General features: G+C 40.7%; 2 protein-coding genes and 1 pseudogene across 3 annotated transcripts; 2 read left to right on the top strand and 1 right to left on the bottom strand.

Annotated features, from left to right (window-relative positions):
- Positions 1-2,609: 2,609 nt before the first annotated feature.
- Positions 2,610-25,894, top strand: MEP1B (meprin A subunit beta). Its single transcript, XM_045781859.2, has 15 exons — positions 2,610-2,672; positions 4,245-4,263; positions 5,094-5,144; positions 5,229-5,272; positions 6,916-6,994; positions 11,165-11,282; positions 11,997-12,175; positions 12,773-12,991; positions 13,820-13,972; positions 15,296-15,511; positions 17,304-17,747; positions 19,234-19,413; positions 20,664-20,790; positions 21,411-21,615; positions 23,707-25,894. Exons 1-15 carry the CDS (start codon positions 2,610-2,612, stop codon positions 23,719-23,721), a joined length of 2,112 nt encoding a protein of 703 aa, XP_045637815.2. The 3' UTR covers positions 23,722-25,894.
- A 31,494-nt stretch (positions 25,895-57,388) lies between these two features.
- GAREM1 (GRB2 associated regulator of MAPK1 subtype 1) lies at positions 57,389-253,908 on the bottom strand. Of its 2 annotated transcripts, none has more exons than XM_045781912.2 (6): positions 253,350-253,908; positions 180,547-180,687; positions 99,025-99,155; positions 78,946-80,118; positions 64,050-64,216; positions 57,389-62,588 (listed from the first exon to the last, which is right to left on the bottom strand). In XM_045781912.2, the coding sequence occupies exons 1-6, from the start codon at positions 253,468-253,470 to the stop codon at positions 61,691-61,693; spliced, it is 2,631 nt and encodes an 876-aa protein (XP_045637868.1). In that variant the 5' UTR covers positions 253,471-253,908; the 3' UTR covers positions 57,389-61,690. The 2 variants fall into 2 exon arrangements, with proteins under 2 accessions (XP_045637868.1, XP_045637869.1); XM_045781913.2 differs by having other exon boundaries at positions 57,389-62,585.
- LOC123782097 (large ribosomal subunit protein eL30 pseudogene) lies at positions 194,056-194,465 on the top strand (annotated as a pseudogene).
- Positions 253,909-272,170: the final 18,262 nt, after the last annotated feature.

Raw genomic sequence — 272,170 nt, 5'->3', positions numbered from 1 at the left:
GTGAGAGATGGTAGTTGGGGAGGGACTTAGAAGGATGTGATTTTGTCTGCTCAGTCCCAGGGGGCACAGATGTCTTATGAGCTCTTCTCCTCTTTAATTGTCTGGGCCCCTAATGAATTTGTGTTCTTCCAGCTGCCTGGGGACTCCTTTGGTCACCACGCTCCCCATCTCTTCTTTTTTCCTAGATCCATTTAATTTCATTTAAATTCAAATATATGCACCACCCTAATTTGTTATAGATGTGTTGATAAGATTTCATAAAGAGCTACCATTGGGAGACGCAGGAAATAACTCACAAAAAACTTTTTTTGCTGTTTTTGGATGAAGAACTGGGTGAAGGAAACAGGCGTTATGAGAGACAGGAAGTCTTTGGGATCTTGTGTTGCAATCTCTGTACTTTTCCTCTAGAAAGCTTTTTATATTCAGGATCTGCTACCCTCAGGTCTAAAATTTTCTTGTATTCCATGGGGATTTTGAGAATCACATTCCTGAGAGAAATATACTTTCCCGATGGTTCCAGGAGCTCTCAGAGAATCTGTGAGGCCAGAATCTTAAGCACCATTCATGATACCCCCTGGGAGAAATGAAGACCAGAAGAGGACCAACAACCAGAGGCAGACACAGTTTCCTGGGATACAGGTGAGAGGAGCTGGCGGTACGTTAGACCAACCAAGTATAGCTTCTGCATTAAAGAGCTTTATTGACAATTCCAGAAAGAATGAAATGCAAAAGATATCCATTAATTGTAGTCAAAACACATTTCCGGAGATGGATTTCAGCCATACCCCCATGCCTGTCCATGAGATTTCTAGTGAGGTTGTCCATATGCTGTGTTAGGGGGAGTTCAAGACAGACTACAGCAGTTCCAGGAATGACTGCATCCTACCTCCCTGCTTTCGATTTCCTAACTTCACATGTGAGCTGTCTGTTCCTACACTTAGCTTGCGGCCAGGGGTCTCAGCTACACATAGCTCGCAAAAGCAGATGTGCAAAATAAATGTCTTTATTTTTCTGTAACTGTAATTATTGTTTGGGTCCGCATCCACATAAGTGGGAGAAATTTAATTGCAGTCAATTGAGGATTCCCATCTTTTACCCTTAGGCTTGTGCCTAAACTTAATAGCCCAAGGCCCCATCTGGTCCCAATGGCATCTGTCCTCACAGACATCGGCTGAGATGTCCATCCCTCTGTCTGGTCCTTGGCTGTCCTTCTATGCAGCCCACTGTGGAGACAGTCTTATTCTTTTCCACATGGCCTGCTGGCTTTCTCTGATACTGCTGTGACACTCTTATCTCCAAGGAGTTATTCTCTTCCTCTGAAGACATGCTTTCTTTTGTAGAGTGTTCTTGGCTCCTTGTAGCTCTAGCCAGGAAACAGGCCCGTTTGATTTTGCATCCCACAAACTGTCTGCAGGATCCCAGGGAGCCAGCGAGGAACTGATCACCTACCATTTTTAACTTTCCCTTTGAACACTTATTCTAGCCTCAGAGGGTGGGAATGACTTGCTTGAGTGCAAAGAGCATCCTCCCAAGTCCTTTGTCTTTACCACGTCTTTCCATATCCTTTCTATTAGTGCAAAGTGGGGCAAAGACCAATCCTGAGTGGGGAAGAATATGTTGGAGGAAACACGGGTGTCTCAAAAACATGAACCTGCGTCACGCTTAAGTTGAGAAGAGAAATCGTGGGAACACAGAGAGTGAGCTGTCTTTAAGGAGAAGTTATCCCAAGAAAAGAAGGAAAGAGAAAGAATGGAGAGATGGGTTGGGAACATTAGTTTGTCAGGAAACAGGTGACCATTCCTAGCCTGTTACCCTACCCCTTGAGTTTGCTTGATGGGAATTTTCAGGAGCGAGATCCACTATTTTGCTACTTTATATCTAACTATCAAATACGTCAGATTTCTAGCACGTAAGTGGATTTTGTAACTCAATGGACTTTTTATTAAAGGAACGAATGATAAAAAGCCATGGACGTAACTGGATATATGAAAGCAGGGCAGGGTTAGACGAGCAGAAGGAGCCTCACAAGTGTTACTGTCTGAGGAGTGCCGGGGTGGCTCAGTCGGTGAAGCGTCTGCCTTCAGTTCAGGTCGTGACCTGAGTCCTGGGATGGAGCCCCGCCTTGGGCTGTCTGCTCAGCGGGGACCCTGCTTCTCCCGCTGCCTCTGCTCTTGCCTCCCCACTCCTCCCTGCTCGTGCTCTCTGTTTCTCTCTTTCAAATAAATAAATAAAATCTTTTAAAGAAATGTTACTGGTGGAAAGATTGAGATTAAAAATTAATTTGATATTTTCTTTTGCTCGAATAGCCCTTAGTAATCCTGGGGGCAAGTATGTACATAGTAGAGAACTCATTTCATTAACAGGTGTCAGCCACGCACTTGGATACTGAATGGTGACCGAAACAAGAAAAAAAAAAAAAAAGCCAGCTCTGCAGGGCTGTGTTCGGGATACTGGACTTTAACTCTCTGATTACAGGTACTACTACCACAGCGAGCTGACCTGCAAGATGGATCATCGAGATCAAAGGCTAGAAGTTATGATGTTTGCCTTTTAAAAAGTAAATGCTATTCTAACTTTCACAGCTTGTGGTTCCAACTGGAAGCGATAACATGGATTCGCGGGGCCTGCTTTGGTTTCTGTTCTCTGCCGTTCTCCTCGAGGTTCCTGGCTTGGTAAGGAAGCAACGTTTGGAAAACGATTAGAAAAGTTGGGGGCCGATTGCCTGTTTGTTCATTTCTTGTTTTTTAGGAGTTTCAAAATGTTAATGAAATGAGTGTTACTTTGGGGCCAGCAGGGACAGGGAGGGTCATAGGGAGTGAGAAGCAGTCCCCCCCCCCCCCACCAGAGAGAAAGACTCAGGGACATTGACATAAAATTATATGTTTCTTTTAGTTTCATTTTTATGTAACATTTTCTTTTGATAACATGGAACATGTGAAATTTGACAACCATTCCTTTTTTACTGCTGAGTGAAATGCATATTGCTGTTGCGGTAACGTGAGCCACGAATGGAGTGAATGATGAATGTCACAGGCAAAGCAAACCCTTACAGTTTTGTAGCACGGGGTTTCTCATCTGTTTCTTTGTCAGTTTCGACCAATCTTGCGACAGTGACAGGTAGTTTGTACCACAGACCAACTCAGGGTTTTAAATGAAGTTTCAAATGCCTAGGGGAAAAAACTTTAGTTGTGATTTAAAAATAATTTATTATATTGAGTTGATTCTCTGTAAATGGGATCTACAGCGTTGATAACAAGAGATACCATTTAAGACACATTAAAATTGCAGGTACGCACAAATACGTTACCAGTGTGCGGTGCACTGGTACTCCTCTGAGAGCGTGCCTTGTGTGGCCAAAGTGTAAGACAGATAAGCACTTCTTAATATCAAAAAGAAGGGTAAACTACCCAATCAGTTCATTTCCATTGCTTGCAGAACAGTCCATAGGATTCTGTAATTGGATATGTAAGCCATGTTAACCTGTTTCACAGATAGTCTGAGTTTCGGGAGGGTGAACTGACCTGCTATGAGTTGGGTGTAACTCAGACCTACTGCCTGCCAGTCCCACGAGCTTTTTCACTAGACTTCACTAAGACATTTCTCAGGTTTACTTAAGTTTTTCTATTGGGCATGTATTCTGGGTTTTTCATTTGATCACTTGTAGAACCTATTTTCAGAAGTTTGGGGTTTTTTTTAGTTTTTTTTTTTTTAATTGCTAAGTACACCCATTGATTTTTTTTTCTTAAACATTTGGTATTGTCTTTGAAAACAGAGTCTTGAGAAAAATGTGAAAAAAACCATGATTAATGAGATCTTCAATAAAATTTCTTTAGAAGGGATTGTTACAAATTACAATAATATTTCAACAATGGAGATAAATTATAGGTTTTTCAAACATTGCTCCATGAATCCTTTAGAGAACCATGTTTAAGGTGAATGCTTATCTGAGGTCTGGAGTCTTATGTTTTGCCTTCTTTTCAATCTGTGAAGCTGGTTTCTTGTTTCTTTCACCTTCAAATTCATATAACAGCCAGTTTCATTTTTTTATATGAAATAGGAAGACCCTTTGGTCAAAAAGTTATTTTAGACTCCAGACTAGACTAGATGTCTTGGATATAAGCCAGAAAGCAATCCACAATATTAATTTAAAAAACGCCACAAATTGCTAGATATAAATTGGAACCAAGAAGATCATTTATGCCATGGGCGTCATAATAATGTCTTTTTTTATGTTTGTTTCTCAGCCAACTCGAGAAAACTTTGGTGAGTCTGTTTTGAGTTTTTGCTCTTAAGTTATAGTAAAAGAAATTTACATGGATAACAGAACAACAAAACAGAAGAACTTAGGGACAAATTTAATGCCAAGCACAATGCATAATTGCATATGCATAATTTTATAATTGCTTTGAACTTTAATCGAACACTTCCTTCTTTTGATTTCTTGAGGAAAGTTTTATTGTTTCTGCTCTAGGACTCCACATACCCAGCAGAAAAAGACATGGTGATATAGGAAAGTCCAAACACAGTGATTGACCCAAAACATCCCATCAAAGCTTGCTATTGTTACTTTTGCTATTTTGTATAAACTCAGATAGACCTGATGTCCATCCTGTTTTGTTATACACTTCGAGATTTGGCTATATTATCCACTCCTTTGCAACTTAAAAAAGTAAATCAAATTTAAATTAGGAATTTTGCTGGAGAGTTCCAAGGTATGTTACTAGCAAGGGATAGATGGGGCAGATCGCACTGGTTTGACCAACTTTAAACATTTGCTTTCGATTTAATCTAATCATCTAGTCTAGTCTTTATGAAGTTTAATATTATACAGAGTGACCAATTACTTATTCTGGAAGTCATCTGACGTTCAAGGGATATGGATAGGATAAGAACATATACGCAAAAGCCCCATAGTCCCAAGCATGGCTCATGGGAGGTTCTCAGTTAATCAATCAATCAATGTATATTGAATCAGAACCTAGTAGTCACTTACCTGAGGCAGAAGAACCTTACTTACTTTTAATTTGGTAATTGATGAAGATTGTCTTCTTTCATAAACATAATGTTTAATGTGTTTTTCTTTGTTCCTTTAGTTAAAGATGTAGATGGTGGAATCGATCAAGATATATTTGATATCAATGAAGGTCCGTGAATTTTTAAAAATATTTTTTATTAAGTGGAGAGTTTGAATCCAGTTTGCTAACATGAATTTTTATCTTCCCTCTCAGATTTGGGACTGGACCTTTTTGAGGGAGACATCAGACTTGACGGGGTGAGTTGAATCAAAGCAAAGAAGGAATCTTCTGTTAATTATTGCAAACCAAAATACAGAGTATCTGAGAACTGTTGGCCAGCATGGACTTTGTGAAGCCCAACTATCTCTAAGGGTGCAGAGTCACGGTGACAGACTTATTTAATGAATACGTTATACTCTGAGGGACTCCTATAATTGTGTCTTCATCACCCATTCCTCAGATTTCTGTGTGGTCAAAGCCACCATCACGCACCATGTACGCCTTGGTCTTGTTGCTCTGATGGATTTTCATTATTGGAATAATATGATGTTTTCATTTTTAAATAGAACCTCACTGATTTAATCTAGTCGAAACAAAATTAAACTGAATTTGTAAACATCATCAATGAATCTCACTTTTTACCGTAAAAGATAGATTTTGAAACTTCTATCCTGACAGCTAAAGATAGTGTTGCCAAGTACAGACCCTCCCAAATCTATGCCTGAAGAGCACATGGTGCACAGACGCACATCGGTAACTTACAGATAGTTTAAGTCAACCTCCCACTGGGAACTTCAAGAAGCAGAGCTGTGGTATCGAACGGTTGGTCCTGGGCTCTTCTATCTGTACTCTCCTTCTCGATCTCACCTTGTGCCCGGCCTTGACATGTCATCTTTATGCTGCTGAGTCCAAATGCGTGGCTCTCATCCATTCCTTCTGCTGCACACCGGACTGGTCTATCCAGGTGCCAATTGGTCGGTTCCATTTCCACGTCTACGAGGTGCCTCAACTGTAAGGCGTCCTCAACTGAACTCGGATTTTTCATGCAAACTGCTCCTCCCAGATCTTCCCTCTTAGCAGTCATCCCCCTACTGCCCTGAATAAGTAAAAACTCCTAGAGTCACCTTTGCTTCTGCCCTTTCTCTCACCCCGCCATCTGATCCATTAGCAAGTTCTGTCATTTCTATCTGCAACGCATGCCCCAAATAACCCAATGTTCTCCTAATTTGTCTTTCTATTTCAAATATTGCTCCCCTACAATCTTTTCTACTCTGTCCCTGTCCCCACCCTCTATTCTCCCCCAACAGCAAAGTGGTCTTTTAAACAGACAATGACACCATTTCACTTCCTGGCTTGAAACACTTCAACAGGGGGGCTCAGACGGTTAGGCGTCTGCCTTCAGCTCAGGTCATGATCCTGGCTTCCCAGGATTGAGTCCTGCATTGGGCTCTCTACTCGGTGGGGAGCCTGCTTCTCCTTCTCCCTCTGCTTCCCCTCTCCTTTCCTATCTCAAATAAATAGATAATATCTTTTTTAAAAGAACAACAAAACTATTCAACAGCTTCCTACTGCATGTAGAATAATATACAAATTTACCTACATCCTTCAAGACCTGCATAATTTAACTCCTGCCTATCTGTCCTTCCATCTCCTCTCCTTCTCTTTTATATTTTTTCTCTCCTAATTCATTAGGCTACTGGCCTCAAAACAGATTAGAACATACCAAGTGTTATTCCCACCTCAGAACCAGACCAACCCCCCACTACTATTAAATGTATCCTGTTTAAAGTCACTTATTTTCTTCCATTTTAAATTTCATTTATTTCTAGATTAACTATTCATTGTTTCCTAAGTTTTTGCCTGATTCATTGAATTAACCCTTCACATTTATTTTTGACAGGTACAAGAAAGAAATTCTATCATTGGAGAAGAATACAGATGGCCTCATACCATTCCGTATGTTCTAGACAATAGCTTGGGTTAGTATACACCTTGGAGTATCTGTAACTGATATATGTTCCTGACAGAATATAATCACAGTCCTTCCTTCCTTCCTTCCTTCCTTCCTTCCTTCCTTCCTTCCTTCCTTCCTTCCTTCCTTTCTTTCCTAAAGATTTTATCCATTCATTTGACACACACACAGAGACAGAGAGCACAAGCAAGGGGAGTGGCAGGCTGAGGGAGCGAGAGAAGCAGGCTCTTCATTAAGCAGGGAACCTGATGTGGGCTTGATCCCAGGACCCTGGGATCATGACCTGGGCTGAAGATAGATACCCAACCGACTGACCCTCCCAGCTGCCCTGTAGTCACAGTATTTTCAACGGTAGGCTCATCTGGTCTTTAAGGGTTTGTTTGTTGCTTTATGGGGCCATGGACATTTACTTATAAAAATAAGCAAAATGAACAATGAAAAGAACTTAAAATGATTTTGTCTGAAATATTTGCTGAATTCTGACCAAGAAAGGGATTAATGCAACCAATATTTAAGGAGAACACACACTGTATTGTGTATTGGGGACATAAAGATCAGGGAGCTAGTTTTTATTTGAAAGCAGTGGTTTTTCATATGTTCAGATTTTACATGTGAGTTAAAAAACATGAAACAAACAAAGAAAACTTTAGGACCTGGCATTGTTTTACCAACATTTTATTTTGCCAAGTCAGGAACTACAAGAACCCACTATCTTTATCATCATCTTTTCATAAAATAAAGAATATTTCAGGATGATCTGGTAGATATCAAGCTCGATTCAGGGGACCAGCTGAAAAAAGGGTCCCCTACTCCTCCGCCATCTTTTTCCCCCCTCAAAATAAAGAATATTTCAGTACTAAAGAGTCAGAAGACTCTAATTCAAAACGAAGGACAGCTTTCCTATAGAAGAAATTTAATTGTAATGGAAAACTCTAAGCATGGCCCTCATTTTATTTATGGTGCCAGTTACCAGAATCACTTTGGGAACTGCTTTTTGGGAAACTTTTCTTAAAGTTCATACATTTTAGTGGAGATTCAGATATGCCAAAAGTTAATTATAATAGAATGGAATAAACATTTTGCTTAATGATATATATATTCAAAAGCTATGGGAGCACATTGGAGGGGCATTGAACTCAACCTAGATATAAAGGCATATGCATCAGGAAGAAGCTGACACTGTGTGGCAAGGCTGCCATGAAAATTATGCAAGTTGTACACGACACATAGGTGCCTGCTGGGGGGGGGGATAGTTGGACTGAAATCAAGTTTGCATTTTGTTCATCAAGAGGCATTTGTTACTTTGCATGAAGTGCTATTTATCCACCTGCCAAGGCAACACTGGTCGCATCTGCCCAGATGAAGTGCTTCTTTGTAATTTGCGGAAAGGCATCATGTGGGCCAGGACCCCCTCTGATGGCAAGGGAAGGGTGCTCTGGGCACATGGATCACTACGTGCAGAGGCATGAGAAAAGGAGAAAACCCTTAACTGGAATTTAGATTGGAAGTGGGGAGTTAATGAGTTTGAACAGGTAGGCAGGAAAGACTTGAGTCTTTCCCCTGTTAAGTAACTTGGGGTGCCTACTGATGGGGAACCTCCCACGGTTTTAACGTGGATGTGAGATTGTGATCGTACTAGTTGTAGTGTAGAAGATATACCGTTAGTGGGGCAAAAAGGAAGTAAGGAGATCAATGAGGAGACTATAGAAGAAATTCAGGGAAAGACTGAGAGTTTCTGAACCAAGACTCTCTCACTGAGGATAGGCGAGAATGGACAATTCTAAGGGAGACCTAGGAGACACTTGTTAAATTTGGTGATTGACTGCAAGAGGTCAAGAAGAAGGTGGGTCTAGGCAAAGAGTTCTTGGTGCCCAGGATTCAGTCTTAGGCACCCAGTTGGATGGTAGTGCCTGTATCAAGAATGAGGAATATGTCTTGAAGAGGGTAGAATAGAGAAGTGTGGTGGAAATTAGCATTTGGCATGCAGAGTTTGAAATGTATCAGGCCCACTGTGGTGGGGAGATCATATAAATCAGTGTATGACCTTCTCATTAAAGATAGAGAGGCATTTGGGTGTTATTAGGCTGTGGGAGATGGTTGAAGCCACGGGTATGGATGAGCACCTCCCACAATGCCCTGCATATAACAGGTGCTTCTTAGATAATTGGATCTTATTGAGTGGCCCAAGAAGATTGTATTGAGGGAGAAGATGGCCAAGATCAAAATTCAGCTCAGGAGGAGAACTTTCTAGAATTGATATAGATGGAGGATCTGATAGAAGTTATCTGGCCAGCCCTCACTGGCCGGAAACATAAATGAAAAACCAAGAGTAGATAGAAAAAGTCAAGAAAAAATTAAAAAATAAAAATAGAAAAATAAACTGATACATGTATATAAATCAAACATGTTAGGTAAAAAATTTAGTCCAAATCTTACCGTCCAAACTGTGTACACTTTTACATGAGTATAACCATAGTGTTTTAAAGTTTTTTAAATTGTTTTATTTTTAATTCAATTTATTTGTTTGTTTATTTTAAAGTAAGCTCTACCCCCAATATGGGGCTGAACTCACAGCCCCGAGGTTAAGAATCGCATGCTCTGGGGCGCCTGGGTGGCACAGCGGTTAAGCGTCTGCCTTCGGCTCAGGGTGTGATCCCGGCGTTATGGGATCGAGCCCCACATCAGGCTCTTCTGCTGTGAGCCTGCTTCTTCCTCTCCCACTCCCCCTGCTTGTGTTCCCTCTCTCGCTGGCTGTCTCTATCCTGTCAAATAAATAAAATCTTTAAAAAAAAAAAAGAAAAAGAATCACATGCTCTACCCATTGAGCCAGCTGGGTGTCCCTGTTTAAATTTTTTGATCTGCTTTTTTAACTTAATATTACAGCATCATTTTGTACTAGTTTTATAACATGATTAAATTTCAAATTTTTATAGGTCATTTTTTAATTCTATTATTTTGATTCTTTCTCAGTTAGAAAGTACTTTATCTCTGTTTAATATTGTAGCGTTGAACTTGCTTTCTATGCTCAAAGTGAGAAGAGTATTTCCTTGCATTTCTGAAATTCAGACCATGACATTCAGTCATCCAAATGACTCCAAGGAAATCACTAAGCAAGGCCACTTTGCAGGTAGCAAAAGAAAATAACTGTGAAGGGTTAGTAAATAGCTATGAAGGGTTCACTGGATAGTAACCATATTAAATTGTCAACATATAAAAGTCTGCTTTAGTCTTCTCGCTTACACTTCAAGTGTTACCGGCTGTTAGATGCAGCTGCCCTGAAAGGGGTAACAGTTGAGCTTCTTTTCCTGAATGTCTTTGTCAGAGGCTTTCACGCTCCATGTCTATCCAACCTGTTAGCATCCCTCTTCATTCAGAAGTAATGGTTCTCTCTCTTTTTTTTTAAGATTGTATTTATTTGATAGAGACAGAGAGAGAGAGAAAGAGAGAGAGAGGAGCAGAGGGAGAGGGAGAAGCAGACTCCCCGCTGAGCAGGGAGCCCGGAGCAGGGCTCCATCCCAGGATCATGAGGTCATGACCTGAGCCGGAGGCAGAGGCTTAACTGACTGAGCCACCCAGGCGCCCCTGAAGTAACGGTTCTTAACCCTAATGTGGGCCCTGAACTCGCTTGAGAAGCTCATGAACAGTCTCCCCAGGAAACAGACTTTGCAGATATACGGACTGATACAGATGATAGATGATACAGACACAGAACAGAACCAGGTGATATAAATACAGATGCTTCACACACAGTTGCAGCATATTCACGGACCCGTCTCAAGGTCCTCAAATTAAAAGCTCTGCTGTGGGGCTTTAAATACACACTATAGTTTCTCAGAAGAAGCCTGTGACAGTGAGTGTTCACTCTGGCTGCCTGTGATCCAAGGTATATGTTCTTTGAGGCAAGGACATGTCTTTTCAGTTGTTCTGTACTCTCTAAAGGTTCCAGAGAAATAAAAATGGGGCAAAATCAGGGATCTGAAGAACAATAAAATACTTGCATATGATACATACTTAATTTGTAAAGAATACTAAATTTGGTAAAAATAAAACACTTCACATTCATGAAGGGACTGACTCATGATAAATAATATATTGCAGAGCCTGTTTCCACGGTGAATCATTTAATGGTGATAATTTTAATCCGCGTGTTTTTTTGTTGTTGGTTTTCTTCCAACAGAAATGAACGCAAAGGGAGTTATCCTTAATGCATTTGAACGCTATCGCCTAAAAACATGCATTGACTTCAAGCCTTGGGCTGGAGAAGCTAACTATATATCAGTGTTCAAGGGCAGTGGGTAAGATGGAGAGCTTGTCTTCTCGGGGTTCAAGTGAGAACGTTGCAGCTGTGACCTGTCACAGCAGTTGCCCTAGGCCCTGACCTTGAGGTGGGTGGGGGGCTTCCTTAGCTGTTTGCTGGGGAGTAGAAGACAAACAGCATTTAGTGTCTCTAGCTATAAAAATAATATTTTCATACCCGCAACCATATTAAGACAGGGAGGGTGGGGTTACATGCCATCCATCCCACAACTCAGCGAGTTTCAGCCATTTGTAGCTTCCATCCTCCTTCTTTCCCTCTTCCAGGAGAACGCGTGTGTGGGTGTGTGCATGTACGTGTATTTCAATTTATTTTAACCTAACTGCACTTTCTACTTGAGTTCAACTGACGGTGTTATTTGCCCAGAGCTCAGCAATTCTGTGGGGTTGCTGTACCTATAACGCCTTATTAGCGATCACCCACATACCAAGGACAATGTGAAAAACCTAGAAATTTCCAGGAAAACATCAGGACTAGGTTGATTGGGGGAGGACTTGCTCCTATGTAATAGTTGGTGCCAGGGCCAGAGCTCCAAATACCGTCTGGTCTGTAAGGTTTCTCATACCTTCGTCAGGGTTATGAGAGAAATGCATTGTCCTGACATGAGAGCGAAGCTTCTAGGTGGGCACTGGGGATTTTACTTGAGACGTCATGAGAACACCCTCTCCCCCTGTCCTGTGAACGCTCCTGTAAGGTGCTGGTCTTCAGTGGGAAACAGGCACATGGGGAAGCAAGAACTCTCCATTGGGGAGAACTGCGACAGAATCGCAACGGTTCAGCACGAGTTCCTCCACGCGCTGGGATTCTGGCATGAGCAGTCTCGCTCGGACCGGGATGACTACGTCAGCATAATGTGGGACAGAATTCTGTCAGGTACGTTTCTTTTGCTTTCTTACTTTTGTTGTTGTTGTTGTTGTTAAAAACTGAGTTTCTAAGCATGTGCCCTCTCCCGCCAACTGTTAATAATGGAAAAACTGATCTTTTGATGTTTTGCTTCTATGAGCTTTGAAGATCAGATCCACCTCACTGTTTCCACAAAATCACCCCTATTTCAAGTTGCAGTCATTGCCCGTCAGTGTGATGCGAAACAACTAGGCATCTTCCCTACATGTACTTGCAACTGTATAACTTGCACACATGTTCCATTAACCATGAAATTGCCGGCTGTATCAGTTCCTTCTGATGACTCCCGTCTGTGTTGTTCCCAGGTGCCTTTCCACCACACCTCTCCCAGTCCTCTTACCTCCATTTCCATCTACTTTGGGTGCCCCCACCCTCCCATCAGCACCTGCCCGTGACCTTGACTATCTCCACACCACCTTTGAGAATCTACCTTTCTGTTAGCAGTTCCTAGAGCCTTACACTAAATGTTAATGTCCAACCTTGGGAGATGATTGAAACTCAGAAGAAGGTAAAGCTAAATGTTGTGAGCATCAAATAATTAAAGATCTTCTCAAATTTATCATTTAGGCAGAGAGCACAATTTTAACACCTACAATGACCTAGTATCAGACTCCTTAAACGTTCCCTATGATTACACCTCGGTAATGCACTACAGCAAGACTGCTTTCCAAAATGGAACAGAGCCAACAATTGTCACAAGAATCTCCGACTTCATGGATGTGATCGGCCAACGGATGGATTTCAGCGACTATGATCTCTTAAAGTTGAATCGACTGTATAACTGCAGTACGTGGCAGCTTCTTTGAAATGCCTTCTGCGTCTCTCTGTGTGTAGGAAAAATTTTGCGCTGCGCCATTTTGCTGAGCATTGTTGGCTTTTCTGAAATGATGGTTTGATACTTGTTTGATAATTATAGTTCTTTTTTAAGATTTTATTTATTTATTTGACAGAGAGAGAGACAGCCAGCGAGAGAGGGAACACAAGCAGGGGGAGTGGGAGAGGAAGAAGCAGGCTCCCAGCAGAGGAGCCCAATGTGGGACTCAATCCTAGGACCCTGGGATCACTCCCTGAGCCGAAGGCAGACGCTCAACGACTGAGCCACCCAGGCGCCCCTGATAATTATAGTTTTATAGTTGAAGTTCAATATTAAAAAAAAAACAACATAAGAGCACACAAATTCCAATCCACAGCTTAGAGGCCACATTTTTCTTCTGAGAAGTTCTGTCCTTCAGATCTAAACACAAATTGGGTCCTAGAGTAACATGCCCCATGTGAATTTTTTTTAATGAGGCGCCATGATACAAATGGGATCAAATCATCTGTGTTGCAGTTTAATAATCTGGATAACTAGAGGAGTGTAGACTCAGGTTCCTATAAATTAGATAATGAAAGAAAAACATCTTGGGGCAGACAGCTTATTCAGAGACACAGAGTTGATTACTCCCTTGGTTTTGCGGATATCAAGAGGTCTTCAAACCACTACCCCCAGAACCAGTGAGGTGTCCCCTTTAACGCCATCCTGGTATTCCTAGTACTTCCGCGACAAAGTCAGTTTTTATTACTTGGGATTATCATGTTGGAGGAGTGCCAATAATTGTTGTTTTGCTTTTGTAGCCACTTCCCTGAGCTTTATGGACTCATGCAATTTTGAACTGGAAAATGTGTGTGGTATGATTCAAAGTTCAGGTGACAATGCTGACTGGCAATGGGTGTCCGAGGTTCCCAGGGGGCCAGAGAGTGATCACTCCAGCATGGGCCAGTGCAAAGGTAAGGGGAGTGAGATACTTCTGGATTTTACACTCGGTGGCCCCAGCATTTTCCTTTGCTATGAAAGACTGGGATTTTATCTCTAAGTTCTATCAGAATTTTTAATGGTAACACATTCGGTTGCTACTAAGGAAACAGTCCTATGCCTTATACGGACATGGTTCATTTCTTTGCATTTCCTTTCTGACCCTTCTCTTCTTTCTGTGAGTCAGAGCTGGGCTCTGTGAAGCCTCTCCCTGTCTGTGCCCACAGCAGGAGGGGACCGTACCTCCTGGAAGGGCTCTTATCTCCAGGGTAGTGCGGTGGTTTTCTCAAAGCTCGCGAGATACGGGAGACTTCCCAGTGAACAGCACAAGGCTGTGAATTAATCAGTTTCAGAGTTTCAGCTGGTTGTGATTACACGCTCTTGTTATAAAAATCCTGAAAATAAAGAGACAAAGTACCATTTATTTAATTTTATTCAGATGAGTATTCTTTTCCATCATAATTTTGTTTTAAATTAAACAGTCATTTCTTTGGCTCCAAGTACTCAGTTTTTATTTATTTGTTCATTCCTGGCAACAAAGATGTAAATCTAGACTCAGAACAGGGTCCGTTCGTTGCATGACAGCTCAGCCAGTCTAGGCAGCGGTTGGGGTCCCTAACAGCAAAGAGTGCTTTTCCTTTTCTCTTTCTTTCTTGGAGGGGCGGGGGGCCAGAAAGCAGATGTGAAGGGTACAGACTTACAAGGAGTTGTAAAGAAGCCCTGGAGATCTAATGCACCACGCAGGGAATATAGACAGCAATATTATATTCTAATCACTAAACTTGCAAGACTAGAACTTAATTATTCCAACTACAAAAAAAAGGATAATTATGTGACATGTTAGAAGTTGCTAATTATAGCTACAGTGGCAATCGTATTACAGTGTATAAGTGTATCGAGTTAGCATGTCTTACACCTTAGATTTACACAGTGCTCTATGTCAAATATATGTCAGTAAAAATATCCTTTTCTTTTAAAATGCAGATTTGGATAGTGGATAGTGGTCTTCCACAGGCCAGAAGGAAGGAGGAAAGAAAGGAGGGAGGGAGAAGATGAGAGAAAGAGAGAGGGACAGAGATGAGGCCAAGAAGGTGATACCTTTTTTCTGCTTTTGAAAGCTATAGTAAGGAAAAGGTGGCCTGAGGTGTCTTTTATCAACCACCTGCTTGTGCAACTGTACTTGATGCCCAGACAGCGCTCTGCACACACGGGCGCTAAGTCGTACTTGTGTGCCCACAAGACACGCAGTCCTAGCCCTCGTATCTGCTTTGTCAATTCCGCTTTTGTTTCCTGAACAGGTTCCGGTTTCTTCATGCATTTCAACAGTAGCTCTGTAAGCGTGGGGGGCACGGCCGTGCTGGAAAGCCGGACGTTATACCCCAAACGAGGGTTTCAGTGCTTGCAGTTTTATTTATATAACAGTGGAAGTGAAAACGACCAACTGAACATCTACACCAGGGAGTATTCTGCAGACAATGTGGTTGGTACTTTAACGCCTGTGGAAGAAATAAAAGGTACGATGTCAACATTCTTATTGTCTTGGTTCAGAGTGAGGTAATCTTCACTCTTTAAGTCTGTGGCACTGAGGAGGTCAGTTCTTGGCAAGCAATAAAAATACAAAGAGAGAGGGGCGCCTGCGTGGTGTAGTCAGTTGAGCATCTGGCTCTTGGTTTTCCGCTCAGGTCGTGTTCTCATGGGTCGTGGGATCGAGCCCCGCGTTGGGCTCCGCACTCAGCAGGGAGTCTGCTTGAGATTTTCTCTCTGCCCCTCCCCCTGCCCACTCAGTCTCTCAAATAAATAAATAAATCTTTTTTAAAAATACAAAGAAAACTAGTTTAGGCAAAATGGGAAGTTACTGCTTCCCTGTAAAGAGATTGTGGGATGGACAAGGGAGGAACTGGCCTCAGGCAGGCCTGGACCTATCCCTGAACGTGGCTGGGGACCTCTCATGTTATCTCAGATGGGCTTTGTCCCCAAAACTGGTGCTTTCGATATTTCATTTCCCAGCTCACACTTTTATCAAATGTGCCATCAGACTGGAAAAGGGACTCTTCCTCTAATTTCTAGCTTTAAAAAAAAATAAATCCCAGCAAAGAATTCTAATTGTTACGATTTGGGTTAAGTGCAACTTCTGGAGCAATTCCTGGGTGGAGAGAGGGCAACACTCCATTCCAATCACGTGTCAGAGAGGTGGGTCACATTGACCAACTATAAAAGCAGGTGGTTAAGAAATTTCCCTGCTGCCAATTCTGCTACTGTCTGCTCCACATATTGACTCCTTGGTTTGAATGAATTGAGTAAAACCTATTATAAAATCGATCTACATTATGCTATACCATTTTCCTCCCATAAACAGTAGCACGAAAGGTACTTAAGAAATGTGCTTAGGAGTCCAGAATTTAAATGGATAGTGCTGATCATAATGAAGTGGAAGGTCTCGTGAAAGATTTTTGTTCAGTCCAGAGTCGACCCACGATAATAGTATTTTCTCTAATTTGGATATTTCTAACTTATTTTCACATAATTGTATTTCACATTAAGTGCCAATATATTTAAGTTTTAAGTCGTTGTGTTACAACTAGTTCAACATGAATTCCTGAGTTGTTCTCTACCTGGGGGATTTTGAAATTTTAAAAAATGTATTGCTTCCTGTTTGGGTATGTGATGCAAGAAAATAAGACAAGATAGCATAGCCTGCTAGCTAAGGGTAGGGGATGATAGTGAAGGGGGAAGTGTAGGCTGCAGAGAAAGATGATGGTCTCAAATATGACGACGTATTTAAAACGTTGAGTCACTAGTAAATGATCTGAGCAGTGAACAGTAAGTGTGGGCTTTCTGGGGTTTGGTGGATTCCTGTTTAATACAACCAAAATGTTGATTGAAAATTTTGCATGTGAACGAAGTATTTCAATCAAACTCTACATGAGGCTTTGGGCGAGTCTCACAGGAATCCTGGGTACAAGTGTAGATGCTGGTGTTAGGTAACATAGAATGGAGGTAACTCATGGACAGGGCATGGAGAACTCCTAAGTTAGATGTGGTTGTCTGGTCACCCTTCGCTGGGAAAGGGTGACCTATCTGAGAAACAGTAGTTAAGCATCCAGGTATTCCAGAGAGCGGTTTGACACCACAGAACTCCCTTGAAGGGAACGGGCCTGGGCTGGAGAAGTGAGAGGAACACACTGCAGACCTGTAGCATCAGCAGCTCAAGGATGATCATTTGTTCTGTGAAGGTTAAAAACTCCAATGTTGATTTGCACATGATGCTCAGTCCTTTGCTTTGGAATAATAATGTCTCTTTTGCAGAGATACCCATTGGGAGCTGGCAACTCTACCACGTGACACTGAAAGTGACCAACAAGTTCAGAGTGGTGTTTGAAGGGGTCAGAGGCACGGGTGCATCCTTGGGTGGCCTGTCTATTGATGACATCAATCTTTCGGAAACACAGTGCCCTCATCATATCTGGCATATAAAGAATTTCACGCAGTTTATTGGCAGCTCAAGTGGAACTCTCTATAGCCCTCCATTTTATTCTCCCAAAGGTTATGCCTTTCAGATTCACTTGCACCTAAGCGATTCGACTAATGCAGGGATATATTTCCACTTGATCTCTGGAGCCAATGATGATCAATTACAATGGCCGTGTCCTTGGCAACAAGCCACGATGACACTCTTGGATCAAAATCCTGACATTCGACAACGTATGTCCAACCAGCGGAGTGTAACTACAGACCCATTTATGACCACCGGTTTGTGACTCATTTTCTTTATTGCTAATACATGATCGTTGCGCTAGGAGGGATGGATGATTTGGGAATGAGAGACTGCATGGTCAGGTACCTAGGGAGGATTGAGCCCCAAGTTTTAGGAACAGAAGATATTGAGGGGAAGGGCTTCATCGGTTGTGGGAGAGTCCTCCAGGCAGGACATTGTCAGGAATGTGAGTTGGGAATGTCCCAAAACATACAGAAGGTACGGATGTTATTCCTGGCAATTGACCATACCTGAATTCCCAGTTGTTCAGGTGTTGGTTTTAGAGTGTGGCATGCCTGGGTTCAATTCCAAGGTTTGCTTCTCCTCAGCTAGGTGAAATTGAGCAAATACTCTTTTGGAACCCCAGTGTCCTCAGCTATAAAACTGAGATAGTGACAATAACCACCCCCTTGCCACCAGGGCGGTCAAACACAATGCAGCTCTTGTAGAAGGGGATGGTTCCTGATGAGAAGGAAGACGTTGAGCAGGTGCTCTTGAGTGTTGGGAAGGCTCTGAGAAGGGATTATAACTTATTAAAGAGTTCTGGAGGACTTGCCAATGGTGACATGATTCCCCATCTTCCCAGTCTCAGAAAGGAAGAGCTCCCCCCCCCAAATGATCACATTTCTGATTTTAATAATCCTCTGCACTCTGGGAACCTAATAAAAAATGAAATTATGGCAAGGTGAATATTATTGCCAAATTTGAATTCTGTATATGAAAAAAGTCGACCTAAGTGACATAGGAAAAGAGAAACCACTAATCTGATAGGAAAAAAGAAATATTCACAAACAGGATTGTAGGGACTTGATGTTCAGAATTTCTTCACTTTTTTCCCCGCAAACATGTTTCCCTGAATGACATTGAAAATGGCTCAAAGTTGGGTGGGTCATCACCTTTTCCCAGAAGCAGTGCTTCTCACTGTCTTCTTTCCCTGAAGGACTTTGCTCTGGTAGGTGAATAATTCAGTTAATGAGATGAACTGTTCTATGTTAATATTAAAAACTCTCTCAGGGCGCCTGGCTGGCTCAGTCGGGAGAGCATGTGACTCGATCTCGGGGTCGTGAGTTCGATCCCCATGTTGTAGATTATAACATTTTAAAAAATTCCCAGAAACATTTGGATTTCACTTAGTTAAAAGGACTATCTATGACTCCAGGCAACTGAGGAATGATTTTAATGGGCAAGGGAGTTTCTACACTGGCCAGTGAGTATAGGTATGATACCCCACCCAGGACACTTTCGGTATGTCTCCACACCAATTCCAGAATGCGGTCTTCCTTGCCAGGCAATCTCATTTTCTTTAGGACAGTATGAATGAACAGGCTTCAGGGACTTGCCAGGGACTACATCACAGGTCAATAGCATCACTTAATTATTTTGAGCTCTCTCCTAACTGTGTTTCACATTGCCTGTTCTTTCCTACCACCAAAAGCTATGATGATGTTAAACACAATCCATTAATATAAATTGCTTTTTCAGATAATGGAAACTATTTTTGGGACAGGCCTTCCAAAGTGGGAGAAGTGGCTTTTTTCCCGAATGGAACTCAGTTTAGCAGAGGGAGAGGTTTTGGAACCAGTGCATTTATAACCCACAAGAGGCTGAAAAGCAGAGATTTTATAAAAGGAGATGATGTTTATATCCTCCTGACAGTGGAAGGTATGTCAGTAAAAATAGTTTTATATAAGCTATTTTTGTTGTGGTCGTGGCCATTGAGTATTTACTGTGTTCTTCTGGGTTCTAGTTTTAGGTATAGGAACAAATGGGCATGAGTGGGATTTTCTTCTTCTTCTTTTTTTTTTTTTTTTTGGTATGAATCATTAACAATATGAAAATAACTTAAATAAAAACTGTGACCATTCCAGGATAAATAACTTAATTATCACCACATGGAGCCATGGAAAATTTAGGCCAGAAATCTTTAGAAACAAGTGAAAGTACAGCTATGCACCCTAGAATTATACTCTGGGGTTCCAGAAATAGAAATATCACACAAGCATATGAAATTAAACTGGAAATGAGCTGTCTTTAATGTGTTTTTTCAAATATATATATATATATATACACCCACATACATATATACATGTACATATGAGCACACAAGCTGCATATATATTTTTATGTATCCTATATAAGCACACACACGTATGTTTTATCAGTAGTAGCATTAATCTATTACCTTTTAAAATTTCTTACCCATGGCAGCCAATAAATACATTTTCCAGGAATACTGGTGGTTTCCATGTGTTATGTGGCACCATTTTAACTCATTTACTCTTAAAGACCCACTTGCATCTCAGTAAATCAGCATCTCGTTTGTGACGAAAGGTGGTGCAATTAAAACCCATGAAATTTTTATGTCAGTGTCAATTAGAGTAAATCTAGATGATACTTCTTAGAAAAAATTACTCAAGAATAACTGTGTCAAGGGAAAAATCATCTTCTGTAGCAGAGAAGAAGTCCCATGTTTATCAATTCAGTTCAACCCTGTTTGGAGGAGAAGCAACAGAACGCACTGCAGCAAATAGAGGCCTGGTTGTTCGGGGGACCTGGTAGCTTGTGTCAAATACCCCGCAGCTCGCTCCCCCCCCCGCCCAGCAAGAGACCTGTGACCTTGGGCAAGCCCATCAATCACCTTGCTTTGCTGTGCTTTGGTCTCCATGTCTGTCCCTTGAGGGTGGGTTGTAAGGGCTTGGGCCCCTTGTAGCTCAGGCAAGCACAGGCCCAGGCAGGCATGTGGTTCCGGTGACAGCCCCGTAGGCTGGTCCAGCTTCCGTTTGCATCTAGATTTTGACTTACTAATTATTTCACTGCCTGTGAAACCTAAGCATCTATTTTGAGACTTAAAGATCAAATGCTTGTTAAAGTCAAACTGATTTCCATCCACATTCTCCCTCTGCCCCCCTTAGACATTTCCCACCTGAATTCTACAGCAGTTGAGCCAATCCCAACCTCCACCATCAATGACTTTTGCGTGAACTTCACGTGTGAGAACGACGGCATCTGCATTGTCCAGAACGGCAGAGCCGGGTGCAGGTAAGGGGTCCCTCGGACGAGATCCCTGCATTCTCTTGTTAGAAATTTTATCCTTTCCACATTGTAGGATTAAACACTGATGTCTTACATGAATGATCAGTTGGTTCTCATCTCAAAACAATTCATGGGATATTTATTTTTTGCTCTCCATTTGGGATTTTGGATGGCCACAAGAACAGTAAAATTATTTATGAAGAAATAGTGCATTATATTGTAATTGCCTGAAAAGTCCTCATGAGTTATATGTCTTATGAAGTCCTCACAACCGTCTGATGGGGTGAAGTGGAACTGTCCCCATTTTCTAGATGGAGATAGTTCTCAGACGTTCTGGGATGAGCTTGGCCAAGGGGTACGGGGGGAGGTGGAGGCACTGAGCCATGAGAACTAAATTTTCTCCATGATCTATGCTACCTTCCTTTCCCACCTTAGAGCCACTGTTTTGAGAAGTAATTCCATTTCTTTTGCACTGGCCTTGCCTGGCCTCCTGGAGCTGGTCTAAGCATTCTCCTCTGGTTGAGTTCCACATGTCAATGACCTGAATGTTGACCCACACCTTCAACGGTGAAGATTTTCAGACTGAAATATCAACTTGTAACTCTGGGTCCCGTTCCGACATGCAGGTGTCCGTCAGGGGAAGACTGGTGGTACATGGGGGAGAGGTGTGAGAGGAGAGGCTCCACCCGGGACACCATTGTCATCGCTGCGTCTTCCACCGCCGCTGTGTTTGTCCTGATGCTGATAGTCACCCTCGTCAGTGTCTATTGCATCAGGAAGAAATACCGTAGTAGGACAAGTTCAAATACGGCAGATATGACTCTGCAAAATGTAAGTTGAGTCTCATAGTTGGTGATTCAAAACCTACTGATGAAATCATATGAAGAAGAATTAGGACTCTCTTATATGCTTAAAAAGGAATCTCTTTCCTTTCTATGCTGAATAACAGCTTTGAAACCATGAGTTCCTGTTACCTTCACAATAGATCAGCAGTTCTTAAATCGGAGTCCTTGAAGGAGTTCATATCCTCCTGGAACTGTATCCAAAATTGTGTGTGGTTGTACATTTTTTTCTAAGGTGGGGGTCTGTGACCCTTCTGAAAGGCAAAACTGATTTTGCCTCTACGTCCCAACCTTCCTGGTAGAGGGGACCGGTGAACTGTACGGGTTTTTGCTCTAAAGGTCTTTTGGAGGTGGTTGAGCTGAGGCTTGTAAGAAGGGGTGCCGACCTGTTTGAGGCTTTTCCATTAACAAAGGTTCCAATCCATCTGGCTCCATGTGCAGCAACTAACTCCAAGGCAAGATTTTTAAGTAGAGGGTTTAAAGTCTAGCCTCAGAAAGTCTCTAAAATGACAATAGACTTGAGATTACCCTGTCTCAGACTGGCTTCCCCGGAGAGAGTGTTCCTGGGAGCACGGAGTAACAGAGTAAGGGAAGCTGGACAGGGCAGAGGGTGAGGGGACACGGAACACGGTGATGGGGTTACAGCTGAGGCCTCCGTCCCGCTACGGAGCTGGGATAGTGTCCTGAACTTAGGCAAGGAGGCCGAGCCAATGTACTCCCCACATCAATAGCCATTGGATTGGGGTTGCCCCTAGGAGGGAGCGGACAATTGGGCGAGGCAGGGCCCCAGGCAAGGGCATGTCCTGCACGAAAGCCTTCATTTTGAAGGGCAGGACTAAGCAGTGCACCCCAGCACCCATTACACAGGCCGTAGTAGAGCACACGGACTCCTAGTCTCACACACACAGGAGTGCAAGGAAAATGGCGTCAAATCTGAACAGTGTTTAAAAGGGAAGCCATAAAATTCTTCCAGTTCTATTTCATTCAAAATAGTCTCTGAAAATTACTAGCAAAACTGAAGAAGACACATGCCAATGAGGGTATCTCTGAAACTAGAAATACCTCAATTAGCTAAATCGAGAGCATATTTTCTGAAGAAAAATGGCTATTCAAGACATACTGTATTTTGCAATAGCGATTTTTTGAAGTAGACAAACTGGTATTGAGACCCTGAATTTGTGAAGTTAGTCAAAAGATGGACAATGATAACAAACAGAAAGCAAATAGTTTTTTTACACACGCTGCTGTCACATTTCCTCAACGACAGGAAGCGTTTACAGCTCATCACAAGCTTGTTAGAAAAGTACTTAAAATGCATACAGGTGTTTTGTGGTGTGTTGTTTAAAAAGATAAACAGGTATGACTCAAAATAAAAGGGACAGATCAGCCGATGACCTCATGGGCCAACCTGATGAAAGCCGTACTTGCAGGCACGGTGCCCTGGGCCAGGAGGGATGCACTTGAGGGTTGGCCTAGTGGTAGGGAAGAAAGGACACATTAGCTAGTAGATAGGGCTGCCAGGTTATTCTTCTGGAAATTGGAAAATAGAGGTACTATTTAAAGGGCTGACTTAGGAAGCAAATATTGGAAGGAGTTAAAGAAAATGATAAAGAGAAGAGAGAGGAAGAAGCAAGTTAAATCAAGAAAGGGGAGAATTATCAGAGTATCAGGGACACTGTAGGGCCGCTAAGTAAACACACAGGCGTGCATGCACACACACACACACCTAACCACCATATTCCCAAGAGCAAGGAATCAACTTATATTTTCCCCAGTCTAGACATTTCTACAGTTAATTCACTAAAAACGGAACCTCCAGATTTAGTTTAGGTCTTAAATCAGAATGCCCTTCTTTCTGAGGCTGCAGTGTGTGCTGGTCCTAATGGTTTAGAATTCTGCCAGCCAGACAGGCCGGTGCATCTTCCTGGAGACCTGGCTGGGGCAGCCCCCCAGCTGGGGGGGATGCCAGGAGCCTGTTGATGGCACTTTATTTAAAAATGAGACTGCTTCACTGTGATTCACTGAAATGACAGTTTTTAAATTTAGAAATTAAATCATCAATTGTTCTTTCCCCTTTTAGCAGCATGCATTTTGAAGATTAACTCAACAATACGACCAGCAAATGAAATTAAAAAGGATTCTTCATCATGGATTTCACCTCGAATCTATTCCAACTGCCTTGTTCATCTATAAATGGATCTTCTCTGTAAATAGCTGGATATGCTATAAATCATTATTTTGGTGAAAGTCTAACTGGTGAAATGTTTGTATTTTTGTTTTTAAAGGAGGAGAGGCAATTCCAGTTCCCGGAGAAGTATAATATTGTCTATAAAAGCTAACGCCATAGCTGGAGGTAGCTTTCCAAATTACTGATCCTTCCCTTGGGGGCCTAGTGCAGTAGCCTCACCTGTGATTGTCTGTGTACCACTGGAAACACCCAGTGGGAATGATCTACCTGCCATGTCAGCATTTGCGTGTGGTCCCGGCCCAGTGTAGGGAGGGGCGGTAGGACAGCTCCCTTTCTCTCCGGGAACACGCGCCCCTCTGGCCAAAGCTGGCCACTCTCTTGTTTTCTGACACAGACTCTTCAGAACGTGAGCTGGGTTTAGAATTTGTTGGAACATGCAACTGAGAGCAACCAGAAAACTTTTAACTCTCAGAACAGTGGTTCTCCAAGTTCTTGGTCTCAGGAGCCTCAATATTCTTAAAAGTGATCGAGGGCCCCAAAGAGCTTTTGCTTGTGGATATCACATTTATCAGTACTTATGTTATTAGAAATTCAAACCAGGACAATGTAAAACTATGTATTTCTTAATCATTAATAAATAATAAGCCCAATGTTTACAGGTTAGAATAAATAACATTTTAATGAAAAATAACTCTATTTTTCAAAACAAGAAAATTTAGCAAAAGGAGGGGTTGCGTTTTGCACTCTTTTGCAAATCTGTAATGTCTGGCCTAATAGAAAATAGTTGGATTCTCACATATGTGTCCGCGTTTGGTCTGTTGTGATACGTTATTTTCATTGAAGGATACAAAGCAAATCTAGCCTCACACAGCTATGCAGTTGGAAAGGGCAAGTGTATTTAAATAGCTTTTCAGGTAATTGTGGATACTCTTTTTGAATACTTTGTTAAAAGTTGACAAATGGTAATTTCTTAAAGGTTAGCTGGGACTGGAAACTGAGACAGTATCAATGAGCTTCTGCATGCAGGCTAGTATTATCCACCAGTCAATCTTGTATTTGGAATGGATCATCTATGTGTGATTTTGTAATATCGCGTATTGATCATTTAGAAAATACCTTACTGGTTCGCTGAGTTATGCAATGCCTCCAGCTTGTGGCATGTTTCAGTATACAGTATCAAAACATGACATTAGTTAATATCACCACTGATCTTATAAACAAAAAAAAGTCTTCGAGTCTCGGGAACTTGACACTCATGGTGGCAAAAGCAAATTTTCCAAAATTCGGATTTTTGCTTGAAAGCTTACATCTTATCATCGGCAACAAATACTGTTTTCCTTGTAGTGACAGGCTCACTTCAGTCAATTTTTTAATTCAAATTTTATTTTAAGATAATTATAGATTCACATGTAGTTGTTAAAAAAAATGAAAACAACAGGGAGAGATCCCTGTACCCTTCTCAAAGTTTCTCTCCGTGGGAACATCTTGCAGTGCTATGGTACGATGTCACGGCCGGGTTATCAATAGTGTTACGGTCAAAATACAGAGCATTTTCATTACCGCAAGGATCCCTCAAGCTGCCTTCAAATAGCCACTCCATTTGCCTATTGTTCCTACCCGCTGTTTAACCCCTGGTGACCGTCAATGTGTTCTCTATTTCTGTAATTTTGTCATTTAAAAGAATGTTATAGTAACAGAACCATGCAGTATAGCATCTTTGGGCATTTTTTTTTAACTCAGCATAATTCTCTGGAGATTCATCCAGGTCGTGTACACACTAGTTTATCCCTTTTTATTGCCGAGTGGTGTTCATGGTACGGATTCACCACAGTGTAACCATTCATTGTTGAAGGACATTTGGGTTGTTTCCAGTTTGGGGCTATTACAAATAAAGCTCCTGTAAACATTCATGTACGAGTTTTATAGAGACATAAGTCTTCATTTCTCTGGGCTACATGCCCAGGATAGCAATTGTTGGGTCATATGGTAATTGCATGTTTAGTTTTTTAAGACACTGCCAAACTGATTTGCAGAGGGGCTGTGCCCTTTTACATTCCCACCAGGAGCATACGAGTAATGCCATTTCTCTGCATCTTCAACAGCTTTTGGTGTTGTCACTGTCTTTTTTTTTTTTTAATAGACAATTCTTTTAGAGTACTTTTAGATTCACGGTAAAATTGAGCAGAAAGTACAGAGTTCCCACATACCCCTTCCCCCCCGCATACCCACAGCCTCTCCCACTATCACCAAAGTGGCAAATTCATTGCTGTCAACGAACCTACATTGACCGAAGTATGGACTAAAGTTCATACTTCCATTAGGATTCACTGTTGGCGTGGTACATTCTATGGGTTTGCACAGATGGATTCACTGATTATAATATCCTACAGAATAGTTTCACCACCTGAAAAATCCTTCTGTGTTCTGCCTAGTCGTCCTTCCCTCCACTTAACTCCTGGCAACCATTCATCTTTTACTGCCTCCAGAGTTTTGCCTTTTCCAGAATGTCATTGGGTTGGAATCATACAGCATGGAGTCTTTTCAGATTGGTTTCTTTCACCTGTCACTATTTTTATGTTAGCCATTCTGATAAGTGTGTAGTGACCTCTCATTATGGTATTAATTTGCAGTTCCCTAATGACTAATGACATTGGACGTCTATCTATATCTATCTATCCATTTATCTATAGTGTTTTTGGGTGTATCTCTTTGTATAGCTTTTATAGTGCTTACTCTGAGTATTACAATTTCATATATAGAAGTATATAAAATATGTGGTTATAATTATATATTAAATATAACATATAATGCATATGTTATATATAATATATACTTACTTACATATAAATATGTTTACATAGCTATACAGAAATGTAATATATAAATTCTATTATATATTATTATATATAAATTATGTAGAAGTATGTATAAATGCAATATATATAATTTATATTTTTAAAATTTATATTTATAGCCGAAAAAGATGTATACTCAATGGTTAAGCTTTCATAAAGTTAATAATGTTTACTGCTTCATTAGGGACATTCTTAAGTAAAACTGGCTTTAAAATTATGTATTTATTTATTTACTGTGGGTGTACAGCAGTGAAAATTACAATGACTTCCAGTGACAGTTTGGTGTGGCTGCCTCGATTTGTGCTAAGACACTAGCAGTTTTACCCATGATTACTTCCCCCCCCAGTTTTTTTTTATTGTGGTAAAAATTTGTAAACTATAAAATTCTCAGGATGCCTGGCTGGCTCAGTCCCTAGAACATGAGATTCTTAATCTCAGGGTTGTCAGTTTGAGCCCTGTGTCAGGGGTAGAGTTTACTTTAAAAATAAATAAATATAGGGGATGCCTGGGTGGCTCAGTCCGTTAAGTGTCTGCCTTCGTCTCAGGTCCTGATCTCAGGGTCCTGGATCGAGCCCCACATCGGGCTCCCTGCTCAGCAGGGAGTCTGCTTCTCCCTCTCCCTCGGCCCCTCCACCTGCTCGTGCTCTCTCTCTCACTCACTCTCTCTTTCAAATAAATAAATAAAATCTTTAAAGAAATTAAAAAATAAATACAAGGGGCACCTGGGTGGCCCAGTCAGCTAAGCATCTGACTCGTGGTTCCGGCTCAGGTTGTGATCTCTGGGTTGTGAGATCGAGCCCTGAGTGTAGTTGAGCTCTGTGCTCAGTGGGTAGTCTGCTTGAGATTCTCTCTCCCTCTGTCCTTCTCCCCTGCTCTCTCTCACTCTGTCTCTCTAAAATAAATAAATCTTGAAAAAAATAAATATATAAAATTTTTAAAAACTATAAAATTCACCATTTAACCATTTTAAAGTGGCATTTGGTACATTTAAAATGTTATACAAGCACCACCGTTCTCTATAAGTTTTTGTTTGAACATCTATTTTTTAAAATATTTTTAAATTAAATAATCTCTATGACAGTGTGGGGCTCGAACTCATGACCCTGAGATCAAGAGTTTTACGCTCCACCAACTGAGAAAGCCAGGTGCCCCTGAACATCTATTTTCAGTTCTTTTGGGAATATATCTAGCAGTAGCATTGGTGAGTCATATGGCAATTCTAGGTTTAACCGTTTGAGGATTGGTCACACGCTTTCCATGGCAGCTACACCATTGTACATTCCCACCAGCCATGCCCAAGGGGTCTAATTTCTTTACATCCTCACCAGATTTGTTATTTTCCATTTCTATTGTTGTTGTTTTTTTAAAGAATCATCTCTACACCCAATGCGGGGCTTGAACTCATGACCCCTGAGCTCAGGAGGCGGATGCTCTACAGACTGAGCCAGCCAGGTGCCCCTATTTTCCATTTTTAAAAATTATAACAATTCTGGTGGGTGTAAGGTGGTATCTCACCATAGACTTACAAATACTATGGTACCAGAAGTTCAAATGTCACCATAGAAGAGGCACATCACATTTTAGTATTAATATGAAAATATTTTTCTCTCCGTGACCCTATGAAAGGATTTGGGAGGTTGTTAGGGGTGCATGAACCACCCTTTACGAATAGCCGCACACGTTAAATGCAGGGGGTAATGGTAGACTTTACACAGCTCATTTTATTTATTTTTTATTTTATTTATTTATTTATTTATTTATTTATTTATTTATTTAAACATTATATTTATTTATTTGAGAGAGAGTGAGCAAGGGAGAGAAGGAGCAGCAGGAGGGGCAGACAGAGAGAGAGAAGTAGGCTCCCGTTGAGCAGGGAGCCTGACATGGGGCTCGATCCCAGGACTCCAGGATCATGACCCGAGCTGAAGGCAAACACTTAACCAACGGCGCCACCCAGACGCCCTGGTTAGTGGCATTTTAGATGATTTTTCTTGGCTGCTTGCCTTTCAGAAGGGGCGTTTTAGGAGAGTGGCTAACGACACTAACTTTTGTAGCAGATAGACCTGGATTTGAATCCTGGCTCAGTATATAGTAGTTACATAATTCTAGGAAACTTTCCTAATATCTCTGAGCCTCAGTTTCCTCAGCCATAAAATAGGGACAATTCCCTTGTGGGGATTTTTATGTGCTTTAATAAGACAATAAGTGTAAGTTGTTCGCTGCATAGTGAGCACTCAACAAAGAGTAGCTATGCAAAGTAGGTAGTATTAAAAGTGTGATAAAATTTATTATCTAAACAGGGCAATTTTGAGGTCAAGAGTGCTGTAAGAAATGACTATGGATGGGGTGCCTGGGTGGCACAGTCGGTTAAGTGTCTGACTCTTGGTTTTGGCTCAGGTCATAAACTCAGGGTATGGGATCAAACCCCCCAGCAGCCTCAACGGGAAGTCTGCTTGAGATTCTCTCTCTCCCTTTCCCTCCACCCCCTCCCCCAGCTCACACTCTCTGTCTCTCTCTAAAATAATTAAAGCTTAAAAAAAAAAAAGAAATGACTATAGACAGCAGCATTTCCTTTTCTCAGACAAACCTGGAATACAAAGAAGTTATAGGAAGTCCCTTTAGCAACAGTGTCGCCCAGGTGCTGCTGGGTAAGTGTGCAGGCTCTGGAGCCGGACTGTCTAGGTTCCCATCCCACCACACGTTGGTTGTAGGACGCTGCACAAACGACTTCACCTCTCTCTGCCTTAATTTCCTCACCTCTGTACTGAGCGCTAACGATACTTTTCTCAGAATGTTGCGGGAATTAGACTAGATGATCTGTGTGACGTGCTTCGAACAGTGTGCTTTGAACAGTGCCTGGCACGTCACAAGCACTTTGTAAGTAAGAGGGGCTATTGTTAGAAGAGGAAATGCAAGGGGAGGGTAAGAAGAGGGAGGGTTGGGAGGTGGGAGGACGTGTCTTGAATGACAATGGGTTATTTTCAGTAAACTGGCTGCAGTAGGGTGAGGGGATTAGTTAAGAGTAGTTTTTTGTAAGCGTCTAATTGGCAATTTTGCAGGTGATATTATCTGTAGAGCCCACTTTTCGGCAAACAGCTCTAGCAGTGAAACATAGAAAGGGCCCACAGCGACCCCCTGGCCGAACCCAGCAGGCCCATCAGGTGACCCACCCGGAGATTTCCAGAGGCCCCAACTGACCAATGGGCTACTCACACCCAGGCACGGTTACCAAAAACGGGACATTTTGTAGCTCCTCACACCTCCTCACCTTTCCTCTTTAAGAGCGGCCCACCCACGGCCTCTGCAGTCCTGCCTGCTGCCCCCTTGCCCTGCAGTCACTCAACTCTGTCTCCTTTGTTCTGCCTCAGGTGAATTCTTGTCCCTGCCCGCATCACCAGCTTCCACCCAATCATTGTTGTCCCACATTGGGGCCCTCATCTGATTGAGACACCCCCATTTAGACACCATATTATCCTTATTTGGCAGAGAAGAAATATCACTTCTAGAATTAGGTCAACTGGCTTTCAACTTGTGCTGCTCCGTTCTGCTGTGTGCATGGGAGGCCGCAGGCTGTACCTCAGAGTGGGCGATGGGGCAGCTAATCTGTCTTTGAGGTCCACAGCTATTGGAAAAACTGCAGGGAAATCTTTAAGGTGGTCAACGTCAAGCAGAACCAAACCAAATCCACCCTCTACCCCCAGAACAAACGGAAAAGAAATCCTACTGGGAAGTGTGTAGTGATATAATGATTGACACTAAGAAACACATATTTGGTCTTCCTCTGGTTCCTGCCACAGAGCTCCTAAAACTCCTGGAATTTCCTAAATGGTGAAAGCAGGAAAGGTGTCTTTTGCTCTGTTAATGAGGTGATTTTGGAAAATAAGTTTAGGAGCTGGTTGCTAGGAGAACCAACCAAGATTAGGTAGAAGTTTCAGTCCTATCCTGGTTTCTGGGCATGGGGCGGGGGGTCAAATCAGTCACCAGTGGCCAGTGATTTCATCAGTCATGCCAATGTGATGAAGCCTCCAGACAAACCCAAAAGGGCAGAGTCTGGAGAGACTTACAGGTTGGTGAACATGAGGTGATGGGGGGAGACTGGTGGGCTCAGGGAGCATGGAAGCGCTGAGCCCCTTCTCCACACCTTGTTCTATGCATTTCTTCCACCTGGTTGTTCCTGAATTACGTTCTTTCATAATAAACTGGTAATCTAGTAAGTAAAACGTTTGAGTTCTGTGAGCTGCTCTAGCAAATTAATCAAACTTAAGGAGGAGTTCGTTGGAACCTCTGATCTATAGTCTGGTAGATGGTGCTGGAATTGAGTGGTAGGACACCCAGCTGGTACCAGATAATTGCTTGGTGGTGTGGGGACACCCTCCTCACCCCCTACATAGCAAAATTAGAAGCAGAATCATTAGTTTGGAAATGTGAGGTAAAAATCTGACTCAAGATTTGACTGAGACTACAGAGAGGTTCCTCAGACCGAGGAATTTGTTTTACCAAGGAATGTGTTTGACTTGCCAATCCAAGGTCAAGGCCTCGGACCTGAGGCCTTTGTCATCTCTGCTTCTAACTGCTCTTGACCCCCTTAAGACTTAAGGTCTGGGTTCCAGTTTCTGAAGTTCAGTAAGCCCTTTTGTCCCAGAGCTGATGACCGTAACAGCTTCTGAAAGAATATCTTGAGATCTTCCCCCTGTCCAACCACCCCCATGTGCACAGCACAGACAGGCCTCCCAGAGGCTTAGGAGAAGCACGCATGGGCAGGAGCAGGAGGAAGACGGAGAAGTACCATAGTTCTTTTCTAATCTTTTTTTTTTTAAAGTAAGCTCTATGCGCAATGTGCTGCTTGAACTCACAACCTTGAGATCAAGAGTTGCACATTCTGGGGCACCTGGGTGGCTCAGCAGTTAAGCGTCTGCCTTCGGCTCAGGGCGTGATCCCAGAGTCCTGGGATCGAGCCCCGCATCGGGCTCCCTGTTCAGTGGGAAGCCTGCTTCTCCCTCTCACACTCCCCTTGCTTGTGTTCCCTCTCTCACTGTCTCTCTCTGTCAAATAAATAAAAATAAAAATAAATCATAAAAAAAAAGAGTTGCACGTTCTACCGACTAAGCCAGCCAGGCGCCCCTCCTTTTTAATTTTTTAAGTGTGTTCCAGTAACTACATTAGGATGTCTAAAGTATAAGGAGAAGCTTTAAAAAAAAGGAATCTTGTGCATCTTTCATAAAACTACCTCAAGGGCATATAGTCTAGTGCCGAGTTAGCTATGTGGGGTTTTTAAAGTTTTCATTTTCTAACTATTTTCAAATATGACATGATCTTTTTGGGTTTACTTGCATTCTTCCTCTAAAGATCACAATAGAGAGATTTAATTTTTTGTCATCCTCTTCTGCTAATTGCATAACAAAACAAAAGTCACCCCCAAGTCCTCAAGAACTTATCTTTCCTGGGTGATGTCCCGTCTCTGCGCAATGACTCAGTCACCATAAACCTTAATGACGGCGACCTGGTACACCCTAGAGCAGCTAGGATTATGAAACATTTCTTTTTAGATGGAGCCTTGGAAAGCGAGCTCATGTAATGAACCCTGGAATTGTCAGGACGGCGCCGATAACGCGGGAGCCGATAAGGCTGCTGGACTGTCAGCGATGTGCCGTGAACGTGAACGCCTCTTATCTGCCAACCTGACGCAGACTCACCCTGCTCACAAGGCACTTCCTGGCTTCCAGAGTCTGGCAGTAGTTCATGCATTAATTTTCACTCTCTCTGGAAGCTCCCGAGCCGATATTAGGGTACTATAAAAAATGAAGTTCGTATCAGAAAAGGGCCAAATACGTGTCTCTCCTTGGAAGCTCTGACAGTCCCAAGAAACTGACCTATTTTCTACTCTTACTCTTCTGTCCAATTTCGGTCTTCTTTCGGCTGCCACTGCCTCTGCGTCTGTCTGCAGGTTACAGTTTCTTGGGCCATTTATAATGACAAGAGGAGAAGGAACAGGGAAAAGCAAAGCTAAAGAATTGATGGCTCTGAGTGACAGAATGGGAGTATTTTCTGAAAATAATGCTCTGAGAGCCCACTGACTCATAACCCATGTGATCTACCAACCGACAAGCAGCCTACAAAAAGGACTCCCGTGCCCCCATTTGTAGGCTGCATCATCTTCTTCTTCTTCTTCTTCTTCTTCTTCTTCTTCTTCTTCTTCTTCTTCTTCTTCTTCATCTTCTTCTTTAAAGATTTTTTACTTATTTGCTAGAGAGAGAGCGAGCAAGAGCACAAGCAGGGGGAGCGGCAGGCAGAGGGAGAAGCAGACTCCCTGCTGAGCAGGGAGCCCGACGTGGGACTTGATCCCAGGACCCTGAGATCATGACCTGAGCTGAAGGCAGCCGCTTAACTGACTGACCCACCCAGGCGTCCCCAGGCTGCATTATTCTTGAAAACTTCACTTAAAGAAAGTAGTTAATGGTCCCCCAAATTTGGGGATTCCAGAGGTATGTTCCAAATAGTTACTCTTTAGAGAGATTTTTCTAATTTATTAAAAGAAAAGAAAGACTGCGGCTCTGTTTAGTATTTGAATTTCTAATAGTTAATTGCATATTGTTCTTTTCATTTGATCTTAAAAACTGTAGAAATGATTAAAATGCTAAATTTAAGAGTAGAGATAGTCTTAAAATTTGTTTTTTGTTTGTTTGTTGTTGTCGTTGTTGTTTTGGGTAAACTCTACACCCAGCATGGGACTTGAACTCACAACTCCAAGATCGAGAGTTATATGCTCTAACGACTGAGCCAGCCAGGCCCCCCAGAGATAGTCTTATTAAAAAGAAAACAAGGGGCAGAAGAGCATGTGACTCTTGATCTTGGGGTTGTGAGTTTGAGCCCTACAGTGCTGTAGAGATTACTAAAAAAATAAATAAACTTTAAAAAAAGACCAATAAAATGTGCCTTTAAAAAAAAAAAGGCAGGGCGCCTGACTGGCTCAGTCAGTGGAGCATGTGATTCTTGATCTCCAGGTTGTGAGTTTGAGCCCCATGTTGGGTGTAAAGATTACTTAAAAATAAAATCTTTACAAAATAATAAAAAAAAAATTTTTAAAAAAGAAAGAAAAGTTTCAGTTACAACTCAAAAATTCTGATGATAGTTTTTTTTTTAAGATTTTATTTATTTATTTGAGAGAGAGACTACAAGCTAGGAGGAGAGACTAGAGGAGGGAGAAGCAAACTCCCTGCTGAGCAGGGAGCTCAATGAGGGGCTGGATCTGGGAACCCTGTGATCATGACCTGAGCTGAAGGCAGACGCTTAACCGACTGAGCCACCCAGGCGCCCCAGACTTCTGATGATAGTTGAAAAGGAAAAACAAATTATAAGGGAAATAAGGAAATAAACATTTTAATTTTGTCGGTGTTATGAGTCTATTGTTAGAAAATTCAAAGGACTCTATCAAAAATTATCAGAGGTAAAAAGTTCCTATAATTGTATATGTAAAATAAATATGCAAGATTATTTGTACATGTGGACGCCATCACACTAAAATAGACAATGAGAATGAAATGATAATTTGGATTCTGTACTCAATTCCAATCCGTGTGTGTGTGTGTGTGTGTATAGGGATGGGGGATTACACACACAAATAAGCAATTCTCAAGACATCAGGTGGTGTCTTAGAATTTAAGTCAGTTTCAAACTATCTACCCAGAGACAGCATCAGATTCCACAGGTTCTGGGCTCAGTCCTGCAAGACCGCCCCTCACCCCCCAAGTCAGATGCCTGTTGAAAGCCTGAGTTGATACTTGTGCTTCCCACCAAGAGCCTATAGATCGGAGGTTCCCATACCTCCACTCCAGCCTTGGGCTTGATTAACTTGCTAGAGTGGTTCACAGAACTCAAAGAAACCTTTTATTTACTAGATTACTGGTTTATTCTAAAAGAATATAACTCAGGAACCGCTGGATGGAAGAAATGCAAAGGGCAGGTATGTGGGAAAGGGGCGTGGAGCGTCCTTCCCTACTCTGGGCATTCTACTCTCTCTGTACCAGATTCACCAACCCAGAAGCTCTCCAAACCACGTCATTCTGGGTTTCTATGGCGGTTCCGTGACATAGGCAAGATTGATTAAATCACTGGCCATTGGTGGTTGAACTCGAATTCTAGCACCTCACCCTTTGCCAGAAGCAGGGCAAGAGGTGAGACTGAAGGTTCTGACCCTCTAATCACAAGATTGTTTCCCCATACAACAAGCCACCATCCTTAGGTGCTTTCCAACAGTCACCTCAGTAACATAAACTCAGCTGTGGTGGAAAGGGACTTCTTATAAATTAGATACCCTTTTCACCGTAATGGCTCTAAAGCAATTTCAAGAACTGAGGACAAAAACCAACTATTATGACAAAAACCACTCCTGTTCCTCTTAATAGCTCAGGAAATTCCAACGATTTTGGGTGCTCTGAATTATGAACCATAGATAAGGACCCAATATAATGAGAAATACATTTTGGTCATTCAGATGATTTCTTATGAATCATAATATCACTGATTCCTTTTTTTGTTTGTGCAAATATTGAATTATTGATAATTAACTCAAGACACACAACATTTATAAAATTGTAAGATTGTAACCTGAAAAATAAGAGGACAAGAATAAATGGACAGATATATAATAGTTCCGGTTGAGAATTTTAAATACAGAAGACAGTAATTTCTTTTTTTTTTTTTTAATGATTTTTTATTATATTATGTTAGTCACCATACAGTACATCCCCGGTTTCCGATGTAAGGCTCGATGATTCATTAGTTGTGTATAACACCCAGTGCAACATGCAATACGTGCCCTCCTTACTACCCATCACCGGTCTATCCCATTCCCCCACCCCCCTCCCCTCTGAAGTCCTCAGTTAGTTTCTCATAGTCCATAGAAGACAGTAATTTCTAACTGAATGTAATACATAGGTTTATGCATCATTGATGTATTATCAGTGGAAGTTATAACAGAATAGAAAATAGAACTTGACAATTTGATAGTCACATGGAGGACCAAAGAACTCAATATGAATTTATAAATATGTATATGTTTACATAAAATTGTTCTGTCATATTTGAAACACTTTAGAAAGTAATAAAAACCAAAACATTATAGTACTGGGTTAAAAGAAGATAAATTGCCCAGGGGATTCTCTTCCATCGTTCATATATTATAAAATTAATGTATGGTGAGACAGAAGCAATATGACAACTGGGGAGAGAGGCTGGGGGGTGGGTGAGTTGGTAATTCTGCTCTCAGCTGGCCTCTCTGACTCCCTGTCTCCATGCCTGAGCTCCTGCCATTCGCTTGGCTAAGTGGGTTCAGGGCCTGCCAGGTGTCTCTCTTCTGTATCTGCACATCATTGTGTTGCTATATTTGGTATCTGGCCAGAAAGTGGTATTATCTTAGGTGTTGGGGTCAGGCTTTTGTTGGGAGACCCAAGCTGCATGCTCTAACTCAGCTTTATTGCATGGAGACACTGGGAGTATTGGACGGGAACCCAGTTCTATCCAAGCAGTGCTTCCTTACCTGCAATTTCTTGGAGCAGGTTTCCAAGTTCCTAAGCTCTTGTCCCAAGTTCCCTGGGAGCCTGTGGTAGCAGGGAAGGTTTGGATGGATATGGCTGATAAAGGCGGATTGAGAATTCCTGATTCTTTGACTATCATGCAATATAAACTCACTGCAAGTTCTTCCCAAATCATTGCTAAAGAAAGTTTATTGTGGTAATTGGATATCAGGATAGGGAAAAAATTAATTTAGATTTATACTTATTCTATACACTGCAATGAATCTGAAAAAATTCAGAGGCCTAAACATTAAAAAATATATGAAAAACGAGAAGAAAACAGAATAGCATATAAGACACGTGCCATGTCCTAGCCTGGGCAGTAAAATATGAAGTCAGATTAAGAGTAACCTCAACATAATAAAGGCCATATATGGCAAACCCACAGCTAACATCATACTCAATGGGGAACGATAGAAAGCTTTTCCTGTAAGAGACAGGGCAACCCTCCTGGGCCCCCTCCCTCCCTCGGAGATTTGTACTATCACTTTGATATTGCTCAATAAATCTTGCTTTGCTGCTCACACACACACACAAAAAAAATCAGGAAAAATACAAGGGTGCCCACTCTTGCCACTCCATATAGTACTGAAAGTCCTAGCCCAAGCAATCATGCAAGAGAAAGAACCAAAAGGCATTCACATAAGAAAGGAAGAAGTAATACTGTCTCTGTTTGCAGATGATGTGAGCCTATTTGTAGAAAATCCTAAAGACTCCACCAAAAAAACCCTGTTAGAACTAATACATGAATTTGGTACATTTGCAGGATACAAAATTAACAGACAGAAATCAGTTGAGCTTCTATACACTAACAACGAAATATCTGAAAAAATTAAAAACAAAGAAAACAATCTTATTTATAATAGCATCAAAAACAATGAAGAAAACAATCTTATTTATAATAGCGTCAAAAACATCAAAAATTTGGGAATAAATTTAACCAAAGAGGTAAAAGATATGTATACTGAAAGCACTAAGACTTGAATTTAAAAAAATTGAAGAAGACACAGGTAAATGGAAAGATATTTAGTGTCCATGGATCAGAAGGACTAAAATTGTTCAAATGTGCATAGTACCCAAAGCCATCCAGAGATACAACGTAATCCCTGTCAAAATTCCAGCCGCATATTTTACCGAAAAAGAAAAAACAATCCTAAAATTCATATAGGATCACAAAAGACTATAAATTGGCAAAACAAGCATGAGGAAGAGCAAAGCTGAAAGCATCACACTTCCTGTTTCCGGTGACGCGATGAGGCTATAGTAATCAAACAGTCTGATACTGTCATCAAAACGCGTACTTAGACAAATGGGATCGAGAGTTCAGAGAGTCATACAGTCAGCTGCGTATACAGTCAGCTAACATTTGACGTGGTAGTCGAGAACACTCAATGGGGAAAGAATAGTCTCATCAGTAAATGGTGCTGGGAAAACGGGATAATCACATGCAAAATGATGACAGTGAACCCCTATCTTAGACCACCCACAAATATTAACTCAAAATGGATTAAAGACTTAAATATAAAACCTGAAACTATTAAACTCCTAGTAGAAAATATGGGGAGAAGTGTTCTTGACAGTGGTTGCAACACGTTTTTGGATCTAATACCAAAAACACAGACAACAAAGGCAGAAGTAAAGGAGTGGGATCATACCAAACTCAAGCGCTTCTGCCCAGCAAGAGAAACAATCAATGAGAAGCAAAGGCAACCAATGAAATGGGAGAACATATTTGTAAACTATCCGATAAGGGGTTAATATCCAAAATACATAAGGAAATCCTACAACCCAAGGCGAAAAAAAAAAAAATTAGATTAAAAAATGGGCAGAGGGGGGCACCTGGGTGGCTCAGTCATTAAACATCTGCCTTCAGCTCAGGGCCCAATCCCTGCATTCTGGAATCGAGCCCCACATCAGGCTCCTCCGCTGGGAGCCTGCTGCTTCCTCTCCCACTCCCCCTGCTTGTGTTCCCTCTCTGGCTGGCTGTCTCTCCCTTTGTCAAAAAAATAAATAAAATCTTAAAAAAAAAAATGGGCAGAGGTCCTGAATAGACATTTTTTCTAAAGAAGACATGCAAATGGCCAACAGACACACAAAATGATATTCAACGTCACTAATCATCAGGAAATGCTAATACTCAAAACCAAATGAAATACCGCCTCACACCTGTTAGAGTAGACAAGAGGTAACCAGCGTTGGCGAGGAAGCGCATAAAAAGGAAACCCTCGTGCACTGTTGGTGGGAATGTAAATCGGTGCAGCCACTCTGGAAAACAGGATGGAGGTTCCTCAAAAAATTAAAACTAGAACTACCATGTGATCCAACAATCCCGCTTCTGGTTGTATATCCAAAGGAGATGAAATTAGGATCTTAAAACTCTATCTGCACTCCCATATTTATTGCAGCGTTATTCATAGTAGGCACTATCTGGAAATACCAAAATAGAAATGAACAGATAAAGAAGATATGGTGTAGATATATAATGGGTTAGTCAGTAATGAGAAAGAAATACTGCCATTTGCAACATCATGGATGGACCATGAGGGCATAATGCGAAGTGAAATAGACAGGGAAAGACAAACACTATAAGATCTCACTTTTATGTGGAATCTAAAAATGCCAAACTCGGGGTGCCTCGCTGGCTCAGTTGGTAGAGCATGTGACTCTTGATCTCGGGGTTGTGAGTTTGAGCCCCATGTTGAGTGTAGAGATTACTTAAAAATAAAAATCTTTAAAATAAAAATAAAAAGGCCAAACTCACAGAAACAGAGAGTAGAATGGTGCTTACCAGGAACTTGGGGTTGAGGGGAAAGGGGGAGATGTTGGTCAAAGGATACAAACCTCCAGTTATAAGATGACTAGGTCCTGGGAGTATAATGTACAGCATAGTGACTATAGTGGACAATACTGTATTATAATACTTTGAGGTTGCCAGGAGAGTAGATCTTAAATGTTCTCATCGCACACGCGAATGGTAATTATGCGAAGTGACGGAGGTGTTAACTAACTTTATGTGGTAAACATTTGGCAGTATATACATGCGTGAAATCATCACGTCGTATACCTTAAACTTACACAATGTGACATGTCAATTATATCTCAATAAAACTGGAAAAAAAGTAAAAGGAGAAAAGTAATAAATTATATTTTTCTGTCTTTTGCCTCCATTTGCTTCTGTGAGAACTCCCACCACTTCTAAGGCCTCCACAAGAGTTTTTGAGAATTTCCAGAGGCTTTCCCACGTGAGCTGAGCTGCACGTGACATCCATCACTCGCCCTTTTCTGCTCCTACCAGTGTTGCTTCTGCTGTTATGGGTTGGATTATGTCCCCCAACCTTTATATGTTGATGTCCTAACACCCGGTCCCCCAGAACATGACCGTATTTGGAAACAGAGTGCTCGTAGATGTAATTTGTTAGGATGAGGTCATACTGGAGTAGGGTGGGCTCCCAAATCCAATATGACTGGTGTCCTATAAAAAGAGCAAATTTGGACCCAGACATGCACACAGGGAGAACATCACGTGAAGATGAAAGCCCAGAGCAGGGTGGTGTTTCTACACACTAAGGAACATCAACGATTCCAGTAAATCACCCAGGGGTGAGGCGTGGGACGGATTCTCTTTCATAACCCTCAGAAGGAAACAATGCAGCCTGCGCCTTGCTCCTGGAATTCTAGCCTCCAGACCTGTGAGACAATGTATTTCTGTTATTTCGGCCACCCAGCCTGAGGTCCTTTATGATGTCAGTTCTAGGCAACTGATACACTTGACAAGTGCTTTCTGGAATCCAAGCCCTACTAAATAGGCAGACACCAAAAGTGCCTTGTTTGTCATTGTGCTCCCAGGGTTTAGGTCGGAGTCTGACCCACTGTGCACAGTCATTCTTTATTAAGTGAAAGCCTAAATCCCTGCTAGTGCTGTTCGTGCTCACAGACTCTGGTGGGGAGGGGCGGCTGTGTCCTGTCCTGTCCTGTGCCGAGCGGGACACGGCTGGTGGGAGGGTGTCCTTTCATGGAGGCTTGCTGCTGAGCCATGCGGGAGCTGGCTGTGTTCTCTGAAAGCACGCTAGACTGAAGGCAGTGTTCCCAGGGTGGCGTAGGGCTCTTACATAGGGATCATTCTTTGGGTCTGTCTTTTGTATTTCGGTTTTCCTAGGGTTTTGCTATGAATCCATGAAAGTGTCCCAGAGAAAAAATATTGGACTTACTCATAATGTGCAGAACTCAAAACGCCACCTCGCCTCCAAGAAACCTGGTATTGTTTCTTTTTTAACGATCATGGAACCTGATTGCTTCCCCTTTATGTGCTCTCTCAGCGAGTGCCTTGGTGGCCATCCATGACAGTCTCTTGGTTGGCCCATCCCACCTGCCCTCTCGACTTGTCTGTTCATCGGAGTCTACCCACGAGGACTGTGTCAGTGAAGCAGTGGTCCCAACTCACATTCCAGCTCCCAGGGTGTCCGTGTGTGATGGTAAGACACTGGAACTTGTGTTTATATGTTCACCGAGATCCTGTTTCCAATGTCTACTACTGGATGCAACTGCGCAATCCATTCCATCCATCCACGCATTCATTCAACAAACAGTTTCAAATTGAAAAGCGTTGGTTCTTAAAATGGCAAGCTTCGTCACCTAGATAGCTCATTTCCAGCTGGCAGTGAATGGATAGTACTTTCAGACCTCAGCATCCTAGAAATAGGCTCTGTTAACTGATTGACCAATTTCATTGGCCTGTATCTGAATTTAGAGTCTTACAAAATGCCCATGCAACTCACCCTACGACGTAACGCAGTGCGTGCTGAGATTCATGGCAAACATCCAGTGTCCCTACCCATGGAGTTCTCAGCTGTATCATTTTACCAGCGGCCCCTGACTGTCTTTTTTTGACAGCAAATCGAAACAGAAGGATTTCAAAATCACAGAGAAAAAGGCGTATATCTGTAGAAATGTGGATGATCGCCATCTTTTGCAAAAATTCAACCCAAAAATTCTACGTTTCTCCTTCTGTTCACATCCAATTGTCCATCTGCTCTGCATTCCTTGCTTCCCCGTGGCTCACTTTGCACCTTTTCCAGGGCTCATTCACGCTTGTCATTCAGTCGTCTGTCCTTTCAAATCAGCCGCAGCCACACTCATTCAACAGCGAGATGACAGGTGTTCCTCTGGCTTTAATGTGGGCTAATTTGAACAATCTGCAGTCCTCTGTTTATTTTAATTTTCAGCCTTCTGCGGATGTTATCTCCTAGCACAGCAGAGGACGTTTTTGTTTCTAAGCACAGTGCAACAGATGCTCTGTTGATTTTCCCATAGAGAAGGCAACCAGGAAGGCTAGAAGCGTGGCCGCCATGGGGGGCTGGGTGAGCCTCCACGGCAGAGCAGGCTTCTGGAACAGCAGGGCACCTTGCTCTGACCTTGTTTCGATTTTGATACTGAAAACACGAGTGAAGAGAGGCACAATCTTTTAAAATACGGGAGGTTTGCATAAAAATGTTCTGGAACCCATGGCAGGATACTAGGTTTAAGATGCTTGAGGTCCCCATTCAGCTTTACCTTCCTACCTTCCTCCCCGCCCCCCTCCCCCCATCCCATTCCAAGTTCTCAGGACTACACAGTAAATATTTGTGGAATTGAATTGAATAGATTAGCACAATCAAAGACATGGTAAAGACAACACATATCAAAGAACTATTCTTTAGAGAGAAGCTTTAAAGTAGAGACAGTACCTCATTTGGGTCATTGTTATTGGCTAGCTAGGCCTCAGTAATATTTAGGGCACTTTCTTCACTCGCCTATCACATATAATTGTGCCATTTTTCCTTTTCTCAGATTGGCAGTCCTTCCTTTTGACATAAAATGTTAGGAAATGAGCAAAACACATCATCCCAGATTTTAATTTTTCGTGACATTTGAACTAAAAAAACCCATAAACTTAAAGCAAAAAGACAACGCTCATCTATAATCCAGAATGCGTTTTATTTTCTTACATTGTTTGTTATTCTTTATTGTTTAAAAATTGTATTCCTATAGTTTGATATTTGTGCAGACTTAGCTCGAGTTCCATGGTTGTCCTAGGCCTGGGCTCTGGCTCTGACCCTTATCTGAGGCATCGGAGCATGTGGAGAGCGTATTGGCGAGGACGGAACGAGCATTCTGTGAAACCTTGTGGGACAATACTGGATATTGATCGACTGAGGGCTCATACGGGTGCTAGAAAAGTGGGTGGAATATGGAGTTTCGAGAAAGCAAAGGAGACCTGGCCTCAAGGCTGTTTTGAGAAAATTCTGTGATTTACCATTCATCCGTTCAACACTATTTTTGAGCATACCGTTCTAGGCACTGGACTTCAGCAAGCAATGAAACAAAGTCTGGCTTCCTTTGGGCTTATAGGCAACGCATAAACCCACAGGAAAGACAGATTTTGACAAATGTTATGCGAAGGTTAGGGAAAGTGAGTGACTGACTGGTGGCTACACTATTTAGGATATCTGGTGAAGTCTCTTGAAGGTGACAATTAAGTGGCAATCTGAATATGTCACAGCACCAAATGTGGGAGATACTAAGGAATACTTGGAAGCAGGTATTCTTCAGGAATACTTTTTTTTTTTTAAGATTTTATTTATTTATGAGAGAGAGCACAAGCAGGGGGAGTGACAGGCAGAAGGAGAAGCAGACACCTGACTGAGCAGGGAGCCCGACATGGGGATTGATTCCAGGACCTTGAGATCATGCCCTGAGCCGAATGCAGACGCTTAATGGACTGAGCCACCCAGGCGCACTAGGAATACTTTCTAATGAGTCCTTAAGTGACCATTCCAGGGAAGTGTTGAAAGCTAAAGTCGTGCTCTTGAAAACTTCACCACCATTCTCACCTGTGTGATATTTTTCTTCTCCGAATCTCCTTTCTGCTACGTTCTGGGTGAGCCCTCTCAACGTTCTACTTAGACATCAGTCATAGAGCCTAGGGCATGCTGAGACACTGATTTCTTTACAAGTGTATCCTCTTATTTTTCCCTGTCAAGCTCTTGAGGACAAGCTTTGTGTCTTCCACTTCTCGTCTGTGGCTGGCAATCCCTGGCATGGAGTAAGTATTTAATAATTGCATATTCAACCACTATATTCGTCTCATCTCCACAGATAGACAGAAAGGCAGACCATGAATCACATGTATTTTTTAAAAATATATAGTGTTTTATTTATTTAAGTTATCTCTACACCTAAAGAGGGGCTCAAACTCACGACCCCGAGTTCAAGGGTCTCGTGCTCTACTGACTGAGCCAGCCAGGTGCCCCCGCATGTGTTTTTGCCTCGCCAAGTGCCCAGGATTGGAGCAGGATTATGTATTGGGGCAAGATTTGCCAATTGCAGGTTCTTAGATGCAAGCACTTGAAATCCTTTCTTAAACCCCACCTGGCTTTTGAGTCTTTACTCAAAGGGTAAAGTGGAAAGATGGGGAACAATGGAGGCAAGAGGGAGATTTAGACAATAGTCCACTTTTTTTAGGGTGTTTGTTGGGTTTTTGACTAGATCGACTTAGGGCTAGATAGAAGGGGGAGAGGTAGGGAGGTAAGTGGGGAATTTGGGGAAGGGGATTGATATATTGGAGACAGGATATTTGTTACAAAGGTCAAATGATATTCTCAAGGATAAAAAATGTTTCTAATAAAAGGCAAGCACATTTCTGTACAAGAAAATGATGACACCGTAATTGTGCTAGTTTGGCTTTTTGTTTTCTTGCTAATATTACATCATCGAGTCACACAAGCATGGTGAGGAGGGGACAATAAAAATAAGTTATCAATGCACTATTAACTCAGCGTGCTCTTACCTATTAATAAGACATTGATGTCTCCTCTTATGCGTGTCCCATCGAGAAGCACTTTCTCATTACCTCCAAGCAGCATACACAAAATGGCTTTTCTAATATACTCATGCCTGTGGATGCTTGGTGCTAAAGACTTGTTTAAATGGTCAAAGATACCCTATTTAAGAAACAGGAAACACTTACATTGCACATTATCAACATTAGAATAGGATCTCATTATCCATTAGCTGGTATTTGTGCGATTTATAACTCACTTTAGATTGAGTTTTGCAGAATCTCATGATCTTTGCCACATCATCAGCTGAAAACGTAGGTGCTATGTCTTTACTCATCAGTTTATATTATTAGCTGGGATTATGGCCTCGTGTTTTCTAGGCTGGAGAGATCTTTTAAGAGACGCTGCTAATTAACTATTAAATAAATGCTTGGATGAAGTTATCTTCATAACAGATAAGCTACTTGGAAATTGCTTTCAATAAAATGGAATGAGTTAAATTTCTTTCCATTTTTGTTAACCTTTGCCTGTCTTCTCTAAATCTCTGACAGAACGCTATACTGTGGTTTTGTTTTGTTTTGTTTCCCTACTTGTGCTCTCTCAAAACTTTCGAAAGAAGGAACTAGCAAAGAGATCTTTTCTGAAATGGCCTATGGGAAATCAAGATGCTTCCAATGACTACTGACGCTCTCTCGGCTTTGGGACAAATCTGGCACAACGCACCTGGGTGCTCACATAGTGGAAGAAGGAGACCTAACAGAGGCTAATGTTTCGTACCATAAAAAGTAAATCATATTATAATTTAGAGAGAATTATATATTCATTAAGTTGCATATATATATTTTTTTTACCATTTTCAATGAGAAAAGGTAAATAAAAAGTCAAAAGCTAGGGAAATTGGGAGCCTTGCTGGCTCATTTGGTACAGCATGCAACTCTTGATCTTGGGGTCATGAGTTCAAGCCTCATGTTGGGTGTAGAGGTTACTAAAAAACAAAACAAAACAAAACAAAACAAAAATTTTAAAAGAATTGGGCGCCTTGTACTTTTTTAAAGCTATGGCAGATTATTTCACTGGACTGAAAACTAAAGTCAGGCTTCAACTTTAAAAACAAAAATGATGCCTTAAACAGGTAAACACAGGTATCTTGAGACATTTAATGTTTTTGGCAAACATTGATCTTCCTTTAAAAAAATGACTTAAGGAAAAGTTTGCTGGCAAAAGCAGATTGAAATGGTTCATTTGTTTCCATTCGTTGATCCAACAACAAATAGTTACCGCATCTGAGCAGAGGGGGGCAGGCTGAGAAGCAGGCAGGTGGGCCAGTCTTGGGGGGACCAGGACTGAGATAAAGAAGGCATGGGAGCCTACAATCCAGTGACAAAATGGGAAGGTTTAGACCCCAATTCACGTTCTAGAGGAGAATGTCTCTTATGGTTACTGCGAGGATATGCATGCTGGTTCAAACGGTATTGAGGACAGGGCTGTGGGAAGGTATCAGGGGCAGAGACCAGGAGAGAGAAACTGCTGCAACACTGGAGAAGAAAAGAGAGGAATTTGCTGAGTTTAAACCCCAACCAACTCATGCACTTGCCCACCCTATTCATCCATGAAATAGCCGACAGTTACTACCGAGCACCCACTACCAGCAGAAGCTCGCTGCCGCGCTTGCTGTCGTGAGGAGTAAAGACATACAGGACCCAGTTCCTGACTCAGAAGAAGTCTAAATGCCAACCCTTTCCTTCCAGTGAAAAGGTCAATCCCTGTTGGGTCATTTTCTTGCCATTTTACATGACAAATAATGACAAAGCGTCACCTTTCCTCTTTCCACTAATATATAAGTCATGTTGCCTTTTTATTTTTCCTTTGGGCTTAACTTTCCTCTTTCAAGGAAATGAAAGTCCGGCTCTTGCTTCTTAAAGGCAATTTTATTTCTTCAATACTGTTCCCGAGACTCTGTTTAGGTGTTTTGAAGTCAGATGAAGTTAGACATTAGTTATCCTATACTGAGGGGCAGACTGACTCACCACCTCTGCTTTGTGGAAGATACCACTTCTTTTTCTCCCCTGTCCTGCCTCGTTGCCTTCCATTCATGGGGATTGCGGTGACAGGGGTTGTTGGGATAAGTACATTTTAGGCTGGAAGTGGAAGAACAAGACAAAAATAAATGAAAAACTGCAGACGTGCCTGGAGCTTTGGGCTAAAGAGTTCAGCTTCTTTATTACTTTTGTTACTTGCTTAGACTTGTGGGTAAGTCTGTTTATATCATCACATCATTCTTATCAACATCCAGAGATTTCAAAAGAAATTTCTTTTTTTTACAACTTCACAACCCTGAGATCGAGATTCTATGCTCCACCCACTGAGCCAGTCAAGTGCCCCCGAAGACGGTTTTAATGGAAAAGGTCTCCAATGTAGCTCCGATTATTTGATTTTTTTAAAAAGATTTTATTTATTTATTTGACAGCCAGAGACAGCCAGCAAGAGAGGGAACACAAGCAGGGGGAGTGGGAGAGGAAGAAGCAAGCTCCCAGCAGAGGAGCCAGATGCGAAGCTCGATCCCAGGACGCTGGGATCACGCCCTGGGCCGAAGGCAGACGCTCAACGACTGAGCCATCCAGGCGCCCCCGATTATTTGACTTTTGTTCCTGTTCTTCGATATTTCTTTCAATGTGAGGGACCGGTTAGATCGGTGGTTGCTGCTTGTGTGCATATGTGTTGGGGGGGAGGGGGTGTCCTTCGTGGTCACGTGGCTGGTTCCTACTATGTTTAAGAACTAGAACCTCAAACACACTTGACAAAAGGACTGATTGGTAAGAGAAAAATCAGATCTTGGGCTCCACCAGAGTCTGCCCTGGAGGCCTGGGTCTCAGCTCTGGCTGTTTAAAGAGTTTCTCTAGGCTCTGGTTGGATCTTGTCAAATTCTTTCACTCACCAGCCACTATTTTGACCCACCAGCCAACTGGGCACCTAGTACTGGTCCATATACTGTGTTAGATGTTGAACATATATAAATTAATAAAACACAATTCCCTTCCCCAAGACACTCAAAGAGTCTTTGTCTGTTTTTTTAATTATTTTTATTTTTTATTTTTTTAAGTAGGCTCTCTACCCAGTGTGGACTTAAACTCCTGACCCCAAGATCAAGAGTCACATGCCCCACTGCTCGTGCCAGGCAGGCAGCCCAATTGTCTTACTTTAAAAAGATTTTGTTTTAAATTCCTCTTCATATCCATTTATGATAACAGAATAAATCTAATTTCTTTTTTTACTATGTTTGATGTAAACTCGACGTATCCCCCTTGACAGGAGTCAGGGAAGGGTGTGAATAGGAGCGAGAGAACACTTCCAATTTTTTTTTTTTTAAAGATTTTTTATTTATTTATTCGACAGAGATAGAGACAGCCAGCGAGAGAGGGAACACAAGCAGGGGGAGTGGGAGAGGAAGAAGCAGGCTCATAGCGGAAGAGCCTGATGTGGGGCTCGATCCCATAACGCTGGGATCACGCCCTGAGCCGAAGGCAGACGCTTAACCGCTGTGCCACCCAGGCGCCCCCACTTCTAATGTTTTAACATTTTCATATATGTTTATGTATGTCAGTAAGAAGGGCAAACGTACTTACATGAGCAGGCAACTGCTTCTTCTGAAATAGGAAAAAGCTAAAAATACAAATCATATATATCTGATTTTTATCCTGTTGTCTGAGATCAGCTACAATAGCTTTCCGGGCTCCATGCAAAATGAAAACATGAAGCCCCTTGTTCAAAAATTAATTTCAAGGCAGCAATGGCAGAGCATTAGCCCAAGTGTGGGGCATTTCCAAGCATGAGTCCCCGTGAGACTGCACGTTGCATGCTCAGGAAATTGGCTTTGGACCTTCAACCCTATGGGGTGGAAATCTCATGTTCCTTATATCTTGCCAACAGCTTAATTATGAGTGAACCACCTGGCCAAGAAGAACTAAACTACGTGATCTCAAGGTACTGGCCTGGATCAGCATTTCCCAAGCACGGTCTGGAGAATGGTGGGGAAATGTTGGGTTAAATATAGTCAAACAAGTTTTTATTGAAAATCTATCAGAGCCTGTAATACACTAATATGCCTTATGCATTTCCAGGAGGTGAAATATAATATTCAGCATTTCTCAAAAAATTTTTTGATGGGTTTGAGACAATTGCAAATACAGGCAAGAATAAGAATGCGATCCCAGAGCATTAATGGTCTAACTTGTTCTAGAGCTGAGTTCCAGCCTCAACTTCTGACTCATGTATCAAAAATCTCTCTAGCAGGATGGCCCGCATTCCTACAGCCAGCACTGGGGCAATGAGTACGTATTGCACAAGGGCCTATGCAGATGCTGCAGGTTATTCTGATGCTTAATCAATGTCTGAGCTCTTCTCCTCTGCCCAGAGAGCCCTGATTAGTTCAGGGTTAGAAATTCTCACCTACGTGACTGACGCTTGCCATTAGGGTGGTCACGTGACCTGGTTTTAGCCAAGCGGAAATCTATGCAGTGGCGCTTCTGGGAAATACGTTTCCTAATTAAAAAGACACCGAGTCAGTTGGCACGTGTCTTTTACTCTTCACACTTACGAGCTTGCTTTCTGCTTGGAAGTCAGGAAAAATGCTTGTCCGTACAGGATCCAAGGTATCATCTTGACAACCACAGGTGGGGGCGGTGGAGCAGGGGACCAGCAGGATTCTGGTTCCTGGATGACCTCCTTAGGTAGCCGCGCAAGAACTAAGCTGTCTTCTTTGCGCTTCTTGTTACTTGAGAAAAACAATCCTCACTCAATGAAGCCGCTGTAGTTGGGTTTCAGTTCTGTGCAGCCAAACAAACATAACCTCGACTGGGCCACTGTCTGAAATGCAGCCCACCGGAAGCTGACGCGGCACTTCCTTCCCACCCTGCTCCTCGGTTCTTTTCTATCCACTTGCTCCAGTGGACAACATGGATGCGATCTTCAATCCCACGTCTCCCTCACTCCCCGTAAGCTACGATCCTTGTCCCACTGCTGCTGCTGAAGGCGCTCGGGGCACAACCTCTGTCCCCAGCCCTGGACCAGCTGAAGTGTGGTCTCTAGCGGCCCTGGGGAGCCCTCTGACGTTGGAAAATCTCAGGCTCACTAGGGTTGAGGAGGCCCATGCGGCTGGTGGACCAGAGGGATGCTGCCTGACGAAGAAGGAGGTCCAGCAAAGATTCTAGCTGGAGCACAGTCATTAGTCATATAGTTAATATTCCCTTTGTTTAGTCTATGACTCAGACACTGAGTCAAGACACAGTGGTGTTCTTCCTTATTTGCTGCCAGAGCACCTTCTTGCATCTTCTCATAAGAACATGGGCGCTGGGTCAGAAAGATGTGGGTTTAAACCCAGGATCGGCCGTTTACTTGCTATGTGATGGATGTCTTGGATGAGTGACCCTTTTAGACTCTGTTTCCTCATCTATAAAAATGGGAAGAACAGTAGTCGTTACCTCTTGCTGCTTCTGTGTAAATTAAATGAGATAATGTGTGTGATTTCCTAAGTTCCAATGAATGGAACACATTAAGTACTCAATAAAAGATTTTATTACTGGGCTAACTGTAAACCATCAGCTTGTAGACAGAGGACGTGTTTTGTGCACTGGAGCGACTTTCTCACTCAGGTCTGTACTAAAAACTTAATATATGCTCAAAAAGCACTTGCTAAATGAATGGATGGCCAGGAGAAAAATATAAGTTATTCCCATCCCCACCTTCTTTCTCATTTCTAAACAGGTTTAGTTCTATTTTAAAACAGAATGAAGTCTTGGAACTAAGTGGTATCACATATATCAACTCATTTAATTCCCATAACCACTCTAAGAGGGAGCTGTTCCCATTTCTGTTTTGTAGGTAAGATAATGAGGCCAATCGTCACACTGATAATAAGGAGCAAAGCTCTGATCCAAGTTCAGGACTAGGTGACTCCATAGGTGTAAAATTATCCTCACTAGAGGGGCGCCTGGGTGTCTCAGTAGGTCAAGTGTCCAACTCTTGCTGTCAGCTCAGGCCATGATCTCAGGGTCATGAGTTTGAGCTCTGCACTGGGCTCCACATTTGGCACAGAGCCTACTTAAAATAAAAATAAGAAAGTGAGAAAAAGACACCCTCCTTCAAGATATACGGTGGAAGCATGTGCGAGAATATAATCACGTCTCTATGCGTGGTATATCAGAGCTTTCGCAGAGCATTTGGGTAGCTAAGGGTGCAGTTATGAAGAGGTCTGTGGTTTGTTATTGGGTCTATTTCCTTATGGGTTAGACTGTGAGTCTTTGAGAGCACATTTGTCTACAGCGCGTGTGTGGGTGTATGTTTATGTGTATTTACCTGCTGGACACCTGGGATTATAAGAAAGCACACCTGTAACTCATGCTGATGGAGCAGCCTGGACACTGACCCTTTATAATGCTGCTGGGGAGAGGAAGGGCCAGAAGAGGACAGGAAATGCCTGTATGCACATCTTGAGTGACAACTGTTTGCAGAAGCAGCTGTCTAACCAGAGGTGGTGCCCAGGAGCTCCAGGCGGTGGTGAGTAGCAGGAAGCGATCCTGTGGCCTTGGCCAGGCATGGTGCATTCGCCAGGGCTGAGACTCAGAGGATGACTGAGTGCTGGTCAACCGAGGAGCAAATGAGACACATTTTCCCCTAAACACACTGGGCATGTGTCTTAGGGGCATGCCAAAGGGTCAGGGGCTGGCTGGTGAATATGTTTTTGATACCGAAAGTAATTTCAGACCTGACTGTAGCATTCATATATCTGGTACCTAAAAGGCAAAATTTTACCTCTTGGGAATGATGGTAGGCACTTCCCCCAAATTACTTCAGTTAATGAACCCATCCAATGCCACACCAATCGCCCTTTCTTCTTCCATTTGCCCATGAGATCAATCCAGTCTCCAGTGTTTGCCTGGTGGGCCTCTTTGGCTGTGATAAGAACATGTTTATGAAATCAGGTTAGAGAATGTTTTAAAGCATCCTCATGAGCTAATTGGAGATAGAACGAGAGAGCCTAAAAGGAATTCAGGGAAATGTGAAATTCGGGCTAAGTCTGGGTAAAGATCTAAGAAGGTCCAGGAAAAGAAGTGTGAGAAGAAACCCAGAATGGGGGAAGACAGAGTAGCTGGAGTCCTTTATTTCAGTGAACAGTAAGACCCGCAGTGGTCAGTGAGGAGAGCAGGTGAGCTAGGTGAGAAGGTAAACAATTCTGGTAGGGAGATAATCCACAGCTCGGAACATGGCTTCTGGAATTGGATGTGGGTATCGAATCCTTGTCTCCAGCAACCGCTGCCCACTTGCCCTTGACAATCTTCTACACCAAAACACAGCCCTGACACCGAGTGACAGTCAGGAGGAGATAAAAACCTATGGATGGAAAATGAATGCTCTAAAAATGGCCAATATTGGCACCAGGGTAAGACTAAAAATATAAAGAAACAACACATCTCTCAAAAAAGCTGGCAAGGGTTAAATAATAGCATTTTTTTTTCATCGAGCCTGAATTCTGGTGAGATATAAAAAAATAGTTAACCGAATAAGGAGAACATGTACTTCATTTTCCATTCCATATTTCAAGCTGTTCTTTTATAGTTAGTTATCTGTGAAAGATAAATGAGTTATCTCAACCTCCCAAATAACAAACTATCAATGATTAACTAATTCATGGATCCCAGTACTTTCTGTTACTAAAATAGTGATATCTCTACAGGTTGTCTTTTTCTTTCTTCCAGCACATATAATTTCCACCTCCTTCTATCGTCCAGGATAATTAGTATAGAGAAATCTCACGTCTTCAAACCGTGCCCCAGATAACTGGTGTACAACAGTGTTGTACCTTGGTGAGAAGTCAGGGGCTGTTCTCATCATGGGAAACTAGGAAGAACAGGAACAGTCTCAGGCCAGAGAAGAATGTAATAGAAAATGGCCCGACTCATAATTAATCACATGGAGGAATAGGTAAGCTTTAAAAAAATTGTGATATAACTTACATACCTTAAAGCTGAGTGGACAATTTAATTTGCAAAATGAGGCAGAAAAGGAAGAAGCCAGGACCGTACAACGTAGAAACGGGAACTTCTCCTCTGGAGATCTCTACGTGTATGAATAGATCATGACAGTGTTTGAGGGTCTTTAAAGTCCTGTCCAGGACTCAGACTTTGAGTGGGTTCATGAGTAATCCTAGCCCAAGGAGAGATCAGTCAGATCACCTCTCCGAATTGCATTAGCTTCAATGATAAAATGATACCTTACATTGCTAGACTTTTTCAACTTTAGAAGGGGCCAGCTAGGGTGTATGTGAACTGGCTTCATTCTACAGTCTTCACGTGGATGAGAAACCAAAAGTGAGAGCTTTTGTGTGTTGGACAGGGGTAACATAAAAAGAAACACAAAACCAGGAGAGCTGATCATTTTACAATGTGAAGAACAGTGTTTCTGCGACATGTGCCCCAACTCTCAGAACAAAGCTATTGTCCCATGGCCCTTCATCTCCAATCACTGACATGTGGTAAAAACAGGGAAGGGTGGTTATATGAAAACTTGGGCAATTATTCTATTTCAAGATGGCAACCTAAACTCAAACTGAAATTATTTTATCTATTTAAAATTTTATTTTATTTTTTATTAAAGTATAGTTGACATACAATGTTATATTGGTGTCAGGCATACAACATACTGATTTGTTAAGTCTATATGTTATGCTATCCTCATGACAAGCGTGGCTACCATCTGTCAGCATACGTCACTGTGACAATGCTATAGACTGTATTCCTTAAGCTGTACCCTTCATCCCAGTGACCTATGCATTCTGTGACTGGAAGTCTGTACCTCCCACTCCCCTTCACCCATGCTGCCCATCCCTCCACACCCCTTCCCTCTGGCAACCTGCAGTTTGTCCTCTATTTATGGGTATCTTTCTACTTTTTTGTTGCCTTGTTCATTTGCTTTGTTTTTTTTTAGATTCCACATGTAAGTGAAATAATATAGTATCTGTCTTTCTGTGTCTGTCTTATTTCACTTAGCATAATACCTTCAAGGTCATGCGTGTTGTTGCAAACTGCAAGATCTCGTTCTTTTTTATGGCTGAGTAATATTCCATTATATATATGTGTATGTATACATACACATATACATATATACACACATACCATTTCTTCTTTATCCATTCATCCATCAATGGACACTGAGGTTTCTTCCATGACTCGGCTGTTGTGAATAATGCTGCAATAAAAATAGGGGTGCATATATCTTTTTGAACTAGTGTTTTTGTTTTCTTTGGATAAAAAATTGAAATTATTGGTAGTTCACTAGATTTGTAAGTTCATCTCCTTAAAAGTTGAATTGAGAGACTTCCTTTACCTTGTCAAAAACTGTGCTACTGAAAATTAGTAAAAAGCACAGAGAATGAAGCATAAACATATTTATGCAAGAGCTGAAGTTTGATGTTTTCTTTGTTAAAGTTTATCTTTTTTTTGTTCTTCCTTCCAGGACCAATTAGGTAGGTTCACGGTTTGATTACGGTGAAGGAGAATTGAAGGAGATTTATTTTTCCAATCTTATCTTGGAAGTCAGCTTTAACGTAATGATACTTGATAGATTTTATTTCTGGTTGAGAGTTTTGTGGCTCAAAATCAACCGATGGAATTAAAAAAAAAAAAAAAAGGAGGTACAGCTTTTTTTTTTTTTTCACTCATGAGCACCATTCACTTTCAAAATTCCAGAGACTCAGAACCAAGAAGGGGCAAGGCATCTGACAAGTCAGTTTTGCACTTTGAAAATTCCTCTACCCCTCTGCAGTGGACAAATGTGTAGGAACCACGGGCAGGCCACCCCAAAATGTGCCACTTTAGCATACTGATTATTCTAAATACGTAAGAGGCAGCTGGTGAAAGAAGGACAGTCAGACCCTCTGTCCCCTGAAAGCAGGAAATATGTCTCCCATGAAAAAGTTACCTTCCCTATGCCAGGAGATAAAGAGACATCCTTATCACCAGAGATGGGAAATTTAGAGCCAAGAAGGCAGTTAAAAAAAAAAAAAAAGCACCTTTGTTACTTTTTATTAATTTACTGCCCCAGTCCAAATTCTGTTCAGAATTCCCTACTAATTGAAGCTCCCAAAGTTAATTGATTCCTTACAACTTATGGTCTCTTTATCTAAAAAGTACAAAACCTGCCAGCCTTGGTCATTTCTTTCGGTCTCAATTTTGTTATGGGGCTTCTGTGGGCACATAATACAAATTCGGTTCTTTCTTCTGTTAATCTGTTAAATTTAGTTCTTAGTCCAGCTGGAAGACTTCAAAGGGTAGAGGAAGAATTTTTCCTTCCCTACATATGGTTTGGAAAAACGACAGCGCTCCACTTTCAAATTTCTTATCTTTTTTGAGCCATTTCTTTCTGTTTCCATGACTTCAGGATTCCAATGTGTTTGGCTAAGGAAATTGGAAAACTGAATGAGGGGAAGTTGGAGACCACCAATACCGGCGGGACTAAAAGTTTTACTCTGTACTAATCCTTGCCTCACTGTTGCACTCCCTCTGAGTTGACTGGAATAAGCCTTGTATGGTCATTAGCTGGTTGGAAAAGCCCGACATCCTGCGGCCATGTTTAGTACTACAGTTGCTTCTCCAACTACATGTCCTAATTTGTAAACTCTTCCTAGGCGCTGGCATGGCTGGATACAATGGGATGAAAGGTGTGTGTACCATGTGTAAGTTGTTGTTTGTTTTCTGTTTTTTCTTTCTTTCTCACTTTCTTTTATTCTTTTCTTTTCTTTTTCTTTTTACGTTTTTTCACTTTATACCTGTCTCACTATCTCCATGGAGTCATCTCTTTTGATCAAGAAGCAGGAGACATGCTCAAAGCCTCCATTTTATAAGTAGGAGAGGTTTTTCTTGATTTCCAGCTAGTATTGGCTGGGTAGCATCAGTTTAAGATCTTAGAAGACAGAGAAGTTGGAGGACCAGGATAGGAAATTCTTTGCACTAAAAAAATTAATTTTTAAAAAAGTAATCTCTATGCCTAACATGGAGCTCAAACTCATGACCCTGAGATCAAGAGTTGTATGCTCTACCAGGTGCCCCCAAGAAAAAATTAAATATTATTAAAAAAAAATGAAAGTCGAGGAAATTGGGAGACAATGTTGTAATAGAATGGATACAGAATGGGGAACCAGGAGACTATTTCTAGCTCTGATTCTGTCACAAACCATATGTGGTCTGGGGGAGTCATTTACCCTCCCTGTGCTTCATTCCTATAAAGTTAAGAGGTTGGGGGTGTCTGGCTGGCTCAGAAAGTAAAGCCTGTAACTCTTGATCTTGGGGTCGTGAGTTTCAGCCCCATATTGAGTGTAGAGATTACTTAAAATAAATGAAGTTAAAAGATGGGACCAGATCATTTTCAAGGTTCTATGCCCTGCACAGTTGTGCTTCTGGACACAGAAACTCTCCATTTTCTTTCTTTCTCTCTCCCTTCCTTCCTTTTTCTTTTCCTTCCTTCCTTCCTTCCTTCCTTCCTTCCTTCCTTCCTTCCTTCCTTCCTTTTCTTTCGATGGATCTCTACACTCAACGTGGGGCTCGAATCCACAACACTGAAATCGAGAGTCAAACATTTCACCAACTGAGCCAGCCAGGTGCCTGACTATTTTCACCCGTCACTGCTGGTAGTCCTAAAATAAACCGTAGCTTAGGTCACTCTACCATATCTACTATTCAATTGCCTGTGTCTTTTAGAACCAATATTTCACTCAGTCTGTGGGCACACACTGATCTTTTTTAGTTTGTTTTATATCCATTAAAGATTGAAGTCATTGGCTTAATTAAACTGTTAGAAGGAAATTAATTCATTGGCAAACGATGCAAATGATCTGGGACTCTAAACGAGATCATATCTTGCCCTCTTTTAAAAAGTCTATTCAGAAGTCTTATGATCAATACAAGTTTCATTTGTGCCTTTTTCCCCTTTTCCTTCTTGATCTTGATGGCACAAAGCCTGGCTGGCAGCAGGAATGTGAGGGGTATTCATGCTGTCATTCAGTAGAACCCCAAGTAGCATCTACTTTTGAAGACACAACAATGGAGACATAAGCCCTGATACGAAGAGCTTATAGCTTACAAAGGGACAGAGATGGGCACGGAAGCTACGTCAGCACAGAGTGAAACCTAATCAGCTTTGGGGGATGGTACTGGTAAATCTAGAAGGAAGTGTATGAGTCAGCTAAGCAAGGAGGAGCAGGGGAAATTCATTTCAGTGAAATGAGAATTTATCATTTATTCAGTGAAAATTCATTTCAGTGAAATGAGAATTTATCCAGTAGTTAATCATTCTTTTCAATGATTCGGCTTTTTCTAAAGTCAGGATATTTGACTCTAACCCCACTTATTTCTAAACTCAAATTTACTTTGCAATTTTCAGTTTGGGGGAGTCATATGTACTAGTGTCCATCTATATAAGTACTCCTAGGACTTTGAGATAGATCCTTCATGTGTTAGCTAACCCCATCCTACAGGCTCAACCCTACACGTTCCTCCAGTGCATATCCCCAAAATCCAGGGAAGTGGCCACCTATGGATTTAGCTACAAGCTTTATCCCCTGTGAAACCGGACAGAGGATTGAAGGCTTAAATAGAAGATGATTTGAGAATGCTTTGTCTAGTAAAAGAGTCAGGAAGATTCTGTGGATTATGAAGCTGGGTGGTGGTGGGGGTTCCTGTTGGGCCCAGGACATGGGTTCCTTTTAGCCTCTCAACCCCTTGACCCTCCCCTAAAGCCTCTCCACAAAATGGTCTGAGGCTATTTCATGCTATTTCGAGTAAAATAGAAGCTCTCCCAAGCAACCCCCACTTGTCATTTGCCAGCTTCTCTGTAAAACTCACTGGTGGATGTCGCAGCAAGCCGAAGACTCAAGACTTTCTCCAGTAACCCCCACCACCTCTCACCACTTATGCTGGCTGTAATTACATAAATTCAACTGTGTCTAAGCCCCAGAGAGAGGAATGTGTATTGTTTCTGTCCCCCATACAAACATGGACTCTTTCTCTTTTTTCTTCAAGCTCGGCAGTTCATCTGTATTTCCTTTTGTTCTAACTCCTGACCACACAGGTACTGGGTTTCCTCTGAATGCCAGCAAGTGACCTGGTTCCCAGCTTCTTCTTTGTTCGATAGCCATTGTCTTCAGTCTCTTAGTACGGAACGAATGGGCTTGCAGCATTAAGAATCCCTTCAGATGCGTTCTCATCTCCTTCATGAGGATGGGGAAGAGAATTCTAGAAAGCTATGCACTAGGTCCGACTCACTAAGGAATTGCAAGAGGAGCAACTTTTAAATTTTCTTTATTTATAGACATTTCGGAACCATGTAAATCAACAATGAATTTTTTTAGACATAACATACCATGTTTATCTTGAGGTACACATTGGGCCCATTAGATAATGCTCTGGAAAGTAATACAACTGTTAACTGGTAGTTAACACCCCCAGTTTTCCAAGCAAAGAAACTATAAAGACGGTTACAAAATGCTTTGAAAAGAATATACCCTTTCCATTTAAATCAAAGAAAACTCCCCCAATTTTTAATTAATTGAGTTCAATTTTTAGGCTTAGCTTAAACAATATTTTAAACGGAACTTAATATGAAAATGGGAGAAGAGGTTGACAACTAAGAAATTATCTGAGCCCGACTACATGAGATTGTAAACAAAGGAAATTTGTAATCTGATAAGCTCATTACAAAATTCATAGCCTAAAAATTAGACAGAGCAGCAAAATTACAGAAGATATTTGTACGTAGTTTTAACTGAAATCACGTTTACCCCTTGTTTCTGGTTTTCACAATGAGATAAATTTTAAAACACCAAGTTTTAAAGACTAAACTGCAATGTGACTTGGCAAGAAGGGGCCATGAGAATTCCACAATATTACAACCCCACAGCATAAAAATCCCACTTTCCATCATTTGCAGTCTGGGCATTTTACCCTTCTTGCCCTAGCAGCCCATTGCCTTAACATTACTAGATCAAGAGTGGGAATTGACAGAATGGTCATAGTTTCTGAAAGTCTCATGTGTCCAACAGCAGATGTAACTTTCCTGGGGGACTGACCTTGAAATTTCCTTTCAATGGTTCACGAGGTACTTTGGAAAACCGTTTTTCCAGTTTGTTATTCAGAATGTTAATTTTATGCTCTTTAGGCATGATGAGTAGTGACTTGTTACACAAAGTGTTTGGAAAATGAAGGACCCTCTATCCATCCACATCCACCCCCTGAACTTCTCAAGGAATTGGATGGATGGTGTGCAGGTGGTTCTGGAATGTGAGCAGAGGGTGCTTGTGCATGTGTCTGAAAACAGTTGGAATGGATTGTCATAACAGTTACCCATAAGATTGTTTTATTTCTACACGAGACAAGAATAAACACAGCAATTTAGTCGAATGGGCAGCTTGCTGCAACTTCATAAACTTGAATGGTATGTGTGGGTGAAAGAGTCTAAATGTAAATTTCACAGTTCATAAAGTTGAGCAGCTCAACTTCAAGATTCTGAGAAAGAATTGGTCTGGGAGTGCGTGAGTGCTCCCTTCCAGCATGAGTTAGGTCCCTAGTCTACACCTTAGCTGCTTGGTTTGGCTTATTGCTGATTTTCTTTTCTGATGGGGGCCATGAATTTAAACCCCAAGAAGGGCCCTGTTTAAACACTTTCCCCCGAGCCCCACAGTCACCGTACTGACTGGAAGGAACCTGCCAGATCTGCTCAGTCTTGACCTGGTTGGTTAGAATACGTCCTGCTTCTGGGGATCTCTCTACATGGTTTCTCACTGCGCAGCTGCAGCTCTTGGAAGGGAAAGGCTGGTTCCTCCCGGCCTCCGCGCTGCGTTTCTTGCCATGATTCTCTCTGCCTGTGCGTACCTTGTCTAGTCAGGGTGCCAAGGTCCTCTGCGGACAAGTGTTCAGCTCAGGAATGACAACTACATCTATCTATGCCTTTAGAGATGCCAGAAGATAGTTATCACGGTTAAAAACATTCCGAATTGGTCAAAGAGAACATCAGCCAGTGGGAGTCTGAGATACTTTCTGCCTCCAACATATTCCAAGTTTTCACGATCACGTGGTGTTGATTTTCCTACCCCTTTTAATAGAGGCTGCCATTTCTCCCATCTGTGGCTTCTTTAAAGACAGAACACACTTAACTCTCCATACATCGAACTGCCCAGAAGATTTCACATCTCTCTCACTCACACATATGCAGTCTCAGCAACTGTGATTTTTAAATATAAACATTATGAGCTCCAAGAGGGCTTTTTTTTCAGCATTATCGAGTCATACCAGCAGTGTGCCTGGCAATAAAAGGTGCTCAACAAATTTGAATACATGACCCAAAGGCCATAGCGCCTGCCCCCAAGTAGCCGCTATGTTGCCACCAATACAAACTTGATAGAAACATGCCAGGACAAAACCCAGAAACTATTTGTGTCAAGTGTTTGCAAAAGAAAAAACAAAAAGAAAAGAGAAACATACAAGGAGTCAGCTGTTTAGGTGGGCAGCCTTCATAGTAAACCCGAACCCACGCCTCCTCCCACCTGAATTTGAGAATTGTGCCCAAGGGTCAGGTGCTAAAGAAAAACACGCAGTGTTTCAACTGCATCCTGTTTTTATTCTCGAAGACAGCTCTGAGAGGTTATTGGTGCTATGGAAGCTTGCTCACACAGAAGGATGTTTTTTAAACGTGACAATTACTGACGGGTCTCATGTCATGTGAGTGCAGTACCAGACACTTCCATATAGATTTTTCAGTTACTTCTGAAGGGGCACTAACCAGTCCGACAAATTGTACAGGATACTCTCCTTATGGGACACATTTTACCTAGAGTATGTACATTTTGGGAGATGTGTTAAGGGGGAAAAATGCCTTAAAAAAAAAAGATTTAGGATGGAAAATGAGAAGAGGTATCAATTCACCTCAATTCTAAACCAGGAGATGGATTAAGAACATCTTTAACGTCAAGAAACAAAGCCATAGTGCATACTGCCTGTTGTGCGATCGTGGATCTTGTCTTTACATTTGTTTATTTATTCTGGTGAGCAGGAAGGTGGATAAAAAGATAGAAGCCAATCCTGCAAGTCATACTGACCGCTGGTTGGCCGACCTCAGTCGCAGATGTCCGCACATCCACAATCAGACTGGGGGAGGCAGGGCTATGGCTGACGGCTTGCTCGAAGAACTAGCACTTCTCTAAGATTTACATTCCTTCAAAAAGTCAACAATGATGATGAGGCCATTATATTTTGGAACATTTAATCACATTTGGCAAAACCCGCCAGAATCACGTCCTGGAATTCTTGGAATAAAAGTATGGTGATAATGTAGTTTCTTTGGAAGAGAGGAAAGAAGAGGCTTATGAACGAAACAAGTGTACTTACTGATACTTTACAAAAAAATTACTCAAAAGATGAAGGTCGTCAGTCTGATTTCTGAGCTCTCCTGGAGCACAAACATGTGGAGACCACCTAACACGCTCCGAGAAATGCTCTCCAGACCTCTCGCTGTTAGACACCAGGAAAAGAAGACCCTCAAGCTGGAGATGAATTGCCCTCTGACAAGAAACTACCATTTTCCCAGACATCGGCATGCCAAGTGTTATATGCAAACCACCGCCCATGGGCTTAAGATCAAATTTAATTCTTTAATACAAACCCTCTGCTGATTTCTTCCAAGCTTGCAGTGATGAAGCCGAGTCAGACTGAGCTTCGAGGGGAAGGGTTCTGAGAATCTTTGGAATCATTCTGTCCACTCTTCCTAAGAGAATCAACTTTGTTAATGGCCCCAAACCTCAATGGATCTTTGAAAGTGAACAGATGTTATCTAAAATATCAGACTAGTGATGTTTAAAACATATGTTTGTATTGTGTATACATATATACACATATATGCATATGTTCTGGGTTTTTTTCCCCCCCACTGCTCAATAAAATTAGCAGCAGTTACAGATGAATTATTGTGGTCATGATTTGTATTATTTCATACATCCTCTATCAACACACGACTTTTGGAAAATGCCTTTTGATGAAAAGATCCCCACCAAGCATAAAACAAACAGTAAAGTGTCATTTCATATTACTAACATTTTCAGGCACAAGAGTAAAACAATTAGCACTGAGCAATCCAAACGACAGAGCACAGAATAGTTAATTGTCTAAAGTCGATTCCCCCAAAGGAAAGAACTGTTGCTCAAAAACTGGTTTTTTTTTTTAAAGTTTTTTGTTTTTTTTTGTTTTTTTGATTCTTATGGTTTTCAGCTTTGGCTATTTTGTAATAAATATCATACCTTCTCGCATAAACCTACTTGGGTGAGAATTACTTCTCTGAACATGCCTTTTGTCTTTTAGCAGCTGTTGAGTGTTGAGTGACGTACAAGGCACACCTCTAAGTGTTCTGTACAGCATTTTTATTGATGTACAAAATAGCATGTTCGCCATTCAAAAACGTAGTCTGCATAGTAAGAGTTTCTCTTATCCCTATTTACAGAGAAGGTTTGTAGTGCAAAAAACATGGAATTGTGTCCCAGCCCACCCCTTCTAGCACACACGCTTGTCCGTTTTGTTCAATGCTAGCTGGGGTTATTTGGCTATATTTTGGGCCTCCAGCCATTAATGAATTGCATTATTTTCTTCACCTGCAGTTTGCTCAATTTGAAATCCTCCGAGAGGATTTCTTCCGTTAGCTGGACGAGCAAATTGCCATCGATCTTTTCAGTAACGAAGAACGATATGACATCTTCAGACAAACCAATAAACCGTAACGACTTGGACACTTCTTCGATAGACAGTCCCGACAGGTCAGCGGGCGGCTGCCACGGGGAGCCGTCGCCACAGGACCTGGGGGCCAGCTGGAGGTGGAGCGGAGATGAGAAAGGGTAGGCGACGGAGAAGATGTCCTGCATGCCCTTTTTAACAAAATACTGGTCCTCAGAGAGGTCCGGCGACCCAGACTTGGGGTCTTCCTCAGCACCATCAATTTTCAGAGGCAAAGGAGAAGTGTCCGAGGCGGCCTTCTCTTCCACCGGTTTTGGAGCCCTGGGGGGTAAGGCAGGGCACGAAATACTCTGCTTTGTTGTGCCAGGAGCCAGCGTTTTCTCGTCTGTGCTCTCCACAGAGTAGCTGGCTGACTTGGGACAGGCAGAGACGCTGCCGCTGAATTCTGAAGTGACGGAGCCGGGGGGACTGGCCGAGAGCTCGTGGCCGTCCAAACCGAAGGGTGCTGGGCAGTTTCTCTTTGGTGTGCCTGGTGTCTTCTGTCTGGGGTAACTGTAACTCCTGCTTGGACCCAGCAGGCAGTCACTCCTGGTCTGGCTCTCCGACGCTCCCGAGTAATGGTTGGGCCACGAGAGCCTGGAGGAGAGAGTGTCAGCAGAGGGACTTCCCATTGGGGACTTCAGGTCCACGGAATCAGTTTTCACGCGGGTACAGGGATAGCAGGACACAGGAGCGCTTTCGGAAGGACTCGTGTCGCTCTTAGGAACGCTGCTTAAAAGCAAACACAGAAAGGGAGGTGAGAAAAAAGTAAAAGCCAAATATCAAGCTGACCCTTATCCCCCGGATGTCACTTCTGAATAGAAAAGGAAGGTTAGGAAGAAAAATGGCAGTATTTCTTATCATGAATTCGATAAAATACCTGCTAACTTCACCAGGTTTTAAAAAAAGTTTTTAAGTTAGTAAAATACATTGACAATGACACATATGTGAATTATGATTTAAAAGGTTGTAGTAGAGGTGGCAAATATATAATTTTTTTTTTTAAACTAACGAGAAAATCACTGTGAGTGGGTGCCTGGATATTTACGGTGAGAAAAATTCTTAAGCCATGGTTAGGCTCATCACCAACAGGTCATGTGAATGGTGAGTCACGTCTGCAGCAGGAAAAGGTGGCGGGAGGGCTGCAAATGGGGGCCTCGTGCCTGTCGTCCTTGTGCCATGTGACAAGACTGCAGCACCCGCACCTGTGACTCTACTTCCATTCAAAAGTCTGAGGTGAGAAGAAATGCGTCAAACACAATGCTTGCCTTGGCTTCTATTCAACTGAATGAAACTAGCATAAGGATTTAAACGTCCAGAGAACAAAAAATAACCGCAAAAGAAAGCTATTTTCAATGGTGAAGACCCTACGTGGAGTGGTGCCTTCAGCTGGGGGACCATATTTTAAGAGTGACAGGGAAGCCTGGGTGTGCTCGGAGGTGGGGTGACCAGGCTGATGAGGGACCAGGCATTGATGCCAGGGGAAACAGGTGGCAGAGCTGAGGCGATCTCTTTGGAGAAGAGAAGACTTACATCTTAGCTGACTTCAAATTGTTCACAGGCTGACAAAGAGAAGCAGGGAGGATCTATTTTTTTGTTTTCCTAGATGTAAGACAGCTGAAAGTTACACGGAGATAGATTTCAACTGGGTATAGTGAAAGATTACCAAAAATCATTGGCGTTTGCCAACGATGGAATGAGCCGCCGGCAAAAGAAGGAGCTCACAGCACTGGAAGGATCCAGACAGAAGCGAACGGCTACCAGACCACAGTGGTCAAGAAGGGATTCCCGTACTGGGTGGAAAGGCAGAGCACAGCCAACAGGACCCTTTCAACTCTAGGTCCCAGCGGAAGGTACTGTCTGTGTGCTTGTGCAGAAGTCGGAGTGGAAAGAATGAGATATTGGTTTGTGAGAACCGGTGGCACTCCATGGCTTCCTTTAAAGAGAATCCAGTTGGCCTTTATGGCTGAGTTTCTCATGAAGACTGGTTTCTTTTCTTCCTAGGACCCTGGCTCTTCCAGCCTAACCTGAAACCAACAGGGGCCCCATCATGCTTTTCTAGTGAAATTCTTCTGTGTTTAAGGAACGTTTCCTCTCCCCCCTCCTGCCTAGGCTACAGCTACCTTGACACTGTTCTCAAGAACCGGTGAGCTGGCCGACAAGAAGACACGTGCCCTGGCGTTCAAGACTTACATGTCGTGCAGCCCTGAAGAATAGTAGGACAAGGTGGGGCTGGGAGAGCGAGTCTGCTGCCGCGCTGGCTTGGCTGTACGAGGAGGGACCGAGGGGCTTGTGGACAAAGGCTTTGCGCTTCGGGGTGGAACAGGAGGGGCGTTCAGGAGCCGGCACTCTTCCCTGACCTGGCGCAGAAAAGAACACTCTGGGTTAGCAACAGACTGACAACGGGTCAAGTTGCTACTCTTAAACAGTAACAGCAGGGGGGTGAGGGAGGGAGAGAGAAGACTGCAGCACCCAAGGAGGATGATAAACACAGATGTTGCCCGAGATCAAACCCACGCCTGTCGCGAACTTGCCGGGACAGACGGATTTTCAAGGGGACTGCTTGGCCAATGCCAGTCACAGCCAGTAACGTGCACGACAGCGAGTTAAAGGGCTCGTGATATGTGAGCTGTATAAAACGAGGTATTAAGAAAATAAGGACGAAGGCAATCATGATCTTAACAGAGGGTCAAACTCTTCTATTGGGTTGTGTTTATTCCCTGTTCAAACCGAATTCAGTGTGATCCAGACCTTAGGGACTGGAGGCTCTTCTCCTTCTGAAGTTATATGCAGGGATCCTCACTCCTAAGTGTGCTTGTGAATCACCCGGGGATCTTGTCGATATGTAGACTCTGACTCGGCAGACCTAGGGCCCGGGAACCTGCATTTCTAACCAGCTCCCGGGTGCCACTGGTGCCACTGGAACAAGGCTGCAGATGGGGTAGGGAGGCCGACTTCCAAACCCCAAACACAGCACTTGTCATGAGAGCTGCCTCTAACTTCCTTCAGCTTCACCTTGGAGAGGATTAGGTGACCTGTGATGTCCATGGCTTGCGTGAGTCTGTGGGCTGTTACCACCCCCCCCTCGCCCCCTGCCGTTTCTTTGCCATTCACAAAGGCATTCGAGAACAGGGTTCTTTTAATGAAGCTGACATTTTTTAATGTACTTCTCTGTGTCAGGCAGCAGGGGGCAGTTTATACCCGGTGCTGCTGGTCTACCCTAAGCCACACAGGTAAAAACAGCCAATTCTGACTTCGTCAAAAACGTCCTTGCTTGCTTTTAGGCTGTGTTCCCAGCAATTTTTTCGCCTTTGCCTTCAATTTCTTTCTGTCCCAGCAGCTCTGGGGTAATGAGGACAATGAAACAGCAAGCTTCCATTAGCTTTGGTATTGGGTTTACTTAAGACCGAGTAAAATAGGTTCCCGTGACATTGCATCTTCCACCACCAACAAGGCACACTGGGCCTCTAACTGGCTTCCAAGACCTGAGTCGCTTGCCAGAAAAAACCAGATGTTAGGAAAAGTCACATGACCACGCAGACCTCAGTTCTAAGTGACATGGAAGCAATTTAGAAAGTCTCATCTGTTGCATTTCTTCCTAGCGCGGAGGATCCTTGCTCCCACCCGCAGGACCCACAGCCCAGGTTACTGGGACCCACCGGCGATCGTTTTTCATTTGGAAAAGCTCTTTAGTCCGAAACGAAGTATTCTGAGCAGCAGATTTTCTTCTCCAATAGCTGTAGGCTTTATTACCCTTTTGAGTTTTTAAAAAGGAGGTGGATGACTACAGAAAGAAAATCTGGGAGGACATGGGTTTGGATAAGGAAGAGAGAGAGAGGACCCTTCAGCTGGCCCGGGGCGGCGGGGGGGGGGGGGTTGGTGGGACGACTCCTGCACCCCTGGAGGGTCTCCTTTCCTTAAGGAGCCGAGAACCAACTAAGACACTGAAAGGCTCGGGCTGGGTTACCCCACTGGCTGGCTTTCAGGAGTAATACTGGTTACAAAATAAGTAACCAAGACAGTGAGTCAGCTTCCGTCTTGTTAGTGATTTGAACAGGAGCCAACTACCTTTCTTTTCTTTCTCAGGGAGTATCTATAGAGTCTAGGATGCATGGGTGTTACTTTACATGTGCCTGATTTTGTGTATGCTTACGGTAACAGGAATCATGGAAAACATAAGATAAGGAGCCTGTCCCATAACTCTTTAATTTTTAAAATAAACAGTCCCTTCTCAATACCGAGTTAGAGAAGAGCACGGGGAAAACATAGTTCATGCTGAATTTGATTTAGAAATGTCTAAGTTCTGGGAGTAGTCATTAACTGTGACGTTTCATTAGGGCTCACTTACCTAGATGTCAATTATGATATGCTGAGATGTCCATGACAATACGCATTTTAATTTAAAGTAACTGACTGACTTAGGTCTTAGAACACAGAAAAGCAGCCACCCGTACTTGAATTTGACCTATGGGAAGTCCCCTCTTCCTGTTCTTATAAGTAACTCCAGGCACTCAAGGTCACTTAGAGCTGGTTCTGTCACCTACTTCCGTCGCTGTGCAGTCCTGAAGAGCTTTCCAATAGGTTTCCCACATGAGAGGAGGAGTGGGGAGGAAGAAGTGAAAAGAAGCATTTGTAGGGGACAGGGTCCGGGGAGGTGAGCCACGGCTAACTGGAGTGTTTATAGCTAAACCCTAGACTGTATCGGAGATACAGGAAGTGTTTGGGGTGGCCACAGGACTCCTGCAAGGGCTAAGAGTGTGTGCACGTGTGTGTGTGCGTGGTTCTTGCTCTTAAAGGATGGGGTGGTGTCAGTGAAGAGATGCTATTCGAAGGCCAGAGAAACGTTCTCTTCCATTGTGACAAGAGGCCTGTTTGGGTGTCATTGTGAGTTCAGTGGCAAGGAATTAGGCTGATTTGAAATCCATTTTGGAGAAAAGGTAGTTGAAAAACAAAACAAAAAAATGACTTTCAAAGGACCTGGTCCATGACAAGAATTCAGGTAATTTTGTCGAGGCACAACAGGGCCGGCCTGTGCTCCTCGAAGCAGGTGCTCTCTACCTACTACTTCCAACTTGTTACTTCCTTTCTTTCTACTTGAAAGATTTTATTTTTTTTAAAATCATCCCTACACCCAATGTGGGGCTCTAACTCACAACCCCGAGACCAAGAGTCGCGTGCTCGGCTGACTGAGCCAGCCAGGCGCCCTTCAACTTGTTACTTTCCACTTGTTGCCACAGATTCTCAAACGAAGTCATATGCAGTTTATGGGAAAAACGACATGCTTTGGTGAAATACATACATTTTGGGATCCAGAAGTACAAATAGTGAGGGTTTGTTGTGCCATTTCACTTCCTACCTCCTCCACCCTAACAGTAATTGATCTACTTTGCTTCTTGACTGGATTCAACATGGGACATGTATATCCAAGAGGAGTGTAGTTCTATTTGAAATGAATTTTATCTGACAATAAAAGGCAATTTACAAGACTGGATGGCCAATCACCCTGCTTCCAGTTTCCCTCATACTCAATTTCACTTTCAAGTGCTACATTTTCAGTGGATTCCTTCTAAAAGTCCCAGCATGTGGCTTTCATCACGTTATTTCCCATCTCCAGTGGCACCCTTTGATTGTTGGGTAAAGTCCAGCCTCCCCTGCTTCCCACTGAAGCCTTCTGCAGTCTTTCTAGCTATATCTGGTAGCCACAGAAATTATCCATCTTATTTCTTCTTTCTAGTTACTTCTCCCACCATTCCTCTATATGAACACACAGGTCCACCCAAAGAGGCAGATTCACGGTCACCTAGACACACCTGTCCTTGTCTGCTCCTCTCTGCTGTGGTCATTACTGCCTGTCTCTTCCAAAATGCCATTTCCCAAGGCCCAGTCCCAAACATTACATGCTCAGTCTGGGGCCGCTGCACGTGGCCACCAGTACGTGTCACTGCTTCTGAACTCAGCTCACACTGTTTATATTTACTTACTTTCCATGTATAGTCAATTAGCCTACAAGTGAAAATGGTAGGGACTGTCATCGTTGTTATTGGTACCCTGTGGATGACAGAGTTTGGGGATTCGTCACCTTGGGTACAAATATGTCCCACAGAATGCTAGGTAGAGGTTAACAGATGTCACACAAAAATACAACAAAAAGGTACTTTTATTTCAAAATGTATACTAGAAGAATGCCTTTTATATTTTTATGTGGAAATTGTTATTGATAAGTCATTTGGGCTGGATGTTAATTTTTGGTGCGTCCTCATATTAGCGTCAGTGTAGAGAAAAAAATGCGCCAGCAGACCTGGCCCTAAGACCGACCTCAACTCTACCACCACCACACTGGACATAGCAGGAGTGTGAAAGTGACAATGACGTATTTCTAAATTGGGAAATGTCAGCCCCCCCCGAATAATTACTATTCTAAATGAGGATATTACAGAATACACCACGGCTGGTGGACTAGAGTCCTCTTCCTCTCCGACGCAGCACGTATGGCAGCACAGGGAGGGTGAGGTGCCTGCGGATTATCAGGAATAAACCTCCAACACTGGTCCCAGGCGAGGGACTGGCACTGTTTTGAGACAGGTGTTACTGTCTATCGCAGATTATACACGACCTTTGCTACTGGTTGATCATTTCTGGTGAGTAATTTGGGTGTTTGCAGAGAAGCTCCTGGCATCTGCTGGTTTGGACAGGGTCAATGAGCACAACACGGACTCAGGTGGCAGCAGGGAGAGCTGGCTCCCTGCTGTCCCCAGAGCCTTGCTTCATGAAGTCTCCAGTCTAAGCTTTTCTCTCCAGGGCATCTGGGTGGTTCAGCTGGTTGAGCGTCTGACTCTTGATTTAGGCTCAGGTCATGATCTCAGGGTCATGGGATCGACCCTGAGTTGGGCTCTGCGCTCAGCGGGGAGTCTGCTTGAGATTCTCTCTCTCTCCCTCTGCCCCTCCCCCCGCTCAGACGCATGCACACAATCTCCCTCTAAAAATAAATAGATAAATAAATAAATAAACAAATAAATAAATAAATAAAACTTTTCCTTCCAGCAGTTACACTTCTAGTACAATGATCTCATCCTTGCTCCTTCCTGGCAGGGTCTTCCTTTTCATAAAATGCTCAATGATTAAATTCTTCTCCAATGTAAGATACCACTACTCAGGATTAAGACAACTGTCCTTAGCATTCATGCAGCAGACTGCTAACCCAGGGCTAAATATAAAGGTAATTTACTGACAGGTGGAAATGGTGAGTTCTGCTCTTTCTAGGACACTCTCTAGTCACCTTTCTTTAGTCTACGAGGCCTATTCACGTGACTGCCATCTAACACACTGACACAATTTAATAGGGTTTGAAGTAAGCTGTAAAAGGTGTCTAGGGGCTAAGGGCTGAGATCAGAGCCACTATCTACTTCCACTGTCCCTAAATGTCTGAAGAACATGTGGCCATCCCTTTCCCGTTTCCTACACACTACATTAATTCCATTTTGCTATTGATTTGTTCACATGTATGTTGAATGCCTATCACATGCTCACTGAGCTAGTGTTAAGTGTACAAAAATGAGTAAGCTCATGGAATTAGTTGGGAAGAAGAGAGACAAACATATAATCAAGAAACAGACTGGCCCTCTAATAACAGAAGTAAGACAAAAGTTAGTAGGAGCACCATTAATTTATTCAAGGTGATAGAAGAACAAAGTCATAGGAAATTGTACTGAGAAGGTCTTTAGGAAGAAGGAATTATGAGTGTGCAAAAGGTACCGAGTCTGAAAAAACCCACCAGTGTGATGCTTGGGTCTTGGGGCTTCAAAGATGAAGCAATACTGGTGCTATTTATCAGACAGAAACTTAGAAGGAAGAACGGAGCTTGGGAGAAACCAAGGAGTTAAGTTTTGAAAACACTGAGCTTGAGCTGGACGTTCGACCGACAGAATCTGCATGATGGGGGCCTTGGGCTCTCAGATGAGAAGCAAAGAAGGCCGAACACCTAAGGAATGGGCAGAAGACGAGACAAAGAAGGAGGAAACAAATGACTAGATCTTACCACTCCCAGAACAGAATCCTGCCAAATGGTGTCAAATAAGTGAAGGGAGGGGAGGACAGCAGGAGAATGGCAGTGTAAGGATGGAAGGATGTCAGGAAGTCAGGAAAGGTCTGGAAGATATGTGAGAGTTAGCAGGTCACTGGGGATCTTAGCAAAAGAAGTCAGAATGAAAAAAAAGTAAAAGAAAAAAGCTTGGAAGACAGATTCCAGTGAGTCAAAGGCAGAACAGGAGGTGAGGGTGGAGTTGGGAGGGCACATCACTCTTTTCAAGAATACTGACCAGAAAGGAAGGGAAGAGGCAGTTATTAGAAAGGGACAGTGGATTGAAGAAGGAATGGCTTTTTTTTCCCCTAAGCTTGGGGGGGAAAATGTGCCTGGGTATGCACATGCACACACATAATAACCTGGAGGTTGAGTGCTTACTGACTCCCAGGACCTATGCTTTCCCTTCATGTAAGGAGACAGAGGAGAACAGACATTTTTCCATTGCTTTCTGCCTTGGCCATTCCACCACTGGCCACTGTAAAGCTAGAAAAGAAATTAGTGGCAACTTATTGTCTAACAGCAAGAGTAAAGATGGCACACACCGCCAACAGAATGAATGACTTTGGAAAGCTTTGTGTTTTTAAGTGAAGGCGTGGTCAACAAAGTCAAAACCCAACCCCAATCTTTGGTCAAAATCAAACACGTCATAGAATGGGACTATTTTATTTTCAGAATACTGTCCACAAAATTTAACTTGCTTTCCTGACTCTGGGAATAGCATTTAACCTTCCTTTCCCCTCTCCACTCCCTCCAGCTCCAACTCTGTGTGGCTGGGAGGGAACTGAGCACAGTGTAAAGGACCAATAATTTATGAAAAATGGACAAGAAGATCTTCTCCCTAAATAGCCACATGTTAAAAGTAATGCATGAGAATTTTGTTCAAAGCACAAAGCTCATTATTGCGTGGTTGGAAAACAAGGTTACATGTATTTGTTAATGTATGTTTATTATATGTAACATTTGTTACACACAATTGGACCATTTTATATACATTAGCTCGGATCTAATTTCTTTCTCCTGTGACATTAAGTTTTTCTGACACTTCCTAGGGATTAAAAGAATACAAGAAACCAAAGACACATCAAGTGTTTATGAAACAGCACAGTGTAGGGATGGGGGTTTTGGTATAGTATTTCTTGGCAAGTTTTCATTTCTTGGAATTCTACTTGTCTTCTATGGAAGAAATAACACTTTTTATACCCTTTCACTAACTGGACCATAGGACCACTGGACCGCTTAAGAAAAGAAAATGGAACACTTACTGTGACATCTTTTGTGTAGCCATCTTTTTTGGGGAAAAAATCAATTTTATCGCAGTGTACTCAACTTCTAAATCCATGGCGATGGATCTGGAGACACCTGCTGACAAGGCCATACACTTCCCTTGTCTGTGGTTTAACATGTACCATCACACGCCCGTGGGTGAAAATCTTCTGTCTCAAAGATCATGCTGCTTAGAATTGTGGGCAGTCGCCGAAGAGATTTCGGCATCACTTAGGCGGAGTGAAGATCATTTTGTTTCTTTGTTGACAATGATTCAGAAAATATACAGATACTTTAAGTGAGCTTGATCTATGACTGGACTCACCTGCACTGTGAGTTTTCTTCTCTAAAAAGCCGACTTCAGGATATTGTCAGCAATCGAAAGAAAGGAGTTTTGTAACCATGCTTCCCTGAACTTTGCAACTTTGCCTTCACTGCATGCCCTCTGCCCTGGATTTTATATTGCTTCCCACACTCCCTCTCCCAGATAACAAAATCATTACAGCCTTAAGAAATCTTATTTATAAAGAGGCTTTTATACAAAGAGTTCATAACCCTGTCACATACCCATCAGGATATTTTCAGCCAAACACAAATGAAAGTTTATAATGACAAAATAGCAATAAATGAAACTCTATGTGATTAATTACGCAAGGGCAAATGTGATTTACACTCAAAATCCTGACTCTTAGATGAATGCTTATTTTTTTTCTTCTTCTTCCAGTTTTATACACTGACGATAAGGACCTAAAGAGAGACCTGGGTTTGAAATGACCTCCAATCTCCAAGCCTCGGGCGCAGGAGGCAAGGCGGAGGCCACTCACTGGGAGGCAAGAAGGGCAAGTGGTTCTGAAAAGAATACTTGTTTAAATTCTAGGGTGCTTCAATGGACTCAGAAGAAGGAATACGCTATTGGGGCAGAGAATAAAGCCCTCTTCTGAGCAAGGAGTATAATACGTGATAGATATATTTAAATAGTATATAACCTTCACATTAATGTGATTTTGTGCAAATGGTACTCAAGAGTGCAGATTTGAAACAAGAGCTATCCCACAGAATATTATAATTATTAGCATTCTCATCATTGAGAGTTTCAAATGGATACAGGAGAAAAACATTTCTTGGTTTAGAAGGTTTCACTGAAAAACAAATAACCTACATGAAACCAGAGGCAATTAGTTTCAAATTACCAAAACACAGTAATAATTTAGTCCTTATTTCAATTAACAAATGGGAACGTAGGTATGGCTTGCTCTCAGAGTACTCCTCAAAAGTCGTAATTAAAATTAATTAAATGTCAAATGCCTTAGGAGACCTCATTAATTAGCGGAATCCTGAGTGAATCTTTTTGTAGAGCCAATTACTTTGAAAAATAAATAGTCACTTCCAGATTAATCTTTTTAGTACCTAAACCTGAATATTAATATGTCATATTTATTTAAGAAAATCTGTCTTTTAATGCCTTTTCTAACATTAACATTTGGTACAGGGCAGAAGCCCAAAGACAAAATAAAGTAAAAACTCACAGTCAAATCAGTTCTCATAGCCACTTCCCTTAGTTTATGAACAAACATCTTTTTATAGCTTTTTCCTAACTTTGGTAGTCATGTGAGGTCCCTAATTCTGTAGGGTGGATACCTCCAGGTGATGACACCATGACCTAGCCATGCTGAGGAACAGAATTTGCCAAGGCAACTTGTCAGTCGTTTTTTTTTTTTTTTTTAAGATTTATTTATTTATTATTTATTTGTCAGAGAGAGAGAGGGAGGGAGAGCGTGAACAGGGGGGAGCAGCAGAGGCAGAGGGAGAAGCAGGCTCCCTGCCAGGCAAGAAGCCCGATGCGGAGCTCGATCCCAGGACCCTGGAATCATGACCTGAGCCGATGACGGATGTTTCACCGACTGAGCCACCAGACGTCCTGGCAACTTGTTAGTCTTCACATTTCTATACAGGTTTGTCTGGGAATTCCAGTTTCCTGACATGTGTTTGCAGCCTTAGAGTCTCCTGTGGCTTTTTCACAGGTACTCTGAAGCTCCTCAAAACCCCCAACTGCCGCCAGGAAAGGCCCCACATTACTGGGGTCCGGGACGCTGAGCATTTCTGTGCCTCTTTGGTGAGTACAAATCTGGCTCTGCAGCCGGGAACTATAACATGAACACCTAGCTTATCAAATGGATATTTTAAAAGTCAGATGAAAAGAATGTTTTGTTATTTTTAAACCCAATTAGGTTTTTGTAATATCTCAGAGAGCAGTAAAATGAAACTATCACACATGCTTTTGGAATGTGGGGATGAAGGGCCCCTGCCTGGGTGCTGGGCTGACAGTTGGAGGGAGAAGTGCGTGTTCCCATCAGCTTCCTTGACTCTTTGAAGAGGCCTTATTCCTTCATTAAGAAAGGACTGAAGGAAAAAACCTCCGAAAAATCATTTTCCATCTGACCCTAAATTGGAATCTGTCTCCTATTAAGTTACGGCTACTATTTATCGAACGCTTACCAAGTAAGTGCCAGGGAACAGTGCCAAGTACTCTGTACCGTACAACAACGCAATGAAGAAGCTGTTATTCTCCCCACAGGAACTGACTCAGGGAGGTTAAGTATTTGCCAAAGGTACGAAGCTACTATGTGGTGGAGTGAGGAGGATTCAAATCCATGGCTCTGTTTTTTTTTTTTTTTTTTAAAGTAGTCTTCACACCCAGCATGGCGCCCAATGCAGGGCTTGAACTCACTTCTTTGAGATCAAAACCTGAGCTGAGATCAAGAGTTGGATGCTTAGCCAACGGAGCCACCCAGGCACCCCTCAAATTCATGGCCTTAATGTGATGTTACATGCCTCTAATTATCTCCCACATAGGGTGGCAGATCACTTCTCTCCCTGCTTCTAGTTAAATGCCACTGAGATGGGGAAATGAAGACTCCTGGGATGCTTGGCATTTCTTCACATTTTCTCATCAGTTGTTCAGCCTGTCTGAGGCAGATCGGATACTCCGACTCACTGCTGTATAGCTCAGTCCGTTTTCCCAAGCACCTACTGGACTAGGTCCAATCAAATGTGGCATTAAATTCACCCTGTAAGTCTTATTCTTCCCAAACACCAACGACACACCGCGTTCCACTGAAGGAACTTTATTTCTGATGGACTTTCAGCCTTGCACAGCGAGCATGCTATCAGCCCATCTGACAGCAAATCCCTGCTCCTAGTTTCTCAGGGGCTCTGGGGCGTCCCTGTCTATTACCATGGTCCACAAACTTTTCACCAATCTGGCAATAATACTGCATTTAAAACAGTGGCTCACAACCTAGTTCCTTTTATGATTTTCTTCTCATGAACCTCAGGAACTGCTCTAATGTCAACAACCAAGCAAGACTGAACATAGTTTTTTCCTGTTACTGAAGGTGAGGGGGGATACTAATCCCTGGGTTCTGGATCCCCAGGTAGGATACTGCTGCATAAATGGTTTCGGAAGAGTCGTGGTCCTGCAGTTTTGATAATGGCTTGTAATTCCGTGTGTAGACCGGGGCAGTCTGGGACTCAAACCTTCTATTTATAGAATTTTATGCAATATAAAGTCTTTCCATGATTGCTCTCCAAAATGGCATCTTCTAAAGAGGGGGTAAAAACAGCTCTTGAAGACTGTCACTTGTTGAGTGTTTCTGGGTAAATATTTATTTACTTATTTATTTTAAAGATTTTATTTATTTATTTGACAGAGAAAGAGATAGTGTGAGAGGGAACACAAGCGGAGGAAGTGGGAGAGAGAGAAGCAGGCCTCCCGCTTGAGCAGGGAGCCCGATGTGGGGCTCGATCCCAAGACCCTGGGATTATGACCTGAGCCGAAGGCAGACACTTAATGACTGAGGCACCCAGGGGCCCCTCTGTAAACATTTTAGACTGATCAGCCAGTACCCAGAAAATTTAGATTATGGATAGAGGCCCATGATGCTAGTTAGGAAGCAGAGGATGTGTTTAGAATACAGGTATGAAGCAAAGGGTCGTCCACTTAAGAAGGACTGTCAGGTCATTCTGATTTGGGGGCGTGTTGCACAACTTAGAAAAGTGAAACTGTCACCATTCAGCGAGCTGGGTATGCTCCCCCAGTTTGGGCTCATCTACAACAATTCTGAGGGATACAAGTGGCTGCACCCCTCTTAAACTCAGCACGATGCTTACTTTTTCCTGGGATATTCCTATGGGGAAGGGAGTAGCCTCTCCTATTCTGGAGAAATAAGTGCCAGAGTTTTGTTTAAAAAAAAAAACAACTGTATTTAAAATAAAAAAAAAAAAAAACCAAAAAACCACCCAATTTTTCACATATAAATGAATCTGGTTTTGGCTCCCTATTCTGTTCCATGGTTTAATTTTTCTAGTTCCATGCAACTATTACAATTTTAATCACAATAATTTTAGAATAAATATTGATAGCTGTGAAGGAAAAAAAAACTGTACTCAACAATCTGTACAAAGATACACGAAGACTAGAGCATATTTCTAAACAGCCACATCAAATACAAAGTACAACAGGGCTACACCGATTACCCCTCCACTGCGGATTTTCTGTTTGACCCCACCACTTAGTTTTCCGCTTCAAGATACGGGGAGGAAAGTGCTGAACAGCACAACCCAGATGTCACCAGAATCGTAGCACAGTGCAGGAAACACAGTAAGCATTACTGTGGAAGGGCAAAGATTTACTCTCTTGGTTACAGAAAGAAACAAAGACCACCAAAATGTGCTGGAGACAGAGCACAAGTACGTGTTATAACTTCGGACACTAGTGTAGGAAGTGAAGGTTCAGAAGAGAAGAATTAGGAGACAAGGAACAGGTGGACATGCACGGGAGCCACTGAACCCCGGGACGTTAACATGACGGGGTCACGCACTGTGGCAAACAGAGTGCATTCGCCGATTACCAGCTTTGCTTCCCTTACTATGAAAGACATGCTTTCTTTGACCCTGTTCCACTGTTCAGCACCTTCAATCCCTAAAGACCTGGAGGGAGTTGTCACCTTCCCAGATGAGGTCTCACTTGAAAGCTTATCACCCTCTTTAATTATCAGGCAGGATGGCTGTTAGGTACATGGCATGTCTTTCTCCCAGGACTCACTCCAGTATAACTTTCCAAAGAAATTTTATTTAATTCTGTGGGAGCGCTTGAATTTATGCCCCATTAAAGTTCCCTTTTGAAAATTACAAGCTGAAGCCACATCTAACAATTATGACGTTTCTTTGGATCCCACACAGTTCCTAAAAATGGAAAACTCATTTCATGGTCACAGAGCCAATAAAAAATATGACTTCATTTGAAATGCCTAATTTTTTAAAGTAAATTAAGTGATTTCAGGTGTTTAAAAAAATTTTTTTAAAGATTTAGCATTCTATAAACATTGGACATGCTCTGAAAAGACTCTCTTGTAAGACATTACATTTGAGACTGGAGACCAAAATCTTTGCTTCTCCCGTGGTTTGCTTTTGCTTTCAAATTTAACTCTCATAATTTTTAGTACCAAGGTCAAGAATAGAGCCTCTTAATATTTATGTTCTTACTCATCTTTTATTACACCATAGAAAAAACAAGTGGCGCTAGCTTCCTATTTCTTAAAGACTTAGTTACATAATGACTTTGGGTATGACCATCATGAATGAGTCAATCGATCATTTAACAAACATGAGTCCCCACTATGTGCGAAGTAGGACCAAAGTTCTACAGGAACAGCTCATGTGGTCACACTCCTATTGAAGATCGGGGTTCCAAGCTTGTAGTAACATCAAATATGTAGTTGAGTTGAGACACACTGAACACTGCTTACTTTCCAGAAGGACCATCCCCTTACTTTTTACCTGCTTTTTTGCGGGTGGAGTGGGGTAAGGGAATTCCCTTTGTCACGAATAAAAATACCAAGGGCTCTAACTTCACCAAGACTGCCCTGAAATTTTCCATGGCCTCTACTAGGTACTGGAATCTCTGGGCTTGTGTCTTGAGGTCTGTGGAAGATCCTCCAGGGAACAAGGGAAAATCCAATCTCTGGGGAGTTCTTGTGTCCTAGAGCAAACAGCTGGGGGGGGGGGTCCCCCCTCAGGAAACTCTGTGGCAATGAGGGCCCTGCACGGACAGCGAAGCAGGACGCCTGGCACAAAGTGCTGCCTGACGTTCAGGGCTGTCCGTGATCTGGCTCCAGCCTTTTCAGCCATCACCGCCCTTCCTACATTCTAGTCACTCTATTCTTCTGACTCAACAGCACTTCCTATTTTCCCTCACCCGTCCCAGCTTCCTTCCACACCTTTGCTCATGCTCTTCTGTCTGGAATGGCCTTCTTTCTCATCTCTCTGCTATTCCAACTCATGCATGTTCTCTCAGCTCATTTAAAATGCCATCATCTCCGTGAAGACTTTTCTCCTGCATCACCCAACTAGAAGCTTCTTTCTCCTCTGAATTCCCACACACATTGTGTCTATCTCTCTTCTATTGTTTATCACATTTTAACCTGTATGACAGTCATCGCATTTCATCTGTTAACTTCCCTATAAAACTGAAAGATACCGGAGTCCACAGTGCAGGTCTTATTGGTGGTCCTATTTCTTGCATCCCACCCAGTATTTCCATGGTTTTGAAACTGGGTTCTGCACAGCTGCAGGGTTCCCCAGAGGCGTCCTGAGACCACCATGGGAAGCAGAAAGAATAGATGCATATGGAGATATCCTCCCCCTAAATGTACTTCAGTCAGATGGGTTGTGAATTCTATTTATTGTGATTTGGGGAAGCTTTTTTTTTTTCTTTAAGGATTCTGCCGGAGATAAGAAAAAAAAAAAACACCAAACAAAAACCATTGCAGTAAACACTGCCAAATAAACAAACAGAACTGTACCCAATGTCTCTAACGCTTTCTCAATTCAGATATAATTAAATCCAATGATTAAAAACAAGGAGCAAAGGTTCAGAGTGCCTGTCAATCAAAGAACACGGTCAAAACAGAGGGCCCTTTCTCCTGTCCCATACTGACCTTTATACAGTAAGATTTGATAGAAGCCTCTGGAGCCGTGAATGAGTTATTTTAAGGTGTTAAATAGAACCACTCTGGCTTGGGTTCTGCTCTGGTGTGTGTCCATGAACACAAGCACACCTACCATGGTTTGATCTCTGTAACTTCAGGGAAGTAGGAAGGGTTACAAATGACACTGATGTCTCTTGGTTCCTCCCCCCCTTGGAAACTCCCCCCAAATAAACCCACTCTTCCTTCAGTCTGCCCCACCGCAGTAACTGGCAGTAATATCCGCTCTGTTGCTCAGGCTGAAATTCTAGGAGTTGTCCTTGATTTCCCTCTTTCCTTCACTACCCACACCCGATTTATCAGTAAGTACCGTCGGGGCGTTCTGAAGCAGCTCGTTTCTCCCTGCCATCCGCTGCGACCCACTGCCTGGTTCGGGGCATCGTCATTTCGTACCTCCCTTACGTAATGCCTCTTCTCTGGTCTCCCACCGTCTGCCCTCTCCTCCTTATTACCCATTCTCCAGACAGCAGCGAAAGGCATGTCTAAACCTCTCCTCTTTCAAAACTCTCAAGGTTTAAAAACTTGAACTCCTAACTGGTAAAAATAATCTAGCCAGCATTTATATTTCACTCCAAATGAAGCAAATTTTCTCATTCCGATCATTTCCCACTGGGAAGTTATCATTAGGAAAGATACGTGAGTAGGTGACCGAGCAGAGTTGGAAGGACTGACGCATCACTCGAGAACACAAATGACTTACGGCGTCAGATTTCGGAGGCACTGGAGGTGGAGGTAGGGCAATCTCTGAAGACTTCATGGCTGCTCCCAGAGTTCCCGGGACAGGAAGAGGAGAGGTTGCACATTTGGACCGAACGGAACCTCTAGACTGATCGCATCTGCTCTTCTCGCTCAGGGAACGAGTGAGAGGCTGATGGCTGGGCTTGCCGTCCTCTAGCCAGAGCTCTTCATAAGGAAGTTCTGACTTCCCCGGGATGCCTGCTGATTCTTCCCCGGCTTCCGGGAAAAGGTAGTCGCTCCCACTGTCACCCAGGTCCTGATAGGGCAGGATGTCATGAGGAAAGGGGGCCCACTCTCCCCCCAGGTCCCTGCAGCCATGGAGGTTCACCTCACTGTTGCCATGGAGATTGTTGCCATACACACAGACGGAGAGCCGGTGGAAGGACTGGGTGAGCTCATCGCGGGCGTAGCTAAGAGAATTGGGCACGTGGTTGTGGCCAGAGCACCGGCCCTTCTTGGGGCTCTTGCAGTCCTCATTCCAGTCAGTTTTCACATCTCGGACAGCCCGGGAATACTCATCGATGTCGAACTGTTCTTGGCAGATACCCAGCCAGTGATGGACCAAGGTCTCGGGCCATATGTCTCCCTTTACCAAGTGTTCTGGGAGGCTAAACTTGGGGACAGTCAAGTGCAAAGGGAAGTGCATGGGGAGGATCTTGTTGTTGCGTAGCACACAGCAAACCACCACCGTCTTGGTCTGGATGTTCACAAACTTGTAGCGATGGCCCTCGCGGATGAAGTGGAGGTCATACGGGTTCCTGGGTGGAGGGCTGGGCACAGTCACGTTCACGGGGAGCCTGGTTTTCTCCACAATGTTGCGGATGGTGTGTTCGCCCTCCTGCATCTGAAGCTCCAGGGGACTCCGGGTGCTAAATCTGCCCTTGCACTGGAATGGCAGGCTAATGCTTTCATTGGTCCGGTGATTCATGCAAATCAGGCACGGCATTTTGCCTTTTCCCAGCTTGCTGATCGAATTGAGCTTCCCAATCTTTTTGAAGATAGTGTTGAGTCGTGACTTCTCCTTGAAAGTCTTTGCGTACAGGATTTCTGCCTGCCCCATGAGAGTGAGTTCATCCCCAGTGCAGAGGGTGATGTTATAAACTTCAGTGTCCTCATTGCATTCACCTGAAGCAACCTACAATAGGATAAATCAAGTTTTAGGTTAGTTGCCTTTAGTCCATTCCCACAGAAAAGTAGAGAACTTGCCATTAAGACACACAAGCACGCATACAAAGGAAAATGCTGTTCCCATACTAAATTTAGCCGCTCCATTTCTTTTATAATGTTTATATGGCTAACAGTAACAAGAAGATATTCGTTTAGACTTGTAAAAACACACTTTGTCCTGAAGAAATAAGCAATCTGTTCATTAGTAAAAATTTGGGAAATACGGAGAAACGACACAAAAAGAAAATAACGCCCACGGGCCTGACTCAGAAATAGCCACGGTTAATGGTTTGATAAACATTCTTCCAGTTTCTTTGTCTATGTAGAGTAGTCTATCATATGGATAATAATTCTGGGGCATTAATATTATCATTCTATCTCTTCCAGTTATAAAAAAATGGTTCCATGAAAACCACTGTAGAAAATTCCTTATTTTTTTTTTTTACTATTAAAATTTTATCAAATTTTCTAAGATTGGAATTGGGACAGAGGATGTAAAAATGTTTTATTTCTCCCTGTTCTTTAATTTTATTATACAAACTATTCATGTCCATTGGCAGAAATATTAGAAAATACAGAGGCAAAATGAACAAATTCTATAGTCTTACCACTAAATATAATCTATGCTAACAATTTTATATAAATAGAAAGAGACTATAGATGCATCATCTATCTTGGAGATATATAAATACACACACAAGTTTGTTGCTTTATTTCTCCCTGTTCTTTAATTTTATTATACAAACTATTCATGTTCATTGGCAGAAATACTAGAAAATACAGATGCAAAAATGAACAAACTCTATAGTCTTACCACTAAACATCTATCTTGGAGATATATAAATACACACACAATTTTGTTGCTTTGTTTCCCACTATATTCATTTTCTCCCGTTTAAGTATAAACCATCAGTTGCCAATACTGACCTTATGTATTTGATTATCTGGGCATATGCCTTAATTTATCTGACTAGTTCCTTATTGTTAGACAGATGGGTTTTCCCAATGTTTAGCAATTATAAATAGTACTGCAATTAATTTTTTTCAGTTCAACTATTTCCTTAGGATAAAGGCCCTGAAGTAGAATTGCATGGACAAAGCTATAGATATATATTTGAAAGGTCTAATGTGTATTTCCTATTGTGCTTCATCAATGTTATACCTATTTACACTTCTTCCACTTTATGAAATTATCTGTCTCTCCATACCCATGCTAACTAAGTTTAATGTTTACCAGTATTAAAGGTAAAGCACGCATCCTGCATTTATTTATTCACATTTTATTTTGATTTGATTTATTTGATTATTAGGATAGTGAAAATATTTTGGTATTTATTTATCTGGCCATTTAGATCTCTCCCTTTGTGAATGTTTTTTGTGCCCTTCACCCATTTTTCTATTGGGATGGTCATCTTACTGATTACTTTTTATGTCACATGAATGTCGTTTATGCTATGTATTTTCCTATTTGTTGTGTTAATTTCAACCTTATGATTTCTTTAAGTGCTAAGGTTTTTTCTTCCTATGTAGCAAACATTTTCAAAATTTTCCTTTGTAATTTCACCCTTGGACAGTATGCTTCTACTAGTTGAGATGATATAAAACAGTGGTTCTGAGTTAGGGGTGATTCTGCCCCCACTCTCCCGCCGCTGGGGACAATTGACCATGTCTGGAGACATTTATTGATTGTCATGGCTGGGAGGATGCTACTTACATCTAGCAGGTAGAGGCCAGGTATGTTGCTAAACACAGTACAATGAACAGAACAGCCCCTCACAGCAAAAAATTTTTTGTCCAGACTTCAGTAGTGCTGAGGTTGAGAAAAACTGAGATGATCAGCCAATATGTTCTTCTAGTATTTTGATGGTTTCATTTATTAGCTGTTTCACGGATTTAATTAAAATTTCTTTGATGGACTATTAAAGGTAGAGATCTAACTTTAGTTTTTTCTTAAAGATTTATTTATTTATTTGAGGGGGGAGGGGCAGAGAGAGACAGAGAGTCTTAAGAAGACTTCCCGCTGAGCACGGAGCCCAATGTGGGGCTTGATCTCATGACCCTGAGATCATGACCTGAGGGGGAACCAAAACTAGGATGCTTAACCAACTGTGCCACCTAGACACCCCCAACTTTAGGTTTTTAAACAGTTAACTGACTGTCCAGTATACTCCTTAAGTAACTATCTCCTTTCATCACTGATTGAAGTGCTACTTTGATCGTGTACTAAATTGATAAAATACATACACTCATTTGTATACTTATATTTGCATCTACTGGGAGGCCATTTATCCAAAGACCTTTCTGTCTATTTTCTCATCATAACTATACTGTTTCAATTTCTACATCTTTATCTTACATTTTCAGATCTGATAACAAAAACCCTCATTTGTGGTTATTCCAACTCAAGAGGTGTTTGGATGGCAAGAAACAAGGGAAGCAAAGTCAAAAATCAAGTAACAGTCTGAGAGAAAATATCTGCAACATTTCCACAAGAGTGAACCTCCCTAAAACATAAGCAACTTTTACAAATGACCAAAACTCTTCCAGAAAAACAGGTGAAAGTCATGAAAAACCAATTCACTAAAAAAAAGGCACACAACAGACTTCAAATCTATGAAAAAATGTTCAACTTCTTTTATAATTAGAGAAAAGTAAATGAAAATTATACTGAGATACCACTTCTTTATTTAGAACACTGATAAATATTCAAAAGCCTGACATCATGCTCAGTGGGTGAGGCTCTGGGCAAACAGGCACTCTTGTTCATAGCTGGTAGAAATGCAAAATGATACAAGTCCTATGGGCGGGCATTATGGCAATACCTAACCAAACCATACATGCATTTATCCCTCCATTCAGCAATCCTACTTCTAGGAAATTACCTGAAGACATTCCTCCAACAGTGTGAAAATACAAATGCACAAGGTTATTCACTGTAGCATTATTTGCATTTGCAAAATCTTAGAATCAATCTAAATGCCCAAACATAGGAGATTGATTGAATAAATTACGACACAAACACAAAATGAATTATGCAAAAAAGAACAAGAATGATGAGTTCAATGAATTAATAGGAAAATGACTTTCAGGATATATTAAGTAAAAAACAAAACCCAAAATGCATAAAAGCTTATATACAGTATACTACACCTTTGGAAATATCAGTATATATTTTTCTGCTTATTTTTGTAAAAAAAGAAAAGGATACAAGAAAAATAAACCAGAAAACAATGAAATTGGTATCTAAGGGAGGGAGGAAACTAGTGGAAGGGAGGGAGTGGTACCTCTGTGAGTGTACCTAGCTAGAGAGTTTTGATTTTTAGGAGGTAAGCCAATGTTCTAACATATTCAAAAAATAAAATTAAGTCAACAAAAAGTTAAAAGAAACTGAAAGCTAAATGCAAATGGAAACAGATGAATCCAATCTTATTTCAAATGAATAAACTAAGCACACAGGGGACAGAGACAGAGAAATCATCCAAGTAACTTTAAAATGCTTTGACTACAAATTGCTAGTAGGGAAAAAAGACCAACACATACTGTGTTGTTTTTGGTAGATTCATTTTGCATAGGAGAGTGGGTATAGGGATTCTGAAACAACTTTTATGTATATTGTAGAAATAAACAAATGAGTAAATGTGTTCTTTTGAGCATCAGAGTTTTCACTGTGGAGAGAAGACAGAAACATGGAATTAGGAAAGGTTGGAAGAACTCCATCGCGTTGACTGAAATTGGAGGTATTGGTACTATAACCTTAGGAAACTATACATGCGCACACATATCTATTTCTTAGCTTTGTTCTTTCTAAGGGACTAGAAGCAAAGACTCCCACTATTATGAATATACCTAGTGCCCCAAACCGTTCTCCACTAAAAGGAATCATGGCTCCTTGGAGAAATGCCTGATTCCAGGGCTAGGACAGGAAAGGTACAAGATGAGCTTGGAACACTGTGTTGTCCCACAAAGTAAAGAAGTGCTCTTAAGATGATAGGAACATGTCAAAAGGACACTGGAGCCAGCCTGACCTGGCCTCTATGGGCCAAATCTGGGACAATTTGAGCATCACAACACACAAAGACTGCAATGAATGATAATCTATTGAACAAAGCAGGAATGTCTAAGTCCATACTGTTAACAAAAATACGAACGAGTGAAAAAAATGAATGGGGGAAAAGCTGACAAATGTGGGGGAGTGGTGGGATCTAAGACTGGGACACACAAGAAACATCACTGGATGCCCAAGTATAGGATAAGTTTGATTGAGGAGTAGGTTATGTGCATGGTCTTAAAGTATCTTCTCTCAGAATGCTTACTGACTGCGAAGGGAGAAAAAGTGAACTACAGAGTGCAGAAACTGGACAACACCTTGACCAGGTGGTCAAAGTTAATCGAAGCAGAGAGGCATCCCCATGTGTGTGCCTCTGGGTATGATTCCCTGAGAAGGTCAGGACCTCCGTTACAGAACAGTCCACCTAAAAATGCATTACTGGGACCTAATTCCAAAGAAATATCAGACAAACCCAAAGTGAGAAATACTGTACAAATACCGGTACACGTTTGTGAGACACGTCCATGCGATGAAAGACAAGGAAGGTTGAAGAACTGCTCAGATTAAAGGGAATGAAAGATAAAATGCCACATAAATGCAATATGCATTCCTGAATGGATTCTGAACTAAAGGGAAGAAATGCTATCAAGTACTTTGACGGATTATAAAGACGAGTGTCACATCCCTGCTAACTCTCCTGAATGTACTGTTTTTACACAAGAAACTAACCTTATTCTTAGGAAATACATATTGATGTATTAAGGTGTAAAGGGCATAGTGTATGTAATTTACTCTGAAATGATTCAGAAAAATGTAAGTCGTGTGCCTGCGTGTGTATGTGAACGTGGGGAGTGGAGGACGAGAAAACAAATGTGAAATGTTAAAAGTTGATGAATATGGTACGGTGTCGAGGGAGATCTTCTATTATTCTTGCAACAATTTTTTAGGACTGCAAGTATTTCAAAATAAAAAATTAAAACATGGCAACAGGAAAATCTTAGGTATTTTGGCTCATTTTTCTAGATGAACTTCACAATCATTTTGTCTATGGTTTGCACTGATAATTTTATTGAAAGTGCTTTTACCTGTTGTTTTGGCAAGGAGTGACATCATCAAAATATTTCTAAATAGGCACATGGTAATTCTCATTATTTATTGAGATCTTTTATTTACCTTAAGTCGGCCTTCGTTATCGATTCCTGAACATTGCTGTTCACTCACGGTGGTTGCATATGACCAGTAACCTCGCTGTAAGAGGTTTTTTTTTTTTTTCAGTTGATTACCTGGGGATTCTTAAGTGATTAAATCTTATGTAACCAATGCAAAATTCACCTTCATCTTTTTTTTTTTTTAAAGATTTTATTTATTTATTTGACAGAGAGACAGCCAGTGAGAGAGGGAACACAGCAGGGGGAGTGTGAGAGGAAGAAGCAGGCTCCTAGTGGGGGAGCCTGATGTGGGGCTGGATCCCAGAATGCCGGGATCACGCCCTGAGCCGAAGGCAGACGCTTAACGACTGCGCCACCCAGGCGCCCCTACCTTCATCTTTTTAGTTTTTAGTTTTCATCCCTTCTCCCCGACAACAGTGTGATGGTGAGAATGTTGTTCCATATGTTAATGTGAATTATTTGATATTAAAACTCATCAAATGAGAAATTCATTGGTTTGAGATGAATTTTTTTATCGTATTAATGTGTCTTTCCAATTCTAGTTTTCTAAAAGTTTCTATGAAGAAATTTTAAAAATATTTTTATTTCTTTTTTAAAGATTTCATTTATTTATTTGAGAGAGAGAGCATGCACACAAGAGCATGGGGAGGAGCGGCGGGGGGGGAATAATCTCAGGCAAGACTCCATGGCTTAGCATAGAGCCCAATGCGTGGCTCCATCCCATGACCCTGAGATCATGACCTGAGCTGAAACCAAGAGTCGGACGCTCAACGACGTGAGCCACCCACACGCCCTAAAAAATGTTTTTAATCAAATGCCATTTCTGCATCCAATAAAACAGTCATATGTTTAACTTTGGTGTCCTGCTTTTTATTATAATAGTCGATTCCCAAATATTAAAACAACCCTACATGCCTGAAATAATCTGTATATGATCATGGTACACTTAGAAGTGTATTGCATGATTCTCTTTGATACTATTTGATCTATGACTTATGTATCTTAGTCACAGGTGAAATTAGTCTATAGTTCTATTATGTTATCTTTACCAGGTTGTAGTACCAGGCTTATATTAAGGCTGAGATTGATTTTTTTTTCTTTTATGTTAATGAAAAAGCATCTGGGTAAAGTGATTGGAAATGTTCATGCTGTTTACTGAGCAGTAATCATCAGTATGTGTTTAGAAGACTTGGTAGTGGCAATCTTTGTAAATAATTCCTCACGCACTGTTCTAGGTCATCTCTGTATAATTTTACACTTTGGAACAAGCAATTTGTCAATCCACATTAGTGCTATAAAAAACAAACAGCTCCGTTGTCTCTACAGTGAAGTGCATTTCTCTGTAGCAGGCACTGTCAATACATAAATGGCAACACAATATTATTTTAATGGCAGTTCAGGCCCCTAAGGTTTAAAGTCCATTTTAGGTGATTCAGATTAAGTGTTATTAATATTATTTTTAACAAGACCACAACTGTATTTACTTTCTAACTGTATTTACTTTCAGACTCAGTATTCACTTGGGCTGCTATACTGGAGTTAAGTTTAGGAATCTAAGTAAATAAATTAATAATAAATAAACACAATTTAACTTTTTATTTGGAATAATTCCAGATTTGCAGAAAAGTTGCAAAGCTGTATACCTTTCTCTAACTTCTCCTGTTAACATTCTACAAAACCATAGCATATTATCAAAACTAAGAAATTAATGCTAATACAAGATGACTAATTTAACCACAAAGCTTTATTTGGATTTCATTATTTTTCTCTCTTAATGTCTTTTTTTCAGTTCCAGGATTAAACCAGGATACTGCACCACATCCAGTCCTTGATTCTGTGAGTTTCTTAGTCTTCCTTGTTTTTTATGACCTTGACAGTTTTAAAGAATACAGATTAGGGTTCTTTTTAAAAAGCTAATAAATCATTTATAAATTATAGTACTTGGCCCATATGAGGGCTGACTTTCTTTTCCTACAGGACCTGTAAACTTCAAGGTTTCAGTTACTTTATTTTGTTGGCTTTGGTCACCAAGAGTCCTTAAAAAGACTCATTTGCTATTAATTCTAATTTTAGTTTATCCCTAAGGCTTTTATTTTCAGCTAGCATCCAGCTATGTTTACAACAATACAGATCAGAGGTCAGCAAACTACTGTGCACAGTCCAAATCTGACCCAACATCTGACTTTGTAAATAAAGTTTTATTAGGACACTGCCATGTCCATTCATTTATGCATAATTCATGAGTGCTTTCACTCCACAATGGCAGTGTAGGGTAGCTGCAACAGTAACTACATGGCCCACAAACTAACATATTTATTCTCTGTCCCTTTATAGAAAGTTTGCGAACCCAGGTATAAGATGAATAAAAAGAACTATGGCCTTTGGAAATTAATTGGGCCAATACTATTAACTAAATTACAGGCTAAGTTTGAATCTGCCCTCACTATTAGGTGACCTCTGAGAAAGTATTTTACTTTTTTGAGCCTCAGTGTCCTCATCTATAAAATGAGAACACCACTGTGTACTTCACAAACTTAATCAATGTATGTAAACAACTTCCCACAGTGGTAAGCTCTCAATAAATGGAGGCCATTACTGTTATTATTAGCTTTGTGAACAATAAAAACATTATTATTTTTTTTTAAGTAAGCTCTAAACCCAATGTGGGGCTTGAATTCATGACCCTGAGATCAAGAGTTGCATGCTGTATCAACTGAGCCAGCCAGGTGCCCCCAAAACAATTAAATTAGTATTATTATTATTTTTAAAGTAGGCTCCATGCTGGGCTTGAATTCACAACCCTGAAATCAAGACCTGAGCTGAGATCAAGAGTCAGATACTTAACTAAGCCACCCAGGTGCCCCAACATTTAAATTCTTAATAATTCTGTTTCATGTTGCTTTTCACATCTCTGAATTTTCATGTTGGTTTCTATTTCTACCCACTACTGTTTTCAAGCCCAAACCACTACTTTAAGCATTATCCTTTCTTCTGTACTGAAGAATTGCTCAAGTTTTTATGCAATGTGTTATCCCAGAATAAAACTTAATGTCAGAAGAGGGCTTGAAATATCCTTACAGTTACATCCCAAAGGAAGTGAACATATTGAAATGATTCAAAAAAATATACCGTTTTAAGATAGACTAGGCTCCAAGACACTCAGATGCACTGTTGTACTTCCTTTCTGGTGAATCTTTGTAAAAAACTTGGCAGTTCGTCCATTTGGATCAGGAAGGAGACAGAGATGTTGAGAGAAAGGGTTCCCAGGAGACTTGAGAAACACACACACACACACACACACACACACACACACACACTCATACAACAAACTATCCCCAGTTAACATACAAGGAGCCAACAGTGCTTCTCAAATGTGAAGCAATACCAAAGCATATGTTTCTTCCTAGCTCTTTAAATCAATACTTAATATATTTTTCCTATTTACCTTTATAAACATACACCTTATAGAATGAAGAAATCATATGGTCTAGTGAGTACCACGCACCAGACGAGCTGAAAGAGAATGTCTATGCTGCTCGGGAGACACCGATCAGCCACGATGTGCACAGATTAAACAGATCAAAATTATCCTTACTAAATGTCACTCTCTGGGCACATTCACCAGTTTGGTCTACGTTTTTGTGTATGTGTATACTTCTAAAGGAAGTTACTCCTACTCCCGTACATAAAAATGCAGAACATATGTGAGGGCAATCTGTAATTCCATGCTCGCAAACCTGATGTCATCATTAACGCTAGCAGTTCGCTCTGCAGAAATTATGAGACCAACGTCCTGACCGACCTCGTGGTCACTGTCAGGGACAGATGAAGAATCTCATAAAGAAATGCTTTTCCTTCGGCAGTTGAGCCAGTCTCCGCTGGTTTCCACAGATGTGATTTATTTGCATAATTTCTTTCCTTTTTTATTTTTTTAATAGCAAAAGAAACAATGCGTTCTGTCTAAGTGCTTCGGTATGCGTGCCTGGTTAACATTTCCAGTTTCAATATTTCCTGAGAGGAAGTAATTCAAAGTGTGTTATCTAAACAGCTCTAATAGGTCTAATCCAGGAAACTATCAGGGTTTACTGTTCATAATATCATTCAGAATTAATACCCCATGGTCAAGCAACATTTTAAAACACTGATATAAAATTTTACACACACCCACACCCACAGATGGCTCTGGCAACAGATAATCTGTTTTCTAAGAACAGTTGTTCTAAAGATCAAACATGTAACAGAGGTTAAAATTGCAACCCATGGGGGGAAAAATCAGGATTGATCTGACTGCTGGATTAAATATCTAATGTTTTATTCATATTAGATTATTTCCCCCAAAACTTCAATTTTTGTAACTCTTTCCTTTGCAAAAATGGCAGAAAATGAGAAACAAAGGGGCGTAAGGAGTTAATTGTCAATCCTGAGTATCTCTCTCTTTCTTCTTTTTCAACAGGAAATAGGGCAAAGATGACAAGTACAATGGCAGTGATTTAATTTGCGATGGCACAGAAGAGGGCTTGCCAAGTGGTAGTTTTTCAGACAAGGTCTCAAAACCTCAGATGACAAATCAAAAAAACAAAACAAAACAAAACAAAAAACCTCACCCAAAACAAAACCCACTGGGCTATCTTCAAACACTGTAATAATTAACCTCACAATTGTACCCAATTTATCATTCTGAATGAATCCTGAAAATATATGACATCTGACTCATGGTATAGAAAACACGTAATTTTAAACAACTGGAAAGTAAAAATAAAAACTGGCTACCTCCAAGTCCTTCAATCTTCATTTAAAAAATTTGTTCTTACATCTGACAAAATTCAGGTTGCACAGTAATCGATAATTCCTGATCTCTCTGGAATACAGCCAAGAACAAGGCAGTCGGTAAAGGCCTCGAGCAGGCAAAAAGATGTGATGTTGATGTTAGGGCTTATCGAAAAGCCTTTAAGGGCCATAACTCAGCACACTTACACCCCCACAATCAAAATTCCATCCAACCTGGTTACCAGCCCGTAGCATAGCACAAGTGGAGATTAAAACTGGAGACGGGGTTGGTTAACTAAGGCAGGTATTCTCACTAACAGAAGAGGCAACAAATAATTTGAATGAGACCATAAAACACCCAGCTGTCAGGGTGTAAGTTCTCTCCATATAAAGACAAAAGTCATACCCATCTCAGGAGATGGACAGAAGTTCAACTTTTGTTCAAGTATGTTTCGTTAAGATGGCAATAAAGTATTATACATTTCAGGAAACGGAAATGAAATTATAATTCTTTGGACAGAACTTTTGATAAAATTCACAGCTCCCCCAAAAGCTGGCTAACTAGAATTACTCGTGCTCTAAAGGTGCCAGAGAGGAGGTAGAAAATGCCAGAGCAAATGATCCCTACTCCTTTTCATAGGAAAAACCCACCTCTCTGATTATAATAGTCTTACAACATGCGGAGGAGATGCTTTTTCTGAACTGTCATGACAGACACTAGAAATGGTATTTTTTTTTTTTTTAGATTTTATTTATTTATTCGACAGAGATAGAGACAGCCAGCGAGAGAGGGAACACAAGCAGGGGGAGTGGGAGAGGAAGAAGCAGGCTCATAGCGGGAGAGCCTGATGTGGGGCTCGATCCCGTAACGCCCGGATCACGCCCTGAGCCGAAGGCAGACGCTTAACCGCGGTGCCACCCAGGCGCCCCCTAGAAATGGTATTTTAAACTAGGAATGGTGGTTATGCCTGAACTATATAACACACACACACACACACAATTCCCCAAAGAACACTCATGTTTCAGCACCACTGTTTTGTATTACTTTACAGGACGACCATAGGACGGCCGACAGACACAGAACAAAGTCTACATAGCAAGCTGTTTTTGCCTAAAAGACAAAATGATCAGAAAGATGTCAGAGAATAAAATAATTATGACAAGAGTAGAATCACAAGCAGCCCCAAACCTCTCCATTAATGTATTCTCAAGGCCTTGTGTGTAGTTGTTCTGTGAAAAGGAGTAAAGAAAGCAACAGGACATATGTTTAATTTGTTAACTAACTACTTTATACCTGGAAATAAGATATAGTCTAACTAGTTCGCAGAAGAGTTAGAGCTTTATTTCTTCATCTTTTTTCAGATGGCAACTTTAAAAAGGTAAGTAATATTTTAAGATACGAGGCACATGAATTGCCTCAAATCTGTGACTTGGGGGAAAAATCAGCTGATTTTCAGTAACTTGGAAGCCTTGGAAAAAAGCCAAAGTTCAGCATCAAGTTGCACGAACCACTCACCTTAAACTTTAGAACTCTGGCTTATTTATTCCGTGGCTCCTTGTTGCCATCTTTAACACTGCTTCGAGCCAACAATGCAAGAACCCAACTGTATACAGCCTGGTTTCTATGATAATACTGGTTAATACTTAAAATACTCTGGGTTAATACTTTACAGAGGTATTTTTGTTGTTTTCAAAAGGATTCGTTTTGACACATGCTGCCCTGATGTTGATAGTACGTTAACTTATAGGATTTTGTTTTTTAAATATTGGCATCAGGAAAGATCTAAAAATCTACACATAGAGCTTTCATAAAACCTGCCAAGTCCTGTGTATGAGACAGGAGCTGTTTCCAAAGTACAAAAGACAGAAGGATTTGGCTGGGTAATAATTATAGGACCCATGTATTTAGATTTTTAACTAAGAAAATGAATTAACTGTGCAAGCTACTGTGTCATTGTGATAGGATATTCCGATCACAGTTGTGAGCCTTATTTCAATCCGCAAATAGTGTTCAGGGGGAGTACAAAGATGACCGGATTCAATCAGGAGACCTGGCTTTGCTGCTAAGTAGTTTTGTGGCTTCGTGTGAATCAATGAAGTCAGCTAACATCTGTTTCTTAGTTTTCCTATTTGTCAAAAGGAGTAGGACTCAGCGGTGTCTAAGGGCCTTTCCAGATCTAAAATGTGATGATTATAAAAACTCTTGTCTGTAAACTTCCTTAGTCGTGCTGGATTATTTATAATATTTTATTTTACTCTTGGTCATGTTTCTCAGTATCGGGAAGCTCAGCTATCATTTAAGTTCTCTGAATCGTACACGATTTTTTTTTCCTATTAAAAAAAGACAACACTGCAATCCTTCTCCCATTAGGACAGCTCTGCTGCTAGACACTACCACCCCTGCCAGAAACAGGTGCCAAACCCAGTAATCACGAGCTGATATGCAGGTGACAGGAATGTCGGCTCGGCTCTCGCCCCAGACCACATGGTAATGGTTCTTAAGAGGTCTGTGCAGGCAGAAGTGGTGACGATGCTCCGGGTTGGCCTGAAATCTCACTATTCCCCAGTGCGGCATTTCCCCCAGTTGATACAGTGCAAACTTGTTATTTTGCCTCTGGGGAAAATCTATGCTGGAACAGCTGAAACCTTGGACCTCACTAGCTGGAATGAAAATAGCAACATTATAGCATCCAGATTAGGGTATTTGGACTCTCTCTGATTTAAGAGCACTAATTTTAATGCAGAAAGCTTTTGGGTGAGAGCCGTGAAGTCAGAACGTCTCTTACGCACTTGCCGAGGGCGGCAAAGTTACCCGATGCCAAATTGAAGGTCATCTTTTCTTCCCTCTGCTTACGTCTCAGTAAAGACAGAAGTGAAATTAAGACGTAATTTGTTAGTCATTATTTTGATGGCAGAAAGTAGATGTGTGGGAAAATTTCTCATCATTATTGGGCTTAGTTCAAAAGGCTGGAAGACATTTGAAATAATTCACTGGGTACCAGTATAATAAGTTTCCAAAAAAGTATTTGAGGTGAAGGGGTATTTTGAAACAACAACAACAGTTACTATGTACCGAGTTTTTAATATCAAGTCCAGGGTACAAAGTACTAAATAAAGAGTAAGTGAAATAATCTGTGGTGGGATTTTTTTTTTTAATGCGAAACTTAATTTAGTATGATTTTATGTTCTGAATCAGGGGTTGGCAAAGTTTTTCTTACGGGGCCAGACAGTAACAATTTTAGGCTTGTGTGCCATATGATCTCTGCAGCAACTACTCAATTCTACTGTTGTACTGTGGACCCAGCCACAGACATTGAACACCTATATGCATGGGGTGGCTGCGTCCCAATAAAGCTTTCTTTGCAAAATCGGTGCCTTACCCAAGGCTGTAGTTTGCCAATTCCTATACTAGACACTTGCAAAAAGCACATTAGTGCATTACTTCATTTAATTCTCATGAAAAGTCTCTGTGGAGGGTAGAATCACCCCTGTTTTGCAGGTGATGACACCTAGACTCGAGGGGTCATGTGACCTTTCTGTGGTCACAGTCCAATGCCTGGACTTGGGGGTCTGAACTCAGCTCCGAATCCGGAGCCTGAGCTATGCTGTACAGTCCAATATGCTCTTTACATCACGGCAGCTTGTTTAAAGAAAGGTGCATGCCTGAAAATTATTCAAGCAGCTATTTTTCTTATTAAAAGGTAGAGGAATGAGTCTTTAGTTGGGGCAGCCAACTGACATCTTCTGACTCTGGAAGTAAACATAGAGATGGCTGATGAAAAATTAAAACAATTAAGAAAGAAAATGCCTATTACAGTAAAGAACAAATATGCAGGGGTGCCTGGGTGGCTCAGTTGGTTGGGTATCCCACTTTTGACTTTGGCTCAGGTTGTGATCTCAGGGTTGTGGGATCGAGGCCCATGTTGGGCTTCACTCTCAGGGGGGAGTCTGCTTGAGATTCTCTCTCTTTCTGCTCCTACCCTTCCCCTCCCCTGCTCACGTGCTCTGTCTCTCTCTAAAATAAATAAATCAATCTTAAAAAAAAAACCCACCCAAGTATGCAGTAAAGCAGGTAAACAAAAACAGAACTCTCACCATGGGAACCAAAAACTGGATGGATAAATGTGACAATGTGAAGGCGGTAAGTTACTGCTGTTTTGTTTTGTTTTGTTTTAAAGATTTTATTTATTTATTGGACACAGAGAGACACAGCGAGAGAGGGAACACCAGCAGGGGAGTGGGAGAGGGAGAAGCAGGCTTCCCGCTGAGCAGGGAGCCCGATGCGGGGCTCGATCCCAGGAGCCTGGGATCATGACCCAAGCCGAAGGCAGATGCTTAACGACTAAGCCATCCGGGTGCCCCGGCAAGTTACTGCTGTTTTAAAAATATCGAATGCCATTGGCTTAGAAGGGATTAGAGCCAATGTACACATGATGAGCAAGAGGCTACCTGTCCACATATTCTTTCACTTCCTTGACTATCTCATCTCCAATTTTCTGTTCCTATCACCTAGTTGCCCACTCAAACAGACACACTTAGATTTGTTTTTGTCTGCTTTTTAAAAAAGTTTATTTAAGTAATCTCCACACCTGACATGGGGCTTGAACTCACAACCTTGAGATCAAGAGTCGCACGTTCCCCGGACTGAACCGGCCAGGTACCCTGGACATACTTAGACTTGAAAAAATAGCTACTCCTGTCATTTCCTACATTATTGCCTAAAGTCCAATTTCAAGCATTTTATACTCTACCGCCACTCCAATTTTGCACATGACTTTCTTAGCCACTACAGAAGTTCCTCGACTCCATTAGGATCTCTAGTTTTCACTGGCATTACACTTCTTGTATGCACACTTCTTCATCCAGTGAGGAGTCCATGGCTTATCACTACCTGTCACTCTAGGGAACACTTCATCCACAGCTTTGCTAATTTCTGTTATACTCATCCAGTAGAGCCCCGACTCTGGTTTAACCTAATGCTCTGTCTCCTCTGTACCTACATCCAGGAAGCCAAAGACGGCTGGGAGAAAAAAAGTTGCTGCTGGGCACTCTCACTTGAAATGTATACCTTGACAAAATTCTGGAACCATCCTATTGTACTTCCCTGGTAAACTTACTTTCTGGGTCTCTGAGCTGGTTATTATTTTCTTTCTGTCAAGGCTAACAAGGCTTCCATTCTGCTGAATTTAATAGTTCACAGTCCTCCTCTAATTCAATCACTAAGTAGCATTTGACACTATTGCCCATTCCTCTTTGAAACAGTTTTTAAAGTCATTTGATTTCTGGAACAGCTATCCTATGCTCCACCATCTTTCTATCTCATTGTTACTCCCTGCAATCTCTCTTGGACCCCAATGCTGGGGTGTTCCAGGGCTCAGTCCTTGGTCTCCTCTCTTCTTCATCTAGTGTCTGGGTCACTACTGACATTTTGGGTCAGACCATTCTTTGACATGGGGCTGTCCTGTGCCCTGTAGGGTTTTTAGCAGCGTCTTTGGCTTCTACCCACTAGAAGCCAGGAGCACTCACCCTTCCCCAAGCTGTAGCAATCAAAATTGTATGCTGACATTGTCAAATGTCCCTGGGAGGAAAAAAAATCACCCCTGATTGAGAACCACTGATGTACGTGAACTCAACTAGCTCTACGGCTTCAGATGCCATCCAGGAGCTAATGAGCCCCAAACATACAAGCCTGTTCCTTGCCCCAAGCTCCAAACTTGTACGTCCAATTGTCTCCTCGATCTCTTTATTTGGAGGTAGTATTTGTACTTCTACATTTATTGTCTTCAATTGACTATTTATTTCCAGTGGCCAGACATATAGAAGGTGCTTACAATATATTTGCTGGTAAAGAATTAAACATTTAAAATATATTAATTCACTTCATGCAAGTTAATCAATGATGGGGGCCATCAGGCAGCTAATTTCAAACACATCCAGGCATCTTAAAGACATATTTAACTTCAAGATAAAAGGAATGGCTTATTTTAAATTTTTTTAAAAGTAATCTCTTCACCCAACGTGGGGCTCAAACTCATGACCCCAAGATCAAGAGTTGCACACTCCACTAACTGAGCCAGCCAGGTGCCCCAGGAATGGCTTAATTTTAAATAAATTTGTGAACAGTACTAATCCTAGCCATTAAATTTTTAGATAGAATTCTGCTAGTCTTGAAAGTAACAACCACTATAGAGTTCCCCATCTTTCAACACCTCTGTTACTCTTCCACAGTGTTACTATACTTCATTTCTATTTGTTATTATAAGTATATATGACTCCATATAGATATATATCTGTTTCTTTATTTCAAATTATAATTGTGCCTTTTGACTCCCAAGATGCTAGTTAGCTGCCAATTCTTAACTGCAAGTCATTTCTTCAGTTGTTTATCCTCTTGGTCTAACTTATGCCCTATCTGAAGTGGAGAGTAGAGGGTGAAGTTTTGCAAGAAGGTTTGAATTCTGCTATCGTTGAAAAAATTGCTTTCTGGATAATATCTATATTTACATAATATTTAACACTACTTAATACTATTTATAATGGGCATAGTTATGAAAATGTGGTACTGTTGTGTTTTTTTAAGTTAGCTCTATGCCCAACATGGGCCTTGAAGTGTCGCATGCTCTATCAACTGAGCCAGCGAGGCACCCCTGTTGTCCTGTTTTCTGTTCTTTTTCTCCCTCTCCAGGCAAAGTAGTAACCAAGCATACTGCTTAGCTCTCCCATTAAGCACTGCACACATGCACGTTATAATCAATTCTTACAGACCATGACGTTCAACACTGTGTTTGGAGGGGGGGTGTCCATGTAGTACCCAGACATCTTTTCCATAAACCTCCTTGGTTTATTTATTTACTTGGGTGTTTATTCACTAAGCACACAGACTTTTGTGTATTTCTTTCTGCAAATTTCCTGAGGTTCCTTGATCAATTCTTCTTTGAATATAATTGAATGATGTCTTAATGATTAATGCCAGATGGATGTAATAGCATCTTAAAACTTTATAAGTAATAGAGTAGAGGTATTAAATATTTATGTATGCATAGCACAGGAACTCAACCCAAGTCCAGTCAGCTCTATGGATGCTGTCAACGTGAAGTCCACACACTTACCCATTTGTCTGTTCCTTTGAACTTTTTTTTTTTGGCTTTTTAGAAAAATTGTGGTAATATATACAAAACATAAAATTTATTCTCTTAACCATTTTTAAGCATGCAGGTCAGTAGTGTTAAATACATTCACACGGCTGTGCTGAATTTTTAAATGGTATCTCTATTACGTATGTTCTCGTAAATAGAGTTAATCATGGTATTCTGTAAAAAACCATCAAACTGCATTGATTTCAGTATTATTCTTTCAATCACTGCTGATTTCATACAAATTCACACACACACAAAACAGCTGCTAGAGGCATTTAAAAAAATCTTTTGCAAGTACAATATGCCACAAAAGACTGAATGTTAAATTTTAATACCTGACAAAATCTTAAAAAAATCATAAAAAATTTTTATGCTTGATTTCTCATGATTTATCAGCAAATGCAAGGTTTTCAGAAAACAGTTTAAAAGTATTAACTTTCCTTCCTAAAAATTTAGGAAATTTTAAATAGAAGCTTTAAGGAAAGATTTAAATCATATCAAGACAAGAACCAAATAGGATTTGATTAACTTCTGACCAATGGATCTTGGTATGTTTAAAAATGAACATGTTTTCACAAACCTTCAAGGTAAGTTCAAGTTGTCTTGAGGACTCATAGACTAAGTTACTTGAAGGGCTTAAAAGTTAAAAATACTTTTGAATACAAGCTTAATTTAGCTAGTAAAGAACTGAACAGGCCACAAAATTTATCCACGTTACTAATAAAACCAAAGAAGTAGACTATAGCAGCTGTATTTTAGAACTGGAAGGATGACTTGGCTTAGCCGATCAAATGGGCAGGACCACCGCTCCACTCCAGAAGCTGCCTTGGGCACTTTCCCCGTTTGGTAAGGAGTGTGGGTGGAGTGACTGCTGCATTCTTGGACTAAGATACCCCACAGTCTGTTTTTCACATAGAGTGGATTTCTAACAGGCATCTTGCCCCCCAAATATTGAAATGTTTAGAGAATGTGCCTTCGCTGGACTTCCTGCTGAAATGAGGTTAATGCTTTCCTTGTGAACACTCTCGAGAATGTTGTAGCATAACTGCGGGTGTTGCTGAAGGAAACACAGTGGATTCCCAGGCAAAGAGGCTGGGGCTCAGTGACATTGCTTCTCTGGTTAGTCCCCCTTCAACAGCGAGCCTAGTCAAAGGAGCTCACTCACTACGTACCCAGGGACAGAATGGCCCCCTTAAGAACACAAAACGAATACAGCACAGTAAACACTATTTAGCTTTTCTCTGATGAACGAAGATCGATAAATACCTACTGGGCAACATTCTACACATCAATTTTCCCTGTGTCCTGACAGAGATAGTCTGCAAAGAATGGAATGAATACAAGCTGATGTCAGGGCGTATTCTGGAAGCTTCTCTCTTTTTCTTTCAGTGCTCGGTGTTACTTGTGTTGTCTGCCTTTTGCTTGCTCCCACGAGTGAGGCATCCAGCCTCACAGAAGAGCTGGCCAAACAACTGTTACATATTAGAGAATAAAGTCCAAACGAAAAAAAAATCTTTTGATCTGCCTTGACAGTTGTTCTAGGCAGGAGATACTGTTAACATTGTAACCTGCTGGAGAGTCAGGTCAGCTACAGCTCGTGGGGTTCTTAAAAAGACCAGTTTTGGCCACGGACACGAACCCATTAGGAGGATGGAACTCCCCTACGAGGCACAGAGGGGAACGTACTGCGTACATAATGACCTGAAAGTTAAGTTATTTCAGTGAGGATAAATATTTGGTTCTTCTAGAACTACCTTCACGTTGAATGTTATTTCCTCCATGACGTACACGCGTTCAGGAAATGCTTTAGCCACCTCCTCCACACTGTTGAAATATTGCACTGGTTCCTTTATATCTCGGTCTTGTTCCAGCAGCTTGAATTGCCCTAAAATACACGATAAACGGAAGAGATGTAAGATGTTTACGCTGGACAGCTGTCACCGTGGCGACAGCATCCCTCTTCCTTACTCCCACTCTTCTTTGTCAAAGGCTTCTGATCATTATCATTGGGGGAAAAAGTTCCATGGCAGAAGGTTTTCTTCAACTAGAATACAGATAGAAAAATCAGCTTACAAATGAAAATAAACACTTATTTTTTTTTTCATTTTTTGTTCACATCGAGAGTTTATTACCAGATGACCAAAATCAAACTGAATGGATGCTTATCTGTAACTTGGTCTCAAAGTGAAAACTTTGAGACAAATGATTGCTCTTTTTTTCCCCACAGTAATCACCTTGTCATTTAGTTGTATTTAACACCCACCCATGTGTAGTCTAGAACAAAGGCCGAGTAACCTGGGGGAGCGATTTTTTTTTAAATTAGTATTTAAAAGTTTAGCAGGTAGGATAAAATAATACAGTGGACCTTTGGCTCTCGCAGAATTGATGTCCTTGGTTTCAACAATATGGGGGTGACGCTGAGGGCTCGTGAGCTGCTAATTTGAGGTGTTACTACCTCACAAGTGTGAAGCCTGAGCAGAACGACACTGGGCCAGGGGGTGAGCCTCCTTCTGATCCTTTTTACTGCTCTGTACGAAGTTCATGTGAGTAGAATATACCATCATGGTATCCATAATTTGGGGGATTTGTGAAGAACTTTGAATGTATTCTTAAAAATTTCAAGGATCTATTGCTGTTTATATACTTTCAATATTGATGAGACTTCTGCTCCATTCTAGAGGAGTTGTTTTCAGTTTAGAATAAAAGACCATATGTCATCAAGCCAAAGACATAGTGTTTCTTGGTAGTCATTTTCTGAATGCTGTTTACAATCTAACACTTGAGAAAGTTGAAAAGGAATTAAAAGCTATAATGAGGCAGATCTCTCAGCATGTGACTACGGGGCATCCGGCGGAAATAGGGGAACTTTCATTCATATTCTCAGGACTTTTTTTTAAGCATCTATTAGGCATTATTCTAGATACTGGAGAGAAGTCAATAAATAGGCCAGATAAAAATCTCTATCCTCCTGAATCTTACATTGTCCTATAGGAGACGATGATAAATACAATAAATGACTAGGGGATATAATAAGTCAGGGGGTGAGAAATATTATTAATAGGGCTGGGCAAGGGGGACAGAGAGTGCAGGGTGGCCAGAGTAGGTATGGCTGAGAAGGTGAGCTTTGATGTCACTGGGAGGTGTGTTCTCAGAATTCTAATCATAGGCAATAAAGAGCTGCAGGTGGATGGGTGGCTGCCCGCTTGGCAGGCTACTGTGTGGCTGGAGTGCAGTGAGTAAAAGGTAAGAGGAAAGAGAAATAAAGTCTGAGAAATAACAGGTGGTCTGATAACATACAGCTTTGAAGACTTGTAGCTCTTTATCTGAGTGGGATGGAGAGCCGCCGGGGGGTATGGGTGAAGAAGTGATCTAACCAACATTATAGATGGACCACTCTGGCTGCTGTTTTGAGAACACACACTGTGAAGGTGAAAGGTATAGAGGCAGAGCAGGGAGGAGGCTCCTGCAATAATCCAGGTGTGAGATGGCAGGGGTTTGAAAAAGGTGAGAAAGTGTTACGAATTTGGCCTGAGCAGCTGAAGGAAGTAGGTTTGGAGCGGTGGGAGTAGGGTCAGGAGTTCAGTCTGAGACGTCTACTAGGCATGCAAATAGAGATATCCCAAGAGCTCTCAGAAGAACATGTAAGTGTGGAGCTCAGAGAGAAGTCTGGCTGAGGTAATAAATCTAGGCGTCCTCAGCACACAGATGATCTTTAAAGCCGCGGCACTTACTGATGTTGAACATGGCTTAAGTGTAGACAGAGGACTAAGGTTTGAGTCCCAGGAGACTACGAAGGACTGGCTGGGGGAGTGCGAGGCAAATCCAGAAGGGGTGCATTCTAGAAGCCAGTGGTGATTCGAGCACTTCAAGGAGCAAGAGAGATGTCACTGCTGCTTATAGGACTCTGAAATGAGGGCTGACAACAGTCGGGTTTAGCAACTTGTATTTAACTGGGGACTTTGACAGGAGCAGTGAACAGTTGGGGTCAAGCCTGACTGAGCTGGATTTAAGAGAGACTGAGAAGGGAGAAGTGGGAATAACAGGAATGGACAACAGGTGACATGGCTGTGAAGGGGAGAAGAGACATGGAGTGGTAGCTGAAGGGAGCACACGGAATAGGATCGAGGGAGTGTTTCTGGTTTCCTTAATATGATGGATGCTGATGGGAATGACCACTGGAGGGGCAAGCCTATGAGGATGGAATGATGGGAGCATGTCCCTGGGTAGGCAGAGGGGACACGGGAGAGAAGGCGCTGGCCCTCAGCAGGAGCTCACCTGTGAGAGCTCAATGGGAGTGGTGGAAACTCCCTCTTATTGCTTCACTATTTCCAGCAAAAGTCAGAAGAAAGGCATCCGTTGAGAATAAGATTGAGAGCGGCAGGAGGTCTAAGGAAAGAGGAGATGACTGTAGAAAAGTCCACTGAGACTGAACGACACATCATGACTGCTGGACAGCTGTAAATTCTCACTTGAGGTTCACAGTCATGAATTAAAAGTGAAACCAAACATTACGGTTGTATGTTTTTCTCTAGCCAATGTGCAATGCACAAGGGTTGGCACAATGCGGGCAGAGCTTTGGATTCAGCCAGGATTGTAAGACTGCCAAGTGAGGATGAGACATGAAGGAGGGGCAGAGGAGCCAGGATGTATGCAAGGGAGCAAATGTAATGACTGTTCGTGGAACTTGAGCTGGACCCAACATCTTGGGAGGGAAGAATGTGCATGAAAAGTAGTGGAATCAATGGATAGTGGGTTTTGATGGAGTTGAATTTCTGGAGCGGGGGAGCTCGAGAGCCAGGCAGAGGAGTGGTCAGAGTGACAGGCATGCACTTTGAGATCATGGAAGCATGCAGTGGCTGGTGATGACGTGGTCTAGGGAGCAACCGTGGGAGGTACATGTTGAGGTGACGAGAAGCTAGAGAATCTCAGAGGCCAGGGGTATTAGAAGGATCATATATGCATGCATTGAAATCCCCAAGAATGAAGAGAGAAGGAATGCTGGAGAGAAAGGCAGTGAGCCAGGAGTGAAAATTATGGAAAAATGAGGGAGGGATCCTAGGCACGGTAGATGACGGGAGCAACATGGAGTAGTGGGTGAGAGTCTGGGGACAAGAGATTAAAGCTGAGAGTTTCCAGGGAGGGGAGAAGTGGAACGGTCAAGGGAGCAATGAAGAACCCAGCTGCTCAACTTTGGGGCAACAGATAGAGCTGCTACCTGGGGGCCTTCAGGGAAGTGGTGTTTTCAGGGCAAACCCAGGTTGGGGTTTAACAAGATAAAAGCAATTTCAGAGAAGAGTTTAAGGACATAGGGGTTGTGCTGGTGACGGACCCTGAACGAAGAGTTTTCAGGAGTTAAGGGAGGGCGAGGAGGACAATGTAGAGAATGCACCTAGATACGATGTAACAGGTCACATACCTTTAGAGATAGGGAGGGGTATGAATAAAACATTCGAAAATATAGTCAAAATATGTTAGATTATATCCTTTTCACAAAAAACAACAGAATTTTTAAATTTAAGAAATTACATCAATATCAGTACTACTTAAACAGATTTTGCCACCATAACAAATCAAACCTTCATTTGTCTCTATTCCACTTAGTCCTCGTACAAATTCTTAATAATTATGGAGTCTTTCCAGTGTCATCTCTGTTCCTCACCATATTTTCCGACATCCCCCCCCCCGCCACGACTACACTTAGGATGTTTGCATCACATTTCATAATGGATTTAACTATTTTTCTTTTCTTTTTTTTTTTTTTTAAAGATTTTATTTATTTATTCGACAGAGATAGAGACAGCCAGCAAGAGAGGGAACACAAGCAGGGGGAGTGGGAGAGGAAGAAGCAGGCTCATAGCAGAGGAGCCTGATGTGGGGCTCGATCCCGTAACGCTGGGATCACGCCCTGAGCCAAAGGCAGACGCTTAACCGCTGTGCCACCCAGGTGCCCCCGGATTTAACTATTTTTCTGTTCTTACACAATGAGTCTGAGATAGGCTAAGACTAACTTAAGTGCAAACTCTGCCACTGACACATGACTAATCCATTTGAGCTTTGTTTCCTCACCCGTAAAGTGGGGACACTTCAAAGGACTGTAGCTAAGATTGAGGGAGAGGATTTTCAGTACTTAGCACAACTAACCACTTAGCAACCCTCGGCTCCCCTTCCTGTTCTCAAGATGCACAGAGATTTTCTCTTCTCTTTTTTGTTCTTGTGGGATAAATTTTCTAGCGCAGGATTACTAAAGCAAAGGGTATCAGACAATTCTTTGTGTTTAACATGCCGGGCTATCCTGCTTTCTAAAATACCTAAACCAATTTATATTTCTACTGGTAGCCAATTTATATTTCTTCCATGTGCATCTTAGTTGGACCACAATCTTGCCATCAGTGAGTATTCTTTTTATTTTTTTTAAAGATTTATTTATTTATTTGAGAGAGAGGGTGCGCACGAGTGAGCACGGGGAGGGGCAAAGGGAAAGGGAGAGAGAAACTTCAGCAGTCTCCTCCCTGAGCTTGGAGCCTATGTGGGACTTGACCTCATGACCCTGAGATCATGACCTGAGCCAAAAGCAAGAGTTGGATGCTTAACTGATTCTGCCACCCAGGTGCCCCGGCAGTGAGTATTCTTTAAGTTAGATAATTCACTGGTTACTAAAAATGCATCTCCTGCCTGTAATCTGCATTTCTTTGAAGATCAGCAAAGTTAGACAGTTGGATTTTTCTTGTGCAAATGGCTGTATAAATATATAATAAACATATCTGATGTCGTCTAAATTTCTTTTAACTTCTAGAGACCTATGTCTAAGAGTCTATTGGATATTTATACTTGCGAGTCTCATTAATACCAAATTCAACATGTCTCAACTCAGGGGAGCATAATACCTCACATGCAATAGGTACTTAATAAATGTTCACTGAACAAAAGACAGAAAATTACTTGGTCCCAGGACTAGCAAACAATGAAGCAACACATTAGTAACTGTAGGTTTTCAAAGTTAAAAGTAAAAGGTGAACTGCATGACTGTATACAAGGTTTGCCTGTTTCTGAACATTAGCTGAATGTTTTTACTCATCAGAGAAAGAAAGTGTGTTATTGGTCTACTTAAAATTCATTATTTGAATCGTGCACAGAATCTCAAATAATACTTTTTTTTTTTTTTTAAGATTTTATTTATTTACTTGACAGAGAGAGAGGCAGTGAGAGAGGGAACACAAGCAGGGGGAGTGGGAGAGGGAGAAGCAGGGAGCCCGCTGCGGGGCTCGATCCCAGAACGCCGGGATCATGACCCAAGCCGAAGGCAGACGCTTAACGACTGAGCTACCCAGGCGCCCCTTAAGTAATACTTTTTAGGGAGGGACCAACAGAATAGATTAGATTAGCTAAGCAGTTGCAGTGATCTTCCAGGGTGAAATAGACAATGTTTGAGCACTGGAATGTGATTCACAGGGGCACAAAAGTAGTCTTCAGTGAGAATTCAAATTTAGAGGTCCACTTGGTTAGAACGTCCAGAACCATTTGACAGAGACACCAATTTTTGCCCAACATTTCCAATTTCTGTAATACTCTGTTAGAAGAATAAGAAAAGAAACTATCGATTTGGAACCTGAACATAATTCAAACAATCATTAAATCAGGTCTAGTTTATGAAAACCTACCAATGATATCATCTTTCCATGAGTACGAAATACTTTGTTTTAAATTTGTGATCAGTGTTTTAGAAAAATTTCCTAATGGGACAGGCAGAATCTGCATGTATGCCAAATGGTCACTAAGTGGTCTGCAGATGTACAATCTCTGAGCTACGAGACCACCTGAAAGCACACAGGCCTGTACTAAATTCCATTCCGTCCCTTCAGAAATGCATCCTGAGGCCAACAGTGGGCCACTGCACCCTCACTGTCTGTATCAGATGAGACATCACACTTTAGAATTAGTGCTGCCTAACCGAAATACAGCATGAGCCACATATGCGATCATGTATTTTCCAGTAGCCACGTAAAAAAAGTAATTAAGAGGTGAAATTAATTTTAATAATGTTTTACCTAAACCAATACATCTAAATAAGAGAACCGTTAATAAGATATTTTTACCTTCTTTTTTTGCATTAAGTCTTTATTGTTACTATTATTTCTTGCGTTAAGTCTTGAAAATCCTGTGTATGTCACACTGCGGCACTCCTCCGTTCACACCAGCCACGCTGCAAGCTCTCCACAGCCACATGTGGCTAGTAGTTGCCGTGTTAGATAGTGAGGGTCCAGAACATCTCTGCGTTCCCTTAAAACGGTGATGGCAGAAACTGTTCGAGTCCTTTCTCGGGTGACAGAATCATCTCAGGGGAAAAAAAACTTATCTCCTGACAAAATAGGATGCTTCCTCTCATGAAATAAGAGCTTTAGAACTCTTTTTTTTTTTTAAAGATTTTATTTATTTATTCGACAGAGATAGAGACAGCCAGCGAGAGAGGGAACACAAGCAGGGGGAGTAGGAGAGGAAGAAGCAGGCTCATAGCAGAGGAGCCTGATGTGGGGCTCGATCCCATAACGCCGGGATCACGCCCTGAGCCGAAGGCAGTCACTTAACCGCTGTGCCACCCAGGCGCCCCAGAGCTTTAGAACTCTTATCCTTTGTTTTCCTTGCCCTGTTTGTCATGATTGCTGATAATCTGGTTCTTCTAATTGAGCCTGGGATTCCTGATATAACTACCTCTGTCCCTTTAACACCATTTTTCTAACTCTCCCAATTTGGAGGCTTGACCTTCAAGCAATTCTTTAGTTCTTTTTCTAGTGTGTTTGTGATCTTATACTAATAGCAGCCTCAGATATATTTTGGCTTATGGACCCAATGAATAATCATCTCTGGTATGGTTGGTGTGTCAATATTCAGCTGAATAAAAAATTTTTAAAAGACTGTATTAATTTATCTCAGAGAGAGAGCAGGGAGAGGGGCAGAGGAGAGAATCTCAAGCAGACTCCTGCTGAGCACAGAGCCCCACTCGGGGCTCGATCTCATGACCCTAAGATTAGGACCTGAGCTGAAACCAAGAGTTGGATACTCAACCAACTGAGCCACCCAAGGCGCCCCTCAGCTGAATAAGTTCTAAACTTCTAGTCTCACCGGTGTCTGCCCCCTTGTTGAACAGAAAGACCTTAGAATCACATACACATGGGAGCACTTACAAGAAACTATGCTGAGGCCGATTAACATACAGAGATGAAAGAAAAAGAATAAAAGTAAAGTAACAGCTAAATATGACCAAATGTTTTAACATTTGAACACATTGTACCTCGGAAAAATAGATTCCTTTCATTCACCATTTTAACTGTTCATTGCACATCCAGCAGTCAGTTAATGTCCCTTTTTTTTTTTTTTAAGATTTTATTTATTTGACAGAGAGAGACACAGCGAGAGAGGGAACACAAGCAGGGGGACTGGGTGGGAGAAGGAGAAGGAGGCTTCCCGCTGAGCAGGGAGCCCGATGCGGGGCTCGGTCCCAGGACCCTGGGATCATGACCCGAGCTGAAGGCAGATGCTTAACGACTGAGCCACCCAGGCGCCCCCCTTTTCTCTTTTCCATACAATTTCTTCAGACTGTCCTGGAAGATTTTAGTTTATATATTTCTTTGTGTACTTATATTATTCTTTTAAAATGTGTACTTATATTATTCTTTTAAACATTGTTCTAGTCATACGTTTAATGCTCTAAAACCAAATTATTATTTTTCATTTCTTACATCCCACAAACACCTTCAAAATCTAAGTATACCAAAGCTCTTTTGCCAAGATTTTATTTTTAAGTAATCTCTACCCCCAACGTGGGGCTTGAACTTACAACCCCAAGATCAAGAGTCACATGTTCCACTAACTGAGCCAGCCAGGCACTCCCTAAATACACCAACTATCTTAATGTAACATTCTAAACAACGGGTCACAGTATGTATGCGACTTCCTACAGCAGGGGTTGGCAAATGTCTTCTGTAAATATTTTAGGTTTTATGGCTAAATGGTCTCAATTGCAACTTGTCCCCTCTGGCGACATCTCCTAAAAGCAGCCATACACAATATGGAAACAAAACTGGAGCAGCTGTGTCCCAACCAAACTTTATGTACAAAAACAGGCAGCAGGTCAGATTTGAACCTCGGGCCGCACAGTTTGCTGATCTCTGTCCTGCTGGAACGAGTGGAAAGTTTGGATCAGGGTAGTGGCAAGAGGACAGGACATCAGACTGACAATGACCAGTTCCTTATATTCCAACACTCTCAAATAGTGACACTGAGGCCTCTTGTAAGGTGCCTTGTAAGGTACACACGTTCATCTGAGGATGGCAGTTTTTCCTTCCAATAGGAGTCTACAGTGAAAAAGTCTAAGCTGCAGACTGGACTGTATTAGAATAGTCCAGATGACCAGCAAACATGAGTGGCTACATTCTCTCATTGTATTTTATAAGACCATTTTTCTACGGATTTTTACTTAGCTTCTGTTCTTTTACAAAAGAATATGATGCTTGCAAATGAGTCACTTTTAAGTCCTCTGGGAAAGATGCTGAGCTCTTGCGTTACTATACTCCCTGCGACTGCTGTGGCCCGTCAAGAGTCCAAGCCTGGAGACAATCTAAAGAGTGAAGAGCCAGTTCCCTACCAAAATGTGAAATCGATTTACATAGCACATAGTCCCACAACCCCCACATGAAGGAACTAATTTTTTAACAGACCGTTTCATGAATAACAGAGTCTTTGTGCCACCAAATAAAAACATTTGGAGATCATCAAAACATCTGTTCTGAGATGTTACTGTCAAACTCTGGTCTTGGAGAGGGAGGAAACTGCATTGTTTTTCAACAGCTTTGATGATTCCAGAAAACGTCTCCATTTTGAGAACAATTCTGCCTGCAGAACCCAGAAACTCGCAGGAATTAATTCAACACCAAGGACATGCCCATCAATTACAGCTTACCCAAACCTACAATAATATTTAAGAAGGAAAGATTAGGGGGGGGCGCCTGGGTGGCACAGTGGTTAAGCGTCTGCCTTCGGCTCAGGGCGTGATCCTAGCATTATGGGATCGAGCCCCGCATCAGGCTCCTCCGCTATGAGCCTGCTTCTTCCTCTCCCACTCCCCCTGCTTGTGTACCCTCTCTCGCTGGCTGTCTCTATCTCTGTCAAATAAATAAATAAAATCTTTAAAAAAAAAAAAAAGGAAAGATTAGGGGGGAATGAACCATGAGAGACTGTGGACTCTGGGAAACAAACTGAGGGCTTCAGAGGGGACGGGGTAGAGAAGTGGGATAGGCCGGTGATGGGTATTAAGGAGGGCACATATTGCATGGTGCACTGGGTGTTATATGCAAATAATGAATCATGGAACATTACATCAAAAACTAAGGATGTACTGTATGGTGACTAACATAACATAATAAAAATTAAAAAAAGAAGCAAAGATTGGTATTAACTGTACCACTTTCACGATATGTTTCTGAAACTATATTGCGTAATTAATATGTTGACAAGAAATATCCATTTCTGTGGGTGTGTCCTTCAAGATATTCAGTGAATGACCTCAGAATGGATGAGGTGTGAAGCCTGGCTAAGAGGCCCGGAGTTCTCCCAGAGGCACCCACGTTTCAGGCACCTGTAGGGTGCTATAGAGGCTATACACCTTCTCCTTTACTTGGAGGGAAAAGGTCAGTTGTCAGAAATGAAAAGGGAAACACACTAATTAAGAAGAGACAGCAATAATGCTGAGACGCGTAGAAATAACAGGGAAAGTTAGGGATGGCCAAATTCAGGTCTGTCGTGTTTGTTACTGGCTGAGAAGTTATGGTCAACGATCAGTGGGAAATAAGTTCCATGCCACTGGCGAAGATGGGGCTCCCTGTGATTCGTGCTTTCCGGGTCCCTATCATTACCAGTAATGAGCACGGCCTGTGGTAAATCTTCTTTTACAGCTCAGGTTTTACTGTTAGCACAGTGGTCAACCTTGTGTGTGTAAATAAAAAGAAATGGAATGAGAGCTGAGGCCTCTCTAGCACCCATCTGTGGGCCCATAACGCAAGAGAACACCACTCTACTGGCATTTCCCTCATTCTGGGAGCAGAAAAACATTGCATTAAGTCGGTGCAAAATGATAAAAGAGAAAACAAAGCAAAAGCAACAAAAATGGCCCCAGACCACCAAAGCAACCTTAGAATAGCTAAAATAAGCTATTCCTTTTAAATGGCTAAGAAAAAGGAAACCTGGAATGTTGAAATGCCATGACCATGTCTGTTTTATTCAGTGTGGCACCCCCAGCACAACCCCACACGTGGCATACAGTAGATGCTTATTAAAGAGTGAATGAATGAAAGCCTCCATTCTTCCCTTATCTCTTTCAGAAACAGGCCACCAATATCACTTAAAAGCTTGGACCCACAGGTCCATTGTGCAAGTGAAATACAATCTAAATCGTTCAAATAACTGAACTTTAAAACCTGTGGGCCATTTCCAAATATGAAGAAATGAACACTTCTCAAGTGATAGAAATAATAAACCAGTTGGCATTTTTCAGGAAGCAAATAAACCTGGGCAGGAATCTGCACTTACACTCAAGCTTTAACTGTATGCCTACTCTTATATTTTTATCTTTACCTATGTATGCTGGCTGGAGTTTCCAGAGGATTGAAATGTAGAAGTAGGATTGCCAGGGAAAAGATATGCATCTTGTTATTATGAACTGCACCAACCAATATAATGCTCTTTAAAAACTTTATGCAAATGGTCACTTCCACCAACAATGTATGAAAACTCATTTACCTCAACCCTTCACCAAAACTGTTGGTGTTATGTGAACAACTTGGTGTCCCTTTTCTGGAGTAAGGGAAAGAGATTTAAAGATTACTTAATATATGCAATTGCCAAAAAATTCACATAGTACCAGAGGGTAGAGGGTGAAAGGGAGTCTTCTTCCCAATACCATCCTGAGATCTCTTTGTAGAGGCAGGGCTGTCATTCTCTTGTACATCCATCCAGAGATAGTATCTGATACAATCTCTATACACACAGTGCCACTCTTTTCAAAACAACTGGTAGCATTCTGTACAGTTATTTCCTTATTCCATAAAAAATCTGTTTCATTCTAAGAGCTGGACCCCGTGCAAATACCATCACTAATTTAACCAGTCCCCTATTGATGGGTATTCAGATTGATTTCAGTCTTTTGCACCCAGTGATGCTGAAGTTCATATATTCGTACCAAAGGCACTGCATGCTTAATGCAAAGATACTGGCGGGAAAATGCCTAAACGTGGAATCGTTGGGCCAAAGGGTAAGCGCATTTTTATTTTTTACAGAAATTGCAGAACTAACCTTCATAGAGATTGTGCTCACCTATATCCCAACCAACAGTGTGGTTCCTCCTACCTTTCCTAAGACTTTATTGCCAAATTTTTTATCATTGCCAACTTGATAGATGAAAAATAGTATTTTACTGGAATTTTAATTGCATTTTTCTTATTATAAAGGTAGATCTCATTTTTATGATAATTAAGTAATTTATATTTCATATTCTGTGAATTTTCTGTTCTTTCTCTTTTTATCGATTTTAGGAATTTCCTGTAATCTTGAGCATAATTTAAAAAAATAATACAAATTTGAAATAATACAACACAGCATTTCCTATTCTGAAATCTGATTCCTACATCATTTCTAGTTAGTTCCTAAAATTATGATGTTTTGGGGAGGTGGGAGTAGAAATGGAACTGGGGGAAAAGGAAGGTAAAAGAACAAACATCAACCCAAAGGCTCAAAACATATAACCACAGAGAATAGGAATTAAAGCCAAAGAACAGAAAGAAATCATTAGCCAAAATATGGTGAGTTTCACCATAAATTATCTGTGGGTATTTTTATTTATTTCTCCACCTAAGATTATACAGCACAAAGTAGTCAGACCATTAGTTTCAACTCTGAAACTCCATCCTTGAACTTAACTAGACCTGGATTCAAAATGGCTTCATTCTATTTCACACCGTGCACATGTTTTCCCCATTTTTTTGAAAATGGGAAAATTGCATTTTTCATTGTTTCTAACTGGCCAACTGCTTCTTCAGGATTATCAGAAATTTTCTGGGGCAGAATTATCATAAACATGATGGAACTTATAAAGGTCTTAGGTTTGAATGTGGAAATCTTGGGGTCATCTTCATCTTTCTTCTCTTATACTCATTTTCCCCTAACTCTCACTCTTTGGGCCCTTGCAATCACTCTGCCCTAAGCACTCCCTGGTACTCTTCTGCTTCGATCCTTATCATTTCCTACTGGTATTATAGCTTCAGGTGTTAAGCCCGTTCTCATTTCTGCCCTTCCAGGATCACTTTGCTCATCTTAAAACACAATCTGAATGGATTTCATCTCACTCAAGTGATCAGTGCTCCCTGGTAAAATAAGTAAACATATAACAGCCCTTCAAGTTCTGGCCCCAATCAGGCTCTTCTGCCTTAGTTTTCAAGTCTCTCCATAAACTCACTCCACTCTGCTTCTGCAAGCATTTCCCCCACCATCTGTGCGATCAGTACTCATTCTCTCCCTCTCTGCTGTATTTCAAGCTTTCTTCTCAGTCTCTGCAAAACTATGGGTCCTTTTAGTGCCATTCTAAGTTCTCTGCATGACCATCTTCCTCCAATATTCTACTTCTTCTCCCACCCTCTCAGCTCTCCTGGGGGAAGGACCTCCTAAAGGCTGACAACACAACAACCTTCCCTCCAGCCAGACCTCACTCGAATCCCAATGCTACCCCATACCTGCTGTGTATCTCCAACAACTCTCCCACAAAGCTCTCAAAATTGACCTATGCAGAACGGAACTCATTTTTTTTTTTTTTTACTTCTTGAACCAAGCAGCCACCCAAGTGAGAATCCTGGGTGGTCATCCTTGACTCCTCCCTTTCCCTAATCTCTTACCTCTAACTGGTGTTAATTCAACTCCCTTCCCCTTCCTGTATTCCTTTCTATTTCCACTACAACTGTAAGTTCCCAACTGCATCATCTCTTACTTTGGCTAATTTTCGTGGACTGCTTTGCCCCTGACTTCCATTCTAGGAAACTATTCCTTACACTACTGTTTAAAATTAAAATCTAATCATATTTTAAGTGAGGACGATTTGCAGAGGATTTATTTACAATGAGACTATTGCTAAGGGTGTGGGTGGGCTGCATGGGAAGCACAGTGATAACCTAGGAATAGTAGCAGAGAAGGACCACCATAGGTGTGCCGGGACAAGGGGAGGGACTAGTTACTGGAAGGAGGCAGTGATGTAAATAAGGTCGCCTTGAAAAGGGGCGATGCAGCTGTTCCCTGGTGATCTTTGGAGGGAGGAAGCCAGAAAATTAAAGACCTTGACCTCACTCTCTTCCCGCCCATCTTCTGCTGGGGCTAGCTATCCACTGGCTGAACTTATCTGGAAATCAAAGAGCAAGAGAGTCTGGTGATTTAGCCCTACAGGTCAGCCTCTGGGACAGAGGCAAGAGAGAATGTACTGGGATGTGTGCCCCTCTATCCTCTGACTTTGGTGGCTCTCTATCTATGGTAAGTTTAACTTCTTACTGAATACGCAGGCCATCCAAGATCTGGCCCTCACTTTCTTCTCATCACACTAAAACCCATCTAGATCCATCCATGGTGAACTATGCTTCTTCTCATGCTGAATTCGGTATATGGAATGCCTTTCCTCTATTCCCTGGCTTAGCTACTCTTTTTATCCAGAATCAGTTCACTCATCACCTACTTTATTAAAAAATCTTATTTCATGTATATAATTTACCATACTCTTTAGTGATCTCATTATCTGTCTGTAGATTTTTATCCAAGCATGTACAATATTTTATTGTCCTTATTTGCTACATGTCTAGGTTTCTACACTACATAGTAAACTTCTGAAGAAAACACGGGATGTGCCTAACACCATTTTATTGCCAGTGCCCAATACTGTTCAAGACACATAGTAGGTACTTAATAAATGATGTCTGAATGAGGGAATGAATTTAAGCACCAGCTTAAACCCAGTCGTCCACGAAGTTTTCCTTGATGACCTCAGCCCATGCTGATCTTTGCTCACATAAATTACCAGAGTTTAATGTTCAGTGATTCCCCCCACCTACTTCACCTGTTTTTGTATTGTTTTCTTAGGTGACCCCAAGCACCCTGATAGCAGAAGTCATGTCTTCTGCTTCTCTGACAACACAGTTTGAGTCCACACCAGACACTTAATAAATGATTGCTCTGAAGAGTAGGTATTTAGAAGCAGGAGAAATATAGGTTTTTTGGAGTCTCAAAATCAAGCACTTACATGACCAGAAGAGTCTTATAAATTGGTAAAACTGATAAAAAGGTGAAGATGGTAATCTGATAGCTGTAGCACCTGCTGATTTCCAGAGGCAGGAAATCTGGATTTTTATGGAAACACACCCAATTTTTAATGGTTTTTAATGGTTGGCTCAAATAAAAATCTCATCTAACCCAGAGACTACGCTACGTTTTTCAGAGGAGGGCATGGCTGTGGTTTGAGTAAGGGCTTATAACATCACTGATCTAGGTGATGCCGTATGTAAGTGGGTGAATATCGGCCAGGAAATGTTCAAGAAATGTAGGTGGAAGGTCTAGGCTCTTGGAATGCTTCATTTCTCCCTTAAGTTGAAACAATGATCTTTAGTGGGAGGCCTCTGTTTATAGCCTTTCACATGAGTGTTATGAGCAAGCTCACATAAGACACAGACTGTTGACAGCCTTCTGTCAGGACATATCCTGAGTTCCTACTCCTGCCCTGACAAATACATTCAATCTGAAAATGTAATAAGGGATGGAAGGTCCTGCCTGCTTCTGAATGCCAGGCTATGTTAAATGCCAGCATTGGCAAAGATTAGAAGAGACAATCACATACTAAATGACCAGCTTCTTCCTTTTTAAGATTTTTATTTATTTATTTAGAGCATGAGCAGGGGGATGGGCAGAGGGAGAGAGAGAGAGAGAGAGAGAGAGAGAGAGAGAGAGAGAGAAAATCTCCAGCAGACTCCCCGCTGAGCAGGGAGCCCTAGGTGGGCTCAACATGGGGTTCAATCCCAGGATGCTGAGATCATGACCGGAGCTGAAACCAAGAGCCAGATGCTCAACCGACTGAGCCACCCAGATGCCTCTTAAATGACCAGCTTCTTCAGAAAGAGACTCAACACAGGATGTGGAAAGACAAAATAGAAAAGAAAGAGAAAAATCCAGAGGAGACCCAAGCCATCTCAGGATGCCTCTTCCCAGCCAGTCTCTCTCTCTCTCTCTCACTCTCACACACATTATCTCACTCAACAATCCATGAGGGGGTGGGGATTACAGGAGACTTGACCCATGAGGAAACGGAAGCTGGCAGAGATTAAGGACTATGACTTTGGTCACAGCAAGTCAACAGTAAACCCAGGATGGTACCTCATGCGTTGTCACCCTAAGCCCACCTTATTTGCTGCTTCTCCAAACTACCCATACCTCCCTCTTCAGGATGAGGTCAACAGGGTAAGGAGCTGGCTATGCCTTGTGTGTTACTGAAAAAATATCCTCAAGATAGCAGGAAGAAGGATCATTTACTATTTATATATGCAAAGAATTCTTCTTTGATAGAGTTTGGAGGGCTATTCAGTTTGTTTTGTTTAATCTCCAAAATGACCTTGGCAATTGGTTAAATGATAAAACAGGTCTTGACTTAAGTGTAACTTAAGGTTATGGAAAGTATACGGTGTCACTGATAATTCAACCCATTTTGTGGCATGAGAACCCAGCCACTCTTTTTAATCTCTGGCATTGTACTCGTCAACGGGATGAAGCAGCTGCTTCCATTGAGGATCAAAAACCTATGTTAAAAAAAAAAAGGTCAAGCTTCCAGTAAGTAAAAAGTAACTTTATTTGAAGTAGGATGCTTTCAGAGAAATATAAAATAATCTATTTATCTACATAAAAAAATAAGAATAGCAAAATAAAATTCTTTTTTTTTTTTTAAAGTATGCTCTATGCCCAGTGTGGGGCTTGAGCTCACGACCCCAAGATCAAGAGTTGCATGCTCTACTGACTGAGCCAGCTAGCTGCCCAGGTTTTAATTTTTACATAGAACTTAAAATCATATAGTATAAAAAGTGAGGAAGAAAAGATGAACAGAAAACGGGACGCAGGGAAGAGAAATGAGGAGAAAGGGAGATAGGGAAACAGATTTTAAAAAGAAAATGGGACGTAGAAATTGACACAAGAAAAAAACATTATACACAGATAAACACAATTTCAACCCAGACAAGGGAGAGGAAGAGCACATCGATGCAGACAGGCGAAATACGGCTGACGCGACAAAGAGACTTTAAAGTTATGTTGTCAGCTTACACCTCCAGGCAAATAGGAAGCACACTATATAGAATCAACGTTGGGGTCTAAAAGTTTTCAATACTATAGTTCCTGCGATATATGGTTCTTTCCCATGACTTATGGAAGTATTTAAAAAGGAAAAAGAGAGCCAAACTGCATGTCCAAAGTGTGTGTGGGGGGGGAAACACTCAAGGATTTTAACATTCCACTATTATTTCTCTATTGAAACATGACCCCATTCTTGGCTTCTTATTTGCTCCCTTTTCCACAGCCTAACAGTAAACTCCCACACACCAGTGGGACCACAGAGGGGAACAATAATACAAGCAGCTGCTCAAGCTGTGGTTTCCATTAGGAAAAAAAGTGCCTTGATTATAAGGGATTTAGTTTTTAACCTTTCGGCCAAAACTGAAGTGATTAAAACTCCACGTACAGAAACACGAACGGTTTCTTAAAAGTATGTACTCAGCATTATCCAAGTGGAGTGGGGGGGCAGTCTGAATTTTGACACCCACCTTGGCTTAGTGCATGGACTTGGATATGGGAAAGCTAGCAAAGACACACAATCAAAACATACCGTATAGATCCTAAATTTCATTGTTGTAAAGGTCAGGGATACATTTTCACCAAATTCTTCAGCTACAGAAATCAAGCCTTAAATGATACGGAGGAACCTTAAATGCACGCGACAGAAGGGAAAGAAGCCAATCTGAAAAGACGACATGTTGTATGATTCCAACTACGACATCCTGGAAAAGGCAGAACTATGGAGACAGTAAAAGGATCAGTGGCTTCCAGGGATCAGTGGAGAGGGAAGGATGAAAAAGAGGAGCAGAGAGGACTTTCAGGGCAGTAAAAGATCACTCTGTATGACGTTATAATTGTGGATATGCTTGTCAAACACAGAATGTACAACACCAAGAGGGAACCCTAATGTAAATGACAGACTTGGGGTGTTCATGATGTGTCAATGTAGGCTCATCAACTGGAACCCCTTGGGTGGGGACATGAGGTCTGTGGGAAATCTCTGTACCTTCTTCTCAATTTTGCTGTGGACCTAAACCCGCTCTGAAAAATTCAGTATTAAAAAAAAAAAAAAAAAAAAAAAAGCAAGGCAACTCCTGAAAGGCTTGCATCTGATACAAGAGCAGAGCTAAGGTCTAACATCCCCAAAGCCAGGCATGTTCTATTCTCAAGGCTCAGCACATGGGTGGCGTCTCCCGATTTGCCATGTACTCACTGGCTTTCCTTTTGCCTCCACAGCTTTCTCTGCACAACAGTTACCTGCAAGAACTTCTGGAGTTGAAACCCTGGCTTTCTCCCTTACTGAGCAACTTTGCTTACATCATAACCTTTGACACTTCCATCTGCCTCCTGACTCTACAATACAAGGGCAATAAAACCAATATCAGTTATTGGGATAAAACATAAAGGGCTTAACCCAATAAATGGCATATGATTAGGTCTCAATGAACATCAGATGTGACAAAGATATACTTGTCGTGAAAGGAAAGGAGTGTGGTCATGCTACTATTTTGAATTCCTTTCTGTTGAGGAGAAAATTATTAGCTCCTGGAAAAACTCTGCTAGAGATGAGCCATTAAAAAGTATTCTAGGGGCGCCTAGGTGGCTCAGTTCAACTCCTGATCTCAGCTCAGGTCTTGATCTCTGGGTTGTGAGTTCAAGCCCCACATTGGGCTCTGTGCTGGGTGTAGAGCCTACTTAAAAAAAGTATTCTAAACTGGACATAGTTAAAGAAGTGGCACAACTGGCCATCGGGTAGATGGGAGGAAGAGGGAAAGAAAGAAATACAGAGGACGGATTTTGGGTAGCTTGCTGCTACCTGCTCAGAGACTACTGTTCCGGGAAAGAGAGTGAGCCAGAGATAACAAATGCTACTTTTTCTATGACAAGCTGCCTCCTGAACCCTCTGCTCAAGGAAGAGCAATTCCAACGAAAAGGTCTCGTGCTTAAGACAGAATTACTCTAATATATTTGCGACCACCATGACTGTGGATGGAGTCCTCTGCTCACCAGGAAATCAGCCAAAACTACAGGAAAGAACGGAAACTCCGGCAAAATGAAAAGGACGTACGAGACAGAGAAGCCTCATTCTTCTCAAATTTTTTCTTCTACTTAAAAAACGAAGAAGCAATAGTCATGCTGGTGCCCTGAGACCGGGGGCTCCATTTTTGTTGGAGTTTAATGAATGGGCATGCTTCCCAACAGTAACACATACCTTTGTCCTACACTTCCAGAACCAGCGAATGGTTTCCCCTTCACCCTGTTGTGTCAGAGCCACTCTCTCTTCTTGTGTTTTCGCTGGTCTCTGCGGGCGAAACGCCCCACTCCTGCTCAGCTCCCTTTTTCCAATACTTGCTTTTCGTCCAAATGCCTCCACTTCTATTCCCTACAGATCTAGCTTACTGAGCATTCCCTGGTGCCTTTCAGGTTTTGTCCCTAGACCATGTTATACGGGCTGCGGTGCAAGTGCAGGACTGTGCTCAGTAAAATATTCCATTGCACAAGGGCAGTTATGTAAACAGGCTGCTTCTGGCAGGAACGTCCGATGGGATAAACAAGGCTGGAGAGAAAAAGTACTCCGCGAGCAGTCACTTTGTCAGGGCGCAGAGACATATTTCAAATAAAGAATTCTTGTTCCTAATGTAAGTCCTGGCTGTTAATAAACCTAAATTACTGGGGGGGGGGGAACCCAAACAGTAAGGACTGAGTCAGCAACTATGATTTCTGAAACTGTACTAAGGGGATTGACTTTCAATTTCTGGTTCTAGAATTTTATTTTTTCAAAAACAAAAACCAAAACCATTTCAAGTGCCAGGGGAATGAGAAGGCTCCTGTAAGAATTTATAAGGTTTAAGAACCTATAGAGATGCTGAATGGAAATTATGGCTAATAATCTACCGATTAAATAAGATACGTAATCATCAGAAAATGTAGTTTGTATCCGTGTTGATACAGAGGCTTCTTGCTGTCTTAATACTTTGGTCCATAGGAACAGTGATGAAAATGTGGTATTTAGCCTCGCAAACAGGAGTATATGGACACAATTCACCATAGGAAGGTGCTGATAGCTCATGACGGAGAAAACAGGTATCAGTAAAACAAACAGGTCTTGTAATACCTGAAACCGGACACCCGCCAATATGTGTGGCAAGGGAAGAATGCCTAGAAAGTTTACGGCTTTTGTTTACAAATTTACCATAAAACATACGGTGTGATGGCTAGTACATATCTGAACTGGAGTGATTGCTATGAAATGTACAACGCGCTAGTCAAATCTTTCTGCGTAAGTATAAACACATGTTTACATGAACACATGTTCATTCTGCAAAATATTACTTAGGCTTCCTTCGCTACATTAATGGTAGGCAATGTGAGTAGCAGAGGAGCCCAGCCCAGGAGCACGCAGACCTGGGTTTGAATCTCAGCCCTGTCCCATAGGAGATCTGGGATTTTGGGGAAAGGACATCTCTCTGGGCTTTGGTTTCTTCACCTATAAAACTGGGATGATAATACCTATCTCCTGGGATTATTGCAAAGACCAAACGAGACCACATATTTACACAATACTCTCACGGAGCAGCACGCACGTGATGGATAGTAAGAGGAAACTGATACCGTTTCATATTATCAAGATTCAATAACAGAAATAAAAATAAGGGCTGAATTATTTTCCCTCCTTGTTTTAACTCTCAGTCAAAATAATCTAACAATCCAAGCATATTTATTTATTTACTGCTCTGTGCAAGGCAGTGCAGTGTGCGAAGTGCTATAGACATTTCAGGTACGTGGAGATTACTTGGCAGAAAAATACTTAGAAACCTGTGGGGTTTTTTTTCTTTCGTTTACATATAAGTTTGAATTTTCCAATACCTATTCACTTTTTGAGATGTGAATGATTTAGGGTGGGTTGTTTTATTTTGCGTGCCCTGCAACTAATTCATAAATCCAAAATACTGGGATAGTTCATAAAAGCAATCACTGAAAGATATAGTAAAATGGGACCTTAATTTACGCTGGCTGCTATGGCTGACATCCTGTAGGTAAAATAGACAATGTCAACAAGTAAAGGTTTTGCTCGGTAATCACACTGTATTTAAACCTAAGGTCCAGCCGAAACTTTCCAAGGCTGGGAGACAGCATGTTGACACTGTTTTCGTGAGTGTTATTCTTACTAGTCATAGAGTGCCAGCTTATTCCTCCAGCCCTTCTGAGTCATTCAACTTATACAAACATTTGTGTGGAATGAATGAAGTTAGAGAGGGGTAGAGAAATGGAAAAAAGCTTTATGTTAAATGCCAAGGACTGGAAAAGACTATGTAGTCTTTGGTGTTCGTAAAACTGAATCCCTAGATAGAAAAAAAACTAAAAATGAATCCCTACCTGACACTATCTCTGGGCAAGGAAGGACAGCAACAATTACGTTAAAATTAAGATTTCTGTTCAGTGAAGGATATTATGGGAAAAGTTGACAGACAGGTGGTAGAACAGATGATGTTTGCAAAGCCTAAAACTGAAAAGAGATGATCCAAACTGTTCAATGAAATCCTGCAGATCACACACACACACAAAACCCACACACACACACACACACACAAAACCAACCAAAAAACCCAAACACCATTGCCAGTATAAGCATGGACCAATATAAGTGGGCCATTTACTAAGGAGGTAGCCTAAAGACTAGCAAGCATGTGAAGAGAAGCTGTATAGTCAAATATATGCAAATCAAGAGCTATTACTTCACGCCTATTAGACTGCAAAACTGTAAATTACTGATGGGGGTCGGGAATCCTGCAGGACGGTGGTGGGAGTGAGCGGGAGCAGCCACTCTGGAGAGCCGTCTGGCATCATTTAGTCAAATTAGCTCCACTTATTTCTAAGACCCAGCAGCAGTTCCATTCCTGTGTCTGTATTCCAAAGAAATGTTCACCCAAGGCCACAGGGGGAATGGCCACAGATGCTCACTGCTGCATGATTTTGGCTGTCCATCCTTGGGAGAGAAACCACAGAAATACACAGTGGTAAGAATGGATTTTTAAAACACGGTGTATCTCTAAAACACAGTGCTACACGGAAAAAAAAGAAATATGAGATTTAAAACACAGTATGATTTATGTTAGTTTAAAATATTTGCACACAAACCCTTGCACTTTTCTAAGAACACATCCAAAGTTAAAAGGTACACTAAACACATTTAAAGGGTTGCACATGGGAAGGTGGGAGGGTAATGTACTCCCTGGGATGAAACGGAATAAAATCAACCCCCCCCATTTATTTCCAAAGAGAAAACTCTTATCACTAGTATTTTTAACATTTACTTAATATATCAGGAAGGGAAGAAAAATGAGTGAAGGAGCCTAAAAGGTAGGAGGGAAGAAGGGAAAGATCCAAGTTTTCTTACAGGCCAAGCCTTGGGTTTGACCAACAAATGAAAATACTCTTTCTTGAAACAACAGCTGCCTTCCAGAGCTGTCTTAAAAATTCCACACAGGCCCCCACAGGATACACTCTGATGTCACTATATCCTAGCCTTTGAAGAGAATAGGAAATACCTCCCAACCTCACCAAGAGCTTTAGTTCACAAAAAATCTGTTCTTTTATCATTTCCACCAAATTGATGTCACGTAGAAAACTTTATGTGCCCCCTCCCCGCACTTCTATTCCATTCATTTTGGGGGTAGCAAAAACCTAATGATCTCAGGGACATTTCCACCTCACATTTAAAAACCTCACATTTGGAGTTATAACCCTTCCAGTATTATACTGCTTTCTGTACCAATAGGAGCCTCTCAATGGGTTTCCTAGGTTGTGAAGAATTTAGCACTGCCCTACATATACCATGGATTCCTAACCAAAATGAGAGATGACTAGTCGTACGGAAGTAGGTGAAAATTGACTGGAACAGCTTGTATATTAAACTGTTACATACAATGCAATAAAAATACAAATTTGGGTAATGTCGTGGATTTATAATTTTATTATGGAAGCAACATATTAACATATGAAATAAGAAAATAAAGCAACACATCATTAAATTCTTAAGGAGTCGCATAAACTTCTGGTTCTCAAACAGGTGTGCATCAAATTCACTCGGAAGGCTTGTGAAAACACTGCCTGCCGGGCCCCACCCTACTCTCTGATTCAGTAGGTGCACGGTGGGGAGTAAGACTCTGCTTCCACTGAGTTTCCAGGTGCTGCTGCTGCTGCTGGCACCCACTCTGAAAACTCCATACCAGCTCAGGACAGAACTGGCGCTAACTATGACAGCAGACAGATCACAATGGCATTGTTGGGACAGAAGAGAAACTGGGACAGCAGGGACACCCTGAAGCTGGGTTGGGCTTTGGACAATTAGAGAATATGGAGGAGGTGAGAGTACCTGGGGGCAGGTAGAGCCGGGGGAGGAGATGACAAGCAGTAGGGACAGCCTGATGGGCTTGGTGACAGATAGGAAGGCAGGTGGGTGAACTCAATCTACTGAAATGTTGTGAGCAGAGGACGGACACAAACTGTTGCCCTGTACAGCCCTCCTGCCACTGGGTATGCACCTTGTCCCACTGCTACCCGCAGATATAAAGCTGGGGGACAGGAGAGCTAAGAGCCCTCACTGGTGAGCACTTTGGCCCACAAAGTTTTTGTAGCATTTATCACAATTCTAATCAAGCAAGTTTAAAAGGAGTTGTATGAAGTGTATTTGTCCCAGTCATATGTGAAAGACGGGGTGATATTTCTGGCATGTTACCCTACACAGCTCAGCACTGTAAATACATACTGAATGAATGAGCATGCAGGCAGGACCTCAGACCCAAGCTGGTCAGAGCACGATGAACTCTTCCTGGCTCCCTCTATGGCTCTCCTTTAGAACTCAGTGCCAAAGTCTATGCTAAGTCTTACATGTCTCACCTTACTTTGGGCAGAGCCAAAGGTGGACGGCACAGGGAAGGCACACCAGAACCAAGTATTACCGCTCTAAAAAGGGAGGATAAAAGAGGGAGGGAAGGAAGGTACTTAAGTTCCCAGTCACAAGATCCCCAAGGGAGCTGTCCCCCACTATGTAACCTAGATTGATAATCCATTTATCCTTCCATTCTGAAGTCTGCGGTCAGTCCTGTGATGTCTGGACAGTAGTTGGGGAAAGAGTGATGCCTGTTCCCATCTCTGGATAGAACCCAGTTCTTCCCCTTTGCCACCTGATGGGAAGCTGTGAGGACTAAATGGAATGAGCCTAGTAGAGTTGAGTGCAGTGCTTGGCACTCACTGCTTCGCACATGGAAACAACCGATTCTAAGTTCCTAATGCTGTTCCCTCATAACACGCACGCACCCTGGAAGGCTGCTTGGGCCCTTCTCGAGAATGCTGGAATGAAAGAGTATGATTCACCAACATGGTGGTCTAGGAGAAGGACTGAAATGACAATGACAAAAACAGACACACCAGAAGGAGGATCCAGTTTAGGGGGTCAAAAAAACATTTTTCCTTTGCAGCATCTGAGGCTGAGGTGAGAATAAGAAAGTGAAGTGCATTCAGTAGGCAGCTGAGCTTTGCAAAGGGAGAAGTCGCGAAGCCAAACCTATAGAAAAGCCAGTGGAAGCTGTGAGGGTTAGGTTTTCTGCAGAGATGGTGAGAGAGAAGACAGGCACTGAGTCTTAAGGTCAACACAGTAGGGATGAACCAAAGAAGACAAAGAAGGAATTGAGAAGATGGGAGGAAGTGGGCCATCAGGAGGAGTGGCAAAAAGAGTTCCGAGGACAGCTGTCTGCTGTTGCAGAGAGAAGGAGCAGAAATGGGAAAGACCATGGCTCTGACCACTGGAAGTCATTGTGACATCAAGAGTCAGGTTTCAAGGGGGAAGGACCCACTGAGATGACCAAGGGCCCTACAGAATGGCTGTGATCCATTCTCTAAGTCAGAACTTGAAGAGTTCTTAAGTAACTTACACTACTTCTCAGGCCACGTATACAAACTCCAATAAAGTGGAAACCTAGCCTACTCTTTTTCATTCCAAAGAGCCCCAAATACTGCGCGTCTACGTGATTTCCTGTGAAGAGGCGGTTCGATCATGGCATTAGAGCTCATCCTCTGCATCATTAGCCGCTCCAAACACTCTTCCTGGCTGACAATGACACTTAACCTGGTGTTGCTTTTTTTTTTTTTTAATTTTAGAAATTACTTCTAGGTGCTCATCATTAGTGTAAATAATGGCGGGAGGTGCATGGGGAGCAGCAGTGACTGGTTTGGAAAAAAGGCTCAGATCTCTACGCAGGCTGGTGTGTGATGTGCAGAGACAAGAGTGAAGTCTATTTCTATTCCACGTGAGCATGAAGCCATGACTGCACAGGCCAGCCCCTGCGGTGCTCGGGAGGATGAATCAGGGCAGAATTCATCAGGGATGCTCAGGGCCATACTGTGCACTGAGCAGTTAAGAACATAGTGAAATTACAGTTAGAAAGAAGCAGGTGTATGGAGAGAGGGAGAAAGAGCAAAAACCTACACAAACTGTAACGAAGCCAAATACTTCAATTCCCAGTCTAATTTAGCCACTTTCCCATCAGAAAAATCTATAAGAGAAGAGAGTGCTTTATAGGAGGCTTAGTCAATCAGACCCCAAGGGGTGCAAATTTTCGAGGCAGTTCTGATGAGTGATGAGAAAGCCCCAGTGGTATATTTAGACTCCATTGGGAACAGCTTTGAGACAGATGACACCCTGAGATGTCAAAATTGTTATTTTTGTGGAAATAAAATCTGCTGCCAAGTTTCTATTTACCAAAACTTCTCACCTTAAAGGGAAAATAAATAGAAAGCTGCAAATACACTAAAACAGTCCCATTTTGGTGGGAGAATGGAAAAATGAAAGCAAGGATGGTTTTGATATTTTTCCAGCCTAATTAACAGATGCAGAGGGGAGCTCCAACTTCATGAGGCAGAAGACAGTATCCCCATGAGTGAGGTTCCACTTGGGAAGAGGGAGACAAAGAAAGTAGGAAAATGGTAAAAATGGGAGTTGTTTCAAAGGGCACAGGCTGTCCTGACAGGGCGTAACCCAGTACTCGTTGATGTTAACTTTGATAAAAAGTTATGTTAAAAAGTTAAAAAGGATATGCTAATCTTATCATCTTTCTTTAGAACATCTCTCTTGGGCTAACCAGGGGAATATGCTGCCCATTAGACTCTCACTTCTCTACTCTTTCTCTGTGAAAATCCTGTGATCGTGTTTCCCTCCTCTTGGTAGTAGTGGGAAACTGGTTCGGGTAGGAGATGTGTGGGAAACAGCAGGAGAATGACAGAAATACTGAAGAGGGGGTGGCCAACAGCACCCTATCTTTGCCACTAATGCCCACTTTGACCGGGGAGCTTTTAGGAACGCCCTTTTCGCCCACTCCTTCCTCCCTCCTCAAATATAGCCCCCCCCCGCTGCCAATTTTCAAATTGGCACAATGATTAATGACCCAGGCAAGAACTTAATTTCCTGTCCAGTAGTACAAGGCTGATTTCCAATAAAAGAACTCACTCAAGACAACTATTTCCTCTCCACAGCTTCTAATCTTTTATTCAATTGTGGGCATTCTTCCCTCTCAGTGTGAAAGCAGAATCAATTTTTGAACTTCCATTTGGTGACTATTCCAAAGGATCACAGAATGCTAGAGCTGGAAGGGACCTTAAAGGCGATGTAATTCGACCTCCTCTTTTCTTGCAATTCAAGCAGGACTTAAGATGAAGGCTTTGACTCACATCTTCTGCGTGCGCATGGTCAAGCTGCAAGCAGAGAGGGAATTACTATCATTAAAGCACACAGCTTGGGTCCTCACTGGTCTCATTATGGAGTTACCTTTAATGAAACAGTCTATTTTAAATTGGGAACTAATCACCATGGGAGAATATTTCTGCAATTATGGGCTCAGGCAAAACACAAACAAAACAAGTGTCAGTGAAACCCGTCAGATGCAGCAACACAATTACCATGTTCAATTACCTCAGGACTCCTTAAATACCCATTGCAGATGTAATGAGTTGTCCTGATTTGAACTACATGTATCCATCTCTTGTCTTTATTTCTCAGAAATGCTTGATAGATAACTCCACTGCTTGCTGTGAAATTAATTCTGAAAAACAGAGATTCCCAAACTAGATGCTAATGACTGCATAATATAGTACCTTCTTTAGATGCATGATTTCCCATAGACAATTCCAGTTACAATTCAGGAAATGGTCTCTGGGTTGCTGCCTAAATTATCTGAAATTCACAAGTGAGGGTATGCAAATGGCAAGGAATGGGTTCGGCTGATGATGGGTTGAGGGATGGCAGAATGACCACTGTAGCGACAGAGCATGTTATGAGCAGTAAGCATTAACCCTGGAGAACCAGTAATGGACAGGAAGTTAAAAGATCTCAGGGCGTATCCTGCTCTACTTATTAGCTACGTACTCTTCCCTAAGTATTGCATTCTTTTCGAGGCTCAGTTTCCTTATCTGTAAACAAGCAATAATTGAGGCATGCTGGAATGTTATAAAAATCGTATTAAATAGATGATGGAAAGCACCAATCACAGCACCTAGCAAATACTGGTGCTCTAAAAATATTTGTTGAATTTAAATACCTTAATCTCCTCATGTTATACTTTCCTCCTAGCCGAGACAGCTTGATTGCCATAAAAACATGCATTATTGCATTTCATTATTAAAGTCAGCATATAGCAACCACAGGATCCAACAGGTCAAATGTGCGTTGGCTCTGATCTATTTCCCGCTCAAATGTTCTGATGAACTAAAAATCAAATATGGGTCATGCATGGTCACAGAACTTAATGACATCAATCTGAACATTGTAATGAGGCGAAGCCTGAAAACTAGAAAAAGCATGGGCTTCAGACCAGGTGAGCTCCACTTACCAGCAGCAAGACCCTGGATAGATTATTTAACTTCCCTGAAACTTGCCTTCTTCATCTGTAAAGTGAGAACCCTACCAGTGACTTCACAGGTAGTTATGAGGATTAAATCATACTATAGCAGATGTGTGCAACCAGCCAGCTGGAATCAGTTCCCGGACTCAACACAGGTGATTCCAAATGGCAACTGCTAAAAATACACAGTCCAGGGGTCTTTACGTGAATGTTCTTCCTCCGTTTCCACTTATTTTATAAAACAGTAATGACACCAGCTGTCCTACCTACTGTCCACATTTGTCATGAAAATCCAATGAGACAATCTAGGGAGTAGTTCAAAACTATGAAGTGCTAGCTATGGACTCTATAGTCAAGGCAAAAATCACTGCATTTTGGTATTGTCTTTGGGAAATCAATCCCTGGAAAACATTTTTAATGGCCTGTTTTTAAGCTCCAGAAAGTTCAAAAAGGTGCCCAAACTGGGACTGATGAAGCCATACGCAATTTGTTGTGCAAGATCAAATGGAGCTTTGGCTATAAACTTAAACTTCATCCACACGAACCAAGGTAAATAATGTACACAAGGGAAGTTTTTGAAAACTTACAATATGAACGTAACTATGGCCAATTGACACCCATTTTGCACTACAACTCAGTATGTGGTATACACGCTTGGAAGTGGTAACTCCAGAAAATTTTGTAGGCCTGGGTGCTCCTATTCAGCTTACCCACTTACTTACGGGTGAGATGGCCACCTGAGGCTCACCGCTTCCCTCTACATTAGTCCCAGGAGAGAAGGAAGACCTTGCTTTTATAACCTTTGAGATACAGACGATCTAAGGTAGAAAGTTACATTTTTAAAACTAAAGTCTTTACCACACTTAATATGATAATGGGTAGGGATACGAACCTTCAAAATGGCCAAGAACTAGAGAGCCAGAAGGTATTTCCAAGGGTTATAGAATGTCTTAGCAGGATGTTATTTTCTATTGAAAAATCCATCTGTGCTCCAAGGTTTCCCAGCCTAAAATTAGTGGGTGGCTCAGTCATCACCCAGAGAACTCAGCCAGTCTGCCACTCATAAGTTGGACAGCACTTCTACCCTAGCTGGCTCTCTCAGAGGCAGTATTTTGAACTTCCTTGGTTGAATGCAAAACACATTAGCTAACTAACCAAACAAACTGGAAGGAGGCAGGACACAAGACCCAAACCTGGCAAACTCGACGACTGTGAAAGCATGCTCAGATGTTCTGGGGCTGCGGGGAGGGTGACCCAGAGAGGGAAGGAGGTGGTTTCTTTAAAGTTTCAATCCTTATGCGTCCACAAATATAGTCACCGAAAATGCAGAATTAGAAAGGAATGAACTGCAAACCTAAATTCTTCTAACTTGAAATATCCACAACCCCAGAGGGACCAAGTAAGGCATATAATCTGGTAAAATTTTTCCCCTTCCTATCCTGAATTCAGGTAGGAGTTCTCTAAGTATTCATTCTCATATTCATTCATGTTCTCTGCACCCGCCTTTATCCTCCCTTAGAAATAAGTTTTTTTTGGGGGGGGGTCAGAGGGAAGGAATGGTTCAATTTAAAGTGAAAGGACCGAGGTTCAATCTAGCCTCTTTAATAGCCACCAGTGTGGCATGGAACCTAATGCTGCCAGCCTCAGTTTTCTTATCTGTAAAATGGAAAAACATATGAACTGCTGATTTCCGTGTGTGAGTGTGCGTGTACTCTGCTTTTGAAAGGCAATGCAAACTACAAAACAGAACATGGAAATTATGAGGCTTAAATACCTCTAAAGCAAAGCTCCTGAACTAGGATAAGTAACAAGGGCCTCCGATTTTTAAGGATCTCAAAATTTTGGATGTTTTGAGTACTTCACATTTAAGCTCAAGATGATCACACTAAGGTCTGAACCTCCCACAGAGGCTGTCTTATATAGAACTTCAGTATTTCAGAGCTTTCCTGCAGCAGGCTAATGGCACAGGCAAGGACAGCTTAATAGGTGTGATGATTAATTTTCTGTCAGTTTGGTTCCCAGTCATTTGGGCAAAGACTACTCTAGGTATTTCTGTGAAGGTATTTTCTGGGAGGCAACTAACATTTATATCAGCACACTGTAAGTAAAGCACATTGCTCCCCATAATATGGTGGGCCTCTTCCAATCAGTTGAAGGCCTTAAGAAAAAGACAGGTTCCTTGAGGAGGAGATTCTCCCAACAGACTCTCTGGTCTCAAAATCCACCTCTTCTCTGTATCTTCAGTCTGCAGGCCTATCCTGAGGGACGTGCCAGCCTCCACAAATGTATGAGGCAATTCTCTGATATCGATCTATCTCCTCTCCCTACTGCTGTTTCTCTGGAGAAGCCTCATATATTGAGTTTCACCCTTCTTAGTTTTCGTTAACACTAAACCATGGACATTTACTTCATGTTGTCCTTCGTGTCCATTCCAGATGTTGACGTGAATGCTAGTCCTGTGGCCCATGATGAATGGCTCAAGAAGCACACCTACTGTGACTCCCATACATCTACTCTGTGGAAGCACTGTCCTAGTGGGGCAGGGAGGTCTCTGAGGGCAGCTACGCCATCACTGCACAGGATGCCTTCTCTGCATCTTTAAGAAACTGGAAACCCTGGAGAGAGAAGTTTTCTTCACAGAAGGTGATGGGCTTGGGCTGGGGCTACGGGGAGGGCTGCTGTCTGAACCACCCCATGCATACCTTCAGCCTCTACCTTGTACAGACCTGTACCCCCTAAATCCTCTCTAGTTCAGTCTGCCTCAGCCTCCACTAGACAATTCGTTGAGGATGCTTCACAGAGAGTTAACATATTCAGATCTCATTTCATAGTATTTCTCTAATTTGACTTTTTCCCTCTGCCTAACTTCCCAAATGAAAGTCAAAATCCATTACGTAACACAAAACCAGGAACCCGGATGTCCCCTTCATCATCACCATATGGCGTGACATCTACTCCATCACGTAGTAGTATTGGTTGTTCCATAACATGAGTATTGCTTGAATACTCATGTTCCCTCTGCTCCATCCCTGCGGCCTAAATTCTGGCTCTCCATAATTTTCATCTTGCTGACTCCGAACTCCACCCACCCATCCACCTGTCACACTGGCGTTGGAATGAGCTACTCTAAAATACAATCTAGGGGCACCTGGGTGGCTCAGATGGTTAAGCGTCTGCCTTTGGCTCAGGTCACGATCTCCAGGTCCTGGGATCCAGCCCCGTGCTGGGCTCCCTGCTCATCGGGGAATCTGCTTCTCCCTCTCCCTCTGCCTCTCCACCTGCTTGTGCTCTCTCTGTCTCTCTTTCTCTCAAAAGAATAAATAAAATACTAAAAGAATAAATAAATAAATAAATAAATAAATAAATAAATAAATAAAATACAATCTAATGCTATAGTCATGGCCCTGGCTAAATCCTTCACCAGATCCTCAAAGACATCTGCATACAATTCAAAATCCTTGGCAGAAATGACACTATTCTTCAAAATGTAACAGCTCCCTCTTCTCTCTGGCATCATTTCTGCCAAGTCTTCATAGAGCCCAGAGTCTCTCCACACCTACCTGCACTTTTGGTTCTGGGGAAACCCTTTTCCTTCTCAGTTTGAGAAGTGCTGGGCCTTTAGAGGTTCTAGTCAAGTGAGGAGGGTGGACAGGGTGTCAGTTATTAAACAAACAATAACCCAAAGAAATATGCAATTACGAGTGGGATAAATGCAGCAAAGAAAAAGTACTCTGAGGTCAGGGGCAGCTGACCTTGTTTCAGGGACCCAGGAAAAGGGCACAGAGGAAGTGGAAGAAAATCAGCACGAGATAAAGCTACGAACACCCAGGCCTTGCAGGAAGTAATGAGAATTCCCCCAGATATTCTTGGACCTTTCTGTTCCCCTTTTCTTTAAAACTTTCTTTTAAATTTTTAAATGTTGGGGTGCTTGGGTGGCTCAGCCAATTTGAGCATCTGACTCTTGATTTCTGCTCAGGTCGTGATCTTAGGGTCGTGAGATCGAGCCCTGCGTTGCACTCTGTGCTCAGCACAGAGTTGGCTTGAGATTCTCTTTTTTCTTCTTCCTCTGCTCCTACCCCATCATAAATAAAATCTAAAAAAAGACTGTCTCCCTCTCTACCCCTTCCCCATAGCTTGCACTCACCTCTCTCTCTCTCTCTCAAAAATAAATAAATAAATAAACAAATAAATAAATAAAATAAAATAAAATTTTAAATGCACTATAAAGGCAAAGCATGTGTATTCGAACAACTCAACAACAGAGAGGAAAATAAACATTAGAAGCAAACACATAGTACTTACTAGCTGCTGGGCACTTTCCAAAGCTTTCCTGCTCTTACTATCATCAGTAACAAGGTACAAACAGGTTAAGTTTAAATAACCTGCCCAAGGTCATACAGTTAGCAAGCAAGTGCTGGGTAGGGACTCAAGCTGTCCAGACTGAGGGTCTGGCTCTTAGCTACTACGGTAAGGCCACCACTTGGCCTGTCTCCAATCCTACTCTCTGAAACGACATATGCTTGTATATGTTTTTTGGTGCTCAAACACATAAAATCAAATAGATTAAAGAGAATCAACATATATTTGAATTTTTTCCCTACAGAAGGGAAATTTTGATAATTTGTCTTAAGAGCAATGGGAAGTCACTTGAGTTTGTTTCTTTTATGGCAGGAAGGCCATCAGATTTGTGTTTTAAGAAGATTCTCACACTCTGGCTCCCAAATGGAGAATGGGTGGGGTGGGATGGGGCAGGGAGAGGTGGAAGCGAGAAGCAATGTCATAGGGGCTTCCTGCTGTCCTCTGGGCATACTGTGGCATATGGCAGGATTCCCTTTATCCATTCATCCGTGGACACTGAGGTTGTTCCCACATCTTGCCTGTTGTGAGGAGTGCTCCAATGAACACCGAGTGCTAGTATCTCTGCAAGATCCTCACTTTAGTTCTTCTGAATAAATACCCAGAAGTGATATTGCTGGAGCAAATGGTAATGCTATTTTTAATGTTTTGAGGAATCTCCACACTGTTTTCCATCGTGGTTCCACCATTTTGCATTCCCACCAACAGTGAACCTGGGTTCCAATTTCCCCACATCCTTACCAACGCTTGTTGTCTCGTTTTTTTGATAACAGCCATCCGAACAGGTGTGAGGTGATTTCTGTACTTCTCTGATGATAAGTAACACTGAATATCTTTTCATACACCTGTTGGGACATGTGTATGTCTCCTCTGCAGAAGAAATGTCTACTCAAATCTTTAGCTCATTTTTTAAAAAATTTTATTATTATTATTTTTTTACTATTGAGTTGTAGGGATTCCTTATATACTTTGGAAATGAACCCTTTATCGGGTACATGGTTTGCAAATATTTTCTCCCATTCTGCAGATCGCCATTTCAGTCTGCTGGCTTCCTTCACCATGCAGAAGTTTTTAATTTGATACAGCCCCACTTGTCCATTTTTGCCTCTGTTGTTTATACTTTTGGTGTCATATCCATGAAATCACTGCTAAGATCAATGTCCAGAAGCTTTGCCTCTCCTTCCAAGAGTCTTACGGTTTCAGGTCTTGTGTTTAAAATTAAGTCTTTAATCCATGTCCAGTCATGTTTTGTGTATGGTGTAATATAAGGGTACAATTTCATTCTTTTGCTGGTATATCTAGTTTTCCCAGCACTGTTTGTTGAAGAGGCGATCCTTTCCCTATTGTGATTCTTGGCACCCCTGTCAAAGACCAATTCATTGTATATACATGACTTTATTTCTGGGCTCTCTACTCTATTCCATTGGTCTGTATGTCTGTCCTCATGCCAGTACCAAACTATTTTAATTACTGTGGCTTTTTAATATACTTTGAAATCAGGAAGTGTGATACACCTTCAGCTTTGTTCTTCCTTCTAAAGACTGATTCGGCTATTCACGGTCCTTTGTGGTTGCACGTGAATTTCAGAATTTTTCATAAGAGCACTTTTAAACCATGCTAGTTAAAAGAAAACCAAACCCAACTTGCACTTCGTATAACCCATCTCATAGGTTCCAGATTATTATATATTTTAGTATAACATATTTCCATTTGCCTAACATGCATTTACATCATCTTCATAGGAAACAGTGGTTGCCAACTTTAGCGCCGTCTAGATCCATTTCAGCTTAGAAAGACATCCAGTGTCAGCAAGCCATCCACCCCCCAGCAGCCTGTGAGGGTAGCAGTCCAGGATATTCACGGGTGCCTCCCACTCCCAGCTCTTCTGCCCAGTGCCTGCATACAGAGAGCTGCAGCCTGGTTCCCTCCCATCCCAAGCACTGGGCCAGGGGGTTCTCCAATTCCTTCCTGGGCACAAAGGCAGTCTTTAGATCATCTCCTGCTCTGCTTCTGGCAAGGTGCAGGTCTCCAGGGGCCTGTGTACATCCTGTTCTGGTCTTCTCACATCCTACCCTGGAGGAAGTCTTGGAAATGCCTTTTGGTAACGGTATTAATACCACCCCTGTATTATAGGCACACGACTGTGCTGCCTCCCCCACCCCGCCTCCAGCCCCCATCTGTCAGACTTTGTTTCTTTTGGATTTGATCTCTTTTTGGACCCAGCTATCCAACGAGACTTAGACTGGAAAGGCTACATTCTTGTTAAAACCTGGGCCTGCACTGCTGGCTTCTTCACAGAAATTATCAATAATTATGTCTAATCATGCTAAATGGCAAAAAAAAGTAAGCACTTACCATGCTAAATAAACAGCAATTTACTATATCTAGAAATGCCTAATTACTTGAATAATTTGGGGGAAATTAAATTATACGGATAAAAAATTAAGCTTAAAGAATTCTAATACAAAACCATTTTAAAAATAAAACACTACCGGGGGCTCCTGGGTGCCTCAGTCAGTTAAGCATCCGACTCTTGGTTTCAGCTCAGGTCATGATCTCATGGGTTGTGAGATCAAGCCCCCCAGTGGGCTCCGTGCTCATCGAGGAGTCCTCTTGAAGACTCTCCCTCTGCCCCTCCCCCACTCCTGAGCTCTCTCTTTCTCTCTCTCTCTCTCAAACAAATCTTTATCAATGATAAATGATAAAACACATGCATACACATATGCACAAATTTGTAGTAATGAAGTGACAGGTTGGAGAACTAGTAAATAGTCTACAATAAAATAATAGTCTATAAGCAAACCAGACAAATAAAATGTATAAGCAAATCAAATATATATACAGAGTACAGTTAAGTCTTCATCATACAGAGACAAATTAATGACAAAGTCATGGTATTTATGAAAAGGTTAAAATGACAACAAATCAGTGAAATGTCTATGTACTAGAAGACCACTGTTGGGAATCCAGTATTACTACCAAAGCATGGGGAGTCTTTCCCACTGATCATATGTTATCTAATGAAATTTGTTAAAATCTGTACCCACAGTAAAATTTGGCAAGTTTTTAAACTGATAATTAGAAATACCATTTAATGACAAACCAGTAAAACAAAAAAATCATGATATAAAAAAGATATAGGATAAATAATTTCATTTTAATCTATGCTGAGTTCTTCAAGACTGAAAAATAGGGAAACCTTTAAGAAGTGTCTCACTACAACCTGGATAAGGCAATGCTAATTTGGTTAAATTGGCAGTGAGTACAAGAAATAGTTTCTGGTTAAATCTGCTCAAAAAAGCAAAGGCTTATTTAGTTCTCAAGATGAAAAGTACCTGATGAATTTCTGGCTGGGATTTACTTGCCAAGTCGAAGAAAATGACATTGGGGACAATGTGACCTGGGTCTCAGATTCAGGTGATGATGGCACTGTTGACTTAGGTAGTCAGAGAGGGTCCAGCCAGCCAAAAGCAGATCACGTGTGGTCCAGCAATTAATCTTCTCAAGGGTCTAAGCATTGGATGTGCTTCCCACTAAGCACACTCTGGGCTGGTTTTATTTTAACTCTGACTTGGGTTAAAGTCTGGGAGGCCCCACATAAATTGCCATATTTATCAAAGGTTGACAATATCAACATCGACATATTGCTTAATTATAAACATAACTGAAAAAGAAGCAAAGTCAAGCAAGTACAGAATTTTAAATGTAACAATGAGATACAAACATTTAGGGGTACTTTCACACAAAATAAAATGATTGCCCTTAAATGGCTTAGATCTATCAATACAAACTCACAATACCATTCTTTTATGAGGATTCCTTTAAGTGTTCTGCAATGCTTCATCAATATAAAGCAAATCCTCTTATAAAGCAATGGATATTATTAGAGGTAACTTGCCATATGAAGAATGTGTCTAAGCCCTGATTGAAGGTTCTTTCTTTTCAGACTCTATATAGAAATAAAATTCTAATAACACCAAAGGATTTGGATTCTCCTTTGGTGGCAGGAGAACAAATGGTTTATTGTTCTGCTTATTTTTTTGTTGCATTAATATTATGGGAATCAGAAAAATGATCAACGTCTTACTCCGGGTTGTGTTTAAGACATGGAAAAGTGAAGGGACATGGTATCATTTGATTTTGGAGAACTTCATAGTATCTGATTCAAGAACTTTTAATAAGGTTCCCAAAACACAAACTTAACATCAGAATAATATTTATAAAGCAGAGTTGAACTGCAGGGGGGAAAAGGCCTTGCAGAAGGCAGCAGATCTGAAAAGAACTTCCCACAATGGGGAAGGAGGCGGGCACCAGGGTTAAAGAGAAGGGAGGACACGCGGTGTGGGCAGCATCTCGGTTCAACTGACCTCAGTCTCCGCTGTGTTTACGCTACATTGCTGTTTGGAAACAGAATCTGGAGAAGTTTGACTATAAACCCACCCTGGGAGAGCCAGGTCTGAAGCCTTTAATTTAAGGAACTATGCATACATTATGTCCCCAGCTGCTAGAAGTGTACGTACAACAATAAAAAAAAAAAAAAGAAGCAATTTTCAGATGGTTAAGGATAAGAACAGGATAGTTGAGAGAAGGTCAGATTCAAGTTTAGTAACAAGAACATTATAACAAACACACATGGTTGCAGCTCAGGTCTACTGAAAGCACTGCTCTGCGACCAAGGGAAGCCTCCTCTCCTTGCTGAACAAAGAGGATCTCCCATGCTCCCATCCGCTGCTTGTACACAACGGGGACAAGAAGGAGCTCCTGTTGAAAATAAGGAAATGAGAAATATGAAATGGAACCAAATTCAGAAAAACAATCTTTTCAAAGGTGAACTCAGGGAACTGTACCAACCAGATAATAGAGAATGAGTTTGTGTCAATTTGGGAAGACGTCTTTTTTTTTTTTTTTAAGATTTTATTTATTTGAGAGAGAGAACATGTGAGCGAGAGAGCACAAGCAGGGGGGGCAGCAAAGGGAGAGGGAGAAGCAGGCTCTCTGCTGAGTAGGGAGCCCGATATGGGGCTTGATTCCAGGGATCCACTTAACTGAGTGAGCCACCCAGGCGTCCCATTGGGAAGATGTCTTGAGGAAGAAAAGGAATCTTCCTTCTTTAGGAAGTGCCATGAGATGCACAAAATAAACGACTTGAACTCAAAAATCACAGACAAACCGAATCAAGGTCAATTAAAAAAATGTTATGTACATTGTACAATACATCAAAGTAGGGAAAAAGGAACATAATAGGGGTTTGTAAGACAGTTCTTGTCCACAGACAACGGTTATATCTAAGAAACAATAAACTGTGCGGCTTAGTAGAGACTTATCTTGCCTAACCTTTCATGCCATCTAACTATCTCATTTGCTTAAAGACCTCAATGGTATTCCATTATATAAATATACCTTAAGCACTCACTAATTTTGAGCTCTCACGGCCATGCATTAATTTCAGGGAAGGTAAGATCTGGAAGTCTGACAAGGCTGGGCTTCAGGTCCCTTTCTAGCTCTGCAAATTCACTATTGAAATTCCAAAGACCATGATTCTAAGACAGGAATGAAAGGTTGGTCGAGGCCTCCTAGCTAATTTGAAAACTACTTTTGGAATCTGCAATTATTTCTTAAAATAGAGATTTAAAAATTGCTGAATTCAAGCTAGATTTTAATTGATCTAGTTTAAACCTGCTTTAAAACTTTTGTAAAAAGCCACAAGGGAATGCTGTACAAATTATCAAAAGGATATATTATGTTGCTCAATGAGAACAAAGGGCAGAGAGCCAGGGTTGTAACCATTATTAACAACACTTGTCCTAGTTTGGGCTAGTAAATCAAGAAGTTCCATTATTTTGAATGAATTAAAATTTGGTTTTCGAAAGAAAACTATTTATACCTCACATTACCATAAGAGAAATGAAGAGTAGTTAATATCCAACATCAGCCTAGAAAGTCAACCAAAACTCAATTTAAACATTACTATTAAAGGACACCTCTCTTTCCCACCTTGTAAATATGTAATTCACCAACTCAAATGAGAGGATATAAGAGAAATCAAATATTTTTATATCAATAACGACTAACTGGTATTTTATTTTTTAGGTTAATTAGGTCATTAACGTACATTAACTCTAAGAAAGCCATGTAGACATCATCTGTTCAGTAATTACGAAGAATCATGTCTGAGGACAAATAAATTTCACAGAATTTATCATATTTATTCCAATCATCCTAACATGTAGTTAAACTGTCCAGAATTATTCAGTTATCCACGCCTTAGCCATAAAATTTTAGTCAGACTACATGTTCTTCAAGGATCATTTCAGAACTAAAATTCTACACATTGCTTTGGGTTACATGAGATAACTAGATCAAATGTAGTAGATATAAAATAAAACAGGTTTTATTTTAAACCTTGGTTCTCTGGAAGTCCATAAACTTGAATTTACACACATTTTAAAAGTTTGAGGGACTGAACTTTTCATGGTCCTCATAATTTCTCTATAAACGGAAAGTCCATTAAGTTTACTAGGACCAGTATACACAAAATCAAACTACTCCCTTCAACTGTAGCCTTTTCTCTAAATAATCTTCAAAAGCTGTTAGGGTTTTCTGATATTTTGGTTTATAGGCTGATATTATTTATGAAACAATTAGAAATAATTATTTATAGCACAATGGTTTCCAATCAGCTAACCAATAACCAAGAAGTATTGCAAGATACCGTGTACACTGAGTAACTTCCACATATAAGGCTCTCTTCCCAAAAATAGGCAGAAGACATTGTTATTTGTAAAAATTTAAAAATCAATAAATAATATTATAAAAATTTATTATAAATATTCAGCAAATATTTTATATCTATGAATTTAATACTAAATTCATCAACTTTCCATTTATTAGATTAGCAAATCTTATTGGTTTTTACACCTAATAAATGTCTGGTCATTCTGTATTTCCTTAAACAGCCAATACAAGATGTTATCGTGTGGGCCTACAAACAGTTGTGAGGTTAAAAATGGAGCCTTGATTTTGAAAAGGTAGCATAAAGTACCGAAAACAATGCATGCTTTTTAAATCCAACCCTAAAACTTCAATGAGCTCAAAAAGGACATTTGCTCGAGTCCAGGGAATGTGAGCACAGCATGAGAAATGTGAACATTCTTGGTAAGCTGACATCATCATGACAACTTTGGCAGGGCTCCAGGCGTCTGGAGCACAACCGACCAAGTCTTGTTTATGAAGTGGGAGAAAGAAACTTGGACTTTCTGATTTACACCTTGGCAACACGGAGAGATAGTTAAAAGAAAGGGAACACTTTTTATGTACAGTATCTGGCAACATTCAGTGAAGAAATGAAAAGAGGAGAAAGCTATCTGAAAAGTTAAAAACCGCCCCCCCTTTTCAGAATGAGTCATTCAGAGTCTCTCTCCTCCCTAAATATATATACACATGGAGACATAAAAAAGTCTATTTATGAAAGTAATATAACCACTTTACAGTTTGGAAAGTAAGAAATAAAATAACCCATAACTGTTCAACCTCAATAGAACTACTATTATACTATACTGATGAGGATTTTTGGCTAATATTAGAACATTCTTGCCCCAAGTCCTTTAAAAATAGAGCCAGGGTCTTTAAAGATATGAAAAAATGGACCCAAAGACACTTAAATTAGGTTTAAGGAAGGATAAACATTTCTACTCAAACTTGTGGATGTCAATATTTCTGACTAAAGATGGGTTCTAGCTGATACTGCTTCAAACTAAACATAAAACCCCTTTGCTCTAGGAAATTTGAAAACAGTGTGTAAATGCAGTGTAAAAAATCGCTTTACATGTTAACTCTTGTAGGTGGTGGATCACTTTTTAAAGTTCTTATTTGGATGTTTGTCCTTTATTATTTAGCAAACTACAAACGGAAGAGTTTTCATTTCTATTTTATGCAATAAAAAGATAACACGAGTGATAAAAATATCAAAATTCATACTGTAGAAACAAACCAAGCAAGGGCCTACTGGTTTCCAAATACACATGACATCCAAATGGTCAAGGTTTTACATTTCTGGTCCACATTAAGTTTTATGGCACATCAGGAATGTAAAGTATGACGTTTGAATAAAATTACAATTTATTAGATAAGTTCCTACTTTCTGATAAACGTACTGTTTTCAAATGGTATGCCTATTTTTCACTGGAAAGAGAGCAAACATTAGCAAAATAGTGTGTTGTGTTTGCGAGGTTGACACAAACATTTACCTAGGTATCTGTATCTTAAATTTAGTTCTTAGTCTTTTGGCTAAACATAGGGTGGTTTGTCATTTCAACTTTGAATTTTTATGGTGCACTGTTGTATTTCTTTACCTCATTAAAAAACGTTGAAAGTCATCAATGATGCTATTTTAATGTAACTAGGAAGTAATTTTCATTCAATTGCGTTAAAGCAGAAAGAACCACCCAAGCACCGCTGGAGTGCCTTAGTCACATCTCCTTTTTAATCACCGTTATATATTCACTTTCTTAGCTCTCCCATGGTTTTAAAAGGTTATCTTTAGATTTATTACTCATTAATCTGACTCAAATTTATCAGTAGAGGAGACCTAAGTAAAACTACTGATGCAAGCAGGAGAACTAACAATTACAGTTCTTGGCCCTAATTTAACTCAGATATAAATAATACCATAATAAAGGTTCAGATATTTTCCATGAAAAGCTTTACAGTGTGGACCAAAGGGCCGGTATGACACAAGTATCATACAATTCAACTACATGTACGAGGCACACTTCAATTAGTGAAGTTTAACCAAGAAACGTGTGGAGACCATTAGTTCAAGGATGACCTTAAACATTCAATGTCCTGGAAACCTGGGTAATAAACAGTCTAACTAATACTTGAAAAATGAAAATGTAAGTATTTCTAAAGCTATACTTCCTTTTCTTATCAGGTCTTTCTTCAACAGAAAACATCACTCACATAAAAACTCAAATTTTGCTCAGCAAGACTCAATAGATCCCACAGTTTAAATCTGACCAGCTACTCCATGTTAAAACTCTCAGTACATTCTTTGAAACGATGGATTAAAATATTAGTTTCCATGCCATAAAGAAATGCCTGTGAAAAGGAATCTTTTCCTCAGTGGAGGTACACAGCTGTTGATACGTAGATTTATGGAATTATCTGTATGTGAAATACATGTTTTTTGGTGCAAACGCACTATGTCTAAAATGCCCGAAGTTAAAGGGAGAAATAATATAAATGAAGATGATTCAAAAGTGCTTTTAGAGCGAAGTATTCTCAGTGTTAAAATAAAACCAACAACACCCTTTTCCCCCTTTCAACCCCCAACCCCAAAAAAGCCCTTTCGAGCAGCTGCAGGATACATCTTATCGGAAAGCAGGCAGGCACCAATTTACAAACTTAGGGTGTTGCAAAAGTTCACTTATTAGTCAGTTCTTCAAAACTTTATCATTTTCCCAGGGAAACAAGATTACAATGGGGGATTAAGTCGCCAGATCGGCACACAAAACCTGATTTAAGCTATGATAATACTAAGGCAGGGCCAAGAGTGCTACAGGACACTGGGAAAATGCATCCCAGGCCAATCCCACATGGGGTGTGAGGAGTCCATCTTCTCGCACTGCCACACTGGTCTGTCAGTGGCTCTCCTGTCCTCCTCACTGCTGGTCACTGTTGGAGGAAACTGGGGTGTGGGCTCCATAAGGCAGGGCTGGGAAGTGGCCTCTAAGAGGGCCACAGTTTCAGGAGATGAGGGGCAGAACTGGGGGGTTCGGGATGACAAGTTGAATGGGAACATGGAGGGATGTAGAGAGGGGTAAGGAGGTGAGGAGTGGAAGGTAGAACAGAAAGAGGAATGGGACTGGGTCTCAGGGTGTGAGACTAGTGAGGATGGATGTGAGCCAAAGTTTACTCCCCTCCTTCTTTCTGTGGCTCTCTACCTTCTCTTTCCCCAGGATCAGATTAAAAAGACCAGACCTGTGAACATCTGTGATTATGAGAGAAAGCAAGACTCTCCATGGAAGAAGGGTTTGAAAGGATGGGATGAGAGAGAAATGCAGGCTGATGGGTGTTCTACAGAAGACAAAAACTCCCCAATTATGGCCATGGGATAGAGGAGTCCCTACCACCTCCCTTGTGGAGCTGCTACTAATATAAACTGGTATAAACTGAGAACACAAAGGGAATTAGAATATAAATAACAAAACAAAGCAGTTTGATGAATTTTTTATTAGTAACAGACCAACTCACACTAAATCTTTCAACCATACATTTCCACATACCAACTAGATCATCTGTAGTTTTTGATGGAGTACTGAGTTCTTAGAAGAGGCAGATGTTAATATGGAAATAAAAGTTACATTCATTTTCTATTTAGGATGAGAACCTATACGTATCTCTTTCTCCACTGCCATTTATTTCACTTTTGTTGAATATTTTTAAATGTCCCCACATAAAGAAATGGACAAAAAAGTTCTAATCAGATGCCAATGAAGTCAGAAGATCACTTTTTTCAACAAATACCTTTTGAGAGCCTACTGTGTGCCAGGTATTTTCTCAGGATAGGGGAAACAGCAATGCTTTCTCAGAGAAGTTCTAAGTGCTACTTATATTTCTCAGCGACAATACTGCCACAAAGGAGAGATCTCAACTTGTAACTGGTCTTTGTGAACCACTGTTTATCTACATAATAGCTATTTCATTCATGGATGGCCAACTTTTTTGACCTTGGCCTAACCATAAGGGTTTAAAGAACTTGTCACACTTTGTTCTCAATTCACTGGTGTAGTTTATTGAATTTTTGCTTTGATTACATCAGGATCTTCTTTAACTCTATGCTTTAACTTTTGAGTTACGTTAGGTAAAAGTACGTTAGACAGAACACAAAGTTTACCAACAGATATCTGACTACCATACACTGAAGTCACACCACCACACCGTTGGGAAGTGGATTTCAAAATGCTTTCTGGTGGTGAATCAATTCTATGCTGTTCTATGAGTGTGTGAAAATACTGGCTAGTGGGACCTGAACCCTTGAGGATTTAGAACTGTTAGAGGGCTAAGGAGAGCCTACAGAGGGATGAAGGGGAAGTAATGGAACTTGGGGAAGGGAGGGGAGGGGAGAGAAGAAGAGGGGAAGAAGGAAGAACTAAAACTCTCCAAAGTCAAGAAAACAAAGTTTTGTCCTTAGAATGATTATACAATTTTCACTTTTTAAATTATTTTTATTTTTAAATTTTATTATTTGTTTGTGTGGCGGGGGAAGGCAGAGGGAGAGAGAGAGAGAATCCTAATCAGGCTCCACCTCACAACCCTGAGACCATGACCTGAGACCATGATCAAAATCAAGAGTTGGACGCTTAACCAACCGAGCCACCCAGGCGCCCCATACAATTTTTATTAATAAACTGACTAGTTAGAAATGAAGGATTACAAATAAGAGATGTCCTATATGGGTCTATGTTAAGAAACTGGTGAATACTGGTGACGCCAAAGGAACCACAGATAACATACATGAGGTGTAAACCCTCTTATAATCTAAACTGAGAAGTTCATTAGCATTTGAAGGTTGCAATAAAAATGAAAGAATCATTTAGTACCAGAGGTTGTGCCTTTTCCCCTCCACATTTATATTTCGCATTCCCTATATTGAAATTCCTATCAGTGATGAAAATATTATTTAACAATATAAGCAAAACAAAATTAGCAAAGCATTATGTGTGTTTTCATAGGATTTTATATGCACCTCTAAATACGAATAGCTCAGTATGAAAAAAACTCATTAAAATACATAGATTTGCCAAGTTTAAAACCACTGTATCGTATAAGACATTCTATTTCAGTGCCTAAAAGAGTGCTTGGCACTTGAGGTCAATAAATACTTATTACATGACAATGAATGGTAAGACAAAGGCAAGATCACTATGGGTAGAAAAATTGCAATTTTCATCTAGGAGAGTCCAAAATTAACTCAAATTGCCACCAGCACTACCTCTGCACGAAAACTTGTTTCTTTTCTACCTACAAGGCAAATTTAAGACTTTAATAACACATCATAGCTAAGAGAGAAACAAGGTATAATTCTCTCTAAACCTCCACAAAATCAGGATTGACATTTTAATCATCCTAGAATGGGCTCTGAAGAGACCTCAGAGACAGCAAAGTCTAATTCTCTCAATTCATTGCTCAAACTTGGCCCAGAGAGGTTAAATGATATGCTTGAGGTCACACAGCACAGTAGTAATTAGAATGCTATTCCTTATGACCTCCCTCCAGTGTTTTTGCTCTTTACTGCATTTAAATAAATGTTTTATGAGAAACCAGAAGTCACAGGCAAGATAAGAGGGAGCGACAGAAGAATCTACTGTATTTGCCTGATGATGAATTTACCACAGAGATCACTGTTTCAACAGACTCTGTTCCAGGAAACTCCACAAACAAAATTGTCTTTACAGGCCTTTAAAAGAATGAAAATTTGGAATCAGAGATGGAAGAAAAAAATTTTAAGAGAAGATAGTTGCAGGATATTTAATTGTATTGAAGGGCTCATGTCTAATTAGGGTATTCCAAGTGTTTTCCAAAACTGTTGACCAGTTACACAATTTTACAGATCTACATCTAATTCCTTTAAAAACAAATCTGGGAACAAGAAGCCTATGAGGAAGGAAAAAGCAATGCAACATAGACCTGTACCTTTGGATAAATAAATACATAAAAACTTCTTACTTTGTATCTTCGGAAAAGATAAATTTTAGGTATGGCTGTTTTATTTGGATTTCTGTTTATAATAACTGTTCATATATTTTACTTTAAGAAATCAAGAACAGAGAGAAAAGTGGTCAAAATTACTAGCTTTCCTCTCATGTTTCAAAGCTTTACACTCAATGTTTCAGTCACTAACAATAGAAGGAATAAATTCAACCAACATACAAACATATTAGAAATTTCTTATTTCATTCTTACCTTTTTAAATAATGACAACTAAAAATCACTGATTTCATCCCGCTATTTATAATTATGGGGGAACTAAGGACTTCTTTCCTAGTATCTTGTCATCCTTAAGTTCAATTTAAATTCACAGAAAGAAAAAAAGAGGGTGTTAATAGGTAAAAACTGTTCTATAAAAGAAATGGAGGATTTTGAATCAAACAAAAGCCTCTGAAAGGTTATAAGCCTACCAAACTGAAAGGACTTAGGTCCACACAATTGTTGAAAAAAGAACACTCAGTACAGTGAACAGGAAAACTCCACACACACTTATCATCAGAGGAGGCTTATTTTTGAAAATGAACATATCTCTAAGTGCTGTTTGTTGCCAGGAGCAACATTCTTACAACCACATCCCACGGCCTGAATCAGGTCATGATTACCTTTAAACAGACCCTGCCATTCTCGAGAAGCACTTTTTCTTTCATTCAGGATTTCTAAGGAAATGGCTTTCATCTTAGGCAACTAAACACCTGGCTTCTTGGTTTGTTTTAAGAAGGAGAATGGGAAAAGAATGAATCACCACAAAGCAGGTCAGATTAGCAATTTTTTCCTATTTCAAAAAAAAGTTATAGTCTCCAAAAGTTCTTCCCTGAGAAAATAAGTAATTCGAAATGCACTGGTAATTATAGATCAGGGATTTTCAAAGATGTCTAATGACCATTCACACTAATCTCCCATGTTTGCTTTCTACACTCTTACATCCAAGCTGTTTAGCTGTGATTCCACAGAGTAAAAATGCCAGGAGGAAAAGGAGTGACATTATTCTAGTTCTACTACTAGGCTTTCTGAGTTTTCCATCACAAAGACAAGTAAGTAAGTGTAATTTTTTGGGTGCCTCTCTTTGATTCTCAGCACAGACTCTTCTACTTATCCCTTTCCTACTTAATGGCCGGATAGTTTATTTATTCCTCTGCCCACTTACATTTGTTTGAATTCCTTGAATACATAATAACACCAACGAAGAAGACTATCATTCCCATTACCACTCCATATTGAGAGCTTATCAGATGTCAGGTACCGTACATGAGCCTTACACATGTCTTTCAATCTCTACTATGGTATTTGGTATTATCATACTGATTTTACAAGAAACTAAGGCCACATAGCTAGCAAAGAGCAAACTCAGGATTTGAACCCAGGTTTATCTGACAAAGCCTAAAATCTCCAGTAAGGTGTGAAACCTCCCCCCTATACACCCCCTTGCCATATGTGACGGATCCAGTTTTGCCTATTCCCCATGTATTAAGGGCTTCCGTTGTATCTGTCATTTTGAAATGACAGCCTTAATGAGCTTTGTTTGCATCCTGGCTGCGTGGCCCCTCCCTGCCTTTGCAGTTTAATCCGGTGCCACTCTACTCCTTCTCTTCTGAGCTCTAGAACTTCCTTTCTGAGGTCTGAACACTGACCTTCTTTGGATTCCTTTCATACAACGGGCTTGCTCTTGCTTCAAGTCCTTTGCACATTCTGTTCCCTGTGCTGGCAATACTTTCTCCTAACTCATCCTTTAGCTATCAGCTTACAAGTCATTTCCTGAACTCAACCTAAATTAGCTCTTCCTTTTCAGCTCTCAAGACATCTTAAACTTTTTCATTTACAGGGTTTATCTCAATGTGTAATGATTAGCATCTTTTCCTCCCTGCACTGTGAACTCCCCCATGACAGAGACTGACTTTATCCAGTCCAATCTGCATCTCCAGCATCTAGCACAGTGTCAGGCACGGGACCTAAACAGATATCCAGAAAAGCCACTGTAGACTGGGAAGAAGGAAGGCCTCTGATTGTTCTGTTAGCTTTACCTGGTATTCTAAGGCAAGCCTGAGTTAATGTAACCTGCGTGGGAGCTGTCACCCTTTACAGAACTGTTTTATCCAAAATGTAAAAGAGAGAGAGAGAATTTCATCTAAGCCATGAGTCACAAACATTTCCTCATACTACATAGAGCTCTCTCTAGAACATTACAATTTTAAATAATTTTAACAATAAATAAGACATAACTCCAAATAAATTCTTTGAAGAAATATAGCAGAACACATATATCCAAATTAGCTGTCTTTGAAATGCATCATTCTGGGGATGGTGCAATGACTGCCATGACACCGTTATTGCTCTAGACATTTCTAAAGCTTCTCTTTGGTAACTGTCTTTAAAATCAATTTGCTAAACAAACACGAAAACCCACCTCCTCACTTTACGGTGACAGGTCATATCCCTTAGTTGGCACTGTCTGCCCCCTCCTTCCACGCACAGGTGACACACTCAGCTTAGCCCCCACCACTGAGTTTCAATGATTCCCATCCCCCAAACAAGGGCCTTTGGCCAAAGGGTAGTAAAGAGGTGAAACAGATTTGACAGGTTCAGTCTGCCCATGGAGGAAGGGGACAGAGGAGACCCTTTCAGCACTTGCGTGCTTCCCCAAACTGGCATTCTCATTAACACAGGTGGGACAGGCAAACAGCTATGCAGTGACTAGCCAGGAAATGGGAATGGCCTGCAGAGGGCATTGCTAATTACAGGAAGCCAAGTGAGGTCTTTGCATTGGCCAGAAGGGGCCAGGTTTCAGTCCTCTTTGCTTGGTGGGGGTCCTTTCACACCCCAGAGTCCTCATAAACTTTCTCCCAAAGTGTACAAGAGTAGCTTTCCACTCCTCTGCTGAGCAATGCTGATTTTAAAAACAACTGGGGCTGGAAAAAGGGAGGGATGAATAAGCAGAGCATAGAGGATTCTTAGGGCAGTGAAACTGCTCTGTATGATTTATAATGATAGACATATGTCATTATAAAGTGGTCTAAACCCGCGAAATATACAAACTGCTATAGGCTGAATGTTTGTGTTCCCCCAAAATTCCTATGCTGAGATTTTTTTAAAAAGACTTTATTTATTTATTTATTTGAAAGAGAAAGAGAGAGAGAGAATCTGAAGCAGACTCCATGCTGAGCGCAGAGTCCGACACGGGGCTTGATTCCACGACCACAAGATCATGACCTAAGCAGAAACAAAGAGTCGGATGCTTAACCAACTGAGCCACCCGGGCTCCCTGCTATGTTGAGACTGAACCCCAATGTGATGGTATTTTGAGGTGGGAACTTTGGGAAGTGATTAAGTCATAATCCCTCACAAATGGGATTAATGCCCATATAAAAAAGACCCTAGAGAGCTCCCTTACCCCTTCGGACATGAGAGGACACAGGCCAATGCCTTGATCTTGGACTTCCCATCCTCCAGAACTGAAAGAAATAAATTTGTTATTTATAAGTGATTCAGTCTATGGTATTCTCTTATAGCAGCCAGAACTGACTAAGACAAAAACCAAAAGAATGCCCTATTGTATGGACTGTGGACTCCAGGTGATAATCAATACATTCATCAAATGTACTGCTCTGGTGGGGGATGGTAGTTGGGGAGGCTATGCATGTGCTGGGGCAGGGAGTATATGGGACCTCTCTACATGTTCTTCTCAATTTTGCTACAAACCTGAAAACGTTCTAAAAAATAAAATAAAAAAAAAAACACTCTGTGTTAAACACCTTCTTAAAAAAGAACAAAGAATTAACTAATAAAAGATGACAGAACAGTTTTCTGGGGTGTCATGTTAATACACGATTTCCAAATTCCCTTGTGAGGAATGTCCATTGACTCCATTCCCTGTGGTCATAGTCAGTTCTGGGTGGTGAAAACAACAGGCCACTGGAAGGTCAGGGTCAAAGGAAGCAGCAGCAACCTCAGTCAGGCCAGAATTCAAACAATGTATCTATTAGAAGCAGGTCTGGCTACACAATTTGCAAGACAGTGCAAAACGAAAATATGGGGCCCTTAGTCCCTAAATCACTTAGATTTTCAAAATAGTGATGGCGGAACATTAAAGCAAATGCGGGGCCTCTGTGACTATACGGGATGCAAGCCAGTGAAGCTGGACCTGAGAAGAACCAGATAACCATCCCCAAATTTCCCATTGCACATTCAGCTAGCATTCCTCCTGCTGAGATATTCATGGGCTGTTTTAAAACTATAGGTGGTAGGCTTTACAAAAACAATAAAACAAACAAAAACCCCTTTGCCTCTTGCTTTAATTTTTTAAGCAAAGTATTAGACATGCCCATCGTTTTACTAGTCAGATGGTACTGAATGTCATGTAATGGAAAAAGAAAAACAGCAGCCCATGTCCCACATCTCCCAACCGGATTCCTGCTCTCCAGCAAAGGTGTGTACATTTTAACTGAGCAGTTTCTTCTGACATTTGTCTTAATGATTCTACATATGTATAACTTGTATGTATCACTTGCCGATTTCCTGTTATGTAGGAGGCTTATTACACCACCTGTACTCACACCATATCTCCCTCTCCAATCGGTTCCACGTCAGTGTGGGGATTCTAATCAATATTCAGTTTATATGATTCAGTTCATAGTGGAACCAAATGGATTACATATCTTGTCCTGTGCCACATTTTGTATTTTCCCCCCAGTTACTTTTTAAGTAACTATCACTAATTCTTGATCCAAAATATAAAAACTCTCTCTATATGATCAAACATGCCAGGTAATCAATCAGTTCGCTCTTCAAAAACAAAAAAGAATGCTGAAGATCATTCCCACCCATTCCTTTTCTGGAACACCTAGTGTTCAAACGTTGAGCCTGCTGGAGACATTCTCTAATTTCTTTTCTGCACTTACACTTCTCTCCTTTAGAAAATTTTACTTCCTAAGAAAATTCCTCATATTTAGCCAACCAATCATTCCACTACTTTTCCTTATTTGGGGAATATTTTTACTTTATTATTATTATTTTTTTAAGTAAGCACTATGCCCAACATGGGACCTGAACTCACAACCTTGAGATCAAGAGTCACATGGTCTACCTACTGAGCCAGCCACATGCCCCTATTTTGGGAATATTTTTAATTTCCAAAAGAAGAACTTGCTTGTGCTTCTTCTTTTTTTATTTTTTAAGAGTTTATTTATTTATCTGAGAGAGAAAGCGAGCACACATGAGCAGGTGGGAGGGAGAGGGAGAAGCAAACTCCCTGCTGAGCAGGGAGCCAATGAGGGGCTCTATCCCAAGACCCCGAGGCACCCCCACTCTGACTGCTGCTGCTGCTTCTCCTTTTTTTTTTTTTTTTTAAGATTTTATTTATTTAGTTAGTTGTCAGAGAGAGAAAGAGACAGCACAAGCAAGGGGAACGGCAGGCAGAGGGAGAAGCAGGCTCCTGGCTGAGCAAGAAGCCTGATGTGGGACTCAATACCAAGACCCCGGGATTATAACCAACTGAGCCACCCAGGCGTCCCAGGACTGCTTCTTAAAAAAATATATCCTGGGGGCACCTGGCTGGCTCAGTTGGTTAAGCATCTGTCTTCGGCTCAGGTTATGATCTCAGGGTCCTGGGATCGAGTCCTGCGTTGGCTCCCTGCTTAGCAGGGAGTCTACTTCTCCCTCTCCCTCTGCCCCCACCCTCCAGCTCACATGTGCTCTCTCAAATATATAAAATCTTTTAAAAAATTACACACACCTATATATGTGTGTGTTTTTGCTGAATACATATCTTCTACCTGCCCATCTCCTTCAGGCAGTTAAGGACTTTTTCTTGATTCCTGGAAGGCATTTCTTCCGAGATTCTTTTTTCTTGGGACCGTCATGTTGCAGACATTTGTCACAGGCCTGATGCTCCTGTTTGCCATTCTGGTTTCAGAGGGAGAACTAAAACTCAAATGGGAAGTTTTGTGTGCAGGAAAGGGCTTGCTGACTAGTGATCAGCTGAGGAGCCTACATTTCATTAAGGGACCTCCAAATGTTAATATCCATAGACCTTTTTTTGAGGATCACTTTTCAAAAACAAGCAAACAAAAAAACACCTCCTGCCTAATTACACCTAACCAGCAAAGTCCAAAGCCCAGTGGCTGAGGGCTCTGGGAGTCAGGGGGTGTTCTGACTTCCACAGAACTGCGTTTAGTACACGTATCTCTCTTCACTATGGCTCCAGTCTGCTGAAAATTTGGGAGATTATGGGTGCAATTGCCATGATTTATTTTAGAGATGTGTTAATATCTTTTATTCTGTTACTTCCTCTCCTCTTCTGTTTGTTCCTAAGGGTCTACATGTGTTCCTTTACTTCATTTTCCTGCGCTTGGGGAGAGAGCAAATACTAAATACCCAGGCAGACTCTGCACCTTTAAACAGCCTTTACTGTTTGCTTCAGAAATACTGTTATTATGGCAGCCTTTCCAGTTAGGGGGAACTATATTTCTACTTAATAGTCTTTTAAAAATACTAAAATGCTCACAGATGACTGGCTTCTGATTTTTTAAATCCAATTGTTCGATCTTGGCATGCAACCATAAGAAAAACAGGCACAGCCCTGGGAGGTTCTCTTGGGCAGAGGAGTTTTTCTTTCTTCCCTGTCATCACTACCACCAGCTTCATTACCCCACACAATAACGTGTTCATACACAGATGATCTACTTTGAGGATCACCTACAGATAATCCCCAAATCTCAGACTGGCTCCTTACTTCCCACATCCCTCCGTGACCACATACACCTGGCCTACTTCCTCTTTTCTTTTCTTTTTTTTTTTTAAGATTTTATTTGGGAGAGAGAAAGAGTAAGAGAGCATGAGCTGGGGGAGGGGCAGAGGGAGAAGCAGGCTCCCTGCTGATCGGAGAGCCCGATGTGACACTCGATCCCAGGACCCTGGGATCATGACTTGAGCCAAAGGCAGACGCTCAACCGACTGAGCCACCTAGGCGCCCACACAGGGCCTACTTCCTCATTTATTTATTGTTGACTCAGGCTATTTTTCATGTTAGAACCATCCAATCATGGTGAGAGAGGCAAATCTGTTATAAAAATCAATCGAAAATGTAATACTATATTATAATTAAATTTTAAAAATTAAATTAAAGTATTTCTGGATATTTGCTTCCCTTCAATGAAATTAGAAAAGAAGAATCAATTAAAATATTACCTCTCAACAACTGGATCTTACAAACTTATTTTAATAGTATGATTAACCACAAATTTATTTGGGTATACAGGCCAACTAACTCTCTTTTAAGTGCTGATTTTAGATAGAAAATTATTTTCAAGCAAAAGTGTCTGAAAATTTGACTCTCCCCCACACCCAAAAAATGGGAAATGGAATCAAGACATTCTGTGAAAGACTTCACATCCATACTTTATCATTTCCAATACCCCGTTTAAGCTAATTAATTTAGAAAAATTCATAAACTATTTTTATTTTCCAGTAGAATTTATAAAAGGTACTATGTTCACCTCATATAAAATCAACATCAAGAAGTTAAATCGATAGGTAGCAAATGGAATGGAATCTCTCTTTTGAATCCATTCATTCAATTGTCTTTTGAAGGCATATGCGCCAGGTTAAAAACTAAGATGTTGAGTACAGTACAAAATATCTCCATTTTAAGTGTGACCATCCATATGCATTGCTTACCAATGACTACTTTCAAGCAATGGTACAAAAATAAAAGCTTATAAGCCATTTCTGCCACGTTCAACAGCTACTAGAAATGTCCACAGTTGGTCTGGCAAGGGCAGGGGAAAAAGGCAGAGGTTCAGAGGTACAATAACCATGCAAATCCTCAATATTTGGACTAAGTAGCTGTGATCTTCAGTTATCTTCCACACCAGATGTTGAGGCTCCAAGAATTCCTATCCCAGGACACAGTCTCTCATTCATTCATCTTGGCATCAGTATTCACTATTCACACTTCCTTTCCATTCCGGTACATTTACCCTTAGGGTACTCAAAAGATCTCTCTGGAACCTGCCACTTTCTAAGTTAAGCCATTTTCATGCCCTTTCCAACTGATGATGAAATTAAATTCTCTTTTAGAGAATTTTAATGGGTTAATGATTTAGCATTCACTGTCATGTACTTTAAATTACAAATAATATTTGAAATTATAATATTCCTTCAGTTATAATACAAATCTGTAATATAAATATATGCAGCTGATCAATGATGGAAAAACTGTGTGATTTTCTCAGTTTTTCATTATCGGTTGTAAAGGCCAATTACAGAACAGAAAAATTACTGGGGAACATGAAACACTCCAATATAGAACAGCTGGAAGAGACCAATTTACATGGTTTGACCAAATGATGGCCAACCTAGTGTTTACAGGAATAAAACACACGGTGCAAGACATCAAAGGGACGACCTAACCATCTATTTATACTTTGATCTGCCCTTCCACTTTCAATTTCAAAAGAGAAAAACTCAAGACATTTTAACTATCAAAACAAGAGTGTATTCTAATGAGAAGCGATCTTTATCAACAGATTGCACTTTTAAAACAGTAATATCCTACTAATTATACAGTTGCCCATTTGTGCACCTCTCGTTAAAACTGTAAATTTGTATCTATATCGAATCCCTTTTATACTGACAAGCCTTGATTGCTCTTCCAAAGAATCGTATGGCAAATATGTCAAGTACATAATCATTTAATTAATTAACTAATTCATTCATTTTTAGAGGGAAGAGGGGCAGAGGGAGAGGGAGAATCCCAAGCAGACCCCCGCACCCCACCCCCCCAGCATGGAGCCAGAGCTCAATCTTAGGACCCTGAGATCACAACCTGAGCCAAAATCAAGAGCCAGACACTTAACTGACTGAACCACCCCGGTGTCCCTATATACTCATTTAATTTAAACGCCTCTTTATTTGGATCTACACATCACGTTTGCTTAAACTATGGAGGTAAACTGGAATTGTAGCTTGTAAGTATTCAGCTTTGTCAATAGAGTACATGAGGAGTTTGGTTTTGAATCAAAATTGATGGGCCTACCTTGACCAAATAGAAATAATCCTGAAAAACTGGATAAATCACAATTTCCCTCATGATTATTACACAAGTATACCTATGCTTCTTAAGGGAAAATTTTTTTTCCTGTCTCTAGGCAAAACAATCTTACTTGAGGACACAGTAAACCTTTAAAACACCAATTATTTAAGATTATTAAAAACAAATGCCTAGCCACTAACTTTAACCCATGGCTCCATTCCCTTTTTTTTTTTTGGACATTACCTTGCCATTGTTTCTTTATAAAATGAATATGGCGTCATAATTGTATAGTTAACCACCTTCATCAGAATTACCAATGATCATCTATGTATTATTTGTGGCAGGTAAAAGTGAAATAAATATATATTTTTAGAATTTCCTTGATTTAATAAGATTTTCAATTTTTGGTGGGAGACCCTTTTGATCAAGGCACTGAAAACCTAGGTCTCAGTCTTCATTCCTAACAAGTCAGGCTTCAATAAAAGACGTGAAAATCTGTAAAAATTTAAAATATAAGTGTAAGAAAAAGCTTAATGAGCTAACTCAATGCCCCTGCACCCACTCTAGGAATACTGGAACATTCTGAACTGTTTTTTTTTTTTTTTTTAAAGATTTTATTTATTTATTTATTGGGGGGAGGGAGTGAGAGAGAGAGGGAGAGCAGGAGCAGGGGGAGGGGGAGGGGAAGAAGGAAAAGCAGGCTCCCTGCTCGCAGGGAGCCCGACACAGGGCTTAATCCCAGGACCTGAGCTGAAGGCAGATGCTCAACCAACTGAGCCACCAAAGTGCCCCCACCCTGAACTTTCAAAACAGACAAAGCCTTACAGTTAGTGCATCTCTAGTCATCAGTATGAAGGAAGGGTTGTTCAGGTATTCTTCCTGGAACTTTCTGAAATAACCAAAGGAGAAGTCCTTGCCAGATCTGACTTTAAGGTGTACTCTGGTCAAGCTTATCATTCTGGTACCATGAAAAGAGTAATTTCAACATTTCACTTCCATAAACACTTACCCCAAGCCTCCCCTTCCCAACACAGACCATGCAACACAGAAACAGTACATGTGACAGAAAAAATCTAAAAGCAAAAAGTATATATATTGATTTTTTAAAAGTGTGGTATTCTAGTGTTACCAAACATTCTATCTTATGAATACATTAATGTTAGTAAAATACATTTATAAAATTGTTTAATTTAGCTCACAGGACTGATATACAGGAAACTACTTTATAAACATAAAGCAAATATTAACAGGAGCAGAAAAACATAAGAAAAGAATACAAAGAGATGAAGATAATCAGATCAAAAATTTAAAATATGAGAATATACCATGTGCCAGACACATATGAGCACAAGAAAATATGAAGCCCTTTACTTACATTATGTTAAAAGTAAATTAAAGAGGAACTGATTTCCAGAGCATTAACTTAATAAAATCACAGAACAGTGAACAGTAAACCATAAACTCAAACCCAAGACTACTTCAAACCTGTGTTCTTAGCCTTTTATAGGAATTTTTAAAAATAGGCAAAGGGCAGTGAGATGGAATTGTTTTTATGTTCCAGCCCTCAGGAAGAATGTTGGTTCAAAACAATAATTTCAAATATAAAGAGAACCTTTATATATACAAAATTAATTTTATTTTTATTGGGAAACAATAAACATTTCAGTTGGCTTTAACTTTGATGTTCTACTATTCTGGCAATGATTAGATATTTTAGTTTATTCAACTGGAAAAAAAATACTAGCCATTCACATCATCATGAAATACTGTCATTCCACACCCATAGTTACACTAAAGCAACAGAAACTATTTTGATTTCAAGTGTTCTGGTCGCTGTACAAATGTATCATGGAGATTTCTTGCAAATTCAGTAGTTCAGTACAAATATCTTACAGGAAGTGGCACAAAAATCTTTTATAAGATCACGGTTTCAATTTTTAGTTCAAAAATATAGACACTATACATAAATGTCATTTCACCTCTCATTTCAGGACCCCCCCCCCCCCGCTTCACACTCCAACTGCCTTTTAGTTATCTACCACCCATGCCACCAAGCCCTTCATCGAAAGGCCTTCCTCTCAACATTAATCCTAACTCCCTCAGGCTTATTTTGGAAGGAAAGCAACACCATTAAAATAATGCAAAAGAAGTATGATTTTTTTTCAGTATGAGTTAAACCTATGGATATAATGCATTTAATAAGTAAAAGTTAAAAGAGAAATTCCAGTTTAAGGCAGGCAAGGATTTATGGAGGTGGCTGAAGATTTTCTGAACCCCTTCAAATAATATTCCTTAGATGTCGATGAAAGTCTTAGTAAATCACATATGGACCTCCGGATCAGACTCCTGTTTACCAATTCCATCTCCCCATTTTTCCTTCTTCAAATTGTTGGCTCCAGTAGTTTCAAATATATAATTTTATTTCATTGAAATATACTGCTATCTCTCCCTATCTGTAACAATCCTCTCCTCTTCCCACCCTGTGACCCAGCAGGAACATTACCTGGTAGTTCCACTAATTCTACTCTAGTTTAGTTAGGAGCCGTTTTTAGATGGTCCTAGCATCTCGTGTTTGCCCCTCTAGTGCTACTTACTATCTTATGTTGTAACAGTATTTCAGGCAGCCTTAAGATTTCCTTGTACTTCAGTGACTAGCATAGTGTGTGGCATAAAAGAGTCCTCACAAATACTGGCTGCATGGATGAACTTATAAATAAAGTCAGGCAACGGTCACTCCAGGAGAAGACAAGAAAGAGAAATGTCTTTAGACTACAGTTTTAATATATTTATAGGAAGAGACCTGCGTATAAAAGAGAACCATTCTTGTTCACTGCAATCCATCCATTCAAAAGCCTAAAGCGTTGGTAGACTAGAAAGCTGCAACACTGCAGCTTTTAATCATCTTCCCGATCCATTTCTACAGGAAAGTTTAAACACTACATCATAAATATGAGATAAACGTTGGTTAAACTATTAACTGAAACTAAGTACTACAGTCAACCGGCAGTTATGCAACAAAGAAGAGTGATTTAAATTATATTTTGCTTCCGCCTGGCTGGGAGGTCTACATACCAAAACTGGGTTGGCAGCTTTCAGGTGTTGAGAAAGTCCTACAAATATTCTGGAAAAACCAGTGGGTGGAATTTAGGTCCTCAGTAATACAGCTTTTACTGTCAACAGGTGAAATGTAAAGTTGAGAAACCAAGTATCATCATACTAGGGTCATGTGCTTCACACACAAAACCCTGAATTAAAAAAAGAAAACTGAATAGCTCTATTTAAAATTTTAAAAAAGAAAAAAAAAAAAAGAAAAATGGAGAAGTTATTGATGTTAGTTAGACTACATGGAAAGGGCAAGGTTGGAAATCTACTTACATATCTTAATCTCCCCTAAGTCTTCTTACTCCTACAGCCAACCAGCAGAGCTAATGTTCTTTTTTTTTTTTTTTAAAAGATTTTATTTATTTATTTGAGAGAGAGAGAGAGCCAGAGAAAGCGGGGAGCGGGGCAGAAGGAGAAGCGGGCTCCCGTCTGAGCAGGGAGCCTGATGTGAGGGTGGATCCCAGGACGCTGGGATCATGACCTGAGCCAAAGGCTCAACCAACTGAGCCACTCAGGCTTCTGCAGCAGTGCTAATGTTCTTAATTTATAAACTTGCATTTCTGATTTTCAAATGGATCCATGTCAAACAAAACCAGTAACAACAACAATAAAAAAACCGACACAAAATAAAAGCAGTAAACACTTCACTTTCTTTTATAATGTATCGACGTAAATCCCTTCATTTTCTGCAAAGCAAAAAGTAGAAAGTCTCTATTTAATGAGAAACTGATCAACTACTGTTTTCAAACAGTATTTAAAAGATAATACCATTGAACTAGTAGCAGAAACATAAGATACTGATTTCTGACTGGTAGAAAAACACTGCTTGGTAGATATGCATATGCATATAATACCAGCTGATATGGGTAAAAGCATGTTTTTTCTTACTATAAATTCAGAGACAATCAACTGGTTGTCTAAGACTAAGACTATAACTTTGAGCCTAAGACTTAGACTATGCCTTTCTCTTCTCCTGACAGTTTTATAATACCTAGAATTAGCCCAGATTCCATTGATTTACAGAAAACATACTCCTCTGAGAAATTTCTTATACTTTACCTAGTTTTGAGATTACCTCTCTGACAAGACAAAACACGGGAAGAATAATCAATAAGGTCCTCATTGTCAAAGTCCAAATTTTGTTTTGTTTTATTTATCAAGCATTTGCAAGCTGGGCACTCTCCTAGGTTTCAGGGATACAGGGATGATGTACAGGGTCCAGTCCCAATCCTGAGCCAGCCAGGGAAACACACATGAAATGTAATAACCACATGAAGTGAAAGGCTAATAACCACATGAAGTGAAAGGCTAATAAATGGCAGTAAGAAGAGTGAATTCACTTATAGGAGGGATGACTAATTGCTTAGGGGAGCCAGGCAGCATTCCGCATGGGAAGTGACATTAATTGGGGCTTGAGGATGCATAGCCAGAAGGGCATTCCTGTCAGAGTCACAAAGACTCCATGTTTGAGGTGTTCACTTCTACACTAATCTCCTATTCCAGGCAAATCACATCTATTTACCTTTTTTTTTAAGACTTTATTTTTTTACAGCAGTGTTAAATTCATAGCAAAATTGAGAAGTACAGACAGTTCCTATACTCCTGCCCCCACACAAGCATAGCCTCCCCCATTATCAACATCCCCCACCGGAATGGAACATTTGTTATAATCAATGAACCGACAATGACACATCATAATCACCCAACGTCCATAGTTGACATTAAGGTTCACTCTTGGTGTTGTACATTCTGTGAGTTTGGACAAACGAAGGAAGACATGTATGTACCATTGTATTATCATACAGGGTAGTTTCATGCTTGTCATCCTCTTCCTCATATCACCCCTGCTTGGCCCTCCAGAGGAAAACACTGCTTAATAAATGTCTGCAGCCTCCCCACTGTTTATAGCAGCAATGTCCACAGTGGTCAAACTATGGAAATAGCCCAGATGTCCATCGACAGATGAATAGATACAGAAGATGTGGTATATATATACAATGGAATATTATTCAGCCATCGGAAAGAATGAAATCTTGCTATTTGCAACGACATGGATGGAATTAGAGGGTACTATGCTAAATGAAATAAATCAATCAGAGAGAGACAATTATGTGATCTCACTGATCTGTGGAATTTAAGAAACAAAACAGAGGATCATAGGGGAAGAGAGAAAAAAAAAATAAAACAAGACAAAACCAGAGAGGGAGGCAAACCATTAAGAGATTCTTAATCATAAGAAACAAACTGAGGGTTGCTGGAGGGGAGGGGGGTGGTGGGATGGGATACCTGGGTGATGGACATTAAGGAGGGCACGTGATGTAATGAGCACTGGGTGTTATATAAGACTTGATGAATCACAGACCTGTACTTCTGAAACCAATAATACATTATATGTTAATTAATTGAATTAAAATTAAAAATGCTTAAAAAAAGAAAACAAAACAATTTCTGAAATAAGACTGAAAATAAATAAATAAATGTCTGCCTGCAGCCAGGGTGCCTAGGGGGCTCAGTTGGTAGGGCATCTGACTCTTGATTTCAGCTCAGGTCATGGTTTTGGGGTTGTGGGATTGAGCCCCACATTGGGATCTGCAGCTCAGCGCAGAGTCGATTTGGGATTTTCCCTCTCACTTTGCCCCTCCCCCCGGCCGTGCTCTTGCTCTCTGTAAAATAAATAAGTAATATCTTAAAAAAAAAAAAATGTCTGCAGCCAATGAGGACCACTGATCAAAACGGAGCTATTCAGTATTTGAAAACTTGACCAACTTCTATGAACCTATGGATCTTCCTATCTGTTGGCAGTGTGTCATAGCTGGCCAAGTAATTTTCATGGACTACCAGGCAAAAAAGCTACATTGTAGAAATTAAAGAGAGGATTCAATATTTCTTCAGTAAAAACACCATTCTCCTTTTACACTCTGAGTCATTGTTCCCACTGCCTCACTGATAACCTCTAGATTGCAGGAACTCTATCTTTTATATACTAAGGTCATAAAGTCTCTACAGACCCTGATGCTAAGTACAGAGTGATTAAATTATTCATTTTAATGAATGGAAGTAGATCCATAAAGACCCTTCATAACCCAGCCCTAGTTAGTTACTTTCCTAGCTCATTCCTGGCCACTCTTTCTCATTCTTTCACACACTCCTCTCTTCTTCCCCTTCTCTCTCCCCTTCTTTCCCCTTCCCTCCCTCTCTCCCAAATATGCACACACAATATGAATGGGGCTTTTCGAAAACAGGCTCTGCATTTTGATCAGGAATCTGAGAAACATAGGTCCCCGGCAATAATAAATAATAGTGAAACTAAATAAACAAAAGGCATTGCTTAGCACTTTCATTTAAATATAGCTAACCAAGAAAACTCGGCTTGGGGATTCAACAGTGGTAGTAATTGTCCTCCCAGAAGGTGGACAAATAGTCTGCAATTGATCTGAATGGCACACCTACACCACTGTTCTCAGTGAAGGCAGAGCAGCAGACATCTGAACGATATTTTATTGCCTTGCCTTTCCAACAAACAAGCTTCAAGGATGACTATATTCCAGCATAGCTGCAAGTTATCAGACATCCTGAGAACGAGTGAGTGAAAGGCATAACCAGTTCCAAAAGTATATTCACATTTCAGGGCCCATATGCTTCTTTCCAAGATGCAGAATGGCTTTCGCATCATGAATTTGGACAATGATCCAAATTACTTGAAGTATGCATATGTTAAGCATATATATGTATACTTTATATATACATATATATATATACTTTTAAAATATTTTTATACTTTAGAGAAAAGATAGTTAGAAATTGGCCTTGTAGAGTTTTTTTAAAGCTTAAAGATCTGAAACTCTTTCCTTCTACTTTCAGCACTAACAAAGAGAAAGATACTTTGCTGACAATGTTATTTGTTGCAGGATATATATATATATATATATATATATATATATATATATATATATATAAAACACAACAAAATATATATTATATATCAAGCTAATATTAAGCTAAATATATATATAAATAATGTATATTTATTTATATATCTAAGTATATATTTATATATATGTATATAATACATATATTTGAAACCCAGATAGTCTTTTAAAATGAGAATGGTTAAGTGTATGGTTGTTAATAAACAAAACTTTCAGATAAAAACATAAAAAAAAATTGGGGAGGTGGGGGGTAGGTTCAGGTATCATTCAAAATAAAGACTTCTTACTTAATTTCTTCCTGATTAACCAAACCACATCATGCGGCACCTTGTGTGTTTTAAATACCAAGGACCTTTCTGGCTACTGTGTGGGTAGCAAATTTGGGGGGGAATCTGGAGGCAGCTCAAAGGCCACTGTAAATGAAAAAGGAAGAGGGTTTGAATTAGGGCAGCAGGAATATGTTTTTTTTTAAAAGGACACATTTGATATGCAGGGTAGATAGAATCAGTAGACTTCTAATCACAGGATGTGGGGGATGAAGTCGTGGGCAGACTACCAAATTTCTGGCTTGGGTGGTGATGCCACCAAACAGGACACAGGAAGAAGAGCAGGGTGAAGAGCGAGTTGCCTGAGATGCTCCTAAGGACAAATGTCAGGGAAGGAGAGGAGTGCGCCAGGGATGGCACTCTGGGCAACTCCAAGTACCTGGTGTGGGTGGCACTGACAGCGAGAGCCCGGAGAGGAGCTGTGAGCAGGTGGTGATATCCTGGTGGCCTGCAGATCTGCAATCCCAAGGAGCAAAACAAACACTTGTCTTGAATGTGGTAGAAAGGCCCAGCAAGGAAAGGACTGGAAAGTGTCCCAAGTAAGTAGAAAGTAGGATGCACTAAGGATCTTAGTAAAACCATTTCAGTAAAGTTATAATAACTAAAGTCAGAGCAAGTTGGGAGGTAAATGAGAGGGGAGGAGTGGAGATGCCTGACACAGAAATAGGGTTAAAGGCAGGGTTTGGGTTGGTGTTTTTTTTTTTTTTTTTTTAAATCAGTTGCTATCTCACCACCTAGAGATGGTCAATGTTGACATCTTGGTGGCCATCCCTCATACATTCTTCTATGCACCTCTATATGTGTGTATGTAAAATATATATAAAAATACATACACACATATACACACAATGCAGACACAACATTTACTCTGTTGTTGAGATTATTAGATACTAATGAAGCAAATTATATCTTTACACTTCAACCACTCTTTAAGTTATAAGAATCACAAACATACACACAAAAAGGAAGTATAGTCTCTCTCTCTCTTCTAAATCAAAACCCAAGACCTCTATATGACGCGCTCTACCCTTTGACAAAACAAATGTTTCTTACTTCTGAGAAACATAGGAAACCGACACACCCAATTCTATTGATTTTTTGAAGATAGAGAGCCATTACCCACTTGGAATGTTTCCAGGGGTTTAAAGATAACGATCTTAGGAGTAGAGCCCTAGGAGCTCTACCTCTGTGGGCAAACAACCTCCCAGCAAAGGGGTACTGATCATATACACCCAAAGAGTGACACCCAGTGAGTCATCAGAGGGGCAAGTTCCACCCTGTGAAGCCTCCACACCTGTCTGTCTCACCATGACGAAAAGGAACAACACACAAAGCTCTCTACTGTGGTGTTGCAATGTCAACAAAGCTGGGAATACTGGTTAAACTGGCCGCGTCAGCTGAATAGCCACTGGATTTGGCTTGGGTTCCCTCTACCAGGAAATGGGGCAAGAGGTCAGAACTGTAACATAATAAAGGTAACCCCCAAGGACTTCCAGAGAAGAAAGCAGGACAAGGGTCGTTCCTGGAGAAAGTGGAGTATGGTGCCTTTTTTTTAGTCCCAGCCTCCAAGCAACTTCATTTTGGTTACAGCTCTCTCCGTGCTCCCTTGTACTCCCACGCTTACTGCTGCTAATGCCAGTTTCCCTCCCCTAGAAGTTCTCCTAGCAGTTATCAGAAGGCTTGATAAAGCTTTCTGTATTAACCACTCTCCCTAGTCTGTATACAGCAGAAAGGCTTAAAAGCACTGATCGTGGATACTCCATAAAGAGTAGATAAATATCTGAATTTTTATTTTTAATTAGAGGATAAAAAACGAAATAGTCAAACAAGCCCAGCTGGAGGAGACATGCAAAACTGCTGTTATCAACTTGGAAGATAATACTATTTCTTATTTATAATGTCAAAACTCAACTCCTTCTGGACATGTTTTAATAAAAGGAAATTTTATCTACTTAGGTAAAAAGTAGGTTCCATTTGTGGGGAGCAGGGATTTCTTTCTACTGCCATGGAACAGACATAGGTATAAATAAAGTCGATGGCACCCTGCGATATAGGAGACAAGACTGGATGCAACTCAAAGCCCAAAGCAACGTGTTCTTCGAGGGGGGGGCGATGAACCGAAGGGGACAATGGATAACAGGCACTTCCTGCTGGACACATCACTTCCTGTTCTCCCTGGCTGAGTTCTCCAGAGAATAACAGGACATACAGGTGCTCATGTCCTTCATCTACCTTCACTCACAGACACAAGTAGAAAATGTGTAAAACATAAAGCTTTCTTTCCTTGGATAACAACTGCTTGGTATCATCTTCTGGTTTGGTCAAATTATAAAAAGGAAAGAAAAAAGATCTGTATTTTTCTCTTCCTGCCCATTTTCCCAAGAAGACTCTGACAAGGAACTGTGAAAACATGAATTTTCAGGTTTTCAGGGTATATACCTTTACAAGTAAACCCCCTGAGATTAAGGCAGCCAGAAGATGACGGCAACATGGAATAGCGGTCACACAGTAGGCTCCAGCTGCCCTCCAGTATTTCCAGATCACTAAGGTTGGGTCACTACGTGCTGTCCTATTTTTCAACCTTTCAGACATATAGGAAGCTGGTCACTTTCTATCATCTGCTTTAAAGTGGATCAGATTTGCTGTCAGTGGTGTCCACTTATGGCAAGTCTCTCATAATTTCTTCTCTAAATTGGTCTTCAAGGCCTTATAAAACTGCAGGTGAGAATTTCTAGAAAATGAACCCTAAAATGAAACCACTGGGATTCACCCTAAATAAACTATGAACACACAGTGTTCGCAATTGATGGAGAATGTGCTCACAGATTTCATTTTGCCAATACACGGATTTGCTTACACTGAGCACGGGATGTCAGGAGCTTTAATCGTAACAGAGATAACAGCAGCCAGAGTTCTCATATGTGAAATGCCTCAGCTTCCACTGAAGACTATGAACCCAGCGTTCACACTACATATTTCCTATCACATATTTCAAACATGGTCTTAAAAGACGTGAGAAACATTCACGGAGATGTTAGAAGGTAAAGTGAGGTCACGTGGTCATCAATTCCTTTTCTAGGCAGTTGTCCAATTTTGTACAGTGTTCAGTTATTACATACCTCTCCACTTCTTGCTCTGTACGATAATTAGAGTGCGTCCTTTAATTTGCAGCTTGGTTTTCTAAATATAAATGTATATGTTCTTGGGTCAGTGACTTAACTCTCCACCTCTCCTGCCACTGGTATTTTCCTTGTTTGCCTATGCCCGTAGGACAGGATTCTACCTCCAGCTTAAACCAAACTGATAATAATACTCGCCTTATGCTAGACCCTTTCTTACACTCAAGTAAAACAATATAGCTCCAACAAAAGCAACTGAGCATTAGTTTTAAGCAGTACCTCTAGAAATATATATATATATATATATATATATATATATATATATATATATATATATATAAATTGTATGTCATGATGATGAGACAGAAAAGTAAAGGATGAAAGGCAAAAGGAAAATGCCTGAATGATTCTAAAAATAAAAATGTTTGTAAAATAGGAGTCTTTGAGCACAACTCTAAATGGCAAATAAGACGCGCAGCAATCTAATACTTCCTCATGTACTCATTTATTCAACCATTTAAACATCTATGTAACAGGCATGCGGCAAGGGACTATGAAGAATGCAAAGATAAATGAACAACTATACTCAAGAGCTTATAATAAAGTAGCAGATAGATATAAAAGGCATGTTATATACTGAAGTCCCAGACATGGTTTCAATAAAGTGCTATGAGAATTACAAGAAGAAACAGCGCTTCCTACAATGGCATTTGAGATGAGTGCATTTAGAATGGCTCTAAGATCAGGGGCCATTTATTCTAAGCACAAAAGATGCCCACTTTTCCTAAAGAAGGAGCTTAGTATAGAAAAACTGGGAAAATCTCGACCTACTAAAAGTAATGCTTTGCAAAAGATAGTTCATTATAGTTTGCAGAGCTTCTATATGTAATATATTCAATATCATAAATATTACTATCACTCTTTAAAATCCCGGACCTGAGAAAGGATAAAGATACTTTTGGAGTTATAGAGATGGTAATGTTAATTGCAGAGTCAAGCACTAGAATCTCTAACTTCTGACTCCAACTCTAAAACCCACTGCACCCCACACAGCCACCCAAGAGCCTGCGTACTTCAAAGAGCAATTCTTAAGCCTGGTGAGACTGCAGATCCTAAACTATATGGTGTTTTCCACAGGTTTGTCTGACTTTGGGGAACCTCCCTAATCTTACTCGTTCAGACCAGTTAAACTGAGTCAGGAATCACTTGAGGAACCCCATCCATTCAAAAGCTGCCAAGTGGAGTAATCCATCCCTTGAATTAAGTCTCTCTTTTTTTTTTTTTAAAGATTTTATTTATTCGACAGGATAGAGACAGCCAGCGAGAGAGGGAACACAAGCAGGGGGAGTGGGAGAGGAAGAAGCAGGCTCCCAGAGGAGGAGCCTGATGTGGGGCTCGATCCCACAATGCGGGGATCACGCCCTGAGCTGAAGGCAGACGCTTAACCGCTGTGCCACCCAGGCGCCCCTTGAATTAAGTCTCTTGTAGGTACAGCATCATCACGCCAGATACCCTGCCTATCCTTACAGCTAGTCAAACTGGAAATCATCTCATTGAAGACAATGGCTAAGTCCAGTGATTTGGAATTGATTCCAACATGAACAGATTTTTAAAAGACAATGGTACATGCCTGACTCTTCAATCCAATTTACACGAACTTTGTTCAGAACATGACCAAACAGGGCCATCCCAGCGTAAGAACTGTCGCCATCACCACGGTGGAGCCATTCGTGGATTGCCAGGAACCTTAACTTCTAACAGGGGTCTATGCATACTTAATGGAATTTGAAAAATAATCTGGAAAATGATCTTAAGAAACTCATGATACGTCACCATGTTCAGCCAAATGGCTGGGTTAAAAGTATGGTAGAAAATAATCAGGGTCTCTCAGGGGGGTTAGACCCTGATTATTTTCTACCATACTTTTACCCCAGCCATTTGGCTGAACATGGTGATGTATGATGAGTCAAACAGGTATTTGGAGGAAATCTGTAAATAAGATCCTTCACATAAAGGTAGAAGGGACATTTTAAATATTATAACAAATCTATACATAACATTTAACATGTTTTCACATGCCAACAAAGAATCACTGTCTTATTGAATAACGGATGTGTTGACATTTCAAGGCTTAACCACCTTCATTTAAATCAAGCAAAGACATTATACAATGGAAACAATGTGTTCTGGATGCTGCTCTGTACTACTCTGCAGAAATTACATTCTCCACTTAGTTATTTCTAGAATATTAGAAGCATTATGGATTTTTATAACCTAATCTTATACCTGACCACTAAATTCTGATATTAATTATAATCTTTGGTTCCATTGCTGTACTTGGATATCCTAGGGAGACAATCATAAGACATTTTCCTCTTCCTTTCCAAAATCTGGAATCTTGTCTCCTTTTTTGTCTAACTATGTCAATCACAAAGTAACAGGAAAAGCAGCAGGGACTATTTACAGATAGAAAACACTCAGGATAGGTCAGATACTCTTCTTAAATTTGTTAGTTACATATACGCTCATTTCAGCCTCTTGGTACGTAAATGAGATAGGTATTATTATCCCTATTTTATAAATGATGAAATTGAGGCACAGAAAGTTTAGGTAACCTATATAAAAGATCCCAAAGCCTCTAAGCGGTTGAGCCAGATCAATGAACCACCTCTTTACGTTGTCATTTTGGTATAGAATGCACTCTAGTTGGGAGAGTTCAAGTTGACAGGCCACTGGTATAAACTGAATGTGTCCTCGTCCCCGCCCAATTCATACTTTGAAATCCGAAAGCCCAATGTGATGGTATTAGAAAGTAGGGCCTTCAGGAGGTGTTTAGGTCATGAGGGTGGGGCTCCCATGAATGGCATTAGTGCCCTTATAAGAGACCCCAAGGAACTCCCTAGTCCCTTCCACCATGATGGCACAATGATATTGGACTTCTCAGCCTCCAGAACTGTGAGAAACAAATTTCTGTTGTCTAAAAGTCACACCGTGTGTGGCATTTTGTTACAGCAGCCCAACAAGACTAAGACAGCCACAAAAGAGCAGACGTGAAAGTGGGAGCCCTCATCATGCTCCTGATTCCAGTCGTTGCTGTTTGCCGCAAAGAAGGGGGCGATCACCTTGAGTCTGCCAGGAATCACAGAGCCGATCCAAGGTGGTTCCTGCTACCTCATCATCCTGGAGCCCATGTCATTCAAGGTCTAGTGTTACTACTGAGCCAGAGTGTGGCACTGTCTGGATGGTCAAGCATGAAGACAGTGGTCCAGTGACGACTGGACACCAGCAGCAATAGTGGGTATCGTCCTGCCACACAGCAACATGCTCGGCAGGGATGACGGATGGAACTCACCAGGAACACAGTGTCAAAGAGAAGATAATTTCTTAATGGTTCCAGCCACAGGTAAAATGCATCATCTGACTTTCCCTCTATCACTTCACAAAACAAGACTGCTCACTCACTATATAACATGTGTACGTGTGTGAATTCAGGAAGAGAGCAGGACTGAGGTGAAGTGAAGTTATATATGCCAAGAATTCTGTGGTTCAGTTTAAATGTCTTTATTCCTTAAGTTTCCAGTGGTCTGCTCTACTAACCCAGACACAGGGTTTTGCTCAAATAAGAGGACTGCTCTTTCCCTCGCCAGTTTATACCTTGGGAACACACAGACCCTTCCACATGGTGCTCCAAAGAGAAAGAGAGGGGCAATAAAAAGCCCTCGGATTTGTGAGCTTTTCCTGCTAGACAAGCAGAAGAATAAGACTAGATAAGCAGAAGAACAGTAGTGTAGGTCTTACAGCTGACAAGCAGCTTTGTTAAATGTAAAGGAAAGCTAAAAACACTAAAAGAACAATTACAGCCTCAATCAAAACGCTTTCTCATACCTGAGATTATATCCTCTTCATGATTCAGTCAGCCTACCCCGAGAGACTTCGGAGCAGTCCTAAAGAACAATGGAATGTATTATTTGCTATTTCCACCTTCCTTATGCAATTTGCGAGTCACAAAGGGCCACCCCCACTGGCTGCCAAAGAGTTATCTCTAAAACACAAATATAACATCATGGGAGGGAGCTCCCTGCTGACAAGACACAGTGCAAACCCAGAAGGTTCATAAGAACGTTGTGACCCAGCTGCTGTAGCAGGATGCAGGCTGAGTGCTCAGGCTTCACTTGGGTTTGAATCTCGACTTCATCTATTGATTGCAGGACCTTGGCTAAGATCCCAAAGCCGTGGTTTCCTCATCTAGAAAGGGACAGTTTCTATGATTAAATAGGAGATGCACTGGCCCGAGAGCTGACTGTTGTGGGTCTTACGTGCACAACACGTGAGACTCCCTCCTCTCCAGCTGTCTCTCCATTCTCTGCCCCATCGCCCAGTGTCTAGTAGGTATTCAGTTATTCAGTCAATCTCCGAACATCTCCACAGACCAGCAGGCCTGCTTTCAGGTCTCCTTCCTAGATCTGAACTCCTTCGGTGTCACCTGAACTTAAAAAAATGCTTTTGTTAAAATGTTGGGAAGGGAGAACAGAGAGCCATAAAAGAAAAATAGTGATACACTTCCATTTAGGGGGTCTGGGAGGAGGGCCCTCAGATCTTGACCCCACACAGCAACACCCTGCTCAATTCTTAATTTCAGCAGCGTTTTAAGAACCACACGTTCTGTGGATGCATACGCTGCAATCCGAAGCAGGAAGACCGGGTTTCACAATGTTGTTATAATTCTTCTAAAATCTGTTCACGTTAGGCATTTACAGATATACCCTTTTTTAATATAAAGGAAGAAGGCAAGAGCCAGGGTAGTCGTGGAGGATAAAAAAGCCTTGCAACTCAAGGGACTGCTCTTTTGCTGCCCCCTGAATTTTTCTGCTGTGACACACATGGCTGCTGTTGGTCTCATGCACTGTGTGCAGAAAGTCATGTCTATTCATAAACTACGTAATGTGGTTTTTTTTTTTTTTTTTTTTTTTTTTTTAAGTCTGGGCAATGGCTTGTTATGTTTCAGAAATTAACTCTGACACTGGCTTTCTAGACCATGTCCGTCTGGCAGCCTCTATATAAAAAGTGAGCATTTTTGATAATGCAGCATAAAACTAATGATCAGTAATATAATACTAATTTCTGGTTTCTCCATCTCGACAGCACTGACACTTCGGGCTGGAGAGCTTTCTGGTGGCAGCTGTCCCGCACGTTGCTGCAGGTTCGACAGCATCCTCAGTTTCTGCCCACAGATCACGGTAGCTCCCCTGCTCTCGTTGTGACAACCACACACATCTCTAGACGTTGCCAAATGTCCCGGGGATGGAGAGGTGGGTGCAAACTCTCAAAGTGGTTGAGCAACTTGCTTGCTCAAACTTGGTTGAGAACCACTGCTCTATTAAAGAAAGAAAACAATCGTTTGTTTTCTTAAAGAAGTAACAGAGTTATTAAGAATTGTGATAAATTCCGGAGCACCTGGGTGGTGCAGTCGGCTGAGCACCCGACTCTTGGTTCCTGCTCAGGTCCTGATCTCAGGGTTGGGAGATGGAGCCCTGCGTCGGGCTCTACGTTTAGTGTGGAGTGTGCTCCAGGCTCCCTCTCCCACTGCCCCTCCAGCTCTGCTTTCTCTCATTCTCAAAAAAATAAAAGAAATCTTAAAAAAAAAATTGTGATAAATTTCATAAGAGATGTTTTGATCTTAACAAGTCCACCTACAATACACATATTCTCCTCCACAGATGAATTTATTATGGTATTCAAAATGTGAGCAGACTATTTCATTCAATTCATCAATGTTTCCTAGATTTTTTTAAAAAAGATGTTATGTATTGGGGCGCCTGGGTGGCTCAGTCATTAAGCGTCTGCCTTCGGCTCAGGGCATGATCCCAGAGCCCTGGGATCGAGCCCCACATCAGGCTCCTCTGCTGGGAGCCTGCTTCTTCCTCTCCCACTCCCTCTGCTTGTGTTCCCTCTCTCACTGGCTGTCTCTCTCTATCAAATAAATAAATAAAATCTTAAAAAAAAAAGATGTTATGTATTTATTTGACACAGAGAGCGAGCACAAGCAGGGGGAGCAGCAGGCAGGGGGACAGGGAGAAGTAGGCTCCCTGCTGAGCAAGGAGCCTGACATGGGGCTTGATCCCAGGACCCTGGGATCACGACCTGAGCCAAAGGCGGACGCTTAACCGAGTCACCCGGGCGCCCCATTATTTCCTAGATTTTGATGCATAGAACAGATAATCCCTTTGGATGAAGGAAATAAGTAATTGCCAAATATAGGCAAAACTATTAAATCTTTACGGCATCAATCTTTCAAGGCTGAGATTTTTGTACCCCCCCCCCATCATCTGATCTCTTACTCCAAACATACTTTTCTGTGGAATTATCTCTGAGGTACCTGGCATCAGAACTGAACTGGGGGTGCCTGGGTGGCTCAGTCGGTTAAGTGTCTGCCTTCTGCTCAGGTCATGATCCCAGGGTCCTGGGATTGAGCCCCACATCAGTCTCCCTGCTCAGTGGGGAGTCTGCTTCTACAGCTCCGCCTCCCTCTGCCCCTCCCCCCTGCTCATTCTCTAATCAGCAAAATATTAAAAAAAAATAAAAAAGAGGGGCGCCTGGGTGGCACAGCGGTTGAGCGTCTGCCTTCGGCTCAGGGCGTGATCCCGGCATTCTGGGATCGAGCCCCACATCAGGCTCAGGGCGTGATCCCGGCATTCTGGGATCGAGCCCCACATCAGGCTCTTCCGCTAGGAGCCTGCTTCTTCCTCTCCCACTCCCCCTGCTTGTGTTCCCTCTCTCGCTGGCTGTCTCTATCTCTGTCGAATAAATAAATAAAATGTTAAAAAAAAAAAAAAGAACTAAGCTGAAAACTGTAAGGAGAAGAGCATTCTTCCCAATCTGGAAGCCCAGCAACTGAGATGACAGGAAACTTCTATTAGAAGGCCCTAATCTTTACTTTCCTACTTCCTATTTAGTTTTAGGAAGAACTTGAAAGATTTTTTGATGTTGTTGCCAACATTTTAAGGGAAAAGAGTGTTTTTAGCAAAAAGGAAAACAACAGAAATAAAACCATAAGGAAAAAGCATGCATGACCACTTGAAACTGGGAGGTTAAAAAAAAAAGTCTGTTTCCTTAGACATGGGACAAAAAAAAAAAAAATAGAATTATGTTTTTCCTTTTATCTTGTTCCCCGACATCTAGGTATCAACTTTTCGTTCATCAGCATTTCCCCCAGCCTAGCTCAGGGCTTCATTATCTTTCATCAGGTCTATTTAAACAACTTCCTTATCTGGTTTCTCTCACCTTCTTCTAATCCTTCTTTCTGGATCAGTGGGGAAGGTGACAGAGTGTTGGGGGGCGGGGGAGGCAGCCTCATGTAATCATCTAGAAACACAGATTATGTGAGTGCTCCCCAGGCACAGAGATGACAGCTCCCAATATTCATCCTAGAACTCAAACCCCTTCACCACTTGTTCTAACCTTATTTCCTAAATACTCCTTTCCCCTCTTTCCACAAAGCATTGATAATTCACTCTTGCCTACAATACAAACCTTTGTTCAAGCTGGTACTGTCTAGAATGCTCTTTCCTCCCACCTTCGCTTGAAGGCCCTCACCTGCCACTCCCAGACACCACGAATCTCCCCTTACTCAACAGCTCATCACTATTTGTTTGCACCTCTATTAGGGCAATTGCTTACTGGCTTCTTATAGCCATGTAGGGGCTTAGAGCTCTGTCTGCTACTCCAAGGGAATAAGAGACCAGACCAGTTCTCCACGTAGTTCTCAGGAATCTTATGTCAACCTGTTGAAAAAGTCTGTCCTTTAAAGATGAATCAATTTCAGCTAGGTCAAAAATATTTAGTTGAGGCCCTGAAGTTGTCAGGCTTGTGATATAATAGGACTGCCCTCAAGGAGCCTTTAGCAAAGAGAAGAGCAAGACGGAAACACTCTTGGGCACAGTCTATTATAGGGATTCCAAAGTGGAAGGGAGAGGAAGGCCCTTGTCTCTTTACATGGTGTGGAAAATCAGGACAAGCTTCTCGAGGAAGGTGGTGTTTGAGGCAGGATTTCACAGTTGGGTGGTGACTCTGATGTATGAGCCCTCCAACTACCAGAAATAGCAAGGGGTAAGGCCAGGCAAATGGGGCCTGAGGAATAACCAACAGCCCAGGGCAGTTGGCACCCAGTGTGGGGTCTACTAGACAGCAGTGCCCTTAATCCAATGGATGGACGCCAGGCCTCGGAAAGGCTCTGTGTTGGACAAGAGTCTGCACTCACGTGGGGACGTGTCTGAGAAGTCCTGGCCAGTGGTCGAGCCATAATGGGGGAAAAATAACCTGACAATAGCACCGAAGACTGACTGGAGGAGGAGAGGAGACTCTTGGGTCTTCAGAGCAGGTGAGACCCAGTGAGGGTAGTTGGGAAAGGGGAGCAGCTTTGACAGGCACTGTGGAGACAGCATCAGCAAGATGGGGCACACAATTACTTTAGGGGTAAAGAGGTGGATAAGGGCTAAAATTCCCACCCAAGGCACTAGCTTTATGCTAGAAGTAAGAAAGCCAAGATGATGAAACAGAAAGAAGAGCTATAAGGAAGAACATAATTGCCAGTGAGTACTAAACTCAAAGAATGCCAAGACGGGGGGGAGAAACGGAATATTTCAAAAGTCTATGTGCTCACAGCATTTCACTTACCTACAATGATTTCTAACGTCTAGAAAATAAAAGCTCTGTGTTTATTTTGCTTGTCTCACACTCTCTCATTGGCCTGACTCACTCTTGGGGACAAACCCCAGGATGTTCTCTAAACCAGTCCTAACAAGTTGGAGGCCCTGGTAATGTATACTTTACTAAAAACACATGGATGTGTCTGAATCAACTCTCCTCTTGCCCTAAATGTCAGAAAAGTCAGCCTGGTCCACGTGGTTCATTGTTTTTCTGTGTAGAATACACCGGACAACTTCTCAGATGGGGAAGCAGTTGAACAGAAGGCCAGCACACAACTTCACGGAGAGTGACTCATAAAGGTAAGTGATTCCAGTTCTAAGCAACAGAGTGGAGTGACTTCAGGAAGTCTGACCAGCACTACCATCAGTTTTGGAACATATTATTAAGTCTGTTTTCCGCAAAGAAAAAAAAAAAAAAAAAAAAAAAAACCTCAAAGCTATTCCTCAAAGCTTAAAAGGTGACCTTTCAAAAGGTCACCTTTTAAAAAAAGATTTGCACTCATTTAGAGGTACAAATCCAACATGGAAATCAAATTATGAAGTGAGACAAGCCCATCCCCGCCCATGCTATAAACACTTCATTAACAGTGTGGTTTCAGGCAGCTCCTTCAAACTTTCCACCTGATGTTAATCGCATTATCTCATAGGTTAAATTACACTTGAACTGGAGGTATCCCATTCAAGTACCAACTTTCCATCCAACACCAACATACAAGAAGAAAAGGTCTAGAAAAGAGCAGCTCAGGAGTTTTAAACCCCAACACCATCCCGGTTTTATGTCTGAGTTTTGGTTTGTTTGTTTTTTGATCCTAGATTTTCTACTTGTAGAGTCACTGTATGATTTACAAGGAGAGTAAACAGGCTGAAATGTGAAAACAGCAATCGAGGGATTCTCAAGGTTTTATTAAAGTCATTTTACTAGCGTTTATAGATCAAGAGAAGCCACATGGTATGACACCAAATAGCTCTTCACCGAATTTGCTCCTATGTTCTCCCTTTCCCTATCTCCCGTAAGGATCTTATTTTAAGAGGAAACTAATAAAAAAAAATGTTTCCTTCCTTCCCCAAATCTTACACACACCCCGTTAACCCTTTTACTTAAATCACTACCACGAACTTGGGCACCCCCTGGAAACTGGCCCTGCTGAGAGCAGTCCCATCTCCTTAGGAAGCCACGAGCTGGATGGTGCTACCATGCTGCGAAATGCAATCGTTTCTTCCCAAGTTCACCTTTCACTGGGCTGTTTCCACAAACACTCAACATCAGAACAAAACCACCCAGTGAAAGGTGAACTTTCGCCCCTATAGAAATTACCCAAGACTACAAATAAGACTCAAGGATTGAGGCAGAGTGTTTTGGTGAGAAAACTACTTAAGAGTTTTACGTTACGATTAACTTTGCTACTGGTTGGTAAGTCACAGTCCTTTTTATGACAAACATTTTCAAACACACAAAATTAGGGTAATGAACACCCCATTTACTCTTCACCAAAATGGAACAATTTTAACAGCTTGTCTTATATTCATTTATTTTTATGTTTGTTTTAGCTGAAGTATTTTATAAATTATAATCACATTCCCTCCCTAAGTAATTCAGTATGTACCTCTAAAAAACAAAGATGTCTTCCTCATAACTATAAAACTAGTATCACACCTAACAAAATCAAAATAATTCTCAAATATCATCTCATCACGAGTATCATTCATACTCCCATTTCCTGGGGTTATTGTTCTTAAGCATTGAGAAGTGAGACTAGAAAGCTATACCAAAGGTTGATGACAGTCCTTGAGTCATCCTTTCTCTGAAAGGTAGATGCTTACATGATTTCTTTATCCTTGCTTTGAGTTCAAGTGTCACTGTAATTGCCCAAAGATAACACCCACCTAAGCTCCGACATAAATCTATGTTATTAACAGCTACAACAATGACTTCATGAAGTAAAGAAGTGGAGGGAACAGGGGCGCCTGGGTGGCACAGCGGTTAAGCGTCTGCCTTTGGCTCAGGGCGTGATCCCGGCGTTGAGGGATCGAGCCCCACATCAGGCTCCTCCGCTATGAGCCTGCTTCTTCCTCTCCCACTCCCCGCTTGTGTTCCCTCTCTCGCTGGCTGTCTCTATCTCTGTCAAATAAATAAATAAAATCTTTAAAAAAAAAAAAAAAGAAGTGGAGGGAACGAGAGAACAAATGCCTTTCCAGGAAAAAAAAAATGACAAGGACGATTTCCCAGACACTGGGCGATTACTTAAATCGTCTCCCCCTCTTTTCTCTTCTGAATCATTCCTCCTAGCCTAGCTCCTTCAGAATCCATTATTCTTAAAAGTGAGTATTAGAAACTTTTGGCTCTTATGCCCTCTCTCTTGGCTTCTTTTTAATACATCTTGACAAGAGTAGTTGCTCCTTGCTTGCTCTTACCTTCCACTCATTTTTACCCCCTTTCATTATCTAATTGCCTTGCTTTTATTCACTGATAGCACCCCTCTGGAGACAGTTTCTCTATCCACTTAGAACATGCTTTCTCCAGGCCTCAACCTCTCTGCTCCCAGAAGGCTCCCATGCATTGCCCTCTCCAAGTCCAAGGGGCTCCCGGGAAGCTCTTCTGCCTTTGCTTCTTGCTGGTAATTTATTCAGAGACAGGAATGTTACCTGTTTGCAGATGACTTATAAATCTGGAAAAGGTCAAGATAAATATATATTTACTTAAATTTCCCCTAGAGTCAGAATATAAGCAGTGAGCTGTGTGTGAAAGGAGAGGAAAGTGAAAGAGCGTTCTTCACCTTACTGACTAAGTCTAACCGATCTCTCTTCTGTACAATGGTCAGAATGCCTTATGTGTGGACGGTGCCTTCTAACACTTTCCAGGCAATAGCAGTGAGGGAAGTAGGCTCTGGTGCCACATATCCTGGGTTCAAATCACACTTCCTAGCTGTGTAGTATTAAAGACACTTAACTAAATCTTTGAACTTCAATTTGTACCTGTGAAAAATGCAGGTAATAATAGAACCCACCTCTGGGGTTTGTTATGAAAGTTACATGAAGAAATAAAAGTAAAATGCTGGGTTAACGAAGTGTCTAGATAAGAGTTAGCACTAAATAAATTTTAGTGATTTATGCTAACTGTGACCTACAGATTCAATTACGAAAAGTGGTTATTTCTTAAGTATCTAATATTTATCACTGGCAAAAACTGGCTGGGATAATGTTCCTTGGCATACTCTGTTAGTCCATAGGCCTTTTTGAAAGGAAGTTTGGTTATTTCCATTTTAACACCTAGGCTTTATCTCATGTAATACAGAAAGTACACAATGTGTTGTTCGATGCTAGTAGCTACTTTTGTAAACGGATGATTCATGCTAATTAAACTTGCAACCCAGGAGAATAAAATTAGCTTGTTTCGACATTTCCTTTTGTTCAGTAATCACACTTCAAGGTTATGTAGATACCACATTACTATAATTTTGCCTGAGAGACAGACTGCACACCCACATTTTTAAGAACAGGCACTGCCGACAGAAATCCAGGTGCTTGCTGAGTAAGAGCCCTGCAGACTTCACAAGCAAATCTTCTACTAACCTTGTGCTCCAGTGTCACTTATTTCTGCACATATTATAGCTAGTAAGGAAGTACTGAGATCACTTTTGCTTGTTATAGATTCACCGGATTTGCAGGAGGATGAGAATTTAAAAATAGAAGCCAAACGTGGCTGCCATTTCTCTCCGATGCTTACGTTCCAGTAGCAATCTGTTCACCCGTGATGACAGCAAGTGTTCCATCAGATGATTTAAATTTTCATAAACCTGGTCAGAATTCCACTACTTCTCAAATGGGGGGATCCAAGACATACAGACACATCACATTCTGATCCATTTGGGTTCTCCAAGCTTTGCTTTACAGACAGCTATTTGGGGATAGCTTTCATGAGAGGTGATTATGAGGGGGTAACACTGATTAGTGGTCGTAACGTGCCTGGCACGGCATGAGTCACGGACATAAGTTACAAGGAATCTTCATGACATTTCTTAAGTAAATCTCCTTTCCATAGATTGGAAACTCAGAGCTTAGGAAGGTAAATGAAATTCCAGAGACCCAGGTGTTTGTGGAGCCTGAAATTCATATTAGTTTTAAAGGGAAAAAAAAATGTCGAATTGTGAGTACTGACTTTGGTTTAACGCTCTAGAAGGGGTCAGCGTAAGTAAGGAATCCCGAAGCAGGAGCTTCCACAGTAACGACCTTGTGTCTGCCTGACAGACCCCTCCGAGCTACAAAGGGATCTGATGAACAGAAATGTGAATTGTAAAGTGAAAATCATTCATCTTCAGAAAATCTTGGCTATAATGAAGTTGCACTCGACTTAAAAAAATTTTTTTTAAATAGATTGGGTTTTTGGTTTAGTATGTCAGGAAAGACGGCAGTGGGGGGGGGGCAGTGGGAGGAGTGCATGTAGGGTGAATGAGTGGTCTTTGATGAAGTGCCAAGCAGTAATTTACATGGTCTGAGTATGCAGAATGCAGAAAAATTCTGAGTTCTGCATTGTATGTTCCATAGAAAATCTTTGCCCTTTTGGGTGCAGTGAGAAGTTAGAAAGTTTAGATACAATTTATTTGTGATGCCTTTTGAATAAAACTTGTGTGAAAGCAGCAATCGCTTTTCTAAACACTATGCTAATTTTTCTTGAGTGGTTTCTTCACTGTTAGCAAAATATGTGATGCTGACTGAACACATTCTCTCTCTCAGAATCAATTGTTTGTTATACCAAGAAAACTCTTTCTTATCCAAAATGAAAAACTTATTTTGCCAGAATGAGGGAAGGTCTTTTTTTTTTTTTTTTTCCCCAAAGCACATCTAATAATTTTAGAATTCAGAATAAGGCAACTCTTATTACCATCGTATCAAGAGCATAGTTTTGATAAGAAGTTCAAGTCATATTTATCTTTTCTCAAAGTTTTATGAAATTATTTCTTTTTCACGTAAGGAATTTCATGAAAATTTCTGATAAAGAATATGGAAAAGGCACTCTAAATTGTGATCTCCTAAAAATGCTGTTTTCTTATATTCTGGAATATACGTGACTAGAGCTGCATACTGCTGCCCAGGCTGTGCACTACACAACTCCAAGGGATAGTATTTACACAAAGTGAGGAGCGTTGCCTGGAGCAGGACAGTGCAGGGGGCTCTGAGGGAAGGAATGGTTGCTACCTCTGCCAGAAAAGAAGGACCTCCTTGGAAAAATGAAGGCAGCATGTCACAGAGACACGTGGGCCAGCTGGACCCAAATGGCTAAATCTGGGACAACCTGCACATCCAAATAAATAAGGACAGGAATAGATGATAACCCACTGAATGAAGTAACAATCCATAATTCCATAACAGCTGAGTAAGTAGATAAATAAACGGGAGAGACGGAAAAGCGCTCCTTGCAGTACAAAGACAGCTAACAAAGGGAGGAATCAATAGTGGGGTCTGGTTAGAAACGGGCGTTCTACCATTTTCGTGGTAAGTACCAAATCAGACAGAAATCAATAGCTGCACAAGGATGGGGGTGGAGAGGTTTAGAGAAAGACCACTCCTCCTTTCAAATGCCCTAGTAATCACCAAGTAATCCTCACGAATGGGACTAGTGCCCTTATCTGAAGAGACAGGGGAGAGACGGTGGAATTCTCACTCCACCAAGTGAGCACACAGAGAGAAGACCCCCACCTGGAAACCAGGCAGCCCCCCTCACCAGACCCCAGATTCGTCCTGCCTCCAGAACTGCGTGAGATGAACTGTTTATAATCCTCCCCCTCTACAGTATTTGTTACAGCAGCCTGAACTAAGACGGTCCTGTTTGAAGGTTTTTTCCCCTTTAAGATACTTTCTTTCCTTTCATGTGAAGCGGTATGATCTTGGAGTCCATGTTTCCTTTTAGTCTTGGCACCTCAAATTTTCATTTAAAAAAGGTACCATTTTCTTTTCTTTTTAAATTTTTATTTTAATTCCAGTACAGTTAACATACAGCGTTACATCAGTTTCAGGTATACAATTTAGTGATTCAACATTTCCATACATCACCCAGTGCTCATCATGACCAGTGCGCTCCTTAATCCTCATCACCTGTTTAACCCATCCCTCCACCCACCTCCCATCTGGGGCCTGGTTTCCCAGTTAAGTGTACCACCATCTTCCTTATAAATAAAGAATAAGCTGTTGAACATACCATATCTTTCATCCTAGTGGAAGCTGAATGGCTATTAATTAAAAAAAAAAAATGTTCAAGACAATAAAACACAAATTCTTGGGGAAATCTTTTCTTCTGACACTGTGAACATCCACCCCAGAACAGTGGGTCCCAACCCTGGCTGTATAATTTAACTACATAATTTAAAATCCTGATGCCCAGCCCACACTCAAGACCAGTTACTGCAGAACCTCTGGAGATGGGATCTGGGCGTTGGTCATTTTTAAAGCTCTCTAGGAGATTCCAATGTGTAGCCAAGTTTGAGAGCCCTAGATCAAGAATCTACAGCAATAAAGAATTATATCTTTTGTGTACAGATCCAAAGAATTCACAAAGGTTTTTTAGAACTGGTCTCACTGCCTTAATTATAGAGAACAAGCAGATGGTCACCAGAGGGGAGGTGGGGGGGTAATGGGTGAAATAGGTGAGGGGGATTAAGAGTGCACTTACCATGATGAGCACTGAGTAATATATGGAATTGTTGAATCACTGTATCGTACACCTGAAACTCACATAACACTATATATTAACTATGCTGGAATTAAAATTTTTTAAAAATTAAAATAAAAAAGAATTGGGCTCACATGTTGAGGAATGTACAGTCCCAACTAGCAAGTCAAGTTTTGCGTGTATCCAGGAAAAGGTAACTGAATGAAGACAAGGGCCTGTGCCATATGAATGTGAGACACCATAAATACACGTGGGGACCCCAAGGGCATAGTAGGGATGCCCGCACCCCCCTGAAGCAAGGAAAGGCCCTGATAAGAGCAAGGCTGATGAAGGCCATGCCGGCTGGGGAATGGAGTAAATGGAAGGGTAGCCAGTATGTCCAGCCAACAGTGAGGTGACCACTCTAGCTAGATGGAAGGTTTGCTCTCCAGAGTAGAAGTGTGGAGAAGCAGACTAGAACCAGCCCTAGGGGCTTTGAGAAATAAGCCGTGGAGTCTGGTGGCAGTTCGCGGTCTCTAAGGAGATTTAAGCTAAGGACCAAATGAAAGCATTCGTTTGGGAAGACTGCATTGCTAAGCCATTCACAGTGAGTCAGGGGAAAGACTGAAAATTCAATCTACGACGAGAAGAACACAGTACAACAGGTAAAAATGCGTATGTGATGAAGCACAATCTTATACCTTCCTTTACAGTTTTCCACAAAAGACAGGCACCAGGAGTTTGGGCCTCCTAAAAAATAGCACAGATCTCACCTGTCACGGGACCCCCTGGCAGGAGAGACTGGGCAGGCCAGAGGTTTGTCTTGTTCTCTGGTCCCTTTGGCCTGGTTCCTAATCTGACAGTTGTAATACTTTCTGCAGCTACACGTTCCTCCTTTTTCCATGAACGTCACTCCTATGGTCAGCAAATATAATTCTAAGGGACAAAATTTCAGGCTAGAGAAATTCTTTCCTATAATTTTTTTTAATGGGAAGAATTTTTGAGAAGCTGGGTGATCCTGAGGTCAGACTGGTAATTGCAGGCTCCTAGGAATCAAAAAGGGGCCAAACTATTCATTTATTCAATAAATATTGAACACTTACCATTTGCTGCCATTCTAGCCAGTGGGACCACAGCGAGGTCCCTTTTCCTGAAAGGCACCTCTCTGGGCATTATAAAGGTTTCACTCAAAAACATAATGGCAGTCTAGGGCTGCACAACTTATAAGTAATTGATTAAAGTGTTCTCCTACAGAATTTGAAAAACTGAATAATTATAGAGAAAAAAAATCAAGATCCTTTACATACTGATCTATAAGCCACAGATATAAATATAGGATAACATGTTTGGTTTTTTTACACTGTGTTTATAAGCCAGCACTATTGAAACTGTATTCAAGCCACTAGATGTATCCTGAACTCCAAACAGTGCTGATACATAGAACGTACTCAGTACAAGTTGGTTCAGTGGCACTGTTGAACCAAATGGCGTTCAAAGTGAGGTGAAATGGCAGCTCTCGCCCTGATTTAATAACTAAAGCAGTGAGGGCATCTCAGCTACCTGTATTCCAAATGCCTTGTTGCAAGAGGGACATGGTCAGGTAACCGAGCTTCCAATGCAATATTTTTGAAGCCAGACCACAATGCTCATATGCAAAATGGCATCTTGTAAAGTCATTCCCAAAACCAACATCCAAGGGGTGCCCAGGGTTATTCAGACACTGCAGCTCAGATACCGACGGCCATCCCAAGACGACAGAGACATTCTTTGTGCTTGTAAAATTTTCATTTTATAAATATCTGATAAGAATCCATATGTAACTACATGATTAATTAAAAACTACCCATGACAAAATGAAACTGAGCTTTCACTGACAGATAAAATAACCACAAATTCTTCTTTTTCTAAGTCGTCATACTCTAGTTTATAGACAAGTCCTATCTTCTCATTCAGGAAGAAAAAATTTTCATAGTCAAGTCCCTTCCTCTGCCTTTCTTGCCCCTTGAGGGGATCTGTACCTGGATAATGTACTGGAATCTCTATCTTTGGCCCAATGACGTAGTGTCCCTCCTCCAGGCTGTGGGCAGTGATGGTGGTCCACTGACGGCACGAATGAATCAGAAGGTATTCATTTTCCCGCAGCCCTTCTATGCATTCTCCTAGAAAAGACAATTTTGTATAAGAAACTTAGAATTAGCATCTGTTTGCTCCATACTCTGCGATCAAATTTCATTAGTTAAAGCTTCACTAATGCAGAAATTGGTAGTTCATCCCAAGATGACATACGCTTGCTTCCGAATTAGCATTAAAAAGGCATTCGACAACAAGTTGACAACCGCACACAGGATTCCCTAAAAATGTTTCCCACTTTTCTGCAAAGATATTTTCAAAACCTCATTTTATCTAAATGATTGTACTTAAGGGTAATAAAACATTTATTAAGTGCCAACAATATGTTAGGCACTACCTAGATGCTTTGCCTGTATTATTCCATGTGATGCAATAATATTATGAGGTAGGTATTGCTCCTTCTTTACAGGTGGGGAAAAAATCAAGGTTCAAAATTTTAAGTGATATGTCTGAGGTCACAGATTTAATAAGCAGGAAAGTGAGGATTCAGGCCTAAGTCAGACTGATTTCAAGGCTTATGCTCTTAATCACTAAAATACAACTACCAAAAATGTATAATAAGCCTTTCTGTTGAAACAGTACTTGAAATGAAATGCCAGTATCTCCTTTTAAATTTTGTATATTTTGCCAGCTCTTTCTGGCCCCCTACCAAATTTCCCAATCAATTAAAAATAATGAAACTTTATAGCATGCAAATGAAATTATTTTTTTCATTTTGATATTTTCTGAGGTGCATTTTTAGCATCTGAAGCAATGACAAATAAATTATTTCAAAAGAGAAATTCATCCCCTGAAACTTAAAAAGACATTTTTTTAGATGCTGAAACGATCCATCTCATTAATCCTGGCTTAGTCATTTTCAATGCTCAGATAATACCTGAAAATGCTAATTTCTTAAGAAAACAGTCTTTCTTATTTCTGCTGTTTATTACACTGCAATAACTAAAAGAGTCAGTGATTTAACTGGGTGTTTTGAAATGGAATTTATAGTTCACTTAAAAAAGTTTCAGTACTTTTATAATACAAAAGAAGTTAGAGGAGGCTGTAATGACCAATTTGGTTATCACAGTCATAAGCCATCAAATGTTTCCAATCCAGTAAGGCCACAATCTTCAAAACAGTCTTTTTTTTTTTTTTTTAAGATTTTATTTATTTATTTGTCACAGAGAGAAGGAGAGCACAAGCAGGGGGAGTGGCAGGCAGAGGGAGAAGCAGGCTCCCCATTGAGTAGGGAGTCTGATGCGGGACTCGATCTCAGGACCCTGGGATCATGACTGGAGCCAAAGGCAGATGCTTTACCAACTGAGCCACCCAGGCTCCCCTCAAAACAGTCTTAATGCAAGAATACTTCATCTTGGCCACAGGAGACACAGATGGGGAGTGGGGATGAGGGTGGGACAGGAGAAAAAGCAGATCTGGAAGCAGAGGTACCCCAGCAAAATTGCGAGGTCTAACTCCCCAGGGGAAACTTCCCAAACCAGACTCCCCTGCCCTTCACTCCTTGGGAGACCAGGTTCATGAAGTCCTCCCAAGGAGGCTGCTAGTACTTACAAACACTCTGCAATCCCCTCAAGCATGTTGGAGCAGGAAAGAAAGATCTGGAAGGGCTGCTCCAAAGGAGAAATCATGTGGCCTCCCCTGAGGCTCCCCAGCAGGAGGCAGGAGGAGGGGGAAGGGCACATAGACAAGGGGGCAGGGGTTACAAGCACGGGCCATGAAGTCCAACAAATTTGGTCCAGTCATAGCTCTGCCCCCGACCACTGTGTGGTCTTGGGCAGACACCTTCTCCCCCCTTCCCCATGAGATGGGGCAACAACAGTACCCACTTCACAGAGGGGCCATGAAGATACACAGTGACAGTGATGGGAAATGTGGGGCACCAAATCTGTCGTATGATGTTAGGAGGGATCCGGAAACGTCAGCTATTAATTTTATTTACTGTATGCTGTTTCTCCCTAGAATTCCATCCTTATATAAACATTGTAATTTAGGTCCTATTATCCTCCTACAGGTGAGGAAATAACCTTCAGGGCAGTTAGGAAACGTGCCTAAAGCTGCATAGCAGAAACTGACTTTGGGGTCCCTCTACGTCTCCCCCTGTTCTTTCAACACCACACTGACTTTTGCCTTGAAAACTGCCAACCATAATCCAAAAAACGGGGAGAAACTGACCCTCAGCCCCAAGTCTCACTCAAGGAAGGAGGGAGACAGTATCAGCAACAAAAATGAATAATTAAATTATGAATTCATTAGAAAGCGAAAGGTGCTACGGGAAAAAAGAAAAAGTAAAGGGTTAAGAGGATCAGGAGTACTGTATACGAGAAAGAAGAGTAGTTTGCAAGGTTGTCGTTTTAAGGATTTTTCATTCATTTATCCAACAAACATTTATCTCCTTATTTGTTTAGCTTTTTCTAAAAACAGCTCCATTGAGGCGTAAGTGATCGCCAAAGAACTGCACATGTGTCCATGATGAAGACTGGCAAACATTTATGGGGATCTTGCATGCACCAAGCAATGGAGGAGTGGGCGAAAATAAAAAGAGAGCTCGGTCCCTGCATTCAGGAAGCTGACATCCTCCTTGTGGGATGTGTCCACGTGTAATTTTATGTAAGGTAGGGCACAACGAGGGCTATGCAAGAGGAATAAAGAATCTGGAGTGGGGACAGTGACTTTGACAAAGCACGTTAAGAGGAATAAATAGCTTTTGGGCTGGTCCTAATTCTCTGGCAATGGGGAGCCAGAGAAGGGTTTGGGATGAGAGACTGGCCAAAGCGCTGCTTTAGGAAGATTAATCTGGCAATACTATAGAGGCTGGATGGAAGACGGGAGGAACCAGAGCCATGGGGTGTGTGCAAGGAAACTCAGAGGGAAAACACACTGCCATTCAGGGAAAAAGAAAAATGTCATTTTCTGCAACTAAACTGCTATATCATAAAACTGTTTTAATTTTATTCCGCAGTGGGCTCTAAAGAGGCAGCCAAGAAACAACTGCAGTCAAGTTAATCAAAATGAAAATTTAATGGTAAGTCCTACCGCTAGCTGATGTAGTAAACACTCTTGTCAAGAGGATTCAGAATGATTTTCAAAGCTATAAAGTAGTAAGAGCCTAGTGCCTGGTTTTGAGCTTATGTCTTTTTTTTTTTTTAATTTTTTAAACAACTGAACCATGTGCCTGCTTTAGGCAAAAGAAGTTTCACAAAAATTGTCTGGAAATAAAACTTAATATATTCACTTAAAATGTCCCAGGGTAGGCCACTAACAGAGACACTACATTAAATGAATCCCTAAAGTAAACATTTTTGTGATATAATTATCCTGTTGCTTAACTACTATATATAACATGCTAAAACTTATATATTTAGCTCAAAGATGTAGTAACAAGAAGCCTAAAAGAAGCATGTGTTAAATTCCAAAATACATTAATATCATCCTGAAATTTCCCCAGATTCAGCATGCTTCTGGGATATACTTTCCTTGCCTGGTTTGACCTTGATCCCCTCAACATTAAGTCTTACACACTTGTTAAAATCATTTTTAACGCTAGGAAAACTAGACCCCACAAATCCTTCAAAGTAAATCTGCTTGAAAAAATCAAATTCAAAATTTAAAATAAAAATTTATAAGCTGGACACGCACAAATCCTGCTGGTTTGGCTGCTGGGCCGCTATCAACTCCTGATGCCCCTTTCCGCTCTCTCCTTGTTACTGTCACGGTTTTCCCCTTTTACACATTAGCTGTAACTGTAGGAGTTAATCAAGGTTCCACCCTGAATCTGTTCACTGTTTCTCTCTCCTTTATCATCTTACACACCCCTCAGGGATTCACTTAGTTATGGACAACTTGAGTATCCATGCTCTCAGCTACCAACTTGTATTCTGACTTTATCCAGACTGTATTCAGTCTTCATCCAGACTTTACCTTCTACTCTTGTCTACCTGATGTCCCCCTGCCACTCACTCAGGCATCCTTCATTCATCCAATAAACATGTATGGAGGACCAGCAATGTTCTAGAACCTGATGATATAGTATTGAACCAAGTCCCTGCTCTCATGGAGCTGACATCCGGGCTGGGTTTTTAATCCCCCGTTCTTCCCTGTCAACTTATTTAAATATTGCTGTGGATAAAACTTCCAAGAATACAACACAGCTCATCTTATTCTTCTACTCACATTTGCCTTCAGTGTTTCTCATTCATACAGAATGAGGCCTTTAGTCTTTGGCTCAATACTCAAGGCCCTCATGATCTCTCCACAGAATATAAGACCTATATCCCCCCACACCATACACTAGAGCCCAAAGGACCTGTTTTCTGTGCCACACACATGGCACAGTCTCACTCCTCTGGACCCCCTCACTCTTTCCTTTGCCTGAGACTTACCTCCCAATCCTTATTTATTCACTACTCATGATACTCATTCTGAAAGACCAGCTCAAATGCCACTTTCATGAATGTCTGCCTGATACGAATCCTAATATTTTTCATTTGAACTGTAGCAATTTTGTAGTTTTGCTAATATTCTATGCTGAATTTATAAATTTCTTTAAGAGCTCAGAGCAGGGGGCACCTGGGTGGCTCAGTTGGTTAAGTGTCTGCCTTCGGCTCAGGTCCTGATCCCAGGGTCCTGGGATCGAGTCCCACATCGGGCTTCCTGCTCAGTGGGGAGTCTGCTTCTCCCTCTCGCTTTCCCCTTGGCTTGCGCTCTCTCTCTTGCTCTCATTTATAAATTAAAAAAAAAAAAAAAAGCTCAAAGCAGGAGGAACTTAGACTGATATATTTAAATGACACAGTGAAACTAATTTAACAACATGGGAATTAAAGGCATTTTTTTCCTTTTGAAATTGGTCTATACATTCATCAGTTTTCAGAATCATGGTTATAAGGGTTAAGGAACAAAGATAATTCAGGACCAAAAATGCTATTAGATAAGATCCTCTCTAAACTGGTGCATCTGGGTGGCTCAATGAGTTAAGTGTCTGCCTTCGGCTCAGGTCCTTATCCTGGAGTGCTGGGATCGAGCCCCATGTCGGGCTCTCTGCTGAGTGGGGAGCCTGCTTCTCCCTCTCCTTCTGCCTGTCCTCCCTCCACACCCACGCCCCACTCATGCTCACTCTCTTGAACATGCTCTCTCGCTCTCTCTCTCAAATAAATAAACTGAAAGAAAGAAAGAAAGAAAGAAAGAAAGAAAGAAAGAAAGAAAGAGATCCTCTCTAAACTACCTTGTCTTACTAGCACCCACAGCAATGCAATGGAGTTGCCCAGACTCACTGCCTCATGGTTTTGTTTTGCTTTTTTAATATTCAAATATAATAATGTTTACATTTATTTAGAATATCTTCCCCCATTGAATCTTACGTTGTTATGCTGTTTATAACTATTTTAAGCTTTGTTTAAATTGTAATTAAATTCATGACATATGAATATACTGAATTAGTGCATCACTCTACTGCCTTTTATATGAATTACTCAGGAGGTGTCTCAATCAGTTCAAATAGTTGTATGTCTGTCACAGCAGAATCCGAATCTCTATTAAACGCGTTTTTATTTTTAAATATGAAGTATGATGTACTTGGATGACAATTTATAACGTTTTGCTATTAAACCTGCTAGCTTACTGCTGATGAGTTTTCTATTAAGGTTGGGCTGAATCCAGACAACACAGACACACCTACATTGGTTTGGTTTTGGGTTTTTTTGCTATCCTCATGTCACAAAGAACAAGGGCATGATTTTACACAATTCTCTAAGCTGTGTTGTGATTTGGGCAATTAGTAAATTAAAGTGTTTTTGATTTTCCACTTTTGTGTCTCTTTGTTCTTCCCATAGGCATTTCACACCAGAGTAACGGGTTTGGTCAACAATCTGGGCTGTATCTCTACCGACGGCATGCAATTTTAATCCTTTTAACTTCCAGTATACCTGGTTTTCCAATTTGTATAGCAAATATATAAACTCATATTGCTGATTATCTTTCCTTTTAAAGTATGCCTTTATCCCCATTTAGTTTGGTTTCTTCTCAGCCCATTAGGAGAACCATGTCCGCAGTAGATACTCATGTTTTTGTTGACTGATTAATGAGGCCCCACTGAAATAATGATTTGTTAATACATGTGTTATGAGAATCAGATTTACTAACCTTGGCATTGTTTTTATCTGTTATGGATATAAACTGCTCCTTATGTTGTAACTAAATCTATCAACAATGGATAAATGAATAGGTTTTATGGTATCTGTTACTACTTTCTACGAATCTAATTTAACAGTTGTCCATTGTTTTATTTTACCAATGTTAAAAGGAAACCCGGTCAAGTGACAACATTGGATTTTACCTCCTCCTTGTTAATGAAGTTGTTTAATTTTAATTATGTGTTTACTTGATCTTACAATCCTTTTCATGTAGATAGGAACCCTGAGTCAGTTACATACTCAAAGCACTGCATTTCTCTTACAACTTAGACTTTTTTTTTCAGTTTTATTGAAATATAACTGACATATATCACTGTACAAGTTTAAGGTGTCCTGCATGATGGTTTGACTTACATATATCATGAAATGACTATACACTAGGTTTGGTTAACATCCATCATCTCAAGTAGATACAATAAAAAGAAAAAGAAAACATTTCTTCTTGTGATGAAAACTCTAAGGAGCTACTGTCTCAACAACTTCTCTGCACAACACACAGCAAGTGTTAACTGTAGTTAACTGTCATCGTGTTGTGTACTATATCCCTAGTTTTTATTTATCTTCTAACTTGAAGTTTGTACCTTTTGGCCACCTTCTTCCAATCCTCCCTCCCCACTCCATTTTTCAAAAAATACTTTCAATGAGCAGAAATGCCATTTCCCACTTCCTGTCCTTGCCCATGAAAAATGCCCACAAACCAGCCTCTCTGCTCTTTTCTCAGGCAAGGGCTGAATATCGATTCCCAGGAAGACCTTGCAACAAGCTGGAGAGAGGACAGCTGCCAGCAGTCTGGGTCCCTTCATCAATACACAGTGGCACCAACCGCCTGCCTGTGCCCTCACGACCCACTGAGCTGGGATGGGAGAAATATGCTTCGATGTGATATCATGCCAGTGATATATTATCATTTTCCTTCTTGTGTTTCAGTAGTTAGACTCCGTTAACTAAAACATCTATAATGCATGATCTTCAACACCAGCAAAGCCTCCTGATTATTGTGATCACGAAGATTTTGTTATAGAGGCTATTCCTTCTAAGTACTCTTCATAAATACAAGCTTGAATTCACCAAGGTAGCTGCCATGGAAAATTCCTTTCCTCATTCTTTTAGTTACATTTTATCCCATAAGCTGAGGGATATAATTAAATGTACTGAGCATCCTCAAACAGTGTCAGTGTGTAAATTCCTGGTTCTTTTATTGTATTGCAAATAAACAACAGTTACTATGAGAAGAGAACATGGCCCTACCATACTCCTTCTTTGTCCCAGAGAACTACAATCCAAATGACATGGTAAAGTAAGAAAGGATATGGGGAGTAAGGAGATAAAGGAGGGCAAGAAATGATGTCATAGCAAATTGTTCTAAGACAGTTAAAGAGCAATCATGAAACCATGAAATTAAAATCTTGTCTTCAATGAAAAAGCAGTAAAGTGTTCTAAAAAGGAAGTAATATAAGGGGAGGAAAATCCTAAAAGAATGAACTAATTAGCAACTAATTAAGATAGAGAAATTATAAAGTGGCCAGGGAGGATGTGGTTATAGGAAACCACAAAAGCACAGGTCATAATTTCAAAATCAATGGAAACTGAAAAACAAAATAAAACAAAATTTCACCAGCGGAAAAGAAAGCTCTAGGAAAAAGGGAAGAAACTGCTTTTGGCCTAATAGTTGAAGTATTAGAAGAAAGGGAAGGACAGGAGAGGAAGGATCAGACACAGGTTATCAATCAAATAAAGGCATCTAAAACCACTTGATAAGAGCTTCTCAAAAAGCAAGGAGTAAACAAAAACAAAGCTTCTGGCACAGACACCCTGAATGCAAAGGAAAATGAATGTCCTACTTCTGGGCAGACACATGAATAATCTTAGCAACCTAAGAGTCCCCTAGAACGTTCCCCTCCTCCAGATACCGAGCCCCAGCATGATCCTCCAAACATAGGCACACCTTTGTCTCTACCTTCATCCCCTTCAACAGGACAGTCCACTTCTAGGTGATGACATCTTGTGACTGCTAAGACGTATCTTGTGGAACAGAGAAAAGCCTCAGTGGGCGGATGGGGGTGGGAACAGGAGAAAAGAGCATTACCTGAACTAAGCTGCTGTCCAGTTCTAACCACTTCTAAAATGAGACCGTATCTGCGGTCTCCAGTCCTGCCACACCTTCAGAGGCTGACCATCCTTTGTGTGTAAGGGGAGGAACCTACAGCCCTAAGGAAAACAGTGGTTCCAACCCTGGGCTCAACAGTCACTGTAATCCTCTGGGGACTTGTAACAAAAACAACAACAAAAAAACCCCTCCAGTGGCAGGGAGGGTAAGGGCATACACCAGACCACTGAAATCGGAGTCTCTGAGAGTGGGATCCAGAAACCTGCAGTGTCCTGAGATCTCCTTGGGCGTCCTATGGTGCAGCCTGGATTCAGAGCATAACTGAGGCAGTTCAGTGCACAGGCCCTGGAGGGACATATCCACCAGGGGACTCTGTTCTTGCACTTAGTGTGAGAAGGGGGCAAGATCAAACTTACCAGATGCTTACAAAGCACCTGCCTTATAGCAAGCTCTCCAAAAGTATCATTATTCTTATTGTCCCTGGATATGTCAGGTTACAGGATTTTCTCAGGCTAATCAAACTTGCATAGCATTTACTGTCCGCTTTTTTGCATTTTGTAGTAACTATAAATTATCCTGTGTTATTTAACATTTTATGCATACATTATGTTTCTCCAATTAGACTGTGACATTCTTGGGTGCCAGGGACTTTTCTTCTTACCAGACCAGGGTAATACACCCAGCTGGTATCAATTAAGTATCACTGATGATTATTTGACATGGTCATTTTTCATTCTTGAGTCTTGTGCTCCAATTGACACATTGAGCTATCAGATGAAATTAAAGGTTTTGTTCCTCTTTTTTTTTTTTTTTTTTGGTCTTCTATTTTGCAATGAAGAATAGGGGCAATTCTATTTTCTCAAACCTCTTTTTGTATTTAAACCTTTTTAAAAAACCAGGTTATTATTTCTAGCTAACAGGAAGCTCTTCATCAAGAATGACTGCTGACTTGTAGCAGTTTTGTTATGATTCACCTTCAGCTAGAAGGTGGCAGAAATTACTAGATGTCGACCAATATCTCACTCGCTCCTTGTCCTCAATCACAGTCCCCTTGTGTTAGCTGAGCACACGGCTGCCCAGAATACAGAGCACTGTTCCCACCTTCACTATTCCTTCCCTCAAGTGGGTATCACAGTGTAACTAAGTTATGGCCAACAGGATATAGTAGAAATCCTATGTGTCACTTCCAAGATTAACTTTTTATTTATTTATTTATTTTATTTAAAGATTTTATTTATTCATTTGACAGAGAGAGACAGCCAGCGAGAGAGGGAACACAAGCAGGAGGAGTGGGAGAGGAAGAAGCAGGCTTCCAGAGGAGGAGCCTGATGCGGGGCTTGATCCCAGGACCCCGGGATCATGCCCTGAGGCAAAGGCAGACGTTTAATGCCTGAGCCACCCAGGCGCCCCCAAGATTTACTTTTTAAAAACATCTTTCATATGCCAGAAAATTCACTGATTGAAATGTACAATTCAATAGTGTTAGTATAGTCACAGAGTTGTGCAAACACTACAGTCTCATTATGGAACATTTCTATCACCCCAAAGAAACCTCATACCCATTAACAGTCCTCACCCTACTTCTCACCCCAGCCGGAGGGAACCACTAACCTATTCTCTGTATCGATAAATTTGCCCATTTTGGACACTTCATATAAATGGATTATAAAATACGTGACCTTTTGTGTCTAGCTTCTTAGCATAATGTGTTCAAGGTTTATCTATGTTGTAGTGTGGATCACCACTTCATTCCTTTTTGGCCAAATAATACTTGAGTGTACGAATATACCATGTTTTATTTACCCATTCATCAGAGGATGGACATTTCGACTGTTTCCAGTTTTAGGAGCTCTAGCATGCTGCTGATATGGACATGTGTGTACAAGTTTTTCTGTGGACATATGTTTTCATTTCTCTTAGAAATATACCTAGGAGTGGACCTGTTAGGTCACATGGTAATTCTACATTTAACTTTTTGAGAACTCCCAGACTCTTTCCACATTGGCTGCACCATTTTACATTTCCACCAGCAATGAACAAGGGTTCTAATTTTTCCACATCCTCTCCAACACTTGTTATTATCCATCTTTTTAATTATAGTTATCTTAATGGGTGTGAAGTGTGCCCCACTGTGGTTTTGATTTGTATTTACCAAAAGATGAGTGATGTTGAGCCTCTTTTCATGTGCTTACTGGCCATTCCTATACCTTCTTTGGAGCAATGTTTATTCACATCCTTTGCCCAGTTAAATTTGGTTGTCTTTATTGTTGAGTTGTAAGAGTTTTCTGTAGATTTTGAATCACAAGTTCCTTATCAGGTATATGATTTGCAAACATTTTCTCTCATTACAGGGACTGTCCTTTCACTTTCTTGATAGTGTCCTTTGAGCCACAAAATTTTTAACTTTTGAAGTCAAATTTGTTTTTTCTTTTGTCATTTGTGTTTTTGGTGTTATATGTGAAAATTGTTGCCTAACCAGTGTCACGAAGATTTATGTCTACATTTTACAGTTTTTAGTTCTTACATTTAGGTTTGTGACCCACTTTGAGTTAATTTTTGTGCGTGCTGTGAGTAGGGGTCCAGCTTCATTCCTTTCATGTGGATATCCAGTTGTCTGAGCACCAGTCGAACTGTCTTGCCTCTTTATCAAAAATCAATTGACCATAGGGGCGCCTGGGTGGCACAGCAGTTAAGCATCTGCCTTCAGCTCAGGGCGTGGTCCCGGCGTTATGGGATCGAGCCCCACATCAGGCTCCTCCGCTATGAGCCTGCTTCTTCCTCTCCCACTCCCCCTGATTGTGTTCCCTCTCTCGCTGGCTGTCTCTTATCTGTCAAATAAATAAATAAAATCTTAAAAAAAAAAATCAATTGACCATAAGTTGTAAGGGTTTATTTCAAATGCAAGGGTTTATTTCATCTTAAATGTATGGATATTTCTATCCTTATGCCAGTACCACAAATGTCTTAATTACTGTAGCTTTGAAATAAGTTTTGAAATTGGGAATGTGAGTTTTCCAATTTTGTACTTCAAGACTGTTATGGGTTTTCTGGGTCCCCTGCATTTCCATACGAGCTCTATGGATCAGCTTGTCAATTTCTGTCCCCCCAAAAGCAAGCCAGGATATCTCAATAGTAACTGTGTTCAACCTATATGTCAATTTGGGGAGGACTGTCATCTTAACAATATTAACTCTTCTGATCTATGAACATGGAATGTCTTTGCATTTATTTAGATCTTTACTTCAATGAGGTTTTGTGGTTTTCAGTGTGCAAGGCTTGCACTTCTTTTGTTAAATTTATTCTTAAACATTTTATTCTTTTTGATGGTATTACAAATGGAACTGTCTTTAAATTTCATTTTTGGAGTGTTCATTGCTAGCGTAGAGAAGCATAACAGATTTCTTATATTGATCTTTCATAACCTGAAATTTTACTGAACTGGTTCATTAGTTTAATGATTTTGGGTTTTGTTTTTTGGTTTTTTTTGTAGATTGCTTAGGGTTTTCTCTATACAAGTTCATGTCATCTGCAAATAGAAATAGTTTTACTACCCCTCCAGTCTGGATGCCATATTTGTTTGTGTTTATTTGTTTTTCTTGCCCTAATGCCCCTTGGTAGAGTGTCCAGCACAACGCTGAACACAAGTGGCAACAAAGATGTATGTTTGAAGAGGATGTGCCCTTCTTTTCCATCTTTATTCTTTCTGATAGATGGAATGTGGATGTGACTATTAGAACTGGAATGGCAGTGACCATCTTGGACTTTGAGGCGAACTTAGGACCAAAACTGAGTCCATGACATAGCAACAACTGAAAAGAAACCTGGTCTCTGCCACCTTGGGCAACATGCCAACCTGTGGTTTTTGTTTTTGGGTCTCTGTGACTTCAAGCCAAACTCAAGGCTAACGTGATACAGGAATATTAGAATAAAGTAAGAATTGTGGTGCCTGCATTATTTAATCAAAATATATGAACTAGGTTTAAAAAAAAAAGAATTTTTGATTTTTTAAAAAAACCAATAGTATTAAAGGTGCCTATGTAAGGAAGTACTGTCTAAGACTGGCTCCTGGTTTTAAAATTTGAACAATGTCTGGTATCTATTTTTTTTTTTTTACTTCAAAATAATGCCACAGAATTTAGAGGAATACCATACCTCAATATTATGCTTCTGATAATTTCTTTCAAGCTTCCAAACTAGTCTGTGATTGTAGAGGCTATTTACCAACCCAAGTTTACTTCATAAAGACCAGAATATTACTCAAAAGTCACTAAAAACATTATCACACATTTAACAGAACTCTTCATTTGTATCTAATTACAGATAGGAGCTACATGTTGGCTCACATTTGAATGGTTAAATTAACACATATGATGAGCTCTGGCTCTAAATTATTTAAGAAACCAAATCAGGCTCATGGTTCTAGATGGGGTGACATCAAGTATCCCTAATGCAGAGAGAAAAATAATGTTTTTAGATTAATGGCCAAAGAACATTATGAGGAATACAGATGAAACAACTTTCCTAGAATTTACCATCAGTAGGAGAATTAATGTCAGCATCAAGTACCTCAGTGATATCACGTGGAGGGTACCATGGAAAGCTCGTCACTCCACAGCCTGCCAGTTATGCATCCGTTTGACCATTACTAAGAATAAAGATCCAGGAACTAACTCTCAACTCTTCGCCTTGCATCTCACTTTGGCTATGAACTACAGCACAGAAACTCTACTATCCATGCTTCGTAGCTGCGTGTATTCTGAAAATGTGTAAGAATGTAAAAGAAAGCAACTTAATTCTTTGAAGCAGAATCTATAATAATATGCCAACTCAATCAGGGAGGTTTTCTTTCCTTTGAAGCCTCCAGGATATTTTTATTTTTGGAAAATATTCTGATTAAGTTAAAACAAATATGTGCTGTCATAGCACGTTGACTAATCTAAAACTGGTCTCCAGTTCCTTTACTGACTGAAAGTATCAAAAGTTGAGAAAGATGAGACAAATGCCAAGGAAGTCCTTAAATCCCCACAGCAGCTCTTTCCTCTCTCGCTCCCGGCCATCCTGGCAGCTGCTCTCGGTTGGCGCCGTCCTGAACCGAAGGCAGGAAGATGGTGGCCACAAGGAAGAGGAAAAATTCGCTGGAGTCGATCAACTCTAGGCTCCAGCACGTTACAAAAAGTGGAAAGTACGTGCTGGGATACAAACAGACTCTGAAAATGATCAGACATGGCAAAGTGAAAACTGGTCATCCTCGCCAGCAACTAACGGAGCAGCCTTTAGGAAATCTGAAATACAATACTACACCATGTTGGCCAAAACTGATGGCCATCACTACAGTGGCAATAATACTGAACTGGGCGCAGCATAGGGGAAATACTACAGAGTATGCACACCGGCTATCGTTGATCCAGGTGATTCTGTTACCAGTAGAAACATGCCAGAACAGACTGGTGAGAAGAAAATCACACAAAATGTTCCTTTAATAAAACGGGCCAGAGATTGTTTTAAAAATAAATGAATAAACAAATCCCCATAGCACCTATCTTCACCTGAGTGCTATGCATGGAACAACTAGGAATCTTCTTGTCTCCCCAACTAGATCATGTTTGCATTCCAGAGGACTGCTGGGCATAGACCAGGTGTATAATAAATGCTTTATGAATGAACAACCTTTGGGAGAAATTGGTGAGCATTCACATCAAACACGTCTAAGTAAAAATCAAGCACTCAGAACTTAGTTAATATTTTTTTTTAAAGATTTTATTTATTTATTTGACAGAGATAGAAACAGCCAGCGAGAGAGGGAACACAAGCAGGGGGAGCAGGAGAGGAAGAAGCAGGCTCATAGCGGAGGAGCCTGATGTGGGGCTCAATCCCATAACGCCGGGATCACGCCCTGAGCCGAAGGCAGACGCTTAACCGCTATGCCACCCAGGCGCCCCCTAGAACTTAGTTAACATTTAAACACTTCAAGGAAAGAATATTTAGAAAAGGCTATTTTTTCTGTATCTCCTATTGATCTCTTCCTACCCTAAACAAACATCCAGAAATCCACATTGTCTAAGATCCCTTCTTTAGATGAATACTCTATTCAAAGGCCCAAAGACTGTAGTCTTGGGTTCTAAGCATGTGAAAGAATTGTATTTTTACGTTTTATGGTTTACTGTGAAATTCCAACAAGAAAAAAAGGAATTAGAGTTTAGTTTAGATGAAATACTAAGTGGTAATGTCGTCAAAGAACTTCACAGTGAAATCTAAGCACAAAGGAATGCATGAAACAAAAGAGAAAGATGTTTAAAATAAGAGAGAGGGAGAGATTAGGGATATATTATTACCTCTTTTCAAATGAACCCCTGGACAAAAGACTCCTTTGTCAACAGATTGACCAGGAATAATAGATCCCTGCTGTATGAAACAGAAGTATGCCTACTTAAGTCAAATCTGAAATGTTATGCTCTGAAATAGTGAACTGAACCTAACATTTAAAAGATAAGAATACTATGTCAAGTGATTTTTGGAAAAACAGGTGAGCAATTGCAGTATCAGTATTTCTACGAACATTTAAAATGTACGAAATCTAGCATGGTACCTGGCGAATACCACGGAATCACATTTCTGGCAGGTGAGGAAGGGGACTCAGATTTACATCGGAAAGCTGACACAGGAAAATCACTCTTTGGCAATCCATAAAGGACAGTAATAGACGTTCCTCTCTCAATGAGTCTGACACATTCAGTGTGTCCTCTGGTGTTGGGCAGTGAATGTAAGATGATGGATTTGGTCGGTGTGAGGTATGCAGTTATCACATGTGAGGAGATATACACACCAAATAAGGCCCTCAGAGACCGGGAGCGACTTCGAACCAGAGAAGCAGGCAGGCCTTGTCTCAGGCTCTTCCCAGACATCAAGCTACCTGAGAGAGGACAAAGGGCAAATCACCAGGCACATTTCCAGGCTGTCCCCATCCCTGGCCCCACGCTCTCTGTTTCCACTTCTTTAAATGAATATATAATAACTCCATAAGTTAGGTGGGAGGCAGTGTGAAATCTCAGAAAAAAACTACCGTTTGGAGCCAGATTTAGGTAATTGTGGTTCTAATATTTATTAACTGTATGACCACGAGCAAATTACTTAATTTCTTTGAGCCGGGATGTTCTCACATTTACAATGATAGTAATAACACTGTAAGTAAGTTGAAATGATTGAATGAGAATAAATACAAAGAACTCAGGATAGTAGTATCCTCTAGATAAAAGGCTCATGAAAAATAGGGCTTCGGTTTTATTTTCTCCAATGAGAAAACACTCTATAATGTGCAATGATTTGCACTTTACGCTTCACTTCTACTTCAATAAAATAAAGGGGTGATATTCACCAGGTATAAACATTATGTTAAAGCCAACAATGTTATTTCAAGAGGATAAATTGAGCCACAGGTCAACTTATGGGATTTTCATTGTCATTTTTTTTTTTTTAAGATTTTATTTATTTATGTGACAGAGAGACAGCCAGCGAGAGAGGGAACACAAGCAGGGGGAGTGGGAGAGGAAGAAGCAGACTCCCAGCGGAGGAGCCCGATGTGGGACTTGATCCCGAAACGCTGGAATCACACCCTGAGCCGAAGGCAGACGCTTAACGACTGCGCTACCCAGGCGCCCCTTCATTGTCATTTTTCGTTTCAAATTTGATCTAGATCCCCTTGGACTTTATTAGGTGACAAAACAAACATAAAATACTAAAGAATCAAATTTAAAAATGATTCACTGCCATCGAAGTCACAACCCAGAAGATATATTCTTAAGAAAAATATTTGAATTATGCATTTGACCATTTTTAGAATTTTCTCATACTATGTAGATTTCCAAAAATCCTGCATTAGCCTTAAAAACCAAACAAGCTTTTGAAAAAAAGAAACAAAGACTCACACATATGCCACTGCTGAAAACCTCATGTTTCTAGTACCAACACACAAAAAGAGTAAATTTTAATATTCTCTGTACACATAAAAGACGGTTAGTAAGAAAAATGCAAACACCAAATAACACCTGAGTTTTTAATTTTTCCAGGTAGGTTGCCCTGAAGGCAAAAGAGCCAGACAACACTTTGCCTCTATAACTTCAAAATACATACAATAAAAAAAAACTTCAATATGCAAGAACATTATATACTAAAATACTAGAAATAAAGACTTAAGAAAAATCAGATCACTAAATTTTATAGACAGGTCTATAGAGATACAGTAGGCCTAAAAGAAATGCAAAGATGTGTGATAAGTAAGGTGCAACTTCTCAAAATAGAACTGGAAAACAAAATAAAAAACCATCTGTTCTTTCCAAAAATCTAAAAAAACCCAAAACCCAAAACACCAGTAGTTTATAGATACTGACCGGAAGATATCATCATCAATTAAATTGGTACTGTGGTTACTTATATCCCCTAACCAACTATATTGCTTACAGATAAATTATTAATACAATTTTCCAAGGCAAAATGTAACAAAGAAAACCACCCTGACATTGAATCCTCTGTATACAGGGCCACCTCCTGAATGCATAATCTGAGACATGGAATATTAATTGCCTTGAGCAGAGGCAAGATATAGTTGCAAGAGTTCTCAAGTGTATTATGTGTACATACATTTTTTAAAATAAAAAGTCAATTTTACTGGACCAAAATTACATTGGCAATTATAGATAAAAGCTCTATATTTGCAAAGGTTAAATTAGGTTAAATTTAAATGACATTTTAAAAGTTTTCACACACATTGACAAATAAAGGCTAGCACAGCCAGCCTCAATAAATGTGGGGCGGGCTCCCCTGACCAGGGTCCGATAGTGAGTCATTATAAGAAAGTAATCAAATGACTCGAAGTACTCTAAGCTTGCCCAGATAAACTGATAATTAGAATCTATTTAAGCATATATAAAGATATTAGATTTTTCTCAGACAAGGGCAAACCTAATTAAAGAAGTTTACCTGAACAATGTGCATACATTAAAAACGAATATAAAAAGCTTGCTACTCCATCCTCTTCTCCCTTCCAGATCTAAGAAATAAAGAAATCATTTTACAAATTATTCAGTGGACCATCCTGTATCCAGGATGTTATTTCATTACTTAATAAAAAGAGAGAATATTTCCTTCCATTTCAATATGCTTTTTTCTAGATCCAAGAGAAATACTAGGTAGAGGGTCCAAATAAAACCGAGGAGACAGGGTGCCCGGGTGGCTCAGTTGGTTAAGTGTCTGACTTTGGCTCAATTCATGATCCCAGGGTCCTGGGATCCAGCCCCGCTTCATTTTCCCTGCTCAGCGGGGAGCCTGCCTCTCCCTCTCCCTCTGCTCCCCTTCTCCTGCTCTCTCTCTCCCTCACTCTCTCCATCTCAAATAAATAAATAACACCAAAAAAAAAAAAAAAAAACCCACAGAAAACAAAAAAACCCCAACGAGATGAAAATAGAACAATCTTGTACATAAAATGTCCTCTTTTTTCCTTGAAGTGAGACAGTCACATTGAGATACTTTCTTCTTGGCATGCTTACAGATTTCACTAGCGGGACTTCAAGGTCCACAATCCCTCAACTGTTCCTTGTTGCTGGGTGCTCTGAACACCTACCAGCACAACCCGCACATCTCTTCCTGTTCTCAGTCCCCATCCTACCTCTGCTATGGGATAGCCACATACCATTCTTCTGCTTGTTTTCTACCTGTGAAATGGGAACAGCAGACCCAGTCCAATGGATAACATGAGAAACATCTACAGTATGATATAACATCACCAAGAATTAAATCACGAAAGTGATAAAGGAACTGAAACTAAGCATGACACTTTAACAATATTAACATGGAGAAATTAAGGCCTTCCCTACCTACCCCCACAGGATGAAACCTATACCAAGAATCATAATAAGATAGAACCAATAAGACTGGGCTCACTGTTTTATTTTATTTTATTTAAGATTTATTTACTGATTTTAGAGAGAGTGAGTGCACGTGCGCATGGCGGGAGGAGGGGCAGAGGGAGAAGGAGAGAAGCAGACTTCCTGCTGAGCATGGACCCCCCCCCCCAATGTGGGGCTTGATCCCACAACCCTGAGATCATGACCTAAGCCGAAACCAAGAGTCAGATGCTTAACCAACTGTGCCACCCAGGTGCCCCTAGACTCAGGGTGTTAAATGAGAAGAGGAGAAAAGAAATTGGAATCTCCTTGGTTCAATGCAATAGTGGCTATTAGGGCAACAAATGGAAAACATACCACTGCAAGCTTGAGAGATGCTAACACTGCAACTCTGAAGACCAATGATCAGCATTAGTAGAGAGAAATGGAGCAAGGGACAGTGTATTAGTTTTCTATTGCTATATAACAAATTACTACAAACTTAGCAGCTTAAAAATAGTGCAGAAATCTGGCACGCATGGCTGGGTCCTCTGTTCAGGCTGAAATCAAGCTGTTGGCTGTCCAGGTTCTCATCTAGAGCTCGGGGTCCTCATCTAAGCTCACTCATGTTGTTGGTAGAATTCAGTTGCAGTGGTAAAACTGAAGTCGTTTTCTTGCTGGCTGTTGACTGGAGACTGACCTCAATTCCTAAAGGGCGCAGCAGTCCTTGCCTGGTGGCCCACTGCTTTTCTGAGCAATGGAGTACCTGTCTCACCTTGAATCCCTCTCCTGCTTTGAATATCTTTGACCTCGCTCCTGTAACTGGCCAGAGAAAAATGTTTTGAAGGGTTTGTCTGATTAGGTTGGGTTCACCAAGGGTAATCTCTCTATCTTAAAGTTAACTGATTGGGGACCTTAATTACATCTGCAATTTGCCCCGTGCCATGTAATATGACATAGTCTGGTATAACACCAGGTCATGGAGATCAAGGGGAAGAATCCTGTCTACCACAGAAGGTAAGACACAAAAGAAGCCAGTTATTCCAGTAGAGAGCAGATACAGAATTCAAGTCAAGAGTATCATGGGTAGACTTTGTGTTTAAACAGTAACTTCCAAAGAGATTTTTGTGGCTAAAAGCAATCAAAATCAACTTATACTTTGAGATATTAGGATATGAAAGCAGTCATTACCTTGACCAAGGTGAGTGGAAGGGCCAAAGAAGAGTATGATTCTGCTTTATTTTTAACATCTCAAGGCCGAAAGAATATAGTTCACTTAGACTTGAGGTAAGTAGAAACTTACAATCAGATAAATTTCATTGAAAAAGGAATGTAGCAAAAACTTACTAGTCTATACTTAAGAATAGAATTTTAAGTAATTTCCAACAATTTCACCAGGATTTTTAAAGTTGACTGAATATAATTGTCAGAGCTTTAAATTGTTTCCAAATTATTACTCTATATACGAGGCTTAGGTTTCAATCCTTCTTTGCTATGTTCCTTTAATTGTATTTTTAAACCCTAGATTAGAGGGGGAAATAAGAGAGGGAGTTCTTTTTTCTGAAAAGGAAGTGCTTGCCACTGACATGAGAGGAGACACGTACGGCTGTTGAAACTCCCGGGCTCTCCCCCTCCTGGGATGATGCATCCTACCACCGGTGGGCCCTGGCTCCTGCTCACTCCTCTGCTCTTTGGATTCCATGTTCCTGATCCCGTCACCTTGGCTGGGATTAAACCCACAAACTCACTCATCCATTCAAAGGACCAGCAGGAAGCCACACACTCGTGGAAAAAGGTTTGCAAAGAACATCTTTATTTTAATTGTAAAGATGGAATCCAAAGCTGGATGCAAGAGAGCTGCTAGATTTTAATCAGCCTGGTTTCATAAACATGAATGTTATGTGCTGTGGAGCTGTCTTCATTACAGACAATCTGGCAGCCCTGGGGTTCCTTAAACTCTTCCCACTCATGCTGACGCAAGAGTTCCCTCCCCAGCATTTGTGCTGCATGTGCCTATGCAGAGATAAAGGAAGGGCATGAAGTTCTACCCAGTCCTTCAGAGAGAGGGCGAGTAGGACTAGTTTGTCCTGATACCAACTGTACTTAGAGTTCCACATCACCGTCAGGCACAGACCCATGCTGAATACTGACCCTTGAACAACATGGGTTTGAACTGTGCAGGTCCCATGTATGGGGATTCTTTACAGTACTGTATATGTATTTTCCCTAGGATTTTCTTAATAACATTTGCTTTTCTTTAGGTTACTTTATTACCAAGGATCAATCATCAATGACTCTTGTCCCCTCGTCACCTACATCTAACTCCTCACCACATCGTCGAGATGCTTTTTGATTCAGAGGCAACAGAATGCAGTAACTCCAAGTGTGGGCTCTAGACATAGACAGCCTTAGCTCACATTCCCCAACTGCCACTTACTGGCTGTGTAACTCACCAAGTTATTTAACGTCTCTGTGCGTTAGTTCTTTCATCTGTAAAATGCAGACAATATACTAGGGCCTACTTCACAGGGCTGTTGTGAGGATTAAATGAATTAGTAACTATCAAGAACTTACACCAGACATCTGGTTTACTCAGTAAATCTCAGCGAATGCTATTGTCGTCATTACTGGAACTCATCCTCTCTCAGCTCCATCCCCTTCTCCATCTACATCCCTTCTGCTCTTGGTTTAACATTCGCTCCCACAGCCTTCAGGAGGAATATTGTGAGAGTCTCTGTCAAGATTCTGAGCCCTCTCATCTAGCTTCCATTTTGCTGCCATGAGAGTCTTCCAAAAGCAAATCTGCTGTCATTATTACTCTGCGTGGAAACCTTCAGTGGTTCCTCACTGCTTAGAGAAAAAAACCCAAACTCCATGGGATACAGTACGAAATCCTTCCTGAGCTTCCGCAGCAATTACACTGGGAAAGTCTGAGGTCTGGAAGGGCCACAGAAGGGCCTACAGATGAAGAACGGCACAATCCCATGTGCCGTCTATCTTGGGTCTCCATGGTTTTTCCTCACACTTATCTTGTTGCCTAGAATGCCCTTCCCCCACAATGTGCAAACCAGAAATTTCAGACTCTAACATTGCCTCCTCTGCCATCTTTGTAAGAGATCCACTTTTTCTCACTTTCTTAAAACGTCTCCTTAGTGCCTAGGATAGTCTCAAGTCCATACAAGACTTGCCCCAAGCTTGCTAAGATTACCTCTCCAGCGTGTCATCCTCCTCTAAAATGTGACACAAACAGAACCACCAGAGATTCTCTGCAGAAGTCTCCTTAAGGCTTCTCCAGGCCTCCTTTTACCTAAAATGGGTCTACGATCCTTTCTGGTAAGACCCCTTTCTTGGTGAAGTCTTGGCTGGTGCATCTCTTCTATTTTCCACTCCACAGATGCTGCTGTTTCTTTTACTCTCTTGGCACTCAGTACACATCTTTCCTAGGGTCCTTCTTTTTAAAAAAAAATATTTTATTTATTTATTTTGAGAGAGAGAGAGAGAGAGAGCACAAATGGGGGGAGGGGCAAAGGGAGAAGCAAACTCTCTGCTGAGCAGGGAGCCCGATGTGGGGCTCGATCCCAGGACCTGTGGATCATGACCTGAGCTGAAGGCAGATGCTTAACCGACGGAGCCACCCAGGTGCCCCAGGATCCTTCTAATTACACTGACATTTCATATTTGTGTGTCTGCCTTCCTGCTAAGCTGGGAGCTCAAGGTCTTGGCAACCCGAGTACTTAATACTGCTGCTCAATTTACATTTGCTGAATGAACCCCTGTGTAACTGGCATTCTGTTGTCATTTTCCACTCTTCAAATTCAGGATGAGTGCTCTCACCATGTGACACTATTTCTTACAGAACAGAATTTGATATACGAAAAGTCTTCTCAGAGTCACCACAAAGGGATTCTGTTGCTACATTACCCAAAATTCAAAGTTCATCAATTCCTGGCATAGACTGTTCGGAGAGACGTAATGCAAAAATGTAGGCTAATCATGTGAGGCAAATAAATTTTTTAAAACAACAATTCTGAATGGAAAAGTAATAATTAAATTTGGAATCAGAGAATTTTAGAACTAGAAAAGAGTCTGGAGAACCTAATGGCCAACTGCCTTCACTTTCTAATTGAGGAAATGTACATAAGATCCCCAGTCAGTTGGTGGAGACTAGCAGCCCACTTGGTCTTCAACCATGCTACCCCACTATGCCCAATGTAAAGGAAAACCACACTGCCTATTTCACAAATGTAGATTTCACACAAGCACGTATGTAATTCACCTACACTGTATTTCAGTGTAGTTTTAAAGCAAAGCCAGCTTAGATGAACTCTGTGAAACAACAGAAAGACAGAGAACTGGTCTTGAAGTCTGAAAACAGAGTCTGAATCCTGGCACACTAGCTGTGTGATCCTATTTAATGCACAATAACCTTGAAGGTGGTTTTCATACTGAAATGCAAAGAACGGTTCCTGTTTTATAAATTGTTGTGAGGATGAAATGAGAACATTGATGAATCATTCTGTGAATCATAAATGCCACACAATTGCCATACATTAATAACATGAAAGGTAAGGTATTAGTTTACACGGCATCTTTTTTTTTTTTAGCATTGAAAACTCATCACTACTTAATGACTGTTTATCCTTATACCTTAGATCCTTCTCTCTCTCTCTTTTTTTTACCCTGGCACTAGCTCCTAAGGAAGGAAAAGAAAGGAAAAGCAGGTGTTACCTGAATATGCAAAAATTCAAGTTTTTCCCTAGGCTCTACTGCCAGTGACAAAATGTAAGTATCTCTTTAAAATAAGGTCACAAGTGGGGCACCTGGGTGGCTCAGTAGGTTGAGCACTTGACTTTGGCTCAGGTCGTGATCTCGGGGTCCTAGGATTGGGCCCTCAGACAGGCTCCATGCTCAGCGGGGAGTCTGCTTGTCCTTCTGCCCCTTCCCCTGCGCATGTGCACACCCTCTCTCTCCCTCTCTCTCTAATAAATAAAATCTTTAAAAAAATAATAAATAAAATAAAATAAGGTCACAAGTATATAATCAGCCTAAACTGTGTAACACAAATTGCTGTTTATCCATATATTCATACAAACTATAGGTCTCACACAAGCTTGATGTCAGTGAAGACTAGATAGACTCTTCAAGGCTTCAATGCAAGGGGCACTGGGGAATGAATCATCTAATCCCGATCTTTTCTCTTTTTTTTTGACAGAATTTTTTTAAGACTTTATTTATCTATTTGAGAGACAGAGAGAGAGACAGAGAGAGAGAGCATGAGCAGAGGAGAGGGGGAGAGGGAGAAGCAGACTCCCTGCTGAACAGGGAGCCTAATTCAGGGCTTGATTCCAGGACGCCGAGATCGACCTGAGCCAAAGGCAGACACTTAACTGAGCCACCCAAGCACTCCTAAACCCAACCTTTAAAGCATATTTAAGTGAAAAGCCTAACAAGAAAAAAAAAATCACAAATTAAACTATTTTACATTTCAACACATGTTAATGATTTCATAGGTTGAAACTGACTATAGATGTGTATTTATAAGTAGAACATTTGAATGTCCCACGGTAGTACTCTCATATGCTAAAATCTATAAGAAATTAAACTTGAGATAAATACTTAGCTTGTGACACTGAAATATAAATAGAAGTACTATAAAAAATTTTGACAGTTATTTTTCCCCTCCAACATTAAATCTCACTGACCTTTATTATATTTGTCTATGCGTAGATATGTAAACCTATAAACAGTATAATTTCCACTTGGGATTCCATTTTTAGGGAAAAAACCATAGTTACTGAAGATCATAAACTAAGAAACTAAGATTATAAACTAAGATAAGATACTAGGATAAGATCAAAGTCAAATTCAAGAAAAGGAAATAATTGTGACTGTGTCCCATGTTACAAATCAGTACTGCATGAATTTGGTTAATATAAATCAAATGACCAGGGCCTGATACATTTCAAACCAACAAGGCAAAAAATTGGATTCTGAAATAGCGTCAACTATATCAAGATGTGGTATATATTTGGAACCAGATAACATCATTTTCTCTCCGTATACATATTCATATGTAATTGAATAAAATTTTAAAAATAAAGTTTTAAACATTGGCTTTATACTGCTATCAAGTTACATATAAATAGAACTTGTAAACATCAGATGTTTTATCCACTTTCCTTTGTGAAACATCCTTATAACATTCCCTTAATTCAGCATGTTGTCAAATAGTACTTATTAAGCACTATTCTCAGCAAATGAAACAGAACAGTCCCTTGTTCTGTGTTGTAATTTGGCACAGACAACGTCCACACAGGCCAGCCTTCCAAAGAGTATATCAGAACTGTTCTAAAGAAAGATCACAACAGTACGGCCCAAGAAAAAGGCACTTAAAATTCTGTACCAGTCCCAATTTAGTGTTTGTGATTGAGTGATGTGTCAACCAAATGATCACTGGGCTCCTCCCTCCCACTATTTTTACCCCACTGGGTTGGTATACGTTAATTAGTTACCACTTACTTACATATTCCACTATAAATGTGCTTAGGAATTTCAAGCTATTTTGCTTTTAAACTCTACCAACTCAGCAGCTCCTACCTTTTGAAAAAAGAACCTTTCCCATATTTCGTGATAGGAAACATAGTTACTTAACCAATTTCCTCTATTGTGGCACAAAATTTTATTTGGAGACTTTTCCCATTAACAACTGTGAAAATCTCCCTAAGAAAAGAATTTCTACTTTTAAGTGGAATTTTCTTCTGTCGGAGGTGATGGTGATTCCAAGTACGCTGATTAAACACTGTGGGGAAAAATCTGCCTCCGTAGTCTGCTAATTGCTCAGAGCTAAGAGTGTCTTTCAGTGGGTATAAGAATTCATTTTGTGTTCCGTACTACCTTATAATTTGAAGAAAGAAGGGAGTTGAGGAAGCAAAAGAGAGAGACTAACATCCATGAAAGAACCAAGAAATACAACAGAACACCACATAAAGTGCTACCTGTAGGGCTGAGATTTTAAATCTATAGATGTTCAGTGAAGGCATGTAGCCGACCTCACAGGGACATAACGCAGCCAGCCGAGGACCCAGGGCTGTCCCGTCAAAGATGTGTGGAACAGCTAGTGTGACCACAGATTTCACGCCTCGCTCTCCCCTCTGCAAGAAGTACTTCTTTTTATCTAACCGAAGTCTCTGTGAACCATTTCCCTTCAGTTCTTAGTGAGAAAGGAAACAACCGCTCAGCACCCTCCTCATGACAACCCTTCACATATTTGAAGACAGTTATTAAGTGGCCTCTTGAACTTCTCTTCAAACTAAAGATTCACAACTCCTTTACCCCTTCCTCATGGGCCTCATTTTTTTTTTTTTTAATAATCCTTTGGTTGCTTGCATTACTCTTCTCTGGATCCTTTCCAGCTCTCTTTCTTTAATCTAGAGTCCAAAAGAGAAAATAAAATGTTCTACCAATGGCCTGGCCAACAAGAGACAAAGCAGGATTATTCTGCTATTCTTAAAAATTGTTAAAAAAAAAAAAAGTATTCTTTTATTGATATTAAAATGCGAGTCCCAGGGTCTAAGGTAAAATACACACGTGACAGCAATTCTCACTTCAACCTATAGTTTGTTCTCTCAGCTTCTTCCTTCCACTTCATGTATGTGAGTTTGAGTCTAAATGCATTACCACCAGTTTCTCTATTTTATAGGAATTTATCTTTTAATTCTTAGAGCGTTCACAATTTAATCAATTCAATCAATTCCGTATTACCTGAATAGGCTATGGATGTTGCCACTTACTCCATCAGTTCACTCCTCAGTCTGTATTACCCTCACTGCCCCAATTGCCCACGACAGCTCCCGAGAGCTCCAAGTTTTGGAGAGCCATATACACCTGCCTCTGTAACGCAACAAAGTAGACACCAAATACAGTAGGATGGGAGCTTTTCATGGGTGAAGTTATATTTTGCAAGAAACACACCATTTACCAAAAAATTAATAGTAATTATCATGTTGTGAGCAATGATTATTTCTAGGAACTGTGTTAAGTAGCTCTAGAAGCTCTTTTCTCTGAAGAAAACTATAGCTCAAATAGGTGAAATACTTAGCCCAAGGTCACCTTGTCCATAAATGACAGAACTGGAGAAGCAATGGTGCCTGCAGTTGGATGTGGGAATCGAGACATCAGTCTCAACTGGTGACGATGGTGTTATATGTAAGGCAGCGGTGGTGTGGGTGTAACACCACTACCGTCAGAAGAAGACACACAAAAGCTGAGAGAAGCAACATGCTTACCACCCACAAGCACACATGAAAATCTCTACTCCAAAGGACTGTATTATTATCTTCTGTCATGTTGCAAAAATTAAAGTCAGGCATATGGAGGTAAGTGATACTCCGCATTTAAATTAAGCATGTAACCTTACAGAAAAGCTGGCATTCAACTCAGACAACTAAACTGACTCACAAATATTTCCGGTTTTCCTTCCAACCATAAAAAATGTGACCTTTCAAAAATGCCACATCATTTACTGATACATTAAAGCTATATTTCCTAACTTTGAAAGTTAAATTTCTTAGGTCTTAAAAAAAAAAAATCCAACACACAACAGCATAGGGAAAGAGAAGGAACGGAATTCAGTACAATTTAAGGAAAATTATATGGAAGAATAGGACTATATGTGGAGGGGAGGTGTATTATAGAGAACTCTAAAAATGGTGATGGATTCTGTAAGAGGAAATCATCCCTTTAAAACATATAATACCACTTGGGGCGCCTGGATGGCACAGGCGGTTGAGCGCCCGACTCTTGGCTTCGGCTCAGGTCATGATCTCAGGGTCGTAGGATCAAGTCCCACATCGAGCTCCGTGCTCAGCACAGAGTCTGCTTAGGATTCTCTCTCCCTCTCCCTCTGCCCCTAGCCCCTGCACACACACTCTTTCTCTATCTCGCAAGTAAATAGATAAATAAATAATAAAAAATCTAATACCATTAGAAATGCAGTGATCTTTGAGATAGAGAGCAGTCACCAGGAGGAAAACTGTTAGAACAGTATGACAGCTTGTGAATGAAAATGGTTAAAAAATTATTATATTTGCAAGTTTGATAAATTTTGTATCATTCCTAAAGGCCACACACCATTAGAGGCTTTAATTATAATAAGCTGGCAAACTTAAACACGGTTTTATAAGAGATCACGTTGGGGGGTTGTCTAGTTTAAGCTATCATAATTAAATGTCACTCTTCCTACATAGGGGAAGAACTCCAGATGGCAACATGTGGACTCCATGCCCAACTTCCTAGATGTAGCTGATTGGCTCAAGGGTAGACACATCGACCCAAGATGAGCCATTTTCCATCTTTTCAGTTCAGTCCTTTGCTCTATTCTTGCCCTTGGATCCCATGAGACTTTTGTATTCTTTTCTGATCAAGCAGCTTGAACTTGTTTTTATCATTTGCAAAGCCCTGGCAAAAGTTTCCATTTTCAAAAGCATTTATACGATGAATTTTGTCTCTTTGGGTACTGCCCTTCCCCCGCCCCCTCCCCTGAAAAAAAAAACTCTCAAAAAATGAAGACTGCAATGATCACTTCCTTTTATTAGAGGGGAAAAACAGGGCAAGGTCAAGCTTGGGGATTTCGAATCCAGTGCCCATATTACCACTTACGATCTCCATGAAAGAATAAAGAGAAACACTCCAGTTCAAATTTGTATTCACCATTAAGCTTTATGTACATCAGTAACAATCAAGTTAATTAAAACTCTATATCATTCTACACTAGCTATTAGAAATTTATTCCTCTCGGACCTCCCCAGTAATATTCTAAATCATTTCGTGACTTCGACACCAATGACCTACCACCTAGGATTGTTTCTATCATGAGAACCATCATATACATAAGAACTTCAGCATTCTGGTTAATAATGTTCACCACCCCCCAGAATCACTGTTAGCAGCACTCGATAACCAAGTCTAAGCCTTTCTTCCCAAGAAAACAAATCCTTTCATCAAAGGGAGCTGTAGTCACCTCAAAGCGAGAGGCTGCTTGCCATTCTGAATTCTGGTCCTGCCATGATATGTTTGAACCTCACAACACAGCACTGTCAAATTCTAAAAGTGATTTCAAGCTGTAAAGATAGGATGTTGAGAGAAGCCAGAGAGCGCTTCAGCTCGCCAGCTGTGTTTCCGGGCTGGGTTCTTGATAACATTTTAATCTATGCTGATAAAGGACACATTACATCTTTAATGAAAAGCACTGATCCAACCAGAGGTCAACTTTAATTCTAAACGAACAGCCTTTTCAGTTCATCTTTTCCTAAAGAAGAACATTCTTTAATTTTTATTGCTGTTGGCCTGGAGTATGCATGTAAAAAAGCAAGGAAAAAAAACAGATAAATATTTGGCCACTTTCTGCACATAAGGATTGGTTAACATACTCAAAAAAGACCCAGAATCATGGTTTGTCATGGACAAGCCAGTAACATCAAACTGTGGAACACAATATAGCAAGAATTTTGTTTCAGACACCATGTCACAGTATATCTTCATTTGAACTCTGAAACACAATGGATGTCACATGAATTTTTAAAAAGCCCGGGCCTCTCCTGTTGGCAAAAACATTATAGTCAAATGTCGTGGCATAATCACCAATCAAGTCCTAGAATACTGTTTACATACCAGTACTACAGTACTGCCATCAGAATGGACAACAGTTACTGCTGAGGGAGGTCAAAAGTCAGAGGAGGGTGGTAGCTGGAAGAAACAATTCAGAGAGAAGTACAACTTTGCATGCCCTCACACTGAGCAAACAGATCAAAGACAGTTATGTTAGAGGGAGCTGGTGTTTCACGGTGTCTTAAAGACGTGAAATCCAACCTTTAAAATGTTTTCTTACCAAATGAATCTGACTGTATCACAAATGAATGGTGTACATAAATACACTGAAGGGATGGAGGGAGCTCACCCTAGTAGCTCTGGAGACTGTGTTTTTGAGTTGGAATTGTAATGTTAAATTAAAAACAACCTATACACAAATATTGTACTATAACTGCAAAATTTGTTTCTTATAGGAGTGTGGGTTCAAAAACTCCTCTATTTCTCTCTCTCTCTCTCACTCTACACACACACACACACACACACACACACACACACACACACACAGACGGGTTGAACAAGAAAGCAAATATATTGAAAGCAAGCGGGACAGACAGCCTGTCTGGGACTCTAAGAAGAACCACGGCCTTCCTAGATTCTTTCAAGATTCCAGATAAGATAGAGTAAGAAACGCCACTCTGTCTCTCCACTGAATGCAATTACAAACCCTGGACAGAATGCATAAAGCAGGATTCTGAGGACTTTGAAAAATAAGTGATTAACAGGCAGATTGGAGAAGGGGACAAGAACGTGGCATAGCAAAACACCAGAGGCTTCACGAAGACCAATGGTAGTGGCCGTGGGGGCTAGAGCAGGGCAGGTCCCTGAAACTCGGAGGAGGGGAATCCTCACTGACCAAATTAGTGGTGGTCCCAAGACAATGGGCAAATCATGGGCAAATCATGTTGCTTTTTCGTTTCTCCATCTTCTTGCAACATGGCCCTGGACAAAGATGCAATCCTGAGAAGTGCAGGGCAGACAGGAAAAACTAGAGCTTGCACTTTTTGGCTAGAGGACTGGGAAGAGTACACCAAGGAGCCAGAATGTGGCAGTGGCATGACAGAGAGAAGGGAACTCAAGAGAGCAATCCCATAAGTCGTAAAGAACTTGTGGGCTCACCTCCAAGCTGCGCGTGATCTGAATTTCAGCAAACTACCAACGCCTTGAGAAATGAACTACACACTGGCTGAGGGGTGGGGCAAAAGAGGTCAGGTCCAATGATCACAGCAAAGGCAGTGAAAACTGAACTGGCATTGGAACCACAGCCCATAAAAGCAGGTTGAAACCTGTAACCTGAATCTAACCTGTTGAATGCCTGCTAACACAGAGCAAAACAAAACTCACTTTTCTGCTTAAAATTTAAACAAGACCCTGAATTTCTCAATAGAACATTCAACATGTCCAGATTAAAACCAAAATTATTTGGCATACAAAAAAACAGGAAAATGTCAACTTGCAAGGGAGAAGAAAGTGACCTAAATATTAGAATTATGAGATAAAGACGTTAAAGCAGCTGTTAAAACTATAGTTTAAGAATAACTGTGAACACTCATGAAATAAATAGATAAAAAGTCTCTGCCTTTCCCCTCAAAAAAATATAAAGGAGCAAATGGAAACCTTGGAACTGAAAAACCCAGTAACTAAAATATAATATTAACTGATAGTTCTATTGCAGAATGGAGATGACAAAGGAAAAATCCAGTGAGCTTGTAGATAAATCAAAAGAAATTATCTAACAGAAAAGGAAAAACAGATTGAAAAAAAAAAGAACACCTTCTTCTTACCCTAGTGTCTAATAATTTATGGGACAATACCAAAATGTCTCAGAATTTGTGTCATCAGAGTTTCAGAAGGGAGAAGAGCATGGTGCTGAAAAAATGTCCCAATAATGGCTGAAAACTTGAAAAAAACTTGTAGATACAAATTTGCAGATTCCAAAATCTCAGCACACAGAATAAGCTCAAAGAAATCCTTGTCCAAACACACACTGCTGAACACTGAAGACAAAGGCAGACATCCCGAAAGCAGACCATTTATAATGACACACTATTTAAAAAAACAGTGGCTGAAATGATTACTGACTTTTCGTCAGAAATCATGGAGACCAGAAAGAAGTTAGAGCAACATTTTTCTTTCAAGTCCTGAAAAAAAAGAATTGTCACCCAGTGAATTTTAAAACATCCAGTGAAAATACTCTTTACAAATAAAGATGAAATGAAACCATTCTCAGAGAAAGAAGAACTAAGAGAAAATTTGTTGCCAGCAGATTTATTCTACAAAAAATGGTAAATAAAGTCCTTCGAACAGAAGGGAAATGGTACCAGAAGTAAACGTGCAACATCGGAAGGAAGAAGAGCAACAAAAATGGTAAATATCTGGATAATTATACTATTGTTCTACTCTTAATTTCTACAAGATATGTATGATGGTTAAATAATAAAAATTATATCAATGTTTTGAAATTTTCAGTGTATCTGGGCTGCTACTATATGCAATGATTAGAAGGGTAATTAAAAAGCAGAGTGAAAAAAAAAAAAGCAGAGTGAGGAGAGCCTGGGTGGCTCAGTTCGTTAAGCATCTTGAGCTCAGGTCATGATCCAGTGTCCTGGGATCAAGCCCCATGTCCAGCACTCTGCTTAGCAGGGAGACTGCTTCTTCCTCTCCCTCTGTGTGCCACCCCCTTTGCTTGTGCTCTCTCTGTCAAATAAAATAAATAAAATCTTTAAAAATAAATAAATAAAAAGCAGAGTGAGATAGGGGCATCTGGGTGGCTCAGGTGGTTAAGCATATGACTCCTGATTTCAGCTCAGGTCATGATCTCAGGTTCCTGAGACTGAGCCCCACCTTGGGCTCCACAATGAACAGGGAGCATGCTTAAGATTCTCTCTCTCCCACTCTCTCTGCCCCTCGCCCCATGCATGCACACACTCTCTCTCTCATTCTCTCCCTTAAAAAAAATAAAAAATTTAAAAAAATTGGAGATAAACACAAAGCAATCAGAAGGAAGAAAATATGAACAGAAATTTTTAAAATGTTAAAGAGAGGTAGGAAACGAGAGCAGAAATCAATGGAATTAAAAGCAGAAAAACGGGAGGGGGGAATCAATCAAACCTAAACCTAGTTCTCTGAAAAGATCAATAAAATTGATAAATCTTTAACCAGACTGACTAGAAAAGAGAGACAAAAATTATCAGTGGCAGAAAAGAGGAGGCCATCAATAAGAACTAGCAGTCATGAAAAGGAAAAAGCAACACTTAAGAACAATTCTACACATGTAAAATCAACAATTTAGATAAAATGGACTAATTTCTCAAAAATCACAATTTACCAAAACACTGAAGGAAAAAAAAAGATAACTTGATTAATCTTCTGTTAAGGAAATCAAATTTGTATTTAGAAAAACCTCTCCAAAAAATAAATCCCAAAACCTGGATAGCTTCATTGGCAAATTCTACCAAACATTTAATGAAGACATAATACCAATTCTATAATCCCTTTAAGAAAACATAAGAGAAAGCATACTTCCTAACTCATTCTGTGGGGCCAGAATTACCATGATACCAGAACCAGACAAAGATAGTACAGGAAAAGAGAATTACACCAATATCCTTCATCAACCTACAATTAAAAATCCTCAATAAAATATTACATTAATAGAAATACACCACTTCTAACTGGAGTTTATGCTGGGAATTCACGACTACTTTAATATTTGAAGTCAACTAATGTAATCAGCACATGAATAGACTGTACAAAAAACCCCCAAAAAAACCACCCACACAGGATCATTTCAATTGATACAGAAAAAACATTTCACAAGATTCAACACTCATTCATGATAAAGACTTCCAGCAAACTAACCTGATAAAGGGCATCTCTAAAGAAAATCCAGAGTTAACATCATACATCATGGTAAAAGAATGAGTGTTCTCCCCTTAAGATCCATTGAGAAGTGAGGACATTCATTTTTCCTACTTTATTCAACATAATATCAAAAATCTTAGCCACTGCAATTAAGGGGAAAAAAGAAGTAAGGAAGCATACGATTGGAAAGGAAGAAATAAAATTGCTCCAATTTGCAGAGAACATGAATTTCTACACAGATAAAGAAGCCACAAAATTCTTAGAATAAGAAAGGTTGAAGAATATTAAGTTAACTCACAAAAGTCAATCACATTTCTGTATTGTAGCAAAGGACACTAATGGAAACAGAAATTTTAAAAATATAATATCACTTACAATAGCTCCCCACCCCCAAAAAAACACTTAAGTATAAATTTAATAAAATATGTACAGAATCTCTGTGTTGGAAACTACAAAACCTTTGAAGGAAATAAAACGATGTAAATAAACGGAGAGACAGCAGGGTTCATAGACTGGAAGACTCATTATAGTAAAAAATATCAATTCTCTTCAAAATAATTTATAGATTTAATGAAATTATAATCAAAGTCCTGGCAAAAGTTTGCTTATTTGGGTTTTATTTTATTTTGTTTTTGGTAAACATAGATAAGCTGATTCTAATATTTATAGGGAAAGGCAAAGGAACTAGAACAGACAAAACGATTTTGAGTAAAAAAATACATGGGGACTCATACTACCTGACAACAGACTTACTATAAATCAAGACTGTGGTATTGGTGAACGGACAGACACAAAGATGAATGGAACAGAACAGAGAATCCAAAAACAGATCCAAACAGATATGGCCAATTGGTTTTTGATAATGAGAGCCAGTTTCTGATTGTTGGAAAAAGAAGTCACAAATAAGCAAAAGAGGATGGTTAAAATAAACCCTGTGCTAGATATCAACCAGAGGTTATACGTATGGACCCCCCAGATCATATACAGATAGAGATGTACGTGTGTGCACATTCGTTAGTTTCCACACGAATACTCCTAACTCTATCTGCTGAGAGGCATGGAGCAGTGACCCTTCCGGCAGCAATAAACATACCTTCATTAAAAGGAACTAAGCCTCCTTGGTGCAGTGGCTGATTCCCAGGCTGACGCAGAGAAAATAGAAAATGAGCCTAGAACATCTTGTAGGATCAGAAAGTACGAAAGTGCTTTAAAATTAAAAAAAAAAAAAAAAAGGCACACCGAAGGACACAGAAGCCAACATGAGAACTTCCTGGGGCCAAAGCTGGAACAATCTGAGCAAACAAACTAAAGAGCAATAATACTGGGTTATAACACAAAGGATAAAATACATACCCATGAGTCCATGCCAGAAATAAATTAATTATAATATATAAATGAATAAATATGAGAGAAGACAAATCTTCCTCACAAAAGAATTCCAATTTATAAATGTAGACGTGATGAGGGAAATAGGAAACCACCATTAAACCACCATTGTAACATTGCTGCAGGCTAAATATGCAGATTTAAAATTGGCGGGCAGGGGCTCCTGGGTGGCTCAGTTGGTTAAATGTCTGCTTTCGGCTGGGGCCATAGATCCCAGTGCCCTGGGAATCGAGCCCCATTTGAGGCTCCCTGACCAGCATGGAGTCTGCTTCTCCCTCTGCCTCTGCCCCTTCCCCTGCTCCTGCTCTCTCTCTCTCAAATATGTAAATAAAAACTTTATAAAAATAAAAAATAAAAATAAAAATGAGTGGGCAATGTGGAGAAAAGGGAACCCTCTTGCACTGTTGGTGGAAATGTAAATTGGTGCAACAACTGTGGAAAACAATGAGAGTCCTCAAAAAATTAAAAAAAAAAAAGTCCTATAACGCAGTAATTCCACTAATGAATATTTACCCAAACAAAATGAAAACGCTAATTTTAAAGATACAAGCACCCCGATGATCATAGCAGCATTATTTACAGTAGCCATCATATGGAAGCAACCCAAGTATCCATCGATAGCTGAATGGATAAAGAAGGTATGGCATATATATATATATATATATATATATATATACACACATATATACACACATATATACACACATACCGTGGACTATTACTCAGCCATAAAACAGAATGAAAGCTTGCCATTTGCTACAACATGGATAGACCTAAAGGGTATTATGCTAAGTGAAATGTCAGACAGAAAAAGACAAATACTATATGATTTCACTTACATTTGGAATCTAAAAGACAAAACAATTGAACAGACTCTTAAATACAGAGAACCAAACTGTGGTTGCTAAAGGGGGGTGGGTGGGGGCATGGGCAAAATAGGTGAAGGGAATAAGAGGTACAAACTTCCAGTTACAAAGTAAGTAAGTCATGGAGATGAAAAGTACTACATAGGGAATAAAATCAATAATACTTTAATAGTGTTATATGGTGACAGATAGTAAGTATACTTAACCACGGTGAGCACGGAGTAATACACAGAATTGTTGAACCACTATGTCGTATGCCTGAAACTAACTAACAACACTGTATGTGAACTATACTGCAATTAAAAAACATGAATGGGCAAAAAGAGAAAGAAGATATATGCACAGTCTCAGAGTGTCTGCCCCCCCAAATACTTATTCATTATCAAGGGAATAACAGTAACTTTACAATGGAGAAATCTGGGGGAGACCACCTTACCCAAGTGATCAAGGTTGGCATCACTTGTAATAAGCTATACTGACATCACGGGCCCCTGACACAGCACAATGAGAAGAGAACACCCCTTCTGCAGTATACACAACCTCAATCTAATCAAGAGAAAACATCAAACAAACTCAAATTGGTGAGCATGCTACAAAATAAATGACCAGTACTCTTCAAAATGTTAGGATCATGAAAGACAAGGAAAGACCAAGAAACTGTCACAAATCAGAGAAGCTCAAGGGGACAGAATGACTGAATGTAATGTGGGATCCTGGATTAAATGCTGGAATAGTAAAAGGACAACAGTGGGGGAACAAAAAAAAAAAAAAAGAGGTGAAATCCAAATGAAGCCTATAGTTTAATTAATAGTATTAGACCAATGTTAATTTGGCAGTTTTTTAATAAAGATTTTATTTATTTATCTGACAGAGAGAGAGGCAGCAAAAGAGGGAACACAAGAAAGGGGAGTGGGAGAGGGAGAAGCAGGCTTCCCGCCGAGCAGGGAGCCTGATGCGGGGCTCGATCCCAGAATGCTGGGATCACGCCCTGAGTCGAAGGCAGACGCTTAACAACTCAGCCACCCAGGCGCCCCAATTTGGCAGTTTTGATCATCATACTATGATTATCAGAGGAAGACGGGTTAAGCGTATCTGGGAACCTGCTATACTATTTTTGTAAATCATGTGAATCTAAAACTATTTCAAAATACAAAGTTAAAAAACACAAAGCAAAAGTTTTCTTTCTAACATTTATTATTAAACTGGGTCTGTCTGTCTGAATACTGGATCATTTTGTCTGTAGAAACATTACACTTGGTGGTCAGGTTTACAGGATATCCCACAAAGTCTATTTAACCAATAATGGAATTTTTTTAATATAGGAGAAATCAATGTAGTTATAATGCCAGTAGTTGAAGATAATGGTGACACAGAATAAAAAACTGTTTAACATGTTGCTACATAAAGAAAAGCTCCCTAAAGTACAGTTAAGGAGACAGCTGTTGCTGCAGATGTAGTTTCATGAAATCGCTGAGGAAGTGATGCGCCCAACTTCACAATGGAACCTGGAAGGGGGTCAAGGACAAGGGTGAGGAGTGCTCATGCCTGAATTCCTAGAATGTGCCAAACACAGTTCTAGGTGCTTTTCATGCCATGATCTTAGCTAATCTTTATTACCTTGTGAGGGAGGGACTGTTAGCTGTGTTTCACACATTTAAAAAAAATTGTCACTGAGGTCTCATGGCTAATTAAATGGGAGAACCAGGTTTCAGTCCCAGATCTGACTCATTTCAACACCTTTCTCTGTATGTACTGCACTGAATGAAAACTGAGAGTAAGTCTCCTGAGATAAAGGGCACATTTTCAGAGGCTGAGAAGGGAAGGCACCCAAGGGGCTCAGGATCCTAAGAGAATCATAAAGACAGAACCAGTTAAGTGTTAAAAGGTAAAAGAAAGATGCTGGTAGAAGAGGATTTGGTGAGCGTTATGCTCACAAAAGCTGCAGGGTTGAGGGGATGGGAAGGGATGTTACAGATGCAGCACAGAACAAGCCTGCAGAAGAGCTGTTCTCTAGAGAACCTCTGAAGGTCAAGGAAGGAGAGCAACGTAGAACGTAGAGCGGGTACAGCTTTACACTCTCGATTCCTGTCGCTCGGCTGGCCTATGCATTTGGGGGGCTTGTGTGTGTGTGTGTGTGTGTGTGTGTGTGTGTGGCTTTCAATGTTTTAAATCACAATTAGAAGAGGACACATATTTATTTACATCTTTCTAACCTAACACTTCAAATTAAGAGCTGGAACATCAATTCTGAGTAAAGGTTTACAAAATTTAAACAAGGTCTTTAACAAGGTTAAAAAACAAAACAAGGGTTTTTTTTTAAGCCAAATATTGATGTCACTTCTTATCCAACTAATTAACCCGACAAAGCAGCTAAAGTCGGATGTCATTTCTGGTACTTCAAACAGCTTCATTATTAGGACTGTTTAAATGCATCAGCTTACTCATTCCAACAGTTTCCTTTGAATTTTATTTTTAAATTAAAGCAAAGCAGGAAGATAACAGTTTAAGGAAAAACCCATTATTCTGGTTAGACATTTTCAGATTTAAAATTGATAAAATCTCAACTGTGAGGGTTCTTAAATTATTCTGAATATATAACCGGGGTACTGGAAGGGCAAAGATTTTGAAGACAGAGAAACAGCTTCAAATTCTAGCTCTTTCACTGACCAAGCTGTGTGGGCCTTTAAGCAAGAGGTCTTTTGAGCCCACAGAGGTAAAAACCTACTTTAAAGGTTATCATGGAATTAACCCAGAAATACCCTGTGTATCTCTCAACCCTGCATCTCCATGCAGCAAGCCTTTCATACAGTAGTTGAAAGAAAGTAACCATATCACATGGGTCTTCATTTCACACATGGGCCTTAAACCATTATAATGATATGTAATCATTCAAACGACAAAAGTGACAGCTGGGCAACAAACAAGTCCAACCGACCAAAGCAATCTGTTCTGGTTAAAATAGCACCAGACAGAGCCCGGAGACATGGGCTTTAGTTATATTTCGACTGCTGCTCAGCCAGTGACCTCGAGGCAAGTACACAATCTCTTGCACTTACCTCCCCCATCATATGAAGGGGACAGGGTGGGCCTGTCCTGGTGCTTTCTTCTAGCACCAAAGTCCTGAGAACCCACCATACTATCCTTACTATAGTGGGGGGCTTGGGAAAGAGTGAGAAAAACTGTAAAGGGATAAAAACTGACAGACGGGGGTTCTATAAGGAAAGGAAGGAGGAGGAAGCACCTTGGACTTAAACTCTACAGTCAGAGATGCTGGTGGAAACAGTTTCCGGGGGTTATAGGCCAAGGAGAGAGTGAGCATCCAGGATGATGAATGTCAAGGATGACGATCACACCTTGAAACAGGCTGCCAGGCAGAATGTTCCTGAAAAGTCAAGGCCACCCCACCCCTGTGAGGACAGATCTACTACAGACAGACCTCAAACTAGAAGGGGGGTGGTCTACATACGAAAATGGGAAAAAGAATGATACTTTAGTTGCTGTATCTGCTTCCATCTTAAAATTCAATACAAATAATCAGATGTTTTAAAGAATGTTTCAGTTTTAAATCTGGAAATACACTTTTATTCAGTTCCAATGCTCTTCACGTTGTTAAACTAAGCAAACTGAGTTTACTTTTACTCAGTGTTTTTTTACCATGTTTTATCTAACACAACTGGGTTGATCTCTTTAAAATACTAAGCCAGGAGCTCCGGGGTGGTATAGTCAGCTGAGCGTCCAACTCTTGGTTTCAGCCAAGGTTGTGATCTCAGGCTCATGAGATCGAGCCCCGCATCAGGCTCCGTGCTCAGCGTGGAATCTGCTTCAGAGTCTCTCTCCCTCACCCTCTGCCCCTCTCGCTCATGTTCCCTCTCTCCTTCTCTCTCTTAAATAAATAAATAAATCTTAAAAAAATAAATAAAATAATAGACTAAGGTCCAATAGAGCAAACCACCAAAATCCAGCATTCCGTAAGCCTAGAATAAAAACCGTTTCTTGAACAGACTACGGCTCCTTACCAAAAATGTGAGAAACTGAACATGTACAGACCCCGCCCCTCCCCCATTTCTATATTTTTTCTTTCTTACTTGGAAAGGAATGAACTTCAGCTGCCATTTCTACTCTCAGGAAAAAGGGAGAAGGCCTATAATATACAACTAAATAAGAGACAAAAATAAACACGCTTTATCTGGCAGAGAAAGTCTGTTTGCTCTAGTCTAAACCCAGGCTCACATGCAAGCTAGCCATCTCAGGATGGCCACAGCCCTGTGGTTATTAAGGCCCCAATCTGTGAACTTCCTTCCAAGGGTCTAGCTAAGCCCTCACACTGCCCTCACACTGCCCCCCCCCCCCCCCCCGCGCCTGGCTAGTGCTCCACCATGTGGCCCCGTTTGCCCTAGGAGCAGCCAAACCCCTTAACAGACTCTTCCCCTCAGGGAGCCGTGAGTCACACAACTGACCTGACCTTCAGCTGAGAAAGACCTGACCTTCAGCTGAGAAAGGCGGTCAGAAACAATGACAGCCCTCCATTCGTTACTGACCCTGGAACAAAAGAGGGTCAAGAACAAAAGCATGTCAAATCCTCATCCTGATAAATGACACTGAAACACAACAACAAGGAACTGTCTTGGAAGGATTTGTAAGTTTATAATGGAACTTATCTTTTATCTTTGGGCAATTACCCAAGTATTGAATCTCAGTTTTCTTATCTGTAGAATGAAAACCGTAACAAGTACCACCTTCCAAAGTTGCTTTCAAGATCTATACAGCTACCAGTAAGAATTCTAAAGTAACTATCACTAAAATAAGTGCTAAGTTTCTCAAAGTGACTAATCTGGAGGCATGGTGTACCCCAAGTTGGAACTTCAGGGTTGGAGGATGGAAAGAGAAGGGGCACAGATTTGACTTTTGTCCCCCACCCCCCATATTCCCATGGGTAGTAGTGGCTCCTTACAGTAAGGACTCCTTTTTTTTTCCATTTTGTTTATTCATGAGAGATCACATGAGCACGTGAGCAGTAGGGATGAGCAGAGGGAGAGGCAGGCTCCCTGCCGAGCAGTGAGCCCAATTTGGGGCTCCATCCCTGGACCCCGGAGCATGACCCGAGCCGAAGGCAGACACCCAACCAACAGAGCCACCCAGGCGCCCCCACAGTAAGGACCCCTGATGGCGTGAGGGTGGCGAATATATATTGTTTGGGAAAGGCTCATCCCTAGTCCCACCCTTACCCCTGCTTTAGACAGAGGTGGGTATTTAAGTGTGACCAAGTTTTAGCAACTCAATGGAACAGGCACTAGTATTTGCAAGAATAAGAGCTTAAGCTACAAGATTGCACAGGATCCTCCAACAGCTCTCTGAGGTAAATGCCAGTGTTCCTTCTTGAGAGACAACACAACAGACTTCGGAAGATTGCCAGGCACCGAAAGGCAGGTCTGTAGAATTCTAAAGCCCATTTACTTTGCACTAAAGTGACAATGTCTGTTACTGAACAGGAGTTACAGAGAAGTGAAAGTTGGGTTTTTCCCCCAAAAGAACACAGAAGAAAGTAGAATTATATGAAATAAGAGCCTTGGTTCTGCCCTAGGCTGAAGTCTGATAAACATGGAATTGGCTCACAGATCAAGGACCCAAAAAGTAGGATAACTGTTTGTGAAAGGAGAAATTCCATGACTGCTCAGGTAAATTTAGGTGATGCTTTGGGTTTCTCCAGTCCTATAAAACCCCTCCAACTGAAGAGGGCTCTGTAGATTTATAAATCTGTGGGTTGGCCCTTATCTTGGGTCATTTCTGGACCAAAAGATATTGAAGAAGCAGTTCAGATGCTTTGGTTGCAAAGTCACAGAATGACCAAGCCATCTCTAATTCAAAAACAAAACAAAACTTTACTAGTGGGGTTATTTTTAATAAGAATATTCCCAGTCAGTGGTTGAGATGGTTGAGAGAGAGCAATGTTGGGTGTTTCCATTGCTCCCTATAGTCTCCATCAGCCAACAACCTCTATTTCTGACACACACGTGACCTTTATCTACAGTAGGGAAAGTGTGGTGTAGACTAAGCTGTAAGCCCTGCCTCCCACTCCCTAGCCCCCAACCCTACCATGGGATTCCCATTGCTAGGTTCCTCCAGTAGGGAAGGAGGCCCTCATGGCCATGATGGGCCCTCTCCTACAGTTTCTGCGCCTCTGCTCCATTCTCCTCTGTTGGCTGGCCTCCCGTTTATACCTGGTTCCCTACTTCTTGATATCAGTCATTTATTTGTTCATTAATTTATTTAACACAAATAGCACTTATCAATATATAAAGTGATGTTTTAAGGCACTACTGAAACCAACTTATTAAATCAAAAAACTCTGAGGTAGAAACTATCATCCTCATGGGTCTTTTTTAGATGGAAAAAACGGGGCACAGAGAAGTTAAGTAACTTCATTAAGATCATACCACTTCCACTTGGCTATAATGAGCATCTGGCACCTCTCTTCATCACGATATTTTAGTTTCAGATCCCAGTTCAAATTCCCAGGCACCATACTTAATACTTGCCTTAAAACATAACACTTACACTTACTTAATTCTTAGTACAATGCCTTTATTCTTACAACCATCACTAATAATTAGCACAAGTACATTCAAGAGATAAAATGAGCCTCATTAAAGGTGATGAAGTTAAGAAATCTGAGCTTTCAATTTTGCGTCTTCCTCTAATATTGCAAAACTACATTTTGATTTTACAATGAACCTCCGAAGTTGGGCTACATCTCACAATCCCTGCTGGCCAGCTGGTAGCTGTGATATGTCATTTCCTGGGCATACCTACTAGATAGAACCTGTAGTGTGGAAGAGAAGCCTGGAGACCATGGTAGAGCATTCCTAAGAAATGCTGTCTCAATCCTCAACGATGCTCTTGCTGTCACAGAGGACCAAAGTACGTGGAACACCATGGATATCTATGGCTAAGTGAAAAAACAATGCAGAAGAGATCAACCTGGAAGGGAAAGAAAACTCAGAAACACCTTAATTTATTTCACATGTGTTTTCTTGGTTATATGGCCCAAGAATTTCATCTACATCTAAGTAAGCCTCAAAGAGCTTATTTAATAAGTATAAAAAAGAATTTTAGGTGATAAAAAGCACTGCTGGAGTTTATTTGGCATGTTTTCTTTCTTTCCTAGCTATATATAAAAGATTAGTGCCTCTTACAACTGATGCTTTTGTAAGATTTAATAAATTACATAACTATAATCATAACTAGCAGAAGGTGTCTCAGAGACGTAAGGAACATCAGGATGCCAGCTCCCTCACTTTGGGAGGGAAAAAATCCTCTGAGGAAGCCCAGAGGTGCAGATGCAAGTTCTCCGGTAACAGGAGTCAAAACACGGAAAGCAGTATCTATGGTAACTAGGAACGCTGAAAAATTCTCCCCAAAGTTTACCAAAGAATTTGGGCTCTGGCAGCCCAACTCCACGGACACCCTTCCTTCCCCACTCTCCTCTGGAGGATGGGGATAACAGTCCTTCACTTGGTGCTACTGTTGTGAGGATCAAATACGCCACCCAAGGAAAGTACACCCCTTGGTACAGATTAAACATCCGATCACTATTAGGTACTCCCACTAGCTACCAATCAAGAAAATGCAGCTTTTCAAAAAAAAAGGAAGGAGCAGATAAGGAAAGCCGCTACCTGTTATACCCAAGCACGTGACTTCGACTTCTTCCGTGATCATGTTCTCTATTTAATGACTGCTCACCCAGACACAAGCAATTCTTAGACAGAGCCTTCCCTTATATCCTAAACAAAAGCAGCCCCCACTGCAGTTTTATTTCTCTGTTTCTGTAATCACATCCAAATCTGAAAGGGTTCCTTCTTCCAACACAAGCCAACCCACATGGCAAATCTCTCCATGCACGGCCCACCCGCCCAACCCCATACAGAAAGAAAAGTGCTCTTAAAGTCATCTGGAGAGACAATGTGCCAATATTTTTGCTTGCATTCCAAAATACAGCAAACTTCCTGTCCCTGGTGCAGCCTACCAAGTTCCTTGGAAAGGTCACTGCAATGGCACTGGAGGCAATTCACAACAAGCCCGGGAGCACAACCTCGGCGGCTGAACGCTGCTTCCACCCATTCTCTAGGCAGGTGCAAACTGCAATTTCTCTCCACAGAAGAGATCCCTCTGAAGTGGCCCGAGCAGCTCTGCCAAACAGTAAACTAAATTACTGAACGGCTACATAAAAACCATTATTGATCTATCATTTAAAAATAAAAATCAGCATTGAAAATCTGTTGTTCTCTGTCATACTGCTAAGTAAACCATTTTATGGTTTTGTATGGCGCCCATTACCCTTGATATTGCAAGTATGACAGTCTCAGATAACTTTCAATTTTTATATTCATGGCCATAAAGTGTGAAACTAAGCTATGTCCAACAGCACAATTTTTTAGCAACCTGAAAAGCGAAGTATACCAAAATAATAAAGAAAGAATACAAACCAATTAATGTGAATTCAATGCAAAGATTCTGTCTCAGCTTTTCATTCAATGTGTGACATTTCAGGGAAGCTGAAGCTCTTTGAAATATAAAGCACATTTTAAGAGATACTGACACCCTGAAATTTAAAACATGTTCTTTACAAAAAGAGCAGTATCACTGAATGCTGAACTAAGCATTTCAAAGAACTAAAAAAAATCCTGATTTAATGAAAAATAAAAATAACTGTGGGCTTTATAAGAAAATTTTGTAGCATATTATTTGAGGAGCAGAACAGACAGTGAAGTTTTCCCAAACTCAACTTTGGTATGGATGTAAATTTTCCGCGCTTAAAGCATATGGGATGTGGCAGTTTCCGAGTCACCTGCATGTCTTAAGCTTTTGCTCTCTACTCAGTAAGCTTTGTTCATTGTGCAGATAAGAGGCTGATGGGAAGAGAGATGCTTTCATTAAAAGATCCCAAACAAATGTTCCCGGAAAATGAAGATATTGTTCTAGAACAGAGACCAACTGTTCAGGTTAACAGAGCGAGAGTCTTCAGTACTACACTGTCTTGTATTGGCTACTGTAAAAGAGAACATGTGTATTCTTCAGCTCACAATAGCATTAGGCTTAAAAAAATGGAAAGTAATTGCTGTATGTCAGTAAGTTGATTTCCCCAAATGACCAACAGAAGACATGAAGAGTGGAAAATGGAGTTTTTCTTAAAGCTTCTCATGTAGTGGACTGAAACACCAGAAATATTTTAAAGATAAAAAAGCTGGAAAAAGATGGATAAGCCATCATTTAAAAGTAATCCAAAAAAAAAAATCAACTCGAAATGGAAAGACCTGAACATAAGAGTTAACACTATAAAACTCTTAGAACAACACATAGAAGTAAATTGTTGTGACCCTGGAGTAAGCAATAGTTTGTGGTTGTTGTTGTTGTTTATGTGGCACCAAAAGCATAAGTGACAAAATAAAAAACAGATAAACTAGAAATCATCAACACTTAAAATTCTGTGTTTCAAAGGATGCATCAAGAAAGTGAAAAGATAACTCAACGTGTGGGAGAAAACATTTTCAAAACCTATCTGAAAAGGGCACGTATCCACAATACACAAGGAACTTTCACAATTCAACAAAAAGGCAAATATAACCCAATTAAAAATGGGCAAATAATTTGAATACACATTTCTCCAAAGAATATATACAAATGGCCAATGAGCACGTGAGAAAGATACTCGACATCATTAGTGATGAGGGAAATGCAAATGGAAACCACAATGAGATATCATTTCACACTCCAGACTATGGCTATAATAAAAAAGACAGACAATAACAATGTGCAGAAATTAGAACCTTCATACGTTGTTGGCAAGGATGTAAAATGGTACAGACATTTTGGGGAAGAGTCAAGCAGTTTCTTACATGATCCAACACAGAGTCACCACATGACCCAGCAACTCTACTCCCAGGCATACATCTCAGAGAAATGAAAATATGAACACAAAAAGTTGGGCACGAATGTTCTTATCAGCAGTATTCATAAGAGCCAAAAGTAGAAACAACACGAATGTCTGTCAATTGATGAATGGATACATACCGGAGATACAACCATACAGTGGGTGATTATTTAGGCACGAAAAGTAATGAAGTACTAACACAGGCTACAATATGAATGAAACCTTGGAAACATGATGTTATGTGAAAGAAGCCAGTTACCAAAGACCACATAATGTACAATTCCATTTGTACAAAAAGTCTAGGACGGGCAAATCCATACAGACAGAAAATAGATGGGTAGTTCCCAGGGGCTAGGGAGAGGAGGTGAGAAGTGACTGCTAATGGGCACAAGGTTTCTTCCGTTAGAGATAAAAATATTCTGGAATTAGACAGTGGTGATGGTTATATAACTCCATGAGCATACTAAAAAGCACTGAATTGTACACTTTAAAGGAGTGAGTTTTATGGTTTGTGAATTATTCCTCAATAAAGCTGTTAGTAAAGTTTTAAAAAAAAATGATCTACTCTGTGAAAATAGCACAGGGCTCAGAGGTAGGGGTCTCAAGTCCTGTTCCGTTCATGTCCCCAAGCTTGTTAAATGCTAGTGGCTCTTTGAGCCTTAGTTTCTGTATGTATCAACTGCTTGACCTGTGTTCTAGGATAGAGGGCCCTCCCAGCTTCAACGAGGTGATTCTTTGATCATGCCAGATCTCAAAACACAGCAACAATCCCACTGCCTATTTGGGAGTCACTAGAGATACCACATTCTATCCTAATTAAGGTATAGTTATCACATTAGGCACAACTGTCAAACGAATTAATACTTCCAAAAATGAAAAAGATCAAAAAGGGAACAGTAAAACCAGCTGAACCAAGCCACCCCTGGGAAGCCCAACCACCCCATAGTGCCAGATAACACCCCAGTTCTTTCCAACTGCCCTGATAAATGAACCCAGCACTGGCAAGGGAAAAATTCACTATATCCCTTTTCCTAGATGGACTAGTTCAAAATAATCTATACTAAATGTATATGTTCTTACAGCACAAGAATTAAAAAGGGTATAACTTTCAAAGATTAATACAAAGCCATATCCAGGTAAGAGGTGTTTGAGACATAGGAGAACACAGACCAGCCCTCTTAAGCTGCCTAATTCCTATCCGTCTTTCAAGACTCAGCACAGGCAACAACTTCTCTGGAAACACACCCCAAGCCCCCTTCCCAATTCCCGCCTTTATGCCATCCCAGAACACCATGGATGGGAGCAAGCAACAGCTTGGAGGACATTGCCACCTGGATATCCCACCAACAACTCAGGCTTAGCATGTCCAACCCCTGACCTCATCTTCTGGTCTCTCTACTACCTACCCCAACCCTATTTTCTTATTTTTCATTTTGGAGAATGGCATTACCATCTATACAGACTAATGGATGCAGGTGGAAAAATCTACACACATTAGTAAAAAGGATGTATTATAGAATTTTTTGAAAAGATAATATAGCTTTCATTTAGGATCACACACATGAAAAGGTCAAAGACCTATTACAGATTTTTCTGAGCATCTTTCAGGAACAAAAGAGAATATATTAAAAAGCAGCATACCTATTATTTATGTGTAAAATAGTTCATCAGAAATACTTAACAGCAGTCTACTCCTCAAAAAGAGTTACAGTTGGTCCTGGAACAACACAGAGGTTAGGGGGGACTGACCCCCGTAGAGTAGAAAATCTGCATTTAATTTCTGACTCTCCAAACACTTAACCACTAATAGCCTACTACGGACCAAGAGCCTTACTGATAACATAAATAATCAGTTAACACATATTTTGTATATGTCTTACTGTATTCTTACAGGAAAATAAGCTACAGAAAAGAAAATGTTACTAGAAAATCTGAAGGAAGAGAAAATACATTTATAGTACTATATTGTATTTGTAAAAAAAAAAAAAAAAAAATCCACATATAAGTGGACCCAAGCAGTTCAAACCTGTGTTGTTCCAGGGCAAATAGTACATATCCCCCTAGTGCACCATTCACATTGTTACTTGAAAAACAAGAAAGAAAAGAAAAAAATAATGGTAGAAATAAAAAGTTTTGTCAAAATTATTGCATACGGTCATATTTAGAATTCATGAATCAATAATTTCTTGCCTCTGAATATAAACCAGGAATCTTCCGATGACATATGACGAAGTCAAGATGAATGGCTGAAGGTAAAGACTCCTAGTTAAAATCCCTGAAGTTCTCTGTGTAAACATAATTTCGTTTATTTTGTAGGATTTAATGCACAGTCATCTTACTGTAGCGTAACAAATGATTTCCAACCTCCTAAACATGCTTACAATCTCTACAGTAAATCCCAAACATTTAATTAGGATATATAATAATCCCAGAATCAAATCATATAGATTGAACTAGATTCATTTTTCTAGCAACAAAAATAAGAGCACAGTCGCAGGACAAAAATTACTCTCACAATTTATCATTTCAATAGCAAAACCATGTTATCCCAGGAAACTTATTGTTGAGGTAGAGTATATGGTGCTCATCAAAAGAATTGCTCTAAGTTTTAAATGACGCTTTGTCACAAAGTTACCGCAGCCTTCAAATTAATTCCATAACAGATGGAGATCCTGAAACAATGATACACAGAGCTGTGCAGGAGAAATTTCTAATGACATAAATACAGTAATTATTCCTTTCAAAATACCAAATGACTACCTAAACATGGTAAATGATTACCCAAATAGTCTCTCCATTTCTCACGCAGCAGCTTCCCCATAGGATGTACGTAAAACATATACATGTAAAATGAAATCAATCACCTTGATTATAGAATTCGCGGTTATCTACTGTAACAGAAGTTTTATTTTTATAAACCAAAAAAACCATGCACTTCATTTTCGCTTCATTTCATATGATCATCACACATCACAAGAAGACAAGGAGGAAGGTATTACATCACTTCACCTATGAACTGGTTGTCCATAAAATGTACTGTCCAAACAAGACACTTCAAAGAGTGAAAGAAGCACTACCAAGAGTTATGCTGGAGGCCCCTGGGCGGCTCAGTCAGTTAAGCATCTGCCTCAGGCTCAGGTCATCGAGCCCTGCCTCTGGCTCCTTGCTCTTGGGGGAGTCTGCTTCTCTGCCTCCCTGCCACTCCCCCTACTTGTGCTCTCTCTCTCTCTCTGTCTCAAATAAATGAACAAAAAAGCCTCTTAAAAAAAAACAACAACACATTTATTAAAAAAAAAAAAAAGAGTTATGTTGGGGCAGGAGGAACAAACCGGGACTACCCTAGACAACCAAGATCGTCTATATAAGGAAACAAATTCAGAAAAGGTTTTTAATTTCCCAAATTTACACACAGGGTTGAGAGGGAATTGAGGTTGAAACCCATGTCTGACTGGGGTCCAAAACAATAACCATTTCCAAAACAAAACACAAATCAGGAGGAAGTCAACTCAGTAGTACCAGTGCTTGTGTTCCATATATTGCTATAATTGTGAGCTCCACAATATCATTTGTACAGGCTTCATGAGTTATTACTGCTTCCACTAATACTTGCTCAAATCCCCATGCAATTCCTGCAATTATGCTAAGTACGTACACATGGGAGTTAAATTTTCAAGACACTGGGAGGAAGAAACACTAAGAAGTGCGGAATGAAAACAGAAAAACCTCACCCTGGTGAGTGTTACCAAGCATGATCTTCCAATAGTTACAGGACAGCAGTATCTTATTAAGGGACGTTTACTGTATACATCATCCCAGGAGGCTCGACTGCCCCAAGACATCAATGGCTCTAATTGTACTGTATACACAGAGAGCACTAAGTACATGCAACTTTGCTGCTTTTACAACTCTATAGGCTGCTCCAGCCACAAGCATGAACAAACAGCACTCACAACTTCACACAGACTAACAGTATCTGTTACCATCTCATTTACATTCAGTAGGAAGCTGTGAGTGGGCTTCCCATAATTCATTTACATTTGCTACACAAATTATTCCTCCATGTTTTAAGCCAAAGAACCCCTGAATATGTATCACCAAATTTAAGACATTTCTTTTGCCTGGTTGGAATTTGGTACGTATAGCTCTAATAAGAAATGGGTTAATTTAGCTATATCAAAACATTCAACTAAATTCTCTATTTTCAAATTTTAGTTTTGCATATTTAAAAGCTTGTTAAACAAAACTATTTAAGTCATAGTCCTGCTGATATGATATATATTCCTCTTTATATTATAAAAATCTTTTCTTGGCTTTATAGAAAAGTAAACTTTTTAGAACATTTTTTTAAAGATTGTATTTATTTGTCAGAGAGAACGAGAGAGAGAGAGAAAGTACAAACAAGGGGAGCAGCAGGCAGAGGGAGAAGCAGACTCCCCGCCGAGCAAGGAGCCCGATGAGGGGCTCAATCCCAGGACCCTGGGATCACAACCTGAGCCGAAGGCAGATGCTTAACTGACTGAGCTACCCAGCCATCATTAGAACATTTTTTTTTAAGATTTTATTTATTTGAGAGAGAGAGAGAGGGAGAGAGGAAGAGAGTGTGCGTGCGTGCACAAGCAGGGGGCGTGGTAGAGGGAGAGAAGGACAAGCAGACTCCCCACTGAGCGAGGAGCCGCCAGGGGCTCCATCCCAGGACCTGGAGATCACAAACCAAGCCCAAGCCAGACACTTAACCAACTGAGCAACCCAGGTGCCCCGACAAGTAAACTTTTTAAAAGAGGAAATATACACACATTAATGCAACTTTTCCTTTTTTATCATATCGACGTAGTGGTGAAGTCTAGGTAACTATATGTTTTACAGGAATCAATGAATGCTTTAATTAACTCTCAGATTGGTAAAGATTCAGTTCTCCTTTTTAAATCTTCCAAATCTACTGGACTAGTTGTAAAAAAAAAAAAATGAGAGAATGCTACCACTAAAAGATAAAGTACTAAATTTTAAATTTCTTGATTGCAGGGGACTTAGAATTGTTTGTGCCTCCCACCTGCTTTACCTATCACAGGCATGTTCCCAAGACTGCAATTTTTATTTCTAGACAGTTCTTAGTGACATTAATGAAAAGAGGTACTCTGGATACTCCAGAAAACCATATAATTTAGAATTTATGTTGCCGAAATTCATTATGTGTAATTTACTGAGGTGGTTTTGCTTTCCTGATTCTATGCTATGTAGTGTTATACTGAATAATTTAGTTTGTACTGACAAAGTAGATTCTGAGAGGGCACTGGAGAACCTGGCCTAGGATGAAAATCATGCCATTTCACAAATTAAGTCAGGATACAGCCAATACAGAATTGTATACTGTGTTGCTAAAGGGGTTTATTTTGGGATCTCTCTTGCCCCATTTTCAAAGAGATATCTACCATTTATTAAACCCACTGTTAAATGAGCGTACAAGAGACTGGTCTATGCCCACACTAGTTTCTCCAAATGTACATACATCTCTACTTTCACCTCTGTAAATAAATCATACTAATCTCAAAGAAAACTGAGTAAGAGCAGATGGCTTAGGATAAGGGCTGGCAAACTCTTTTCTGTCAAGTGCCAGAGAGTAAAAATTTTAGCCTTCGTGAGCTATACAATCTGTGTTACAACGACTCAGCTCTGCTGCAGACGCACAACCATAGACCATATATGATGACAAGGGCGTGGCTGTCTTCTAGTAAAACTTCATTTACTTAAACCGGCAGCGGGCCAGATTTGGCTGTGCCTTAGGGAAACTCACTGATATTTGGTGGGGGGCAGGGGGCAATGGAGGGGGGTTCAAGTACAGCAGAATCAGATCTGTGTGCATAGTGTGTGTTCCCATTTTTGAGAAGCCTTCACTACGACTTCCCACTGCGGGGTACCTCCCCCCCCATAAAATCCCATCCTGAAAGCTATCTAGTAAACTGAAGATTCTACGATAAAATAATAAAATACTATGATGAGGTGTGTCTTTCCATTCCTAATGGCATCAGCGACCGTACTGTGCTCCACACCCACGTGCCCCACGGCAAGCTGGCAACCACATCCGTACGATGCGGTGACAGAACACACTAGCTCGGGGTTCTGAGTCCCCGGCTTCGGGAAAGAGGTGGGGCGGGCAAGAAACACTTTGAAGTTATGTGAAAACCTCTGTGTGTACACACATGTCTATTTGCAGCTTTCGTCAGAGCTCCAAAAGAGTTAAGCAAGACTCACTGCTAGAGTTGTTCCAATCAATACACAATGTAAAAATACTGTCCGGTAGAGATGAGCACCAGGGTAGAAGGGGATTGACAGCTGGTGTTGGAGCCTAAGTGTGAGCACGCTCCCTGATCACACCTCTTGTGTTCTCTTCAGTTCTGGTGGTTACCAGCCTACCTTGGTTTCCGCAGTATTTGCTTGGATTCCATAGCATTTGCTATTTCATTTGGTAAGCTCTTCAGTTTCGGGATAAGGACCTGACTACACGTGTGGGTTCTGTGACTGATGTACATCAGAAACAGAGCCTCTCTGGACAGAAGGCTGGATGGAGTTTTGCCAAGTCTCACCCCAAGGTAGGTGAAGGATATTACTATACTTATGGGTTTATGTATAGAAATATCACATACATGAATGTACAAATGGAGGCAATCAGAGAGCCATATTTTACCTGTCACATTCCACCCCAAGTCTTTCTTGTTGGGGAGGGTGAGATAGGAAGACAACAAACATTTAAAATAGAAAGCCTGGGTGCTTGGGTGGTTGGGTGCCTGCTTTCAGCTCAGGTCATGATCTCAGGATCCTGGGATCAAGTTCCGCATCTGGCTCCCTACTCCAAAGGGAGTCTGCTTCTCCCTCTGCCCCTCCAAATCCCATTTGGTCTCTCAACCTCTCTCTCTCTCTTTCTCTCTCTCTCTCAAATAATAAATAAAATCTTCAAAAAAATAAAATAAAATAGAGAACCCACCTCAGTAATCCCCAGTGTCCAGTTTAGTTCCTATCGTCTGTTAATGGTTCTGTGGGGGCTCTTCTGGCTCTCGTGACCTCAATTAGTGCAACCAGGCCCATCCTGGGAACCTTGCCTATTAGTGGTTCAAGTCTAATAAAGATGATTGACAAAAGGGATTCTCATTCTGTAATGTGCAATGTGAGTGGGAAAAGACGCCTGTTGGCCTGAGAATTGGGAGAGGCAAGCTAGAAGAACCGTTAAAAGTTAAAACTGACTGGCTGCTGGCTTCACTTTCCAGCTTGAGCGAATTATTGCCTTTCTCTCAGTCTCTGTTCCTTGTAGGTAGCCTTATGTCAGAGTACCTGTGAAAATTAGATAAGATAACGTATATAATGTGCTGTATAATAGCTAGCACCACAGTTAGTCCTCAATAAATGTTAATTATAATCATCATCCAGGAGTAAACACCAATGGTGTTGCTTGTTTGGGGAATACAGAACAGTTACTTTTAATAGTTTTATGTGTCTGCTGTCAAGAAGGTAAAAGCTATAGCTTTCTTCTTTTTTTTTTTTTAATCCTTCACAGTTTAGTGCTATCAAAAAGTAGAAGTTCTATGAATACTTGTTTACCTCAAGTGTAAAGACCAGAATTACCATTTTACCATCACTCTTACTACAATTCTGCAAAATTTCCTTCAAAGAAATAACAGTGGCATGCATTAAACCAGGTTAGCTTTTTTCATTTTCCTGAGAAGTGCACAATCTTGAAGGGAGGGAAGTTTACATGGGGTAATCACATACGTCTACACAAATATTTTAAAGAATGAGTAATTTAGGTGTAGACCCCAATGGACATTGGGCAGGCAAAAGCACAAGAACTTTTTAAGAGAATGGAGAACAGGGGCACCTGGGTGGCACAGTGGTTAAGCGTCTGCCTTCGGCTCAGGGCGTGATCCGGGCGTTACGGGATCGAGCCCCACATCAGGCTCTTCCGCTATGAGCCTGCTTCTTCCTCTCCCACTCCCCCTGTTTGTGTTTCCTCTCCCGCTGGCTGTCTCTATCTCTGTCAAATAAATAAATAAAATCTTTAAAAAAAAAATAAGAGAATGGAGAATAGAAAAAGCATGTCTCCTTATGTAGATACACTGGCCAATGGGGAAAAGTCCTATTTAACTACCGCCCTTTGCCAGTAATTGGAGCTATAAAAAGGGTAACATGACAGCAAGAGTAAGCCCATATCTTTCTGTCTGAGGCAGAAGCAGTCAGAAATTTTATAAGGATTCTAATTTTCCGAGTACTCAGCAATCTTAGTATCAATCAACTTACAACTGTTCTTCAGATCAAACTACAATAACTATCCTTTGCAATACTTTTTCTTCCCTGCTGGGTCAGAAAATTGGCTGAAATCCTACTGCAAAATCTAAAGGCACCTTTTAAATGACTAAATGCAAGTCAGCGATTTTGGAGTCTGAGAAAGCTAAATTCCGTTTAAGTGATTAATTCAATTCCTATGCCAACAGTTACTTAAAATTATTTAAAAGTTATAACAAACTGCTAAAAAAAATACCGCTTAGGGTTGCAATATTCGTAACCACAAGCTTATTAACCTTGATCTCTTACCACCATTGGCTCAGCTTCTATTCCCTCCTGATCAATGTCATTCAATCCTGCGGCTTTTTCTATGACCTTTACATTGAAATTTTCCAATACTATTTCTCTAGCTCTGAACTCTGTCAAGACGCAAGCCCAGATTTCCAGTTCCTTCTGAACTAAATTTCCCTGAAATAAATACTTCAAGTTTAACATTTCCACATTAGCATGCTGCCTTTCCACACCTCCCCCCACAGTGATCGCTGGAGTCACATTCCCAGTTACAGGGAAAGACTGCACAAGACTACACAGCTCTACCCTCTCGAGGGTAGGTGTGGCCGTGAGATTTGCTGCTAACAATGGAGTGTGAGAGGGACATGAGGGACAGCACTTCAGGGTAGAAGCTTTAAGAGGCCAACACATGATCTGCCATATTCTCTCTCATGCCTCCACAAGTGTGGAAGCATACCCAAGGGCTTCTAGGCTGGGTCCTGCAGTGAGGGTGAGGACAGGGCAGAGCCCCCAGCCAAATCGTCATCAACACGTGGCACAAGAGAAAAATAAACCTCTGCTGTTTTAAACCACTGCCATCTCAGTGTTGGTACCACAGCCCACTCTGGCCTACCCTGACTAGTGCACCTACCTGCAACCTGCTGTTGTGATCTCTGATAAGGGCATCAGCACGCAAGCCAGTAAACTCAGGACTACTGAATGCTTCCCTCTTCCTCACAGCCCCCATATCCAAACATAGGTCCTGGAAATCTCACCTTTTAATTATTTACAATTCACCCCCTCCTCTATATTCCACTGAACTAGTTTTGGCTAGAAGGATGGCCTCATCCTTCTCCTCGATTATAGCTTCCAAATATTGTCATTCCAGTATTGCAAACTTCTCCTGCTCTAACTGATCTTCCAAAATGACACCACAACGATCCTTCTAGAAATTAAATATGATGAGGTGCTTCCCCTACTGAAAGCCCTTCAACATCTTCCCACTGCTCATATTAACAACTTGAGGAGCACTTCTGTAAACAAGCACTGTGCTTGGTACTCTGGGAACCACGATGAGTCATTTGCTTAACACCGATCTTCAGACTGAGATATGGTGACACAGTTGTAGAATGTGTTGCTCAATATTAGTATTTAGTAAAATATTGAAGTTTCTGAATTTATTCTTTTTTATTTTATTTTATTTATTTTATTTATTTATTTATTTTAAAGATTTTATTTATTTATTTGACAGAGAGAGAGACAGCCAGCGAGAGAGGGAACACAAGCAGGGGGAGCAGGAGAGGAAGAAGCAGGCTCATAGCGGAGGAGCCTGATGTGGGGCTCAATCCCATAACGCCGGGATCACGCCCTGAGCCGAAAGCAGACGCTTAACTGCTGTGCCATCCAGGCGCCCCTGAATTTATTCTTTTTTAAAGATTTATTTGTTTGAAAGAGAGAGAGTGTATGTGTGCACATGAGTGGGGGGAGGGGGAGAGGAGAAGCATACTCCCCACTGAGTGCGTGAGGGGAGGGTTCAATCCCATGACCCCAAGATCATGACCTGAGCTGAAACCAAGAGTCGGTCGCTTAACTGACTGAGCCACCCAGGCACCCCTAATTTATTCTTAAAATAAAAACTAGAGTTCACTCAAGTTACTCTGGGAAAACTTGACTCACTCAATTTTTTTTTTTTTTTTTTTTTTTTTGACAGAGAGCATGTGAGCAGGAGGGGAGGGGCAGAGGGAGAGGGAGAGAGAATCCCAAGTAGGCTCCACACCCATCCTGGAGCCCAATGTGGAGCTTGATCTCACCACCCTGAGATAACGATCGAAGCTGAAATCAAGACTTGGATGTTCAACTGACAGAGCCACCCAGGCGTCCTGACTCACTCAAATTCTAAAAAGTTTTCTTGAGTGAAAGAAAAAGGGATGGAGTTTAGCCAGGCAAGGAAGTGTACAAGGCCTAAGATTCTACGTTGAGCCTCTCTGGAATCTGCTACTGACATAAGTAGCTTACATGTTATTAGAGTTCGTATCATTGCAGTTCATTATTTACTAATTTTTGTGTTGGAGTTCATCAAAATTTCAGACCCGAGTGGATTCTCTGGCAGTCTACAGGCAAACCTAGTTTTACTGCACTTAGCCTTATTGTGCTTTGAAGATACTGCATTTTTTACAGATTGAAGGTCTGTGGCAACTCGGCACCGAACACATCATTTTTCCAAGAGCATATGCTCACTTTCGGTCTCTGTGTCACATTTTGGTAATTTTCACAACATCAGACTTTTTCATTATTGTATTTGCTATGGTGATCTGTGATCAGTGAGTATGACTCTCTGAAAGCTCAGATGATGGTGAGAATTTTTTTGGAATAAAGAACTTTGTAATTAGTGTATGTACATTGTTTAGACATAATGCTAGTATACACTTAACAGACTACAGTATGGTATAAATAATAAGACTGATACACATTGGGAAACCAAAAAAATTCATTTGACTTGCTTTATGGTGTCATTCGCCTTACTGTGGTGGTCTGGAACCAAACCTGCAATCTCTCCAAGCTATGCCTGTATTCTGTTCTAACACCCTCTGTTATCTGTGTCCTGGAAGGGGGGCAAAAGGCTAAACGCCACCAGTTTAATCACAAGATAAAGGTCAAACTTCAACATGTTACAGCTCTTCAAAATCTGCTTCTAACTTGCCTTTGGGGCCTCATCTCCTATCACCCTCCATCAGCTGCCTCTGTTCAGGACGTTCCTAACCTGTTAGAAATAGCATTCCCCCTCTTCCAAACCCACCAAAACTCTACTCACTCTTCAGGGACTAGCTCAGTAGTCAATTACCATTTTCTGTGAAACTTTCCTCAAGAGCTCTTGGCAATAGTAAGCTAACCTTTAGAATGAAGCATTTCGATGCTTATTACATGTTAATAGTTGTCCAAGAAAAGACAAGATGCTAAGTCAAAGAATTGTCAATAAATATTCCCCAGCGGGCCTCTGAACTCCAGGATCAGGATTCCATTTATTCACCTTCGTGTTCCCAGCACTCAGCACTATGCCTGTAAGATAGCAGGCATGCGGTCCACAGTGGTTAAATGAATACCACTGTGAAAACCATATTCCACAATCCCAGGTATGTGTCAACCTACTGATGGGTGCTAGGGTCAACTATTATTTTGAAAATCCAAAAAAGAAGGTTATATATTTATAACATCTAACTTTAAAAGATTTTCTGTCATTTTTTTAAAACTATGGGCCAGCAAAAATTATGTATTTACGTACGTGTGTGCTTCCGTGCATTTCTGTGTGTGTCGTAGTTTCCTACAGCTGCCATAATAAATTTTCACAAACTGAGTGACTTAAAACAACAGAAATTTATACTCTCACAGTTCTGGACTCCTGAAGTACAAAATCAAGCTGTTGGCAGGGCTGCGCTTCCTTGAAAGGCCCTAGGGGAGATTCTGTTCCCTGCCTCTTTCAGCTTCTTGTGGGTTCAGGCAAACTGGGTTTGTGGCTCTATCATTCCAGTCTCTGTCTCCTCCTCTTCTGCCTCAAGTCTCCCTCTGCCTTTCTCCTGTTGGAATGGCACTTGTCATCGGATTTGGAGCCCACGCAGGTAATCTGGGATGATCTCATCTCAAGACTCTAACTTTAATTAACATCTGGAAAGGCAGTTTTCCAAATAAGGCAACAAATAACTTACAGCTATTTGGACACGGACACATCTTTTTGGAAGCCACCATTCAACGCACTACACTGTGAGTGTGTATGTGAGTGTGTGCTGTAGAGTGTGCCAAAGAACAGTCCTCAAACCAGGCTCGACTAAACATGTACATGTTGCCGCGGTGACGGTCTGGAAACTGCTCGGTGCTGGGAACACCATGATGAACATGAAAGACAGGGCCTGCCCTCATAGAGGATAGAGTAGGTGGGGGATATAGAAATCAAGTTATTTTGGGGACGCCTGGGTGGCTGAGTTGGTTAAGCATCTGCTTTTGGCTCAAGTCATGATCTCAGGGTCCTGGGATGGAGCCCTGCATCGGGCTCCCTGCTCCGTGGGGGTCTGCTTCTCCCTCTCCCTCTCTCTGCTCATTTTTTTTTCCTCTCTCTCTCAAATAAATAAATTAATTAAATTTAAAAAAAAAGAAATCAAGTTATTTCTTAAAGTTGAAAAACATAGTATGAGGGAAAATTACACCATGGTTATACAGAACAGGGACCCTCGCCTTACCTGCTGTTAAATGTGACATGTAACCCTGATATTTTCTCAATTAGAGACGGATAGTTCAGAGGACATTTCCTGATTTTCAGTTTAGTTCTCTCCCACCCTGTATTGGAACATCCACTAAAAGTCCTCGTTTCACACATGTGCTTTGCACTTTAAATTATCTGACTCAAAGATACTCCATGGAGCCACCATAGGTCGCATTATTAAGGACACCATCCCTTGTAATACAGTCATTACTTCACAACAATCAAGAAAGAATAAACATGGCTGATTAAACTATGACATGCCATTAATTATAAGATGCATCCCAATTTCAGGGCTATTAAAATGCATGCTTTGGAATTAGTGAAATATGTCCATTTCCATTTTCAAATATGTTCTCACAACACATCAGGACAAATTAAACAGCTTTTGATCAAATAGTATCACTAAATCTCAAGGTTCTTCTAACAAAATTTTAATGCTGAGTTGACTTCACCCAGACTCAGAATATTTTTCACCTTCTTTTCATAAGGTTAATATATGTAAATATAATTCACTAAGTCCTAAAATAAGACATACCCTCATATATTGAGTCTCTTCTAAGCTGGAGATCATTTGAGAAGTCAGAGATTGGGAAATAACTCTAAAACCCCTGAACTGAAAAGCAGGAAGGGTGGCTGCTGGACTCGTCATTCCTTCCTTGCCCAGAACTTGCTGAAAGGTCAAAAGGTGCAAGAACAGAGTGCAGGCACCTGTGTGTGTAGTGGGGCTTGCAAATACTTTAGGGATAAGCTGGAGTACTCCAAAACCCTATGTCAGAGTTTTACTACACCCTGTGAAATGTACAAAGGGAAAAGAAGACAGGACGCCTGCTCTCAGATGGCTTAGAAAGACATTATCTAAAAAGAGAAGTGATAAAGCTTCCACACATACCTGACTCCAACCTATAAAGTTCCTCATGGAATGCAGGATTGAGATTTGTTGTAGTTTTACGCAGAGGTCATGCAGGAGAAGAGGTTTCAGAGAATAATCTGAGTCTCTACTCACACTACTTATTTTCTCCTTTATTTATGCAGTCTGGGTTTTGACATTGAGATATAAGGCCCACATTGCCCTATACTTTTCCTAAAAAGATGTAAGGTTGGTCCTTGCATGTGAAATTAAGAGGAAGACAAATGCCATCAAAGATTTTGTGGGAGGTAAGGAAAATGTAAGACAGATTTACTTTAAGTTTTTAAAAATGAACAGATGTGGGCCATTATGAAATTTTTAAGCAATAAACGCACATATACATTAAAAATGGTGTGTGAGGGGCACCTGGGTGGCTCAGTTGGTTAAGCATCTGCCTTCGGCTCAGGTCATGATCCCAGGGTCCTGGGATCCAGTCCTGCATCGGGCTCCCTGCTCAGTAGGAGGCCTGCTTCTCCCTCTCCTGCTCCCCCTGCTTCTGCTCTCTCTGTCAACTAAATAAATAAAATCTTTAAAAAAAAAAAAAAAAAAGAATGGTATGTGAAAGGGGCACCTTGCTGACTTGGCGGAGTGTGCCCCGACTCTTGATCTCGGGGTTGTGGGTCTAAGCCCCATGCTGGGTATAGAGATTACTTAAAAATAAAATAAAATGGGGCACCTGGGTGGCTCAGCCAGTTAAGCATCTGCCTTCGGCTCAGGTCATGATCCTGGGTCCTGGGATCGAGTCCTGTGTTGGGCTCCTTGCTCAGTGGGGAGCTTGCTTCTCCCTTGCCTGCCTCTCTCTCTCTCTCATTCTCTCTGACAAATAAATAAATAAAATCTTTAAAATAAAATAAAAATAAAAAATAAAAGAATAGTGTGGGAAAGTGTGCCCTTCATCCAAAAAATAATGGAGGCAATTAATTAAGTAGTCTAAAGTTGAGTGCAACTTGCAAATGCTTCTTAAATTCTGAAAGGCACATTCTCTTCCTCTCTCTGCCCCTCCCTCTCTCTCTCTCCCTCTCTCTCTCCCTCTCTCTCTCTCTCTCTCTCACACACACACACACACACACATATGAACAGCAGCTTAGTAAAGTATCATTTTAAAACAGATTCTTCCCTGGAGAAAACTTATTGCCAAAGCATCTGGACTATATTCCAGAAGGCATTTAACAAGTTACTATCATTTCCCAGACTCACCAGGGTAGCACTGGCTTTAAAATGAATTAAAATTTTCTTTAGAAAAACAAACCTCAGGCCTCCCACAGCCATTGGAAAAGAAGAGTAAGTCAAGACTGGGGTGGCCCTAGCCACTTCTCTTCTTTGAGGAATAAAGGATTGTTTTCAGATTGCATTAACTGCAAGTATTCTTAGATCACAGCCCAACGCATTCCCTGAAAGGTGCAGTTGAAGTGTATTTTTTCTACTTTTAAAGAGCAAAATAAATTTGACAAAGATAGTTCAATTCAGTAGTTACGCAAACTTTTGAGTAAATGGGCTGGCATAACAACAGTCTGGAAGAAAATAAAAATCTTACATCATATGCAAAAATTAATTCCAGACAGATTAAAGACTTAAATAAAAAATTTTTAAATCTTCCTAGAATATCTAAGAGACACATATATTCTAAGAGTCAGGAAGATCTTTCTTAGCCAAGAGTGAAAACACAAGAAGAGACTTGTCTGTCCATATAAAAATTAAAAACTCTGAAATGGAGAAATATAACATAAACAATGTCAATAGATAAATATAAATAAGGAAAAATCTCTCTATAATATACAAATAGCATCTAGAAATTGGCAAGAATGAGTCAACAACAGAAAAACCAGCAAAAAGTATGATTTCAATTTGCAGAAGAGCATTCTAAGTGGTAAACAATCATATAAAAAGGGCACAAAATCACTAATAACCAGGGAAATCCAAATTGACATACCAATAAGATCTTATTTTGTATCCATTAGGCTGGCAAATATTTTTTAAAAACTTTATAAAAGCTAATGTTGACATGGACGTGGAGAACTGGTATTCTCGTACATCAATGATGGAAATGAGAATTGTTACGGACTTTTTGGATAGCATTTTGGCAACATCTATTAAATCAATTCCACCTCTGTGAATTGCGATACTGGGAATAGAAGGCCCACTTTCCCCTGTATTTCTTCCAAAAAGATTTAATTTTGATCTTTGCATGTGCGATTAAGAGAATCAGTAACAGTGCTATCAAAGATGTTTTGGGAGAAGAAATAAAAGATATGAGATAGAAATCACAGACTTCTATAGAAACAATGAGCAAATTAATGACTTAGGTATGTGGAGGTTTAGTGAAGTATAATTCAGAGGCTAATAATTTAGAAACAAATTGAACACCAATCAATAGAAGAGGAGTATTTCCACACTGTGGAATATTATGCAGCTATGAAAAAGGAATGAATCTGTTTCACACCCAGTATTTCAGAAAAATTCCCATGAGTGATATAAGCAAAAGGCAAAAATATATATATAATATAATCCCATGTTATTAAGCAATGACACATTTCTCTAACAGTATGTGCCTTTGTATGTGTATCTAATGTCGACGTGGGATTATGTGAGTATGGAGAAAAGAAGGCTATATACTGGACTATTAAAGTGGGTGGTGGGTAGGCAGGGTTGGGTTGGAGGAATAGGGGTTGATGTGAAGGGAGAAACCAAAACCAAACCAAACCAAACCAAAACCTAAAATGCCTTGTTCATGTAAAATTATAAGTGTGTGTGTGTGTGTGTGTGTCTGTGTGTGTGTGTCTGTGTGTCTGTGTGTGTCTGTGTGTGAATAGAGGATACATGAGAAGGACAGTCACCAAAAGGTTGATGGTAGTTATCTCAAGGTAGTAGAAGCTCAGATAATCTTTAGTTTTTAAATATTTTTATGTATTCAAATTCTTCATTATGAATGTTAATCATCAAGGGAAATGAACTTTTGTTTCATTGTGACAATTTTAAAACTAGATATTTATACTTAGTCCATATATTTCCCTCCTTCTCTTCTCTCTGGTCTCCACTTATTAGCATAAAACTCCTATAGAATTTATTGCACCGTATTCTTTTTTTTTTTTAAGATTTTATTTATTTATTTGAGAGAAAGCACAGGCGGCCAGGGGGTGGGGGGAGAGGTAGAGGGAGAAGCACGCTCCCCGCAGAGCAGGGAGCCTGATGGGGGACTCAATCCCAGGACCCTGGGATCATGACCTGAGCCGAAGGCAGACGCTTAACCAACTGAGTGAGTAAGAGTGAGGGGGAAGGGGAGAGGAGGGAGAGTGAGAAAGAGACTAGGGGGAGGGGCAAAAACAATTCATAAACTACCTGGTCTACTGTAAAGTTAATTTGAGGCTTCTTTAGCAGTAAAACATAATCTTAACATCATCTCGAACTTCACTTTTAGCAACTGTCACCTCAACCCACAGATAAATAAAACTATTCAGAGTCTTCCGTGCCAAGCTGGTAAAGGGACACGCATTTTATTCCCCATCAATCAATGCCTATACATAGAGAATTAAATTGGGCTTTTCTCCTTATCTGTGGTTCCCTTCTTCTTAGACATCATACTGAAGCTGACACTGACACAGATATTCAACAGAAGAAATGAAATGACATTCAAGCCATCACATTTGCTTTTCTCCCTGGTGTCTGGAAGTTGTCTGTGAATCTCTATTATTTATTCTCTTACATCAGCACTCAGGTTCTAAGCTTCAACAGGCTCTCACGTTGCTGTGGTTCACCTTTTGTGATAGAATAGAAAATGCCAACTGTCCCAAATATAGTAAATTTGTCAACTTATTCTTAGTCCTGAAAACCAAATAGTGATGAACCTTATTGGTCCGCTTAGTTTCACACAACGCACAGGAATTTATCAACAACAAAGTATCTGTGGGGTCCTCTCCATGACTTGAATTCATGTTATGAATACACAGCATGGTTTTACCAAGACTTTCATGAGATTATTTTATTTTATACAATGGAAGAGGATTCCTTCTTTCAGAGGACTGGCCAAAATCCAACAATGAACATAACACTTAAAACCAATATCCAGGTTGATAAAGAAAAGTACAGCTTTGAAAAACTCTGTCAAAAAATGGAACAAAGGGCTCATAAAATTCGCAAAAGAAATATGACAAAATTATTGGTGATATTCTACTAGTAATCAAAGAAACACAAATTACAAAAAGTGCCAATTTTTAAATTATCTGAATTGGCAAAGACTAAGAAATATCTATGATATTCAATGATGTACAAAGTGGTAAGCCTACCTATTCACTGCTAATGGTACAAACGTTCCTGGGTACAATTTAGCAACACATATCAACAATCTAAAAATAATAAAGTCTGAATAATTATCCCATTTCCAGGAACCCCAAATAATGAAATGATATAAAACTGGCCAATTCAGTTACAAAGATATCCTTGAAAACACAATACTCAAAACAACCAAATGTCTAACAACTGAAAAATGGTCAGGTAAATAATGGTTTATTGCTAATAACAGAATCCCATTCAGTCATAACAATTTTATTTTTAAGGGATACTAATAATGAAGGAAAATGCTCACTATCTGATGTGAAATAAAAAATGCAGTTTTTATACGGTTTGCTCTGACTTTTTTTCCCCTACTTTTATAGTCTCCATTTACATGCCATGCCTGCATAACAGGAAAATGTTAATAATGGTTACATAACAAGTTATATAACTTCTGGAATTAAAACTGATACTCATTTTTGTCATTTTTTTGGTCTATATTTTCCAAATTCTCAATAATAATGGTATCTAGAGGAAAACGGTAAATATCTTTTTAAAACACAACCACCAAGCCTCTCTGGCAAAAGGAATAAAGCAGGGGAAAAAAGCACCTTTGAACAATTGGACAACTATTCCCATTGTGTACATCAGATCAGAGAGAAAATTGGAAAAGTATGCAAGTCAAAAAAGAATGTGAGGAGTGTCTTATAACAATAATTTTTTACAATTACACAACTTTTCATGGCTTACTTATAAAGTACTTTCGCGTCTAATAGAGGGCCTTTCAATGGAACTGCTTTAAGGTTTTATCTAGCGCTCAAGGAGGAAAAGAGAAAAGCTGGAGCAAGAGGTTCCAACTGTCTGAGCTGAAGAAAAACCTGTACAAGAAGATGTTAAGGAATTCGGGCTAAACACACAGCTATTTTGCTAAGGTTCTGTGTAGAAAAAAAAGGTGAAGAAAAAGCATCTAATCACAAATCTAAATGGCAAAGACTGCTAAACAGCTCCCAATATCCAATGTTCCCCTCTCCTATAGTAAGAACCCGTGGGTATTGTGTCCAGTCAAACTCCAGTTCCTTACTTTCCTGCCTATAGAGGAGTAAGTCTTGACCAATGAGATGCAAGTGAAGGGCTGTGTTAGGACCGCTGGTAAGGCATACCCTTGTACTCTTCCTGCTGCATGAGATGCAGACACGATGGCTAGAGCTCCAGCAGCCATGAAGGACCATGAAGTGAAAACCACCTCCTAAGGATGAAAAGCAGAAAGACAAGAGGAGCCTGGGTCCTTCACTCTGGATCTGCCATATCTATCCTGGAATATATGCCTTCAGACTCCTGTTATTTGAAAAGAAAGAAATCTCCATGTTGTATAAATCACTATCTTTTTTCCTGTTATACACTACTAAAAAGTAACCTTAACTGATGTACCTGGCCATGATGAGCTTGTGAAAATTTCTTCTGATCCTGTCTATTTTCAGTGGCTCTCCATTTCTCCCAAAAGATGGGACCAAAATAAACGGGGGAGGGGGGGTGCAGCAGAATATCTATATAAAGCCTCATGTTACTTACTTATGTTTCAGTAGGTAATCTGTATCTTCTAGAGCTCTCTCTCTTTAGACACAACTAATTAAACTGTTTTTGACTTGGGTCTGGGGCTTGACTGATTTCATGGGTCAGTGTGGTTCAAGGTAAAAATGGATCTTGCATTATTTCAGCTGTTAACCTAAAACAGACTAAAATTGAAGATCTCGAGCATAAGCTTTTTGAGGACCAGCAATGACAATGGAATGGATGCTAGTTCCTTGATTCCAACCATGCTTTGCTCGAAGGTTGCTGACAAAGAGAGAGGCAATTCCAAGTGAGTATCAATCATGTGTACAACACGTGCACAGATGGATATGAGGCATTGCATTAACCCATTTTTGAATGCATGACACAGTTATATCCGATGCTTCCTAATTACCTACAAGGTAACAGAATATTAAAATAGAAAAGTAAACATTGAACCCTTTTTGGTTACTTTTAGATATTTGAATCTAGTTCCCTGCCACAAGGAAAACATGGTCAATGTGAACTAATTATCCGAACTAATTATCAAGAGCAAATCTTCATTTCTAACATCATAAACTCTGGTATTAAGAAGACCGTCATATCTGAGAAAGAAAATGTCTGACCAAGGAAGTTTTCCTCTACTGAGTGGAGAAAAGCAACAGAACATAACTTACTTTAAATCTTAAAGTACTGTTCATATTCCCTCCTAAACTGTAAGCAGGCCTAATCGTAGTAACTTACTGAAGATGTTAAATATTAACCTAAATAACAAATATCTTCGTAACTATAAGACTTCACATTGCATTTTAAATTCAATAACTTGGTATTTATTAAACAACCATTAAGCCATCAAAGCCCAAGTGGTATTTAAATACTTCAAACTAGGTTTAAGGATTAGCAGAATCAATTAAAATGACTTGCCCTTTAATTACAAAGTAATTCATCCACAAAACTGGAAAAAGGCTTGGGAACATTGTTTTTTCCTTCTTTTACCACCATGTAATACTCCCACAAGGGCATAAAAGGAAACTCATTGTCTGGGATTAAGACACTAAGGTTTCAAGTCAATCTTGGGGCTATTCTAGGAAGATGACAACTGTACCAAATTAGCAGTTGTAGTTTTGTAACACTATTTAAACCAAGTGGCTTACTTTGCTTAGAAGTAAAATCCCTGATACCCTGAGAAGATGAAACACTGGAGAGTTAAATGGTTAGCTGACTACCCAATCAGTCCTATTCTTTATTATACAGTAAGAGTTGACTAATTCCAAAGACTGATGGTATTCTAATCCATACAAGATTAAAAAGTCAACAACACAGCTACATGTAATATGTAAAGGAGGCATCTTAATTTCAGAACAAAAGAACTAGCGAGAGAGCAAAGAATCTAAAAACGAGTTGTAATTTCCAGAAATCATTTATTTAAAATATTAATAACTAATGATCCTAAGAATCATTATTTCATCATGATGGTCCACCACCAAGTCTTTATTTTCCTTACTGCTAATTTTAGGACCTACCATCTTCGTTCCAATTTACATATTTACGAATATGTCTATCACTGTTAAAACAAAAGTGAAATTCTATTTCAAACATGCAGAGGTCATAGATGCTTTAGTAATATACACATTTTGGACCTGAAAATTTTTAATTCGGAGATTTGCTCATTCATATATTAACTGCTTATGAACTATCTCTTATATGCCAGGCATTGTGCTAGGAGCTGGGGAATAGCAAAAATAATTGTAGATACCTTGAACCTGAAATTCAAGTAAACATTTTTGTGCCAATAAGGAGTAGGGGTGGGGGCTGAGGGGTGGGGGAGCATCTTCTTATGGAAATGTCTTCTAAATGGTTTAAATCCCATGAGATTTAAAATATTTTAACAGGTATTTTCCATTTTGTCAAATATGACAAAACAATACATAAACCAGCAATAAAAGTTATTTTTCAAGTTACCTATAATAGCTGGTGTTCTTAAGATTGATAGCCCTGCTGAAGACCAGAGGGAGTTCATGAGTCTTCCCAGAACTGCAGCTCAGTAAGTAAAAAGACAGATACCTCAGGAATCTCAAAAATAAACGAGTTTACAAGCTGGCCCACTAGGACTTGCTAATTCAATAAGGCAGCCAAAGGAGCAAAAGAGACTCAAATACGCTCTTTAAACTATGATACAGTCGATCACAATGGTCAAACCAGTTTTCCTTTTACAGACGACTGAGTGTCTTAAGGCTTTCCAAACAGCCATCTTACTTGACAAGCAAGAGTGCTGAAGGAGCTATGTCTAAATCTTGTCTTGTGGGTCTGAATGCTTACCACTGCCCATTGTCGTCCAAAACATCCCTTCCTATTCTTTTTTCATTAACTTGTTCGCATAGCCCATTAGAATAGGGTGTAACTACAGAAAAGTGAAAGAATATCGTATATAAAAAAATGCTGAAGAGGCTTTATCACCCACTTGGTATACAACATTATACAAGGCACTCCTTTCCTGCTAAGTTATATAAGTGCTCAGAAAATCATCATCAACCCACTAAAAGTAGTGGTGAGTATCTACTAGAAAAAGATTAAAGTGTCTTGAAAGCATTTGGTCAGATTTACATGTGATGCTGGATTAAGTTAAAAGTTTCTTTCCTAACTTCCTGCCCTGGTCTCTCCCAAACCCAATCTTGGGTTAGTTAGTTCATAACACTTTCTCTCTGATAGACCTTAATGCCAACTTTTTATAACCTGTGGATTACCAGATCTGGAATACTCAGAAGGAAATAGCCTAAGATACTCAGAGCGCTTCCCTCAGTATCTTTAGCTGTACAAAAGTCCTAAAGTATTATTCAGTGCACTTCTTTTACACTCTGAAGCCTCCCCCCTCAACTGGTCTACACCTCCACTACTCCAATCTTATGTATGTGTGCTGTTTTGCAATACACATGTATTTCACATATATTACTGCATTTAAGTCTCATGGTAAGCAGACACACAAGAACACAGGCTGCATGAGGACAGAGATTCCTGATTTGTTCAGTTTTATTGTCCCCATACTTATTACAGGGCTTGACACATGCTTACTAAATATCAGCTGATTGAATAAACAAATTAACCAGTAACGATGAGATACATGGACCAGTATAACATACATCTTTTTCTGCATGAGATTTCTACAAATCAAAGGGGTTAAGAGACCTGACCAAGATCACGTAACTATGAAATGGCAGCCCATGAACCTGAGGGGAAAGGTTTCTAGGCTCCAAATTCAGCATCCTTTCAACTACTGTGTCTCCCACCCGGGGTGTATGTGCCCTCTTACGATACAGAATGCCAGGGGAAATGAAGCCACGGAGAAGCAGATCTTCTGGGAATAAGATGGACACTAAGTTAATTTAGAAAAAAATCACACACACACACACACACACACACACACACACACACACACACATTAATCATGGGTTTTTGAGAACTTACTGTCAAAAATAAAACACAGATCTACAAACACCTTTGACATCTGCAAACAGCCACATGGAGCCTCGCTGTGTTCAGAGTGCCTGTGTCTCTGTTCCTTCAGCCTTCTAGGCACCTGCATGCTAGTTTGGGAAGCGCTTCCACACAAAGCAAGGGCCAAGCTCCCACAGTGCCAACACACCTGGGGCTGAGCACCAGCTGATTCCTCTGCACAGCTGGAAAAGAGAGGCTGCTGCTGACCCATCATTGCAGCTGCCTCCCAACTCCTACCATCTTATTCTCCCTCCCAGTCATTCCACGGGCTTCGTACACCTCTTCCTTTCAGCAAACAGGGCCATGAACTCATCTTTCATTGATGGAGGCCAGCATTCTTCGATGTACAGGGGTACATGTCTGATGCAAAGCCAATACTTCCCATCATAGCTGTAAGAGAGTCAATTTCCAGAACTCCAGCTTCCCCCCCCCAAAAAAAAATTTATTTGCCTGGGATCTTGGCTATGATGGGGGGCTGTCCACCCCATGATGAATGGAAGCTGTCCTCCACTACCTTCCCCTTACAAAGACCCTTCACCCACTTTACAGAAACAATGCATCTTTAGATCTTTCTAAGCAGCATTACCCCGGGGTGTAAAGACCTCAGGGTGACTAACAAAGAAACAAATAAAAACATGAATGCATGTAAAGGAGTAAGTCTATAGCGACTGGGTTGCACTGCCTTTTCTAAGTCAGGTAATTCCCAATTCTTCATTCCAAACAACCAGAAATATTCAAATACAAAGAGCCCTAAGGTCAAAAGACATATAAAATACCAGGTTTCAATTTACATGTATTTTTGTTACAGAAAGTATGATAGAGTGACCAATACAGCACTTTCAAGCGTAAAAATATATTGGGATAGAATTGTGTAGGGGAAGGAAAGTGAAAATATGAATTTAAGGAGGAAAAAAAGGTGTAAAGATTTTAACTGTTTAAGAACTTACTCACTCATGCATTTTTTTAAAAAAATGATACTGGGAATCGATGATAGACCTACTAAAGTATTTTTAATGATAAAACAATTTAAAAGGTCAAGATTTATAATATGCTGAAAAATGACATTCTGTGCAACTATTTAAACTTAAGATGAAAAGTTTCAGCAATCAGCTTAAAAATGTGCCTAGGGTACAGGCTTCTACAGGATGTTTTAGGAGCGACAGGAACAAAAAAAGTGGAAGAGCACTGCTACAGACTAACCATTGGAGACTTTCCGAAGCGAAATAACTGAAGAGACAAAGAATGAACCATTTCCCACCTACCTAGCTGTGAGTTAGGATGGGCTGGAGATGGGGCGGGAATTAGCATTTGCTCCACCCTCTTGGTCATCAACACATCTGTTGAACTTGGTTCTACAGCCAACAGTGCCTAAACTGATGACCAGGTTAAATATCTAATGTCAGCTGCATCGTGGATGGGGTTAGCTCTTGGCTGATGAGCTTAGATCTCACTCCCTAAGGAGAATTGCTTCTTCTTGAGTACTTTTGTGTTTTCCAAAAAAATTCATGAGGCAAAACCATGAAGGCTCACTATTTTGTATTTCTCTTATCATACAATGACACATTTCACCACTGGGGTTGCAATACTGAATGTGTCTATCTGACTGGCATTTCAGGTGTAACATGCATTGTGCAAGGAACTGGAGAGTTCTTTACTGTGCAGTTAATATTTTAAGTATGGCAAATGTACTGAGGAGTAATCTCAACAGGCACATCCACGTACGTAAGCCCTCAGATACCATGTTTTTCCTTCTTTTTCTGATTTCGTACTCTCTTCTCCCCCACTGCCCCTTACGTCTTGTCAGCCACTCCTTTGGGAAGCAGAAAGTAGTCTAAATATGATGGATGAGGCCAGCACTTAATTCGGTGTCTACACTGTTTGAAAAATATTGACTTTCCGGTCCTCAAGCTCTCAGAGAGACAGTGGGGCTATTTAGAGTAGACATTAGACCTACTTTAAACCTACTCCCATTTAGTATGAGGAGGTAAAGTTTGAGATAAAAGGTCTTTCTTTAGAGTCAGAAAGTTAGCTGAAAATCCCACTCCACACATTTACCAAATATGTCACTCAATTTCGCTGAATCTCAGGTTCCCAAAGTCCTTAAAATGGGGTGCTGAGGATTTGAGACAATATGCATCAAGCACCTAGAAACGTACAGCACACAGTAGGCATTCAACAATCAACAGTTATGAAGTCAGATGTTTAATGTTTTTTAATGACTGCTTAAAATTAGTCAATAGTTCTCTCTTGACATCATGTCAGCTAGTGGCATGTTTTTCAGTTTCTTTCTAGTCTCTTTTAAAATAAGTGATTTGGAAAATGACTACCTTTCATGTCTAAGTATGGGGTGTGTGTGTGTAAAATGTACCTGCAGTACTAAAACTGGCAAAAAGACACAGAATGAGGACTACACAAAACTTGAGGTTTCACCTACAGCTTTTATAAATATGGTGACGTGTCCCGAATACGTCCTCAGCATTGCTGTGAAATGTGATTAAAAATAAGCATGGAATCAATGATCGACTCTTTGAAAGGCTTTCCAAATTTAATTGGTAAGTTAACACTTCCCCTCAATGGATTAGCAAAGGTTTTTGTTTTTGCTTTTTATTAAGGATACTTAACATTGTAAGGCTGTAGGGAGAGTGGTACTCCTACAATTCTCACGGTAGTCAAAATGAGTATCACCTTTAGACTCTGAAGCAATTTGACAATATATACAAAGGACTCAAAAAGGATTCACATACTTATTCAGAAAGGCAGGAATGTATACCAACCCAAACAAACAGATTTATGGGTAAGGGTCTTCATTACATCACAACTTGTAATAGTGAAAAACAAAGCAGCTGATGTCTACTGTAGGGAAATAGATTATACAGTAGAGTCATCCTCTGGAATAGTATGCAGCTATTAAAAACAAAAAAAATTAAATAAGATGGGATTGTTAAGTGAAAGAAACAAGATATAAAGCAGTATTTGGCTATGATTCCAAATTTGTGTGTGCCACTGTTGATTCTCAAGGGGTAATAGGAGAAAATTTACAATCAAGAATTGGAATTACACAGTGATCAAAACCCATTCCACAGCTTGAAAGGACACAGTGTTAAGACTTTCTACCCACATCCTAATTTTAAAAAGAAGTGTGGGATGAGTACACTGCTGATTCAGACCCTTCTTATGAATGACAGGGATAGGAAAGCAGATAATAAAGTTAAAAGTTCTATCTGCAACTGACATTCAGCCTCTTTAAACTTTCAATTAAATGAAGCTTTTGGGTGACTTTTATACCATATGCATCAATGCTTTCTGCAGTGTGCAGTGATGAGAGAAGGTCAGAAAAGGTGAGGACTCGAAACCTTCCAAAATATACAATTTTGCACAGCGGAAGAGGAAATGAAACACTGTGAATACGAATACACACACACAAACATACACATACACAAACACAGACTGAGACCTGCAAGTACACAGTTAAAGCACAGAACACTTCCCCACCCCCACTGCAAGCAGAAATGCCTCCACACACCACCTGTCCTTCCTGGGTTCATCTGCACTTCATTACTAGTTTGAAAACTCCTAGTTTATTCCCACCACTACCAAGACCAACCAAACAAGGCTAGAAAGCATGGCCAAGATTGCTTTCGTGAACTTTCTTGCATTTATTTCTCACATCGGTCCTTCAAAATGTCTAATCTAACCCCAAGATAAGAAACAGAATAAAAATGCCTTTGGACATTCATACATCTCATGTTACACACTTTTGTACTCCAGAAAAGGAGTAACCCAAATCCATGTGACTTGAGATGACATCTTTCTACTGAGTGCTCTTCTTTCTGACTTGGCCTGTGTGACCACAGTTCTATCTGCTTGCCTGCCAGCCTGGGCCCAACTGCTTCTAAGCAGCCCCATGGCAGGGGGGGAAACAGTCTGAAATTACATGAAGCCCAAATCAACTGAAGTTATTGTGAAAACACAAGGCAAAACACACCTAAGTTGCCACCTTACGTGTTACAATTCACACTGAAAGGGGTCTACTTGCTTGACAGTATGCACTTGTTTGCAGATGTCACACTGCAGAGCAAACAGCTGGGGGATGTTTGGTTGGTTTCTGGTGGTCAGTTTCAGGAAATACAAGCATTTCTTAGTTCTGAGCTCAGGTTCCAAATCAATATAGGTTTTGGAGACGTAAATTTTTTCCAGGCTCCAAATGTGCTAAGCTAATAATTAACCTTAAGCATACCATCACTTCTGCTAAAAACATTTTCTACACTCAGCCCCAAATTACTTTCAGTTCGGTTAAACAAAACAGACAAGCTGTAATAAAAGGTCTCTGAGAAATGTGATCCCTTTCATTGGTCACCCAGGAGCTTTTCCTCTTAAATCTGCTCCTTCTTGGTGGGGGGGGGGGGGGGGTTAGGAGAGCATCCAAAATAAAGATGCCACCCAAAGCACAATGATTTTGTAAGAAAGTTGCCTAAGATAACTCTTCAGGGTTTCCCAGGTTGAGTAATTCTTGCAGGCGGGTGGGGAGGGACAGCTCGCCTCCAAAATTACTATCTGCAGAGGTTTCCCCAATGTTGATTTTTTTTTAAGGCGTCCTTTTTAATTACACTGCAAGGGCTCTGATTTTCACATCTCTAGCTGCTGCTGGGGGTAGCTGAGAGCAACGCGCCAGGGCTGCGGCAGCCCCTCGGGCCAACTCCAGCGCCGAGAGGGTGGGGGCGGGCAGCCCACTCCCCACCCGGTCCCTCCCTCCCCAGCACACGCGCGCACACCCGCGCCGAGACTGCGGTCCGCGCGGGTCTGCCCTGAGCCGGCGGCCGGGCCGGGACTCACCGCTGTCCAGCCGCGCGATCTGGGGCAGCCGGTAAGTGCTGACCAGCAGGTCGAGCGGAACGGCCACCGAGCTCCACTTCACATCCTTGAGGCTGCAGCCCAGCGAGGGCGCCGGGTCCATCTTCCCCGCCTCCTCCTGCCCCGCGCTCCCGCCGCCGCCGCCGGCACCACCCGCGCCTCGGCGGCCGCGACTGCTCGCGCTCGTGATCTGGGGCGCGCGGGAGGCGCCGGGCACTCCGGCCGCGGGCAGCCCGGGGGCACGGCGCCTGAGGCGGCCGGGAGGGAGGGGGCCCGCGCCCGGCTCAGCTACCAGTGCGGGGCATGTTCAAGGCGCCCCGCGTGCCCTCAAGCCTGGAGAGGACTCGCAGCAGCCCCGCGGCTGCGGGCGGCGGCGGCCGGGGTGGCTGCGGCGGCTCCCACTCCGCCTCCTTCTCTGGCCCCGGGTCTGCAGCTGCGGCGGCGGCCCGCTCGCCTCCTCCTCCTCTTACCCCTCCTTCCCTCCGCCTCGAGCGTGTGAGGAGGAGCCCCGGGTCTGAGAAACGCCATAGCAGCGCTCCCAGCACTGACCAACAAGGTGCGAGCAACGCCTGCGCAGCTCGGGGAGACACCGCCTCCGCCTCCGCCTCCCCGGCGCCGCCCGCTCCGCCTCCCGCTTGGCCTCCGCCTCCCGCGGCCCGGCGGGCTCGGCTGGGCGTCAGCCTCCCGGCCGCGGCCGCGGATGCTGGCGGCTCGGCGCGCTCTGCAAGCTTTAGCTCTCGCTCCCCCGTCCGACCGCTCCGGCGCCCTGCAGCCTCCCGGGCGTCACTGCGCGCCCAGACTCCTTCCCAGCCCAGGGCCCTTCCCGGAGCCCAGCGGGAGCGGAGCGAGCTCGGCAATCTTTCTCTAGTCGTGGCGTCGGCCACTCTCCCTTGCTACTCCCCACCCGGCCGATGGAGTTGCTAATACGGGCCACAAAAGAGATGTCTTTGGTGTTCACCTCTTGAGAGTGTCACAGACAGACCAGGAGGGGAAAGGCAGGCGTGGAGCACACGTTGGTGTTTCTCCCCCAACCCTACAACTTTACCAGCGGAGCTGGAAGTTAATCCTGCCAGTATAGACTTTGCTAGGCAGCCTGGAAAACGCCGAAACACCTAGCTGGAGAAAGGTGATGATGAGTGATCAGTGCCACAGAAGGGAAGGTGACCATTCTGTTCAGTACCTTCGTTGTACGAACGAGATCCTGGAGACCGCGAGATAGGAGGTCACCAAGCACGCCAAGACAAAGAGCAAACTAGGTTACCTGGAGCCTCCTGGGGCCAGCTGTTTTCACATGCTTTTCTCAATTCACTTCCAGTCTTTTAAGCTTGGGATAATTCCCGTTTTCTAGATACGCATACCAAGACATTAGGTAGTTTGGCAAGATTACACAGCTTTTACACAGCAGTGCTAGGATTCAAATCCCCAGTTTAAGTTCCATGATAAATCGTTGTTTCCCCCGGTAGTGCGCATGGCCTGCTCACTGTGGCACAGCTCAGAAGGTAAAGGTGGCTGTAGAGTTCCTCTTTATCCAAGCAGATCCTGACCTTCTTGTGCTAATATTTTTTTAGCATTATTTTACACTAGCAGAGGTGAGTGGTGCCCAGGTGAAAGGGTTGCATAGCAACTCTTTCTGTTTTTCAATACGGATTCAGTGTTCAGTGCATTAGGCAGAACAAGCACCTGGTTCGCCCACCCAAGGGGACTTGAAAACATCCTTCAGCCTTTCAGTGGACTTAGGTCTGTGCCAATGAATAAACCACTCCATTAGCAACTAAAGAAAAACACGGAGATTCTTCTACACCCACCTTCCTTGTCCTCTCACTTTGAAGCATTGGCCACGATTTTCACAAAACTTTTTTGCTGAAAGTTTTGACCTATATGTCATGCATATCAATTTTTTAAAAAAGTCTTGGGGGCAAAGTGAGAAATATTTTAATATATTATTTTACTCCGAATCATAGGCTCATTAAAGTTCTAAGATTTTGCTCACATAAAGAAGAATTTTGAAAAACCATAAGGAGCTAGGGGTGCCTGCCTGACTCAGTAGGTAGAGCATGCCATTCTTGATCTAGGGGTCATGAGTTCCAGCCCCACATCGGGCATGGAGTTTACTTAATAATAATAACAATAACAACAATAATAATAAAGCAGCTAAGTGCCAGCTAATTTTTTTCTATCTAAATTATTGTTTTAAAAATATTTTTTAAGTTTTTATTTTAATTTCAGTTGGTTACCATACAGTGCAATATTAGTTTCAGGTGTAAAATACAGTGATTCAACACTTCCATACATCAGCCGGTGCTCATCTTGTCTAAATAATTATTTTTGGAAATAAAGTTCAGACTCCAAAGGTGACATAAGAAACACTTAAGAATGGGTAGGGTGGAGGTCCTTCAACTAGGTAGATCCTGAAACCTTATATGATAGAATGATTTCTTAAAAAAAAATAATTTTCTGCTGTTATGATATCCTCTTTAAAAAAAGCTGCAGGGGACAAAATTCCCGTAATTCCCTCTCATGCAAGGATTGGTGACTTATGACCTAAAGACAAGATAAAAAGTAAAAAGATTAATGCAGTCAACTTTTTTAAAATCAATAAAGGACTTACATTAGATTTGCTGTTATTGCTGACCTTGCAGAAAAGGTTTCATTTTAATCTTGAGTATTAAAGGGAAGACATTTTAATGAGCTACAAATTCTTATGTGAGTCTTCATGTCCTGAGAGAATGCTTACAGAAAGATCTTATTTGTGGTATGAAGAGAGTTTTGGTTAAGCTGTAAGGAAAATCACTTAAGAAAGGTAATCTTTTCCGTCTAGCTGAACTGCTACTTCCAAACATGGTATGAGGAATTATGTTTCTTAAGATTGTTGGACCAATGTAAACCATGTAGATAGAGGCGTAACAACCGGGTGCAGGGACAAAATTGTAGGATTTTGTAGTTTATTAGAAAGAGAGTATTCAAGAAAAGTTTCTATAAAGCAAAATTCCATGTACTGGTCCCTTGTTTCCTACTAGGTACCTTGTAGAATTGAGATCTGTGAGAGGCAACATATTATGGTGATTAAAAATGTCAACTCCAGAGCCTGATGGCATGAATATGATCTGTGCCTCTGTTCTTAGGTGGGATCTTGGGCAACTTGCTATTTCCTTCTCTGAAAAATGAGGGCAATTGGTATAGATTTGAATGTTTGTGTCCCCACCTCCCAAATTGTTATGTTAAAACCTAATCCCCAAAGTGGTGGTATTTGGAGGCAGGACCTTTGGGAGGGGACTAGGGGTATGAACCAGGATGCTGCTCTCTTTAGACATGGAATCTGCCAGCAACTTAATCTTAGACTTTGCAGCCTCCAGAACCATGAGAAATAAATTTCTATTGCTTTTAAGCCACCAAATCTGTGGTATTCCGTTATAGCAGTTTGAATAGGCTAAGACAATAATAACAGTTATTGTCTCATCAGGGTCATATGAGAATTTAATCATTTAATATACATGGAGCATTTAGAATAGTGCCTGACACACAGGAAGTGCTATTGGAAGTACCTACTGTTCTTATTAAAGGAAGTATTGGCTTTGAATGGGGCAAATTTTAGAGAAAAGATGAAGAGACAAATGGAGCTGTGAGGTAATGATTAGATTTTGGAAGAACAGTTTATATTAACAAGGAGTAGAGGAACATTCCTCAAATGGGAAACCCAGATGCCTGCTCTTGGCTGTGAGACCTCATTCCCGAATCTAGAGTCTATGGGGTTAACCTCTTCCACAGTGAGCCAGCTCTGCTACACAGCAGATCCGGGCAATGACCTTGATGGCCCTCCAGATGCTAATCTAATGATGTTGATAAACCCCAGGGTGAATCAGGCATATGATACTATAGAACTCATATGAGAGACGCTTCACAGCTTCCCAACTGTGAAACTACTGTTTATACATACATAACTGGTTAATTCCCTGTATATCAGCTTTGAAAGATAAAAATATTACATGTTGGTTTTCCTCCTATCGGCGTGTCCTGGGTCACATAATATGCTAGCAGTCAAGTGTGATATCAAAGTTCACAGCCCCAGTGCTTTTCCAGGTCTCTAAACTCTTTTCCCTTTCAATTAATTTCCATACCATTGCCAGAGTTGACTTAAACGTTACTCCCTGACTACAACCTTGTACGGTGTCTGTATCCTCCTTGTCTGTGAAATATAATAGAAAGCCTTTTGCATGATATAAGAAGTTCTTCCCTATGTGACTGAGCCTGCCTCCCCAGCCTTATTTTGGTTGACCACCTTCTGACACCCTAGGATCTAGCAGCAGTACCTCCCTGTAGTTGTCCGAACGTGCCAGGCTAATGCACACCCTTGAAGATGTTGCTCCGTCAGCATGGAGTGCCTTTCTCCCTTTCTCTTCCTGTGAAACTCCTATTCTAGCCCCACCTACAGTAGTTTCCCCTTTATCCGCGGTTTTGCTTTCCCCGGTTTCAGTATTCCGGTTAACCGCAGTCCGGAAGCGGATGATCCTTCTTCCGACCAGTGGTCGGAAGGTCAGTCGCCGCCGGTCCCTGTCTCAAGCCTACGTCACCTCGCTTCATCTTCTCACGCAGGCATTTTACTGTCTCACATCATCACAGGAAGAAAGGTGAGTACAGTAGACTTTGAAAGAGAGACTCCATTTACATAGCTTATTACAGTACATTTTTAGAATTGTTCTATTTTATTATAGTTATTGTTACTCTCTTACGGCGCCTAATTTATAAATTAAACTTTATCTAAGTGTGTGTGTATACGAAAAAAACATATTCCACAGTGCTCGAGGGTCCAGCACGGCCCCTGGTTTTCAGACATCCCCTGGGGTCTTATAAGTATCCTCTGTGGACGAGAAGTGACCACTGTACTTGCATTTCGTGAAAAGCTGCGTCTCCTCCTGCAAGGTGCCGACCACTTCTTTTCCTGTATCACCATTGTACCTGACAATACCCCCTTTTAATTGTGCTAATTGCACTATGGTTTATTATGTCTTTTCATGTTACCTTTCTCTACTAGACAGCAATTAACCGTGGCCACTGAAAATGTATTTTATTCACCTTTGTTTCTCTGGCTCCTGCAACCGCGCCTGGCACATGGAAAGTACTCAATTAATGTTTGTCAAATTGAGTAACAAGCTAAGTCATGAGTCATCCTCTCGCTCTAGGTTGCGTCATAGGGCACTGCATCTTTGGATTATAAACAATTATTATTCATTCATCAGTCTAGAAAACAACGTTTACTATCAGATTGACTCCCAATTTTGTTCATTCACCTGAAAATCTGAATTTCATTGAGATCAAGATCTGCGCTTTTACCACTGAACTGGAGATGTACCTTTAGACTATCAGTTACAACATTAACTAAAACTGATAGCATATTGTTAGCTTATTTTTGTTAATTTGTAGTCTCCCTTACTAAAACCTTACCCTCAGAGGGGCTTGCTTTATTATCTTTGCGTCCCTAGCACCTGGCATTCAGTAGGCACGATCTCTCACTAGATGATATAGATGATAGATAGATAGATAGATGATAGATAGATAGATGATAGATAGAGAGACAAACTGATCTTTCTTTCTTTCATCTATCTATCTATCTATCTATCTATCTATCTATCTATCTATTCTAGCTTATTGAGAAAATGGATAGATGGAGTCCCATACAGAAACATATCCCATATGGGTACTTTCAGGAAGGATTTAAAAGCATATTCAGAAACTTACTTTGTCATCTCTTCTGTTCTTGCTCTTGATATAGGATATGCCTTTCTTAAATAGATAATCAAATAATACAGATATTACAGTGCCAATATTGGAATGTTAAGGAAAACTATTCCAAAAGTATCCCTAGTTACAAATTGGGTATCGTGGGGCATGTTTACTTTTCAAAATAATACACAACATATTGTATCCCCATTTAAACATAAACTCAGGACGCCTGGGTAGCTCAGTTGGTTAGGTTTCTACCTTCAGCTCAGGTCATGATCCCAGGATCCTGGGATCAAGTCCCGCATTGGACTCCTTGCTCAGCGGGGAGCCTGGTTCTCCCTCTGCCTCTTCTGCTCCCCCTATTTGTGCACTCATGCTCACTCTCTCTCTCTGACAAATAAGTAAAATTTTTAAAAAACATACCTATCACATTTTAAGCCAATACACACATTCATATATAACTGAAATTGGTTTTACGAAATGAGTCTTTTTTTGGTACGTCTAATGTGTACTGCATCCTGATCTTGAAATCTCTTCTTTCATGTTTAATTTTTTAAATAATAGTCATGACCCCACTAATTTTATTTCACAGTCTATAATGCAACCTATGGCATTAAAACCACCATAAATAATGGTTCTTCTGTGCATTGGGTGTTTATGGCTCACCAAAACAGGGAACATTATGAACGAAGTAGCAGGAACTTCTAAAATTCTAGACTAATCAGAAATGAAATGGCAAATGGTAATTTAATCACTGAATTTACCAAAATCATCGTGGGGGTATGTGTGTATGTGTATAGTTTTACAGGCTATCAGTTTGGGTTTATGGAAGCAGCTAGCTCTTTGTAAGGGGTGTTTTTCCTCCCAACCAAGCACAAGACCTCAGTTTGAGGAGCATTGGTAATGAGTTAGTGGTCCTGGGTCTGGTGTGGTTTTGTAAATTTTGAGCAAGGCTTTCCAAAGGAGTGCTTAAATAATTCATAGGTTAGCTAAACAACTCTGCAGTTCCAAGAAATCCTTTACTAAAATAAAGCACAATTACTAACTAATCACTAATTATTCATTTCACATATATTAATAAATTGTTTTTAATGATACATTTAAAGAATTGGTTAAAGCAATAGATAGCTTAACTGGCTATTATCACTTGTAAAGTAGACAAGCTAAGGTTCTTTGCACCCAGTAGAGTTCATGACATAATTGAGATTTTTCTTAATAAACTAATGTGGCAAAGCACAGGTAGAAAGACTTTCATTTTATTAGTGCCCAAATTAATTAATATTATCAACAATTTCCTAGTGCCAACATCTTTGCAGGATATGTGTAAGTTGTGGTTGGCATTCTGGTGATTTGAAGTTTCAAACGAGTTTTAATGTCAGAGGCAGTTACACATAGCTTCCGTTTTTAAGCCTCTCTCTAGAAAGATAATGAGATTTTAGATCCCAGCTGACAAGTCCTCTAAAGAAAGACCATCTTATAGGTTCCTACCCCTCTTTTGTAGTAAGCAGTGAAAAAAGAAAGATGGGAAGATTGTGATTATGCTGGGCACCTCTCCTACAACTTGACTACTCTGATCCAAGCTCTACACGCTTTTCCTCCTTAACTGTTCTCATTATTCAGGTTTGAAAATAATAACTATGTTCTACTTCATCCATTATATATGTCTAATTTATCAGGAGCTTAGGGTCCCTGGCTGGCTCAGCTGGTAGAGCATACGACTCTTGATCTGGTCCTGAGTTTGAGCCCCACATTGGAGGTACAGTTTACTTTAAAAAAAAAAAAAAGAGAGAGATTAGCAGGAGAAAAAGAAGATATTTATAATAGTTATTGAAACAGCAGCTAGATCTATCCTACTGTCGATATGTTTATCATAGTAACTAATGCCCTTGTAGTAGAACACCATACTGTAGTCTGTCCATTTTTCCATTCATTAAAATTTTAAATGTACTTTGATTAAATTTCTGTATAAATATTCATAGCTCATCTCCCACTTTTCATTCATCCATCCACTCATCTATCTATCCATTCAGTCAATAAATACTTATTGAATATTTATGTGCCAGATACCATTCAAGCCAATAGGAATGGAAAGATGGGTTCTTGCTCTCAAGTATCTTACTCTAGTGGAGGAGCCAGAAACACAATAAATACATGTAATTACAATCCAGTGTGTTAAGGGTTCGAGACAGTTAGTGGTATTTTGAAAGCGCAAAAAGGATCCTCTTACATGGGAAGGAATTGGATGAGAACACCATGGACTTCTTTGAATAGATGACCAACTAGAGAAACATGCAATAGACTGTCTCCAAGTCAAGACAGAGCATGGAGAAAGGACTAGGTAGTGAATACTAGGGAAAAAGAACAGTGTGAGAAATGGCGTGGAAGTGAGAATAGCATATTGTATGGGAGGAACTTAATCGTTTTGATTTTGCTGTATCTTGAGATTTAAAGTAGGAAGTGGCTGAAATGAGGCTGGAGAGTTAGACAGGATTCAGATCATGGAGAGTTTTTTCTGTCCTACGAAGAAACTTGAACTTCACCTTGAAGGACCTATATAATAAATGGTCTGTGGTGTTAGTGATTGGAGATACTGGGATTGGGGGTGAGTTTTAAGCAGGGGATTTGTAGTCAGGTTTGAATTTTGAAAAGAAAATTTGAATAGAAAGAGTATACAAGCTAGATTTGAAGAGATTTAGACTGAAGAGACAGGGCAAGTAGGAGGCAGTAGAAGCTGGTGGTCGGTGATAAAGTGTTGAACCAGGATAATGTATTTCCAGACATGGAAAGAGGGAACAGATAGAAGATATTTGTTAAGGAGGTAACATTCTGAGAACTTGTTTATTATTTCACTTCATGGGGTGAAGCAACTCTCCAAAAGTGATAATGATTCCATTGGACACCAAGGTGATATGTGTAGAATCCAGTTTGAGTAGGCATGTAGTTAGTGCACAGGAACAATTATGAGGAGCCAACAAGAACTTTGAAATAAGAATAATAATATTGGAGGTGCCTGGGTGGCTTAGTTGGTTAAGCGTCTGCCTTTGGCTCAGGTCATGATCCCAGGGTCCTGGGATGGAGCCGTGAGTTGGGCTCCCTGCTCAGTGGGGAGCCTGCTTCTCCCTCCCCCTCCGCCCTTCCCCGCTGCTTGTGCTCTCTGACTCTCTCTATCTCTCTGTCAAATGAATAAATAAAATCTTAAAAAAAGAAAAATAATATTGAACTATCAAGTCAACAAATAACAGTTTGGAATGGGGATAAAGCAGTCACTTTGATGGGACAGGACAACTCCCAGGTTGAAAGTCTTTATTTACAGTATCAATGCATAACGGGCTTCAGCAGCATAGTTTATTTCGGGCTGATACTATTAAGCTGACTTTTCTTGGCTCTGATAACATGCCTACATAGCAATGAGAGTTTTTTTGTGGATTTCTTGCCTGAGGCCCTGGGAATGATTATTCCATTAACAGTTATGGGGAGGAAGAGACGATTCAGTACATCAGGGAAAGAGAGAATGGGTTCAATTTTGGACATGAGAAGTTTGGGTCACCTGTAAAATATCCAGATGTGCAGTAGGCAATGGGAAACTGGGAGCTGGAGCTTGGAAAGAAATTAGAGACAGACATGCATATTTGGTAGCTGAACTCATATGAATGGATAGGATTTCCTAAGAAAAAATATACATTGCAAAGAGAAGTGGGACAATGAAAGAATCTTTGGTGACTCCAACAGAGGAGGAACCACTAGAAGATACTGAGAAAGAATGGTCAGAGAAATAGGAATAGAAGGATAATTTATGCTTTCCTTTTCTTATATGAATTCCTTCTCTTATCTTCCTACATGAAACTGTCTCTTGGACAGAATCAATTTTGTTCTTTTCTATAGTATTTTGGGTAACTATTATCACAGTGATGACATAGTGTGGTTATCTGTGTGCTTTTCTTCCATTTTTATTAAACAGTGAATTTTTTGATGGCACTAAGAACTGTGAAGGTTTAAAAATTTACCTACTTGCAGGCTAACAAGTTAGTCTGCCACAGCTTCATGGATGTTGGCAGTAGACAGGAGACTCCTGGATCAGAGACAAAGAATTATTCTTAGTATATCAGGCAGAATGAACTTCAGTTCTCCTTGTCCCAAGTCCCATGCGGTGACTCAGAGTGGCCCAGGTGGATGCTACATACACAGTGGGTTTATGTTATAGCAAAAAACTCCTGAGATTAGGGAAGCAAATATTTGACAAGCAAACCTGGCCTTCCTTTTCCCCAGAGGGAGATGTTCTTTTTTATTATACTAGACATTACAGAAACTGCCTTCTGCTCTAAAACGAGACATTATCTTTATCTTCCAAGGCTGTTCACTGTATAAACATCCTTGAAAAGATGATCCAAAACAAAATCTGTCAATGCCTCTGCTCACAAGACATGCAGAAACATTGGAGACCCAAGAAGATTTGTCTCCCTGTAAGCACACTTAATGTCTTGTATATTTTTCTATACCCTTTGCATCTCCCAAGTTAGTGCCTTGCATATGACAGGTGCTAATAAATATTTGTTGAAATAGTGATTTAGAAATCACATGAACAATAGAAATAGTTTAAAAGATGTTTCCCCAGAATTATTTACCATAGACAGTACAAAGTTTGCTTTTAACTTCTGCCATATACCATTTAGATAAACAGTTCCTTTATGACTGTAACCTTCTTAAGAACAGCAATGCGTATTGTTTTTTGCTTCCTAGAGTCTAAAACAGAGCTTAGAACATAGAGAAACAAAGATGTGCTAAATAAATTGAAATATGTGGACCATCACACAGATGAAAACGATGCAGAATTCAAAGTAGGCTGGCTTGCCCTTCTTTAGCTCTTCTGCTACTCCTCGGTAACAACACTAGCAGTTTTTATACTCTTCAAACCATCTGAAGAAAGGAAGATGAAAACACCAATTCCTGCTAAATGCTAGTGACATGTTAGATTACTTCTACGCAAAGCTTTTTTTTTTTTTTTCCCCTTAGAAGCAGGCTGGATGTCCAGGATAGGATGAAATGGACTTTCTCCTATCTTGTTGGCAGAAATATAAATTGGTCTTTATTTACACATTTGGCTATTTTTGATGAGACTTTAAATGCCCTACCCAGCAATTTAATTTTCAGGAAACTGTCCTAATTAAATTAACTTAACTACAGAAAAGAACTTTTATTGTACAAATATATCAAACTCAAAACTTTATTTGTGATAGCATAAAATTTGGAGATTCTTATTCAGCTTAAGAAGGAGTTCTACCCTGAAGTGGCGAATCTCTGTATAGACCATGAAAAGACACTGCCAAGCTTTCCTCTTTGGAGATCTTTAAGAAGAATAAATTATCACCTTTCCTAGACAATTTAAATATTGGTGCCATGTGTCTTTCCCAAGGTCTTTTCCATTTCAGTTGGTTTAGGTTTTATGAACTATACTTCTTTATAAGGAAAGGTATTGTGGTTTTTAATTCCTTCTCATATTTGGGGGTTGATTTTTTAATACAGTGACACTCAGTTAGAAGGAAGGAATTGAACTCTCTGGGGATGCATATTCAATATTAAACATTTTACATTTCTAATAGTGGGGGAAACTATTGACTTCAAAATTATTTCAGTCTAGAAAGTTACTTTTTTTTAAACTTTGTTTTAATATAGAATCATGCCTGGGCGCCTGGCTTGCTCAGCTGGGAGAGCATATCACTCTTGATCTTGGGGTCATGAGTTTGAGTCCAATGTCGGGGGTTAGAATTTAGTTTAAAAAATATAGACTCATCCCATATTATTTGTATTTACTTAAAGACATTGAGAAATCAAATGGGATCTTATCAATTTAGGTCCTGTTATTCTGTCCCAAAAAGTGTCACCAGTTCATAGCAAATCAGGAAGCAGCAGGCAGATGACAAAAATACTTACTTAAGGTTTATTTCATGTAAAAATATAAAATCCTGATGAAGCTATTTAGTACTTCCAGGATTTCATTAAATTAAGTGTTGCTATGAGGTTTGTGCAATGTCAAAAAGCAAATCCCACATCTGGAAGGAAGATGGAAGTACTTTAATAAAGCATTTGACCTTTTCATATTAGTCATAATTCTATCTAGAAGAAGAGTTCATAGAGTTCTTTTTGTTAGTAAATCTCATTGATGCCAAGATATTCATTGGTGTATTTAACTTGCTTTTATTTGAAGTATGCATTCTAGGGTTTCACTGATATAAGTGTGAGATTTGGAGTCTTTGATTTTCAGGGAAACCTCTGGCCCCCCCACACACTCAGTGAGCAGTTTACATCACCTTTCTCATTATTTTTTAGAAATGATTTTTATTTTTAAGTAATATGTAAACCCAATGTGAGAATCGAACTCACAACCCTAAAGTCAAGAGTCGCATGCTCCGCTGACTGAGCCAGCCAGGAGCCTCTACACCACATTTCTCAGGATTAAAGAAACACAAAAGAGTGCAGTTGGCCAATATGGGTTTTTCTACTCTCTTTACATTTCTGTGGTCAATGTATAAAATGAAAATGGTGGGATTACTGTTTCTGGGATGAATCCATCTCAGGTTCTCCAGGAAGGGAAGAGGAGAATGTCCTATTACTTTTCTGACAAAAGTGATAGAGAATGTAAAAGACAGGGTAGCAGTTGAGAGAAAACCTGAAAATGGGAACATGGAGAGGGAAGGTCAAAGTGGAAAAAGCCTACTGGAGATAACTGAGCTATGACTGGGAAAGAACTGTCACTGGAGGTTACGGCAACAATAAAGAATAAGTAGAAACCCTTGAGGGAGGGGGGTTTGTGAAAGGGAATGGGGGAGTGGAGAAAGAGGGGAAGAGAAATCATATGGTAAAATCAAATTTGTGCTGATAAGTGTTCTTTTCTTTTCCTGGCATGGAAGTGGGTACAGGAATGCAAAATCTTCCTATGTCCTGAGCAACCCATTATTAGTATCTGAGACTCCCTGCCAAATTTATTTCAATCACCTGTAATAAAAACTGATGGGGATATTGCTTCAAACATAAAGAGAAGCTGATTTAAGCCAACAAATATTCCACGTTAATTACTCAAGTACAAACATTTCACGTTTTCCCTTTGATATCAAATGGAAATGTTTACTGGTCCAACAACATGGACTATATTATACACCGCCTGACAATACTGAGAAAGATTGGGTTAGTATTTCATTATGACATATTATTGAGATTTTCCTGGATTACTGAAAAGTCATTTTAAAATTAGTTGTTCTTCTAGTTTTTTTTTAAACATGTTAAATTCCACAAATACAATTTATTTAGGGTTTGATAAAGTAATGTGCTAAACAGCCACCGTTTCGATCCTCTTTAGCCAAAGTAGTCCTTTTGTATCCACACAATATTCCTACTCACCAGTCTACACGCACCTTTGGATCTCCATTGTGCCCTAAAGAGACACCATGCTATTGCCTTAAAATAGTTATAAAAAGCAAGCTTTTATAGTAGCTTAAGGATAAAGCTCTCACTCTCATTTTTTGCTTTGTTTTATGTTTTAGCATAGATTCAAGAAAGGAATTAAAGGTAGTCAGTGATTAATATAGTAAAATTTTTGTCATTAAGTGTATTTATATAGCTGTTAAGTACCTTGGTATAAAGGCAGTGTAAAAACTTTAATTCTCACCGTGAACAATTTATGACCATTTTAAGAGGTCTGAGGATTTTATTTGAAGTACTTGCAAAGAACTATTTAATAGTAGATTTTGTCATATTTTAGATGACTTGCTTCCAGTTGGTTGAAGACAAATCCACATTTATCTCAGAAGAGAAACCTGTTTCATATGGGCTATGGGGAAAGAGCATCTTCCACCTTTCTCACCTCTCTGCAAGGCTGAGTTGGATGTGGGTTTGTCTGGGGAGCTGCAGGCTGTGGGTACCACTGTGGGTCAGAGAGCAGGCTGAATGGAAGCAGAGTCAGTGGCAATGATCCCAGGGGAATTTGCTTGTATTATGTCTCAAGTAGGGTGGGTTAAGAGAAATAGGAGTTTATCCATTGGATGGTGTGTTGGTCATTGAAGTGAAAGATACCTGTGATCATCATTTACTCACCATAATCTGAAATTACTCCCCACCTAAAGTGGCTTTGGGGCTTTCTGGCCAACCTCTGTTACCTGATAGAACTGGGCGTTCTGGCTAAGCTTCCCTCAAAAGGCTTGTGGCAGCAGCTCAAATAAAGGAGGCAAAATATCCCTGGGAATTTCCTGAGAAACCTGAAGAAGATTTGAGGTTTTTCAGAGATTCAGGTGGAGGTGAGATATATTGATATTTGTGTAACTTCATAAGTACATAAGCTGGTGGAAACTAGGACATCTGTATTATAGCTATGGGATAGGAAAGGAGAAAGATACGAGAGGGATATAAAAGGAACAAAAGATTAAATAATTCAACTGATTTTTATTTTTAAAATTTTATTATGAAATATTTCAAATAATAGAAGCATATGGAGAATAATATGACAACCTGTATACCCACAACCCAGTGTAACGAATATTAACTTTTTGCTTTATTTACTTCAGATGTTTTTAAAGAAAAAATATTACTGTCACAAAGCCTCCCTCCCTGTTTTCATCTACTATCTCTTGTTCCCTCTTTTGCTTGTGGTAATCTTTATCCTGTTTTTGGTTTTTGTTATCCCCATGAATGTTTCCATATTTTTACTACATGTGTATGGGTCCATAAATAATATAACCGTGCTTTGCATATTTTTAACATTTATATAAATGATGCATTTATACATATACTGCAGCTTGCTCTTTTGGCTAACCATGTTTTTAAGATTTACCCATGCTGATCATTAATCTCTAATCTTCTTTCTATTATATATTTCATTGCATGAAAAGTCCAGAATTCTCCATTGATAGACATTTTAAGTTGTTTCACATCTTATGGTGACCATTATTATTTGTCTCCTTGTATTAAATATATATTCTATCTCGACTTTTGTCCTCTTTTTGATTGGTAACATGGGTCAGTCATCTTTTTCTCTTTTGTTCTTGGTAAATCTTGCTAAAGAGTTATGAATTTGTGAGTTAATGATGTTGTTTGAGAGAACCAGTTTCTTTGGCTTAGTTGAACTAATTTTTTTAATTTTCGATTTTATAAATTTCTGATATTTGCTTTACCTTTTACTACTCTCTTGAGGTTTACTTGGTTCTTTTTGTAATCTCTTGAGTTGATTTCTTAACTCATTTGTTTCCAGTCTTTTTTTTTTTAAATGAATATATCTATAGGTACAAAATTTCACATGAAAACCCGCTTTGGCCTCATCCCACACGTTTTAATGTGTAATACTTAATTATCATTTGGTTCTAAATATTTTGTAAATTCTATTGTGAGTCTCTAACTGATGGTTTATTTTTTTTTAACCGATGGCTTATTAAGAATATATTTAAAGTTTTCTAAATATCTGGAGTTTTTAAAATTTTTTAAAGATTTTATTATTTTTTAATTTTTTAAAGTAATTTCTACCCCCAACATGGAGCTCACACTCATGACCTAAGATCAAGAGTTGCATACTCGGACTGAGCCAGTCAGGTGCCCCAAGGAGAGTCCGACTCTTGATTTCAGCTCAGGTTGTGAACTCAGGGTCTGGAGATCGAACCCCACAATCTCAAGGTCATGAGATCAAGCCCCATGTCAGGCTCCGGACTGGGTGCGGAGCCTGCTTAAGATTCTCTCTCTCCGTCTCCCTCTGCCCCTCCCCCCTCCACCCGTACCACCACCCTCTCCGCCCCTACCCTGGCTCGTTCTCTTAAAAACAACAACAACAAAGCATCTTAAAAAATTTATAGAACTTCTTTTGTTACCTACTGGTGATCAATTATGTGAATGTTTCATGTATACTTGAAAATATACTTGAAAAAATATATATGTATATATTCTGTTTGTTCAGTGCCTTTGTACAAGCTTATTAATTCATTGCTGAAATATTTTCTATCCTACTCACTTTTTTTGTTTGTTTGACAAGACTTTCTGATAGAGATTTGTTAAAATTGCATACTATGATTTTGGATTTATCAATTCCTACTTGCAATTGCATTTTTTTGCATTTTGCAGTTTTTGTTTTGTTGTTGGGCTCATAAAAGTTTATCACTGTCATATCTTTTTGGTGGCTTGACTATCCTCTTGCCCATCTTTATCTCAATCTGTCTTGTTCTATTTTCTCTGATATATATATCCTTCACCAGATTTCTTTTGGGCAGCGTTTGGCTAATATAGCCTTTCTACCATTTTTCTTTATATATTTCTGTACTATCATGTTTTAAATGTATCTCTTAAAAACAATATATAGCTGGATTTTCAAAAAATACAATCTCCTCTGAGAAACAGGAGAGAGCTGTCTTATTGTGGAAAAGTGCAAGGTTTACTTAAGCCATTCCAATTTGTTTATAGCCTTAATCTCCATTGTCTCTTTGGTATATAATTTCTTAGTGAGAAATACAAGATGCTCTGTCCAACAGTTCCAAGGAAACAGAGACTTAAGTTTATACAGTAGTATGTCAAGATGCCCCAAGCAGGCAATAAATCCAACACTTAATTTGGTTTTCTTGTGTGCCTGCAGAAATTAGGGGAGAAATGATTCTGCAGGTACAGTAAAAGAACAATTTAATAAATTCTACTTTGCTTTCTATTATTTTCCTCTTTAGTTTTCGTAGACGATAAATCTTGAGAAGGAATTTTGCCATAATCTACACAGATAGATGATTTCATACCCTCACTAAATTGTAAACTCTTCAAAGGCAGACATATCTTATACGTGTTTGTCTATCTAGTGCACACAATTGAAGCTCAAGGGTTGACCTGAACTGAACTCTTAATTTTATGGAGTGAAGAAGAAAAAGAAACAATTCAACAATGGAAATATACAAGGTAATTTTTTCTTCAAGACATAAATTATTGTGAAAGAATGGGAACATTGGTAGGATTTTTATTGTACTTTGTTACTGATCTGAGTTATGGCCTCAGTGACCATTTTTACAAATATGCCCAAGTATATTATTAATATTTTATGAAAGAATAAGTGACAGGAAATTTCAGAATATATAAAGTATCCCCCTGTATCAATCACACTGTGAGCTCCTCTAAAGAAGTACCATATCTTCTCATTTTTGTGACCCTAGTATGTTGTAACAGCGCCTGGCCCATAGTAGGCTTTCAATAAATGTTTGAATGAATAGATGGTTGGAGGTCATGCAAATCAACATTACATAACCGTACCTGTACTGAAAAATTTGTAAATTCATGTCGTTTCTTTCTTTACCTTCAAAGGCAGGTTGAAATTCTTTTGTTTCTGCACAAGATTTCTGGCATTCCCAAAGGAAGAATTAACTGTTCTTTTCTTTGTGTTCCTGCTTAGTCCATTATGTTGAGACAGCATTTTTTTAAAAAATCACATTGCAGGTAGCTATTTACACATCTGTCCCCATTCTAGTTTATGGTGAATTGTTTCTTAATCATTTAAAAAATCTGCCATATAGTTGTTGCATGATATGTAATAGAAGTGTCAGCAAATCTTTCTTGAATTAGATTTTAAAAGAGTAAAAATTAAGTGTCAATACTTGTTGAACATCTACTAAGTTGTAGACTCTATGCAAGAAAATTTAAAGACGTTTTTCCTTTGGTTTTTCATAATAATCCTATGAATTAATCCCTTTCAGTGTGTGAGAAAAGTAAGGACAGAGTGGTTAAGGCAGTCACTGAGTTAAGGCCTAGGCCTTAGTCCTGGGCCATGCATTCAGTACGTGAGGAAGGTGGGACTAACCCACATGTTCTTTTTACCTGACCATGCTACCCCCAGCTTACCCCCAGAACAAAACTGAGCTCAAATGAAGCTGTACTACACCTGGAGACTTTGTCACTGGAGTCTTTTTTGGATCCTGCTATTTACCTCAGAATGTACACTAATAGTGTTTTTAGTTGAGACAGTTCACCTCTAAAAACAAACATTCCTCCTAGGACCCAAACACCTGGAAAGGAGGGATTATGCCTTGTTATACTACACGATCACCCAGGCAGTTGTCCAGAGCATTCCTTGATGCAACACTTGGGCTACAGATCTGCCCTCTAGCCGCTTACAATCTGTGAGAGAATTGAAGGAAATTTCAAGCCTGATAGTGAACATTAACGTACTTGATGATTATGATAAAGAAGTTTCTCCACATTTTTTGGCTTTGTGGTCAGATATGCCTGTGCTTGAATCTTTGTTCTAATTCCTTCCTAGCTGAATGTTCTTGGATACTAAAGTACTAATGTACTTTAGCTATCTAGGCCATAATTTCCTCAACTGTATAACAAGGATAAAGATACTTGCCTCAAGGGTTAAATAAGATCATGCCCATCCTATAAATGGTGGTAGCCATTGTTGTTATTATTAATTCCCCTCCACCTCAGAAAAGCATGTTATCCAAAAACAATGAGCAAGTTAGATTTGTCTATATGGGTTAAATGTCTAGCTAATACCTATTTACTTAATACCGCCTAGTGGTCTCAGGGCTACTCCCAAACCAATGCAGAGACAAATGAGTAGAGAAGTTCCCCAGACAGAGGTTAATGCCCCAGACGGAGATTGAAGAGAACACAAGTACCATTTCCTTCTATTCCTGTACAGCAGTTTATAGGGGCATTAGAGTAGGATGTGACATAAATTTTATAAAGATATTGTACATTAAATATACATACTATTACACCCCATCTAGAATTACAGCAACATCAATTATAAGCATTACTTGTCAGTCACTATTACTGGTGTTCTCTCTATAAACAAGCTCAAAAGTCCTGTGGTGATCTATTAGAGGTTTTCTGTATCCTTCCTCCGCCCCCTTCTGATCCTTTTAGGCTCTTATGAGCAAACTGTTGATCATGACTAAAAGCAGCTAAGTGCTTTCTTTCTTGGTGCTTAGCAGTTTCTCTGGAAGTCAGCAGACGATAATGTAGCCCTTAATACAGACTCAGACCAAATTTAGTGAGTGGGGGAAAGAGCATGATAGAAAGTTAAGGAAACATGGTCTTTCAAGAAGACAAATGAAGGCAAATATTTTCAAGGTAACCTT

The sequence above is a fragment of the Ursus americanus genome, chromosome 19 (genome assembly GCF_024610735.1).
Source record: "Ursus americanus isolate L20-20 chromosome 19, mUrsAme1.1.p, whole genome shotgun sequence".
Taxonomy (NCBI): domain Eukaryota; kingdom Metazoa; phylum Chordata; class Mammalia; order Carnivora; family Ursidae; genus Ursus; species Ursus americanus.
This window is presented reverse-complemented; position numbering and strand designations above follow the sequence as displayed.

What these genes read in the sequence shown, in the direction of transcription:
- MEP1B (XM_045781859.2), top strand. Translation starts at nt 2,610, where the DNA reads ATGGATTCGCGGGGCCTGCTTTGGTTTCTGTTCTCTGCCGTTCTCCTC. An exon ending in TATCCTCCTGACAGTGGAAG is followed by an intron (nt 19,414 to 20,663) that starts GTATGTCAGTAA and finishes TGCCCCCCTTAG; the next exon opens with ACATTTCCCACCTGAATTCT. An exon ending in AACGGCAGAGCCGGGTGCAG is followed by an intron (nt 20,791 to 21,410) that starts GTAAGGGGTCCC and finishes TCCGACATGCAG; the next exon opens with GTGTCCGTCAGGGGAAGACT.
- GAREM1 (XM_045781912.2), bottom strand. Translation starts at nt 253,470, where the DNA reads ATGGACCCGGCGCCCTCGCTGGGCTGCAGCCTCAAGGATGTGAAGTGG. An exon ending in GATTCCAGTACATTATCCAG is followed by an intron (nt 99,156 to 180,546) that starts GTACAGATCCCC and finishes CGTGTATTTTAG; the next exon opens with GGCAATTCAAGCTGCTGGAA. An exon ending in TGCCTCCGAAATCTGACGCC is followed by an intron (nt 64,217 to 78,945) that starts GTAAGTCATTTG and finishes TTTCTGCGCCAG; the next exon opens with GTCAGGGAAGAGTGCCGGCT.